At 32.5% G+C, this 250,014-nt stretch overlaps 4 protein-coding genes and 1 long non-coding RNA gene across 10 annotated transcripts; 2 read left to right on the top strand and 3 right to left on the bottom strand.

The window, feature by feature from the left end:
• Positions 1 to 13,088: 13,088 nt before the first annotated feature.
• Positions 13,089 to 17,590, top strand: LOC143082078 (uncharacterized). Of its 3 annotated transcripts, none has more exons than XR_012980265.1 (3): positions 13,089 to 13,197; positions 16,193 to 16,290; positions 17,379 to 17,590. It is a non-coding gene; the product is annotated as an uncharacterized LOC143082078 (long non-coding RNA). The 3 variants fall into 3 exon arrangements; XR_012980266.1 differs by lacking the exon at positions 13,089 to 13,197 and adding an exon at positions 14,971 to 15,069; XR_012980267.1 differs by lacking the exon at positions 13,089 to 13,197 and adding an exon at positions 15,059 to 15,159.
• A 13,290-nt stretch (positions 17,591 to 30,880) lies between these two features.
• LOC143084058 (2-hydroxyacyl-CoA lyase 2-like) lies at positions 30,881 to 91,410 on the bottom strand. Of its 2 annotated transcripts, XM_076260475.1 has the most exons (16): positions 91,254 to 91,410; positions 85,656 to 85,709; positions 83,082 to 83,186; positions 80,994 to 81,072; positions 75,385 to 75,476; positions 73,062 to 73,200; positions 71,018 to 71,132; positions 60,558 to 60,658; positions 57,107 to 57,216; positions 52,855 to 52,978; positions 50,997 to 51,091; positions 39,964 to 40,118; positions 36,940 to 37,077; positions 35,615 to 35,789; positions 33,626 to 33,724; positions 30,881 to 31,954 (listed from the first exon to the last, which is right to left on the bottom strand). In XM_076260475.1, exons 1-16 carry the CDS (start codon positions 91,386 to 91,388, stop codon positions 31,769 to 31,771), a joined length of 1,902 nt encoding a protein of 633 aa, XP_076116590.1. In that variant the 5' UTR covers positions 91,389 to 91,410; the 3' UTR covers positions 30,881 to 31,768. The 2 variants fall into 2 exon arrangements, with proteins under 2 accessions (XP_076116590.1, XP_076116591.1); XM_076260476.1 differs by lacking the exons at positions 83,082 to 83,186; positions 85,656 to 85,709; positions 91,254 to 91,410 and adding an exon at positions 82,292 to 82,384.
• Positions 91,083 to 128,258, top strand: LOC143084057 (sodium-dependent glucose transporter 1A-like). Of its 2 annotated transcripts, none has more exons than XM_076260474.1 (4): positions 91,083 to 91,166; positions 113,750 to 113,892; positions 120,061 to 120,346; positions 124,990 to 128,258. In XM_076260474.1, the coding sequence occupies exons 2-4, from the start codon at positions 113,764 to 113,766 to the stop codon at positions 126,921 to 126,923; spliced, it is 2,349 nt and encodes a 782-aa protein (XP_076116589.1). In that variant the 5' UTR covers positions 91,083 to 91,166; positions 113,750 to 113,763; the 3' UTR covers positions 126,924 to 128,258. The 2 variants fall into 2 exon arrangements, with proteins under 2 accessions (XP_076116589.1, XP_076116588.1); XM_076260473.1 differs by lacking the exon at positions 91,083 to 91,166 and adding an exon at positions 108,499 to 108,687.
• A 31,714-nt stretch (positions 128,259 to 159,972) lies between these two features.
• Positions 159,973 to 163,876, bottom strand: LOC143084056 (major egg antigen-like). 2 transcript variants are annotated; one of them, XM_076260471.1, is made up of 2 exons: positions 163,575 to 163,876; positions 159,973 to 163,050 (listed from the first exon to the last, which is right to left on the bottom strand). In XM_076260471.1, exon 2 carries the CDS (start codon positions 163,016 to 163,018, stop codon positions 162,020 to 162,022), a length of 999 nt encoding a protein of 332 aa, XP_076116586.1. In that variant the 5' UTR covers positions 163,019 to 163,050; positions 163,575 to 163,876; the 3' UTR covers positions 159,973 to 162,019. The 2 variants fall into 2 exon arrangements, with proteins under 2 accessions (XP_076116586.1, XP_076116585.1); XM_076260470.1 differs by having other exon boundaries at positions 163,579 to 163,874.
• A 5,278-nt stretch (positions 163,877 to 169,154) lies between these two features.
• LOC143084055 (atrial natriuretic peptide receptor 1-like) lies at positions 169,155 to 230,290 on the bottom strand. Its single transcript, XM_076260469.1, has 25 exons — positions 229,915 to 230,290; positions 215,683 to 215,792; positions 206,210 to 206,344; positions 205,301 to 205,504; positions 202,604 to 202,710; positions 201,047 to 201,154; positions 198,110 to 198,220; positions 197,343 to 197,478; positions 194,414 to 194,550; positions 193,726 to 193,834; positions 192,120 to 192,201; positions 191,052 to 191,148; positions 189,909 to 190,077; positions 189,473 to 189,549; positions 187,587 to 187,691; positions 186,904 to 186,975; positions 185,405 to 185,561; positions 184,456 to 184,602; positions 183,702 to 183,885; positions 181,249 to 181,389; positions 180,052 to 180,175; positions 178,540 to 178,608; positions 177,808 to 177,970; positions 170,929 to 171,039; positions 169,155 to 170,308 (listed from the first exon to the last, which is right to left on the bottom strand). The coding sequence occupies exons 1-25, from the start codon at positions 230,115 to 230,117 to the stop codon at positions 169,257 to 169,259; spliced, it is 4,110 nt and encodes a 1,369-aa protein (XP_076116584.1). The 5' UTR covers positions 230,118 to 230,290; the 3' UTR covers positions 169,155 to 169,256.
• Positions 230,291 to 250,014: the final 19,724 nt, after the last annotated feature.

Genomic DNA, 250,014 nt, shown 5'->3' with positions numbered 1-250,014 from the left:
AACCCTAACCCTAACCCTAACCCTAACCCTAACCCTAACCCTAACCCTAACCCTAACCCTAACCCTAACCCTAACCCTAACCCTAACCCTAAACCCTAACCCTAACCCTAAACCCTAACCCTAACCCTAACCCTAACCCTAACCCTAACCCTAACCCTAACCCTAAACCCTAACCCTAACCCTAACCCTAACCCTAACCCTAACCCTAACCCTAACCCTAACCCTAAACCCTAACCCTAACCCTAACCCTAACCCCTAACCCTAACCCTAACCCTAACCCTAACCCTAACCCTAACCCTAACCCTAACCCTAACCCTAACCCTAACCCTAACCTCTTATAACCCTAACCCTAACCCTAACCCTAACCCCTAACCCTAACCCTAACCGAGCCTCTGGCCTTTGTTAGTCTTGTATTATTTTAATTTTAGTTTCTTGTGTACAATTTGGAAATTATTATGGCGTTCATTATCACTGAACTAGTATATATTTGTTTAGGGGCCAGTTGAAGGACGCCTCCGGGTGCGGGAATTTCTCGCTACATCGAAGACCTATTGGTGACCTTCTGCTGTTGTTTTTTTTCTATGGTCGGGTTGTTGTCTCTTTTGCACATTCCCCATTTCCATTCTCAATTTTTTGTATGTATGCATTTACATTATTTCTAATATTTTCGTTACGTACTATGACGTCATGTAGCTCAAAAATCGTATCGCCATTTTACGCTAAAATTTATGCACATGCGCAAATACAACAAAGTCACTTGAATTTTATTTTCTGGGTTCATTTCATATCAGCTAGGTTTATACTAAAAACAAATTATCTCCCTTTGTGCAACTCAGTTGCAGTCTAGTAAAAACCCCCTAACCCTAACCCTAACCCTAACCCTAACCCTAACCCTAACCCTAACCCTAACCATAAACCCCTAACCCTAACCCTAACCCTAACCCTAACAGATACTTACTACTTTATAGAATAGTCATCACACACTCCACACGAATTATGTAAAAAGGTTATAGAAAAACACAATTATCCCAAGAACACAAATGCACACAATCAGAGCTATAGTTAATTTCAAAATGTCATAGTATTTTTTTCTTTCCTGGTATTCTACTGTGATAGTATAAGTTTCAGCGTTTTTTTTCATATAAAAAGATCTCCACTGTGTCATTAAAATGTACTCTCTTTTCCATTATCCTAAAAATAATAGTAAAAACATAAAACGTGTACAAAAGTATTATATCTATTCTACATGTGTATACTATTAACATTCTTTTATTTCAAAAAAAAAATTGACGACTCCTGTTTCAAAGTTCGTTAATTGATTATATTTATTATGATTATTGTTCAGAGTGCAATTATCAATATCTATAACAGAATCCCTGGTTTATCCGGACGGATTTTCGCAAACTTAAGTTTTTTTGGTTTTTTTCAGCAAATATTTAGGCAATTCTTATCTATCACTCGTGTAATTTACATCCTTTTCAGATTAAAACAATTATTTGTTTTTAAAGCGGTCGGACAGTTACCAAAAGGCATTTAATTATTTTACCCTATTCGTTTTGAATTTTTTACCCTTTTCATTTTAAGTTATTACCTTTCAACCGAAGTCTATCAAAAACAAAAGACCTGCAATTCCATAATAAAGAATAAAAATTAAACCTTATCCTCACATGATCATCACTTGGCCATACCTACTAAACAACACGTGACGAAAAAGTGACGTTGACGAGATGAACCACGAAATGAACTCGTAAATATGTTATAACCCTAACCCTAACCCTAACCCTAACCCTTACCCTAACCCTAACCCTAACCCTAACCTTAACCCTAACCCTAACCCTAACCCCTAACCCTAACCCTAACCCTAACCCTATCCTATTTCGAAAACTTTAACTTCGGATTATGATATAAATCATATGATTTACCTTCTGTGTTGTTAATTTCCCTGCGCATTTGTTTTAGAATAAGGATAAGATATTCCTAAATATATATATGGCACATCACGTCATCATTAAATGACATTCAAGTGAAGAGTAGGAAAATTTCTTTAACCCTAACTCTAACCTTAAACTCTAACTCTAATCCAAACTCGAACCTATATCCTAAACCTAACCCAAACCACGCCTTATTCTAATCACGTGACTATATTTTGACATTGACGAGTTGGCACAGCAAATGGCCTCGCAAATGTCTTATAACCCTAACCCTAACCCTAACCCTAACCCTAACCCTAACCCTAACCTCTTATAACCCTAACCCTAACCCTAACCCTAACCCCTAACCCTAACCCTAAAACCTAACCCTAACCCTAACCGAGCCTCTGGCCTTTGTTAGTCTTGTATTATTTTAATTTTAGTTTCTTGTGTACAATTTGGAAATTATTATGGCGTTCATTATCACTGAACTAGTATATATTTGTTTAGGGGCCAGTTGAAGGACGCCTCCGGGTGCGGGAATTTCTCGCTACATCGAAGACCTATTGGTGACCTTCTGCTGTTGTTTTTTCTATGGTCGGGTTGTTGTCTCTTTTGCACATTCCCCATTTCCATTCTCAATTTTTTGTATGTATGCATTTACATTATTTCTAATATTTTCGTTACGTACTATGACGTCATGTAGCTCAAAAATCGTATCGCCATTTTACGCTAAAATTTATGCACATGCGCAAATACAACAAAGTCACTTGAATTTTATTTTCTGGGTTCATTTCATATCAGCTAGGTTTATACTAAAAACAAATTATCTCCCTTAGTCCAACTCAGTTGCAGTCTAGTAAAAACCCCCTAACCCTAACCCTTACCCTAACCCTAACCCTAACCCTAACCCTAACCATAAACCCCTAACCCTAACCCTAACCCTAACCCTAACAGATACTTACTACTTTATAGAATAGTCATCACACACTCCACACGAATTATGTAAAAAGGTTATAGAAAAACACAATTATCCCAAGAACACAAATGCACACAATCAGAGCTATAGTTAATTTCAAAATGTCATAGTATTTTTTTCTTTCCTGGTATTCTACTGTGATAGTATAAGTTTCAGCGTTTTTTTTTCATATAAAAAGATCTCCACTGTGTCATTAAAATGTACTCTCTTTTCTATTATCCTAAAAATAATAGTAAAAACATAAAACGTGTACAAAAGTATTATATCTATTCTACATGTGTATACTATTAACATTCTTTTATTTCAAAAAAAAAATTGACGACTCCTGTTTCAAAGTTCGTTAATTGATTATATTTATTATGATTATTGTTCAGAGTGCAATTATCAATATCTATAACAGAATCCCTGGTTTATCCGGACGGATTTTCGCAAACTTAAGTTTTTTTGGTTTTTTTCAGCAAATATTTAGGCAATTCTTATCTATCACTCGTGTAATTTACATCCTTTTCAGATTAAAACAATTATTTGTTTTTAAAGCGGTCGGACAGTTACCAAAAGGCATTTAATTATTTTACCCTATTCGTTTTGAATTTTTTACCCTTTTCATTTTAAGTTATTACCTTTCAACCGAAGTCTATCAAAAACAAAAGACCTGCAATTCCATAATAAAGAATAAAAATTAAACCTTATCCTCACATGATCATCACTTGGCCACACCTACTAAACACCACGTGACGAAAAAGTGACGTTGACGAGATGAACCACGAAATGAACTCGTAAATATGTTATAACCCTAACCCTAACCCTAACCCTAACCCTTACCCTAACCCTAACCCTAACCCTAACCTTAACCCTAACCCTAACCCTAACCCCTAACCCTAACCCTAACCCTAACCCTATCCTATTTCGAAAACTTTAACTTCGGATTATGATATAAATCATATGATTTACCTTCTGTGTTGTTAATTTCCCTGCGCATTTGTTTTAGAATAAGGATAAGATATTCCTAAATATATATATGGCACATCACGTCATCATTAAATGACATTCAAGTGAAGAGTAGGAAAATTTCTTTAACCCTAACTCTAACCTTAAACTCTAACTCTAATCCAAACTCGAACCTATATCCTAAACCTAACCCAAACCACGCCTTATTCTAATCACGTGACTATATTTTGACATTGACGAGTTGGCACAGCAAATGGCCTCGCAAATGTCTTATAACCCTAACCCTAACCCTAACCCTAACCCTAACCCTAACCTCTTATAACCCTAACCCTAACCCTAACCCTAACCCCTAACCCTAACCCTAAAACCTAACCCTAACCCTAACCGAGCCTCTGGCCTTTGTTAGTCTTGTATTATTTTAATTTTAGTTTCTTGTGTACAATTTGGAAATTATGATGGCGTTCATTATCACTGAACTAGTATATATTTGTTTAGGGGCCAGTTGAAGGACGCCTCCGGGTGCGGGAATTTCTCGCTACATCGAAGACCTATTGGTGACCTTCTGCTGTTGTTTTTTCTATGGTCGGGTTGTTGTCTCTTTTGCACATTCCCCATTTCCATTCTCAATTTTTTGTATGTATGCATTTACATTATTTCTAATATTTTCGTTACGTACTATGACGTCATGTAGCTCAAAAATCGTATCGCCATTTTACGCTAAAATTTATGCACATGCGCAAATACAACAAAGTCACTTGAATTTTATTTTCTGGGTTCATTTCATATCAGCTAGGTTTATACTAAAAACAAATTATCTCCCTTAGTGCAACTCAGTTGCAGTCTAGTAAAAAACCCCTAACCCTAACCCTAACCCTAACCCTAACCCTAACCCTAACCCTAACCCTAACCTAACCCTAACCCTAACCCTACCCTAACCCTAACCCTAACCCTAACCCTAACCCTAACCCTAACCCTAACCCTAACCCTAACCCTAACCCTAACCCTAACCCTAACCTAACCCTAACCCTAACCCTAACCCTAACCCTAACCCTAATCGCCTTTCCATCTTTTAAGAACAGTTAACTTTATGAAAATATCTCTATTCAAATCCATTCTACATCTGTTTGAAGATTGAGGTCAAAGGCACTTTTCATACTCTGTACTTAGAAATATTGTTGGAAATTTCTGACGCATGCGCAGTCACAAAAAAGGGCAGACATGCGCAGAAGTGACAATGGGCACCTCACTAACCCTCGTCAAAGTACACTACCCTGTCCCAATCATGACCCTAATCCGTACCCTAACCCTAACCCTGACCCTAACCCTGACCCAAACCCTGACCCTTACCCTAACCCTAACCCTGACCCTAACCCAAACACTAACCATGACCCTAACCCTAACCCTAACCCTAACCCTAACCCTAACCCTAACCCTAACCCTGACCTTAACCCAAACACTAACCCTAACCCAAACCCCAAATGTGTTAAAATTGTTGTTTTGGAGGCCTAGCTTTATCTCGGAAAGGATAAGTCTAGGAGGGTAACCGATTGGATTTTCATATTAAGTTTTTTCACGAACTTCTCAAAAATCAAAGTTTTGGAGGGATGGGGGGTCAGGTTATGGTTTTTGGTACTTTTCATAGTCGATCTTTTCAATATTTCAACATGATCCTATGCTTCGTTCGGCTTGATGTTAAAAAATCGGCCCCGTTAGGGGTAGTACTTTTTGACAATTAAGCCCCTGGTGAAGACCGCAAGTCTTTATCTTTTGTAGTTTGGGAGTTGGTGTTAATTTCGGGGTTAGGCTTTACTCTCGCACAAACGTTTCTTCAGTGAGGTCGGAAAGTGCGGTCGTACACTTCAGTGATACCAATGAGTTTTCATCCTTTAGATCGCCTTTCCATCTTTTAGGAACAGTTAACTTTATGAAAATATCTCTATTCAAATCCATTCTACATCTGTTTGAAGATTGAGGTCAAAGGCACTTTTCATACTCTGTACTTAGAAATATTGTTGGAAATTTCTGACGCATGCGCAGTCACAAAAAAGGGCAGACATGCGCAGAAGTGACAATGGGCACCTCACTAACCCTCGTCAAAGTACACTACCCTAACCCTAACCCTAACCCTAACCCTAACCCTAACCCTAACCCTAACCCTAACCCTAACCCTAACCCTAACCCTAACCCTAACCCCTAACCCTAACCCTAACCCTAACCCTAACCCTAACCCTAACCCTAACCCTAACCCTAACCCTAACCCTAACCCTAACCTTAACCTTAATCTTAACCTTTAACCAGTAACCGGTGAAACAAAAAAAATAACCTTAAAATTACCCTTATGCTTAACCTTAATCCTAATCTTTAATAAGAGCCAACATATGCTGAAATTAAGATTAAGGTTGAGTAAACGTCAACCTTACCCTTAACCTTAACCTTTAACCAGTAACCGGTTAAACGAAAAATTAACCTTAAAAGCACATTCGCAAATATAACAAAGTCACTTGAATTTTATTTTCTGGGTTCATTTCATATCAGCCAGGTTTATACTAAAAACAAATTATCTCCCTTAGTGCAACTCAGTTGCAGTCTAGTAAAAACCCCCTAACCCTAACCCTAACCCTAACCCTAACCCTAACCCTGGGTTCATTTCATATCACCAAGGTTTATACTAAAAACAAATTATCACTCTTAGTGCAACTCAGTTGCAGTCTAGTAAAAACCCCCTATCCCTAACCCTAACCCTAACCCTAACCCTAACCCTTAACCCTAACCCTGGGTTCATTTCATATCACCAAGGTTTATACTAAAAACAAATTATCTCTCTTAGTGCAACTCAGTTGAAGTCTAGTAAAAACCCCCTAACCCTAACCCTAACCCTAACCCTAAGGTTAAATGGAAAATTAACCTTAACCTTAATCTTAACCTTTAACCAGTAACCGGTGAAACAAAAAAAATAACCTTAAAATTACCCTGATGCTTAACCTCAATCCTAATCTTTAATAAGAGCCAACATATGCTGAAATTAAGATTAAGGTTGAGTAAACGTCAACCTTAACCTTAACTTTAACCTTAAACTTAAAAAATAGCCTACAAATGCTTAAGAAATGATTGAGGTTAAATGGAAAGTTAACCTTACCCTTAACCTTAACCTTTAACCAGTAACCGGTTAAACGAAAAATTAACCTTAAAAGCACATGCGCAAATATAACAAAGTCACTTGAATTTTATTTTCTGGGTTCATTTCATATCAGCCAGGTTTATACTAAAAACAAATTATCTCCCTTAGTGCAACTCAGTTGCAGTCTAGTAAAAACCCCCTAACCCTAACCCTAACCCTAACCCTAACCCTAACCCAACCTTAACCTTAACTTTAACCTTAAACTTAAAAAATAGCCTACAAATGCTTAAGAAATAATTGAGGTTAAATGGAAAATTAACCTTAACCTTAACCTTAACCTTTAACCAGTAACCGGTTAAACGTAAAATTAACCTTAAGCACATGCAGTAATACAACAAAGTCACTTGAATTTTATTTTCTGGGTTCATTTCATATCACCAAGGTTTATACTAAAAACAAATTATCTCTCTTAGTGCAACTCAGTTGAAGTCTAGTAAAAACCCCCTAACCCTAACCCTAACCCTAACCCTAAGGTTAAATGGAAAATTAACCTTGACCTTAATCTTAATCTTTAACCAGTAACCGGTGAAACAAAAAAATTAACCCTAAAATTACCCTTATGCTTAACCTCAATCCTAATCTTTAATAAGAGCCAACATATGCTGAAATTAAGATTAAGGTTGAGTAAATGTCAACCTTAACCTTAATTTTAACCTTAAACTTAAAAAATAGCCTACAAACGCTTAAGAAATGATTGAGGTTAAATGGAAAGTTAACCTCACCCTTAACCTTAACCTTTAACCAGTAACCGGTTAAACGAAAAATTAACCTTAAAAGCACATGCGCAAATATAACAAAGTCACTTGAATTTTATTTTCTGGGTTCATTTCATATCAGCCAGGTTTATACTAAAAACAAATTATCTCCCTTAGTGCAACTCAGTTGCAGTCTAGTAAAAACCCCCTAACCCTAACCCTAACCCTAACCCTGGGTTCATTTCATATCACCAAGGTTTATACTAAAAACAAATTATCTCTCTTAGTGCAACTCAGTTGAAGTCTAGTAAAAACCCCCTAACCCTAACCCTAACCCTAACCCTAACCCTAACCCTAAGGTTAAATGGAAAATTAACCTTAACCTTAATCTTAATCTTTAACCAGTAACCGGTGAAACAAAAAAATTAACCTTAAAATTACCCTTATGCTTAACCTCAATCCTAATCTTTAATAAGAGCCAACATATGCTGAAATTAAGATTAAGGTTGAGTAAACGTCAACCTTAACCTTAACTTTAACCTTAATCTTAAAAAATAGCCTACAAATGCTTAAGAAATGATTGAGGTTAAATGGAAAGTTAACCTTACCCTTAACCTTAACCTTTAACCAGTAACCGGTTAAACGAAAAATTAACCTTAAAAGCACATGCGCAAATATAACAAAGTCACTTGAATTTTATTTTCTGGGTTCATTTCATATCAGCCAGGTTTATACTAAAAACAAATTATCTCCCTTAGTGCAACTCAGTTGCAGTCTAGTAAAAACCCCCTAACCCTAACCCTAACCCTAACCCTAACCCTAACCCAACCTTAACCTTAACTTTAACCTTAAACTTAAAAAATAGCCTACAAATGCTTAAGAAATAATTGAGGTTAAATGGAAAATTAACCTTAACCTTAACCTTAACCTTTAACCAGTAACCGGTTAAACGTAAAATTAACCTTAAGCACATGCGGTAATACAACAAAGTCACTTGAATTTTATTTTCTGGGTTCATTTCATATCACCAAGGTTTATACTAAAAACAAATTATCTCTCTTAGTGCAACTCAGTTGAAGTCTAGTAAAAACCCCCTAACCCTAACCCTAACCCTAACCCTAACCCTAAGGTTAAATGGAAAATTAACCTTAACCTTAATCTTAACCTTTAACCAGTAACCGGTGAAACAAAAAAAATAACCTTAAAATTACCCTTATGCTTAACCTCAATCCTAATCTTTAATAAGAGCCAACATTAAGATTAAGGTTGAGTAAACGTCAACCTTAACCTTAACTTTAACCTTAAACTTAAAAAATAGCCTACAAATGCTTAAGAAATGATTGAGGTTAAATGGAAAGTTAACCTTACCCTTAACCTTAACCTTTAACCAGTAACCGGTTAAACGAAAAAATAACCTTAAAAGCACATGCGCAAATATAACAAAGTCACTTGAATTTTATTTTCTGGGTTCATTTCATATCAGCCAGGTTTATACTAAAAACAAATTATCTCCCTTAGTGCAACTCAGTTGCAGTCTAGTAAAAACCCCCTAACCCTAACCCTAACCCTAACCCTAACCCTAACCCTAACCTAACCCTAAGGTAAGTCCCTTTGCAAGTCACAGTATTTTGGACCTAGAAAACACCACCCTTACCCTAACCCTTCATATTGAAGCAAGAGGATAAAGATGTCTTTATATAATCTTTTAATAAATAATAATCTATTTTTACAGAGTTGGCAGTATAAAGTCTCAAGGAAACCAAATAGCAACAGGAATCAAACCTGAAGCAAAAGAAAATCAAAGCGCTGTAAAGACAGTTAATTACAGGTTGTGTGTATTTTAAGTCCAGTTATATCATTATCTTCCATAGTTCAGAGGGGCTTATTTTCATTTCGCGTTAGCTGTCAAAATTTATATATAAAATTAATCCCAATTTGCCTTAGTATAAATTTTCAGGTATATAAGAATTAACTTAGGCGAAATGGGAGCTTCTGTAAATAAAGGCACAGTAGTATACCGCTGTTCAAAACTCATAAATCCATGGAAAAAAAACAAAATCGGGGTAACAAACTAAAACCGAGGGAAACGCATTAAATATAAGAGGAGAACAACGACACAACACTAAAATGTAACATACACAGAAACGGACCAAGCATCGGACAAAATCCCAAGAGAATAACAAATATATTTGTTGTTCTTGCGGTGTGTGTAGCCATTCCATATCAAATGCCTTCCTCCTCTACTGGTCTCTAGGAACTCAACATGTAGCATTGCTCTTGCCATGGTCAATTGAAAACTGATATACCTTAACTACTACTACTAAATAGAGTTTAATGGCGACTACCCTTGCGGGTATTGCGCCAGATTACCTTATATAAAAACATTTCAAGTAAATGTTTTAAAATTATCATTATTTAGTTATTAGCCTATATTATATATTCATATTATAGAAATTTGTGATTTTTTTCCCCTTAAATTTAATCTTGTTATTTAACTATAGTGTGTATTTTAATTATCTTGATTATATTTTGGTTAATTTATAGTACGAAGAAAAATATATGTGAACTTATTCCGTTATTTGTAACTTAGTCTTCTTTGTTTTTAAAAATCAAATGATTTGGTAAATAGGTGTGTTTGTTGTTTATACATGAAAACTAAGTATTTTATATGATAAACATATCTGACTTTTACAAATATGCAAATCCTAGAAGGGGTCTGACATATTCCTGTACATGGTATATACATCAATACAATTATACCGCGCCTCGTACGTCCTTGGTAAACTGTGATTCTCTTTATATTGAATTTGACTATAAAAGACAGCACCAAGATTCTTGAACTTACGTTGTAGAAGAAAACATATAGTATATATTATTGTGTATGTATAATTAGAATCTATAATGTATTGTTGTAACTTATTTGTGTGTAATAAATTGCAAGTGTTCATATTTTGCAGTTATGTTCAGTATAGATAACAGAGAGTGCTATCTTGGTAGTACCTGATTTAGTGTACCACTTTAAAAATAAAAACTTTCGTAAAAGTTTTAGTGTATATTGTCAAATTCAATGGGGTTATGTTTCTTACATTTAGAAATCATAAACTGATAAATGATACCATCTAGCTCTGTTACAACTTTTAAAAAGCCAATATCAAGAAATGAAAAAAAAACTAAAAAGAAACGGTAAATAATATATATCTACCAATTTTTTTGTTTTTGGTGTCGCCCGTTTAGATTGGAGTTGTTTTCCTTGCACTGTAAAGAAATAAATTGTAAATACTTGCAGCCGTTAAGCTACCACGTGGTAACCATGTGCTGCAAGCAGATACGGCGAGGAGGCTGTAAACAAACAATTTCCAGTCCAAACGGATGATTTAGCAGCCGTGACTAAAAATGATAGACAATATTACAAATACAAGGTTAGTATTTACACGGTGCATTGTTTTTGGTCGTTGTAAAATGTGCTGGTTGGTTCTTAAAATCATCATATCACAAGGAACGGGGTTCTGGCAAGCCAGTGCCCTTAAAGAAAAATATCCCACAATAAGATAACTCATTTATTATCATAGTATTATCCTATCAATATTTTAGCTACGGTGTCAATAGTTAATTCATTGACAGCAGCTGAATCACATTCCTCATAGTGTTAGTTGGGTACATATATATATATACATGCAGTTAATTTTTGTTGTGAAGTTTGTGTCCCCAATTTGATTTGGGACGGACAGACGAGAGAGTGATTGTGATTGATGATTTCTTGGAGATATGTCAGACTCCTGTGGCTTGATATTTTACATATGATCACATGTATTTATAAGCACATTTATAATAAACAAGAATGTGTCCAAAGTACACGGATGCCCCACTCGCACTATTATTTTCCATGTTCAATGGACCATGAAATTGGATAAAAAATATAATTAGGCATTAAAATTAGAAAGATAATATCATAGAGAACATGTGTACTAAGTTTCAAGTTGATTGGACTTCAACTTCATCAAAAACTACCTTGACCAAAAACTTTAACCTGAAACATGCACTGTCATTTTCTATGTTCAGTGGACCATGAAATTGGGGTCAAAAGTTTAATTTGGCTTTAAAATTAGAAAGATCATATCATAAGGAACATGTGTACTAAGTTTCAAGTTGATTGGACTTCAACTTCATCAATAACTACCTTGACCAAAAACTTTAACCTGAAGCGGGACAGACGGACGAACAGACAGACAGACAGACAGACAGACAGACAGACGGACGAACGGACGCACAGACCAGAAAACATAATGCCCCTCTACTATCGTAGGTGGGGCATAAAAATCTACTTAATGCTAATTAATTTAATCTAATTTATTTTCATTTTCTTACTTAGATTTTCTCTTATCAAGAGTTCCTTTAATCAGTTGTTACAAATGTAATTAGTATTTTGAATATTTGATATTTCTTGTCATACTTCTTAAAATCCATGGATTGTTGTCCAGTGACTATTATTTCAATGTTTTGTTTAAAAGTAATTTTAAAAGCCCTAAAGTTTTTGTCATTTTTCTTTTCCTATACTGATACTATCTGTAGGTTTTCTCACCCTGACCAAAAGTATCCTATTAAAACAATTATAAGCATGTTTTTACAAAATTTACACTAGAAACTAGAAATATATGGCTAGATTTTTAGTATTTTCTGAATAACTTTACTTTTATCGCATACCCGTGTTTATTAAATAATCCCATATTGGGATAAGAGTCTGAGAGTACTACAGTTAAACAGGAAGTGTTGCATGTCGTCCACTACTAAACATGTGTCACACAGTTCACTATTACATTTACTCATTGTGTATTTACATTTATTAGTGAATATATAACTTGATCTAAGTTTAAATAGAGTTCTTTCTCTTTCTCTAGTACTCTTTGGTATGATAATACAAAAGTTAACATCATTTTGAATAGTGTGTAGTTGTTTACTTTTTGTGTTATTTTCCCAGTATTGTTGCCACCTTTTTTTTAGTAAAATTTTACATAAACATTTGATATCTTCTTTGTAAAGTGGTATACTAGTTATACATGACTCTATTGATAGAGCCTTTTTAGCTGCTGTGTCTGCCATTTCATTACTACATAAACCCACATGACTGGGTATCCATTCTAAAATGATATTCAAACCCAATTTGGACAGTTTACTATATTCATATTGAATGTCACAAATTATTTGTGTTTCAACTTTAAATATACTTCATGTAATAGCTTTTAGTGCTGATAGTGAATCTACAAATATTACAGTATTTTCTGGTTGAAATTCTTCTAACCAAAAAGATAAAAAGTATGGCTGTTAATTCACACATAAATATTGAAACATGCTTTCGCAGCGACATTAAGGTGATTTTCCCGCAAAACCGAATAACAAAATAGTGCAGGAGTTATTTCCCCTATCTGGATCAACATGTTTAATGGCGGGCGACTTTTGACGTTGCAGACACAGTTATAAATGTAGCAATAGGTAAGTTTCGAGTATCGCATAAATGATGAAATATATCACATATGGTGTCTTTTTTCATATTATAATGTATTTTCACATCAAATAATAGAAATAATTTGAATGAAAGCTGTATTTATCAAAAGAAAGATCGCAAGCGGAGTTTAAGCTCCGCCCACTGTTTACCTTATTTGGAAAATCTATGTAGCCGAGAAGCTTGCAGTTTGCAAGTCTGTTAATTGAAGATAATTGAAGCAGCCTGGCACTTGTTAGTTGATATTTAAACGGCCTGGTTGAAGAAACTAATTAGAAAAAATGGAAAATTTATTTAATATGATCCAATGTCTGGGCAAAATGGTGTAATGTATCGCTTTCAGGTATATAATCTCGAGATATCATACTAAAAATATGGCATGGCTTATGCTAGTCCAAATAATTATGACGTCTTGAAAGGCTATTATAATTTTTTTCTTTGACGCCTTACGTCGACGTAAGGCGTCAAAGAAAAAAATTATAATGCTTATGCATCATGTGCATAGGACAGAAATAAAAAACCACGTGTTGCAATATTTAATTTCAACCATGGCCAGTATCTAGTCCAAATAATTATGACGTTTCAAGACGTCATAATTATTTGGACTAGGCCAGTATCCATCCTTTTTATACGAAAGACACGGAAACACAGGGGTCCTTCTTCATAGGGGTCCACACAAATTATGAAGTTTTTTACCCCACTTTTTTGGGGTTTTCGACCCCAGAAAAACATATTTATCCCACAAACTTAGGACCACCCCATGTTTCATGACTTGACCCCAACCTGTTCATCTTGTGTAAGATAATTTAGGAAAATGACAAATAGCATAAAAAAACTAGTCCAAATAATTATGACGTCTTGAAAGGCTATTATATTTTTTTTCTTTGACGCCTTACGTCGATGTAAGGCGCCAAAGAAAAAAAAATATAATAGCCTTTCAAGACGTCATAATTATTTGGACTAAAAAAAACATGTGCCTGTGCCTCTTATCACCTTTTTAACTGTTTAATGATAATATGCATAAACTGTATAATAAAGGGCAAATACATGTATAATTTGCTTCCAATTAATTATTATTAGGACTAATCTTGCCATTGATTCTGTAATTATATAATTTGCCGGGGCTTATTATTCCTCATCAAAACTACTCCAAATAATTATGACGTGTTGAAAAGCTGTTATATTTTTTTTCTCTTTAAAAAAAAACTTAGCTAAAAAAAAGTAAGGCGTCGAGGAAAAAAAAAAAGCTTTTCAAGATTAAAGTAAGGCGCGTCAAAGTAAAGAAAAATAAAATAGCTTTTCAAGGCGTCGTAATTATTTGGACAACATCAAAACCACCTTTAAATTTCAATTCATCATCCCTAACAAACATTTTTTTTTGTTCGTCTGTTATTGTTAATAGTCCAAATAATTAAGACGTCTGGCAAGACTATTTTTATTTTTATCTGAGACACCAGTAGGAAGGCGTCCAAGAAAAACATTGAAATAGCCTTGCCAGACGTCATAATTATTTGGACTATGTCTTATTAAGCAGTTCATGTACATATATAATTGTAACCTCCAAAAGTTCCAAAGTTAGCTTTATCATTTTTTGTAGCAAAGCTCAAAGCTAAAATAAAATAGTATTTTTATTTTATTTTTTGGCATGATTTAGAGTCAGGGGTTTTATCTTGTCATGGGCCGAGTTTACCTGTATTTTTAAAGATTGTATTATTTCCCTTTTTTATTGGTTGGAAAAAATGATGGCAAAGTATTTATTTATTGAGATGTGAAATTTTCTTAAAAGAGCTGCCATATTAACGATTGTGAACATTAGGATGTAGCATGCAATTGACTTATATTATTGGCAACACTACAAAAATGTAAATGTACTTTTGACTCGAGTTCAGTTTACTTTTCACTTTACAACGGAAATAAAATGACTATTTAAAGGGTCAGTGCTCAAAAAAAGGGTAGGTCAGGTAACCGTAAACAGACTTATATACATGATATATATAAATATATATTTTGGCTTAAGAAAAGACCAAAAGAAGCAATGATCTGAGGCTAATTAATATATAGTTTGCTCATCATGACTGCCTACTTTGACATATTATTTTTATATATATATATGTCTTTTGGAAAATGTTGTTTGTGCTGTTTTTAGACCCTTCTACAAAAAAAATTGTTTTACATGCACACGTATAAAAATTGCGGTTTTTATCCAACGCAATCATAGGTTTAAACGTAGTTTTCAATTTAGACTCGTATATATATATATTTACAGATAATAATTATTGTCAGTTATAAATTGAATAGTCACTGCATACACTTTCCCTCTAAAACACATGTTTGACATCAAATATCTAAACTCTGTCCCTGTTCAGTGTTGGTTGGAATTAAATCCATCACTCAAAGCTATATATCCCCAGTAAACAGAATCGAACTATAATCTATTTCTAGTCTCTAGTCAGACTGACTATATATTAAAGTTCTGTCTGTCTGTTCCATGAATTTTTTTCTTTGCACCTTTCTCAGGAAAATTACAAGGATTTCTTAAATTTGCTTTCAGGGTTTATATATGAGTTAGCAATACCATGCATGTAATGCTATTTCATCTTCATCACTCAACAACTTCCTGTGTACCTTAAAATTGTTAAAGTTTATGGGGGTATCATAAGTTATCAGTAGCTCACAGATTCACTTGTTAGTTTCTGATTATTTTTTTTTGATTTTTTGTTTGGGGAGGGAGCTGCCAGGCTATTTTGAGTAGTGCTCTCAGCACTTCTAGTTAATCATAAATTAGCAACATCGTATCATGACATTAGTTCATTTAATTTGCATTATAAACGAACTTGTGTGGCAAAAGTAATTTCTTTATATTAAAAAAGATTATGATTCATTATCATGATCATACATGTTACATTTGCTATGGACGCATGAAATTATTAAACATGTTGTTATCAATTTTTCAAAAGTATATTATATTACAATTTTTTTTTTTAGCTTGCCTGAGAATTACAGGACTGAAGTAACAGTATGGCATTCAAGCTTTGATGAAATATAAAGTAATTGTTTGAATTTGGGATCTTTATTATAGACAGGTAAATTGTTTATCCTGCAATTATCTAACTGTTGTACAATGAGACAGAAACAGAAATTAAAAACTATAGGTCACCATTTAGGCATAATAGCCTTCAACAATGAGAAAACACAGAAAAGGCCCCAAATCATAAATGTTTATTAACAAGGGGAAAACTATTGGCCTAATTTATGTGGGGAAAATGAATGAACAAACAAACAACAAATGTTTAATTACAGACACAGTCATACATATACAGATATATGTACAGGATGTGTGTGTGTGTTGGGGGGGGGGGGGTAAGTTGATTACATGTATATTAGCAAGTCAGGCTTTTCTTCCAGATTTTATGATACATGTACATGTATGTGCAAATAAATTTCTGTTTTCTTACATCGTGAGAAGATTGTATGATGTAAATTTAGAACTTTATACATGTTATATGGCAATGTTTTAATTAAAAGGCAACTTTGAATACAAAATGTATCTCATTTTTATAAGAACTGACATTCTGAAATCTATACATGTATCACACATAAGTAACTGTACAAGTATGTAAATATTTTCTCAAATAGCAATTATTGATATCACAATTTTCCATTCTTCATGAATTGCAATACAATAGTTTATGTACCCAATATAAATGATCATGATAATTGCTTAATTAAAAATGAAGCTTCTGTACCAGCAATAGTATTTATTTACACAGACATGACAGATACACCTAGGCCTATAATAATATACTGAACTTGCTAGCTCAAATTTCTTGTGATCATGTTGATATTGAAGTATTCCTGTCATTGTTCACATTTGGAAAAGGAGATATAAAGTAATGAAGTTAAACATTATACATAAATTTAAATATTTATAACATAGTGCACCTTTTTAAAATGCATGTGGAAAATTTATATTTTGTTCAAATGTTGAATGAAGACATTAATACTACAGGTAAAAAAGGATGGAAATTATTTCGTTAGAATTTTAATCGTACCTTTTTGAAGAAGTATGTTTGCACTAACTTTGAATTACTTTTTTCATTTTGAAAATTTCAGTTGATAAACATGTATACATTGTACATGTATTATATTTGGGTCTTTTTTTTTATTTCAGGGATGAAGACCTTAATAGACCTGCAGTCAGACACCAGTTAAAAGTTGCTTATAACTCATCATGGCCATTACCATGATTATGGAAGATGTGATAAAAATTTGTTTAGAAAGCTACCAAATATGTTTGTGAAAAAAAGACAGCTATTCTACATAATGTACCGTTTTAAGCAGAAGCATTGACAGTTTCAAGACCAAATGAATTGGAATTTAGTGTTTTGATGCTGAAAAACCTAGGAATATTAATTGGACAATTTAACTTCTTTTTCATCATTATTGAAGTTGATGTTTTTATCTCAATTAAAATGATGTCCAAATATACATAATGGCAGTTCAGAGATTTGTGAATATTCTTAGAATAGGAGCTGCAAAAAGGATTTCAGTTCATAAATTGTGTGTTCATGGATGTAAAAAATGGAATTTGTTGTCTCTTTCATGAAATCTTTTTAAAAATTCTGCAATATCTAACCAAGATGAGTGAGAGATCTACACTAGCCATGCCATTCAGTTGAATTGTACATTTGTAATCATGGTAAAGAGGAATTTTGAAATATAAATTTATAAGTCTTATATGAGTGTTTTGATATTTTTATGGCGATTACAGGCGATTCAATATAAATATTAATCATACCAGTATTAAGACTTACAGATATGTACATGTACATTTGTACAATGTATGCATGCAATTCACTGATGCACCACTAATGGAGTTACATGTACATGTAATAATAAAAGTAAGAATATGACATATGATTGCCAATGAAACAACTCTCCCTCAGGAAACAAATAGTCATATACATGTTCATTTATGTATTGTCCACCAGAGAACAAGAAAATCATATTTTGTCATGATTTATATTTCATTCTCAATTCATGACACACAAACTTCAGGTTTACAAAAGGTTCAAAAGCATAATAAAGTGTTTTAATTAAGTTGTTGGTTAAATTGATGTTGGCCTTCAATGCTGAGCAAGACCTCTGTATAAGACTACAAGTGTAACAGCCACACAATGTTTGAACCAAACAAAATTGTAGTTTTCTTTGTTTGCATTTATATCATGATGCTATAATTTTGTACATCTGTACCTTTACAATGTATATACATGTACATCATATGTTCATGTTTATCTAACTTTTCTACAGGTATACTTGGAAATGGGAATTATATTATATTAGTCATGTCCCCTTTATCATGATTCCTTCATTTGATTACCACATTACAGTGTATACATGTATGGCAATGAGACAGCATTCCCAACACACAGACAGAACTCGGTTTCTTCTTATTTTAAATTTAAATGTATCATACACGTTTATATTTATTTACATATATATAGTTAGTACATCTAGAATTTGATACAAAAAGTAAGATGTCATGATGTGGTATACTTGCCAATGAAGCTTTGCTTAACAATTAAGTTGTGTTAATTTTATGATTTGGTCAGGTAAATATTTACCCGATGACTTTTGGTAGGCAGTAGTTTTATAAGTGTTTACATGTATATAAATGTATCATTTTTACTTTCCTACTGACTTTTTGGTCCTGTCTCCTACATGTATATCATGATTCATTCATCTGAAACTTTTTGATTGTGTATGTTACATGTATATATATACATGTATTAAGCATGTTGGTTATTAATGTATTTGTATATACATTGTATACATTGTACATGTATACTGGTACATAGAATTTCTTTTATTCTGACAGAAAAGAAATACCTGTTTAGTTGGCTCCCATGCGCGTAGCTACGTTTACGTCAAAACGCCCGGGCGTACACTTGAATTTGGTAAAACAAAATATTTTCATCTAGATATTATTAAAAGAATTGGTTAACAGTACATCAACCTTCTAAGTCTTTCTTCAATTGCTTGTAATTTCGAATAAAAATGTCAAAATTGGTGTGATATTTAAATATTTGTTCATTTTCTGTCAAAGTCTAAATCTACCTTGTTTTCTATACTCGCTTTCCTTTTTTAAAGCAACTCCTTATGAACTTAGATTCGAAATGTGGTTTGCATTTTTTAAAATTATAACTGTGTAGATGTAGGTTCAGTATGTGGTTAAAGTTTTTATTTAAGAATTTAATGCTTCTTTTTGTAAATTTATTGGGGTGTAAAAGCGTTGACCGAAGTACATTTTGTATGAAGCGCGGAAGCGCTTCATTCTAAAAATGTACGCACGGTCAACGCTTTTACAACCCTATAAAGTTACAAAAAGAAGCATTCAATACTTATAATTACATTTTTAAGCTATGATCACGAAAACACGAATTTTATATATTTTATTATTTAATTCACCTGTGCACTTTATTGTTGGAGCACGTGTTATCATGAGTGAAAAGTTGTATTGAGCAATGCAACTGCTTACGGAATAACACGTGATGTGCAGTTAGCCAATCAGAATAAAATATTATGATGAAACATACATCTAATGTAATTATATATATTTTACGATAGCTGGACAAAAACTGTTTATGGTCAAAAGAGTATCCAGCGCATCATGACGAAACTATATATGATGAATTTCCCCGTAATTTATGGATTTTTAAAAGGAATTTCTTAAAGAAGTTACATTCTGTGGTTAAAATTTGGTACATATAAATTATTGGTAAAACCGTGGTCAAAGTTAATGAAATTTTCTTGGAGGAAAACGCGTATAGCGCAAGAATAAATTTCATCCTGGTATCTATGATGTCGAGTTAATTTACATGATACATTGATAAACCTCCATATTTTGTTATGAAACTTGTGCAGAAATTAAATGAAAATATTTGATTTGTTTTAATCCTGTAATGGACTGGTAAATGAATAAACTTTTACGGGGAGAAATTTCAGGCGAAAACCAGGGTTCTATTTACACATTTTAATATTGCACTCAGAAAATTAATCATTTCATGTTCATTTACGATTCTAACTCTATATGATAAACAATGAATTATAGATTAAACAAAAAAATAAGCATTTTGAATCTAAAGAATGTTGTTATTGATATGAGTTTTCAATGACAGGAATCATGGTATGTCATTCTCGATAACTTAAAAACTTCCGGAGGCTTAGCACCCGCTCATCTACTACCAGCTGGTTCATTGGCTTGGATCCAATAGGGCCTGCCCCTGACCGAGGTTCGGGCTTACACTTAAAAATGACCTAGCTACGCCACTGGCTCCAATCTCTGCATTGAAAACATGATTGATCATGTTGATTGTGCTGAATGTCACGTAAGCACTTGCAGCTTTTTCTTCGCTGTCCATTTGTATTGGTGGCCACTTTGTACAGTAGGCAGGATTTTAATACGAAATGAGCGACATAAAAAACATAATGGTAAAATTGTATAGTTAACTTTTAAGGTTGAGAAATTAAGATGCATATGACAAGGCTGCAGATCGAATCATAGGTACATGTGTCGGATATAATTTGTTCGACCTCAATGGACTTTTTTTTTTTTTTAAGTTTTGAGTACTCAATGCCACAGCTTCTTATCCTTACTCTAAAAATGTAGTTTGTGCAAATATTAAAACTGAATGAGAACAGAATCATATCCCCCATGTTAATGCTGGTGTTTGCCTTTAAATATTCCAAACAAAAAAAGGAGGGCAGAATAATTTTACAAAGTAACTAAGAATGTTAGAATAAGTAATATTTGGCAATGAATGGGTTGAAAAGAAATATTCTGTCCAACAAAATACAGGAAATAACCAGGGACATAACAAAAAAAAACAAGCCTGACACCTGTTGAAAAATCATAAACATTTACAGGCAAAAAAAACTCCGGGCCAGTGCATGCCCCGGCCATGAGAACAAATTCAAGAAGACCTCTCAATCATGATTAACAAATGATACCAGTCACACTTGATTAACAGCAGATATTCAACAAATTTGAATATTATTATGCAGGTAGGTTATTTTATTTAAATTTAAAAATAGGCACTGGCTACGGTTACATGGAAATGTAACAATAATACAAATATTATTGTTACATTGGAGACTAATTGCCGGAATGCAAAGTTGGGTGAGGAACCGATTAATGACAAATGTAACAATAATTACTGAGGCTACGGTTACATTACGTTATTGTTACATGAAAAACAGCAATGTACGCTAGATTGATTAAACTTAAATCTTCTATAGTTGTATTGCTTCATTCTTTCATATGTACTAAACAATACTTGTAATTTAATACTGATGAATTATTTATAATAAATATTACTAAGTTATTCAACAAGTGGTGTACAACTTGAATAGTTTTACTACGTAATAATGGTTTTGATGTTCTTAAAGATACTACTCAAGATTAGGAGTGTGACTGTCAAAGGTGAAAAATATAATTCAATGGTTTCACTTTTTAAAGTATTTAACTGCACACCTACTCTTATTACTGTCATTATACTTTGGACCAATTTTGTTTATGGGGAAAAAAATAAAACTTGGGATGCGTTTTAAACGAAACTGAAACAATATCAAGACATACATTTCATACAGCTTTATAACTTGACGCAAATTGATAATCAAAAGCAAAGTGTGCTCACTGTAACTTAAATACTAAGAAATTTTGTATGTACACGTATCCGTGGAGGACGTAAAATCGTTCATCAAAAATGTGTCGGACTTTAAAAACAACTTACTGGATTTGTAGAAATTGTCATTGTAGATAAAAAAATTACTGTAAATAAATTGTATGTTATAAATGTATGTAATAAATGTCTTCAACTTTTATTATTTAGTACATAATACTAGTCCCATCGTACATTGCTTTTTTTTCATGTAACAATAACGCAATGTAACCGTAGCCTCAATAATTATTGTTACATTCGTAATAAAACCGGTCCTTACCCCACTAGGCATTCCGGCATTTAGTCTCCAATGTAACAATAATATTTTTATTATTTTTACATTTCCATGTAACCGTAGCCAGTGCCTTAAAAATAACCAATGACACACCGATCAAACAAAAAAATCATGAATTTCTGGATTCTTTATGAAAATGAAGCTTTTTTCAGTAAAATGTTAATGGTTTACAATACACAAACACTAAAAGAGGCATAGTAGGCCAATCTATTAATTTATATATTGAACTCACACTTGTGAAATTATAGTTATACAAACACCCAAGATGCGGATTCCGAATTTGAACCAAAAAAGGGGGAGGGTGCGTGCCCACACACTAATCGACGTTTAGAGGGCTACACATAAACATATTATAATGACCTGAATAATTCTGAATTGTTTCCCTTCAAATAATAAAGCAAGCAATACGAGCATATTTGTTTATTCGCTCAATCATATTATTACATAAATCGCCGGTGAAAACAAAATATACACATAGTTTTTCCGTCAGCGGATCCGACTATTACAAAGTCTTTCAAACGCTTTTTTCTTGCAATACATGACGATTATGTTACTACACGTTAAAAAAATTGAAAAGTGCAGGTACAAGAGCTATACCAACCCACTAAATTCTGGTACTGGTAGAAAGGCTATATTCCATATTTTTCAAAAAGTGCTGCTACTAGTTATAAAGCTTTCGTGTAACAGAAATTTCACAACCCGAAGTGCCAAAAAGTCAATAAATCGATAAAATTCTCAATGTTTTATTGTTTTTTATTTACAAAACATCTAATAAAAAACTAGTAGCAGCACTTTTCAAGTAAAACAAGTTATGCCAATTACAGGGAGACCAAAATCAGCGCGATCCGATTTCATCTTCAACCTGCACTTTTGACTTTTTTGGAAAATGTCGTTACTTTCAGTTTGAAGTCACGTGACACTAGTGTATTTATATTTTTCTATAAATAAAAGTTTGGAATGTAAATCAGAATAGACCCTTTTCCCTCCGTATACTCCTTTGACGTGTATTTTGGCTTTTAGACACTGAAAAATAGCTCTGAGTTCAATATGATGTTTCTTGTGTATAAAAATGGGAAATTTTTTGAAAAGGCCTTAACATCGCTGCGTTTGTAATTTAAAACCTTTTTTTACTTTAAGTTCTGGAACTACAAAAGCACATGCATTTGTGTTGTTTTCTGGGTTCTTAGATCCATCTGTATATATATTTTAAAAAAATTACTATACTTGTTTTCAATGAGGATATTTCCTTCACTTTTAATGAGGTGAGGACTATCCTTTTTTGTAATAATTTTTGTAAGTTCAGTTCGGACCTGTGGTTTAAGAACATGCCATGGTGGGGTTGGGAACTCTTTACATTTGTTTACAGTATGTGTATCTACATTATATTTATTCGTGGTATCATGTGCAGTAACACAATAAGGTTTTTGATTTTCCTTATTTTTTTCCTTGTTAAAATCATAAATAGCATTTTCTTGTAAACTCTTTTTAGTTGGGTTTGTGTCATTGAAACTAAATATATTACAAAAAGACTTAGTAAATATTATTGTTACATTGTAGACTAATTGCCAGAATGCATGGTTGGGTAAGGACCTGATTAATTACGAATGTAACATTAACGATTGAGGCTACGGTTACATATCGTTTTTGTTACACGAAAGACAGCACTGTACGAATGTACTAAATAATAAAAAGTTGAAGACATTTATTTTATTTTTGGAGCATGTTTAAGTCCGACACATTTTTGATGAAACCACTCCAAGTAGTCATCACACACAATATGAACGTCTGTATCGCATACTGTGCAATTCTATTCTGCGATATTCCGCTTATAGAAGATAAGGCAACCTTTAATGTTTCCATAGTTCTGCTAAGACATACTTTTTTACTCTAGCAATGTTGATATTCTCATCCAATATTATGGTTGGAAGCATTAGGTGTAGTTTCATGTCATCTATCAATATGATTGCATTGCCGTCCATTACGGATTTTAAGTTTACCTCAGATTTTAGTATACAACTTAGCAGATAGCAAACTTTGCTTTTGATGTATCAATTTTTTTAGAGCTGCATTTGTATCTATAGCTGTATGAAATTTGTGTCTTGATATTGTTTTAGTTTCGTAAAACGCATCCCAAGTTTTAATTTTTTCATCCAAAACAAAATTGGTAATAGGAATCTCTTCATCTATTGTTCAAAGTGTATTGACAGTAATAAGAGTAGGTGTGCAGTTAAATAGTTAAAAAAGTGAACACTTTTCTCAGCCCAGGTTCTCAACAAAAAACCATTGAACTATATGTTTCGCCTTTGGCACTACTAATCTGAAGTAATACCTTTAAGAACATCAAAACCATTAATACGTAAAACTATTTAAACACCATTTACTGAATAATAATATTTTTTATCCATCATTATTACAAGTATTATTTAGCACATATGAAAGAATTAAGCAACACAACTATAGAAGATTTAAATTTAATAAATCTAGCGTACATTTCTGTTTTTCATGTAATAACACAATGTAACCGTAGCCTCAATAATTAGGTCTTTCCACCTTTCCGTGGAAAGACCTATTGGATTTCTTCTGATTATTAGGTCTTTCCACTTTTCCGTGGAAAGACCTATTGAATTTGTTCTGATTATTATTATTAGGTCTTTCAACCTTTCAGGTGAAAGACCTATTGTATTTGTTCTGATTATTAGGTCTTTCCACCTTTCCGTGGATAGACCTATAGGGTTTGTTCTGATTATTATTATTTTTTTTTTTCTTCCGCCTAATTTTTTTCTTGCGTAGTATTGATGTTTCAAAAGATGTCGCTTAGATATTTGGAATATGATATCGTATAGTTTATACGCTTTAAAAATTTACAACCGCATAACAAAATACTTTACGTTGTAAGAGTTATCTCCCCAAATACTGTTTTTCTTGTGGCCACTACTCCTTGGCAACCGTTAAAGATTACGACAAATTTATTTTACTAAATTGCTCGTTACATCTTCAGGATTAGGATATTCATTTGGACCGAAGCTTTACGGAGACTCCATATGAGAGTTATTCCCCCTTTTCCATTTAATTAAGTGATATGCATTTCTAAATGGTAAACCATAAGTGATAGAGACATAGGGTCTTTAGATTTGAAGTCCTTGGTCCAAAAAAATAAAAAGTAGATCAAGGTCAAAGGTCAAGGTCATATTCTAAATTTTGATTTTGGCTTATTTTCACTTATTTTCAAATACCGTATGACATTTCGACAAATATTTTTTTCATAAATTGTTAGTTGCTACATGTCCATTACTTGTATATTTTGGTTAAAGGGTGCGCAGCCCATAAATTGGAGTTTTTGTCCATCTTACATTTAGAATTACGTGTAAAGTTATATTACTCATTAACCAAACATATTAAAGACCTAGGGTCTTCTGATTTAAGGTCCTTGCTTTGTGACCTTGAAATTGAGGTCAAGGTCATAGGTTAAAACGACGTTCTACATTTTGACCTTTGCTTTAAATTCATATAAATACATCATAAAGCCATAAGAACTAACATTTTAAACTGATTTTTCATATTTCAATATCAAAATAGATCTTTACTAGTGGAAAGACCCACAATTGTTCTCTGAACAATTGGTTTTTAATTATTATTATTATTTTTTTTTTTCTTCCGCCTAATTTTTTTCTTGCGTAGTATTGTTGTTTAATAAGTTGTCGCTTAGATATTTGGAATATGATATTGTATAGTTTATACGCTTTAAAAATTTACAACTGCGTAACAAAATACTTTACATTGTAAGAGTTATCTCCCCAATCACTGTTTTTCTTGTGGCCACTACTCCTTCGCAACCGTAAAAGATTACGACAAAATTATTTTACCAAATTGCTCGTTACATCTTCAGGATTAGGATTTTAATTTTGACCGAAGCTATCCAGAGACTCCATATGAGAGTTATTCCCCCTTATGTATTTGATGTAGGTGATATGCGTTTCTAACTGGTAAACCATAAGTGATAGAGACCTCAGTCTCTTGATTTGAGATCCTTGGTCCAAAAAAATGAAAATAAGGTCAAGGTCAAAGGTCAAGGTCATATTCTAAAATTTGATTTTGGCTTATTTTCACTTATTTTCAAATACTGTATGACATATCGACAAATATTTTTTCCTAAATTGTTAGTTGTGACATGTCCTTACTTGTATATTTTGGTTGAAAGGGTGCGCATACAATAAATGGGAGTTTTTGTCCATCTTACATTTAGAATTACGCGTAAAGTGGTATTACTCATTAACCAAACATATTAAAGACCTTGGGTCTTATGATTTAAGGTCCTTGGTTTGTGACCTTGAAATTGAGGTCAAGGTCATAGGTTAAAAGGACGTTCTAGATTTTGACCTTTGCTTTAAATTCATATAAATACATCATAAAGCCATAGGAACTAACATTTTAAACTGATTTTTCATATTTCAATATCAAAATAGCTCTTTACTAGTGGAAAGACCTTCAATTGTTCTCTGAACAATTGGTTTTTAATTATTATTATTTTTTTTTTTTTTTTCTTCCGCCTAAATTTTTTTCTTGCGTAGTATTGATGTTTCAAAAGATGTCGCTTAGATATTTAGAATATGATGTTGTATAGTTTATACGCTTTAAAAATTTACAACTGCGTAACAAAATACTTTACGTTGTAAGAGTTATCTCCCCAAACACTGTTTTTCTTGTGGCCACTACTCCTTCGCAACCGTAAAAAATTACGACAAATTTATTTTACCAAATTGCTCGTTACATCTTAAGGATTAGGATATTCTTTGGACCGAAGCTTTACGGAGACTCCATATGAGAGTTATTCCCCTTTTTCATTTGAATTAAGTGATATGCATGTCTAACTGGTAAACCATAAGTGATAGAGACCAAGGGTCTTTAGATTTGAGGTCCTTAGTAAAAAAAAATGAAAATTAGGTCAAGGTCAAAGGTCAAGGTCATATTCGAAATTTTGATTTTGGCTTATTTTCACTCATTTTCATTCATCTTATAAGATATAGACAAATTATTTTTACTAAATTGTTAGTTGCGACATGTCTTAACTTATAAATTTTGATTGGAAGGGTGCGTAGACAATAAATGGGAGTTTTTGCTCCTCTTATATTTAGAATTATGCGTAAAGTGATATTACTCATGAACCATACATAATACTGACCTAGGGTCTTTTGATTTGGGATCCTTAGTTTATGACCTTGAAATTGAGGTCAAGGTCATAGGTAAATTGGACGTTCTAGATTTTGACCTTTGCTCGAAATTCCTATTTTTATATCATAAAGACATAGCAACTGACATTTTCAACTGAATCTTAATATTTTCATATCAAAATAGATCCTTATTGGTTGAAAGACCTTCAATTGTTCTTTGAACAATTGGTTTTTAATTATTATTTTTTTTTTTTTTTTTCCTTCCGCCTAATTTTTTTCTTGCGTAGTATTGATGTTTCAAAAGATGTCGCTTAGATATTTGGAATATGATGTCGTATAGTTTATATGCTTTAAAAATTTACAACGACATAACAAAAAACTTTACGTTGTAAGAGTTATCTCTCCAAACACTGTTTTTCTTGTGGCCACTACTCCTTCGCAACCGTAAAAGATTACGACAAATTTATTTTACCAAATCGCTCGTAATATCTTAAGGATTAGGCAATTCATTTGGACTGAAGCTTTCCAGAGACTCCATATGAGAGTTATTTCCCCTTATGCATATGATATAAATGATTTGCATTTCTAACTTGTAAACCATAAGTGATAGAGACATAGGGTCTTTTGATTTAAGGTCCTTCGTCCCAAAAAATGAAAATGAGGTCAAGGTCAAAGGTCAAGGTCATATTCTAAATTTAGATTTTGGCTTATTTTCACCTATTTTCATATATCGTATGACATATCGACAAATAATTTTTCATAAATTGTTAGTTGTGACATGTCCTTACTTGTATATTTTGGTTGAAAGGGTGCGTAGACAATAAATGGGACTTTTTGCCCATCTTAAATTTAGAATTACGCATCAAGTGATATTACTCTTTAACCAAACATATTAAAGACCTAGGGTCTTTTGATTTAAGGTCCTTGGTTTGTGAACTTGAAATTGAGGTCAAGGTCATAGGTTAATAGGACGTTCTAGATTTTGACCTTTGCTTTAAATTCATATTAATACATCACAAAGCCATAGGAACTAACATTTTAAACTGATTTTTCATATTTCAATATCAAAATAGATTTTTACTAGTGGAAAGACCTACAATTGTTCTCTGAACAATTGGTTTTTAATTATTATTATTATTATTTTTTTTTTTATTCTTCCGCCTAATTCTTTTCTTGCGTAGTATTGATGTTTCAAAAGATGTCGCTTAGATATTTGGAATATGATATCGTAAAGCGTATGCACTTTTAAAACTGACCACTGCGTAACCAAATACTTTACGTTGTAAGAGTTATCTCCCCAAACACTGTTTTTCTTGTGGCCACTACTCCTTCGCAACCATAAAAGATTACGACAAATTTATTTTACCAAATTGCTCGTTACATCCTCAGGATGTTCTGTTTTATTTTGACCCAAGCCGTATAGAGACTCCATATGAGAGTTAGTTCCCCTTTTGTATTTGAAATTTTGAAATGTATTTTAAACTGGAAAACCATAAGTGATAGAGACCTAGGGTCTTTTGTTTTGAGATCATTGGTCCAAAAAAATGAAAATTAGGTAAAGGTCAAAGGTCAAGGTCATATTCTAAATTTTGATTTTGGCCTATTTTCACTAATTTTCATTAACCTTATAAGATACCGACAAATTATTTTTACTAAATTGTTAGTTGCGACATGTCGTAACTTATATATTTTGGTTAAAAGGGTGTGTAGACATAAAATGGGAGTTTTTGCCCCTCCTATATTAAGAATTAAACGTAAAGTGATATAACTCATTAACTATACATATTACAGACCTAGGGTCTTTTTATTTGGGTCCCTGGTTTATGACCTTGAAATATAGGTCAAGGTCATCAGTAAATTTGACGTTCTAGATTTTGACCTTTGCTCAAAATTCATATTTATACATCATTAAGCCATAGGAACTGACATTTTCAACTGAATTTTAATATTTTCATATCAAAATAGATCCTTATTGGTGGAAAGACCTTCACTTGTTCTCTGAACAATTGGTTTTTAATTATTATTACATTGCTAATTAATCGGTTCCTTACCCAACTTTGCAATCCGGCAATTAGTCTCCGATGTAACAATAATATTTTTATTATTGTTACATTTCCATGTAACCGTAGCCAGTGCCATAAATATAACGTCATACGGCTTCACTTACAGACATATGCTTTGAATTGTATAATACGCAATATAATCCATGTTCAGTCAACTTTTACTTGTAATATCAACAACTAAACTGATTTTAAAATACCTTTTGATGTCAGATAACACTCGAATGACCCGCCCTCTTTCCACACAGAACTCAAATAATGATAGTTGTTAATCAGGTTGACTGTTTATAATGCAAAATACACATTGATAAAGTTTTTAAAACGAACAATACACACTGATCGTGTCTTTATTTCCCAATGTAAATGAAAGAAACAAAAACCATCCCATACCACAAAAAGAAGGAGAAAATTAAACATTTCCAGATCTATTTCTGGCCAAATGACCACCCGCATAGATTTGTTGGACGTCGCGTAAGGAAAGATGAACACGATGACTTGAAAGTCAGGCCTTAAAGCACTGCCTTTACTGTAATTAATGTTTTATTAAAACTATATCTTATCTTTTTCTTTTCCTACAGCATTTGTACAGAGTTGACAACATCAAGTCACAAGAGAATCAAATTGCAGCAGGAACCAAAGCCGCCATTGGATGAGTTCATGGGTGGCTTAAGGCCTCGGTTGTGTTGTTGCCTATCTGACATATTCCGCGTTTCAATTCTACCAATATTGTTATCGGCTTTTCCATGAATTACAGGACAAGATTTAACCTATGCCCAAGACAGAGATATGATTATTCAAACATGTAGAAAAGCATAATTAAATGTGTTTTGTTCAACTTTAAAGGTTAATATCTCTGTCATTAGTCTGGATTTACACACATTTTTTAGCGCGTTGATATCTTTTCATTGAGTCCAAAAAAAAGTAAAATTACAAAAAATACTGAACTCTGAGGGAAATTCAAAACGGAAAGTCCCTAATCAAATGGCAAAATCAAAGGATAAAACACATCAAACGAATGGGCAACAACTGTCCTGTTCCTGACTTGGTACAGACATGTTCAAATGTAGAAAATGGTGGATACAGTGTGATACTATAGAACAACGACCCTGAAGTACAGGCATAAATAATTCTCAGGTTGTTTGGTTATTTTTTATATATTTTACTTCGAAGATGTAAAATTCTGTCAATGTTTTGTGTTTAATATCATGCTTTTCTGTGGAGTTAAACAGACAAAGGAATAAGTTTTCAATTTCATGGAAAGAGTAGCGGTCAATTTGGTATTCAATTGTAGCCAAAATGCAATATCAGTAAAGGGGTTCCTTCTAGCAGTACATGGCTACATTTCCAAGGTTAAAAAATGTTCGTTGCTCCATTATTTTTTTGTTTTCTTGACAACATCCATTAGAAGTGTAAATAAAAATAAAACTGTACATTGTTCATAGACTATAATTACACTGCTACTTATCTGGTTTGTTTATAATATAAAATATCACAGTTTTATTAACACTTAATTTCAAGACTTGTATGTAAGCATACAAATAAAATCTACTTCTGAAATTCTGTACGTTTGACTAACAATTGTTTGATCTACTAAAAAATAAAATAAATAGTCTTTACACTCTGAGAAATAAAGAAAAAGTAAAGAAAAATGAATAACTGTATAATTACTTTAAACAATAAGCACTACATATATCAGTAGTATACACAACAAAATCAATAGCTTCTAAAATACGAAAATAGTAAACGGATTCACTAATGACTTTTTGATTATAACATTTTTATGACAGACATGAACCTGTAAAAAAGTGGGGAGATACAAGAGGGGTATTCAAATTCTTAAATTAAGAAAATAAACCGACAAAGACGTGGCTTAAACAGAAAAATGAAACAGACACATTATAATACACAAGACATAACTTGTAACTTAAAGATGTCAATGATGAATGTAGGACGAAAACATATTGATGGATTGGAGTATACATCTATGTACTGTCAAATAGAATTTTAAAATACAGAAGCAGTTTTCAAACATCCATTCACTAATGTGATTCCTGCAGTTTGGATGAAAAACTTTTAATTACAATCACAATTAGTAGATTGAAACTGACTCCAAGAAAACATTGTCTGTATTTGTCCAGTGGTTCTTAGGAAACATACGAAAAGGAAGTTTAATAAAAGACATAATGCAATGAAATCAATAAACAAAAAAATAACAAATGATTCAGTAATTAACATTATTAATGATCATTGTTAAGGAATGCAAAACATATATTTTCTTCAATATAATAATTGTTCACATTAAATTGTTCAATTCAGCATTACACAGAAAGACTGCCCTCTCTAAAATTTGTTGTACCAATGAGAGCATTAATAAGTACACTGTGTCCTTCCCTACTATCTTTTATGGCTTGAAGAAGAACCTCTTTAATCTTATCCTCATTACTGCGATCTAATCTGCATCCTTTACCACCATAACCAACAGAAACGGTTTCATAATTCAAGTACTGTAAATAGAGAAAAAAAACACAATCTTGAATGGCCTTTTTTCTTAAATATATGTAAAGTTTGAATTTATTAGAACACATTTAAACTTTGTATCTGCTTTTTGTTTCACGTTCATTAATATATAAACAAATGTTACTTATTACGCTTCAATCGTTAAGGATGAAGTTATACAATTGTATCTCATTTTATACCAAGGAAATGCAAGATATTCTTTGATTAAGAATAAAAAATCAATTTTGGTGATACTTCAAGAAAAACCAATACTATATTTAAAGAGCTGTCAGCTTCATTTTTAGGATTTGGATAAGAAAATGCAGTTTAACTTACGATATGAAGTCAAATTCAAAATAGAACCTAACAATATTTTTAAATTTCTGAAAAAGAGGTTCTTGATGCACTGAAATCTTTAAAAAAATAAAAAAAGCCTGCAGATTTGACCAAATATCAAATGAAATGTTAAAATATGGTTTTCTACATTTTTCTCAACCCCTTTTGAAAATATTTAATAATGAATTTTCCTAAAATTTGGTGTAAAAGTTTTTTAACTCCTATACATAAGTCAGGTGACACCTCAGAACCTAGTAATAACAGGGAACTTGCAATAATTAGTAATATTGGAAAGTTGTTTACTAGAATATTAAATAACATACTAGAAAAAATATTTAGAAAAGCATGGCATTATATCCCAAGAAAAAATTGGTTTCTCTAAAGGTAAAATGACTAGTGATCATCTTTTTGTCTTAAAAACTCTAATAGATAAACACACACAAAAAGGGTTGAAACCATTATATACATGTTTTGTTGACTTTAGAAGAGCTTTTGATACGGTTAATCATACAGGACTGTTTTATAAACTTAGTAAAATTGGAGTAGAAACTCATTTTTCTAATATAATCAAAAGTATGTATTCTAACAACATACTATGTATAAAAGCAAGAAACATGTTAACTTCAGACTTTAGATCACATATTGGAGTAGGACAAGGAGATAATCTGAGCCCAAGTCTCTTTAAAATATTTATAAATGATTTTAAATCTCTATTAGATGAAACCTGTGCATATATACAGTCAACTTTATAGAATGAAAAGAAGCTAGTGGCATTCTACTTATTTCTGTGTTTCACGAAGCTAGCATCACCTGCAAAAGGAGTATATACACATGTTTTTTCAAATTGATACAAGAAGCCATCAGCACCTGCATTGGGAGTATATACATGTGTTTCTACAAACTAGTACAACATTCAAGCAGCACATGCATTATGAGGCTTATATCTTTCAGAATTGATTCAATACTCAAGCCGCACCTGAAAAGGGATGATATCTTTCCAAGTTGATACAATATTCCAGTATATTTTCTCCCTTGTTGTCCTTATTGTCAATACAGTTATGTGTCTGTTATATTTGTTTTATACTTGTTTAATGTCAATATATACCACTGTATCTGTGATTTTAAGATTCAATGCGAATAATACAAAAAAATATGTTATGATAAAGAGCTAAATCATATGCTAGGTTTAATATATAATATTTTACTTCAAAGTCACTGTACATAAACCAAACACAGCTTTATAGAGTAAATGATTTACAGTACCATTTTAATGACTTTGTGATAGCATTGCCTTTTTTTTTAAATTTATATCATAAGTGATTTTTAATATATTTTTGACTTACATCAAGTTTACATGCAACGCTACTTCCAAACATTGGTAACTGTTCTCTCTCTATTTGCGTCCAGGCTGCATCATTGCCAACTAAAGCTATTACTGGTATCTATATAAAACAAAATGTCTTATGGTTAGACTGACTTTTTGAGATCTGATAATATCCTACACAGTGGCAGTCCTGATGTTCAACTTAAAGTTGAGTGTGTATAAATAATCTTTTTTTGTCTTCATTCTGAAGCTGAGACTAATTACCACAATAAATAAACTATTGTAGTAAAGTTGACGATATATTAAGTATACTTGACATACTCCTAAGTTTATCAGTTAAATGCTTCTTTTTGTAGTTTTGCTGAAGTGGAAACATTGTTTTTACAAGGTACAAAAGTTCCATTAATAACAAAAAATATGCACACTGATAATTAACGCTTTGACAGTCCAAAAAGGAGTAGATGTAGACTAAGCTTTAGCAAACTAATAATACATCTTTCTCGATTCTCGTTTTTTATATAGATTTGACTTTGAGTTTTTCTGTTTGAATGATTTTACACTTATCATTTTTGGAGCCCCTTAACAGCTTGCTGTTCATTGTGAGACAGGCTCCATGTTGAAGGCCTTAATTTGACTGGTAATTGTTAACTATTACAAACTGCGACTTGGATGGTGAGTTTTCTCATTGATACTGATACCACATTTCTTATATCTATTTTAATAGTCGTTTTATTAGTAAAATATAATAGTTTTAATGGTTGAACATGTTGAATACAATAGCTTTAATATACATATGAATATGCCCAGCTCTACAACCTGTCTCTACTTGTATCTTTGCATTGCACTAGGTCGTATTTTTCTCGACACTTAATTGATTGAATGTTGTATGTGTACTGGTTGATATATTAGTATAAAATAAATATTTCTTTTTATTAATTGTTATTGGCCATTGACTATATCTGTCAGTAACAATGGGTAACTGCGATGTCTCTCACATCTGTACTTGTGCGTGGATTTAACAAACATAATGTGTTCTATACTTCCTAATATCAAAAAAATATACTATCCCACATTGGATTTAATGAGGTTTTCTTATGGGGATGTATAAGTACTTTAGCATGTCCAATCTGGGAATTTGATATGAATGTCATACAATTGAGAGGTTTAGCTAGCTTTAAAACCATGTTTAATACACCATTTTATATGTAAGAAAATGTCTGTACCAAGTCAGGAATATGACAGTTGTTATCTATTCGTTTAATTTTTTGAGCTTTTGATTTTATCATTTTGATTTTTTGTAAGATGTACTTCTTAGTATTGATCTGATAAGTAAAGCCCTTTTCAACTGATTTTAATATTTACTCTTCTGTTATTATATTCCACTACTGTCCCCTGTTAACAGGTCGCACCTTCAAACTAGTTTAACCTCACCAAATGCTGTTTGTGCCTGTTCCAAGTCAAAAGTCTGTAAAAACAGTGCTTGTTGTATGTTGCTGTATATTGTATTTGTTTTTCATTCATTATTTGTACATAAATCAGGTTGTTATAGTTTTCAAATGAATTGTTTTATATTTGTAATAAGCCTTTTATAGCTGACTAAAATGTTTTACTCATTGCTGTTGAAAGCCGTACAGTGACCTATAGTTGCTAATTTCTATGAAGTTGGGTATCTGGTGTAAAACTGTCTCATTGGCAATCATACCACATATTCTTATTTTTATAAGGTATCCTTCCTTCTGATATATAAATTGTTATACAAATAGTTCGAGCTGTTGCCACTGTCAAGGGGTTGTTATTCCTTTGTTTTCTTTTCTCTGACTTTTGTTGCTGGTGAGACAAATCTGACAATAACATTGCATAAAAAACTAAAACTCATATAAAAGAATACTCAAGGTTGAGCAAGAAGAACCACTTCCAAAATCAACGGTGATCTCAGCTGGCTCAGAAAGGTAGCAGATTGCTCCACATATTGCACCTGTTCACAGAAAATGAGAAATCTTTGTTTTACCTTGTGTCTGGTAAATGTGTCAAACTCAGCAATACTGTATCCTAGCGACCCATCACCATAGATTATCCATACATCACAGTCTGGCCGACATAACTTAGCCCCTAAAGCAAATCCTCCTCCTACTCCAAGTGTTCCAAAAGCTCCTGGATCTAGCCAATGTAATGGGGATCTAGGTCTACAGAAATAATAGTTCAGTCAAACCAATGTGATTCACAACAATATTAATCCAGTCAAACAAATGTGATGGGGCTTTAAATTTATAATAACAATAATCAGCTCTAGTCAAAGTGATTGATCTCTATGTCTAATACAATAATAATCAACACTGCCCATGTGATGGGGTGTAGGTCTTCAACAATGATTAATAATAATGATGTACCGTATTAAATTGTAATTATTCATTTTCTGTTATTGGTTTAACTGTTGGAAATTTGGTGTTGGTAACCATGGAAACAAAAGTTTCCTTTTATGTAAGAATCTACGTTGCTATAAAAAGAAAGTATTCCCCTACCAGAGAATGGAGATTATCATGGGTAGTAAGTCTCTCCCTATCTGAGTATTTACGATACCATGTAAAGAATATCTCCACTTAACTGAGTATGCAGCCTGTTCGTCAAATATAGTACCCCTTACTTAGAGTGCATACTGCAATGGAAACAAAATCTCCCCTACCTAAGTATGTAGGCTGCTGTGGAAACAAAATCTCCCCTACCTAAGTATGTAGGCTGCTGTGGAAACAAAATCTCCCCCTACCTTAGTATGTAGGCTGCTGTGGAAACAAAATCTCCCCTACCTAAGTATGTAGGCTGCTGTGGAAACAAAATCTCCCCTTACCTTAGTATGTAGGCTGCTGTGGAAACAAAATCTCCCCTTACCTAAGTATGTAGGCTGCTGTGGAAACAAAATCTCCCCCTACCTTAGTGTGTAGGCTGCTGTGGAAACAAAATCTCCCCTTACCTTAGTGTCTAGGCTGCTGTGGAAACAAAATCTCCCCTTACCTTAGTATGTAGGCTGCTGTGGAAACAAAATCTCCCCTTACCTAAGTATGTAGGCTGCTGTGGAAACAAAATCTCCCCCTACCTTAGTGTGTAGGCTGCTGTGGAAACAAAATCTCCCCTTACCTTAGTGTGAAGGCTGCTGTGGAAACAAAATCTCCCCTACCTAAGTATGTAGGCTGCTGTGGAAACAAAATCTCCCCTTACCTAAGTATGTAGGCTGCTGTGGAAACAAAATCTCCCCCTACCTTAGTGTGTAGGCTGCTGTGGAAACAAAATCTCCCCTTACCTTAGTGTGTAGGCTGCTGTGGAAACAAAATCTCCCCTTACCTTAGTATGTAGGCTGCTGTGGAAACAAAATCTCCTCCATCTGCCACCATAACTGTGTTATCTGACATAACTTCCTCTGCCTCCATTAAAACTTTCAAAGGATTAAGGTGTTTCTCTGTTTTCTCTTTAGACTTTTCCCTTAAGAAAATTTAAAAATAAAACATCATAATATACAGACATTCAATAAATTAAACAATTCTAACTTTAAATAATGTCCTTTTCAAATACACAAACTTTACTTTACTTTATCGGCCATGTCTTAACAAAAAGAACATTTGTCATATTTATTCTGATAAATCAGCAAAAGTCAGTAAACATTATTCATTCAGCACACTTTGATTACAAATCTTATCTTTATAAGTCTACTAACCCACACCTGTGAGATTCCATAACTGAATTAAAGTATATAACTATGCGTAAGCCTTATTTTAGTATTGATATTGTCATCTGATAAAGTCATGCTGATTATTAGATTCACAGTTTTCTCTGCTTTCAAAATCTTTATATATAGCTAATATGAGGCAGGCATTACCTGTAAATGGGGACGAAGTCTGTATGAATTATTTTTTTGTAACTTAATTATTTGTCAAAAAAAAAAGAAACGGAAATACCGTAACGTTTCCGATTTTGGTTCTGTTGTTAGGGATTTTAGTTGTGACGTTATTTAAATTATGACGTCATATGCAATGTAAACAAAGAAACGCTATCATTAGGTAACGTTTTTTCATATCAAGGAATTATTAAAAATGAAATTGGTATTGCACGTTCCTTCCTATTTTATACTAGACTGATAAATATATATTTTACTCAAAGTTCCATACAAACGAGACCGGAAAAAGGAAGTATATTGTACATTTCTGCGCCAGTCCGGGATTTCAAAACATGACATAAAAAAAATTGAACGATTTTGAGTTCATTAGTACAATGAAAAATTCGGGAAATTTTCCCGAATTTTTTTTTTTTATTGAATTTTCTACTGTTATTGGGGACTTCGTCCCCATAATATAGGATAATGGTGTTGATCAAAATTACACCACTCCAGCAGACCCTTTTGTTTTTCACATAATTAATATTGCCAATAATAAACAAGTTCCGGTTTGAATCCGATACCGATACCAATAGTATATAATAACCTGTTACCTTATCTGTACGTTCCGCATCTGACAGGCGCACCACCAAACAGTGTAATTCAGATTTTCCTATATACATGGGTCATATTCACAGGATTGACACGACTAAATTAAATCATTGTCACATTGTTCCCTATTGCAGTATTTTAATCAGTTAATACTTTCTAAGATGACAATACAAATACTAACAAGAGGCTGTCACAACGACAGCAAACCAGATTTATTAACATTTATTTGTGTCCTGGCAATATCACAAGAACCATTACTGATGAATGGTGAAAGTGAAAATCATCAATATCAAATTTGACCTCCATTTTGTTATCAGTATCAACATATTAAAATTTGAAAAGCTTAGATTGAATGGTTCATGAGTAAATGCAATAAAGTGAATGGAAACGCCATTTTACGATCTTTCAAGAACCATAACTCCTGAACGGTAAAAGTCAAAATAGTCATTATTGAACTTGACCTCTATTTTGTCATCAGTAACAACATATAAAAATTTCAAAAGCTTTGATTGAATGGTTTATGAGAAAATGCACGGACACGACTGGAAACACCATTTTTCAATCTTTCAAGAACCATAACTCCTGAACGCTAAAAGTCAAAATCGTCATTATTGAACTTGACCTCCATTTTGTCATCAGTAACAACATATTAAAATTTGGGAAGCTTTGGTAGAACAGTTCATGTATTAATACACGGACACGACTGGAAACTCCATTTTTCAATCTTTCAAGAACCATAACTCCTGAACGGTAAAAGTCAAAATCGTCATTATTTAACTTGACCTCCATTTTGTCATCAGTACCAACATATTAAAATTTGGGAAGCTTTGGTAGAACAGTTCATGCGTAAATGCATGGACACGACTGGAAAACCCATTTTTCAATCTTTCAAGAACCATAACTCCTGAATGGTAAAAGTCAAAATCGCCATTAATGAACTTGACCTTCATTTAGTTTTCAGTAACAACATATTAAAATTTTTAAAGCTTTGGTTGAACGGTTCATGAGTTAATGCACGAACAACATTTGATTGCCGCCCGCCCGCCCGCCCGCCCGACCACCCGCCGTACATCTCCAAATCAATAACCGACATTTTTGTCACAAAAATCTGGTTAAAAATCTGGACTTAAAATAAGGCGTATAGGTACAATTTTCAATTTGTTAGCAGGCATGACATAAAACAGTGAATCAAAGAATTCATCTTTATTTATAACTCATATAGGACAATGCTGTTGATTAAAAAATACTCCATTCCAGGACCTTTTGTTTTCCAAATAATTAATATTACCAATAGATAAATTCCAGGTCAATGGGTTCAAACAGAAAGATTTTGAAAGCAGAGAAAACTGTGCATTTTATAATTGGCATGACTTTATCAGATGACAATCCCAATACTAAAATAAGGCTTACGCATAGTTATATACTTAAATTCAGTCACAGACCTGCGATATCACAGATGTGTTCCAGTAATACATTAAAACAACAATGCAATTATAGTTTACAAGTTAATTGAAATACTTAAATGACCACTGAAAATAAAGTCAAGGCTAAAAAAAAATAATGTTTCCCTTCCAACATATCAACATACAAAATATTTTTGAAATATTACGAAGAATTAATTAGGAACAGACCTTGCTGTGAGGAATGAGGAATACATTGCTCCCTAAAAAGTGAGACTCAATTAAAGCTAGATATATAGTAAGGCATGTCAATTATTGAGACATTGATTGATATCTTTATGTTGTTGTTTTTTTATAATCTGTAAGGTTGCTGTACCATTGATGTAAATCCCTTATTTCATAACAAAGAATCAAAACAAAAATCGAACTGTTAATTTCCATCATTGCCAATATGGAGTCAATTTTCTTTTATTTTATTTATATTACCTATTAACATTTTCTTTGTCATTATCTTTGTCCTTTAGTTTCTGGATCCATTCTTGGTCACATTTAAATCCTTTGAGTCCATCAGCTAATTCTGTTATAAAGCTTGCTACATCTCCTTCTATAGCAATAGTAGGCTTCCAGAACATATCCGAATTCTAAAAATAAAGCACCTCTTAGCTCTGTAGAAAACCATATCTAAAAATTCTGCTAGATTTTCTTCCAAACACTAAAATAAAGTTCTTTGAAACAAGTTTTAGCCTTCAGGATTGAAATTCCTCATATAAGATATAACTTTTTAAATGAAGGCATCAATAGTATATCGCTATTGAATAGTCATAAATTAATTAAGGGAAAACCAATCAGTGTTCCAAACTAAAACCCAGAGAAACATCTACTTCAACAGGAAATGAACAAAACAACAGAAGAGTTGAACTGCAACTTATTATTTGAAAACAAATGTCATATTCCGGAATCGATACAGGACATTTTAAGAAAAATTAGTAAGTTGAATCTGTTTTTTTTGGGGTTAGCAAAACCTCCAACTTGTATGGTAGTGTTAAAAACTCTGCTATAATGACAACATTATATGACAGGAAAACAGAACAAATACATGCAAGAACACCCAGGATAAAAAAATACATATATAAATTAAAGTTCAATTCTTCTTGAATAATTGATAGGTCTTTCCTTCCATTTTCTTTTAATTATACTGTCATTAATAAACATATCATATATATTGATTGATTATTGTATTGATTAGTTGGTTGGTTGGTTGGTTAGTTTGTTGATTGGTTGTTTAATCAAACACTTGATATAGGGTCTCTTGATACAAATTAAAAAAAAGAGACCTTTGATTCCATATTAAACACATGAAACGGAAACATGCATTAATTAATGGAATGGATTGATTGATTAATTGATTGTTTTTTTTTTGGTTGGTTAAACACGTTGGTTGGTTAAACACATTGACTAAACATGTTGGTTGGTTAAACACGTTGGTTGGTAAAACAAGTTGGATAAGCTCAATTAAAACAAGCAAAAAAAAAATCCATGGATCCCGTATGAAACACATGAAACGGAAACATGCATTGATTGATTGATTGATTGGTTGGTTAAACACGTTGGTTGGTAAAACACGTTGGACAGGCTCAATTAAAACAAGCGAAAAAAAACTTGGATCCCGTATGAAACACATGAAACGGACACATGCATTGATTGATTGATTGATTGATTGATTGGTTGGTTGGTTGGTTGGTTGGTTAAACACGTTAGTTAAACATGTTGGTTAAACACGTTGGTTGGTTAAACACGTTTAATAGGCTCAATTAAAAAAAGCGGAAAAAAAACCTGGATCCCGTATGAAACACATGAAACGGAAACATGCATTGATTGATTGATTGATTGATTGATTGATTGATTGGTTTGTTAAACACGTTGGTTAGACATGTTGGTAAGTTAAACACATTGGTTGGTAAAACACGTTTGATAGACTCAATTAAAACAAGCGGAAAAACCACCTTGGATCGCGTATGAAACACATGAAACGGAAACATGCATTGATTGGTTGGTTGGTTTGTTGGTTGATTGGTTGGTTGGTTGGTAAAACACATTGGTTAAACATGTTGGTTAAACACGTTGGTTTGTTAAACACGTTGGATAGGCTCAATTCAAACAGGCGAGAAAAAAAAGAGACCTTGATCCCGTATTAAACACATGAAACGGAAACATTGATTGATTGATTGATTGATTGATTAATTGGTTAATTGGTTGGTTGGTTAAACACGTTGGTTGGTTAAACATGTGGGTTGATTAAACACGTTGGTTGGTAAAACACGTTTGATACACTCAATTAAAACAAGCGAGAAAAAAACACCTTGGATCCCGTATGAAACACATGAAACGGAAACATGCATTGATTGATTGATTAATTGATTGATTGGTTGGTTGGTTGGTTGGTTGGTTGGTTGGTTTCTTAAACACGTTGGTTAAACATGTTGGTTTAACATATTGGTTAAACACGTTGGTTTGTTAAACACGTTTAATAGGCTGTATTAAAACAAGCGAAAAAAAACCTTGGATCCCGTATGAAACACATGAAACGGACACATGCATTGATTGATTGATTGGTTGGTTAAACACGTTGGTTGGTTGAACATGTTGGTTCGTTAAACACGTTGGGGTTAAACACGTTGGGGTCAAACATGTTGGTTACACATGTTGGTTAAACACGTTGGATGGTTAAACAAGCGAGAGAAAAAAAGAAATTGGATTCTGTATGAAACACATGAAACGGAAACATCCATTGATTGATTGATTGATTGATTGATTGATTGATTGGTTGGCTGGTTAAACACGTTGTTTAAACATGTTGGTTAAACACGTTGGATATGCTCAATTAAAACAAGCGAAAAAAAACATCTTGGATCCCGTATTAAACACATGAAACGGAAACATGAACTAATTGATTGATTGATTGGTTGGTTGGTTGGTTAAACACGTTGGTTAAACATGTTGGTTAAACACGTTGGTTAAACATGTTGGTTAAACATGTTAGTTAAACACGTTGGATGGTTAAACAAGCGAGAGAAAAAAAGAAATTGGATCCCGTATTAAACACATGAAACGGAAACTTGCTATGATTGATTGATTGATTGATTGATTGGTTGGTTGGAATTCAAACACATAAAACTGTTTAAAAAACCACATAATTTGATTGTGGAGCAATGACCTTCGTCAAGGTCATTGCTCCACAAGGTCATTGCAAAAAAACCTAAGGGTCAAGGACCTTTTGTGTACGAGTTTTGCCTAAAAATGGCTTTTTAAAAACCATCAGTGGGAGTTATGTCCCTTACATGATGATAAAATCAATATAGTCATAATATAAAAAAAGTTGCCCCTTGAAGTTTTCTGTATCTATAACCATTCAATAGTTATAGGGAAATGAAAAACTTTTGAAAATCTAAAATATGACCTTGACCTTTGACCTTGACCTATATTTTCAAGTTTTGGTCTAATGAACTCAAATCTGAAGACCCGCAGTCTTTACGACTTACGGTTCATAAGATTTATATTATTTATATCGAAAATTCAAATATTCAAGGGGAAATAACTCCTATAATTGGTCACTGGATCACTTCCATTCAAATTATTTGAAGCTGTAACTTTTGGCAAGGAACATTTTAAAAAAAATGATTTGCCGCTAAGTCTTATAGTTCATGAGTTATAGCGATAACAGTGTTTTTTGTAATTGGGGAGATAACTCCTATAAGGTAAATAGTAAACTTCGGTGCCCCTTATACAAGATAGCTTTTATTAACCCGATACTTGGTACCAAAGATCATTTTGATATCTTGCGTACTTTTCTTGGGGATTGACTTTGAAAACGGCGGAAGAAAAAGAATAATAATAATTAAAAACCAATTGTTCAGGGAACAATTGAAAGTCTTTCCACACCAAAGAAATTTTGATAAGAAGATAGTTTCTTCATACTGATGAGATAAATAATGGTTTAATTATATTTTTGAGTGATAAAAGGGAGGTAATATGCTACTTCCCGTGAAATAAATGTCACTTCCAGTCTCATATGATAGCTTATTTCACACTGATTACAAAAATATATAGTTTCTATATACTATTGTATGTAGAAGGGGAAATAATTGGCCACTTCCGGTTTGTTGGAAGTCATGTTTCGTCTCCAGTAATCAGTGTATGTATCTATATGACAAAATATATTGATTCTGGGTACTTTGAGATGAAAAAATTGCAAAAAAGGCTACTTCCGGTTTTCTCAAGGTCACTTCCGGTAGTCATTTTTCAAGGTCATTTGTCACCTAATCTTTTGTACAAGGTCAAATGCCTTTATAATGAACTTAGTTGAAGTCATAATCAAATGACCTCATATCAAGACATTTGAGGGGCAACAACTCCTATAAGATGCCATTAAATTGTATAAGACTAAATGTAGCATATCTTCATTACAATAAAGCTGACATTTTGCACTTGTTCTTTAGTATGTATCTTTCAAAGTGTCGGAGAAAATACAAAAAGAAGCAAAAGTCACAATTGAGAACTTGACCTTGACCTTTGACCTTGACCTCATTTTCTAAGTTAGGACTTAGGGGACTCAAATAAAAACATTCCAGGGTTATACGGTTAACTGTTTATGAGTTAAATGAACATACTGACAAATTTATTTTGTAAAGGTAGATAACTCCTATAAAATTTCATCGAATCGCTTCGATCCAAATTAGCCAAAAATTCCTGAGGATGTAATGAACAATTTGTAAAAAGAATTTTGTCGCTATCTTTTTTTGTTACGAAGGAGATGCACACAGAGGTTAAACAGTGAAAAGGGCGATAACTCTTACAAAGAAAATGGATTGGCTTAGCAGGGTGAAATTTAAAAGCGCATAAACTATACGATACCATATGGGAAATATCTAAGCGACATATTGCGAAACAAACATTTTGCGCAAGAACAAAATTTGGCGGAAGAAAAAAAAAAATAATAATAATAATTAAAAACCAATTGTTCAGAGAACAATTGAAAGTCTTTCCACACCAAAAAAATTTTGATAAAAAGATAATTTCTTCATACTGATGCGATAAATAATGATTTAATTATATTTTTGAGTGATATAAGGGAGATAATATGCTACTTACGGTCTCATATGATAGCTTCTTTCACACTGATTCCAAAAATATATAGTTTCTATATACTTTTGTATGTGGAAGGGGGGATAATTGGCCACTTCCGGTTTGTTGGAAGTCATGTTTAGCCTTCAGTAATCAGTGTATGTATCTATATGACAAAATATATGGATTCTGAGTACTTTAAGATGAAAAAATTGCAAAAAAAGCTACTTCCGGTTTTCTCAAGGTCACTTCCGGTAGTCATTTATCAAGGTCATTTGTCACCTAATCTTTTGTACAAGGTCAAATGCCTTTATAATGAACTTAGTTGAAGTCATAATCAAATAACCTCATATCAAGACATTTGAGGGGCAACAACTCCTATAAGATGCCATTAAATTGTATAAGACTAAATGTAGCATATCTTCATTACAATAAAGCTGACATTTGCACTTGTTCTTTAGTATGTATCTTTCAAAGTGTCGGAGAAAATGCAAAAACACGCAAAAGTCACAATTAAGAACTTGACCTTGACCTTTGACCTTGACCTCATTTTCTAAGTTAGGACCCAGGGGACTCAAATAAAAACATTCCAGGGTTATACGGTTAACTGTTTATGAGGTAAATGAACATACCGACAAATTTATTTTGTAAAGGTAGATAACTCCTATAAAATTTCATCGAATCGCTTCGATCCAAATTAGCCAAAAATTCCTGAGGATGTAACGAACAATTTGTAAAAAGAATTTTGTCGCTATCTTTTTTTGTTACGAAGGAGATGCACACAGAGGGTAAACAGTGAAAAGGGAGATAACTCTTACATAGAAAATGGATCGGCTTAGCAGGGTGAAATTTAAAAGCGCATAAACTATACGATACCATATGGGAAATATTTAAGCGACATATTGCGAAACAAACATTTTGCGCAAGAACAAAATTTGGCGGAAGAAAAAAAAAAAAAAATAATAATAATAATAATAATCAGAACAAATACAATAAGTCTTTTCACAAAAAAGTGAAAAGACTTAATAATCAGAAGAAAAACAATAAGTCTTTCCACAGAAAAGTGGAAAGACTTAATAAACAAACGAAATACAGTAAGGTCTTTCCATTTAAGAAAGGAAAGACCTTAATAATCAGAAGAAATACAGTAAGGTCTTTCCTTATAGAAAAAGAAAAGACCTTAATAAACAAACGAAATACAGTAAGGTCTTTCCATTTAAGAAAGGAAAGACCTTAATAACATAAAATTTTATTACTACATGTTAACTGAAGAATAAAAACAGACACCTCCCATGAATTAACATTCTGTATCTTTCTCAATAGTTATCAAAAGTACCAGGATTATAATTTTATACGCCAGACGCGCGTTTCGTCTACATAAGACTCATCAGTGACGCTCAGATCAAAATAGTTAAAAAAGCCAAATAAATACAAAGTTGAAGAGCATTGAGGACCAAAATATAGTTATCGTGAAACTTTTGACTTGTAACACCTGAAAGATATCTTAAACCTGTATTAAATAAATAATGAAATGCTACGCAGGGTGCAGCTTGATACGACCACAGAAGTCAAACCCTAAACGGTTAGGGCAAGTTTGGACACAACATTCAAGCTTGATATAGCTCTGAATTTGGATTGTGAATAAATAGTTGACACAGCATAGGTTTTTGACACAGAATGAATGTGGTCTAAGAACTTAAAAATTTTAACTTGGACATTTACCTTTTATGGTCCAATATCCAAAATCTAAATTCATGGTTAGATTCAGCATATCAAATAACCCCAAGAATTCAATCAAATAACCCCAAGAATTCAATCAAATAACCCCAAGAATTAAATCAAATAACCCCAAGAATTGAATCAAATAACCCCAAGAATTCAATCAAAGAATTGAATCAAATAACCCCAAGAATTCAATCAAATAACCCCAAGAATTCAATCAAATAACCCCAAGAATCCAATCAAATAACCCCAAGAATTCAATCAAATAACCCCAAGAATTCAATCAAATAACCCCAAGAATTAAATCAAATAACCCCAAGAATTCAATCAAATAACCCCAAGAATTTAATCAAATAACCCCAAAAATTCAATCAAATAACCCCAAGAATTTAATCAAATAACCCCAAGAATTTAATCAAATAACCCCAAGAATTCAATCAAATAACCCCAAGAATTTAATCAAATAACCCCAAGAATTCAATCAAATAACCCCAAGAATTTAATCAAATAACCCCAAGAATTTAATCAAATAACCCCAAGAATTCAATCAAATAACCCCAAGAATTTAATCAAATAACCCCAAGAATTCAATCAAATAACCCCAAGAATTCAATCAAATAACCCCAAGAATTCAATCAAATAACCCCAAGAATTAAATCAAATAACCCCAAGAATTGAATCAAATAACCCCAAGAATTCAATCAAAGAATTGAATCAAATAACCCCAAGAATTCAATCAAATAACCCCAAGAATTCAATCAAATAACCCCAAGAATCCAATCAAATAACCCCAAGAATTCAATCAAATAACCCCAAGAATTCAATCAAATAACCCCAAGAATTAAATCAAATAACCCCAAGAATTCAATCAAATAACCCCAAGAATTTAATCAAATAACCCCAAAAATTCAATCAAATAACCCCAAGAATTTAATCAAATAACCCCAAGAATTTAATCAAATAACCCCAAGAATTCAATCAAATAACCCCAAGAATTTAATCAAATAACCCCAAGAATTCAATCAAATAACCCCAAGAATTTAATCAAATAACCCCAAGAATTTAATCAAATAACCCCAAGAATTCAATCAAATAACCCCAAGAATTTAATCAAATAACCCCAAGAATTCAATCAAATAACCCCAAGAATTCAATCAAATAACCCCAAGAATTCAATCAAATAACCCCAAGAATTTAATCAAATAACCCCAAGAATTCAATCAAAGAATTGAATCAAATAACCCCAAGAATTCAATCAAATAACCCCAAGAATTCAATCAAATAACCCCAAGAATTCAATCAAATAACCCCAAGAATTCAATCAAATAACCCCAAGAATTTAATCAAATAACCCCAAGAATTTAATCAAATAACCCCAAGAATTCAATCAAATAACCCCAAGAATTTAATCAAATAACCCCAAGAATTCAATCAAATAACCCCAAGAATTCAATCAAATAACCCCAAGAATTCAATCAAATAACCCCAAGAATTTAATCAAATAACCCCAAGAATTCAATCAAAGAATTGAATCAAATAACCCCAAGAATTCAATCAAATAACCCCAAGAATTCAATCAAATAACCCCAAGAATTCAATCAAATAACCCCAAGAATTCAATCAAATAACCCCAAGAATTTAATCAAATAACCCCAAGAATTCAATCAAAGAATTGAATCAAATAACCCCAAGAATTCAATCAAATAACCCCAAGAATTTAATTTTTGATAAAATCAAATAAAATAAAATGTTGGACCCTTTAGAACTCAATGTGGACCAATTTGATAACTGGGTTCTTATATCAAAAATATTAATACATGGTTAGATTCAGCATATCAAAGAACCAAATATATTCAATTTTTTTTTAAATCAAACTAAGTTTACTTAAGCTTTGGACCTAAATGTAGATCAATTTGAAAAAGGGACAAAAAAATTAAGAATCTGAATACATGGTTAAATTCAGCATATCAAAGCACCCAAATTGCTCAATTTTTTATGAAATTAAACAAAGTTTAATTTTGGAACCTTTTGGCCCATAATTCCTTAACTGTTGGGACCAAACCCCTGAAAATCAATCCCAACCTTCCTTTAGTGGTTTTAAACCTTGTGTTAAAATTTAATGATTTCTATGCACTTATACCAAAGTTATTATCCAGAAATCATCTGCGTCTGATGACACTGACGACGACAACGAGGAAGACGACACAGTCGACGACAACAACGACATGATCCCAATATACAACCAATTTTATTTTTTTTCTGTGGTTGTATGAAAACAAATAGTCTATGGCTAAATATAGCTCACATGAGGGTAAAAAAAAATTTTGGCTTCTGAAACTAGAGCAATTTTGACATGTAGTTAAAATGTTCATTAGGTCAAGATCTATCTGCCTTGAAATTTTCAGACACATCAGACAACCCATTTTTGGGTAACTGTTCATGAATCTGTAATTTTATGGAATTTTGCATTTTTGGTATTGTCTTGAATATTATTATTGATATAAATAAACTTCAACAAAGTAATTCTTCAAATAAGATAACATGACTGAAATTATAAATTGAAGGAGTTTTTCCCCCTATAGGCAATTTTTAACATTTTTTGTAAATTTCATAACTCTTTCACAAATGTCTTCTCCTATGAAACTACTAAAATGAATTTCACCAAACTTGTCCACAATCATCATAATGGTATCTGGTTAATAAATGTGTGGATGAAACCCCCCCCCCCCACACACACACACACACCACCCCCCTAAACAACCAACAAGGCACATGGCTTTAAAATAGAAAATAGGGTAAAATGCAAGTTTTGTCTTTTATCTTTTTAACTGATATAAATATGTTAAATCTGAAAGAGCAATAGTGGTCAAAATAGGAGATCTACCAATTGTTTATATCTGTCATTAGTCTATATTGTGTCTTGTGTACTGTTATTTATCTGTTTGTTTTATTTTAGCCTTGGCTTTGTCAGTTTATTTTCGATCAATGACTATGAGACTGACTCTGGTATCTTTAGCCCTTCCTTCAAACTTGTAAGACAAATACTTTTTTTTATTTTTTTCATTTTTGCCTATCATCATGAAAACTAAGATATTTAGAGAGATACTTTGTTTTCCCTTATGCCATATATGATTTAAATCATAATATAGACGTTTTAAATCACAAAATTGATCAGCAAGGCAAGATCTTTTAAAAATTTGTTGATGACAGCTGAGGGGGAGATTTTGCACGAACAACATTTTCAAGTGAAATATATGACCTGCTTAATTATTCTTCTACAAAACACATATAAGAGAGATATACTTTATTTTTTAAAATATGGTTATATCCAATACAAGGTGTGTTGTTTGTTTCTGTCCTTTCAATCACCTTTTACATTTGTATCTCATCAGGACATCTTTTTGATCAAGTTACTTCTGTTTCAAGTGCTTAATCATATTGTCATAGATGGTGTATTATGTGTATGCACAACAGATGGTGTATAATGTGTCTGCACAACAGATGGTGTATTATGTGTCTGCACAACAGATGGTGTATTATGTGTGTGCACAACAGATGGTGCTTTATGTCTGGCACAACAGATGGTGTATTATGTGTGTGCACAACAGATGATGTATTATGTTTGTGCACATTCACTTTTCTAAAAATTAGGTTCAATGCATGTCTCAAAAATTTCAATTCAACCATTGAAAAGAAGTAAAGATCTTTTAAGTGATTATTAAAATATAATTATTTTTTTTGTCTTGAGGCATACAAAATCATTTAACTGCAATCCTTTTATGATTCTTTGTTTAATTTGTATCTAGTTTGTATTGTTTTACAAATTCACATTATTTAAAAAAAGAATAACTTAAAACAGGATTAACCAGGGGAAATAACCTGCAATTTATTTGAAGTGTTTTTAATTACATAAAGCTTGAAGAAAAAGTCGTTAATGATTGTTAATTAGTATTATGTTTGACACTCAAGCTGTCAAGTGAAGCCATTTAATTTTACATAATCTGTGAAAAGTAAAATCACAAAAATACTGAACTTAGAGGAAGATCAATTGGGAAAGTCCATAATCACATGGCAAAATCAAATAACAAAACGCATCAAAAACGAATGGACAAAAATTGTCATATTCCTGACTTGGTACAGGCATTTTCAAATGTAGAAAATGGTGGATTAAACCTGGTTCTATAGCGCTAACCCTCTCACTTTAATGACAGTCTCATCAATTTCCAATATTTTTACATTGATGCGTCAAATAAACAGACACAATAAATATAATAGTCAAAATATGGGTACATCAGTCATCATCGTTTAACAATGATATACAGGTAACAACAACCCTCATCAGTGACAAAAAAGCGTAATTAATGTTGACTTGTCATTCAAGGTTAAAATATCCAAAAGCTGGAGATTCTATACTCCCGCTCGTATATTATTACCAAAATATAGATTTTTGTCATGTAGTCTATTTCTCCACTACAATGTTCATGATGTTAGAGAGTGTCCTTTGTCTGATAAACACATAGACTAGGTTGAGCAACACATGTTCTTTAAGCCTCTAGTTCTACATCTCGTAGCTTATGCCCATTTAACAGCGTAGCATTTTTAATATCATATACATTTTACCAATCATCTATTTTAAAATTTTGTGTAATAATCATGAAAATTTCAGCATGACTTACTTTGAGTAATTGATTTTTGTTTCTATTTACAGCTATTATTTTTGATTTTCTACTAAAGGTTCTTCCATAGCTCAGTCTGAAATCAGCAACTGCACCTAAAAGATTTTAAACCAGATTTTACATCTTCAAAGACACAATTATTTTGATTTATCTGTGTATAATTTTGATATTACAAATGGCATCATTTTTTTGTCCAAAGTTGATGTTTTTCTGAAATTATTCAGCATTTTAAAACAGTATAATACTTTAAATTGAATTATTTATCCCTTATTTTTATCAACTTTGTATTTATATTGTATCATAGATCAAATTTATTCGTTCTTTGCATGTTTATTTGTGTCACAACACTTTTTGATTGAGTTAAGCCATCCAATGAATATTTTATTATGTGTCTGTCTATGTTGTGATGTACTACTATTGTTGCAGATAAGGGCGAAGGTTTCGTATCATTATAAGGTTTAATCCTGCTGCAATTGTTTGCACTTGTCCTTAGTCAGGAATCTGATGTTAAGTATTTGTTGTTTGTTTATGTGGTTCATAAGTGTTTCTTGTTTTTCGTTTTTTATATAGATTAGACTGTTAGTTTTCTCGTTTAGATGGTTTAACATTAGAATTTTTTGGGGGCCCTTTATAGCTTGCTGTTTGGTGTGAGCCAAGGTTATGTGTTGAAGACTGTACCTTGACATATAATGGTTTACTTTAATAAATTGTAACTTGGATTGAGAGTTGTCTCATTGGCACTCATACCACATCTTCTTATATCTATTAAGTGTATTACATTTTAATGCTATGTATAAATGAATCAGAGATATCTTTAATTGTATAATATTGTGATCCTCTGTATTAATGAAACAAAGATGATATATTTAAGTGTATTAAGTTAAAATCATCACTTCGTACATTTTACGGATGCCATCAAGAGTTGGTTGACCGTTCTGGAAGACCTGTTTATGATATCGATTATGTTCTAATCCCTTTTTTCCCTTTTCCCTTTTCAAGAATGTGACCTACCAGATAAAAATATTTACGGTCTTTGTTAAAACATAAGCAACAAGACGGGTGCCACATATTTGCATACCCTTCCTGAGCACCTGAGATCCCCCCTTTGTTTTTGGTGGAGTTTGTGTTGCTGTGATACCCCTATTTGTGATATTTTTACCTGTTGTGTCTGTTTGTTTTGTTCACACATCGTTGTCAATATAATGGAATTTGATTTGACTGTCAAACAAGTAAGAAGTTTAGCTACCTTAAAACCAGGTTTAATCCATCATCTTCCACTTCAGAAAATGTCTGTACCAAGTCAGGAATATGACACTTGTTATCTGTTCGTTTGATGTGTTTGGGCTTTTGATTTTGATTAGATTAGGGACTTTCAGTATTGAATTTTCCTCAGAATTCAGTATTTTTTTGTGATTTTACTTTTTATATAGTTATGCAATGTATAAATGAAACAGAGATGACAGCTATATATGTATTACATTAGTATGTTAAGAATTCATGGATCTGAGATGATATCTATAAGTGTAATAATTTGTTTTGCTATATATTAGTGAAACAGAGATGACAGCTATATGTGTATTACATTGGTATGTTAATTATTCATGAATCTGAGAAGATATTATAAGTGTAATAATTTGTTATGCTTTATATTAGAGAAACAGAGATGATAACTATAAGTGTACATTGATTTAAGTAGTTATTTGTTACATTGGTTTTTTTTAACATAAATTGTACAGAGAATGAAGTTATGAAAGTGGTATAGTGAAAAAGTTTAGTGTGGATAGAATGAATACACAGAAGGCTTCAGTAATAATCAGTAAATGCTTAATCGTATTAGAGAAGATTTATTTTAACTAACCTGCCAATATTACTACATCAGCCTCCTTCAGAGCTTCTCCTCTCTTTTGTCTGGGTTGTATTGGACTGTACTGACCTAGAAGTCCCCTAGCCATACCTCCAAGGAAACAAGGAATCCCTATTTTCTATAACAAGGAAAACAAATGAATTTGTGATTGCTTTTTACCTTTCGTAGTATATCCATTCATTTGGAACCCATATATTCATATAGATGAATAACAAAATCAGAATTTAATTGATTTGGACCTATTTATAGATTTCCCCATGCCATATCTCCATTGAAGTAGACTTATAGATGAGATTTATTGTTAAACATATACTGTAAGATATCATGTTTTTTCTCATGCCTATGAGTAGATATAGGAAGATTTATTGTTAAACATATACTGTAAGATATCATTTTTTTCCCATGCCTATGAGTAGATATAGGAAGATTTATTGTTAAACATATACTGTAAGATATCATGTTTTTTCTCATGCCTATGAGTAGATATAGGAAGATTTATTGTTAAACATATACTGTAAGTTATCATGTTTTTTCTCATGCCTATGAGTAGATATAGGAAGATTTATTGTTAAACATATACTGTAAGATATCATGTTTTTTCTCATGCCTATGAGTAGATATAGGAAGATTTATTGTTAAACATATACTGTAAGTTATCATGTTTTTTCTCATGCCTATGAGTAGATATAGGAAGATTTATTGTTAAACATATACTGTAAGTTATCATGTTTTTTCTCATGCCTATGAGTAGATATAGGAAGATTTATTGTTAAACATATACTGTAAGATATCATGTTTTTTCTCATGCCTATGAGTAGATATAGGAAGATTTATTGTTAAACATATACTGTAAGATATCATGTTTTTTCTCATGCCTATGAGTAGATATAGGAAGATTTATTGTTAAACATATACTGTAAGTTATCATGTTTTTTCTCATGCCTATGAGTAGATATAGGAAGATTTATTGTTAAACATATACTGTATTATATCATGTTTTTTCTCATGCCTATGAGTAGATATAGGAAGATTTATTGTTAAACATATACTGTAAGATATCATGTTTTTTCTCATGCCTATGAGTAGATATAGGAAGATTTATTGTTAAACATATACTGTAAGATATCATGTTTTTTCTCATGCCTATGAGTAGATATAGGAAGATTTATTGTTAAACATATACTGTAAGATATCATGTTTTTTCTCATGCCTATGAGTAGATATAGGAAGATTTATTGTTAAACATATACTGTAAGTTATCATGTTTTTTCTCATGCCTATGAGTAGATATAGGAAGATTTATTGTTAAACATATACTGTAAGTTATCATGTTTTTTCTCATGCCTATGAGTAGATATAGGAAGATTTATTGTTAAACATATACTGTAAGATATCATGTTTTTTCTCATGCCTATGAGTAGATATAGGAAGATTTATTGTTAAACATATACTGTAAGATATCATGTTTTTTCTCATGCCTATGAGTAGATATAGGAAGATTTATTGTTAAACATATACTGTAAGATATCATGTTTTTTCTCATGCCTATGAGTAGATATAGGAAGATTTATTGTTAAACATATACTGTAAGATATCATGTTTTTTCTCATGCCTATGAGTAGATATAGGAAGATTTATTGTTAAACATATACTGTAAGATATCATGTTTTTTCTCATGCCTATGAGTAGATATAGGAAGATTTATTGTTAAACATATACTGTAAGATATCATGTTTTTTCTCATGCCTATGAGTAGATATAGGAAGATTTATTGTTAAACATATACTGTAAGATATCATGTTTTTTCTCATGCACATGAGTAGATATAGGAAGATTTATTGTTAAACATATACTGTAAGATGTTTTTTCTCATGCCTATGAGTAGATATAGGAAGATTTATTGTTAAACATATACTGTAAGATATCATGTTTTTTCTCATGCCTATGAGTAGATATAGGAAGATTTATTGTTAAACATATACTGTAAGATATCATGTTTTTTCTCATGCCTATGAGTAGATATAGGAAGATTTATTGTTAAACATATACTGTAAGATATCATGTTTTTTCTCATGCCTATGAGTAGATATAGGAAGATTTATTGTTAAACATATACTGTAAGTTATCATGTTTTTTCTCATGCCTATGAGTAGATATAGGAAGATTTATTGTTAAACATATACTGTAAGTTATCATGTTTTTTCTCATGCCTATGAGTAGATATAGGAAGATTTATTGTTAAACATATACTGTAAGATATCATGTTTTTTCTCATGCCTATGAGTAGATATAGGAAGATTTATTGTTAAACATATACTGTAAGATATCATGTTTTTTCTCATGCCTATGAGTAGATATAGGAAGATTTATTGTTAAACATATACTGTAAGATATCATGTTTTTTCTCATGCCTATGAGTAGATATAGGAAGATTTATTGTTAAACATATACTGTAAGATATCATGTTTTTTCTCATGCCTATGAGTAGATATAGGAAGATTTATTGTTAAACATATACTGTAAGATGTTTTTTCTCATGCCTATGAGTAGATATAGGAAGATTTATTGTTAAACATATACTGTAAGATGTTTTTTCTCATGCCTATGAGTAGATATAGGAAGATTTATTGTTAAACATATACTGTAAGATGTTTTTTCTCATGCCTATGAGTAGATATAGGAAGATTTATTGTTAAACATATACTGTAAGATGTTTTTTCTCATGCCTATGAGTAGATATAGGAAGATTTATTGTTAAACATATACTGTAAGATGTTTTTTCTCATGCCTATGAGTAGATATAGGAAGATTTATTGTTAAACATATACTGTAAGATGTTTTTTCTCATGCCTATGAGTAGATATAGGAAGATTTATTGTTAAACATATACTGTAAGATGTTTTTTCTCATGCCTATAAGTAGATATAGGAAGATTTGGTGTGAGTGCTTATTAACTCAAATCTGTGTTGATTGCAATATGTTGAATATATGTTGTAGTCGATATTAAAGACACAGGAAGAAATGTTGCTTGACTTTCCTCAAGATATCAGAGGCCTATTTGGTTTAGATATCAGTTCTTTTAAATATAATTACCTCTAAAGATTTCCTTAATTGTTCTGCTTAAACAGAAGGAAATGTAGCTTGACTTCCTACAAGATACCAGAGGGCTCTCTGATTAAATATCAGTTCTATTACATATAATGACATCTTAGGATTTCTTTAATTGTTCTGCAGGCACAGGAAGAAATGAACATTTAATTCCTACCAGTTATCAGAGGCCTCTTTGGTTAAGATACTAGTTCTATTAAATATATTTACCTCTAAACAATTCCTTAATTGTTCTGTAGGCACAGGAGAAGAGGTACCTTGACTTCTAACAAGCTATCAGAGACCTCTTTGGTTAGATATCAGTTCTATTAAATATAATGACATCTTAATAGGAGTTCTTTAATTGTTCTGCAGGCACAGGAAGAAATGAACCTTGACTTCCTACCAGTTATCAGAGGCCTCTTTGGTTAAGATACTAGTTCTATTAAATATATTTACCTCTAAAGAATTCCTTAATTGTTCTGCAAGCACAGGAGAAGAGGTACCTTGACTTCCTACAAGATATCAGAGACCTCTTTGGTTAAGATACTAGTTCTATTAAATATATTTACCTCTAAAGAATTCCTTAATTGTTCTGTAGGCACAAGAGAAGAGGTACCTTGACTTCCTACAAGATATCAGCGACCTCTTTGATCTAGATATTATTTCTTCTAAAGATTTCCTTAATTGTTCTGCTAGAACAGGGGGTAATGTAGCTTGACATCCTACAAGATATCAGTGGTCTCTTGGCTCCAGATATTATTTCCTGTAAAGATTTTCTTAATTGTTCTGCTAGAACAGGGGGTAATGTAGCTTGACTTCCTACAAGATATCAGCGACCTCTTTGATCTATTTATTATTTCCTCTAAAGATTTTCTTAATTGTTCTGCTAGAATAGGGGGTAATGAAGCTTGACATCCTACAAGATATCAGTGGTCTCTTGGCTCTAGATATACTATTAATTACCTCTAAATATTTCCTTAATTGTTCTGCTAGAACAGGGGGTAATGTAGTTTGACTTCCTACAAGTATCGGTGGCCTCTTGGCTCTAGATATTATTTCTGGTAAAGATTTCCTTAATTGTTCAGCTGGAACAGGGCGTAATGTAGCTTGACTTCCTACAATCTATCAGAGACCTCTTTGACCTAGATATTATTACCTCTAAAGATTTCCTTAATTGTTCAGCAGGCACAGGAGGTAATGTAGCTTGACTTCCTACAAGTATCAGTGGTCTCTTGGCTCTTGATATCAGTTCAATACTTTTTTGTACTAGGGAAAAATAAAACCTCAAAATATCAAATCGATTAACAATCAAATCTGAAATAATATTTTACATAAATTGATATTGTTTTTTCTTTTTTTGTGTTAGATAAAGCTTAAATTGTGTAGCCTAAGGCTTAGATTTAGTATGAAATATTCATGCATGGATGAACTGACTATTCATATATATATGAATTGCCTGTTAAAAATGTCTAATTGGCCTTCTTCTTTTTATATGGATACTTTGACAATGCCATATATTATCATATTTTCAAAGAAATAAACAAATGTCTAAATACCATAGATACTTTGACAATGCCATATAGTTATCAAAGAAATAAACGAATGTATAATTGCAATGGATACTTTGACAATGCCATATATTTATCAATAAAATAAAACCAATAACTTATAACCATGGATACCTTGACAATCATGCAATGCCATATATTTATCAATGAAAATGTAAAATCACAAAAATACTGAACTTAGAGGAAAATCAATTCGGAAAGTCCATAATGACATGGCAAAATCAAATAACAAAACGCATCAAAAACGAATGGACAAGAACTGTCATATTCCTGACTTGGTACAGACATTTTCAAATGTAGAAAATGGTGGATTAAACCTGGTTTTATAGTGCTAACCTATTCACTTTGATGACAGTCTCATCAAATTCCGTTATATTTACAATGATGCGTTAACTAAACAGACACAATAAATAAAATAGTCAAAATATATTTCTATAAGTTGTAATTGTATGAACAAAAGAAAGATATCATGTCAATATCTTCAAGCAGGACAAAAAACAGAGTGGAAAACTGATATATGAGTGAATTTTTCAAGTCCAAGGACCATAACTCTGCACAAAATTATCTAATCGAAACAAAAATTCAAATTGATCTATAACTTGTCATTTCAAAACTATATACCATTTGGGGCTGCATTTCATTTGTTTTGCAGCTCGAAACACCATATCTGTTTAAATGGGAATTATCCTTACATAAATTGATTGTCTCCCATATTACTTTCTCCTCCATGTGCATGCAATAACTGTTCAGTGTTCTATTGTGATGTATTTCATTTTATTTTATTATTTCATTGTTATAACACAAATCATTGTAATCATTGTATGAAATTTAAAACCTGCAAGGGTCCATAATTGGATTATTAAAGTATTCTTATTTTTTTTCTTATACAAATTACCAATCAACATCTTCAAGCATGATAAAAAAAAAGTGTGGAAAACACTCTAACATTAGATATGATTAATAGTTCTCTAAAATTAGATATGATGTAACAAAGTTTATTTTATACTTAGTAGTAAATACAGATAAATTGTATGTGTAAAACAATCATTGGCAAGCGTGCTGTATCAGCCACGCGTGATGATATCGATATCAGCACGGTTGCAAAGGCTTTATCACACCTTTAATCTGTATGACGTCACGTCATCGATTGCAGTCACTGATTGCAAAGGCTTTATCAAACCCCTTATCTGTATGACGTCATTTCGATCTGTATGACGTCATGTCACATAAAAAAATCTCGAGCAGAGCTCTTGGGATTATATTGGTGTCTCGGGTTGATACGAATGTGATATTGAAAAAGCCATATGATATTCTCTATATATATACCGGTATATTGATTTTCAAATTATCATCAAATATAATTAATAGTTCCGAGAATATTTTTTTTCTATCATTGGTCACAAATTAATATAGATTTCTAACTTATCTATAAAATGTCAACAACTTTTATCTACACAATGTAATGTTATGAAATATATACCTTAATACAAATAGATTATAATCTTGTTAAAGGATTTCACTTCATATTTTTCATATATATTTATATAAACGAGTCTAAATTGAAAACTACGTTCAAACCTATGATTGCCTTGGATAAAAACCGCAATTTTTATATGTGCATGTAAAACAAATTTCGTTGTAGAAGGGTCTAAATACAGCACAAACAACATTTTCCAAAAGACCAAAAAAGTGAAAAAGTATATTTAAACAAAACGCATTTGACTAACAGGTCGAACAACTGATGTTCTTTAACCCTGCTGACTGCCATTGGTGATTGCCAAATTAAATTGATCACAAGATGTAACAAAATGGATCTTAATATAAATTTAATACTAAACAGAAAATAATTAACTTGTGGCCACAATGTTATGCCACAAACATAAGGTGTCAATATTTTTTTGGTACACTAGATCCGGATTTCGACAATAAATGTCTCTTCAGTGATGTTAGGGATCGAAACGGTATTTGGAAGGCCATATAAAATGTACCCTCATTTTTAGATAGACTCTTGAATTTTAAGAGTCAATATAGGATGAACGGATTATATAAACCACAGGGAAAATATGATACAAGCCCAAACGAAAAAATATAAACGAGTCTAAATTGAAAACTACGTTCAAACCTGTGATTGTGTTGGATAATGATACATATATAGCATTCAGTTATAACTTTATACAGAATAACAAACAAACCTGCCACAAAATTCTTCAAATATTTACCAATGGAAAGAAAAGAAAAAAATGTAATAAAATCTTTAAAAAAATGAGTTATCTTCCTTTTACAGAAATTGTATTTATCATCGGACTCTAGCGTTAGATATGAACCTCAACTGTATTTGGCAAAACTTTTAGGAATTTTGGTCTTCAATGCTCTTCAACTTTGTATTATATTTGGCCTTTCCAACTTTTTTGGATTTGAGCGTTCCTGATGAGTCTTTTGAAGACGAAACGCGCGTCTGGCATATATACAAAATTTAGTCCTGGTATCTATGATGAGTTTACTTAATCATCAGGCAGGGACAAAAATTTGATCTATAACTTGTCATGTCAAAACTTAAAACAAAACATCAAATCAATATCTTCAAGAACCAAAAAAAAATGTGTGGATGACTGATTTGCCTGACAGACAGACAGACAGACAGACAGACAGACAGACAAAGTGAAAACCTTTTACAGGACTTTTAAACAAATGTCTTTTACCATGATACTTTGACAATGCCATCTCTTTATCAATGTTATACACTATATCTGATTTAAAAGCATGTTTACTTTGACAATGCCATTCATAAATCATTGATATAAAAATTTGCTGCTTGTTCAAATTCAGAATATTTGGAGCCGTTTAGGGTTAGGAACAATCAATTATTGAGAATGGAAATGGGGAATATGCCACAGAGACAACAACCCTCACAATATTTTAATCTTACAAAAACATTTATACAAAGACAATATTATATTGTTTTGTTTTGTATTATATTAAGGAACAATTTGATATAAGTAATTTGATAGAAAAATAAATTGCACAGTAAGCTGAACAAACCTTGTGAAGATGAAGCTTTAGGGATGACGGGTTTTAATGGTGTTTTGTCTCTCTCTTCGAATGCTCCAGCAAACAAGTTTGATATATGATTACGTAAGTACCTACAAAACATACATCGAAGTACCTACAAAATATACAGCTAATACCTAAGTACATTCGTTTTACAGTTTAATATATACGTGCCTACAAACTATACAGTTCAAGTCTATTTTAAGATTATTATTCTATTTAAGGTAGCACAAAACAAAGATTTTTTCACTTCCAATCAGACAACTTTAAACTGATGCAATTCCTTTCATCCTTCTTTAAATTTTATAAATGAGGTACCAAAGAAAAAGGAGAAAGAATAGTCTTTCAAATTGTGATGATGTCAAGCCTAACCCTAATTTATAGCAACTAATTACATAACAATTAAGTATGTATTAAATATGTCTTAATCATGTTAATGAAAGTATCACAGTTTGAAAGAATAATCTTTCTTCTTTCTTTTGGTACTTAATTTAAAAACTTTAAAGAAGGATGAGAGGAATTACATCAGTTTAAAGTTGTTTGATTGGGGGTAAACAAATCTTTGTATTGTGCTACCTTAAATCACTTGCACAGGTGACACCAGAAAAAATTTCATCAAGGCATAGACCAAAGATATTGTAGGGTGTTAGAGGTGTTGTAAAGCTACAAAGTTTATCTCTGAATAATTATACAGCTTTGTTTTACAGTGACTTGACTGTAAGTGTTGCTATCCACCAATTACAATTCATTCAAAATTTTGACCAAATTGCAATTTGTTTTATTAAACCAAATTGTTCAACTGGTCACAAATTTGAACCAACTGCTGAAGAAAACCACAGTCAAGACTGAAAGTGCAAGGTGATAAAATAAAACATACTTACAGTCCTATAAGACTTTAACTCCACTTTATTGATGGTATTTTTAAATCAGTCTATCAATCTGTATAGTTATATTATAGCCATTACCATACTAAAGGTGAACTGTTTTATTTTTAATTGCTATAAAAATGTCCAAACTAAGCTTTTATATAGTTTTTCTTTCGAAAAGTATTCTATATTCATAAGAATCACACATTATGTGAATAAAAACATTTCATATTCAGTAAAATATTTGTGAAATTGCAATATGTTTGTAGGAAGGGGAGATAATCTTTTTTGGTTCCAAAAAATCTTTATTCAAAAGAATAGTATTGTAGGTTATCTCCACAAGGAAACTTATCAATAGCATATTGTTATTTCACACATATTTTACTGAATATATGATGTATTATTTTAAATGATATTTGATTCTTATAAATATAAAATCCTTTTCAAAAGAAAAACTATATAAAAGCTTAGTTTGGACATTTTTATAGCAATTAAAAAAAAAAAGGATTTTATATTTTTAAGAATCATATATCATTTAAAATAATTCATCATACATTCAGTAAAATATGTGTGAAATAACAATATGTTATTGATAAGTTTCCTTGTCGAGATAACCTAAAATACTATTCTTTTGAATAAAGATTTTTTGAAACCAAAAAAGATTATCTCCCCTTCCTACAAACATATTGCAATTTCACAAATATTTTACTGAATATGAAATGTTTTTATTCACATAATGTGTGATTCTTATGAATATAGAATACTTTTCGAAAGAAAAACTATATAAAAGCTTAGTTTGGACATTTTTATAGCAATTAAAAATAAAACAGTTCACCTTTAGTATGGTAATGGCTATAATATAACTATACAGATTGATAGACTGATTTAGTAATACCATCAATAAAGTGGAGTTAAAGTCTTATAGGATTGTAAGTATATTTTATTTTATCACCTTGCACTTTCACATTTTGACTGAACAATTTGTTCAATATTCTGACCAGTTGAACAATTTGATTTTATAAAACAAATTGCAATTTGATCAAAATTTTGAATGAGTTGCAATTGGTGGATAGCAACACTAACAGTCAAGTCACTGTAATAGGTTTACAGAGATCAATTTTGGGAAAAACACCTAGCACCATTTGATAAAACTTAATTGAAATGTTCTATTCTAATTTTCCAACTAGATTTCTTTTTATTTCTCCAGGTAAAATAAATTAAATTAGACATCATAATCATACTTTGGCTAAGTGTCAAGTAGAGAAGGAAAAATTGTCTCTGTTGGCCATTCCAGAATACTTTGTTACTCAGAATATCTTTGGTTTTGTTACGCCATTTAAGGATATAATACAAGAATACTCATCATTATTTTGACAAAATCAATGCAATTTTGATTTGAAAACTGTAAATCCAGAAATTATAGCGTACATTTATTATTGTGATTTGCACTGGTGGTAAGCGGATGGTCGTAACTAAAAGTTACGACCATCCGGAGATGGGAGACAACTCTAGGGATAAGTTTTTCTTTTCCGATTTTCGTGCACTAAAAGGTTCATTTGAACCAAACCGCTTGTCTCGTACATACTATTCGGCAGTCCGGTGATATTAAAACCAAATTTGATGCATTAAAACATTCCAATTTTCGTAAAATAGTCATTCAAAAATTCAAGCATGATGGTCGTAACTTTAAATGTGTGATGGTCGTAACTTCAACTATAGTATTTTGGATGATGGTCGTAACCGACACAAGATGGTCGTAACTTTGAAAGATGACCGTAACTCGAGTATTCAGACAAACTTATATTAATGTATTTTAATTGTTAAGGTAATAGACTCAGATGTAATATATGATTTGCTACAAACAATACTATTTGTAACTCTGGTAATGATATGCAGAAATCAAGCTAGAGAATTATTAAACATACACATTTCTGATGGATTTCAAACGCTCATCTTATAGGAGCAACAGTGAAAACTAATAAATAAAAATAAATAAATAAATAAACAAGAGGCTCTCAAGAGCCTGAATCGCTCACCTGAATTTTTTTGGTTTAATCTCTCATCAATGATTATTTTGGCTTTTCAATTTATTTAAATGTTCTTTGAATCGTCCTATTTTCTTCAAAAGCAAAAAAAAAATCATTTTCTCCTATGTTCTATTTTAGCCATCCATAGGAGCTATGTTTCTTGACATACAAGGAAATGAAATATAAAATTTATACTAGATACTCTGAAACTCTGAAACTCATTTAGCCTAAGTTTGGCTGAAATTGATACAGCAGTTTCATAAGAGAAGATTTTTTAAAGTAAGTCAACATGGTGAACAAATTGTGAAAAAAGTCTTTAAAGGGCAATAACTCCTAAAGAGGTCAATTGACAATTTTGGTCAAATTGACTTATTTGTAGATCTTACTTTGCTGATCATATTTGCTGTTTACAGTTTATCTTTATCTATAATAATATTCAAGATAATGACCAAAAACTGCAAAATTTCCTTAAAATTACCAATTAAGTGGCAGCAACCCAACACTTGGATGTTTGATTCATCTGAAAATTTCAGGGCTGATAGATATTGACCTAATGAACATTTTTACTCCATGTCAGATTTGCTCTTAATGCTTTCGTTTTTGAGATATAAGCCAAAAACTGCATTTTACCCCTATGTTCTATTTTAAGTAACGGCGGCCATGTTTTTTGACGGATCAAAAATCAAAGCACACACTTTGTGCAGGATAATCTAAGGAACAATCATGCTAAGTTTTAACCAAATCCATTCAGTAGTTTCAGAGAAGAAGATTTTTCAAAGTTAGCAAATATGATGAACAAATTGTGAAAAATTGTCATTAAAGGACAATAACCCCTTAAGGGGTCAATTGACAATTTTGGTCATATTAACTTATTTGTAGATCTTACTTTGCTGATCTTTTTTGCTGTTTACAGTTTATCTTTATCTATAATAATATTCAAGATAATGACCAAAAACTGCAAAATTTCCTTAAAATTACCAATTAAGTGGCAGCAACCCAACAATGGTTTGTTTGATTCATCTGAAAATTTCAGGGCTGGTAGATCTTGACCTAATGAACATTTTTACCCCATGTCAGATTTGCTCTAAATGCTTTCGTTTTTGAGATATAAGCCAAAAACTGCATTTGACCCCTATGTTCTATTTTAAGTAACGGCAGCCATGTTTTTTGACGGATCAAAAATCGAAGCGCACATTTTGTGCAGGATATACTAAGGAACAATCATGTTAAGTTTCATTCAAATCCATTCAGTAGTTTCAGAGGAGAAGATGTTTGAAAAATTGTTAACGACGACAGACGACGACGACGACGACGACGACGACGACGACGACGACGACGACGGACGCCAAGTGATGAGAAAAGCTCACATGGCCTTTTAGGCCAGGTGAGCTAATAATCTTTATTTCAAGAGGATGATCCCATTAGTTAAAACTAAACTTCCTGAGAGTCCTCAAAATAATAATAACATAGTTATAAGTACACACAGTATTATAAAGTTATATTATACACAATATACAATTATAATGGAAATAATAATGAAAAGGCATATTAATTTGCACAATTGATGAAAAATTTGTAACATTTTGTTTTAAAAGATACAAGTGATCACTCATTTTGATTTCATTTGGTAAACTGTTCCATATTTGAGAACCTGAATATGTAAATGTTTTCTTTAAAAAAATTGTTTTTGGTTTTGGAAGATTTAATAGTTTTTTTATCAGCTGAACGTAAGTTATAGTTTTGATTATCAGTAAAATGAAAATTTTCTTCTACATAGTTAGGAACCATACCATTAATTGATTTAAATACAAGTATTGCCTTTTGGTATTGAATTCGTTTTTCCACATTTAACCAGTGTAAACTATTAAACAATAAACTGGATGATGTCATTATGTCAGCTTCTACTATAACCCTAGCAGATTTCTTTAATAATTTATTAAGTTTATCTATTCCACTCTCACAACAACTTCCCCATATATTGCAACAATAATCAAATAATGGCAGAATATAAGCATTAAAATAGATAATACGTATATGCATAGGTAAATATTTTCTTATCTTTTGTAATAAGTTGATTCTATTTGATATAGTAATTGACATTTTATCTTTTTGCTGACTCCAATTAAAGTTTTTGTCAATATATAAACCAAGTAGTTTTTCACAATCTACATTTTCTTTTTGTTCATTTGAAATATTGATATCAAAACTGTTTCCAGTTAAACAAAGCCATTGTTTTGAACCAACAATCATTGATTTACTCTTTTTTGGCATTTAATTTCATACAATTTTGCGAGCACCAGTTTTCAATTACATGAATATCATTTTGAAGGTTAGAAGCTAACTGAATTACATCATTACCTTTACAATGTAATGTAGAATCGTCTGCATATAAATCTATTAATGAATGTTCTATATTAAGTGGTAAATCATTGATATATAAAATAAATAACAAAGGGCCCAGGATAGAACCTTGTGATACACCAGTTTTTCTGCATTTAGTATTGAGGGCCCTCATGGGGTTTTTGATTATGTGATTACTTGGCTGTTTTTTTAATGATTATTTGATTATTAAGCCAAATATTTCATGATTATTTGATTACCTAGGACTGTATTTTTAGTTTATGATTATTTGATTACTAAAGATAAGCAAATATTTAATGATTATGTGATTATATTGGCAAAAAAATGGTGATTATGTGATTACTAGGACCCCCCCATGAGGGGCCTCAGTATTAGACATGACGTTATTGACCTTAACTTGTTGGCTTCGTTCAAACAAGTATGACTTAAACCAGTCAAGTGTACTATTAGAAACATTATAATATTCAATTTTTTCAATAAAATTATATGATTAACCAGATCAAAAGCTTTCTTTAAATCTAAAAATAAAACTCCATTTATCTCTCCATTATCTTTTTTTGCTAACCATTCATCTACTAATTTAGTATGTGCAGTAGTATACGAATGTTTAGTTTTGAAACCTGACTGTGTAGTATTAAGAAGGTCATTACTATTTAAAAAAAAAAAATACAAACTATTAGCTATATGTCGTTCTATGATTTTAGATAGACAAGCCAAAACTGCTATTGGTCTATAATTATCAGGATTACAGGCCTTGCCACTTTTAAAAATTGGGCATACTCTTGCAGTTTTAAAAATACTTAGAAATTTACCATAATTGATGTTTAGATATATGTCAAAGCTGGTAAAATGACATTGCTGCACATACTCAAAATAATTGGTCCGACATCATCTAAACCAGTTGCTTTCGACTTGTCAAGTTTTTTTAAATACATATTTACATCTAAAATGCTCATTTCTGGTATAATGAATTTTTCACTACCCCTTTGTAACTTTGATTTTACAAATTTATTAAGTGCATCAATTTAATCAACTCGCATTAAGCCAAAAAGTATGTTAGGGTTGAGAATTGATATATTTTTTTCTGTACGTTAAGGCATTAAATTATTAAATGCACGTGTATTCCCTTATATTTGTTTTTAGTATTTTTTATTTACGACTTTTTTTTTATCTGCAATCATGTCGGCAGATGAAATTATTAAACGTACAGTCTGACAACCATCTTTAAATCATTTATTGCAGCTCTTATGTCTTAGAGTTTTTGAGTCTTTGTTTACTCCTTGACTTTTTTTAAATTGTTATTGTCTTATAAACTATTGGCCTTCAAATATTCGTCTTTTGGTCGTTCATGAGGAAATAGAATCCACAAATGCACTTCTGAGTCAGGGTTGAGTTCAATATCGTAGCTGCTACGTAGTGCTACGTAGATCTTGACGATTGAACATGCAGCTCAGGGGCGGATGCAGGAATTTTCGAAAGGGGGGTGCTAACCCATGCTAACCCAGGGCAAAGGGGGGTGCAAAACATATGTCCCGATACAAATGCATTGATCGGCAAAAATAAAGGGGGGGTGCGCACCCCCGGAACCCCCCCCCCTGGATCCGCCACTGCAGCTATAGACTAGTTGTTACATAGATATTGATAGCAGCTACGTAGCCGCTACGATATTGAACTCAACCCAGGATTTTATTACGTGTTGTCGTTATTTTTTATCGATTACATAACAATAATATATTGCTGTATAGTATTGATATTAGTTCTAAGTATTGGTACGGAATGAAAACTGAATCCATGGTGTCGCAATGATCATTGTGTTAACTTCGAAAGTAGGAAAATTGTTGATATATATTTTACACTGCTACATGCACTGAATTTAAGAGTAAAATAAAATACTTGTTTGTAGCCAGGATAATGTTACAAAGACTTAGGTCAAACTAAATGTACTGCGGCAATTATTACATACAAATCCCGGTATGCAGGTTGAAAATCATGTGTAAGTTATATGTTTACATTGTATGAATGGCTACAAGCTACTCATGGACTTCGTCATTGGGCATTACTGTGCACCTGATTATCAGCTTGATTTCACCAAACAACAATATGACGTCTAAGCATCCAGGCTAAAAATAAAGCGTATGTTCTTTTTAAAACTCAGGTACGGACCTGCGAATTCGCGGGTATGCTCTAGTCTCGATAACGACCTTCATAACCTATCAATATGTTAAGCTTATTTTGACTCCTTATTAATACTCTTTCGACTTAATGTATCATTCTTCAATTGAAGATTTAAAAAAATTAACTAGTAAGTACATCCTCAAAAAGTTTATGTTTGCAATAGATGCGAATTCCAATCGGAAAAAAAATTAGGATACTGCTATTTCATGTGATGTCCAATTTGTTAATTTGTTTCTTAAACTCATTTATTTTGTAATTTAAACAATTACATGTATTTGATACATTTTGTGCTTTTTATTTCTAACAAAGAATGATCATAACCAGAGCTGTGTTTCTTGTTTTAAAATGATTTCTCCACTTTTGAGAAATTTACATTGTTAATGAATTTAACCGCTTACATTAATTTAACTATTTGCCTCTTTATTAATTTTATACATTATATTTTAAGAATATATGACTGTTCATTTCATTTTGTATTGTTTCGTTCGATTCGTTCCAATTTTCTTCTTTACAGGTATCCCTCTCTCCATCTAGTTTTTATTATTTGGTGAAAACAACTTCACAAATATATAATATGATATATGATATATTCATATAACAGAAGACACGTTTAGAACTCTTGACTGGTTCGGTTACATTTGAAAAAATTGGAATTTTAAATCGAACTTTAATCAAAATTCCCCAAAACTAATATTTGAAAACTTTTAAAATTTCTGAATTGATAAGTGTTACACGCATTGAAATTGCTTTATTTTACATTGTATGTAAAAAAATGAAAAAAAAATCTTCAGAAGTACATCATATGAAATACTAGTATGCATATAATAAAAGACACGTTTAAAATTCTTGACTTGCCTTATTCGGTCTTATTTAAAACAGAGTTACGACCATCACAAATTTAAGTTACGACCATCCTCAATATTTTGTTTTTTTAGTTACGACCATCATGCTTGAATTTTTGAATGACTATTTTACGAAAATTGGAATGTTTTAATGCATCAAATTTGGTTTTAATATCACCGGACTGTCGAATAGTATGTACGAGACAAGCGGTTTGGTTCAAATGAACCTTTTAGTGCACAAAAATCGGAAAAGAAAAACTTATGCCTAGAGTTGTCTCCCATCTCCGGATGGTCGTAACTTTTAGTTACGACCATCCGCTTACCACCAGTGGATTTGGTAATTTTTCACTCAAAAGTGTTTTTAATTCTTGTGATGTTGAAAAAATCCTGTTTAATTCACATAAAAAAAATTGAATTTAAATTTGTGTATTAATAATCCTGTTGCATTTTTCGCAATAAGAAAAACATTGCAATAATTTCTAAATATACAGTAACATTTGACACATATGTATGCATTAGACAATGTTAGATTCTCAATCACTATGACTATGATCAGGCAACTGCAAAAATTAAGAAAACTCGAAAAGAGACAATACACTCTGGTCTTTTTTATCACCTGCAGATACTAGACTGAAACATAAGTGAAAAAAAAAATTAAGTCTAAAGGTCTGGTATGGACCAGCTATGTTTTACTAGAAAAAGGAATCTGCTATTATAACACACTAAATATAAAATGATATGTATAGTTTGGCTATCATCTACATCTTGGTTCTATGAATATTTCTCATTGAGCTATCACTACATACTACTCACTCTGAAAAGACTACATTTTGTCCTGACCAGTCGAGCACAGATTTTACTTGACAACACTCAACATAATCTTTACCTTACTTAACAGTACTTAACTGCACTCAACTGCGGTCTCTACTTTACTTATTAAGTATGATTAAATTAGGCTAATTTTGGCTATGTGAAGTCTCAATATGTCTGGACAAGTCTTAACCTGTCTTGACCAGTCTCGACTCAGTCTAGACCTGTCAGTACAAGTCTGGACCTGTCAGTAACAGTCTGGACCTGTCTCGACTCAGTCTCCACCTTTGAATTTAGTCTATACTGTTCTTAAACTGCCCATCTATCACAATTATGTATTATTATTACATAATGCCAGTTATTTGATAGTTTGGTTCATTGCTGTCAAATTAAAAGATTAAATAAATAGGAGAAAAAAAAGCTAGAATTTCATATCTGATTAAATTCAGATAGTCACCTTAATTATTTCTATAACTTTAATAAATCAACTTGAACGAGCATAAAACTTTTCATATATCTCAATTATGAATTGATCCTACAGAATGCAACTTTTTCATAAATAGATTTGCTTGAATTTTTTCTTTATGAAATTTAGAGTAAAAAAAAATGTGAGTAATTTGTCAATATGACAACGACCTTATGACAAAATTTACCAAAAAAGTAAAGGTCAATTATAAAATAGCATCACAAACAACCAGAAAACCATCTTGATGTCATCATGCAGTAACAATAGTTATATATAGATACATAAGTATACACCTCTTAATCGTCTTGGTGTCAGCATGCAACAACAATAGATATATATAGATACATAAGTATACACCTCTTAATCGTCTTGGTGTCAGCATGCAACAACAATAGATATATATAGATACATAAGTATACACCTCTTAATCGTCTTGGTGTCAGCATGCAACAACAATAGATATATATAGATACATAAGTATACACCTCTTAATCGTCTTGATGTCAGCATGCAACAACAATAGATATATATAGATACATAAGTATACACCTCTTAATCGTCTTGGTGTCAGCATGCAACAACAATAGATATATATAGATACATAAGTATACACCTCTTAATCGTCTTGGTGTCAGCATGCAACAACAATGGATATATATAGATACATAAGTAAACCTCTTAACTGTCTTATGTTTGAAATATTCTGAATTCTTTTAACAGAGAGTGACATAGTGCTTCAACAAATAAGCTCTACTTAAAATATGAAAATAAAGTTTTGCCAGTTAAAGGCCATGATAACCTTCAACTTTCATATTAATTCCAAAGAACACTTAACCATAAGGTTACAGTTAACTTTATTTATGTCAGACCAATGTATTTTTTTTTCAATCAATTTATGACTTACCAATTAATTATTCGTTGAACAAAATTTACAGGTCCATTCTCCTTCACACCTAGCTGTGAGTAAACTATGTCATATGGATATAATACATCAATGGGAAACTCAACAAAAACTGGACCTGTAAAATATGTAATATACATCAATGGGAGACTCGACAAAAACTTGACCTTGAAAACTATGTCATATGGATATAATACATCAATGGGAAACTCAACAAAAACTGGACCTGTAAAATATGTAATATACATCAATGGGAGACTCGACAAAAACTTGACCTTGAAAACTATGTCATATGGGTATAATACATCAATGGGAAACTCAACAAAAACTGGACCTGTAAAATATGTAATATACATCAATGGGAGACTTGACAAAAACTTGACCTTGAAAACTATGTCATATGGGTATAATACATCAATGGGAAACTCAACAAAAACTGGAACTCTAAAATATGTAATATACATCAATGGGAGACTCGACAAAAACTGGACCTGTAAAATATGTAATATACATCAATGGGAGACTCGACAAAAACTTGACCTTGAAAACTATGTCATATGATGGGTATAATACACCAATGGGAAACTCAACAAAAACTGGAACTCTAAAATATGGGTATAATACATCAATGGGAAACTTAACACTAACCTGTAAAACAATGTCATATGTGTATAATAGAGGGGCGAAAGATACCAAAGGGACAGTCAAACTCTATAGATTGAAAATAAACTGACAACACAATGGCTAAAAATAAAAAGACAAACAGACAAATAATAGTACAGAAGATACAACTTAGAAAACTAAAAACTAAGCAACACCAACCCAACCAAAAACTAGGGGTGATATCAGATGCTCCAGAAGGGTAGGCAAATCCTGCTCAACATGTTGCACCCGTTGTGTTGCTTATATTATTACAAATCCGGTAAATAGTCTAATTGGGTAAGTCACATTCGTAAAAAGGGAAGGGTATTGTAGTTATGACATTAGAAACATATCCAATATCATCTGTGAAAAGGTTATTCCATAATGGTCAACCAACTCGTGATGGGCGTCCCTAAAATTAACCAAGGGATAATTTCAACTTCATCATTTGGATCTCTTTGTTTAATATCTTCCTTGTGAGCAGCAATCCTCTATCGCAGAAATTATGATAGGAAACACAAGCCTGGGAATATCGTATCAATTGGGAGATATATAATCCCTATGCATGAACTGCTGGAATGTTGCTTCATAGAAATGGAAAGTTCACAATTGGGAAGCTGAAATCATATCTCTTTTGTCGTAAAGTTTTGTTTTCAACCGACCCTCATTGTAAGTTTCTAGATGTAATATAAAAAAGAAGATGTGGTATGATTGCCAATGAGACAACTATCCACAAAAGACCAAAATGACACAGACATTAACAACTATAGGTCACCGTACGGCCTTCAACAATGAGCAAAGCCCATACCGCATAGTCAGCTATAAAAGGCCCAGATAAGACAATGTAAAACAATTCAAACGAGAAAACTAACGGCCTTATTTATGTAAAAAAATGAACGAAAAACAAATATGTAACACATAAGTCAAGATATGACACATTTGTATCTTTTGTATCCTTTATCTCTAGTTTGATTGGATAGATATGTTCAACATCACAGAGTTAACAAAAATTGATAAGATATTACAAAGAAATCAAAGGTGTAGAATTTATCACAGGTGGATCAAAGGTAAAGAAGTTACCTCAGGGTCAACAAAGGTGTAGAATATATTTCAGGGTCAAAAAAGGTGTAGAAGATATTAAAAAGTAATCAGAAGTGCAGAAGATATTACAGGGTAATCAAAGGTTTAGAAGATAATACAGCTAATAAAAGGTGTAAAAATATAAAAGGGTAATCCAAGCTATATCCTGCCAAGTGTTCCAGACCTGGCTTATTTGAAAGCTGTCTACAAGAAACCTTAATTGTATGGTGTGCCATACTGGTACCGGTATCGGTACTATATCCTGCCTAGTGTGCCAGACTTGGTTTATTCAAAAGTTGTATCTCGTAAAGACATGAAAGCTTACCTGGTGTGCCAGACTGGGCCTCATTTAAAGCTGTTTTCAATGTAGGCACGATATCTCTAACTTTTGTGATTGTAGCACAGTATTTACATAAAGGTTTAAATAAAGACATCTGGTCTATATCCTGTAAGGCACCTCTTCCCTAAAATGAAATTACAAGTTGTTAATGATCTATATTCTGTAAGGCACCTCTTCCCTAAAATGAATTACAAATTGTTATTGTTCATGTTGTTAATGATCTATTTCCTGTAAGGCACCTCTTCCCTGAAATAAAAATAAAAGTTGTTATTGGTCTATATCCTGTAAGGCACCTCTTCCCTGAAATAAAAATAAAAGTTGTTAATGATCTATATTCTGTAAGGCACCTCTTCCCTGAAATAAAAATTTACAAGTTGTTATTGATCTATATCCTGTAAGGCACCTCTTCCCTGAAATAAAAATTTACAAGTTGTTATTGATCTATATCCTGTAGGGCACCTCTTCTCTGAAATAAAAATAAAAGTTGTTATTGGTCTATATCCTGTAAGGCACCTCTTCCCTGAAATAAAAATTTACAAGTTGTTATTGATCTATATCCTGTAGGGCACCTCTTCCCTGAAATAAAAATAAAAGTTGTTATTGGTCTATATCCTGTAAGGCACCTCTTCCCTGAAATAAAAATTTAAAAGTTGTTATTGATCTATATCCTGTAGGGCACCTCTTCCCTGAAATAAAAATAAAAGTTGTTATTGATCTATATCCTGTAAGGCACCTCTTCCCTGAAATAAAAATTTACAAGTTGTTATTGATCTATATCCTTGTAGGGCACCTCTTCCCTGAAATAAAAATAAAAGTTGTTATTGGTCTATATCCTGTAAGGCACCTCTTCCCTGAAATAAAAATTTACAAGTTGTTATTGATCTATATCCTGTAGGGCACCTCTTCCCTGAAATAAAAATAAAAGTTGTTATTGATCTATATCCTGTAAGGCACCTCTTCCCTGAAATAAAAATTTACAAGTTGTTATTGATCTATATCCTGTAAGGCACCTCTTCCCTGAAATAAAAATTTACAAGTTGTTATTGATCTATATCCTGTAGGGCACCTCTTCCCTGAAATAAAAATAAAAGTTGTTATTGATCTATATCCTGTAAGGCACCTCTTCCCTGAAATAAAAATTTTCAAGTTGTTATTGATCTATATCCTGTAAGGCACCTCTTCCCTGAAATAAAAATTTACAAGTTGTTATTGATCTATATCCTGTAGGGCACCTCTTCCCTGAAATAAAAATAAAAGTTGTTATTGGTCTATATCCTGTAAGGCACCTCTTCCCTGAAATAAAAATTTACAAGTTGTCATTGATCTATATCCTGTAGGGCACCTTTTCCCTGAAATAAAAATAAAAGTTGGTATTGATCTATATCCTGTAAGGCACCTCTTCCCTGAAATAAAAATTTACAAGTTGTTATTTGTCTATATCCTGTAAGGCACCTCTTCCCTGAAATAAAAATTTACAAGTTGTTATTGTTCTATATCCTGTAGGGCACCTCTTCCCTGAAATAAAAATAAAAGTTGTTATTGGTCTATATCCTGTAAGGCACCTCTTCCCTGAAATAAAAATTTACAAGTTGTTATTGATCTATATCCTGTAGGGCACCTCTTCCCTGAAATAAAAATAAAAGTTGTTATTGGTCTATATCCTGTATGGCACCTCTTCCCTGAAATAAAAATTTACAAGTTGTTATTGATCTATATCCTGTAGGGCACCTCTTCCCTGAAATAAAAATAAAAGTTGTTATTGATCTATATCTTTTAGGGCACCTCCCTCATGTCTGATGTTCAGTATTTATTGGGTCTTTTATGTGATACATAAGTGTTTCTTGTTTGTCGTTATTTATATAGATTAGACCTTTGGTTTCCATGTTTAAATGGTATTACACTAGTACTTTTTTGGGCCCTTTATAGGTTGCCAAGCCTCTTGTTGAAGACTGTACTTTGATCTACATATATGATGGTTTACTATGACATATTGTGACTTGGATGGAGATTTGTCTCATTAGCAATCATACCACATCTTTTTATATGTATTTTATCTATATCCTGAAAGCCATCTCAACAGATACAAGTTGAATGGTCTTAAACAATACAAATAACTAAGCAAAAAGCAAATCAACCAGGGGTATGTCAAAGAATGTCTCCTCCTTTTTCTAAAAAAAAGTTCTTCCGAACATACCAAGATCTTATTGATAAATATTCAATGTCAACTTTATATCAATATACCAGGCAAATTAAGAAATATTTAATATATCATTGCAGCTAATAAAGGTTGAAGACTGAAGATGATTACCTTTAGTAATGTGGCTGCAGCGCCACCTATTAACAAAACAGGGGATTCAGCCATCTGAGCATTTTTCACTGCCGTAACTGTGTTTGTCAATCCTGAAATTTAAATCTGTAGAATCATATCTGACTCGGAAAAAAAAACAATTTCCCATTAAAATAATCAACAATCAACAGAAATAAGTTAGTTATGTTCACTGGACAATCAAAAGGTAACATTTAGTTACAATGACTGGACAAAAAAGAAATAACATTTAGTAACACTGACTGGACAATCAAGAGATAACATTTAGTTACACTGACTGGACAATCAAGAGATAAAATTAAGTAACAATGACTGTACAATCAAAAGATAACATTTAGTTATACTGACTTGACAATCCAGAGATATATCATTTAGTTACGCTGACTGGACAATCAAGAGATAAAATTAAGTAACACTGACTGTACAATCAAAAGATAACATTTAGTTATACTGACTTGACAATCCAGAGATATATCATTTAGTTACACTGACTGTACAATCAAGAGATTACATTTAGTTACACTGACTGGACAATCAACCGATGATATTTAGTTACACTGACTGGACAATAAAGAAATAACATTTCGTTACAATGACTGGACAATCAAGAGATATCATTTAGTTACAATGACTGGACAATCAACCGATGATATTTAGTTACACTGACTGGACAATAAAGAAATAACATTTAGTTACAATGACTGGACAATAAAGAAATAACATTAAGTTACACTGACTGGACAATCAACAGATGATATTTAGTTACACTGACTGGACAATCAAGAGATAATATTAGTTACACTGACTGGACAATCAAGAGATAACATTAAGTAACACTGACTGGACAATCAACAGATGATATTTAGTTACACTGACTGGACAATAAAGAAATAACATTAAGTAACACTGACTGGACAAGCAAGAGATAACATTTAGTTACACTGACTTGACAATCAAGAGATAACATTTAGTTACACTCACTGGACAATCAAGAGATAACATTTAGTTACACTCACTGGACAATCCCTAAATAATATTTAGTTACACTGACTGGACAATCAAGAGATATCATTTAGTAACACATACTGGACAATCAACAGATGATATTTAGTTACACTAACTGGACAATAAAGAAATAACATTTTGTTACAATGACTGGAAAATCAAGAGATAACATTTAGTTACACTGACTAGACAATCACCAGATAACATTTAGTTACACTGACTGGACAATCAACATACTTGAACCTGTTGCAATAATAAACATTATTAGACCGATCTATCAACATACCTGGACCTGTTGTTTCAATGGACCTTACTTGACTGATCAATCAACATACCTGGACCTGTTGTGACAGGGGACCTTACTTGATTGATCTATTAACCCACTTGGACCTGGTGTGACAGTGGACCTTATTTGACTGATTTATCAACATACCTGGACCTGTTGTGACAAGGGACCTTACTTGACTGATCTATTAACACACTTGGACCTGCTGTGACAGGGAACCTTATTTGACTGATCTATCAACGTACCTGGAACTGTTGGGACAGTGGACCTTACTTGGCTGATATATCCACATACCTGGACCTGTTGTGACAGTGGACCATACTTGACTGATCTATCAACATACCTGGACCTGCAGTAACAGTAGACCTTACTTGACTGATTTATCAACATACCTGGATCTGCTGTGACAGTGGACCTCATTTGACTGATCTATAAACATCCCTGGACCTGTTGTGACAGTTGACCTTTTTTGACTGATCTATCAACATACCTGGACCTGCTGTGACAGTGGACTTTATTTGACTGATCTATCAATATACCTGGACCTGTTGTGACAGTGGACTTTATTTGACTGATCTATCAACATACCTGGACCTGTTAGGACAGGGGACCTTACTTGACTGATCTATCAACATACATAGACCTGTTGTGACAGTGGACCTTATTTGACTTATCTATCAACATACCTGGACCTGCTGTGACAGTGGACCTTACTTGACTGATCTATCAACATACCTAGACCTGTTGTGACAGTGGACCTTATTTGACTGATCTTTCAACATACTTGGACCTGTTATGACAATAGACCTGACTTGACTGATCTAACAACATACCTGTACCTTTAGGGACAGTGGACCTTACTTGACTGATCTATAAACATATCTGGACCTTTTGGGACAGGGGACTTTACTTGACTGATCTATCAACATAACTAGACCTGCTGTGACAGTGGACCTTACTTAACTGATTTATCAACATACCTGGTCTTGTGGTGACAGTGGACCTTACTAGACTGATCCATCTACATACCTGGACCTGCTGTGACAGTGGACCTTACTTGACTGATCTATCAACATACCTTAACCTGTTTGGACAGCGACCTTATTTGACAGATCTATCAACATACCTGGACCTGTTGGGACAATGGACTATACTTGACTGATCTATCAACATACCTTGACCTGTTGTAACAGTGTCCTAATTTGACTGATCTATCTACATACCTGGACCTGCTGTGACAGTGAACCTTACTTGACTGATCTATCAACATACCTTGACCTGTTGTAACAGCAACCTTATTTGACTGATCTATCAACATACCTAGACCTGCTGTGACAGGGGACCTTACTTGACTAATCTATCAACACACCTAGACCTGCTGGGACAGGGGACCTTACTTGATTGATTTATCAACATATCTGGACCTGTTGGGACATGGAACCTTACTTGACTGATCTATCAACACACCTGGACCTGCTGTGACAGTGAACCTTACTTGACTGATTTATCAACATACCTGGTCCTGTTGGGACAATGGACCTTAATTGACTGATCTATCAACACACCTGGACCTGCTGTGACAATGGACCTTAATTGACTGATTTATCAACCTACCTGGACCTGCTGTGACAGAGGACCTTACTTGACTGATATATCAACATGTCTGGACCTGCTGTGACAGTGGACCTTATTTGACTGATCTATCAACATACCTGGACCTGTTGTGACAGGGGACCTTACTTGACTGATATATTAACATACCTGGACCTGCTGTGATAGGAGACCTTACTTGACTGATCTATCTACATACCTGGACCTGCTGTGACAGGGGATCTTACATGACTGATCTAGTCACATACCTGGACCTGTTGTGACAGTGGACCTTATTTGACAGATCTATCAACATACCTAGACCTGTTGGGACAGGGGACCTTACTTGACTGATCTATCAACATACCTAGACCTGTTGGGACAGGGGACCTTACTTGACTGATCTTTCAACATACCTGGACCTGTTGTGACAGTGGACCTTACTTGACTGATCTATCAACAAGTAAGGTCCACTGTCACAACAGGTCCAGGTATGTTGAAAGATCAGTCAAGTAAGGTCCCCTGTCCCAACAGGTCTAGGTATGTTGATAGATCAGTCAAGTAAGGTCCCCTGTCCCAACAGGTCTAGGTATGTTGATAGATCTGTCAAATAAGGTCCACTGTCACAACAGGTCCAGGTATGTGACTAGATCAGTCATGTAAGATCCCCTGTCACAGCAGGTCCAGGTATGTAGATAGATCAGTCAAGTAAGGTCTCCTATCACAGCAGGTCCAGGTATGTTAATATATCAGTCAAGTAAGGTCCCCTGTCACAACAGGTCCAGGTATGTTGATAGATCAGTCAAATAAGGTCCACTGTCACAGCAGGTCCAGACAGTGACAGTGAACTTTACTTGACAGATCTTTCAACATACCTAGACCTGTTGGGACAGGGGACCTTACCAGACTGTTCTTTCAACATACCTGGACCTGCTGTGACAGTGGACCTTACTTGACTGATCTATAAACATACCTTGACCTGTTGAGACAATGGACCTTAGTTGACTGATTTATCAAGATTCCTGGACCTGCTTTGACAGGAGACCTTACTTGACTGATCTCTCAACACACCTGGACCTGCTGTGACAGTGGACCTTACTTGATTGATCTATCAACATACCTGGACCTGTTGTAACAGCGGGCCTTATTTGACTGGTCTTTCAACATACACAACAGCCCGTGTGGATTTTGCTTTTTCCACCTGCTCACCGTGGGCAGTCCACCCGTGCCCACTCTAGCTATTATATCTTTTTTGTAAAAATATTGATTAATTAAAGAACCTTAGTGAGCACATTGTCATTGGAGAAATTAAATAAGTATAAGGAAAAAAAATTGTATAAGAAAAAATACTGAATAATAATTTCCTGTCAATAAACACATCTACATAGTATGTCCTTAAATTATCTACAAAATTTCATGAAATTCTGTTGTGTGTTTTCAGAGGAGTTGAGATGACAAACTGTTACAGAAGTACATTGAAGCAAATAAGTTCAAAGGGGCATAACTCCTAGAAAAAAATTGAATCGTAATTTCCTGTTGATATGCACATCTACGTAGTATGTCCTTATTATCTACAAAGTTTCATGAATCTCTGTTGTGTGGTTTCAGAGGAGTTGAGATGACAAACTGTTGAAGTAGTACCTTAAAGCAAATAAGTTCAAAGAGGTGTAACTCCTAGAAAAAAAATTGAATCGTGATTTCCTGTCGATATGCACATCTACATAGTATGTCCTTATTATCTGAAAAGGTTTCATGAAATTCTGTTATGTAGTTTCAAAGGAGTTGCGATGACAAACTGTTGAAGTAGTACCTTAAAGCAAATAAGTTCAAAGAGATGTAACTCCTAGAAAAAAAATTGAATTGTGATTTCCTGTCGATAAGCACATCTACATAGTATGTCCTTATTATCTGAAACGGTTTTATGAAATTCTGTTGTGTGGTTTGAGAGGAGTTGCGATGACAAACTGTTGCAGTAGTACATTAAAGTAAATAAGTTCAAAGGGGCGTAACTCCTAGAAAAAAATTGAATCGCAATTTCCCGTCGATATGCACAACTACATAGTATGTCCTTATTATCTGAAAAGGTTTCGTGAAATTCTGTTGTGTGGTTTGAGAGGAGTTGCGATGACAAACTGTTGCAGTAGTACATTAAAGTAAATAAGTTCAAAGGGGCGCAACTCCTAGAAAAAAAATTGAATCGCAATTTCCTGTCGATATGCACAACTACATAGTATGTCCTTATTATCTGAAAAGGTTTCGTGAAATTCTGTTGTGTGGTTTGAGAGGAGTTGCGATGACAAGAAACAGGACTGACGGACTGACAGACGGACGGACGGACTGACGGACGGACTGACGGACGGACTGACGGACGAACTGACGGAAGGACGGGTCAAAAACATTATACCCTCTGCAACATTGTTGCGTGGGGTATAAAAATGCTTATCTGCTTTTTTCAAATGATTGTACTTGCAAGTCTTTAGATGATACAAAAGAAATTGAATGCCTACTCCTACAGGTGGGCAGAGTGGACAAGGAACAAATTTTGCCCACCCGGTGCCCACTCCCATGGTGGGCCGGTGGATAAAGCAAAATCCACCCAAGCTGTAGTGTACCTGGACCTGCTGTGACAGTGGACCTTACTAAAGTGATTGATCAACATACCTGGACCTGTTGTGACAGTGGACCTTACTTGACTGGTCTATTTACATACCTGGACCTGCTGTGACAGCTGCTACACCCACTGTACCTGACATCCTAGCAACAGCATCTGCAGCAAAAACAGCTGTTACCTAAATTAGTTATGTACTTATTAAACACATATTTAAAACATTTTTCAAGTTTAATCATTTAGGCAGCAACCATTTGATTTTCTGGGGGGGCTATGGTTTTTTTTTCTGGACAAATTTTTTTTTTTCGCCTGTGGTGAAAAACAATCCATTTTTTTCGCGACAAGTCGAAAACAATTTTTTTCTTTCAATTTTAGCATTTCATATAGTGGCAGCTGAGGGTGAAACAAACAATTTTTTTTTCTCAGAATCAAAAACAAATCATTTTTTCTCCAAAAACTGGAAACAAACTTTTTTTTTTTTTTAAACCATAGCCCCCCCCCCCAAAAAAAAAATCAAATGGTTGCTGCCTTATATAGTATGTTTATTGTAGTATATAACACATGCGTTATAAATAATAAAATTAAACAATTAAAAAAGAACAAATCTTAGAAACATGTGTGTTGGGTAAATTATAGAAAATTAAACAATTACATAGCTGGAAAATCTTAAAAAATTAAACAATTACATAGCTGGAAAATCTTAAAAAATTAAACAATTACATAGCTGGAAAATCTTAAAAAATTAAACAATTACATAGCTGGAAAATCTTAAAACATTTACATAATGTACAAATTTTAAATACCTGTAATTCATTTGTAAATACATATATACTAAACTTCTTCTGTTCTTACATGAATGATATATGTCAACACTAACACCTGTGTAGTACACATGTCAGCTTTTACACATGTGTAGGACATATGTCAACTCTAAAACCTGTGTAGTACATATGTCAATTTTTACACCTGTGTAGCACATATGTCAACTCTTACACCTGTGTAGTACACATGTCAATTTTTACACATGTGTAGGATAGGCGTCAATTCTTACACCTGTGTAGTACATGAGTCAAATTTAACACGTGTAGGACATATGTCAACTGTTACACCTGTGTACCTTTAGGTTTCTTGTTTGCATTGTTTCACATTGTCATTTCAGTGCCTTTTACAGCTGACTATGCAGTATGGGCTTTGCTCATTGTTGAAGGCTGTATGGTGACCTATAGTTATTAATTTCTGTGTCATTTTGGTCTCTTGTGGAGAGTTGTCTCAAAGGCATTCATACCACATCTTTTTTATATAGATGTGTCTTCTAACTTACCTTATGTCTAGTATCTGTAACCTTCATTCCTAACTTTTCACAAGCCACTAAGACAGGTGAGATATGTCCTCTAACTTACCTCATGTCTAGTATCTATAACCTTCATTCCTAACTTTTCACAAGCCACTAAGATAGGTGAGATATGTCCTCTAACTTACCTCATGTCTAGTATCTATAACCTTCATTCCTAACTTTTCACAAGCAACTAAGATAGGTGAGATATGTCCTCTAACTTACCTCATGTCTAGTATCTATAACCTTCATTCCTAACTTTTCACAAGCCACTAAGATAGGTGAGATGTGTCTTCTAACTTACCTTATGTCTAGTATCTGTAACCTTCATTCCTAACTTTTCACAAGCCACTAAGACAGGTGAGATATGTCCTCTAACTTACCTCATGTCTAGTATCTATAACCTTCATTCCTAACTTTTCACAAGCCACTAAGATAGGTGAGATATGTCCTCTAACTTACCTCATGTCTAGTATCTATAACCTTCATTCCTAACTTTTCACAAGCCACTAAGATAGGTGAGATATGTCCTCTAACTTACCTCATGTCTAGTATCTATAACCTTCATTCCTCACTTTTCACATGTCACTAAGATAGGTGAGATGTGTCTTCTAACTTACCTCATGTCTAGTATCTATAACCTTCATTCCTAGCTTTTCACATGCCACTAAGACAGGTGAGATATGTCCTCTAACTTACCTCATGTCTAGTATCTATAACCTTCATTCCTAACTTTTCACAAGCCACTAAGATAGGTGAGATATGTCCTCTAACTTACCTCATGTCTAGTATCTATAACCTTCATTCCTAACTTTTCACAAGCCACTAAGATAGGTGAGATATGTCCTCTAACTTACCTCATGTCTAGTATCTATAACCTTCATTCCTAACTTTTCACAAGCCACTAAGATAGGTGAGATATGTCCTCCAACTAAGGTAAATACATATTTCACACCATGTGCCTACAGAAAAATAAATAAACATAAGACATTTTACCAAGTATACATTTTTATGAAGCAATAAAAGTGTATGAATGTTATTTGAACTCTATATTATTGTTCAGTAGATTCTGAAATCATCATATCATAAAAGGCACTTATGATTGTGATTCAAAGACCCCTGACAAACTGAGGAGTTTTATTTCTGTAATCTGCTCTTTTTTTCAAAAATCTTGATTTTATTCATTGATCAAACCTCTCACATTAAGTGACTGACATGTCACAAAACTTCACTGATTACATTGAGTGATTGACATGTCACAAGGCTGTACTGATTACATTTAGTTTTATACATGTCACAAGGCTGCATTGATTCCATTTAGTCTTATATGTGAAATCAATGTGAAATGTGAGACCTGTATCAGACTAAATGTAGTCAGTGAAAGTCTTGTGACATGTATCAGACTAAATGTAATCAGTGAAAATCTTTCGACCTGTATCAGACTAAATGTAATCAGTGAAAGTCTTGTGACCTGTACATGTATCAGACTAAATGTAATCAGTGAAAGTCTTGTGACAGGTATCAGACTAAATGTAATCAGTGGAATTCTTGTGACATGTTTAAAACTAAATGTAATCAGTGAAAGTCTTGTGACATGTAAAAAACTAAATGTAATCAGTGAAAGTCTTGTGACATGTATAAAACTAAATGTAATCGGCGAAGTCTTGTGACATTTATCAGAGTAAATGTAATCAGTGAAAGTCTTTTGACACGAATAAAACTAAATGTAATCAGTGAAAGTCTTTTGATATGTATCAGACTAAATGTAATCAGTGGAATTCTTGTGACATGTTTAAAACTAAATGTAATCAGTGAAAGTCTTGTGACATGTAAAAAACTAAATGTAATCAGTGAAAGTCTTGTGACATGTATAAAACTAAATGTAATCGGCGAAGTCTTGTGACATTTATCAGAGTAAATGTAATCAGTGAAAGTCTTTTGACACGAATAAAACTAAATGTAATCAGTGAAAGTCTTTTGATATGTATCAGACTAAATGTAATCAGTGAAAGTCTTGTGACATGTATAAAACTAAATGTAATCAGTGAAAGTCTTGTGACATGTATAAAACTAAATGTAATCAGTGAAAGTCTTGTGACATGTATCAGAGTAAATGTAATAAAACTTTCTAATGTCATAAAACTTTCTAATGTCATAAATAACTGTAATAAATCTGTCTAATGTCATAAATAACTATAACAAAACTTTCTAATGTCATAAATAACTGTAATAAAACTTTCTAATATCATAAATAACTGTAATAAAACTTTCTAATGTCATAAATAACTGAAATAAATCTTTTATATGTCATAAATAAGTGTTATAAATGTCTCTAATGTCATAAATAACTGTAATAAAACTTTCTAATGTCATAAATAACTAATAAATCTGTCTTATGTCATGAATAAGTGTAATAAATCTGTCTTATGTCATAAATAAGTGTAATAAGTCTTTCGAATGTCGTAAATAACTGTAATTAAACTTTCTAATGTCATAAATAACTGTAATAAATCTGTCTAATGTCATAAATAACTGTAATAAATATGTCAAATGCCATAAATAAATGTAATAATTCTGTCTTATGTCATAAATAACTGTAATAAAACTTTCTAATGTCATAAATATGTATTAAATCTGTCTAATGTCATAAATAAGTGTAATAAATCTGTCTAATGTCATTAATAACTGTAATAATTTTTTCATTTGTCATAAAGAAGTGTAATAAATCTGTCAAATGTCATAAATAAATGTAATAAAACTTTCTTATGTCATAAATATGTAATAAATCAGTCTAATGTTATAAATAAGTGTAATAAATCTGTCTAATGTCATAAATAACTGTAATAAAACTTTATTGTGTCATAAATAACTGTAATAAATCTTTCCAATGTCATAAATAACTGAAATAAATCTTTCCAATGTCATAAATAACTGAAATAAATCTTTCCAATGTCATAAATAACTGAAATAAATCTTTCTAATGTCATAAATAACTGAAATAAAACTTTATTGTGTCATAAATAACTGTAATAAATCTTTCCAATGTCATAAATAACTGTAATAAATCTGTCTAATGTCATAAATAACTGTAATAAAACTTTATTGTGTCATAAATAACTGTAATAAATCTTTCCAATGTCATAAATAACTGAAATAAATCTTTCCAATGTCATAAATAACTGAAATAAATCTTTCCAATGTCATAAATAACTGAAATAAATCTTTCTAATGTCATAAATAACTGAAATAAATCTTTCTAATGTCATAAATAACTGAAATAAATCTTTCTAATGTCATAAACAGGATAAATAACTGTAATAAAATCTTTTTAATGTCATAAACAGGATAAATAACTGAAATAAATCTTTCTAATGTCATAAACAGGATAAATAACTGTAATAAAATCTTTTTAATTTCATAAGTTAGTTTACCTTTAAAACTTCTCCAACAATATCTCCACCATTTCTTTTCGTTGTTTTGTCAACCTATAAAATATATAAATATATATCATGTGTATATGTTTGAAATCTGTTTAAAAGATAAATATAGATTCTACCACTGCATCAAGTGTGATACAATATTCATCCTCTCAAGACAGTTAAATTTTCAAATTTAAAATGTGAGGCTTGCAGAGTGTTTTAAATATTTAAAATTTAACTGTCGAGAGTGGATAAATATCGTATTATACAAGGTTTGGTGGTGGAATCTGTTTCTCTAATGATTTTCAAACAATAGGCAAGCAAACTTATTGCTTCTTTGCGACTGATCTGCAAAAAGATGTGTTCTTTCTATGTGACGTCATCAGGCATGGTCGCCTTTTTTCATGCCGTCACAAAAGGAAATTCGGAGGATAACAAGAATATTTGACGTCATAATAAGATTTTAACCAATGAAGAACTGAAATTAAACAAACCACAAGTTGATTAAATTTTTTTATACAATGGGTGCAGAAAGGGATAAATTGACAAAGTATTAGAAATATATATACAAAACACTGGTTTGTATTAATTTGATTGTTAGCTACAAAATGAATTCAGAATTATGATAAGAAATTTCTTCAGATTATGAAGTTGCAGTTAATACTCAAGTATTTACTTTTAAACTTGCATTTAGTGATTCAATATTATAGATAATTGTTGTACTCATTTTATTTGGTATGAAATTATTATAGTTTTATGCCAAACAACACAATCATTATCTGTTTTATGTCTTATTTTGTACTCATTTAAAAGGGGAGCTGTTTGTGCAAGTCAATGTAAAAGAATGTTTTTAACTTTTTTGTCTTTGTAAGTGAATTATTACATGTACATGATGTATTAGATTTATTTTTCAATCTTAATTTTCTAAAGGTATTTGCTGTAAACATGGTAAAATAACTAAATAATGCAATCAATCTTGATCAAGTGTTTTCTCTCATTCAATTGATCATAATTGCTAAATATCGCTGCGGCTAGAGAAACAACAATAAATTATCACAATGGCGGGGATTATTTGGGAGTGGCAGCAGATATTTCAACTGGGCAGTTGCTATCATAAAACCAGTCATGGAGATCCCTGAATTTGACAAAGTGATCATCATGAATGGAATCTTAAATTAATTGTTTAATCGGTATTCAATTTGGATCCCAATAATTTACAACATATTCCACTAATGGAAATTCTAATCACTGCTTGCTTTTGACTGTTTACTAGTTAGCTTTTGTGAAGGCAGTATCCTCTTCTGCAACAGAGCGTCATGATGATCAATTTTTGTCAGACATTCGGACTGTGAGGTTATTGGACTATCTAAATATCAGACAAGTTCTACTCAAATGGCATCTGGATAAATCAGCACCTGGTATAATCAAATCGTGACCTAGTCAAATTTGCACCTGTTTAAATCACCACCCCATGTAGTCATTTCATGATCAGCACCCATGACATTCGTGATGAATATGTTGAATAGATATATATTTTTTCAGTATTTATTTTCCTTATTTGTGAAGATCAAAACAAGGAAGTGTTCTTCTTCTTGTTGTCCAGAAATATTCACTAATTAACATTTTTGGGGGTTTCTGTATGTATTTTTTTTCGTTCAACTTTATGTGTATTCAAGGAATTGGATATTTTGTTATACCAGTTGAGTATTACGCATGATGATTGGTTTAATGCTTTTTAAACATTTATTGTTAAACTTTTGTGAAATACAACCTTTATTGCTGATTATTTTGCATCTGAGTTGATTAGTTGTGTTAGTGATTTTTTTCCCTTTTATTGCTTCTAATTTTCTCCCGATTAAACAATGCTTAAATGATCAGTAATAGCTACACTGTTTTGTATTTAAATTAGGAAGAAAAAACATCTATGTCTACCTGTGTAGAGTTAAAACAACAAATATATTGATTATATATATATAATTGATAAGAAAACTAATCAAAATATCAGTCATAAAATGTTTAGATTTGATTTTGATTTTTTGTGTTTTAACACCATTTTTAAGCACAGCATTTAGGGTTAGGTTTTTTTACTAGCGTATTGGCAGCATACAGGATTTTTTACCACGCCCAGTGTACGTCGGAGCTATACACTAATGTGTGATGCCGGTATTAAACTAAGTTTGATTGTAGCGGTTATCTTGTTTGCAGGTTAAAGAATGTTGGAAATATCTTTGAAAGGGGAACACCTATAGCTATGGACCATTCAACCAAAGTTTCGTCCTAATTGGCCCACTGGTTCCAGACAAGAAGATCTTTATGTGAATTTTCCATAGGATCCTAGTATGTTTAGCTAAGTTCAGCTGTGGCGGACATCTTAGTAGGAGACATAGTTTTAGGAAGGGGACCATCCAAGCAGAGGCACATGTCTTACAAAAAAAATCATATATACCTTATTATAACACAAGTTACTGGCTATTTCAAAAAAAATGATGCCTTTTCTTTAAACCTTTGTCAGTCTCTTGTATGATACTATATCTGTAATGTTTTTAGGTCAGATAATGTATTATGATTAGTTGGTCCTAACTACCAAAGATAATAGCAGTATGTGCTCTGTTTAAAAAATATTGTCCAAAATTGTACCTCAAAATGTCAGGAGTGTAACGCTTTTAGTGTGACATTTAGAAGAGAGCATGTCCATTCATTGATGATATAGAATAAATAAGTGCAGATACAATACCAAACAATATCTTTCATCGAACTATTATATCTTGACTATGATTTCTTGTTCAATTCTTCCATATATTTACATTTTTATGAGCCTCATAAGGTAAGTCAAATAAGTTTGTGTAAAAAAAAAAATGTTAGTAAAAGTCAATATGCTGCCAGAAAATGTCTTTGTAGGTGAAATAACATGTTTCTGTACATCTTGCACGGTTTATTTTTTTTGTTTAGTATCATAGCTTGGCACAGGTGCATCCAGTTGACCCTGAAGTTCTACTACTGGAATATTATGGTTACAATAAGAGGACTACCCAGGTCTGTCAGGAGTGTAACAACTGGGTTAAGATGTATTTTTTTTTTGAAACAATGTTGTTATAGTTGTTGTTTTTTCTTGAATTTCAGTGAACATTACCTGTTACAGTTTATCAGTAACAAACATGCCATTATTATGGCCTTCATTGCTTTTGTATGCTCAATACTTCAATGTCAGGAGTGTAACACAAAAAAATGCCTTATTTCAATCTTATTAGCAAAGGTAAGTTATTGGAAGAAAACAAGCTGACAATTATTATAAAATGACATTACTACACCTCAGCTTAACACAGAATACAAGTCTACATCATTACTTTTGAAATTTTTGAACTAAAATTGCAATTGAACTAGCTAGTTTAAATGTGTTACAGTCCTGACATACAAGTATTGAGCATAAACAAGCAATAAAGGCCATAATAATTGCATGTTTGTTACTGAAATATGCAACAGATGGTGTTCCCACTCAAATTCCAGAAAAGAAAACCAATAATAACAACATTGTTTCTATAAAAAATAACATGAATGTTACACTTAAACATTTTAAAGCGTTACACTCCTGACATTTTTGGGTACATTTTTGGACAATTTTTAATATACAGAGCACATACTGCTACCATCTTTGGTAGTACAAACAAACTTATCATAATACATTATCTGACATAAAAACAGCATATATATAGTATCAAACAAGAGACTGAACAAGGTTTAAAGAAAAGCCATCTTTTTTTTTAAATAGACAATAAGCAAAATTTGTTAATATGTAAGAAGTATATAATTTTTTTTAACCTGTTCTTAATTTGCACTAAAATAATATGTGAAATATAAAGACTCTACATGATTTCAGGTCAGTATCAGGTTAAAATATGGTAGCAATAAATTATGATCAGGAGTGTAACATTTGTTACACTCCTGACAAGTTTCTGATGTAGCTTATCTATAACAAAATTCAACATGATTCTTTATTAAAATAATTGTAACATCTTTACAATGTAATGCGAAAGCCGATCTGTCTTGTAAAAGTGATTTTTCTGCACACTATTCACCAAAGATTCTTAAAAATTAAAGTGTAATTCTCATTAAACATGTTAAAAGTTTACTCTTTGCTCAGAAATTAAAAAAATATGTAATCAAATATCTAATAAGTTTATTGATTTGTGAGATTGTAAATTTAAAATAGATATATATCATTACTGATTTTCTAAACATTCCATTAAAAAACAGTCTTACAGTTACTGAAAAAATATGTCAGGAGTGTAACAAAAGGATAAAAAACACATGTTTGTATTTTTTAAATGAAGAAAACTTAGAATTGACTGAAGCAATTGTTGTGAAATTTTCAGAGGATGTAATTAGATCATATATGTTTGCTTCCTTATACTTTTTATATAAAATTAAAGCTTTTGCAAAGAGATATAAAAACTTTTGAAATAAGATATTAAAGAATACACTAAAAATTGGTGAAATTTACATATTTAAAAAAACAAACTGTTTATAAGTAAAAAAAAATTGCAGGAAAATCATTTAGTACATGTATCTTTATTGCAACAAACAAAAAAATTACATTGATATTTATATTCTTATTTATGTTTGTCAGTTGATATTATTATTTTGTTGTTTCCTTTGAAAAGTGGATGAATTCTTATGAGTAAAATGTTGTTAAAATTTTTGTTTTTATTATTTTGCATTAACCCTTGGTAGTTTTGTAAACTTGAATGTCTCTGGATTAAAGAAAAATGATAGAAAAAAGATTAGCAATGACTGAATTTTTTACCATGTTTGTCACACTTTGGCATCAGGTTTTTTGAAAAACACACTTGGTCGACAAATTCTGATTTATTTCGATTTCTCAGTTGCCAAACCTACTTAAAACTTATTATGCCCTTTATCTAAATTGATTTATCTACATTGATTTATCTACACAATGTCACATGAATGTGGGGGGATTATCTGTGAAATAAGTTAAAAACAATAACATGAATAACGGGGATTCAGTTTTGGAAAAGTTAGGTCGAAATCCAGGTAGAACGTCTAGTGCCTGTGATTAGTCTGTATCATATCTGGTTGTACATGTTGTATATGTCAGCCTATCAAAACGTCAGACTATAGAACTGTCGGACTATAGAACTGTCAGACTGTCGAGCGGACCCATACCGCCTATTGAAGTGGGTCTCATTGGGGCCTAAGCGTGACGCGGGATTGCCGATTTTTGGTAAGCGTGACACTGGAAAGTCAAATTATTGTGTCGTGAAAACGGGAAATGAGGTCTAGCGGGACCCGGGAAATGACAAAAAAATCAGAATTGCTTACGTACATAGTGTAAGCGGGATACGGGAATCTGACAAAACGGTAAGCGGGATCCGGGATCGGAACCCCCCAATGAGACCCCCATTGAACAGTCAGACTATTGTCGGAATTTGGGGTTTGTCGGTATACAACAAAGCTCCAACAAGTAACTACTACTGGCATGACCAGAAGGTTAGACATTGTTAGAAGGTAAGTAGGGATGATAGACATCATTAAACTGGCTAGGTAGGATTTGTGAGTGAGACGTGGGGTTCAGTAGAAAATAAGTTTATTTGCCTTGTTAAACAACTGGTAAATTATGCCAAATTTTCTTAAAACAAACAGAGCTCCAAATGCTGCCGCTGACACACTGAATGGGAGAATACAATTCTTTAACACTCTTGAATAGGTGTCTGATTCTGTGCTCCCCATAGTGGACTTTAAACCTGTATCTTTTGATCGATAAATCTAGAGAGACACTTTTGATATATTGTTGCCTCTGAGGACCATTTAAAGTACAGCTTAATCCCAACCAAGAACAATGAGTGCGCAACTACGTACGTGTATGTCAACACTCTCCGGCGTATACATACATTGATTTAGGAGAGAAAAACAATAGGCAATGGCTATTATGCCGGAACCGGCAAAGACGAGCTCTGATTAAAATCTAATAATTCAAACTAGAAAAATAGCATATTTCTCAAGAAATATAGTGAATTTGTTATTTTGTCGGTCCCGCTTTGTAAAGAGTGAATCTTGACATTTACTTGTGAAAAGTGCTTAGAATATATGCACTGTCATCATTAAAATATCAAATATAATTACTGATATACCAGTACTAAGTTGAATAAGAAAACAGCTATCAACATATTAATCTGTATTTCACACATGCTATATCCTATATATATATGAGTGTAATATCTTCTCTGTAACTATGTATTTGGATTATGAGAATAAAGATCATTCTTTCATTCAATATATTCGTTTCTCCTCCTTCTTCCAGGTAAGGAACTGAATTCAATATTTGAATGTATGAGGTCCCGCGAAAACTAACACAATGTCGGACAACACAGAAAGTTTTCTCTTGTCTATTTACAGGATAAAACGTTCTCTATATATATACAATTAAATCATTTATCAGTCATTTGTTGCAATGAAATCATATCTAAACATGTACAAAAATATTTCTAAAATCAGTCAATTTTATGCTACATCATATGCATAAGAATAAAATCTCAGATTTTTTTAACTGTATGTTATAAAAATAAATAAAGTTAAAAATCTCATTGCATCATAAATTTGATAAAACATTTTATTAACTAACTACACTGTTATTGGACTTAATATGATGAAAACTGCCAATGCAATATAATGTGTAAACTGGGCCAATACAGAATAACTAGGCCAATATAGATTTTTTTCTGTATTGGCCGAGTTGACACAAGTGCAGGATTTCGGAACGTCTCTAGATTTTACATCGAAAGACACGATAAACACAAACTGAAAGTAAACGGGAAGGTCTATTAACAGGACAGATAAAACCAGGACAGTTATTTTCGATACGTTTTTATCTGTAACTTTTGTTTTACTCAACATATTGTTAAAATTTAAATTGCATAATAAAGAACATGGTATTTACTTATATTATTTGCAAAAAATATAAAAATAAATAATACCTAAGTTAAAAAAAATCTGCCAGGACAGTTTAATTTTATGAAAAAAATGGCTGAAATTGCCGAGAAAAGTTTACTTATAATTGAAATATTTTTCCCAAAACAACTGTCTGGCATAATATTTTTGTACGATTATAAAGATTATGAAATAATCATTCTAAAAATCTATAATTTAATATTTTTTTCAGCTTTTAAAGGTAAAAAAATCTGCCAGGACAGTAGCCTTTCACGTTAGAAATTTTGTTGAAATTATTCCAAATACAAATACAAAGTTAAATAACTTCTTCAAAATAAATGTCTGGTAAACAAATGTTAGTTCAATGGAAAGTTTAGAATATAAGCTTTATGAAAATATAAAATTATATGAACTTTTATGTCATTAACACCAAAAAAATCTGCCAGGACAGTAGCCTACTCCGCTAAATTTTAAGAAACAAATGGCTGAAATTGTCGAGAAGAGTTTACCTATAATTGTTATATTTTCGACAGTACAATTGTCTGGCATAATATTTTTGTATGATTAGAAAGATTATGGAATAATCTTTCTAAAAACCTATGATTTAATATTTTTTTCGTCTTTTAAAGGTAAAAAAATCTGCCAGGACAGAAGAATTTTATGTTAGAAATTTTGTTGAATTTGTTCAAAATCAAAATATAAAGTTTAATATCTTCTTCAAAAAAAATTTCTGGTAAACAAATGTTAGTTCATTTAAAAGTTTAGAACATAAGCTTTGAGAAAATATAAAATGATATGGGCATTTAATTCATTAACGACAAAAAATCTGCCAGGACAGTAGCCTACTCCGTTTGAATTATCAGCTGGACATTAGCTTAATATGCTACATATTTTATAAATGGCAGAAATAAACATTATTTTTAATCATAAATAAAATGGTATATTTATTAACTTATCTTGGCTCTTTTTTGAAATGATAATTAGGACTAAATCATTAAAAATAAAACTATAAAACAAAAACAAATTTGCCAGGACAGTACTATTACATAGGAAGAAGTGAAGAATTCTCAAAGATTTTTTTTATTCTATTCAAAGTGTTCAGTTTGAAATTTATCCGTGATAGAGTCATTAAAGTGAATATTTCTAAAAAACATAATTATATTGGTGTGGTTATTAAAACACTATTTGTTGATTTAATTCGATTTCTATTCATTGTATCAAAGGCAGAAGATATATATCGGAATTATGTTTTGACAGTAATAAAAACTTCAAAGTCACTGATTGACCAGTGTCAAATACTCAAAAGGTGTTTATTCACTAATAAGTAATGTGTTTAGAGCACAGGAAAGTGTCACTTTTTTATCCTCTTACATAAAACTGGAGAGTTTCCAAATGTTGCATTTTTTAACTTCTTTTTGCAATTTACACCTTTACATGTTTTCTAATGAATCAAATTTGCCATGCACAGTCACAATTCAGTACATTCCACAACACTAGTTAACCTTTTTCAAAAAAAAAATCACGAGATAATCTATACTAGTTCTAGTTGTTCTACATGTACCCAACCTGAAAAACTTGTAAAAACAAAATTATAGAGCATTTGCAATTGCGAATATCCCACAATCTATTGCATTAAATTTTATCTTTAAAAGCTTTTCCTAAAATTAAAGCTAAATATCTTCATTACCACACACTCGCTTTACGGTTGACATGACAGAATATACAAATACACAGATTCGATGACAGATCGTTAAGTTTAGCACGTGCCAACTAAATATTTAGCTATACGACGACTCATGGGACACTTTTTATGAAATTCATCTATTATCGAATTAATATTTTTATCTTTTCCCAAAATTTAATGCTAAAACTTAACAACGAATTATAATAACAAAAAGTAATAATCTATCCAACTTTCGATTTTGACTTAATGGTAGTATCAAAATTGTACTTTAGACAATCACAAAAAAAAACTATTCCAATATTATATTTATAAAAAAATAATTGCGTTGTTAATTTCTGCAATTGATTCAGAAATTTAACGGAGTAGGCTACTGTCCTGGCAATTTTTTTTGGCTTTAAGGAAATAAATGTCCATATTATTTTATATTTTCATAAAGCTTATATTTCAAACTTTTAAATGAACTAAAATTTGTTTACCGGACTTTTATTTTAAAGAAGATATTAAACTTTATACTTTGATTTTGAACAAATTTCAACAAAATTTCTAACGTAAAAGGCTTCTGTCCTGGCATATTTTTTTACCTTTAAAAGACGAAAAAAATATTAAATCATAAGTTTTTAGAAAGATTATTCTATAATCTTTATAATCATACAAAAATATTATGCCAGACAGTTGTACTGAAGAAAATATAACAATTATAGGTAAACTCTTCTCGACAATTTCAGCCATTTGTTTCTTAAAATTTAGCAGAGTAGGCTACTGTCCTGGCAGATTTTTTTGGTGTTAATGACATAAAAGTTCATATAATTTTATATTTTCATAAAGCTTATATTCTAAACTTTCCAATGAACTAACATTTGTTTACCAGACATTTATTTTGAAGAAGATATTTAACTTTGTATTTGTATTTTGAAATAATTTCAACAAAATTTCCAACGTGAAAGGCTACTGTCCTGGCAGATTTTTTTACCTTTAAAAGCTGAAAAAAATATTAGATTATAGATTTTTAGAATGATTATTTCATAATCTTTATAATCGTACAAAAATATTATGCCAGACAGTTGTTTTGGGAAAAATATTTCAATTATAAGTAAACTTTTCTCGGCAATTTCAGCCATTTTTTTCATAAAATTAAACTGTCCTGGCAGATTTTTTTTAACTTAGTTATTATTTATTTTTATATTTTTTGCAAATAATATAAGTAAATATCATGTTCTTTATTATGCAATTTAAATTTTAACAATATGTTGAGTAAAACAAAAGTTACAGATAAAAACGTATCGAAAATAATCGGGAAGGTCTATTAACAGGACAGATAAAACCAGGACAGTTATTTTCGATACGTTTTTATCTGTAACTTTTGTTTTACTCAACATATTGTTAAAATTTAAATTGCATAATAAAGAACATGGTATTTACTTATATTATTTGCAAAAAATATAAAAATAAATAATACCTAAGTTAAAAAAAATCTGCCAGGACAGTTTAATTTTATGAAAAAAATGGCTGAAATTGCCGAGAAAAGTTTACTTATAATTGAAATATTTTTCCCAAAACAACTGTCTGGCATAATATTTTTGTACGATTATAAAGATTATGAAATAATCATTCTAAAAATCTATAATTTAATATTTTTTTCAGCTTTTAAAGGTAAAAAAATCTGCCAGGACAGTAGCCTTTCACGTTAGAAATTTTGTTGAAATTATTCCAAATACAAATACAAAGTTAAATAACTTCTTCAAAATAAATGTCTGGTAAACAAATGTTAGTTCAATGGAAAGTTTAGAATATAAGCTTTATGAAAATATAAAATTATATGAACTTTTATGTCATTAACACCAAAAAAATCTGCCAGGACAGTAGCCTACTCCGCTAAATTTTAAGAAACAAATGGCTGAAATTGTCGAGAAGAGTTTACCTATAATTGTTATATTTTCGACAGTACAACTGTCTGGCATAATATTTTTGTATGATTAGAAAGATTATGGAATAATCTTTCTAAAAACCTATGATTTAATATTTTTTTCGTCTTTTAAAGGTAAAAAAATCTGCCAGGACAGAAGAATTTTATGTTAGAAATTTTGTTGAATTTGTTCAAAATCAAAATATAAAGTTTAATATCTTCTTCAAAAAAAATTTCTGGTAAACAAATGTTAGTTCATTTAAAAGTTTAGAACATAAGCTTTGAGAAAATATAAAATGATATGGGCATTTAATTCATTAACGACAAAAAATCTGCCAGGACAGTAGCCTACTCCGTTTGAATTATCAGCTGGACATTAGCTTAATATGCTACATGTTTTATAAATGGCAGAAATAAACATTATTTTTAATCATAAATAAAATGGTATATTTATTAACTTATCTTGGCTCTTTTTTGAAATGATAATTAGGACTAAATCATTAAAAATAAAACTATAAAACAAAAACAAATTTGCCAGGACAGTACTATTACATAGGAAGAAGTGAAGAATTCTCAAAGATTTTTTTTATTCTATTCAAAGTGTTCAGTTTGAAATTTATCCGTGATAGAGTCATTAAAGTGAATATTTCTAGAAAACATAATTATATTGGTGTGGTTATTAAAACACTATTTGTTGATTTAATTCGATTTCTATTCATTGTATCAAAGGCAGAAGATATATATCGGAATTATGTTTTGACAGTAATAAAAACTTCAAAGTCACTGATTGACCAGTGTCAAATACTCAAAAGGTGTTTATTCACTAATAAGTAATGTGTTTAGAGCACAGGAAAGTGTCACTTTTTTATCCTCTTACATAAAACTGGAGAGTTTCCAAATGTTGCATTTTTTAACTTCTTTTTGCAATTTACACCTTTACATGTTTTCTAATGAATCAAATTTGCCATGCACAGTCACAATTCAGTACATTCCACAACACTAGTTAACCTTTTTCAAAAAAAAAATCACGAGATAATCTATACTAGTTCTAGTTGTTCTACATGTACCCAACCTGAAAAACTTGTAAAAACAAAATTATAGAGCATTTGCAATTGCGAATATCCCACAATCTATTGCATTAAATTTTATCTTTAAAAGCTTTTCCTAAAATTAAAGCTAAATATCTTCATTACCACACACTCGCTTTACGGTTGATATGACAGAATATACAAATACACAGATTCGATGACAGATCGTTAAGTTTAGCACGTGCCAACTAAATATTTAGCTATACGACGACTCATGGGACACTTTTTATGAAATTCATCTATTATCGAATTAATATTTTTATCTTTTCCCAAAATTTAATGCTAAAACTTAACAACGAATTATAATAACAAAAAGTAATAATCTATCCAACTTTCGATTTTGACTTAATGGTAGTATCAAAATTGTACTTTAGACAATCACAAAAAAAAACTATTCCAATATTATATTTATAAAAAAATAATTGCGTTGTTAATTTCTGCAATTGATTCAGAAATTTAACGGAGTAGGCTACTGTCCTGGCAATTTTTTTTGGCTTTAAGGAAATAAATGTCCATATTATTTTATATTTTCATAAAGCTTATATTTCAAACTTTTAAATGAACTAAAATTTGTTTACCGGACTTTTATTTTAAAGAAGATATTAAACTTTATACTTTGATTTTGAACAAATTTCAACAAAATTTCTAACGTAAAAGGCTTCTGTCCTGGCATATTTTTTTACCTTTAAAAGACGAAAAAAATATTAAATCATAAGTTTTTAGAAAGATTATTCTATAATCTTTATAATCATACAAAAATATTATGCCAGACAGTTGTACTGAAGAAAATATAACAATTATAGGTAAACTCTTCTCGACAATTTCAGCCATTTGTTTCTTAAAATTTAGCAGAGTAGGCTACTGTCCTGGCAGATTTTTTTGGTGTTAATGACATAAAAGTTCATATAATTTTATATTTTCATAAAGCTTATATTCTAAACTTTCCAATGAACTAACATTTGTTTACCAGACATTTATTTTGAAGAAGATATTTAACTTTGTATTTGTATTTTGAAATAATTTCAACAAAATTTCCAACGTGAAAGGCTACTGTCCTGGCAGATTTTTTTACCTTTAAAAGCTGAAAAAAATATTAGATTATAGATTTTTAGAATGATTATTTCATAATCTTTATAATCGTACAAAAATATTATGCCAGACAGTTGTTTTGGGAAAAATATTTCAATTATAAGTAAACTTTTCTCGGCAATTTCAGCCATTTTTTTCATAAAATTAAACTGTCCTGGCAGATTTTTTTTAACTTAGTTATTATTTATTTTTATATTTTTTGCAAATAATATAAGTAAATATCATGTTCTTTATTATGCAATTTAAATTTTAACAATATGTTGAGTAAAACAAAAGTTACAGATAAAAACGTATCGAAAATAACTGTCCTGGTTTTATCTGTCCTGTTAATAGACCTTCCCAAAGTAAACAGTTGTTTTGAAGACGCAGTTGTCATTTAGTTATCTTAAACATGCTGAAAATGTCAGTATGGCATACATTTCAGGCGAAAGACGGTCACATTCATTTAAAAGGTACTTTGAAAGCAGACGATAGAACTATTTCAGGCTTGGGGAACGAGTAGATTATCACAAAGTTCATTTCTTCACGACCTCATAATTTCACATCGATTTTAAATTAGTTTCTGTATAAACACATGCAATTGCAGTACCTTTCCAATGACTATTTATGTGTTGCGTCTAAATTTAAGTTGTAACACTTTATAGTGACTGAAAAGGGTAGAAAAATTCATCAGATGAGAAAATGCTGAAGACACCTGGAAACAGCACGAGATCATGTATTGCATCGAATAAAAAGAAACAAACTGAGATTTGGATAGTTCCACTTCAAGGTAAAAATATTTATCTCTTTTGAAATGAAATTAAACAAATATTGTAACACTGTAGATAATTAATAAAGATATTATTACGTGTATTTCTGTATTGGCCTTGTTATTGGTCCGAGGCCAGCTGTATTGGCCTTCGGCTTCGCCTCAGGCCAATACAGCAAGCCTCGGACCAATAACAAGGCCAATACAGAAATACTTACGTAATAATATCATATTATTAAATGATATGAGCAAATAAGCCCTAATACGGATAAATCAGCATGTGCAATACTAAAAACGTTTCACTGTCGATATAAATCAAGATTTAATATTGCTCTTCGAACAGGGCCAATACGGAAAAAAACAGGGCCAATACAGAAAAAAGCGGGAAAAAAGCCGTATTAGCCCTAGGGCTAATACAGGACATTCACTTCCGGTTTTCAATTTTATTACGCCATTACTTAACTCTGGAAGTATCGTTATGCATAAAAACATTTGTATAATATTTTTTAAATTAAAGTCATAAAATAAACAGGTTAAATGATGTGCAATGTTTTGTAATGTCTTAATGTTTTCAAACGGAAAAAACAGGGCCAATACAGAAAAAAGCGGGAAAAAAGCTGTATTGGCCCATGGGCTAATACGGGACGTTCACTTCCGGTTTTTAATTCTCTTATAATCATTTAATAAAAGTGTTATGAATTGGCTGTTTCTGTATTGGCACTGGTATAGATTCAAGGTTTGCTGTATTGGCCTCGAGACCCCTAGGGCTAATACAGGACGTTCACTTCCGGTTTTCAATTTTATTACGCCATTACTTAACTCTGGAAGTATCGTTATGCATAAAAACAATTGTATAATACTTTTTAAATTAAAGTCATAAAATAAACAGGTTAAATGATGTGCAATGTTTAGTAATGTCTTAAAGTTTTGAAACGGAAAAAACGAGGGCCAATACGGAAAAAAGCGGGAAAAAAGCTGTATTGGCCCATGGGCCCTACGGGTCTCGAGGCCAATACAGCAAACCTTGAATCTATACCAGTGTCAATACAGAAACAGCCAGTAAATAACACTATAATATACATTTGCAAAAACATTTATGATTGCACTTAATGTAAAAGTTGCAGGCTATATATATATATACAGATATGCATAAGTAATAACCATAAACCACAAATAGCTTTGTGACTTATGGTGATAAACCCACTTACCATGAAAACTAAATCTACACCAAAAGATAACCAAAATAAAATGAAAAAAGAACAAGAAGAATGTTGAGTATAAAGAGTATAAATCATATGGTTCCCTGTATCAATAGAAAACATACTTGAATATCTTTTTATGGTTTCTCTGTCTACCTTGTCCTATTTTTATTCCGATTTTTAAACAGAATTATTTTCACAAATCGTGTTTGCTTAATATGTTATTCAACTGATTGAAATGTTGACAGTGAATCGATTATTTGTAAAAATTGGAAAGAGCACACCGATAATGAATCATTTTTTAAAAAGTCTGATTTTTAATGAAAATGCAATACAAAGTCCAAATCACAACTTTAAATCAGAGAACAGTCCTAGTCATTCTAACACGATTGATAATACTTAAATCAGAGTACAGTCCTAGTCATTCTAACACGATTGATAATACTTAAATCAGAGTACAGTCCTAACCATTCTAACACGATTGATAATACTTAAATCAGAGTACAGTCCAAGCCATTCTAAAACGATTGATAATACTTAAATCAGAGTACAGTCCTAGCCATTCTAAAACGATTGATAATACTTAAATCAGAGTACAGTCCTAGTCATTCTAACACGATTGATAACACTTAAATCAGAGTACAGTCCTAGCCATTCTAACACGATTGATAATACTTAAATCAGAGTACAGTCCTAGCCATTCTAACACGATTGATAATTATAATTAAATCAGAGTACAGTCCAAGCCATTCTAAAACGATTGATAATACTTAAATCAGAGTACAGTCCTAGCCATTCTAAAACGATTGATAATACTTAAATCAGAGTACAGTCCTAGCCATTCTAACACGATTGATAATACTTAAATCAGAGTACAGTCTTAGCCATTCTAACACGATTGATAATACTTAAATCAGAAAACAGTCCTAGTCATTCTAACACGATTGATAATACTTAGATCAGAGTACAGTCCTAGCCATTCTAACACGATTGATAATTTTTGTTTGCTCAACGACCAGGTGCAAATAGATATATGCCAATGAGACAATCTCCATCCTGTCTCAATTTGTAAAAGTAAATCATTATAGGTAAATTAAAGTACTGTCGTCAACATGGAGCCTTGGGAACAGCAAGACATAACGGGCCCCAAAAATGACTAGTGTAAAACAATTCAAACAGGAATACGAATAGTATAATCTGTATAAAAAAACGAGAAACACTTATGAATCACATTAACAAACGACAACCCGACTGCACATTAGGTTACTGACTTACAGAGCTTATGTTGTATTACATATAACAGACTTTAAATAAATAGTTTATGCTTTATGCATGCAAACAAATAAAATTGAAAATGGAAATGGGGAATGTGTCAAAGAGACAACAACCCGATCATAGAAAAAACAACAGCAGAAGGTCACCAACAGGTCTTCAATGTAGAGAGAAACTCTCGCACCCGGAGGCGTCCTTCAGCTGGCCCCTTAACAAATATATACTATGTCAGTGGTAATGAACGCCATACTAATTTTCAAATTGTACACAAGAAACTAAAATTAAAAAATACAAGACTAACAAAGGCCAGAGGCTCCTGACTTGGGACAGGCGCAAAAATGGGGCGGGGTTAAACATGTTTATGAGATCTCAACCCTCCCCCTATACCTCTAGCCAATGTAGAAAAGTAAATGCATAACAATACGCACATTTAAAATTCAAGAGAGGTCCGAGTATGATGTCAGAAGAAGTAACCAAAGAAAATAAACAAAATGACAATAATACATAAACAACAGACTACTAGCAGTTAACTGACATGCCAGCTCCAGACTTTAATTAAACTGATTGAAAGATTATGATTTCATCATATGAATATCAGGCACAATCCTTCCCGTTAGGGGTTAAGTATCATACCATCATAACATATATGAGAAGAACATAACCCGTGTCATGCCAACAACTGGTTTTTGAATACATGTGTTTAGTTCCGATGCAAAGACCCTATAAGTGAATCAATATTAACTCCAAAATAAGCAATCTTTAATGACCTGACAACAGTATCGTAACTATATCCCTTCTTGATAAGTCTATTAAAAGGTTTTGTTAGTTTCTGAGGTGAAAACACACATATATATATATTAAGACAAATATAAACAAGTCTAAATTGAAACTCGATCAAACCTATGTTGGATAAAAACGCAATTTTTATTCGTGTGCATGTAAAACAAATTTCGTTGCAGAAGGGTCTAAATACAGCACAAACAACATTTTCCAAAAGACCAAAACAGTGAAAAAGTATTTTTAAACAAAACGCATTTGACTAACAGGTCGAACAACTGATGTGCTTTAACCGTGCTGACTGCCATTGGCGATTGCCAAAAAATAATTAATCACAAGATGTAACAAAATGGATCTTTATACAAATTTAATACTAAACAGAAAACAATAAAGTTGTGTCCAAGATGTTATGCCACAAACATAAGGTGTCAATATTTTTTTTGTGTACACCAGATCCGGATTTCGACAATAAATGTCTCTTCAGTGATGTTAGGGATCGAAACGGTATTTGGAAGGCCATTTAATTTACCCTCAATTTAAGAAAGACTCTTGAATTTTAAGAGTCGAAATAGGATGAACGGATCATATAAACCGGAGGGAAAATATGATACAAGCCCAAACGAAAAAATATAAACAAGTCTAAATTGAAAACTACGTTCAAACCTATGATTGCTTTGGATAAAAACCGCAATTTTAATACGTGTGCATGTAAAAAAATGTAGTAGAAGGGTCTAAATACAGCACAAGCAACATTTTCAAAAAGACCAAAAACAGTGAAAAGTATATTTAAACAAAACGCATTTGACTTACAGGTCGAACAACTGATGTTCTTTAACAGTGTTGACTGCCCTTGGCGATTGCCAAATAAAATTGATCACAAGATGTAACAAAATGGATCTTAATACAAATTTAATACTAAACAGAAAACAATAAAGTTGTGTCCAAGATGTTAATCGCCATACACCTATGTTGCTCTCGAAAAACCAGTATAATGTAAAACGTAGAATTTTAAGTAAAGCATTCACCTATGGAACGCTGAAAACTTAAGTAAAGCATGCATTCACCTACGGAACGCTGAAAACTGATTATAAGTCAAGGATATATAAGAACCGAAATAATTGAAGAGGTGTGCGGCCAAAGTGAAGTTAAACATATCAAAATCCATCTATGAGGGCTCAAGAGGTGTGCGGCCAAAGTGAAGTTAAACATTTCAAAATCCATCTATGAGGGCTGAAGAGGTGTGCGGCCAAAGTGAAGTTAAACATATCAAAATCCATCTATGAGGGCTGAAGAGGTGTGCGGCCAAAGTGAAGTTAAACATATCAAAATCCATCTATGAGGGCTCAAGAGGTGTGCGGCCAAAGTGAAGTTAAACATATCAAAATCCATCTATGAGGGCTCAAGAGGTGTGCGGCCAAAGTGAAGTTAAACATATCAAAATCCATCTATGAGGGCTAAAGAGGTGTGAGGCCAAAGTGAAGTTAAACATATCAAAATCCATCTATGAGGGCTCAAGAGGTGTGCGGCTAAAGTGAAGTTAAACATATCAAAATCCATCTATGAGGGCTGAAGAGGTGTGAGGCCAAAGTGAAGTTATATCAAAATCCATCTATGAGGGCTGAAGATGTGTGAGGCCAAAGTGAAGTTAAACATATCAAAATCCATCTATGAGGGCTGAAGAGGTGTGAGGCCAAAGTGAAGTTAAACATATCAAAATCCATCTATGAGGGCTGAAGAGGTGTGTGGCCAAAGTGAAGTTAAACATATCAAAATCCATCTATGAGGGCTGAAGAGGTGTGAGGCCAAAGTGAAGTTAAACATATCCAAATCCATCTATGAGGGCTGAACAGGTGTGCGGCCAAAGTGAGGTTAAACATATCAAAATCCATCTATGAGGGCTGAAGAGGTGTGAGGCCACAGTGAAGTTATATCAAAATCCATCTATGAGGGTTGAAGAGGTGTGCGGCCAAAGTGAGGTTAAACATATCAAAATCCATCTATGAGGGCTGAAGAGGTGTGAGGCCAAAGTGAAGTTATATCAAAATCCATCTATGTGGGCTGAAGAGGTGTGAGGCCAAAGTGAAGTTAAACATATCAAAATCCATCTATGAGGGCTGAAGAGGTGTGAGGCCAAAGTGAAGTTATATCAAAATCCATCTATGAGGGCTGAAGAGGTGTGAGGCCAAAGTGAAGTTAAACATATCAAAATCCATCTATGAGGGCTGAAGAGGTGTGAGGCCAAAGTGAAGTTATATCAAAATCCATCTATGAGGGCTGAAGAGGTGTGAGGCCAAAGTGAAGATATATCAAAATCCATCTATGAGGGCTGAAGAGGTGTGCGGCCAAAGTGAAGTTAAACATATCAAAATCCATCTATGAGGGCTCAAGAGGTGTGCGGCCAAAGTGAAGTTAAACATATCAAAATCCATCTATGAGGGCTCAAGAGGTGTGCGGCCAAAGTGAAGTTAAACATATCAAAATCCATCTATGAGGGCTAAAGAGGTGTGCGGCCAAAGTGAGGTTAAACATATCAAAATCCATCTATGAGGGCTGAAGAGGTGTGCGGCCAAAGTGAAGTTAAACATATCAAAATCCATCTATGAGGGCTGAAGAGGTGTGAGGCCAAAGTGAAGTTATATCAAAATCCATCTATGAGGGCTGAAGATGTGTGAGGCCAAAGTGAAGTTAAACATATCAAAATCCATCTATGAGGGCTGAAGAGGTGTGAGGCCAAAGTGAAGTTAAACATATCAAAATCCATCTATGAGGGCTGAAGAGGTGTGTGGCCAAAGTGAAGTTAAACATATCAAAATCCATCTATGAGGGCTGAAGAGGTGTGAGGCCAAAGTGAAGTTAAACATATCCAAATCCATCTATGAGGGCTGAACAGGTGTGCGGCCAAAGTGAGGTTAAACATATCAAAATCCATCTATGAGGGCTGAAGAGGTGTGAGGCCACAGTGAAGTTATATCAAAATCCATCTATGAGGGTTGAAGAGGTGTGCGGCCAAAGTGAGGTTAAACATATCAAAATCCATCTATGAGGGCTGAAGAGGTGTGAGGCCAAAGTGAAGTTATATCAAAATCCATCTATGTGGGCTGAAGAGGTGTGAGGCCAAAGTGAAGTTAAACATATCAAAATCCATCTATGAGGGCTGAAGAGGTGTGAGGCCAAAGTGAAGTTATATCAAAATCCATCTATGAGGGCTGAAGAGGTGTGAGGCCAAAGTGAAGTTAAACATATCAAAATCCATCTATGAGGGCTGAAGAGGTGTGAGGCCAAAGTGAAGTTATATCAAAATCCATCTATGAGGGCTGAAGAGGTGTGAGGCCAAAGTGAAGATATATCAAAATCCATCTATGAGGGCTGAAGAGGTGTGCGGCCAAAGTGAAGTTAAACATATCAAAATCCATCTATGAGGGCTCAAGAGGTGTGAGGCCAAATTGAAGTTAAACATATCAAAATCCATCTATGAGGGCTGAAGAGGTGTGAGGCCAAAGTGAAGTTAAACATATCAAAATCCATCTATGAGGGCTCAAGAGGTGTGAGGCCAAAGTGAAGTTAAACATATCAAAATCCATCTATGAGGGCTCAAGAGGTGTGCGGCCAAAGTGAAGTTAAACATATCAAAATCCATCTATGAGGGTTGAAGAGGTGTGCGGCCAAAGTGAGGTTAAACATATCAAAATCCATCTATGAGGGCTGAAGAGGTGTGAGGCCAAAGTGAAGTTATATCAAAATCCATCTATGTGGGCTGAAGAGGTGTGAGGCCAAAGTGAAGTTAAACATATCAAAATCCATCTATGAGGGCTGAAGAGGTGTGAGGCCAAAGTGAAGTTATATCAAAATCCATCTATAAGGGCTGAAGAGGTGTGAGGCCAAAGTGAAGATATATCAAAATCCATCTATGAGGGCTGAAGAGGCGTGCGGCCAAAGTGAAGTTAAACATATCAAAATCCATCTATGAGGGCTGAAGAGGTGTGCGGCCAAAGTGAAGTTAAACATATCAAAATCCATCTATGAGGGCTGAAGAGGTGTGCGGCCAAAGTGAAGTTAAACACATCAAAATCCATCTATGAGGACTGAAAAGGTGTGCGGCCAAAAGGAAGTTAAACATATCAAAATCCATGTATGAGGGTTACTTTGCCCGAGGGAGTTGAATCCTTAGTTTTTTTTGTAATTTGTATTCAACCAACCTATTTTAAATTATTGATTTTTGGTTGCCAGTGACAAATATTTCAAGAATGTTCAGGAACAAATTAGCAATAAATACAAGAGGAAGGGATTGTGTTTGTTATTCATATGATGAAGACATAATCTTTCAATTAGTTTAAGTGAGGTCTGGAGCTTGCATAAGTCAGTAACTGCTAGCTTTATATATAGTTGTCCTTTGTTAATTTATTATAATTGTCATTTTGATTAGTTTCTTTTGTTTCCTATTCTGACATAGGACTTTAATTTCTTTTAAAGTGCGTTTACTGTGCGTATTGCTATGTGTTAGTTTATTCTACATTCGCTAGAGGTATAGGGGTATGATCTCAGGAAACATGTTTAACGCCGCCGCATTCGTGCGCCTGTCTCAATTCATGCGCCTCTTTTCTTCTTAGTCTTGAAGGATTTTAATTTTAGTTCATTGTTATATTTCAGAGTTAAGTATGACGTCTATTATCACTGACCCTTCACTGAACCATCACTAAACCAGTACACTTTTATGTCTAGGGGCCAGCTTAAGCACGCCCGTTCAGCACAACGTTCATTGCGACACCATAAATTAAGTATTCCTTCCATATCATTACTTGAAACTTAAATCAATCATAAAAGGCAAAATATTATCGTCATGCAATCGATAAAAAAGAAAACAAAACGTTTAAAGTTGTATGTGACCGAAGCGCGTTTTCTGGATCTACCTTCATCATGAACGTCAAAAAGGCGAATAATACTATTTGGCCTACTGCGATTTGATCAGTTTTCACTGTAAATTCTAAATGTTGGGCACTGGGGACACCAACTAAAGCTCTGGATTCTTTCTCAAACGCTAACCTTATATTAGAGATTTAAATCAACCTATCTGATGCTTGTTTAAATAAAAAAAAAATTCAATAGATGAACAACCTTCAAATTTCAGGATACTGTTATCCCTTTTGATGTCTGAAAGGTTTTATATATATATAAGACTTCTTCTTTTAATTATTCATTTTCTAATAAAATATGATTTGATATATTTCGTGCTATTCATTCCTAACTAAGAATGATTATAATCAGAGTCGTGTTTACAAGTACCCCTCTTTTCGCCCCTTTTCTATTTTGATATCTTAATCAAAAATTTAAAAATTCAAACTTTCAAAAAGTGAAATAATCAAAACTGTACGTTTGGTATAGTATTTCTAAAGTTTAATCAAATTTCTAAACAATCAAATTTATAAACGATATTTAGAATTTTAATATTTTAATTATTTGGTTAAAATTTCAAAATTTAAAAACTTTACACAATTTGGAATTTTTATGTTTCAAAACTTGATCAAAATTCCAAAAATCTAAAATTTGAAAACTTTTTAAAACTTTGAATTGAAAAGTGTTACACGGACCTTACACGGACCGTTACTCTTAATGTTTATAGCTTTTCTATTGCGCCGTGACATGTATCGGACTAATGGGGTGCTGAACTCTTGGGTGTCGTACCAAGGACAGTACCAATCGGCCTCCAGATTAAAAAAATCCTTAGATAAACACATCACGTCTTGCATAACGTTAACAGTGTGTGGAAAAGAAAACCCAAGATACTTAGTGAAAAAAAATAGTTAATACTAATATTTTTCTGTAAAAGAAAGGAGCTTCACATTGCGTATTACAAATTTGAACATTAGGTTTAAAGATCTTTAAAGTGACTTATAGGTCCAACGGGCAGGGTGTAAATTTATTTAACTACTGTATTCTTATTATGTAATATTATATATACTACACATGTCACTTTAATAAATGATATACTTACTTACTTACTTACTCAATACCCTTTTGTATTGTCTAGTTTGAAAATGACCCCTTAAAAACGTTATATATTTGTGCGTTGGTGTTTAATATATTTTTTGGGGTTTGAGATATTATTTTGAATGGTTCAACACAGGACCAAGTTGAAACTGATTAATCATACACAGTTTTCCGAAAGGTATTTCCGGTAATCGTCACAAGCTGTCAAAAGAAAATATTATCTTTTAAGACTTTATTCGTTCGCTCATCTTAGACTAAGTTTGAAATTGATTTGACGATTATTCTGTGTTTTTTCATCAGGGAACTAACTTGTTACACGTTTAACCTTCACATTATCCTTCTGAGCTTGACGTTGAGGTTAGTAAAAGTTTTGAAATTGAAGTCTACAAATCATCCCACGGCCGGCGTGACTTTTTACCCCAACATACCCTCAAATATCCAAAAGAAGTCGGGATCAGAAACCTGAATTAGCTACTATGCTAACCAGACTAAAGTTGTCTTCACAGTGAGAACATCGAAGAGACGAAAGCAAAACTACAAACAGCATTAAAGGGAAAATTCACGATTTTTTACTTATGGTTTAAATATGTTTATTATGACATAATATATATATTCACAAAGTTTTATCGCTATATGTGCAGTAATAAAGGAGAAATTCAATAATTAATGAAAAAATATCAACTACTTCCTGTAGGTCGTGACGTTTTCTCCTGATTTTTGCATGCCGGGATTTAAAATACAATCATTAAAAGTCTTGGTTTTTAATCATATTTTAACGTAATCGTAAGCGCGCCGATGACTTATGCTTTATCTAATAACCATCCGATAATAAGAAGATAAAACGCACAGACGTTCAATTGTACTCATTCGTGAGATAAATTATCTATGTTAAACGTATATATTCGAATTATTTTTGTAGACAACACAAAAAGTTATAAATTTATTTTTAATAAATGCATTTTCGGACTGATAAGGTGAACAAATTAAAGTACAATAATCTGTAAAGACAATATGTTGGTGTACTATTATTGACCTTTTACTATCTCTGCTATGGCTAGGTTTATACGATGTGTGTATTCACGGTTCTGTGGCAATACTCGTAGATGGCTTGTTGAAAGGTAAATTGTTATTTGCACTTCGGTATTTAACCACGCCTCTAGGGCACACCTTGCCAGGTGTGACTGTCTATTCGGATCAGTGGTAGCATTTAATACACACATTAAAAATACATATTCAAGTTAACGTTGGTGACAAATAAAAATTGGTCGCCGTGGAATTATTTAATTATATTTGGTGCTATTATTTATTTGAATTCAAATAAGTTAATTTACTAAGAAATACACAATTTTCGGTTAAAGACGGGAAACTTAATTCATATGTCAGAATGAAATGATATACAAGTCTTGTCCTTGATTTATGTCTCATAAAAAAGGGGGACTTAGAAATTAGAAATAGCTTTACTAAATCATTTTTATTTGTCTTTATTAGGCGAAGAAATGTACGAGAACACTTACATTTAGACTTTTGAAAGCCATGTATTAATTACATGTAATATATGAAACTATCTGAAGATAACTCTACCGAAGCGGAATATAATATGTACGAATAAAGAAAAAAATATTTTTGTAATGGAATCGAAAAATTACGAATAGATATTCTTTTCAAGTGTGATAAACGTCAACCAAATTTATTCATAATGGGGAACGTCCTTATTAAAATCTGAGACAACTATAATAATCGTCGTCTCCCAACGTATATATCTACTTAAATAACTATTTGATCAACGATGTTTAAAATTAAAAGACAACGAATTTAATGTTATCTTTCCCTATTTTTGAATGTTATTATAAGTCTGTTCAACTTGCAAGAATACCCCTAAAGCGGACAAATATCCGACAAGCAGTTTATTCTTTAAATTGCTGTCATTGAATATCAAGAAAGAAAATAAATCCCGAAATTGATACTCAATAGTTTTCCTAGAAAATATTCACATTCCTTGGGGATTATTAGTGTACGTCGAGTTGCATATATTTTACATGAATGTTGGAACAATTGTGATGATGACGAATTTCGTCCTTTATTCGAGAACAATTTAATTGATATATAAATCTGTGAGTTTACTATGTTCTTAACTTCGATGAACCAAAGCAAGTTATAAATTGACCTGTATTTAAATCAAATTGTTTCTTTTTTTTCTTCTTCTTCTTTTGGTATACAATAGTCTATCGAATTCGTTGATTACATACTGTTGGCATACATGCATGGACTAGTCTATTTACAAAACTTTTACCACAATTTACACAAAATGTATGTTTCTTTCTTATGTTCAATGTATACATGTATACATATTTTAAATTGCGCTACTGACTATAGTTCCGTAACTTTCTACCAGGCGTATGTATACATGAATCTTCGACAAGTGCGCACATTTTTTTAGATCAATAATTCTGGTATGTTCCAATCTGTCCTAAACTATTGACAACGAGTATATATTACATTTTCCCAAATTAACCCTTGGAAAAATATGTAAATAGATTTGTATTTCTTCAATTATTTTTTTTTTGTATTATTTTTTTTTTTATAAATAATATTCTTTACACCAGAAATGTTATTTATAAACAAGCGTATGAGTTCAGTAATGACTAGTATATTATATCACTTTCGGACACGCAAGACAAAAATGTATATTATACATGCACCTGATAGTTCAAAATGGAAAGTTATAAGTAACGGTCGTGTACACTGATCAATACCTACAGAAGTGAAACGATGCATGAACTTGCAAGCCCGCCGGACAGGAAATCGATTGAATACCTGGACGTGTCACCTTAAACCCCTTCCAATACCTTTGGGAGTAATACCTTTAGCCATGCTGGTGATCAGATAAGGGAAGATCCGAATTTATTTAAATAAAGTTTATTATGAACGAATTAGATTTTCGAAAACAATTTCCACGGAACACTTATTTATCATTTTATGATTTGAACTTTGACTTTTTAACTAATTACAATATTATCAGTTTAAAAATAACAGACTATATGGTTATTTAAAAATATAAGACCATTTTCCGTATCAAGTTAGTCAGTCAGATAAAACAACCGTACGATTGACAAGATATCGACACGCAATTAGGACTACATCGTTTACTGTAGTTTTGTTCCTTTGTGGTTTATTGACATATCGGGATTTTTCATCGGAGAAGGTGACAAGATGGCGGAGAGTAGAGAACTGATACTCAAAATTTAAAATCGATGGTGATCTCTTATTTAGCGGAATAAAACTTTAATATCTATAAATTTGAGCATTTTTATACAGAATGGACATAATATCAATTTTTGATTTTTTTGCGAAGTTTCCCTTTAACAATCTGATTAAGGTTCATCATAAGGAATTGAAAAATATGGCCGTGTTTACACCTCAAAAATTACTATGAGTACAGAAAAACTGGTACATACAGGAAAGTTTTAAGGCATGGCAGGAACTAGATATATAAAAGTTATACAAGGTCTACGTTTCAGAAAATAAAAAACTTACCAGTTTTTTCAGTCTGCAGAAGATAGCAAAATAAACAACACCCAAGTTTCATTCTGCTGTTCCTGAAAGTATCTGAACCAGTGCATACCTTTTAAAAGCACAGAGAGGAAACTAGATTGAGCAAATGCACAAAAGAGAAACCCTGCCTATTGAGGAGGGTGGTAATGCCTTCTACCGTCAGGCGTCAAACGTTCATTCTCAGCTACCGTTATAATTATCGTCAAATCGGTTAAAATTTTACTGTGAATCGTCAAAATATCCTTATCGTGATTCGTCAGAGGTCTCAAATAATCATTGTAACTGTCATTATGGCCATGTATGGGTAACCAGTGTGAGTAACAATTTAACGTGATTCGTCAAATTCAGACGATTTTTTAATCGTCTAAGACATTGTAAGAGAAAGTGTACATTACATCATGCACCAAAAATTACCATTAACATTATTTGGCAGGAATTTTTACCGTTATTCATCATGAAGATACCCCAATTACCACCCTCATTGCATTGAGACCATGTCTGTTTGACTAAAATCATGTTTTGAACATGCTGAAATAAAGTGACATTCTGAAAACATACATGTAAACATGGTACAAAAAAATGTATGTAAATAGGTTTTCTTTTTGTGAATTATCTTAGTTTTGAAGAAATGAATATGAACATAGTCATAATGATCAAAAGACTTAATTAGTCTAATTAAGTGATTACTCTGTAAAAGCATGAAAAGAGAGATAAAAGATTCCAAATGGCTAGTGTATTGTTCAAAAGCAAAAAAAAGGGGGGTCCATTTGCAACAGCATAGTCATGATCATGGGGATAGTGTATTGCACAAAAGCAAAAATTTAAATATAAATTCTAATCCTATAACCAATTCTTAATTCTTTGACTACAGTTATTCTGTGTCAGAAACTCATTTATATGTGTCAAATATTTAATTACAATTGAATCCCAATTCAGACCTGTATCACATGTATTAAGTGCAAATATTGTGGCCATATTTGTCCCAACTGTTCAGGGTTGGACCTCTGTGTTCATATCCAGCTGTGCTAAGCTAATCAATTTATTTTAGCTTAAAATCTTCAGTTTTTACTCCTACATATATCAACATGACCAAGCTAACCTAGTAGTTGAACTACTTTAAACCAACATATAACAGTAATACGAGGCAGGCATTACCTGTGAAAGGGGACAAAGTCTGTAGGAATTTTTTTTTTTTAATTCAAACATACTTTAATTTTAAAACGGGAATACCCTAACGTTTCAGACTTTGGTTCTGTTGTTAGGGATTTTACTTGTGACGTGACTTTTTCTTGATCATGTTGATTTCTTTCACTTTTTTGCACAAAAATAGTGAAAAAATGCCAAAAAAGTAAAATAATTACATTTTATGCCAACATTTTGGCCAAAGTCATGTTAGTTTCACCAGGAAATCCTTCAAAACGCTAGTTTGGAGTTTGGGCCAAAAATGTCCCTTACTGATCCTTCTTCTTTAGCATGTTTAGCCGGTGGAGATTCCTGTTGTAAGCCCTTGTTCGTAATCCCTAAAACAGAAATAAACAAAACTTCCTGTCTATCCATAAAGGTATGTTGCTTCATCATCATGATCATGTTCATGGTGCTTCTGAATTTTTCTTTTTTTTTTCTTTTAATGAATTAAATACATGAAATAGATCTACATTCAAGGTAATGAAAGTCTGTAATGACTGGTTTGTGGGCATGCTGATCTGATTTTTCTGCGCACAACTGTTTACTTTATAATAATAACTTTCCCCAGAGCAGATATAAAAAAAATACAAATTGATGAAACAAAGAACAGTATTATAGCTACAATGTAACTACATATTTATTTAGTAAACCGGAAATAATTAATATTTTTATATTTTTCCAGAAAGAGAAGAGAGAATGGAAGATGAAGATTTGATCTATGATCAGACATTATTACTGAGGAAGGAAACAAAACCATCAGGATATTCAAAATGGTGTCAGAAGTTTACTAAAACAATATGTCTTTCCTTAGCTTTCTTCACTCTAGTAAGACATTTATTTTAAATGTTATACATTGTGTGTGTCACACTAAATATAGAATAAGTATAATAATAATATATTAAGGTAATTGACCCCAAGTCTGATATTAATGTATTATAATACAGAGACCATGCTTCATGTATCTGTATTAATCATGATAAATAGTTGAACAATTCAATGTATCCATAGTAAATGTACATGATGTAGTAAACCTCATGTAGATGTGTAGTAAAGGTGGTGCTGTGATTTTTTCTGAAAATGATCTTTATCAAATTCTATGGTGTGACTTTGAAAATACTGGAGGAAAAACTTTCTTGTTGGCTATATACAAATGATATAAAACACTGAAAATTAGAAGATTTACACAAATTTTTAAAATTGATTTATAAAATGATAAAATAATTGGAGTTATTGCCCTTTAATTGTTACTTTTCTTAACTTGGTCACAATCATCATTGGAGTATTTTCTTTGAAAAATATATATATATTGGATGACCCTGCCTTCCAACCAAGATGGCCAACATCTTAACTTAGGAAGTGAATATAACTGTGCAATCTCATTGGTTTAATTCATCTGGTTACCTGTTTATTTATACTAGTTATATATATAATTACCAGTAACCAGAAAAATGTGACCAATGGGATTGCACATTTATATTCACTTCCTAAGTTAACCGGAAGTTTAGTCCTTACAAATTCAATGGTCTGGAAAAAGGTCAATAATTCTCATCTCAAGTGTGTTATTCTGTTTGAGGGGTATTCTCAAGGTACGTGAAAAATGTTTCATTGTAAAGATAAGTCAATTACCGAAAGACTGGTGTACTTTTATTCGTGAACAAGTCGAGGGAAATTAAAAAAATATTGGTTGAAGCGAACAGATTGAAAATTTCCGTTAGCTACCTTGTGTTTTTTTTGTATTGGTATGGATAGTTAACCCCACATTGACAGAAACAAGTGCCTGTGCTAATTAGTAAATGTACTAAACATGTGTTTTTTACTTAGAATAAAAGAGTGAAATTTTTGTTTGCTGCTTTATAATGTACTTATACTTTTACACTAGAGTCACTCCCCTTGGACCACACATATACTTTGATACTTGTGTGGTATTGATTTTGGTTAAGTATTCAGAATGTTTTGCTTCAATATACCTGTTGTCTATCTAAGGACTTGTTAAATAAGTTATTGCCAACTTATCATTTTTTTCATTTTTGCCTATTATCTGCTGCATCTGCAGGTAAATTAAATTGACCTATAGGTTGCACTTTGTAAATACAGCTGTTTCTGAAAACACGCCTCTTTTGGGGAGAAATTGAATATTCATAGAAAATTAATTTTGTTTACACACTGGTTCCTAGTTATGCTCTCTGTGTTCCATATCGCAGAGACAGAACTTGGGAATGTTACCAGTAAATAAACATGTGCATATTGTTTACATTGAAATCTGTGGTAACCTTTCATTCGAGGTAGGGGTAGTTAAGAAAATTAGTGTAAGTTTAAACTCTTGAGAAGTTTAGGAAATATAAACATTGAAAATATGCCGCACAGCCCTGTATTTTGACCTTTGAAAAAAATTGTGGTGCAAATGAACTTTCAATTCTAGGATAAGATTTTTTTGAAAACTTCATAGTAAAAGTGGTACAGTTTTAGCCGTAAAAGGAGTTCCTATGGGAAATTGTATATATTGTCAATATTTACAGAAATACAACCTATAATGGTTTACATTTTGTAAATTGTTAATTTGATGGAGAGTTGTTTCATTGATCCTCATACCACATCTTCAATGATAGAAAACACAGAAAATTAGGAGTGCAAAAATGATTAGCAAGACAAGGTCTACAAATAAGTGTGCATGATTCATTGACTCCTAGTTAACATGGTTAAAGTTATTGTCCTTATAGGTCATGTAGGTTGTGCTTTGTAAATACAGCTATTTCACTAACCACCTCTCTTTTGGGGAGATATACATGTACAATGTATATTATTCATAGATTAATTGTTTTGTTTACATACTGGTTCCCAGATATGACCTCTTATAATGATTCATCTCATTGATATAACTTGGGAAATTATAAATAAACAAATAAACCTGCAGCCTTGAATTCTGAGGGAGACCAAAAACGTGAAGGTACAGAGTACATGTTTACTTAACCCTTAGTTATGCCACACAGACCTATATTTTTACTTTGATAAAAAACAGAAGTGTATATGTTCCGGACCATATAAGTATTTGAGCCATACGCGTATGGTCATGATCATATGGGTATATACTCATATGGTCAGGGTAATTAACACTCTGTTACAGTTTACTTTAAATACGTCTCAACTCTTCATATATGGTATGACTGTTCATTAAAAAGACGCTATCATATAGGTAATTTTATATTAATTTATATAATCGTAACAAAAAGATTAGCTTTTATTTACTTGTCAAAACTATAATAAACACATTTTATACCAATGGTCATTGCCGATGGTCATTACCGATGGTTATGGCCGATTTGTTATAACAAGCTTAAGTGAATGGCAATATGTCGACTCAAAAAAATATTTCAAAAAATTTCTTAGTGAACTGTTACACTAGAAGTCAATTGAAAGTAACACATTTTATTGAAGTTGTTTTGTGAACATGGTGTATTGCAGTCGTAATACGATATTTGAGATCTAGAGCTTCTTAAAACATCGTAGATATATCGGAATGGCCCAAGACCTCGGTATCACTGTACGCAGCTGCAAAAAGGCTAACTTTTCTTTCACAAACAAAAGATGTAAATGAAAAGGATCTTGCACAACAAGGACTAGTAAATGCAAAAAAGCTATGATACCTTGTGGAAGTAACTGTCACCGCAAGTCTACATGCAAGAATGTAATTAGCGATGAAAGCTAACTAAGGCATCAGTATTCAATTTTTACGTAGTCTTTGAATTATGAAATTAAGACATTTCATGTAACCATCATTGCTTTTTTAGATAATTTTTGTATTGATGCGTTTATAATGTAATGTGAAAAAAATACCTATATGGTCCAAATACTCATATGGTCCGGTCCGTTAATAACCAAACGAGTATTATACTCATATGGTCCGACCATACGCGTACGGTCGGACCATACGCGTATGGTCGGACCATATGAGTATACGCATATGGTCATGACCATACGCGTATGGTCCAAATACTCATATGGTCCGGAACATATATGAAGTTTTCATTCTAGGTTATATTTTTTTTTTAAACTTCATAGTAAAAGTAGTACAGTTTTAGCTGTAAACATGGTAAAAGGAGTTCCTCTGGGAAATTGCATGGTCTATATTTACAGAAATGCAACCTTTCTGGCTATTTTTCCCATTTATTTTTTTTTGCGTTTTTGCATTATTTCTTTAAAGTTATAATAGATATAGAAACTTATATATGCAGCAAAAACAAGATCTACAATTAAGACAATATAGAGGAAATGGTCCAACAACTCCTAATTGGAGTTATTGCCCTTTAATGACTATTTTTACCTATTTTTTGTGTCTTGCAATGCCTTATACATATATTTATGATAAACAATATAAATTGATAAATTAAAGCGCTAAATACATGAAATAAAAGCAGTTCAGAAATGTAAAATCTACAAAAGTCAAAGTTTGCTGATATATAGTAGACAGTCACTCTTAATAAGAATACACCACCTTCTAAAATGTGTTTTGAGCAAATTTTATAAAAAATAAAAAGAAACTAAACTAGAAACAAAAAAATCACCAGAATACAAGATCAACAAAAGAGAGATTTGTGTGATGAATTCTATTTTTATCTTCAATGTTGGAGTGTGTCCTTTGTTGATGCACTTTATTCATAGACTTAGTACACAAAAGGTAGGTTAGCCACACAGGCTTTACAATGCTGTTTTTTTTTTAATAGTTTTTTTTAATTGAACAAGCATATGGAAAACATCTGCATCTGGGACTTGACACTTCTTGTAGTATCCAGCAATAACTATTAAAAAATATGTCAATTTTCTGAAGTTAATATAAAAAAGAATATGTGGTATGATTGCCAATGAGACAACTAAGGTTACATTATCATAGAAAGATTCACAAATGGTGTAAATGGGGTTTCCTTTAGCAAATCATGAACAGGGAGTATATTTGTTGCTTGCAGTATTTTTTATACGACCGCAAATTTTGAAAAAAATTTCGTCGTATATTGCTATCACGTTGGCGTCGGCGTCGTCGTCGTCGTCCGTCGTCCGAATACTTTTAGTTTTCGCACTCTAACTTTAGTAAAAGTGAATGGAAATCTATGAAATTTTAACACAAGGTTTATGACCACAAAAGGAAGGTTGGTATTGATTTTGGGAGTTTTGGTCCCAACATTTTAGGAATTAGGGGCCAAAAAGGGCCCAAATAAGCATTTTCTTGGTTTTCGCACTATAACTTTAGTTTAAGTTAATAGAAATCTATGAAATTTTGACACAAGGTTTATGACCACAAAAGAACGGTTGGGATTGATTTTGGGAGTTTTGGTCTCAACAGTTTAGGAATTAGGGGCCAAAAAAGGGCCCAAATAAGCATTATTCTTGGTTTTCGCACAATAACATTAGTTTAAGTAAATAGAAATCAATGAAATTTAAACACAATGTTAATGACTACAAAAGGAAGGTTGGTATTGATTTTGGGAGTTTAGGTCCCAACAGTTTAGGAATTAGGGGCCAAAAAGGGACCCAAATAAGCATTTTTCTTGGTTTTCGCACCATAACGTTAGTATAAGTAAATAGAAATCTATGAAATTTAAACACAAGGTTTATGACCATAAAAGAAAGGTTGGGTTTGATTTTGGGAGTTTTGGTCCCAACATAATAAGGGGCCCAAAGGGTCCAAAATTAAACTTTTGTTTGATTTCAACAAAATTGAATAATTGGGGTTCTTTGATATGCTGAATCTAACTGTCATGACTGTGTATGTAGATTCTTAACTTTTGGTCCCGTTTTCAAATTGGTCTACATTAAGGTCCAAAGGGTCCAAAATTAAACTTAGTTTGATTTTGACAAAAAATGAATCAGTTAGGTTCTTTGATATGCTGAATCTAAAAATGTACTTAGATTCTTGATTATTGGCCAAGTTTTCAAGTTGGTCCAAATCGGGGTCCAAAATTAAACTTTGTTTGATTTCATCAAAAATTGAATAAATGGGGTTCTTTGATATACCAAATCTAACTGTGTATGTAGATTCTTCATTTTTGGTCCTGTTTTCAAATTGGTCTACACTAAAGTCCAAAGGGTCCAAAATTAAACTTTTAGTCTGATTTTAACAAAAATTGAAATCTTGAAGTTCTTTGATATGCTGAATTCAAAAATGTACTTAGATTTTTTATTATGGGCCCAGTTTTCAAGTTGGTCCAAATCAGGATCTAAAATTATTATATTAAGTATTGTGCAATAGCAAGTCTTTTTAATTGCACAGTATTGCGCAATGGCAAGAAATATCTAATTGCACAATATTGTGAAATATCAAAAAAAAATTTAATTAGAGTTATCTTTCTTTGTCCAGAATAGTAAGCAAGAAATATCTAATTGCAAAATATTGTGCAATAGCAAGATTTTTTTTTAATTGGAGTTATCTTTCTTTGTCCAGAATCAACTTAAATCTTTGTTATATACAATATACAATGTATATATATTCACTTTTTACTACCAACTGATAAATTAAAATAATCTTTACCATTCAGTGATAACAAGCAGTTTTTTTACATCTTAATATTTTATGATGTATTTAAATGAGTAGTTATTGTTGCAAACTCCATTAGAAATTTTAATTGAGATTAGTTTTGGAATAAGGGAAAGGGGGATGTGATTAAAAAAATTGGGTTCAATTTTTCTCATTTGAAATTTCATAAATAAAAAAGAAAATTTCTTCAAACATTTTTTTGAGAGGATTAATATTCAACAGCATAGTGAATTGCTCTAAGAGAAACAAAAATTTTAAGTTCATTAGAACACATTCATTCTGTGTCAGAAACCTATGCTGTGTCAACTATTTAATCACAATCCAAATTTAGAGCTGAATCCAGCTTGAATGTTGTGTCCATACTTGCCCTAACCGTTCAGGGTTCAACCTCTGCGGTCGTATAAAGCTACGCCCTGCGGAGCATCTGGTTATTAATTGTACATTTAATCCATTTTACTTTGTATTTGTAGGGATTATGCATTGCAATACCAGGACCAACATTACTGGATCTGGGAGACAAAATAAACACGGACACCACTCATATGGCACTGATATTCTCTGCCAGGTCTGTTGGATACTTACTCGGAGCACTCATTGGTGGTTTCCTGTTTGATATCCTTGACAAACAGCTGTTGCTAACCGCAACCTTGTTTGTTGCTGCAGTGGCCACCTTGATAATACCGTGGTCAGTGACATTAATGGTACTGGCAGTCATGTTTTCTTTACAAGGAGTGGCTATGGGGGTGCTGGACACAGGTAATCTTTGATGTACAATATTTATTATCAAGAAGTGCTTATATGGTGGGGCTGGAAACAGGTAATCTTTGATGTAGAAAATTTATTATCAAATAGAACAAACATTGATGTTGGTTTTTATGATCCATTATACCATGCTTATTACCACAAAATACAGATCAAGTTTGAATTTTGGTAGCGTCACTCCAACCTCTTTAGAGTTATGCCCATTCAAAATGAAAAAATTACAAAATATTTAGTTTCTGTCCTCTACTAAATGTTATGAAACTTGTACACTTGTTCACAGCACATGGCTAAGTTTGTGACTTACTACAAACACAAGACTAAGGTTGTAACTTGTACACAATGGCTTAGGTTGTAACTTGTACACAACACATGGCTAAGTTTGTGACTTGTTCACAACACATGGATAAGGTTGTAACTTGTTCACAACACATGGCTAAGTTTGTAACTTGTTCACAACACATGGCTAAGATTGTAATTTGTACACAACACATGGATAAGTTTGTGACTTACTAAAAACACATGGCTAAGGTTGTTATTTGTTCACAATACATGGCTAAGGTTGTACATGTAACTTGTACACAACACATGGCTAAGTTTGTGACTTACTAAAACACATTGTTAATGTTGTAACTTGTACACAACACATGGCTAAGTTTTTGACTTACTAAAACACATTGTTAATGTTGTAACTTGTACACAACACATGGCTAAGTTTGTGACTTACTAAAAACACATGATTAAGGATGTAACTTGTTCACAACACATGGCTAAGATAGTAACTTTTAAATGATTGTAATTTGATAATGACAAGGGATTCTTTGAAGAGATAAATGTCTGCAGATTAAATGATTTTCATTAATGTAACAACTAGTGTTGTCAAATCGTACACTTTTGCCTAACCGGTTACTCGGATAATCGTTCGACCGATTAACCGGTTAACCGGTAGTTTGAGTTGGTGCTGGAAAGCTTTATCAATAGTACCCTACACATGTGGTATGAGTGTCAATTTGACAACCTTTCATCCAAGTCATAAATTTACGCTTTTAGAATTGAAGTTTGTCGTCTTTGTTATAAGGCTTGTGTGTGAGGATTCCTGTCGAAGTTTGACTTTAAATAATCAACTACACCGTATCAACTATAGCGTTTGTACCAACTTCAGATTGAAAATAGAAAAACCTTCTTGATCTCGTAGAATTGAATATGTCTGAAACTGATTATTCTTTTCTTTTCACTTGTTGACTCCGAAAATAATGTGGAGTGTTTCAATTAAAATGATTCATTATAAAAAAGAAGATGATTACCAATGAGACAATTCACCACAAAGAGATTGAAATGACACAGAAATTCACAACTATAGGTCACCGTTTCTATATTTTGATTGCATGTTACTCGTACTATCACGTATACATTGAGTACATTCACATTGGTTTGCATTATACAATTTTTATACGGCCGCAAAATTTGAAAAAATTTTCGTCTTATATTGCTATCACGTTGGCGTCGTCGTCTGCGTCGTCGTCGTCGTCTGCGTCGTTGTCGTCGTCCGAATACTTTTAGTTTTCGCACTCTAACTTTAGTAAAAGGTAATAGAAATATATGAAATTTTAACACAAGGTTTATGACCACAATAGGAAGGTTGGGATTGATTTTGGGAGCTTTGGTCCCAACATTTTAGGAATTAGGGGCCAAAAAGGGCCCAATTAAGCATTTTCTTGGTTTTCGCACTATAACTTTAGTTTAAGTTAATAGAAATCTATGAAATTTTGACATATGGTTAATGAGCACAAAAGAAAGGTTGGGATTGATTTTGGGAGTTTTGGTTCCAACAGTTTAGGAACTAGGGGCCAAAAAAGGGCCCAAATAAGCATTATTCTCGGTTTTCGCACCATAACTTTAGTTTAAGTAAATAGAAATCAATGAAATTTAAACACAAGGTTTATGACCACAAAAGGAAGGTTGGTATTGATTTTGGGAGTTTTGGTCCCAACAGTTTAGGAATAAGGGGCCAAAAAGGGACCCAAATAAGCATTATTCTTGGTTTTCTTACCATAACTTTAGTATAAGTAAATAGAAATCTATGAAATTTAAACACAAGGTTTATGATCATAAAGGAAGGTTGGTATTGATTTTGGGAGTTTTGGTCCCAACAGTTTAGGAATAAGGGGCCCAAAGGGTCCAAAATTAAACTTTGTTTGATTTCATCAAGAATTGAATAATTGGGGTTCTTTGATATGCTGAATCTAACTGTGTATGTAGATTCTTAATTTTTGGTCCCGTTCTCCAATTGGTCTACATAAGGTCCAAAGGGTCCAAAATTAAACTTAGTTTGATTTTGACAAAAATTGAATCCTTGGGGTTCTTTGATATACTGAATCTAAAAATGTAATTAGATTTTTTATTTTTGGCCCAGTTTTCAAGTTGGTCCAAATCGGGGTCCAAAATCAAACTTTGTTTGATTTCATCAAAAATTGAATAAATGGGGTTCTTTGATATGCCAAATCTAACTGTGTATGTAGATTCTTAATTTTTGGTCCTGTTTTCAAATTGGTCTACATTAAAGTCCAAAGGGTCCAAAATTAAACTTAGTTTGATTGTAACAAAAATTGAATTCTTGCGATTCTTTGATATACTGAATCCAAACATGTACTTAGATTTTTGATTATGGGCCCAGTTTTCAATTTGGTCCAAATCAGGATCCAAAATTATTATATTAAGTATTGTGCAATAGCAAGAAATTTTCCATTGCACAGTATTGAGCAATAGCAAAAAATCTTCAATTGCACAGTATTGTGCAATAGCAAGTCTTTTCAATTGCACAGTATTGCGCATTAGCAAGAAATATCTAATTGCACAATATTGTGTAATAGCAGCAATTTTTTTTTAATTAGAGTTATCTTTCTTTGTCCAGAATAGTAAGCAAGAAATATCTAATTGCACAATATTGTGAAATAGCAAGAATTTTTTTTAATTGGAGTTATCTATCTTTGTCCAGAAACAACTTAAATCTTTTTTATATACAATATACAATGTATATTCACTTTTTACTAACATGTTATAAATTAAAACAAACTTTACCATTCAGTGATAACAAGCAGTTTTTTACATCTTAATATTTTATGATGTATTTAAATGAGTGGTTATTGTTGCAACCTCCATTAGAAATTTAAATTGAGATCAGTTTTGGAATAAGGGAAAGTGGGATGTGAAAAAAAAAATTGGGTGGGGTGGTTCAATTTTTCTCATTTGAAATTTCAAAAATAAAAAGAAAATTTCTTCAATAAAATTGAGAATGGAAATGGGGAATGTGTCATAGAGACAACAACCCGACCAAATAAAAAAACAACAGCAGAAGGTCACCAACAGGTCTCCAATGCAGCGAGAAATTCCCGCACCTGGAGGCGTCCTTCAGCTGTCAAAAAACATTTTTTTGAGAGGTTTAATATTCAACAGCATAGTGAATTGCTCTAAGAGAAAACAAAAATTTTAAGTTCATTAGAACACATTCATTCTGTGTCAGAAACCTATGTTGTGTCAACTATTTAATCACAATCCAAATTTATAGCTGGATTCAGCTTGAATGTTGTGTCTATACTTGCCCCAACCGTTCAGGGTTCAACCTCTGCGGTCGTATAAAGCTGCGCCCTGCAGAGCATCTGGTTTAGTTAGCATTTCATTAAAAGTAAGACTAAGCCTTGCGAGACGGAGGTTGTACATTTATGTGTAGGTTTACACACTATTAGATCAGAAACGAAGTAATGAAGTAAATCTTAAAATTTAATAGCATTACTGATTTAGAGTTACTGTTAAAAAAAACAAATATACTAATTATGTTTCTTTAAGATCCTGCCCCGAGCTAAGAGACAAGTTCTAATTAATTAATTAATTGTATGTGTATAGGATTAACAGTAGCAATCAATTTACTGGACAATTGATCTGTCAAATTAATTACCAAGACGACAATTTTTAAATAAAACTCATACAATTTTATATAAAATCTGTCAAAATTGAAAAAAGTCCGGTTAACCGGTTAACGATTTTGGTATTTAGTATTCTGTCGCTCGACCGATTAACCGGTTAACCGTTGACAACACTAGTAACAACACACTAATCATAGATATTTTTAAACTCCATTTTGTTGGTGAATTTGATGTACATTTACAAAGGCATACCCAAGTTATATTGCAAAAAATAAGAAGATGTGGTAAGATTGCCAATCAGACATAAATCCACTAGAAACTAAATTATATAGAAATACAAACATGACAAAGATGTGCTATTTATGTCAATAAGACAAGTATTCACTAAGGGCCAAATAACTTAGACATTTTGGAAGCAATCTTTTTATGGTTATTTCTTTCTTGAGATAAAGATGAGATAACTTATATTCTAAATGTTTATTTGGAAAGGTTTCTTGCAACCGTTATTGACATTCTGGAGTATGAAGCTTTTTACTTGTGAGTTCTGACTGACAAAATATTGACATTTGAAAGCCATCTGAATCTACTTCCAAATTTTATTAATATGCTGATATGTAACCATTCATTTAACATGTTTTATTAATATGCTGATATGTAACCATTCATTTAACATGTATTAGTATCATTACTTATTTTAGATTTGTTTTTATTGTTTTGCAGGAGGGAATGTATTCTGTGTACGACTTTGGGGAGTTAAAAGTCCACCGTACATGCAGGCATTACACTTTGCCTTTGGTATAGGAGCATTCATTGCTCCACTGATAGCCCAACCATTTCTGTCAAACTCCACATCTAATAGTCTTCTTAATGGAAATGTACCTGTAATAACAAATACTAGCCTGTTAATAAACTATCATAATGACTCTGATAGTGGGCGAGGTAAGAGAGATTCACCATTCACTAATCAGACATTGGATGAGAACATGACAGACAATTTAAATGTGAGTCTGGGAAATTTAACAACAATGATAACAATAACAACAACTGTCAAACCAAATGTTGTAAAAAAACCTTCAATCACAGATGGAAGTTTATTACATGATAAACATAGGGATGGAAGTCAAATTAGACAGCATTTAGACAACAATAAGCCATTAGAGGATGGAACAGTAAAACCAGCATTGTCTACACTGAAAGTTCCTTTACAAAATAAAACAGAGAGTAAAAGATTGGAGAATAATGGAACAGAGCAGCTGATGAATGACAATAATGGTACTATGTTTCATAATGAAAGTCTCAATACTAACGGCTCTTCATTGTCCAATACAACAACCACCACCAAGACACCCAGGTCCACTACTACAACAACCACCACCAAGACACCCACCACAACTACACCAACCACAACTACACCCACCACAACCACACCAACCACAACCACCCCCACCACAACTACAACCACACCAACCTCGAAGATAACCATAACTACAACACCCACCACAACAACAACTACAACCACACCAACAACCACGACAACAACTAAACCCACCACCAAGACAACCATGCCCACCAAAACAACAAGACTTCCTACAACTAAGGGAAAACTTTTACCAGCTCTAACAAAAAATCCAAAGACAATCACAACTTCCATGAAGACTTCTAAACCAACAACAGTGTCCAGTTTGATAGAGGACCATACAGAATTTAATGAATCATTAACAACAACTAGTCACAAACCACAAACAGTTGGTGATTTTGTCAGTTCTATGATAGATTCTGTCAAAAACATGTCTCGTATACAGTTTGCATACACTATAATAGCTCTGTTGTTATTTCTAAGCTCAACACTTTTTCTGGTTTTATATTGCTTCACCAAACGCAGGAGGGACCATGAAGAAATGGACGATTTAAATGAAATCTCAATGCATACAGAGAACACTTGCATTCGTTTAGTGACATTAATGTTTTCATTTGTTTTCTTTTTGTGTTACGTTGGCATGGAAACAACATTTGGAGGTTTGGTCATGACTTTTGCTGTAGAATTTGCTCATTGGACAAAGTCCCAAGGTGCTATAGTGACTTCTATATTTTGGGGATCCCTTGCAATGGGGAGAGGATTCGCTATATTTATATCAAACTGCTGTAAGCCTCAAACAATGCTGATAGTTGATCTTATATTTATGATGATTGGTGCTTTGATTTTAGCGTTTGGAGTTGAGAAGCTGAATATCCTATTGTGGCTAGGAACTATATTCCTAGGAATCGGACTTTCATCCATATTTCCAACCAGTGTCACATGGATTGAACAATATTTCAAAATAACTGGTAAATCTACCGCAGTGTTTGTAACAGGCTCAGCCATTGGTCAAATGACATTACCAGTGGCAACTGGGTATTTATACCAAACTTATGACAAGCAGTACTTAATGTATATTATTTTGTGCTTGAGTGTTTTGACAGTCATACTATATATTATAATGCAGTGTTTAGCCAGTAAAGCAAGTAAGACTGTGTCCAGTGGATTCTTACGTTTAGATGATTTAGATATGGACACTCCAGCATACAGTTCTACAGATGAAGCTTCCAGTCGTAAATTCATGCCAGTACACAATGGGTATGATTTGTTAATGCAAGATGCAGACGACGAATTGTAGCAGTATAGAAATACTAATGTAAAGTAGTAATTAACCATTGTTAAAGCAGGATACAGACATTGTAGCATTATTGTATAGAACTACTAGACTAAGTGTAGTAATTCTTCCTTTCCTCTGTCTCTTTAAGTTGGATATGTATAAACACATGATAAATGATGCATAGTGGCTTGTTTGGAGCTACAATATTTTCACAGATGTGTTTAAGTTTTTTAAGGATACATTTACAAATTGAGATTATTTTTTCTTAAATTGGGAAACCTTGAAAGTTTTTTTTTTTTATATTTGCAAACAGTTCAAATCTCTGTTCTTTACAAATATTTGATATTCCAAAGTTTTGAGTACATAGTTATTGTAGTCATTTGCTCCTCTATAATTTACAAATGGTTAAGCTCAGTCAATTTCTAATTACATTAAAGTTCCTTAGTTTGAGACTCACTATATAATGTAGCATTATATAGTGAGTCTCAAACTAAGGACCATGATTAAGAAAAAGTTTTTTAATTTAAATTTTATTGCTATATGATGCTTGCTCTTTTTTTTTATATATAAGAACCAGTGTTTTTCCTACATAGTTAGTGCAATTGTATCTATACAGGTTGCACTATAATAAACCATTCAATTATTTAGCTGGGTAGGTAGGGTAACTGGAACCCCACATATATTTTTATTTGGCCCAAGAGGAAAAAAAATAATTCTGGAACTATAAATGAATATAGAAAACATAAACTGAAAATACTGTTATCATGGTTATAGTTTAATTGTATTCTCAGTTATGAATTCAACTATATAGACACAAAGAATAGGGTGGAATAGAATATTTTATTCACCAAATAAGGGCCTTTATAGCATACAAACAATATAATACATTTTGTAATAAATAATAACGTATATATAACATATACGAAATGGAGCATTGCCAGGACGCAACAGATTACATTGAAAAAAATACCATTTATTTTTTTATGCCAAATGTGATGCTATCCAAAATTTCTGGGGAGAACACTGATGCTATATAAAGGTTTATTGACCCAGTTGTTAGTGAAAGTAGAATAGAAATAGTGTGATTGTTATTCCAGAGCATTTGAACCATCAGATAAATGATTACTATGCTAGATCTAATTAAAAACAAATATCACATCAAAACAAATACATATTCATTAAATATATACCCTTATTACAAATTTCTAGTTTGAAATGTATATTAATATTTAATGTAGTATTTTGAAATCCACCAGAACAAACGTAAACTATCTGTGATTTTTTGTTGTACATGATTGTGATGTTTATGATGATTAGTTATAGTACATAAGATATACATAAACTATAATATATTTGTGTGAGCCTGTATGACATCAATCCATTGTATTCCCACCTTACCTACCTCCCCACTTAGCTAGGACCAGTTAGGTTACATATTCTGGGAATCTGTTGATCAGCACAACTAAACTTTTCCATATCTATTTTGTCATCACTCTTTATATGAGTAAATATCTAAGTAACATTATTTGTATTTATCATGCATTAAGCTACCAAGTTAATAAAAGCATAGAAATGTCAGAACAAGACCTCTGTGCTGCTTCATGACCAAAATGATTTGAGGGTTAACTGTAACAAAACTGACATATTGTTAGTGTACGTATCAAATTTAAGTTTCTTATAAGGCAAAAATAACTAAACTTATGTCACAGATTGAAATGTAGAAATATTTGTGTAACATACTCAACAAGTTTTATTTAAAAATAAGACTACTTTTTTGTTACAGAGTATTTAACACAGTATGACATGCTCTTATTTCTATCATAGTGTTGTGAAAATTACATGCTGCAAGTAGAAGTTGTTCCCCTTTTTATGGTTTTGTTCATAAGAAATATTTATGAGATTATTTTGAACATTAATGAAAAAACAAAAATTTATAAAGAGGAGATAATCTCAGCTATATGTAATGCAAGGTGTAAACTACAGCATAAAAATTGGATTATTCTAAAGGCCATTACTTTTAAGTTTCAAAGTTATAATGTAGAAAATCATTTGTAAACTGATAATATAAAGTTATTATAATTTGCTTATATTCACGAATAGCCTTGGTAGTCTCATGGTTAAGTGTTCTAGTCTTCAAACTATAGATAATTGATATATGGTCTTGTAAGAGCTATAGCATGTGTCTTATTGTTGACTGAAGCTGGACAGTCTGGTAGACTCTCAGTTTACTACACTTATTGTTGACTGAAACTGGACAGTCTGGTAGACTCTCAGTTTACTACACTTATTGTTGACTGAAGCTGGACAGTCAGGTAGACTGTCAGTTTACTACACTTATTGTTGACTGAAGCTGGACAGTCAGTTAGACTCTCAGTTTACTACAAAGTTTGTATATCAGGATCAAAATATAGTATTGTTCTCAAAAGACATATGCTATTATCTCATAATCATCAAGTGATTTAACAATGAAGTATATACTGGTCTAAATGGACTGGCTACCTGACGTTTGTCCAGTTGTCACAACTTTCTAAACAGGTGTATATTGATGTGTTTCCCTCAGTTTAAGTTTGTAACATGGATTTGTTTTCTCTCAATCGATTAATGACTGGTGGCTTTATTTATCTTTAAAGATAAGATTAATTATTCATTTAGAATGAGTTATATGACCATCTGTTTGGAGTTAGTAGGTATATATGAGGGTCTCTCATGATGTATTGGTCTGTGTTTGGAGTTAGTAGGTATATATGAGGGTCTCTCATGATGTATTGGTCTGTGTTTGGAGTAAGTAGGTATATATGAGGGTCTCTCATGATGTATTGGTCTGTGTTTGGAGTAAGTAGGTATATATGAGGGTCTCTCATGATGTATTGGTCTGTGTTTGGAGTAAGTAGGTATATATGAGGGTCTCTCATGATGTATTGGTCTGTGTTTGGAGTTAGTAGGTATATATGAGGGTCTCTCATGATGTATTGGTCTGTGTTTGGAGTTAGTAGGTATATATGAGGGTCTCTCATGATGTATTGGTCTGTGTTTGGAGTAAGTAGGTATATATGAGGGTCTCTCATGATGTATTGGTCTGTGTTTGGAGTTAGTAGGTATATATGAGGGTCTCTCATGATGTATTGATCTGTGTTTGGAGTTAGTAGGTATATATGAGGGTCTCTCATGATGTATTGGTCTGTGTTTGAAGTTAGTAGGTATATATGAGGGTCTCTCATGATGTATTGGTCTGTGTTTGGAGTTAGTAGGTATATATGAGGGTCTCTCATGATGTATTGATCTGTGTTTGGAGTAAGTAGGTATATATGAGGGTCTCTCATGATGTATTGGTCTGTGTTTGGAGTTAGAAGGTATATATGAGGGTCTCTCATGATGTATTGGTCTGTGTTTGGAGTTAGTAGGTATATATGAGGGTCTCTCATGATGTTTTGGTCTGTGTTTGGAGTTAGTAGGTATATATGAGGGTCTCTCATGATGTATTGGTCTGATGCATGGAAAACATATGTATTATCAATGCAAAAATGTAATATTTGACAACAAGGTTGCAAGCATACCAAAATTATAGGTCCAATAGTTTATAATGTAAATAAAAATGTTTCTGAAAGTCACTTTAAGCTCACAGAAATTGTTGTATTTGTATTAGTAGTACTTAAGATATTGTTTATTGTTTATGTATTTTATAGTTTATTTTGTGTGTAACTGATGTATAATTATGAAATACTCTGACTGACTCCTTGTATTATTGTTTGTTTGATATTCCTTTGATTATAATGAGGATTGTAACTGATATATATAGACACAAAACAGATACAACTTTGTCAATAAAAGTCTAATGCAAGTATGCAGTATGGTTATGAAAACTATTCAGTAAGATAAAAAAAAAAAAATTTATAAGCATGCATAGCTTTGTATATATTTATTCTGATGATTTAATCCTTTAGTAACAAACTAGAGAAAATTTGGTTCCTCTTTTGTTATTATATGTTTTAGGGATTTATGAATTAACAGGCTTTTATTTGAACTTGGAATTATTTTTAATTATGGAATTTGCATAATTTCTTAAGTTTGAAATTTTGTTAAATTCCATCTTTATTCTGTTATGAGCAGTGCATAACACTTTCCACACAATGTATTTTGCATGGATTATAGTGTTGTGCACGGCACAGTACATTCTATTGAAAATGTGCTATCTTCTTTGTTATAGAAAGTGTTGTGCACAGCACAGAACATTATAATAAAGAATAAACATGGAATTCATTAAAAATTTCAAGCACAAGAAATAATGCAAATTCCATAATTAAAAATAATTCCAAGTTCAAATAATAGCTTGTTAATTGTTCTTCTAATTATGGATGTCTTTCGGTGAAATTAAAAACATCAAGAATTAGATATTTGATACTTTTAAGCTTACTGAGCATTAATTAATAAAGGAGAAATTTAAGCTAAAAATAATGACTGGTTTTGAAACTCCTTTTCCAGCTGCAGGTATTTAAGTTTTAAAAAAATGGTGGGAAAGCTGCATCAGACTTTTACCTTATACATGTTATATTGGCACTGGTTTGTATTATTTGGGTCTGAAATTGAAAGAAAAGAAATTGACAATCTGCTTAAATTTTGATGTAAGACCTTTTATGTATTAATTGAAGTCTTTTATGAAAAAAATGGTGTATTGTAGGGGGGGGGGGGAGTCGCAAACATTGTACACACATTTCTAAACTTAGCCTAAGTTCATCAATAAGGGAAAAGATATACAATTTTGGAATTATTATTTTTTCAAAATTCACTTTTTATACGACCGCAAATTTTGAAAAAATTTTCGTCGTATATTGCTATCACGTTGGCGTCTGCGTCGTCGTCGTCGTCGTCGTCGTCGTCGTCGTCGTCGTCGTCGTCGTCGTCCGTCGTCCGAATACTTTTAGTTTTCGCACTCTAACTTTAGTAAAAGTGAATAGAAATCTATGAAATTTTAACACAAGGTTTATGACTATAAAAGGAAGGTTGGTATTGATTTTGGGAGTTTTGGTCCCAACATTTTAGGAATAAGGGGCCAAAAAGGGCCCAAATAAGCATTTTCTTGGTTTTCGCACCATAACTTTAGTTTAAGTTAATAGAAATCTATGAAATTTTGACACAAGGTTTATGACCACAAAAGAAAGATTGGGATTGATTTTGGGAGTTTTGGTTTCAATAGTTTAGGAATAAGGGGCCAATAAAGGGCCCAAATAAGCATTTTTCTTGGTTTTTGCACAATAACCTTAGGTTAAGTAAATGGAAATCTATGAAATTTAAACACAATGTTTATGACCACAAAAGGAAGGTTGGTATTTATTTTGGGAGTTTAGGACCCAACAGATTAGGAATTAGGGGCCAAAAAGGGACCCAAATAAGCATTTTTCTTGGTTTTCGCACTATAATGTTAGTATAAGTAAATACAAATCTATGAAATTTAAACACAAGGCTTATGACCATAAAAGGAAGGTTGGTATTGATTTTGGGAGTTTTGGTCCCAACAGTTTAGGAAAAAGGGGTCCAAAGGGTCCAAAATTAAACTTTGTTTGATTTCATCAAAATTGGAAATTGGGGTTCTTTGATATGCCGAATCTAACTGTATATGTAGATTCTCAACTTTTGGTCCCGTTTTCAAATTGGTCTACATTAAGGTCCAAAGGGTCCAAAATTAAACTTAGTTTGATTTTGACAAAAAATGAATCGGTTGGGTTCTTTGATATGTTGAATCTAAAAATGTACTTAGATTCTTGATTATTGAAGTTTTTTTGGTCCAGTTTTCAAATTGGTCTACATTAAGGTCCAAAGGGTCCAAAATTAAACTTTGTTTGATTTCATCAAAAATTGAATCCTTGGGGTTCTTTGATATGCCAAATCTAACTGTGTATGTAGATTCTTCATTTTTGGTCCTGTTTTCAAATTTCAAATTCTACATTAAAGTCCAAAGGGTCCAAAATTAAACTAAGTTTGATTTTAACAAAAATTGAATTCTTGGGCCTCTTTGATATGCTGAATCTAAACATGTACTTAGATTTTTGATTATGGGCCCAGTTTTCAAGTTGGTCCAAATCAGGATCTAAAATTATTATATTAAGTATTGTGCAATAGCAAGTCTTTTCAATTGCACAGTATTGTGCAATGGCAAGAAATATCTAATTGCACAATATTGTGAAATAGCAAATTTTTTTTTAATTAGAGTTATCTTTCTTTGTCCAGAATAGTAAGCAAGAAATATCCTATTTGTGCAATAGCAAGAAATTTTTTTAATTGGAGTTATCTTTCTTTGTCCAGAATCAACTTAAATCTTTGTTATATACAATATACAATGTATATACACTTTTTACTACCAACTGATAAATTTAAATAATCTTTACCATTCAGTGATAACAAGCAGTTTTTTTACATCTTAATATTTTATGATGTATTTAAATGAGTAGTTATTGTTGCAAACTCCATTAGAAATTTGAATTGATATCAGTTTTGAAAAAGGGAAACGGGGATGTGAAAAAAAAGGGGGGGGGGTTGAATTTTTCTCATTTCAGATTTCATAAATAAAAAGAAAATTTCTTCAAACATTTTTTTGAGAGGATTAATATTCAACAGCATAGTGATTTGCTCAAAGGCAAAAAAAACCTTTTAAGTTCCTTAGACCACATTCATTCTGTGTCAGAAACCTATGCTGTGTCAACTATTTAATTTTAGATTTAAAAAGTTTGAAGAAGAAATCTTTAATTGATTTGTAAAATCTTGGCATTTGTTTTGTGTAAAAAAAAAACATGTAATGTCAAAAATTTGATCACAATCCAAATTCAGAGCTGTATCATGCTTGAATGTTTTGTCCATACTTGCCCCAACTGTTCAGGGTTCGACCTCTGCGGTCGTATAAAGCTGCGCCCTGCGGAGCACCTGGTTATTACTTCACATGCTTTAATATTTGGTTGATGAATAGTTTATTTATAGATTTATAGTTTATTATTTACAGAATGGTAATATGTATAAATGCTAGGGTTGGTTGATAAATAGTTTATTTATAGTTTATTTCTTTTACAGAATGCCTGTTTTTGCCAAATTATTTTTAAAAGAATTTTTCAAAAATATTTATCATATTGATATCTAGTTATGATAATACTCTACCATGTCTACAACCTTAACAAATTTTTACAGTAGCATTCCTGACTTAAATCATAAAACCAGGAACATGTGATGTCCAGCTGCTAATAACGTGGTTGTTCTTCAACTCGATCATAATGTTGAACAATTTAAATTGATTCAAACCTCCAGATATAAGTGGGGTCTTCCAAGATTTTGCAATTCTTTAGTTTAAATGCACAGAGAACAACCCTGTCTTATATATTATGTTTTGTTTCAATGCACGAGAACAACCCTGTCTTAATGCTTAGTTTCAAAGCACGGAGAACAACCCTGTCTTAATGTTTAGTTTCAATGAATGGAGAACAACCCTGTCTTAATGTTTAGTTTCAATGCATGGAGCTTCTGTTGAAATATTTATATTTTCCTTCTAATATATCATTTGTTATTGAACAAGACCCTTGACTACTCTTTACTTTATCCAAATAAAAATATATATTTTCTATGCCAAAGAATTGCTCAATTGCACAGAACAAAATACAGTGTTGTCATAGAGGGCATAGAAAATGCAAATCTCAAAAAAGACGTGCTATTCTTCGTGTTTAAGTTACTTTGCAAAGTCACAATTTTTAGGCCCCACCTACCAGAGTAAAGGGGCATTAGGTTTTCTGGTCTGTGCGTTCGTTCATTTGTCCGTTCGTCCGTCCCACTTCAGGTTGAAGTTTTTGGTGAAGGTAGTTTTTGATGAAGTAAAAGTCATATATATATATATATATCAACCTGAAACTTAGTACATATGTTCCCTATGATATGATCTTTCTAATTTAATGCCAAATTACACCAGTTTTACACCAATTTCATGGTCCACTGAACATTGAAAATTATAGTGCGAGTGGGGCATCTGTGTACTGGGGACACGTTCTTGTTTTTAAAAGATTTTCATGTAAACTATGCCTTGTACTGAAGTAACTAAATATAAAAGTATATTACTATAACAAGGAACTATTTTGATGATGTTTCTGTTTAACTGCTATCATATATTACGTTATAGATTTATCATATACTACAGGACACTAGCTGTAGATAACATACAAATAGAATAGAGAATGAAAACATGGAATGTGTCAAAGAGACAAAACCGATCAAACACAGTAAACAGCCGTAGGCCTAATGCATGTTTTGTCCTGTGTCAAAGAGACAAAACCGATCAAATACAGCAGACGTAGCCCTAATGAATGTTTTGTCCTGTGGAATACAGTAAACAGCCGTAGGCCTAATATATGTTTTGTCCTGTCTCATTCATAAAACAACCTTTGACTATTTCAACCCTTTATTTTATCCAATTGTTTGTCATTCTGGTTACACTTTAAACAGTTGCTGAGATATGTTGTGTTTTTATTCTTGTTACACATTAAACAATTGCTGAGATATGTAGTGTTGTCATTCTTATTATACATTTAACAGTTGCTGACCTACATTCTTGTTACACATTAAACAGTTGCTGAGATATGTTGTGTTTTTATTCTTGTTATACATTTAACAGTTACTGAGATATGTAATGTTGTCATTCTTTTTACACATTAAACAGCTGCTGATATACAATCTTGTTACACATGAAACAGTTGCTGAGATATGTAGTGTTGTCATTCTTGTTACACATTAAACAGTTACTGAGATATGTAGTGTTGTCATTCTGGTTACACATTAAACAGTTGCTGAGATATGTAGTGTTGTCATTCTTGTTACACATTAAACAGTTATTGAGATATGTAGTGTGGTCCTTCTTGTTACACATTAAACAGTTACTGAGATATGTAGTGTTGTCATTCTTTTTACACATTAAACAGTTGCTAAGATACATTCTGGTTACACATTAAACAGTTACTGAGATATGTAGTGTTATCATTCTGGTTACACATTGAAGAGTTGCTGAGATATGTAGTGTTGTCATTCTGGTTACACATTAAACAGTTGCTGAGATACATTCTGGTTACACATTAAACAGTTACTGAGATATGTAGTTTTGTCATTCTTGTTACACATTAAACAATTGCTGAGATATGTAGTGTTGTCATTCTTGTTACACTTTAAACATTTGCTGATATATGTAGTGTTGTCATTCTTGTTACACATTAAACAGTTACTGAGATATGTAGTGTTGTCATTCTGGTTACACGTTGAAGAGTTGCTGAGATATGTAGTGTTGTCATTCTTGTTACACATTAAACAGTTACTGAGATATGTAGTGTGGTCCTTCTTGTTATACATTAAACAGTTGCTGAGATGTGTAGTGTTGTCATTTTTGTTACACATTAAACAGTTACTGAGATATGTTTAGTGTTGTCATTCTGATTACACATTAAACAGTTGCTGAGATACATTCTTGTTACACATTAAACAGTTACTGAGATATGTAGTGTTGTCATTCTTGTCACACATTTAACAGTTACTGAGATATGTAGTGTTGTCATTCTGGTTACACTTTAAACAGTTGCTGAGATATGTTGTGTTTTTATTCTTGTTACACATTAAACAGTTACTGAGATATGTAGTGTGGTCCTTGTTGTTACACATTAAACAGTTGCTGAGATGTGTAGTGCTGTCATTCTTGTTACGCATTAAACAGTTGCTGACATACATTCTGGTTACACATTAAACAGTTACTGAGATATGTAGTGTTGTCATTCTGATTACACATTAAACAGTTGCTGAGATACATTCTGGTTACACATTAAACAGTTACTGAGATATGGTGTTATCATACACAGATGTTTTTGGGTCAAGGGCATATACACACTCAATTATAAAAAAGAAGATGTGGTATAATTTACAATGAGACAACTCTCCAGACGAGACCGAAAGACACAGAAATGAACAATTATAGGCCACTGTAAGGCCTTCACCTTTGAGCAGAGCCAAAACCTAATAGTCAGCTATAAAAGGCCCCGAAATGACAATGTAAAACAATTCAAACGAGAAAACTAACGGCCTCATTTATCTACAAAAAAATGAACGAAAAACGAATATGTAAAATATCAAAAAACGACAACCACTGAATTACATGCTCTTGACTTTGGACAGGCACAAACATACAGAATGTTGTGAGGTTAAACATGTTAGAGGGATCATACCCCCCCCCCTTTTTTTTTTAACCTGGGACAGTGGTGAAACATTACAAAATAAGACAGAACTAAGGTTACTTCAAACACACAATCAAGAGCCACTGTACAGACAAAATACAAAACAAGCAACTATTGTTATTACCTCTTTAATATTTATAATGGTGTTTCTGTAATTATTACCCCCAAGGGTGACTGGGGAATAGAAATATGGTCACTTGGTCTTCTCCCAACCGGCAGTAAAACGCATGCCGAAATCGGGTGTCCGATTGGCTGTGCGGGATGTAAGGCAAAATGTATGTCCCTATCCAATATTACCTCTTTTTCTAGTGGCAGTCGAAACTTCCCCGACCATCATCCATTCTGGCCTCTTTTATGGCAAGACCTACCTATTGTATTTATTGTGAACTTGTTCTCGTCCTGAATATGCATGAAATGTTTGCCACTGGACGTTAAGCAACCAACAATCAATCAATCAATCTGTAATTACTGGAAACACCAAATATATAAAATGTAATATACGAGTATAAAGACTGTTACGCTGCATTGGATTGATTGTTGTCTTAACAGGAGGAAACACATTATCTAAAATCTAGGAATTGATTGGTATCGGCTTTGTGATCCAGTGGCAAATATTACATGCAAATAAGGACGAGAGCATATTATTGTGACATACACATTAACTAACTGTATAGGTATGGAGTTCCATGATATGCAGATCGTAAGAAAAGGTATTCATCAAAACTATTTCCATATCAAAAAATATATTTCAAATATAAAGTTTAATCGTGTCTTTGGGAATGTTACCAAATTTCTAGCTCAATTTTTAGTGAGAAAAATTATTATAAAATCCCTAACAATTTCAGAGATTATCACTGAAACTTGAAGTGATTTTGCAACATAACATCACGAATTATTCTTGGGATTTGACAAAATCCATGATTTTACAAATTCATTTTATCATACATTATATATGTTACAGTAAATAGGTGAAATTAGGACATGTAATTACTAAAATTTAGGAATTACATGTAATTCCCGATGCACTTAGTAAATACAAGTAATTCCTAAAACTGCCCAGTTATTACCAGTAATTACTGATTTTAAAATGAATTTTTACACCTATTTACTAACTGTTAAAACAATGTAGTAATATGGTCAACTGATCAAAAGTTATGGTAATACTAATTAGAAAATCAGTGAGTATTCAGCTATCATAATTTTAAGGGTTTTGCAGAACCCAGTGTCTCGCCTATTTTTGCTGTGAGTCGCAGGCCCAACAAAAATAGGGAAAAAAATATTTATAATTTTCCTCTAGATACCTATCTTTTGACTAGTTCTGTAAGAATCTTCTATCAAAATTTGTTAAAAATTCAGGATGGTTTATGAAATCTAAACTTTAACTGCAGAGTGTATGTTATGTTAACTGGAAAAAAATAGTCCGTTTAAATAAGTAATATACGGATAGTTTTTTTTACAAACTTTATTTCTAGATATTATCTTATGATCATAAACAAGCTTCTGTCCAATTTTGGTAGAAATCCAGGATATTTTGAGAAAGTTATTAAAATTTAAAAAATTTAACCACAGTGTGAATGTAATGTTAACTGGCATAAAAACTAAGTCCCTTTATAAGGAAAGTATGGAAAAACTTGATTTTATTTTTTCAAAATTTACTTCTTGAAATTTATCTTTTGATCATAAACAACTGAAGCTTCTGTTCAAGTTTGGTAGAAATCCAGGATAATTTGAGAAACTTATCAAAATTTAAAAAATATAACGACAGAGCGAATATTTGTGGACGCCGCTGGCGACGGAATTATTATGTTGGTTCGCTATGTCTCGCTTTTGCGACAAAAAACGCAGGCTCGACGAAAAGGAAAAGAATGTCAAAATTGAAAGTAAAACAAAAGGGATGGACCATTTAGTTGACTTTGTCAATCCACAAAAAGATCATTTTATACAGGAAGAAACGATGATAAAATTTTGTTAGAGGTATATAAGCTAAAGTTTGGAGGTCTTGAAGAACTCATAAAAACACGGAAATATGAAAATGTGACCGCCATCAATTTGTATAAATTTGTTTGTGAAGAATGTCAGCTTCATCGCAAATGTCTGACAAAAGAAGTCGTAGTTAAACCTATTTTGTAAAAGGAATTTAACTCATGTTATTGGCCAAGTTGATATGCAGAGTATGCCTGATGGAGATTTTAATATAACAAAATTATGAGATTTTAAGAATTATCAAGATCATTTAACCAAGTTCGCATAATCTAATGTCTATCTTAAAAAATAGCTGGCTAAATTGTCTATAAATTTCTCAAAAATGTTTTTCTCAATTTTGGATTGATATCATTGTCTTGCATGCTCAAAATGATTTTTAGGGAGTTTCAAAACTTATAAAACAACCATTTTCCAGTTTCAATTTACAAACACTGATCATGAAGAGTATGCACTTTTAATGTGCCTTATAATCCTTGATCCTTAAGTAAGCCCTAAAAATCCCTACCCTTTACTTTCTAATTTGATATCTTGAATTATGTCTTTAATTTTTAAACAAAAATATCAGGTTAGTAAATAGCTGTAAAAATGACAAAAAAAAATCAGTAAATACCTGTAATCACTGAAACAACTAGTAAATACATGTAATTATTAAATTGACTAGTGATTACAGGTATTTACTGAAATGTTTAGTAATTACGTGTAATTCCTAATTTCACCTATTTACTGTAACATATATATATGTAGAATTTTGAAAAGTAAAGTCAGCAAATATCAAAGTTTACATTTCCCCCCCGCAGAAGCGCTATTTAATTTTACAGATATATATTATATATATATACTGTATACATAATACAGTATTATATACTTCTTAAACCATTAAGTGATATCAAGGAGGATATATATCAACAAAAATGATCTGAAATAATCAAATCAATATGTCAATATAGGCATTCCTTTATTCTATTTTTATCTAATTTTCAGATTGCAGAATGATAGATGATTTATGATAAGAATATACTAACATTTTACTGAACCCCCGGATCACCTATCCATCAAACAAAACGAGACGGTTCTTTTTATTTCAGGCAAATAGTTCGTTTGTGATAAGATAATTTTTTATAAGATAGCTCTTTAATGAAATTCCTGTTTTAAAGAATGTTTCTTAAACACCCACATTTTTGTAATTTGGCAATTATTGTGTGATTTTTGTGTAGCGTGTTTATTTACTCTGCTAACCGTACATGTTTAAATCAATTAGTTTGAAGGTTTACTGCGAACAAGATGTTTATACATTTTTTTTGCAGTCTTTTATTCCAGACTTTGACATAGTTGCAGCTCGAGTTGCAGCATTCGTGACTATACACAGGTTGTTTTCATATAATATCAGCATGTCTCAATAATCATGATAATCTAGAATTAGCATGACTAGTTCATATATAGATTGTATACATTGTAGGAAGATATGTGGTATGAGTGCCAATGAGACAACTCTCCATTCAAGTCACAATAATAAAAGTAAATCATTATAGGCCAAGGTACGGTCTTCGACATGGAGCCTTGGCTCCCACCGAACATATTAGTGTAAAACCATTCAAACGGGAAAACCAACTATCTAATCTATATATAAAATAATTGTAAGGGTTCCGCGGAACCAAGTGTCTCGCCTACGTTTGCTGTTATCTATGGGAACAAATATTAACAATTTTCCTCTAGATACTAACTTTTGATTGTAAACAGCTTCTTCCAAGTTTAGTAAATATCCAGGTTTATGAATCTAATAAATGTTTTAAAAACTTAAACTGCAGATTGTATGTAATATACGGACAATCAGGAAATATTTTTTTTTACAAAATTTCCTTCTAGATACTAGCTTTTGATCATAAAAAAGCTTCTGTTCAAGTTTGATACAAAACTAGGATAGTTTAAGATAGCTATTAAAACATTTATAGGTTTAACCAATGCGTGAATGTAATTTCAACTGGCAGAAAAAGTAATACCATTTATAAGTAAAAAACGAATAAACAGAATTTTTTTTACAAAATTTACTTATGGAAACTATCTTATGATCATAAACAAGCGTCTGTCAAGTTTGGTAAAATCCAGGAGAGTTTAAGAAAGTCATTAAAATTTCAAAAACTTGACCCCCAGAATGAATATTTGTGTACGACGACGACGATGGCAACGACACCGACGACGGAATGTAGGATCGCTATGTCTCGCTTTTGCAACATAGTCGCAGGCTCGACAAAAACGAGAAACGAGAAACATTATGATTTATGAACCACAAAAACAAACGACAACCACTGAACATCAGATTCCTGACTTAGGACAGGTGCAAATAATTGCAGCGGGGTTAAACGTTTTAATGGTACCAAACATTCTCCCTCATCTGAAACAATAGTGTAAAATCACAACATAGAAAGACACACTATAAAATATCATTTGGAATGGCTTAACTCAATCAAAAAACGTAGTAACAAAAATCAACACACACATTGAACGAATAAATTTGATCTATGATACAATGTAAAAAATATTATACCGCTGTTAAATGTTAAACATTTTCAGAAAAACATCAACTTTGAAAACATTACGTCATATTATCAGAGACATATATACATATGTCTCTGATATTATACACAGGTAAATGAAAATAGTTTTGTTTGTTAAGTATACTTCACTGAAAAAAATACCTAGTAATCTCTACTAGGTAAACTAGTAAACTTACTGTCCATGAGATTACTAGGCCAGAAGTATATTTACTAGCCTACTTAGTAACTTTACTAGGCCATCAAAGTAAATTTACTAGGCTACTTAGTAATTACACTAGAGTCCTTAGTAATTTTGCTAGACTGCTTGGTGACTTTACTAGTCTGAATAAGTAATTTTACTACCTTTTAGTAACATAACTAGGTTCTCCTAGTGGCAAATACATGGTAAGACTAGTGATTCTACTAGCTTCAAGTAACTCTACAAACATTTCCTAGTAGGAATACCTCCTTCAGCTAGTAACTTTACTAGCTATAAGTACTTGTACCAGGTCACCCTCGTGTGGTACTTTTTCGTACCTACATGTAGCAATGTTACTGGATTAAGGATTATAAGTACTTGTACCAGGTCACCCTCGTGTGGTACTTTTTCGTACCTACATGTAGCAATGTTACTGGATTAAGGATTCTTTTTTATATTGATTTGTATGCATAGTTTCATAGCAGTGCAATTTCTTGTAGCTATTTCTCTATTGTACTGGTACAAAGTTCAAAATAATAAATCCAATTTTTTTTAGTAAGGGGGACTGCCATAAAAGGGGGCTCACTCAAGTCATAGTTAAATTTTTCACGGTATAATCAATTACATTTTTCCCATTTAAGGGGCCTAAGGGCCCCTAAATCCATCACTCAGTAAAATCAACAGGAAGCTTCTAGGTAGTTATATGTGTTTGTGATCTTTCAATTCAGGAAACACAATGACAATAGCAATAATTTTGAAAGATAAATATACAACAATGACCTGAAAAGACTAGCAAAAACATCAGCAATAGGTCACAATATCCTCAATATGAATTGACTTACAATGTATACTTTGGTTGCCAATGAATGCAAATAAAAATTTGTTGCATCTGTAGTGATAATTGACCTTCAATGTCAATAAAGACAAAACTATTTCTTTTCACTCCTTGTTCTTGTTGTTTTCTCTTTCACACATTCTCATTCAAATTTCGCCATGTTAGGCCTGAAAGCTTTACAGTTACCTACATGTAACTAAATTTGTCAGTGTGTGAGGTTCAGCAAAATAATTTTAAAGATAAATCCTAAATATTTTATTTACATATAAGATGCATAACATCAGAACTGTAAAATACATTTGAGTAGACAATACAAAGTAGTTAATTTCAAGTATAGAAAAAAGTGTCCAACCAACAACAAACAAATAGGTAACATGTTCTCAATTTACTTCAAAAGTAACCATTTAAATTCATGTTTCAAAACCATTAATAAGCTGTACCCTAATCAATATTAACAATATTTCATACATGTATTTAGAATATTCAGTTTACAATTCTAAAGTTATTTCGATGAAAAAAAATTAAAGCTCAGTTTAATAAATTATAACCCATCTAGTTATTGCACGGCCCCTTTTTAGATCAATCAGCTCTCCCTGCAAAACCAAAATGAATAAACACTCCCTCGATTATTTATTTTTAAAAAAAGAACAAAGTAAGACTTATCAGTTATTTTATGTCTTCCTACTTCAAAGTTTACATTTTAAAACACTTAGAAGTAAAAATAAAATTGTCAGGAAGTAAGTACAAATGTATACAGATTGTACCTAACAGTTTATAACTTTATAAAGCATGATCACTTATCATTTTTTAAAGCACTGTAAATTTTAGTTTGAGCAAACAGATGCAACTCAATGTCACCCCTCTAGAGCACCAGGATCTAAATACATGTCACCCATCTCATATTGCACTAGGATCTAAATCATTTTCACGGTTTGCTCCTACATTGATATTTTATATTATGAAACTTTGTTTTATCTTATTTTGACATTAATAAACTTGAACAGGCCTAGGTCAAAACTGATTTTATAGTCTTAATCTATTGAATTCTAATATTGGCTTGTATCAGTTTTTAGATTAAAGAATAAGTTGACACAAAAGTTGGTTAACATTTTCACGGAACTGTCATGTATACAGATAACACTTTTTCAAAATTGTTTATACTATTCATGTATGTCATAGATCACAACAAAAACAAATAATCATACTTGTACTGAAACATCAATAGATATAAATATAAATGTTCATTATATAAAACTTTTCATGCTATATATGTATCTGCATTGTTACATCGAAGGTCCCAATTCTGGCTTGAACTTGACAGGAGAGCGGACTCATATTGACGGCCTTGGTGAGCTGTTTTGAAGCTCTCAACTGACTTGGCGCACACTACGTCTTCTTTCAATGAATCACAGTTTTGACGAAGAATGTGTTTTTAAATTGCTCGTTTTCACAGTTTGTTGTTTCAATAGCCTTAACCAAATTTATAAATAATCACTTTCAAAGTCTGCAAAGCGTGTCAGCTTGATGTTCCTTTTTGGTAAAGATTGCTTGTTACCAATAATTTGTCAGGTTTGGATAGCTGGGACCATACCCTCAACCACTTTGTACGGTAATACTAGTCTTTGACTTGTTCTTGTGAATTGCAGGTTTTTCAAGTTCCAGTAAGTGTAGCATGTTGGTGGTCGATCCTTCTTGTCTAAATTTATCATCCCCTGTGATTTTTACAGAACCTGAAATTATACAAAAATCATATAATAAAACTACATGTAGTGTTGTCAATATTAATTAATATAGATTAACTAGAACTCTACTGTCAATTTCTACAAATACATTGTATTTAAAAAACTATATTTTACTTTGTTTCTTATGTGTGATAGGTGAGTCATCATGTCAGACATATAGATACACACTCAACATTTACATGTATGTGCTTTTTTTTTTATAGCTTTTTATTGCAATTGCATACAAGTATTTCAAGTAAGGCATTAACGAGTGTAATATGTATGCATTAATATTAAATCTACAATTATACTGCTATACAGAGAGTTAAAATACTGGCAAAAACAATAATTATCCCAGAGCCATGTTTAAAATATACTTTTATAAATATTTTCATATTTAATTTAAAAGACAGTTAAGGCATCACCCTTTTTAATCCATTGTTGGTAAATTATCCCATAAAAACATTAGTAAATTATGAAAAATTGTATTAGCCTTTATGAATTTTAACACTTTCTACTTTCATCCTGGAGCTAAGAGACGACTAGCTTTTTAGAAAAGCTATTACTTGTTTGAAATTATAATGCATTTGTGCACTCAGAGTCAAGATGCAAGTGTACACCTACATGGTGCATGCATGTCATCAAGTACATTCTGTGGAGCTTTCAAAGGTTTCTCAATTTCATATTTGATGTGAAAATGTTGAAGATATACCATGTATTGACTGTGTTAATAGCTTTGGAAGGTTCATATTTTCACTACATGGGCGCAGCCATATTAATTTCATAACGAGGCGCACTTTAATTATATAATCATAAAACGTTTCGGATTTAAGTTACGGTTTTCTGTGGTGAAATAGAAGGATTATTAACTAGTTTCGTATTAAAAAAGATTAAAATAACGAAATCTGCATCTTGTAAATCTTAACTTAAATAGATAAGTTTGTTCGACGTGTCACAAGGTTATCTTGACCATCTTCTGTAGTACATTTTATTTTACGTGAAAGGCGAGATGATGTGGTTCTTTTTTTGTGTAAACAAGTTAAGACGATAGAATAAAACACAAATTAGTTAAAATACTTACAGCTTTTCAATGAATCAGGCCAAAAATCACTCGGGTTCTTTATTCGTTTGATTGCGGCCATCACTTCATGTACAACAGAACTTGGCCACGCGAATATGATATCGTCCGGCGGGAAATCCTGTTATCAGTTACACAGCTGGTTCCTGGTAATACGATGCATCCACGATAGTAAACATACTAGTCTAATTAGTTGTTTGATTATCTACTAGGGACTTTTAATGAAGTACTAGCCAAACTAGTAATATTTACTAGGTATTTTTTTCAGTGAATTCTTCTTCTGTCTATATAATCTTGCGTTTAGGTATACCAAAATAATGCTTGTATATCAATAAAACTTAATACATGTTGGGTGAATATCAACAATAAAACTACATGTATAAAACTGGTGCTCGATTAAACTCCGTGTTCTTCATGTACAGGTGCCGGAACAGTATACAAGAAGAAAGGCAATAATTTTAATGTTCATAGTAAGAAGAAGTCAAATGTGTAGCAATTACAAACAACCAAAGTTGGTATGTAGACCAGAAACATGTTAACATTAAATAACAATAACATATACCTTTAAACACTGCGACTTGGGTTGAGAGTTGTCTCATTGGCACTAATACCACATCTTCTTCTTCGTAAATCAGCAAGTCTTAAATACCGTATATCATGCAAATTCTTCATACAAAAATACAAACCTATTAAAAACTCGAAGCTAGGGGTTGTTTACATTTTTTAAGTTGTGTAGGCACAATAAACCATCCCTATTCCAGGGTGACAATTATTAATTACCCTAATGCATGGTTTACATCTCTATACGACAGTAGGTATTATTGTTCGTCTGTCCGTTCGATTGTCCGTTTTTACATTTCATTGAGTATCCTGATACTCTTTTTCTTCTATTATAATCTCTTGTTCCAAAGTTATATAATTCATTGCATTTTTTATTTGCCAACGGATATCCCCCTGCATACATTTTTTTCCTATTGGACTATTTTACTGATAATTGTATTGAATGCCTTGTTACGGGGCGCCGAATGGGACTCTTGTGGTTTTGTACTCGAGATTCAATTTGTAAGGACAAAAGTGACTTTTGTTCAACAAAAATGAGTTGAGTTTAACAAAATTTGAAGCATACTACAAATTTAAAATTTTGTCATAAAAAATTGTCTTTCAGTGGACAAAAGTCACTTTTGTCATGACAAAATTCATTTTTGTTACACAGACTTGACTTTTGTTACCTACTTTGAAAATTGGGCGACAACAGTCAATTTTGTATGCAAATTAGTTTAGTTTGGATTTTGTGAACTAAATTGCATACAAAATCGACTTTTGTTACACAAAATTGACTTTTTGTGAGACAAAATTGACTTTTTGTGAGACAAAATTGACTTTTTGTGAGACAAAATTGACTTTTTGTGAGACAAAATTGAATCTTGTCTCACACAATTATTGACTTTTGTGTTTTAATTTCTATATCAGGTAACAAAAGTCAATTTTGTATGCAAATAAGTTTATATTTGCATTCCTTTTTGACAAAATTGACTTTTGTCTGACATGACAAAACTGAATTTTGTCATCACAAAATTGAAGTTCTCATAAAACAAGTCTGTATCACATAGTTTTGTAAGACAAAAATGATTTTGTTATGACAGAATTGAATTTTGTACAAAACCACAAGAGTCCTATTCGGCGCCCCGTACTTGTGACACATGCTCATATATTCGTAATTCTTTAAGTCTTGATTCATTTTTCTCTACTAATCTTTATTTCTTTTATAACGTTGTTCTCTTTTCCGTGAAGACCCTCATACATACAGATACAGATCATTTTATCAACCAAATAAAGGTGACCTTAATATCATAATATAAACAAAATTAATGTTAATTAGTCTTAGCTGCGTATTTTTTTATTAGTTGGTCTGTGCGTTGAACTAACTGTCAGCAACTGCGAGTACTCTCAGATCTGTATAGTACTTTGTGTCTTTTGTTGTTGTTAGGGATGAGTGATTGGTACATACCCTATTTTTTTCTGTGCTTTATTTTGTAATTCATTCAATCGTATAGCTCAATTTTGGGCACAATAATTGGTTAATAAAATTATCTATCTATCTATCTATCTACGGTCTGTATTCGTGTTTTTGTTTGATGCTATTCTGCTTTGCATCGATCTGATGAGTTAAGCCTTTTCCAACTGGTTTTTATATAGTTTGTTTTTATTGTGTGCTGTAACACTATTGCCCAAATGTTAGGGGAAGGTTCCAAGGTGAGGGGAAGTGTTGAGCGTTCACAAACATGTTTAACCCCTCCACATGCGTTGTGCCTATACCAAGTCAGGAGCCTGTAGTTCACTAAGTGGCTGTCGTTGGTTCATGTCTGTCTGAAGTATTTGTTTTTCGTAAATTGTTTTGTTATTAAATAACCGTTAGTTTTTGTAATTGAAGTGTTTTATATTTTTCATGTCGGACCTTTTATAGCTTACAATTTACGGTCTGGGTTTTTCTCATGGTTGAAGGCTTTAATTATTACATCCACTTTATTTGAACTTTGGTGGATAGTTGTCTTGGCGATCATACCTCACCTCCTTATTTTTAAATTAAACAATAAACTTATAAGACAATAAATTATCGTAGAGTTATAATTGTATTGATTGTATTAAAACTTTTAACTTACTTATAAAAACAAGTTTAAAAATTTACATTAATGTATATATTTGTTTGTATATTGTGGATATCCAGTTAAATTGGACAAGGAGATATATAACATGTATAACACGCCAAACGCCATAATTGTTTAACATTGTTCTATTTTTCCATCAATTTACATGACAGTTCCTCTGTTTATCAAAGTCAGATTGATATGATGTTAAGAGGGCAGAAGTCATTAACCCTGCAAAACAACAAAACCATAGCATAATACATATATTGGTTTATTTGACTCAAGCTAGCGAATAATTGCAGCAAACAATTCAGAGGTAACTTCAGATTTATTTCATCCTGAACCTTAATCGTACATTTTTTAAGATATGTTTAAAAAAAAACCCACACCTCTTCCTAAAACTTTCTATAAAGAATATCTGCAGCCTCGCGGCTGATAATTTACGATATCGATGTGTAGAAAACATTGTGTCCGTGGCTGATATTTTACGATATCGATGTGTAGAAAACATTGTGTTCGCGGCTGATATTTTACAATATCGATGTGTAGAAAACATTGTGTTCGCGGCTGATATTTTACGATATCGATGTGTAGAAAACATTGTGTTCGCGGATGAAATTTTACGATATCGATGTGTAGAAAACATTGTGTTCGCGGCTGATATTTTACGATATCGATGTGTAGAAAACATTGTGTTCGCGGATGAAATTTTAAGATATCGATGTGTAGAAAACATTGTCCTCCCGGCTTATATTTTACGATATCGATGTGTAGAAAACATTGTGTTCGTTGCTGATATTTTACGATATCGATGTGTAGAAAACATTGTGGTCGTGGCTGATATTATACGATATCGATGTGTAAAAAACATTGTGTCCGTGGTTGATATTTTACGATATCGATGTGTAGAAAACATTGTGTTCGTGGCTGATATTTTACGATATCGATGTGTAGAAAACATTGTGTCCGTTGCTGATATTTTACGATATCGATGTGTAGAAAACATTGTGTCCGTTGCTGATTTTTTACGATATCGATGTGTAGAAAACATTGTGTTCGCGGCTGATATTTAACGATATCGATGTATAGAAAACTCGATGGTCTTTACTTCTCAATCCCTCACAAAAAAATCCTATAGCAATGCATATATATACAAAATGGTGAAACGAAATACATAGAACAAATCAATGAGACATGAGAAAACTTGTTTTTATATCGTTTTTGATTATTTGATGCATCTGTAACTTTTATGACTTCTCTCACTTATAACCAGTATATAGTTTGACATCTTTTACTTATAATCAGTATATAGTTTGACATCTTTTACTTATAATCAGTATATAGTTTGACTACTTTACTTACAATCAGTATATATTTTGACAACAAGTTTAAAAATTTACATTAATGTATATATTTGTTTGTATATTGTGGATATCCAGTTAAATTGGACAAGGAGATATATAACATGTATAACACGCCAAACGCCATAATTGTTTAACATTGTTCTATTTTTCCATCAATTTACATGACAGTTCCTCTGTTTATCAAAGTCAGATTGATATGATGTTAAGAGGGCAGAAGTCATTAACCCTGCAAAACAACAAAACCATAGCATAATACATATATTGGTTTATTTGACTCAAGCTAGCGAATAATTGCAGCAAACAATTCAGAGGTAACTTCAGATTTATTTCATCCTGAACCTTAATCGTACATTTTTTAAGATATGTTTAAAAAAAAACCCACACCTCTTCCTAAAACTTTCTATAAAGAATATCTGCAGCCTCGCGGCTGATAATTTACGATATCGATGTGTAGAAAACATTGTGTCCGTGGCTGATATTTTACGATATCGATGTGTAGAAAACATTGTGTTCGCGGCTGATATTTTACAATATCGATGTGTAGAAAACATTGTGTTCGCGGCTGATATTTTACGATATCGATGTGTAGAAAACATTGTGTTCGCGGATGAAATTTTACGATATCGATGTGTAGAAAACATTGTGTTCGCGGCTGATATTTTACGATATCGATGTGTAGAAAACATTGTGTTCGCGGATGAAATTTTAAGATATCGATGTGTAGAAAACATTGTCCTCCCGGCTTATATTTTACGATATCGATGTGTAGAAAACATTGTGTTCGTTGCTGATATTTTACGATATCGATGTGTAGAAAACATTGTGGTCGTGGCTGATATTATACGATATCGATGTGTAAAAAACATTGTGTCCGTGGTTGATATTTTACGATATCGATGTGTAGAAAACATTGTGTTCGTGGCTGATATTTTACGATATCGATGTGTAGAAAACATTGTGTCCGTTGCTGATATTTTACGATATCGATGTGTAGAAAACATTGTGTCCGTTGCTGATTTTTTACGATATCGATGTGTAGAAAACATTGTGTTCGCGGCTGATATTTAACGATATCGATGTATAGAAAACTCGATGGTCTTTACTTCTCAATCCCTCACAAAAAAATCCTATAGCAATGCATATATATACAAAATGGTGAAACGAAATACATAGAACAAATCAATGAGACATGAGAAAACTTGTTTTTATATCGTTTTTGATTATTTGATGCATCTGTAACTTTTATGACTTCTCTCACTTATAACCAGTATATAGTTTGACATCTTTTACTTATAATCAGTATATAGTTTGACATCTTTTACTTATAATCAGTATATAGTTTGACTACTTTACTTACAATCAGTATATATTTTGACATCTTTTACTTATAATCAGTATATAGTTTGACTACTTTACTTACAATCAGTGTATACTTTTAAGTGTGAATGTCTTATATTACATATAACTTAAATTATTTCAGAAAGTTTTCTGTTTTTAACTTTGCTGAAATTGCATATTTCTATGAGTAAAGGATTACAAATAGATTGAAAGCCTCATTAATTGTTTAAATTTAGATTTTGAAATAGTTTGGTACACTGCCAGGTCGATCTTAAATTCCCCGGAAGTGAGTGTGCACAAACTGTTGCATATTTCTGATTAGAACTAAACAAGATACAATCAAACATGTAAAGGGTTATTTCAAAGATAATCATCTTCAGTCATGTTGGCTTTTTGTTGAGGAAATCATTTTATTTAAGATGAAAGCTGAAGACTAAAAAAAGTATTATAAATGTAAATATGAGACGTGAGTATAATTAAAAGTGTTTAACAGAACATTTGAATAGGTAGGCGTCAGTAGAATGAAAACTGTTTAACAGACCATGTGAATACTAGGTAGACGTCAGTAGAATGAAAAGTGTTTAACAGACCATGTGAATACTAGGTAGACGTCAGTAGAATGAAAAGTGTTTAACAGAACATGTAAATAGGTAGGCGTCAGTAGAATGAAAACTGTTTAACAGAACATGTAGATAGGTAGGCGTCAGTAGAATGAAAACTGTTTAACAGAACATGTAAATAGGTAGGCGTCAGTAGAATGAAAACTGTTTAACAGAACATGTAAATAGGTAGGCGTCAGTAGAATGAAAACTGTTAAACAGAACATGTGAATAGGTAGGCATAAGTAAAATGAAAACTGTTTAAAAATGAGAACATGTGAATAGGTAGGCGTCAGTAAAATGAAAACTGTTTAACAGAACATGTAAATTGGTAGGCGTCAGTAAAATGAAAACTGTTTAACAGACCATGTGAATAGGTAGGCGTCAGTAGAATGAAAACTGTTTAACAGAACATGTAAATAGGTAGACGTCAGTAGAATGAAAACTGTTTAACAGAACATGTAAATAGGTAGACGTCAGTAGAGTGAAAACTGTTTAACAGACCATGTGAATAGGTAGGCGTCAGTAGAATGAAAACTGTTTAACAGAAAATGTAAATAGGTAGACGTCAGTAAAATGTAAACTGTTTAACAGAACATGTGAATAGGTAGACGTCAGTAGAATGAAAACAGTTTAACAGAACATGTGAATAGACGTCAGTAGAATGAAAACTGTGTACAAGAACATGTGAATTACAACGTTCTTTTTTCAATCAAAACATCGACATATTTGCATATTAATTTTAGTAGTTTTTAATTAAAAGACATATAATCTTTTATAATCAATATGAACAGAACTTATTTTGTTGCACAAGGCTTTTTCATAAATTGTCTTTTTAGTTAATGCAAATCTGAGATCAATGCAAACATCACATACAAATAAAATTGGTTAATCATGCTAATATTTCAGTGGATTATTGTAGTCCCTAGGCGGCATACTTCTACAAAAAATATTTGCTCTGCTTCCTAAATAAACACATATATAATAATCTGTATTGCCAATTTGTCATATTAACAAATTAAACATGTTTGTGACAAACTGAAAAACGAAACTAACATACACTCATACATATAATATATATATATGTATATATTAATTGTTGCAAGTATATAATATAGTGACAAATCAAAATATAAATTACAACATATTAATATACCACAAAGCTTTTAACCATGGTAAATCAAGAGTCCTCTGTCCTTAGTCATGTCAGTTTCATTGACAGTTTTAAAAAGGAACCTAAACTTTGTACCTGCTGAAAATTTGATGGATTGAGTATAATTATATTGTAGTTTTTTCTTAAACATGTCTGTAATTTGAGAAGCAATTTCAGTGAATTAATTATTTCTTAAATTTTAGTTTATATTTCGCAATGAAAGAAGAAGTGACATTCATCAGCTATATCTTTAATTGGGCAAAAATTACATAATTTAAGATTTCGTGGTACTTCTTTTATATCTATACCTAATTCAGACTTTGATCATATATCGACGGTCGTATTTGTTAACAAATTAACATGCATAGAAAATATTTTAAAGTTATGACCAACCTAACAATATGACTTTTCCTAAATTACGACATGTTTGATATAGCCACTTAGGACACAGATAAGTTTTCAGAGCGCTTCCAAAACCAGACACCAGGTGTTTCAAATCAACTCCATATATTAGAGAAGACAGGTGCTTTTAATTGCGTAAGTAATTAAACAAATTCAGTTTATTCATGAAGACTATCAAATAAATATACACAGGAAACAAACTTAGAAGTAGATGTTTGTTGCTGAACGAAGTCAAAGCTTCAAAACTAATGATATAGATGAGATGGAATTATTCACCTCACACACATAATATCATCTTTTTATTTTATATATATATTATGGAATGGCTCCCGAGAAAATGAAGGTAAATCGAAAATACAAATTACGCAGTGCGAAAATACATAAAATATTGTTAGAATATTATCATTTATTAACCAACTAAGTGCATTATTGCCAAAAATGACTGTTTATTAAAAATTACATATTTTCTGTAATGGCCCTATTTTTCTGTAATGGCCCTGTTTTTTCTGTAATGGCCCTGTTTTTCTGTAATGGCCCTGTTTTTTCTGTAATGGCCCTGTTTTTCTGTAATGGCCCTGTATTAATGCCCAGTTTGTCTGTATTAAGCCCTGTTAGTGCTTTTAATCAAGTTAATAAAACTAAGTTGTAAAGAGTATAATACCTTTTTGTATTTTATTTAATTTAGTAACCAGCAACCAACATTAAAGAACCATATAAAGGGATCACTGTTCATCCTGTTTTTAACACATATCTCTTTCAATAGTTATCAAAAGTACCAGGATTATAATTTAGTACGCCAGACTTAATATCTTGGATATTTGGTATATTTAAAGCTTTATAATGGTGAAGTACAAATTATTTTGTTCAAACTAAACTGTCATTAAAAGAGTAAGACAGTACATCAAGTTAGCAGCAACACGTACACTTTTGTTCAGTTGGTTAATAAATGTATTAAGAAATGGGTGTTTTTATAATGGCCCTGTTATATGTCCTCGGTCAGTAATAATGACCTCGGATGTCTGTAATAGCCCTCGGCGTTACCTCGGGCCATTACAGACTTCCTCGACCATTATAACAGACCTTGGACATATAACAGGGCCATTATAAAAACACCCATTCATTAATACTATAATAAAAAGTAAATATTAATACTGCTGGTGTGGTGTCCACCCTCCTCAGTGCAAACGACTTTTTAATTAATAGAACAGCAAGCCTGCATTAAATGATCTTAAAAGTAATTACAGTCTATCGCTTTTAGATGATTTTGTAAATCCTGGATAGATATTATTTATATTTTTGAAGCTGTCTACGTAAAGATTTATTAATGTAATAAGACTTGGGTGGTTGAGCTGCGCAGACTTATTATTAATCAATTGAGAATGGTCAAAACTGATATTTAAATATATGTGATCGCGAGTATATGAAACAGGGAAAACACGTACTACACAATGAAAAACGCACAAAGAGCTGTTTGTTAAAACTAAAATTATTACAATCTTTGAAATTATGTTAAAAACAACGAATTTAACAAATCTGGGAATGTGGGATAAAATTGGTCAAACAAATTTATAACAGCATGTGCATAACTTCAATATATGTACAAGTGCTCTGCGAAGTTTAATTGATCCGGACAAAATGCTCTAGGATAAGTTGATTACACAAATTGTGTAGTGTCTTCTGTAGATTTCGATGAAAAATGATTGTTCCTAAAAAAAAAAAATAAAAAAAAAATCATTTAACAATTCCATATTAGCATCAACATGTGTGTAATCTGGTTTTGAGGTTTCAGTGATATGGATTGAAAACTTTACGACGATTTAATATTAACACGAAACTGGTAGGAAAATGATTTCTTAATTAATATAAGTTCCCAAGTTTAGAGAAAAAGTGAAACAATTCTTTCAAAGCTGGTGTACACATTCAACATGAATTGGTAAAAGGCTATTTTAAATAAAACATATATAGCTCGTGGTACAATCAGTCATATTAGGGCGAAGACAAGCATGATTTCATACAAATTCTAAGTCTTCTATTTTTCTTTGCTTTACATCTTCAATGGGTTTCTATCTTATATATACAGTTACTATGCAATTGATGGCGATTCATATGTTTCGTGTACTGAATATACCTTTGCATTAACATTTTTTCTACCAATTCAGATATTCTAGTTCACAACCCACTATGCATGCATTGTACATGACCCACATTAGGGGCCTATTTTAAACCCACCATGCTTTGTGCATAACCCACGACAGAGACCTAGTTTAAACCCACCATGCATTGTACATGTCACACGCCAGAAACCAACTTTAAACCCACCATACATTGTAAATGTCACACACGAGAGAATATGTTTAAACCCACCATGTATTGTATCTGTCCCACGCCAGAGACGTAGTTTAATCCAACATCCATTGTACAAATCACACGCTAGAGACCTAGTTTTAACCCAACATGCATTGTAAATATCACACGCTAGAGACCTAGTTTTAACCCAACATGCATTGTACATATCACACGCTAGGGACCTTATTTTAACCCACCATGCGTTGTACATGTCACACGCTAGGGACCTAGTTTAACCCAAAATGCATTGTACATGTCTCATACCAGAGACCTAGTTTTAACGCACCATGGGTTGTACATGCCATACGCTATAGAGACCAAGTTTAAACCCACCATACATTGTACATGTCACACACCAGAGAATATGTTTAAACCCACCATGTATTGTATCTGTCCCACGCCAGAGACGTAGTTTTAATCCAACATCCATTGTACAAATCACACGCTAGAGACCTAGTTTTAACCTAACATGCATTGTACACATATCACACGCTAGAGACCTATATGTAGTTTTAACCCAACATGCATTGTACATATCACACGCTAGGGACCTTATTTTAACCCACCATGCGTTGTACATGTCACACGCTAGGAACCTAGTTTTAACTCAAAATACATTGTACATGTCTCATACCAGAGACCTAGTTTTAACGCACCATGGGTTGTACATGTCATACGCTAGAGACCTAGTTTGAACCCACCATGCATTGTACATGTCACACGCAAGAGACCTAGTTTTAACCAAACATGCGTTGTACATGTCACAAACCAGAGACCTAGTTTTAACCCAGCATGCGTTGTACATGCCACACACCAGAGACCTAGTTTGAACCCACCATGTATTGTACATGTCACACGCCAGAGACCTAGTTTCACCCCACCATGTATTGTACATGTTCCACGACAGAGACCTAGTTTAAACCAACAATGCGTTGTACATGTCCCACGCCAGAAATATAGTTTAAAACCCATCATGCATTGTACATGTCCCACGACAGAGACCTAGTTTAAAACCCACCATGTATTGTACATGTCACACGCCAGAGACCTAGTTTTACCCCACCACGCATTATACATGTTCCACGACAGAGACCAAGTTTAAAACCCACAATGCGTTGTACATGTCCCAAGCCAGAAATATAGTTTGAAACCCACCATGCATTGTACATGTCCTACGACAGAGACCTAGTTTAAAGCCCACCATGTATTGTACATGTCACACGCCAGATACCTAGTTTAACCCCACCATGCATTGTACATTGGAATAGAGACCTAGTTTAAAACCCACAATGCGTTGTACATATGCCACGCCAGAAATATAGTTTACAACCGACCATTCGTTGTACATGTCCCACGCCAGAAACCTAGTTTTTACCCCACATGAATTGTACATGCCCAAAGCCAGAGACTTAGTTTAAAACCCACCATGCGTTGTACATGTCCCATACCAGAAACCTAGTTTTTACCTACCATGAAATTTGCGTCACACGCCAGAGACCTAGTTTTAACCCACCATGAATTGTAAAACACATAATCTTTCACTACAGTTAACCAGTTTTCTGTCTGATCCAACAAGCATACATTTTGATTTCTTTTTATATAGTAACATAAGAGTTCATCAAAGTTTCCATCGAGCAACTTGTTATTTTGCAAATGTCGGAGCCCCGCTTGACAGTCTCTCGAATGAACAAATTATTAGAAAACCGTACAGTTCCGTACCCACACTGTGAACACTATTTGTTTATATTATGTTACAATTTCACCAAAACCGTTAACTTAACTATATATATACAAACTGTTCATGTTTCCATTTCAACTTTAACAAGTGTCAGGTTGCATTTATATCTGAAGAAAATAGATTTTCTTGGTAAAATATGTCGGAATGAAATCCCCGCAGTAAACAGAACAAATATTCGTGTGGTTGGTACTATGGGAACTGTAAATATGCAACTACTACGTAAGAAGCAAATAGGATATATGATGCCTCGCGTGGGATGAATGTTACTTATTTATGTCTCTCTGTTATTGAACTGCCGTCTTAGTGACGTATGTTGAACCATTTTTTTTTTATCTAAAGATATATAACAAAGACAAAAAACTTCGGGACAGGTTGAGTATTTCTAAGATTTCTAAAGTCTGTATTTTGTTTAAATACTAGTACTTTTAAAAAACATAATTAAGAATGATAACTTTAGCATGTCAAAGAGGCAAATACAACATTTTGAATAACCAATTACAAACTATAAGCAGATTAAATCGGTTTTATCTTCTTAGATTCCATTACATAATCCTCTTACGAAACTAGGAACTGTACACGTGTAAAGCTCGTGCAACTATATTGATGGGTACCAGAATATAAACATCGACTGGTTTACTCACAAATATGTTATCTATATGACAATTAAACGAAAGTGTTGATTAACTCAGCGTTCACTATTTATATCTACCAATGTATGACATGTTTAGACTGTCATATAGAAATATAACAACATGTTTAGACTGTCATATAGAAATATAACAACATGTTTAGACTGTCATATAGAAATATAACAACATGTTTAGACTGTCATATAGAAATATAACAACATGTTTAGACTGTCATATAGAAATATAACAACATGTTTAGACTGTCATATAGAAATATAACAACATGTTTAGACTGTCATATAGAAATATAACAACATGTTTAGACTGTCATATAGAAATATAACAACATGTTTAGACTGTCATATAGAAATATAACAACATGTTTAGACTGTCATATAGAAATATAACAACATGTTTAGACTGTCATATAGAAATATAACAACATGTTTAGACTGTCATATAGAAATATAACAACATGTTTAGACTGTCATATAGAAATATAACAACATGTTTAGACTGTCATATAGAAATATAACAACATGTTTAGACTGTCATATAGAAATATAACACCATGTTTAGACTGTCATATATAAATATAACAACAGGTTTAGACTGTCATATATAAATATAACAACATGTTAGACTGTCATATATAAATATAACAACATGTTTAGACTGTCATATATAAATATAACAACATGTTTTGTGGGAAACAAAATCTTAGGAGCACTTGCGTTGTGTTAGTATTACACTTTTTCTTCGTTTGTTTAATGTTGATACGTAAATTTGATAATGGAAATGGGGAATGTGTCAAAGAGACAACAACCCGACCAAAGAGCAGATAACAACCGAATGTCACAAATGGGTCTTGATTACTTACTAAAAGACCACGTACATGAACTTCAAAATTCCAGCCTAACGTTTTATGTGTAACTAAGGATATGGGAGGTACACGAGATTAATGTAGGTACAATTGTTTGACGACAAGTGACCAGTGTCCGAGCCGTTAGTGGTGGGATTGACCACCGTGACCAATGTCCGAGCTGGTAGCGGTAGGGTTGAGCGTTCACAAAAAATTCTATGTCCAAAATCAGATGCCCTAGGATAGCCTTTGACAGTCTCACATTTGGTTTCTGGTGAACAACTTTCTCATTGGTTACCTTTCTAGTTTTTTTAAAGGGAAAAGTTCGTACTCTATAAATCAAATTATATCTCAGACTATATCTTCTTCATAGCTGGCCATCAGATTTATCATAAAATATATAAAACTGTTACTCTTTCATCAGTCACATCGTGAAAGAAAATACGCAAATCAAGATAAACTTCCTGAAATAAACATTATTGAATGGTTCTCCCACCTGTGTTGCTAATGGTTAATATAAACCTAATGTAAAACTCGCTTGAATAGGTATGAAGTAAAATCACAAAAGACAAGACTGACTATTATATTTTTGCTAAAAGTTACAGTATCATACGGGTTACCGCAGTGGGTACTATATAGATAACCGGAGTTGGTACTACACGGATAACCACAGTGGATGACATACGGGTTACCGGAGTGGGTAGTATATATATAGATTACCGGAGTTGGTACTATACGGGTTACCGCAGTGGATACCATACGGGTTACCGGAGTGGGTACTGTATATATTACCGGAGTTGTTACTATACGGGTTACTGCAGTAGATATCATACGGGTTACCGCAGTGGGTACTATATAGATTACCGGAGTTAGTACTATACGGCTTACCGCAGTGGATATCATACGGGTTATCGCAGTGGGTACTATACGGGTTACCGCAGTGGCTACTATATAGATTACCGGAGTTGGTACTATACGGGTTACCGCAGTGGATATCGTACGGTAACCCGCAGTGGGTACTATATAAATTACCGGAGTTGGTACTATACGAGTTACCGCAGTGGGTACTATATAGATTACCTGAGTTGGTACTATACGGGTTACCGCAGTGGGTACTATATAGATTACCGGAGTTGGTACTATACGGGTTACCGCAGTGGATATTATACGGGTTACCGTAGTGGGTACTACATAGATTACTGGAGTTGTTACTATACGGGTTACCGCAGTGGGTACTATATAGACTACCGGAGTTGGTACTATACGGGTTACCGCAGTGGGTACTATATAGATTACCGGAGTTGGTACTATACGGGCTACCGCAGTGGATACTTTATGGGTTACCGGAGTTGGTACTATATCATACGAGTTACCACCTGCATTAGTAATCATAGAAACAAGTGCTAAAAAACCAACATTATGAACATTTATTATAACATTAATTTATTTAACAATTAAGTACAACGTCATCACAGTTTAAGAGAGCTTACTGTATAAAAATACAATGAAAATATGAAAACACTCAAATGTGATGTACACACAGTAAAAGACAAACCCTATAATTATGCCTTTAGCTGACTTCTTTGTTTCTATCAAACTTTATATTGAATATTTTACAGTATATTCATGGAAATCTAGCGTGTTAAAGTAAACAGACAGACGGGTCGGTGAGTTACGGGATAAACAATGTAAAGGAAAAAATACTACATAAACGGAGTCGGAGAGGGGGATTTAAATGAGTGTACATCGGTTTCGGTACTACAAAATACGGTAAGAATACTGTGCGTTATAAATACTCATCCAAACTAGAAACTCTCCTCACACTCATCCCCGAATTTCACTGAAGGTTACCAATATTTGCACTCACAGTCACTTCGAAAATTCTTAACACTCGGAGCCATTCAAATATTATAGACACTTGATGAGGCTAAAAATAGTTTAGTAAATAATTATTTTACTAGTTGTATATCAACAGCGTCAGCTTTGAATACAATGTAGAATTTAAAAGCAGTAATGACCGATATCAGTAACCATAGTAATTTATATCGCGTACTAATCTGTCATTCATAAGTGTATGGTTGAGGATCGCCATTTCGGCATTATTTAATTTTAAGGAACTTTTTATATATTGGCTCATTATTTTCTATTCTTTACACAAGCTTAAACACGTACACTTAATTAACACATTAAATATGCATGTTCATCAAATTCCGAAAAGAACTATTACGTGAAATGTTTATGCTTGCAAAGAAGAGCCAAGTATAATCTTAAAGAACTGCCAAATGATTACCGATAAAACAATAAAGAATGTATCTGTCATCTCTTGGCCAATCTCGTAACATTATAAGACTTAATACATTTCCTGCATCAATAATTATCTTCATATCTTTGTCTTTGGGTTTTTCGGAATAATTTTGTTCTTGGCAGTCATGTCTCCATACTTTTATAACAAAATGATTAATTAGTGATTTCTAAATACACCACTCCAGTGTTTCATGTTACAATACTTCAACTCCTTGAGGGATACATGCATTACGTATATAAATAAACAAATAACTAATTAACTAAATAATAACTCTCATATCTTATGACTAATTGCAAGACGGATTTTTGTACGAGTGCTTGGGCGTATAATATATGGTATACGTTATAATAGTTTAACTTAAAACTCTGCCGAAAATAGTATTGATATTCACTCTACAATCTCTAAGGTATGACAAAGAATACTGACAATGCTGCAGTTACAAAACGTCGACAATATGAAGAATATAGTGAGATTATTACTGAGCTAAAAAAAATAATTTATAAACATTATATTACCATATCAGAAACAGATTTAAAAATTTCATAAATACTCGAAAAAGTAAAAAAAAACACAAACATAATTATTCTTTTCAATATTAATAATACATATTAAATGTATTACATGAATTTGAAATCTTTAATAAATTATAAATATTCTCTGTCAGTTTTATTTTATTATGTTTTATCAAGGATTTATATAGTCTTTTAAACTTATCTAACAAACTAAACTTAACCATATTAACAAAAAGAAATAAAACTTAAAATGAGAAACTCTTTTCATATAAGTATACGCAATACAGACATATTTTTCTCGGATGAAGATGGAAAACCACTTGCAAAGCACCAAACAATGAAGTTATTTATGACATAATAAAAGACTCCAGACTCATATACAAGGTGATAACAGTCAAACTAACTTTCATTCATAATAATTTCACCGTAATTGTTTTTCTTGGCAGTTCGATATGGCGTCATTCCAAATTATTGTCTATACATCTTATCAACAGACATACTTAGTTCTGCATCCTAAAGATACACAGGTTATACGAAGCAAACACAGGATTCATACAGTGTCCATACACTTACTATTACAACGAAAAGCAAGCTTACTATGGCACCTATCACAACATTGAAATCCTTCCGCTCTTACTCCATTTAGTTACGGTGAACATTGATTGTTATCATAGGTCTGTTTTGACTGTCCGTTATAGTCACTTGTGACTCTTTCGTAACAACAACCTTCCTAACGTCGTGTGTCTGGGTTATAGAATATCTCTTCTGTTGTGCTGGCTTTAATGGCGCTTCGATGTATAACTTTCCTTCCTCTCCTATATATGCCGTAATAGCCGACTGATCTACGCTATCCGGAAGTTCGTATTCCTTGTTAAATTCTTTATGAAGTGTCCTTCCTGACAATTTTTCTTCGTGCTCGGCATGAACAATTAATTTCTTTTCTGCCGTTTTCACTACAATTTCGTCCGGTTTGAATTCACCGACGTCGACTGATAAACGTAGTTTACGTGTACCATCGGGTTCCGTTATAATGGGGTTTTTGACAGGTGTTGCCACTTCTAACGGTTTGGAGATTGCCACTTGGTTGTGAATCGTTGGTACAGGCGAGACACTTCCAGGACCTTGTTGAATGGGTAAATAATTAGTGGTAACAAGATGGCCCTTTTTCAACGGTCCCTCGACAGTCAATATTCCATCCTTGCTCAGTACACATTGTAATTTATCCTCATCCACATTACTCGGTATATCAATGTTTCTATTATATTCCTTACTGACGGATGATGTAGAAGATTTCTGTTGTTGTTTTGCAGATACGGATATTTTACCGTCCTGTGTGCGAACTTGAATTTCTTCAGGTCTAAATTCACTAACATCAAATCGAACCAAAAATTTTTGATTTCCAAATGGATCCGTTTCATAATTGGTTTTCAATTGATCAAGTCTTTCTGGGCTATTCCGAATTTTATCGACTGGTTTAAGTGTAAAAAAATCGCTCCGTAATCGATCAAATTCATCATCCCATTCCTTCCTCTGCTGTTCCATTTTTGTCTCTGTGTCTTGCCAGGACTTTACTTGTCGATCCTGGAAGTTCATTTCGTCTCTGTGCACTGGGATGTGTAATTCAGATCTAAAGCGTGCCATTCTATCTTTGTAATTAATATTCCGATTCTTATCTGTAAAATAAAAATCATCATAGAAGAATGCTACAGCGAAGTAACCACTAACTGATAAGGAAGGTGTTTTCTTTCGTAAGATAACTTTCTCAAAATAGCTGCCATTTTGTTGCAGCTGTTCGTTGTCTATTATTGGTGATTATATCCATGCTGTTAATTCTAACAAATATTTAACCTTTCTGACTTCTGATTAAAACTGATAATGAAAATATTTTTATGAAGTCTAATTATTTTTTGATACTTTAAAACAAATATTTTCGACTTTTCCAACGATAATTTAATGGGGAAAAATATTTGTTTCTTTCAACATTAATAAACGAGGATATACGTACATTTGTACATACACTCATTTATACACAAACACGCGCACGCTCATAATGATGGTAACACTCGCAAATTTTTATAGTAGAAAGTTAGAAAGAATGCATCAAAGTGAAACCTTTAGTCAGTTTGGACTTAATAGACCGTTCCTTTAAGATTTGCTTTTCTTTAGTTATTAATTGATATGTTTTTAAAATATATACTCACGCTTGACTCTCTGGGTATGTTATCCGTTTAATACAACCATCACCAAGAGATAGATGTTTGTCTGAATAAGAATGCAATTACATATCTTGTAATCTCACGTGCATGGAATGATAGGTATGTCTCCCTTCACAGCACCCCCTCAAAACAGGCTAATGACACAACTTGTTAATGAAATTACAAAATAACCAATAGAATGCTTTCAACAATTTTAGAATTAGCAAGAGAATTTCATAATATTTCCAGAAATAACGGGCACGTGTTTTGGTTAGATTGCAGATGAGAAGAATCTTGATTAGCTACAGAAGTTATACTGATGATGGATGTAAGAAATACCAGTGTGGTCATTTGTAGATTATAGGTCATCCCTACACATGTTATCTATATACAATCATCAAAGGTCGGGAAGCTGCTACCTATATAGTCCATAGTGAACCTCAACTATTCCTAAATATTTACATATAATGTACGTACTTTCTACCTTACATTTGTGATATATGATATATGATCATGTTCCTACTGTATAATATTGGTCGGAGACTTTCTGGGATTGTCTCGGTATATTAACTTCGGCTGTATAACAAAAAATGGTTTCAATTAAGTTTGGAAAAGGTACATAAATTACTTAATATTGTTGAAAAATCAGTATTAGTATTAGAAATCCCTTATATATGCAATTACCACACATTATCCTAAGTTTAACCTGATATATATATACATGTACTCAAACTGCTAACTTAAAGCTAATACAGATATAGATAGTTTGACGTGTAATGTATGTTAATTTAAAGCTATTACAGATAAAGATAGTTTGTGTAATGTAACGTAATAAAGTTATCAATGGAGTTTGAAAATGAGGTATGCATGATTGGTCAACTATGATTTATAAAATTATATAACTTTTAATTTGACTCGTTTTGAACTTTATTCAAATACATGCTACTTATGTACATTTAATTCACTCATTTTAGCAAGTTTAGCTCGCAGGGTTTTACGTTGTTTTATGTCTTCAGATTTCAGCAACGAATAGAAGTTATATGCTTCTCTGTATAATAATCAGGTACTTAGTAAAACAGACACCCACCACCAAACGATGATCAGGTACCTAGAAAAAACAGACACCCACCACCAAACTATGATCAGATACTTAGTAAAAACAGACACCCACCACCAAACGATGATCAGGTACTAAATAAAAACAGACACCCACCACCAAACGATGATCAGGTACTTAGTAAAAACAGACACCCTCAACCAAACGATGATCAGGTACCTAGAAAAAACAGACACTCACCACCAAACGATGATCAGATACTTAGTAAAAACAGACACCCACCACCAAACGATGATCAGGTACTTAGTAAAAACAGACACCCTCAACCAAACGATGATCAGGTACCTAGAAAAAACAGACACCCACCACCAAACGATGATCAGGTACTTAGTAGAAACAGACACCCACCACCAAACGATGATCAGGCACTTAGTAAAAACAAACACCCACCACCAAACGATGATCAGGTACTTAGTAAAAACGAACACCCACCACCAAACTATGATCAGATACTTAGTAAAAACAGACATCCTCCACCAAACGATGATCAGGTACCTAGAAAAAACAGACACCCACCACTAAACGATCAGGTACTAAGTAAAAACAGACACCCACCACCAAACGATGATCAGGTACTTGGTAGAAACAGACACCTTCCACTAAACGATGATCAGATACTTAGTAAAAACTGACACCCACCACCAAACGATGATCAGGTACCTAGTAAAAACAGACACCCACCACCAAACGATGATCAGATACTTAGTAAAAACAGAACCCACCACCAAACGATGATCAGATACTTAGTAAAAACAGACACCCACCACCAAACGATGATCAGGTACCTAGAAAAAACAGACACCCCCCACCAAACGATGATAGGTACTTAGTAAAAACAGACACCCCCCACCAAACGATGATCAGGTACATAGTAAAAACAGACACCCTCAACCAAACGGTGATTAGGTACTTAGTAAAAACAGACACCCACCACCAAACGATGATCAGATACTTTGTAAAAACAGACACCCACCACCAAACGATGATCAGGTACCTAGAAAAAACAGACACCCTCAACCAAACGATGATCAGGTACCTAGAAAAAACAGACACCCACCACCAAACGATGATCAGATACTAAGTAAAAACGGACACCCACCACCAAACTATGATCAGGTACTTGGTAGAAACAGAAACCCACCACCAAACGATGATCAGGTACTTAGTAAAAACAGACACCCTCAACCAAACGATGATCAGGTACCTAGAAAAAACAGACACTCACCACCAAACGATGATCAGATACTTAGTAAAAACAGACACCCACCACCAAACGATGATCAGGTACTTAGTAAAAACAGACACCCTCAACCAAACGATGATCAGGTACCTAGAAAAAACAGACACCCACCACCAAACGATGATCAGGAACTTAGTAAAAACAGACACTCACCACCAAACGATAATCAGATACTATGTAAAACAGACACCCACCACCAAACGATGATCAGGTACTAAATAAAAACAGACACTCACCACCAAACGATAATCAGATACTATGTAAAACAGACACTCACCACCAAACGATAATCAGATACTATGTAAAACAGACACCCACCACCAAACTATGATCAGGTACTTGGTAGAAACAGAAACCCACCACCAAACGATGATCAGGTACTTAGTAAAAACAGAGACCCTCCACCAAACGATGATCAGGTACTTAGTAAAGCCAGACACCCACCACCAAACGATGATTGAAATGGGGAATATGTCAAAGAGAAAACAACCTGAGCAATGAGCCGACAACCGTCAAAGGTGCTGTTTAAAATTAAGTTTAATGAAAAGTGTCAACGCCATGGCATAAAACGAAACACGACCAAAAGACAACATATAATATATAGGTATAGGAAGATGGGGTATGAGTGCAAATGAGACAACTCTCCATTCAAATAACAATTTATAAAAGTATAAAAACAATCATAGGCCAAGGTACGGCTTTCAACACGGGGCCTTGGCTCACACTGAAAAAGAAGCAATAAAGGGCCCCAAAATTACAAGTGTAAAACCATTCAAACGGAAAATACAACGGTCTAATCTATATAAAAAAAAACGAGAAATGAGAAACATGTATAAATTACATAACCGAACGACAACTACTGTATATCAGATTCCTGGACTAAGGATTAAACGTTTTAATGGTACCAAACCTTCTCCCTTTTACTGAAACAATAGTACAACATCACAACATAAAAAACACATAAGACTGAGTGCCAAGTATTACCAACCTTACTAAGCACGGTGGTGATTTAAGGGAGACAGACCCAGGCCCGTCAGATGGGATTCGAGGTGTTGAAAGCAAATAAGCTCTATTAAAAATTGATACACTGTTTAAACTGTAACTATTAAAGTTTAAATTTTCTTTTCTCTGAACTGTTACTATTGAAGTTTGAATTTTCTTTTCTCTGAATTGTTACTGTTAAAGTTTAAATTTTCTTGTCTTTCAACTGTGAGTTTCAAAGAGTCACGATAGCCACAGCGTGAAGATTCCTGGCTACGGGCCTGGCCCCATAACCATTATAATATCTACATATATATTCCTGGCTACGGGCCTGGCCCCATAACCATTACAATATCTACATATCTATTCCTGGCCACGGGCCTGGCCCCATAACCATTATAATATCTACAGATCTATTCCTGGCTACGGGTCTGGCCCCATAACCATAATAATATCTACATATCTATTCCTGTCTACGGGCCTGGCCCCATAACCATTATAATATATACATATCTTTTCCTGGCTACGTGCCTGGCCCCATAACCATTATGATTCCTGTCTACGGGCCTGACCCCATAACCATTATAATATCTACACATCTTTTCCTAGCTACGGGTCTGGCCTCATAACCATTATAATATCTACATATCTTTTCCTGGCTACGGGCCTGGCCCCATAACCATTATAATACATACATAATTATCTTTTCCTGGCTACGGGTCCGGTGGCCCCATAACCATTATAATATCTATAAATCTATTGAATGTTTCTTAATAAGCAACAAAAGTTAAGATAACGCCTTCTTTTAAATGGAATAAACTCGACGGAAACATCGGTATTAATTGAAATAGTTCATTACAGATCATGGCGATATTGATTCTGGTTGCACCGATCCTAATTTACAGAAGTTTTACATTTTCTATTATGTTCAAAGTTCCACAACTCTAAATAAAAAAAAGAGGAACTAATAAATATCTAATCTAATCTAATCAAGAACCCATAACGGGCATCATTTTACAACACAATATGAATAAATATATATCTTATTTTGTACTATAACACCACTGTCCAAGGTTGGGGAGGGTTGAGCGCCAGCTAACATGTTTAACCCCGCCACAATCTATAAGTGCATGTACCAAGTTAGGAGCCTGTAATTGTGTGGTTGTTGTTTGTTGCTGTTGATCATAATTTTTGTTTGTTTATTGTTTTTTTTTTCCAGCTCTTAACAAGTTGCATTGTTCTGTAACACCACTGTCAAAGGTTAGGGGAGGGTCGGGCGCCAGCTATCATGTTTAACCCTGCCACATTCTGTATATTTCATTAGCCTGTCCCAATTCAGGAGCCCGTAATTCAGTGGTTGTCGTTTGTGGCTGTGCTACATTTTTGTTTTTCGTACACCATTTTGGACATCAACCGTTAGTTTTATCGTTTGAATTGTTTTACCTTTTTTAGTTGAGGTCTTTTATAGGTGACTATACGTATGCCGTTTGGGCATTTTTCATTGTTGAAGGCCGTATTGTTAATTTCCACATCCTCTTTTGAACAGATATATTATGTTAAGGAAGGGTATTTGCGAAAAATGCCAGTCGAGAGAATGTTAAATTTCGCGAGCCGTAAGGCGAGGGAAATTCATTCTGAAGACTGATATTTTTCGCAAATACCCCTCAAGAACATGACGAACATGCTATATCTGTTTAATTACACCGAATGTTAACTTTCAAAAACGCATTGATGATCGTGACGTTACAAGCGTCCAGTCGGATAGAGTATTTTTTTGGCAAACACCACGTGCGGCAGAGAGGGTAGAAAAAGCATATCCTTTTTGCATATACCCAGGCGTCGTTAAAAAATTAACGATATTCAGTTGATAACAGTAGATTAGTGAAAAATACACTGACTATCAACCAATCAAAACCCAGGATTCTTACATAAGGTGTAATTATTGCATGATATATTACATAAGATGTAGTTTCTGAATTTATCATGATTTATCGTTGTGTCTAAGCTATAGGGTCAAAAGTTACTAGAAAGTATATCTATATTTTGGCATTGCATAAGGTCCATGTTTTACCATGTGCCTTTTCGTTTACCCCGCATCATCTGTATAAAAACGGGGAAAAAGAAAATAGTCATGCACGGAGAAATCAATATAACCCGTTGTAAACCTAAACGTTGATTTCTTTTCAGCTGTTCAATGAAAATACAAATTTTCTATCGATTTGCATTGATTTTTTGTTATCTAAATCAATAAAAGAAATGTCGTTTTATTAAATAATATCACAGATTCATAATTTAAAAATATTGAGATTTCAATTCAGCACTAATATTTGAAACAAACATCCATCCTTATAATGCGGTAACTTCCGTCATGATTGTTTTACTTGAGCGACGTCGTATTCTTTGTTCAGGTTCCGGCAGTAAATCAAGCTCCAGTTCCGGCGTTACATCTTGTGATATCAACACATCTATTGCTGCTGGGGTTTTCTCACTTAAAAGGTCATCGCTAATGATTACTTTCGCGTTTGTTTTATCCTTTAATATACATTCTTTTAAACAGTCTACAGCACAACTGGTTGGATCATCGCATGTTAATTTCAGATTCATGAACGAATTTTCGTCTAACGTCTTTTTCCAATGTTTTTCCATTTCGGCTGACATTTTGTCGGAGTCTAAACATGTCTCTAATGAGTATCTATTAATGACTGATTGTCCTTTTTCATCAAAAGTAGAAAGTGTGGGAGGAAAATATTTTTGTGAAAATAAATTGTCTTTTCGACGACCTGGCTTTTTACATTCAGTAATACTTGCCTCGAGGTTTTTATCTTTATTTTCAAATGAGTTTGTTCGATGCACACCAGGACTTGTCCTTTCTACTGACGAACAAGATGAGTCTGCTGGAAAATATCCTGACTCTAATGAATTCGTTCTTTCCGATGAGTCGTCCATCGTACATCCATTTTCTGCTATTTCTGACTGCACACTGATTTTTCGTATCGATGTAGTTTCAGTTGATGAAGATCGTCGAACTGGGTTGAAGTTTGATGCTTCTATAGATAAAATAGACTGTAGGGAAGGTCTTGACTTACATTTGTGGATAATGTCAGGAATGTCACCATAATGTCCAATGCCGATTCGACTCTCCAACGCATTCGATACTGTAGACACGTGTCTCGTTGGTGAAGATCGATTAAGTTCACTACTGGAAGTTGAAGTAACAATTGTTTTCTTGTCCTCATTAATTGATTGTAAAGATTGGGTACCATCATATTTTCCACAAAGAAAGAATGTTTTCATTAATCCCTTCCCTTTGACACTTATTTCACCTCGACAATTAAGCTTATAATTATCATATTGTTGAAGGTTTTCTGCTGCCACTGTACTCAAGTGAATTTTCATAGCTACAACAGAAGTGAAAAATTTAGATATAGGACCGGGTAAAACTAATAAAATTAAGGAATATGTACATTATTTTTATATATAAATTTCGTTTTTGGTTTATTGTCAGTCAAATCAACCAATCTATTAGATACCAAAACATATAAATATAATCATGTGCACTTTTAAAGTTCATTATACCGTTCCTATACATTTACACTATAATACACGGCACTGAATTGTATATCTACAAATACATAAATGCAATCGATCAGTTAAAAGTTCGTCCCTTAGTTTACACTTCAATATACCATGTTGTAAGAATTACTTTTGATAATTATATAAATATTGTGTCGGTTTCCCGGTGATATAGTCATGCGCATTACACATTGGATACTAGATTCAATCAAAGGTGGAAACGGTCCATATCGAGTTTCAAGCCAGAATATGAATATGTGCAAATGTTAAGAGATGACTTCACAGCCATAACACACTTGCAATGTTGACGTTTAAGGGAATATTTGCTCATCGAATTCGGTTCTTAGGCCCTTAGCTCTAGCTTTTACTTTGTTGTTTTGCCCCTTTTCCTGCTCTAGTTCTTGCGTTTTTTGCTGTATATTGAATAACCTTTCATTAAACTTACGTAAGCCAGTTGACTCCATCCTTGATGCTGTATTTACAGTATCTCCAAACAAACAATACCGCGGCATTGCCATGCCAACAACCCCTGCTACTACAGACCCTGAATGGATTCCTAAAATAGAAATGCATATAAGTCGTCACTTAATCCATTATCTAAAAGATAAACATATTACTATTCATTTTAAATGTTGGAACTACATTAAATATTTGATATAAGTGTAAGACATGACAGGGAATGTGTATGAAAATCTCCATATTGTTTCGTAATATGAGTAGGTAAGCAATACTTACAGTTTTCATATTTAAAAAAAAAGAAGAGATATTTACCTATACGTATTATAACTGTTAGGTTAAGGTAGTGACATGATGAAGGTTTTAACTGTACGTTTAGTAAAGCCCCAGTCACACTGTCACGTTTCAAGAGCTACGTTTTACTACGTTTTGAAAGCGTAGAATAACGAGAGTATATGTAACGAAGCGTATCGACACACAGTAGAAACGTTAACAAAACGTATTGATCCTATGTTCAAAACTGGAATTCAAACGTAGCGAAAATTTAAACAAAGTTGAAACCTAGTAAATATAGTTATCAATTGAAGCTTATCGGAACGTAACAAAGCGTGCTTACTACGTAGCGAAACGTATCAAGGATTGGTGGAAACGTGGGTCTTCGTGTACTAATACATAGGAAAAGGGGGTAAGAACGGAGCACAAACCTAGTAAAACTTAGCTTTCAAAATAACGGGACATCTTCAAAACGTAGTTGAAACGTAGCATTCTAAAACGTAGTATAACGTGACAGTGTGACTGGGGCTTAAGTAACATCAGATATAACTATACGTAGTGTAACAGTGAACACTAAGAAAGACTTAATTATATATATTGTAACAGTTAACACTAAGACAGACTTAATTATACGTATTGTAACTGTTAACACTAAGAAAGACTTAATTATACGTTTGTAACAGTTACCACTAAGAAAAACTTAATTATACGTATTGTAACTGTCTGGTTATGGTAGTGACACAAATAAAGATTTACCTTTACATATTGTAACTGTTAGATGATGGTAGTGACAAACAAGAAAGATTTACCTTTACGTATTATAACTGTAAGATGATGGTAGTGACAAAAAGAAAGATTTACCTTCACGTACTGTAACTGTTAGATGATGGTTGTGACACAAAGACAGATTTACCTTTAGGTATTGTAACTGTTAGATGATGGTTGTGACAAAAAGAAAGATTTACCTTTACGTATTGTAACTGTTAGATGATGGTAGTGACAAAAATAAAGATTTACCTTTACGTCTTGTATCTGTTAGATGATGGTAGTGACACAAAGAAAGATTTACCTTTACGTATTGTAACTGTTAGATGATGGTAGTGACAAAAATTAAGATTTACCTTTACGTCTTGTATCTGTTAGATGATGGTAGTGACACAAAGAAAGATTTACCTTTACGTATTGTAACTGTTAGATGATGGTTGTGACAAAAAGAAAGATTTACCTTTACGTATTGTAACTGTTAGATGATGGTAGTGACAAAAATAAAGATTTACCTTTACGTATTGTAACTATTAGATGATGGTAGTGACAAAAAGACATATTTACCTTTACGTATTGTAACTGTTAGATGATGGTTGTGACAAAAAGAAAGATTTACCTTCACGTATTGTAACTGTTAGATGATGGTTGTGACAAAAAGAAATATTTACCTTACGTATTGTAACTGTTAGATGATGGAAGTGACAAAAAGAAAGATCTACCTTTACGTATTGTAACTGTTAGATGATGGTAGTGACAAAAAAAAAAGATTTACCTTTACGTATTGTAACTGTTAGATGATGATAGTGACAAAAAGAAAGATTTACCTTTACGTATTGTAACTGTTAGATGATGGTAGTGACAAACAAGAAAGATTTACCTTTACGTATTGTAACTGTTAGATGATGGTAGTGACACAAAGAAATATTTACCTTTACGTATTGTAACTGTTAGATGATGGTTGTGACAAAAAGAAAGATTTACCTTTACGTATTGTAACTGTTAGATGATGGTAGTGACAAAAAAGAAAGATTTACCTTTACGTATTGTAACTGTTAGATGATGATAGTGACAAAAAGAAAGATCTACCTTTACGTATTGTATCTGTTAGATGATGGTAGTGACACAAAGAAATATTTACCTTTACGTATTGTAACTGTTAGATGATGGAAGTGACAAAAAGAAAGATCTACCTTTACGTATTGTAACTGTTAGATGATGGTAGTGACAAAAAAGAAAGATTTACCTTTACGTATTGTAACTGTTAGATGATGATAGTGACAAAAAGAAAGATTTCCCTTTACGTATTGTAACTGTTAGATGATGGTAGTGACAAACAAGAAAGATTTACCTTTACGTATTGTAACTGTTAGATGATGGTAGTGACAAAAAGAAAGATCTACCTTTACGTATTGTAACTGTTAGATGGTGGTAGTGACAAAAAGAAAGATTTACCTTTACGTATTGTACCTGTTAGATGATGATAGTGACAAAAAGAAAGATTTACCTTTACGTATTGTAACTGTTAGATGATGGTAGTGACAAACAAGAAAGATGTACCTTTACGTATTGTAACTGTTAGATGATGGTAGTGACACAAAGAAATATTTACCTTTACGTATTGTAACTGTTAGATGATGGTTGTGACAAAAAGAAAGATTTACCTTTAGGTATTGTAACTGTTAGATGATGGTTGTAACAAAAAGAAAAATTTACCTTTACGTATTGTAACTGTTAGATGATGGTAGTGACAAAATTAAAGATTTACCTTTACGTATTGTAACTATTAGATGATGGTAGTGACAAAAAGAAAGATTTACCTTTACGTATTGTAACTGTTAGATGATGGTTGTGACAAAAAGAAAGATTTACCTTCACGTATTGTAACTGTTAGATGATGGTTGTGACAAAAAGAAATATTTACCTTACGTATTGTAACTGTTAGATGATGGAAGTGACAAAAAGAAAGATCTACCTTTACGTATTGTAACTGTTAGATGATGGTAGTGACAAAAAAGAAAGATTTACCTTTACGTATTGTAACTGTTAGATGATGATAGTGACAAAAAGAAAGATTTACCTTTACGTATTGTAACTGTTAGATGATGGTAGTGACAAACAAGAAAGATTTACCTTTACGTATTGTAACTGTTAGATGATGGTAGTGACACAAAGAAATATTTACCTTTACGTATTGTAACTGTTAGATGATGGTTGTGACAAAAAGAAAGATTTACCTTTAGGTATTGTAACTGTTAGATGATGGTTGTGACAAAAAGAAATATTTACCTTTGCGTATTGTAACTGTTAGATGATGGTAGTGACACAAAGAAATATTTACCTTTACGTATTGTAACTGTAGATGATAGTTGTGACATAAAGACAGATTTACCTTTACGTATTGTAACTGTTAGATGATGGTAGTGACAAAAAGAAAGATTTACCTTTAGGTATTGTAACTGTTAGATGATGGTAGTGACAAACAAGAGATATTTACCTTTACGTATTGTAACTGTTAGATGATGGTTGTGACAAAAAGAAAGATTTACCTTCACGTATTGTAACTGTTAGATGATGGTTGTGACAAAAAGAAATATTTACCTTACGTATTGTAACTGTTAGATGATGGAAGTGACAAAAAGAAAGATCTACCTTTACGTATTGTAACTGTTAGATGATGGTAGTGACAAAAAAGAAAGATTTACCTTTACGTATTGTAACTGTTAGATGATGATAGTGACACAAAGAAATATTTACCTTTACGTATTGTAACTGTTAGATGATGGTAGTGACAAACAAGAAAGATTTACCTTTACGTATTGTAACTGTTAGATGATGGTAGTGGCACAAAGAAATATTTACCTTTACGTATTGTAACTGTTAGATGATGGTTGTGACAAAAAGAAAGATTTACCTTTACGTATTGTAACTGTTAGATGATGGTAGTGACAAAAAAGAAAGATTTACCTTTACGTATTGTAACTGTTAGATGATGATAGTGACAAAAAGAAAGATCTACCTTTACGTATTGTATCTGTTAGATGATGGTAGTGACACAAAGAAATATTTACCTTTACGTATTGTAACTGTTAGATGATGGAAGTGACAAAAAGAAAGATCTACCTTTACGTATTGTAACTGTTAGATGATGGTAGTGACAAAAAAGAAAGATTTACCTTTACGTATTGTAACTGTTAGATGATGATAGTGACAAAAAGAAAGATTTACCTTTACGTATTGTAACTGTTAGATGATGGTAGTGACAAACAAGAAAGATTTACCTTTACGTATTGTAACTGTTAGATGATGGTAGTGACAAAAAGAAAGATCTACATTTACGTATTGTAACTGTTAGATGGGGGTAGTGACAAAAAGAAAGATTTACCTTTACGTATTGTACCTGTTAGATGATGATAGTGACAAAAAGAAAGATTTACCTTTACGTATTGTAACTGTTAGATGATGGTAGTGACAAACAAGAAAGATTTACCTTTACGTATTGTAACTGTTAGATGATGGTAGTGACACAAAGAAATATTTACCTTTACGTATTGTAACTGTTAGATGATGGTTGTGACAAAAAGAAAGATTTACCTTTAGATATTGTAACTGTTAGATGATGGTTGTAACAAAAAGAAAAATTTACCTTTACGTATTGTAACTGTTAGATGATGGTAGTGACAAAAATAAAGATTTACCTTTACGTATTGTAACTATTAGATGATGGTAGTGACAAAGAGAAAGATTTACCTTTACGTATTGTAACTGTTAGATGATGGTTGTGACAAAAAGAAAGATTTACCTTCACGTATTGTAACTGTTAGATGATGGTTGTGACAAAAAGAAATATTTACCTTACGTATTGTAACTGTTAGATGATGGAAGTGACAAAAAGAAAGATCTACCTTTACGTATTGTAACTGTTAGATGATGGTAGTGACAAAAAAGAAAGATTTACCTTTACGTATTGTAACTGTTAGATGATGATAGTGACAAAAAGAAAGATTTACCTTTACGTATTGTAACTGTTAGATGATGGTAGTGACAAACAAGAAAGATTTAACTTTACGTATTGTAACTGTTAGATGATGGTAGTGACACAAAGAAATATTTACCTTTACGTATTGTAACTGTTAGATGATGGTTGTGACAAAAAGAAAGATTTACCTTTAGGTATTGTAACTGTTAGATGATGGTTGTGACAAAAAGAAATATTTACCTTTGCGTATTGTAACTGTTAGATGATGGTAGTGACACAAAGAAAGATTTACCTTTACGTATTGTAACTGTTAGATGATGGTAGTGACAAAAAAGAAAGATTTACCTTTACGTATTGTAACTGTTAGATGATGGTATTGTAACTGTTAGATGATGGTAGTGACACAAAGAAAGATTTACCTTTACGTATTGTAACTGTTAGATGATGGTAGTGACAAAAAAGAAAGATTTACCTTTACGTATTGTAACTGTTAGATGATGGTAGTGACAAAAAGAAAGAATTACCTTTACGTATTGTAACTGTTAGATGATGGTAGTGACACAAAGAAAGATTTACCTTTACGTATTGTAACTGTAAGATGATGGTAGTGACAAAAAGAAAGATTTACCTTTACGTATTGTAACTGTTAGATGATGATTGTGACAAAAAGAAAGATCTACCTTTACGTATTGAAACTGTTAGATGATGGTAGTGACACAAAGAAATATTTACCTTTACGTATTGTAACTGTAGATGATGGTTGTGACATAAAGAAAGATTTACCTTTACGTATTGTAACTGTTAGATGATGGTAGTGACAAAAAGAAAGATTTACCTTTAGGTATTGTAACTGTTAGATGATGGTAGTGACAAACAAGAGATATTTACCTTTACGTATTGTAACTATTAGATGATGGTAGTGACAAAAAGAAAGATTTACCTTTACGTATTGTAACTGTTAGATGATGGTTGTGACAAAAAGAAAGATTTACTTTTACGTATTGTAACTGTTAAATGATGGTTGTGACAAAAAGAAAGATTTACCTTTACGTATTGTAACTGTTAGATGATGGTAGTGACAAAAAGAAAGATTTACCTTTACGTATTGTAACTGTTAGATGATGGTAGTGACACAAAGAAAGATTTACCTTTACGTATTGTAACTGTTAGATGATGGTAGTGACAAAAAGAAAGATTTACCTTTACGTATTGTAACTTTTAGGTGATGGTAGTGACAAAAAGAAAGATTTACCTATACATATTGAAACTGTTAGATGACGGTAGTGACAACAAGAAATATTTACCTTTACGGATTGTAACTATTAGATGATGGTAGTGACAAAAAGAAAGATTTACCTTTACGTATTGTAACTGTTAGATGATGGTAGTGACAAAAAGAAAGATTTACCTTTACGTATTTTAACTGTAAGATGATGGTAGTGACAAAAAGAAAGATTTACCTTTACGTATTTTAACTGAAAGATGATGGTAGTGACAAAAAGAGAGATTTACCTTAACGCATTGTAACTGTTAGATGATGGTAGTGACAAAAAGAAAGATTTACCTTTACGTATTGTAACTGTAAGATGATGGTAGTGACAAAAAGAAATATTTACCTTTAGGTATTGTAACTGTTAGATGATGGTAGTGACAAAAAGAAAGATTCACCTTTACGTATTGTAACTGTTAGATGATGGTAGTGACAAAAAGAAATATTTATCTATACATAGATATAGAAAGATGTGGTGTGAGTGCCAATGAGACAACTATCCATCCAAATAAAAATTTCTAAAAGTAAACCATAATAGGTATTGTCACTGTTTGGTTATAGTAGTGACTCAAACAAGTACTGACCTATACGTATTCTGACTGTCTGGTTCTGTTGATGAGGTATATAAAATGTTGTTATAGATTCCAGTATGTTAAGAGCACAGTCAGCGATTTCCCGTATATGACGAGAACCATTCCGTTTTGGTAATCCACTTGCCAACATGTATGCATCTCCAATAGTTTCCACCTTAAATATTGAGTGTATTGTTGTTCACGTTTGAACGATTGTGATGTTTATAATGTTAATATGTCCTACATCAGTTATTGAAACTGTATCATAACTGATTAATATTGAATTAGATTTTTAAGTCCTTTCTGTACTTATACTAGTTAAAATATCATATTATATACTCAAAGTCCGATGATTGTTTCGATTTGAATAAAACTGATATTTCTACCGGTAAACAGAAAAGGTTCACATATTTTAAACAGATGGAGTGTTAAATTCTCATGTTACATATAATTTATGTATCTTCTTTACATGCCATGTAATAATGTATTATGATTCTCATGTAAACGTTTATACGTATATCAAAGTGTTATTGTTACATAGTATACGTCATGATGTGTGACGATGTCATCAAATGATGTGTTATTTTACATTGTTTTTGTCATCCTGTGTGATGATGTCACCAAATAAGGTGTATTCGTCATCAAATAACGTGTTATTGTTACGTTTATAAGTCATTATGTGTTATGTGTGCTCTGTAGAAGTCACCATGTGTGACGATGTAATAAAAATTGTGTTATGTTTACCTTGTACACATCATAACGTGTGATGATATCATCAAATAAAGTGTATAGACTGTTCAACAAATTAACAACCTGAAATATATAAAACAGACTGATCATTCCCTGCACAATTACCCGTCAAAATGATCCTCAGAATGAAACAGTATCAGTAACAAATGAAGCATTATTGAGCTTTTTGTAAGTAACTGCGAGCATTCGTGAATATTTTCAATATAATTGTACTTGTATTTTGTTTTATTGTTATACCATTTTATAAAGTCACCTGACTAAAGAGATTATTTTTTGTTTCCATTACTTTACCTTTTTGCCGTATGGTGACTAAATGACTCTCGTTTGTTATTTATTTATTTATTAACAAATATTATCGTTTATATAAATATACAAAGTTGATTTCCGTTGCTTTATGCATCTTACATGTATGTAATTGATTTCATTTATATTCAAGATTTGTAAAATTCAACAATTTTAAAGTGATCTCCAACTGATTTTATTGTTTATCAGATAGTTTCCTCAAATAACAAGGTCAAATCTAAATAGTTCATCAAAGAATAAACCGGAAACAGATTCTTACTCAAATGGCCATTAATTTTACTATGTTTATATTTAGAAATGAAAACAATAAAAATAATTTTACTTATTTATTTATTTTATTGTCATTTAGAGGATTCTTTATTGAAGCTAACTACCCCTTGATTGTCTTTATTTATTTTTTTCAGATCCATTATAACCATAAAATAAACTCATCATAGATACCAGGACTAAATTTTGTATATACGCCAGACGCGCGTTTCGTCTACAAAAAGACTCATCAGTGACGCTCGAATCCAAAAAAATAAAAAAGGCCAAGCAACAGTACTTTATAGACATGTGTCTATTCCTGAAGAAAACCTATCGTGTCCTAACGGGGTGTTTCATCGTTTTGTATGTCGTTCTGTAACTGTAACATCGACTAGTTATTATTTTATTCATACTCATTTTTGGCCTGTGCCAAGTCTGGAACCTCTGGCCTTTATTAACCGTCTATGATTTTTAGTTATAGTTTCTTTTGTATATTTCGGATTTAAGTGTGAGGTCCATTATCACTGAACTGGTACACATTTTTGTTTAGGGGTTAGGGGCCTGCTGGTGTGGGATTTTCTCGCTGCATTGAAAACCCATTGAAGGCCTTCAGTTGTTATCTGCTCTTTGGTCGGGAGTTGTCTCTTTGACACATTCCCCATTTCCATTCTCAATTTTATCAATAGCTATACTGTTTTTGAAATGGTAAAAAAATCCAATTAATCGGAATACATTAGGAAGTGAATTCATTGATAACAGTAAAGCTACGAAACTTGCATCTAATCACTTTCCATTACACGAAAAAATGCAAGTTATACGCTTGTAACTGTGAAGGTAAATCGGCGAAAGAGCGTCAGATACACGAAATAAAAAAGAGTAATTATTGTTTGAAGAGTAAATATATTTTTCATGTCCTTTTATCTTTTGCCAAAGACTTCTACATAGACTTCATATTACCTCAATAGGTGTACTGCTCGCACAAATAGTCGTAAACCCAACGATGTCAGAGAAATAGATTGTCGCCTCATCAAATTGTTCAGCCTTTACTTGTTTTCCTGCCTTTAAATCCTCAGCCACTGACCTGTAAAGATATGAAACTACAAATATAAATGGGAACCTCAAGTACGAGACTTTCACTATCGTTAATAGCTGTAATCTATATAAGCTGTGGTTATTAAGTCACCAATTGTTGTCAGATCACTTTAAAAGATGTAAAACTCATCATAGATACCAGGTCTAAATTAAGTATATACGCCAGACTCGCGTTTCGTCTACAAAAGACTCATTAGTGACGCTCGAATCCTAAAAAAAAATAAAATACAAAAAAAAGTACGAAGTTGAAGAGCATTGAGGACCAAAATTCCTAAAACATTTGCCAAATATAGCTAAGGTAATCTATGCCTGAAGTAGAAAAGCCTGAGTATTTCATAAATTTCAAAAATATAAGTCAAAATTATTCAAACAACTTATTTTTGAATTGTATCTTTTAGAGTTGCTTAAAGGCTGAACATTTGAAGGAAAAGTGCAAAGCTGCACCAACAAAATTCTTTTTAAAAATATCTTCATTTATATTTAGATATGTCTTATTGCTTTACTGAAAACATATTTTGCTATTATTTGTCTTATATTTTTTTTAAGTTGCTATACTAGTTCAAATACATTTTTACGACACCTTTGCGTAATCATAAGCATTTGGTTTTTCCTTTCGATATTTCACATCTTGTCTTTATCAAACCTTGTATAGCTGCTGTAAATAAACTCATCATAGATACCAGCACTAAACTTTGTATATACGCCAGACGCGCGTTTCGTCTACAAAAGACTCATCAGTGACGCTCGAATCCGAAAAGTTAAAAGGGCCAAATAAAGTACGAAGTTGATAAGTAGTACGGACAAAATTCCTAAAAGTTTTGCAAATACAGCTAAGGTAGTCTATGCCTGAGTTAGAAAAGCCTTAGAATTTAAAAAAATCTAAATTTTGTAAACAGTAAGGATGTGTTTTGCTTATTTGCTTATTGTAGTAGACCTTACGGATAACCTATTATTATGTACATCATTTTCTTTCTGGCTTTTGCTGGTAGTTGTCTTATTTAAAATCCCACCATATTTCCTATTGTTTTGTTCCTTACACAAAACATTCAGAAAGATTTTTACCGTGGTAACATTCTATATAAAAGATTTTCCGTTTTTTTCTTTTCAGCATCTAGTTCACTCGTCCGCTCTGCTACAAGGTCCTCTAAATGGTTAGCATACTTTTCTAAGATTGCAATCATATTGTCTATCATGGTTAAATTTCTGAAAAAAAAGAAAATATTATTAACTTAACTCAAAGTAAAAAGCTTTTAGAGGAAGATAACATTATAATAGAGGGGCATAAGATACCAGAGGGATATAACTCCTAGTTCGATGACAAACTTGCATCACAATGGCAATAAAGGAGAGGGGAGGATACCAGAGGGATATCCAAACTCATATGCCATGTTATCAAACGAAAAACAACCAACAGACAAACAACATTTTACAACACACACCATAGAAAACCGAAACACTGACCAACACACACCATAGAAAACCGAAACACTGAGCAACACACACCATACAAAACCGAAACACTGAGCAACACACACCATAGAAAACCGAAACACTGACCAACACACACCATAGAAAACCGAAACAATGAGCAACACACACCATAGAAAACCGAAACACTGACCAACACACACCATACAAAACCGAAACACTGACCAACACACACCATACAAAACCGAAACACTGAGCAACACACACCATAGAAAACCGAAACACTGACCAACACACACCATACAAAACCGAAACACTGAGCAACACACACCATAGAAAACCGAAACACTGAGCAACACAAACCATAGAAAACCGAAACACTGACCAACACAAACCATAGAAAACCGAAACACTGACCAACACACACCATAGAAAACCGAAACACTGAGCAACACACACCATACAAAACCGAAACACTGAGCAACACACACCATACAAAACCGAAACACTGAGCAACACACACCATAGAAAACCGAAACACTGAGCAACACACACCATACAAAACCGAAACACTGACCAACACACACCATAGAAAACCGAAACACTGACCAACACACACCATAGAAAACCGAAACACTGACCAACACACACCATAGAAAACCGAAACACTGACCAACACACACCATAGAAAACCGATAAAACTGACCAACACACACCATAGAAAACCGATAAAACTGACCAACACTCATCATAGAAAACCGAAACACTGACCAACACACACCATAGAAAACCGAAACACTGACCAACACATACCAAACTAAAGGGTGATATCATTGGCACTACTGGTAAGCAGATCCCGCTCGTTTTGTTGCTCATATAAGTACAGACTCGGTTGTAAGTCTATTAGGTTGTATTTAGTTTGAGAGAAAACAACACAACATTGTGGTAACGAACTACTTATAAGAATTTATGCTTGAAGATGCAGTAATCATATATTTTTTTCTAATACTCGATCTTTTGAAACACTCAAAATATCATTAGCTTTAAACATTGGCCTAAAAAGTTATGTTATCTTGTTTAAGAGTAATTTTTATTTTTCTTGTATTCAATTGTTAACTGTTCAAAAAGTTTTTTTTATGTCTAAGCCATTGTCTTTGCCATTTTGTTCGGTTAATATATATATGTAAAAGGGGTGTGCCAGACTTCATTGACATGTATTCTATTAAAAAATATCTATTTTTCAACGTTTATATAATAACAGTGAAATAACCTAACTGTGCAGTCAGGTATTTGTTTATGTTAAAGATATTTTTAATCTTGGGTATTAAACAGGGGCGTTACTTTAACAAGTAACTTTTTTTAGTTACTTATATAGGTAATTTTTGTTTTAAAAAAATACAAAATTACTCAATAGAGTTATTTTAAATTTCAATAAAAGCAGGGACTAATTGTAGTTTTTATGAATTTTTACATCATTTTATATCATAAATTTAAGAATTTGTAAGATTTGAGAGGAGAATAGACATAAAGGGTTACTTTAAAAATAATGACAAAAATGTTACTTGAATAAGTTATTTTGCACATCTTTGAAAGAATTAGTAATAACACTTATTTTAGGAACATATGTAATTGTTTTGGGTTACAAATTATAAATATCTTCAAGTCTTAATTAAGTCATAAGTTTCTATCTATTTATATCTGTCTACTTCAAGATTTTGAAGGAAAACGATATTTTAATAGTCCCAAGAGACCAATCTTTGACCAAGAAGCGTTGATATCAAAGATAAGTGCGTCAGAAAATCAATAAGTGTTTCAGAAGGATTAGATTTTATATTTCATGGGAAAAATAACCAGATGTCTGTAAAAATTTGTTAAAACTAGTAAAATTTGTATAATTGGTCACCTATAAAAATAATATTTAGAAAAGTTACTTATACAAGTAATTTTTAAAATAGCCTCGTTTTCAACATTACTTATATGGGTAATTTTAAAAGTTACTTGTTTAAGTAATGCCCCTGACTAAAAGATACTAATATATGTTGTTTTCCAATAGCAACGTTAAATGATCTTAAAGCAGGTGTACTTACTTGGACGGGTTAATTCGATGTAAAACTTTATATGCTCTAGAAGCAGAGGGTCTGTGTAGTGGATCGTCGTTCCATAATTCGTCGATTACACCAAACAAATCTGGATTTTGTTTGCGAAAATCAACTGTTATCAAAGGCCTGAAAACAGGACCATCTGGAACTTCACGGACTTTTTCTATAATATCTGAAAGAAAATGGTTAATTAAACCTGGTTGTATAGCTAGCTCAACCTTTCACTTGTATGACAAACGTATACAATTCCATTATATTGACAACAAAGTGTGAACAAAACAAACAGTAATACATGTAATAGGTAAAAATGTCAAAAATAGGGATACAGCAGTCAACGTTATGTTAATATCTTAAACCCAATAAAAACAAACAGATTTATAAACAAACATTGACCATGACACAATCATTTCAAACATTATCGTTGAAATAACTATGTTGTAGAATACATCCACCATTCACAGTTTAAAATTAATAAATTGAAAATACAGTTTGCCAAATTTTTTCCTGTTCACAAAACAACGTAAAAGTTGACGTTTAATTTACGTTTACTCCACTAGCTATTAAATCAGGTTTAATCAAGATTTTTAACATAAGCAAATACCTGTGCCCAGTGAAAATATGACAGTGGTTGTCCATTCGTTTGGTGTGTAAGTTAAAATAACAAAAATATCGAACTATATGGAAAATTGAACTCGGGAAGTAAGGTTATGGTAAGGGTTAGGGTTAGGGTTAGGTTTTGTACCTGATGGCTGCAGAAATGGAAATTCAGTGTATGGTCCAGAACGTGTGAATACTTCCTTCAGTATGATTCCTAGAGAGAATAAATCGGCTTTCTGTTCATCTAAAACCTTTTCATTTCTCAGGACCTCTGGAGCAGTCCAAAGTAATTCTACAAAAAGAAATATATATTGATTTAGGAAAGAAACGTTAGGATTAAAAAAAAATGGTCTTAGGTTAACCTTAAAATTAGATATATAAAAGTGTTGGGATTAAACCAAAATTGTCTTCGGTTAACTTTTTTGTTAGATAGAAAAATGTTAGGATTAAAACAAAATTGTCTAAGGTTAACCTTTTGATTAGACATAGAATAAAAGACAGGCTCTAAAACTTTTAATTCTTTGAAATTTTGTCTTTGCTTATCATTATCTGATAATTTCTAATATTATAAAACGTCAGTACCGTCATCACCTTACTGTACACTTCACTCGAAGATCAATTTAATATACACTGGACTGGAGGATGAATTGAATATGATAAAACAAATAAGGAGATTTGGTATGAAAGTCAATCACCGTACGGCCTTAGAAAGTCATACCATGAAGTCAGGAATAAAAAGCACAGAAGCGTAAAATGAGTAATTGTGCAAAAAGAGGGACGAAAGATACCAAAGGGACAGTCAAACTCATAAATCTAAAATAAACTGACAACGCCATGGCTAAAAATAAAAAAGACAAACAGAAAAACAATAGTACACATGACACAACATAGAAAACTAAAGAATAAACAACACGAACCCCACCAAATCTAGAAAACTATTAACGTTCTAGATTAGATAATTAAATTTACGAGAAACAAATCAAATACGACCGACATGAACCAACTATAACCTCTGAATGACAGGCTCGTTAATTTAAGTTTTTGGGACTCGATGATATTGTTTTGAATCCACCGGTAATCGAATAAAGTCTTACTATCATGCGGTTCCTCCTGTATATTCCTGTCGACGTATCTTATTCCTGGTACGCCGAAATCTGTCAGCTTACATGTCCACCGACTGTCAACCACACAGTTAGTACTCTTCAGGTTACCATGGTACTGTACAGAACTTTTATGCACGAAATCTAACCCCTGTATAGTTACCAGTATCAACGTATTAATCAATGCATGGTCATCTATTTGCTATGATATAGCCTAAATAAAGCTATAAAACAGTATCAACATATATGTTTTGTCTTTGTAACCCTATACTACTCGTTTTTTGTATTTGTTAAGGTTTGTATGGATTAAGCTTCATTTGTCGGCTAGAACGAATGAACAATGGGTCTCCTTTTCATAGTTGTTTTGTATTTGTTAAGGTTTGTATGAATTAAGCTTCATTTGTCGGCTAGAACGAATGAACAATGAGTCTCCTTTTCATAGTTGTTTTGTATTTGTTAAGGTTTGTATGAATTAAGCTTCATGTGTCGGCTAGAGCGAATGAACAATGATTATCCCAATGTTTTGTTTACGCATCGTTAGCAATTTGAAAGAATTTTATGCGACTGTCATACAACTGAGAGGTTTGGCTAGCTATTAAACTAGGTTTAATTGATCGTTTTCTACATAAGAAAAAGCCTGTACCAAGTAGGGAATGTGACAATAATTATCCATTCGTTTGATGTGTTTGAGATTTTGATTTTGCCATTTTCTTAGGGACTTTCCGCTTAGTCTCCTTCGAGTTCTGTATTTTAGTTATTTTACTTTTAAGGAGACTTTGATTGGAATATCTTGACAATCATGTTATATGTTGGTTTTTATGATAAAATTTGTGAAGATATACAATTTAAAGGAGTTCCTCTTATTGTCAAACGGGAGAAGAATCTAATTGTGAGGTTTTTTTATTTCCCATTTCGTGAATGATGTAGGCGTTACATTGGAATGCTAGATTTATTGATACGATATTCAAGCTCTTTGATAGGCAGTCTAAATATAATAATCAAATAAATAACAAACATTTTTGATGCTAGCTATGTGGACTGGAATGAAAACAATTCGTCATGAAGATGGAGAAACAAATACCCACCCTACGGTTTTATGTAAAAACAACAGTCATGGTACTGTCAGGGTACTGAATTCAAGCATATAAAAATATTTTATAGGTGAAAACCCAGTTCAAATGAATAGACAGCATCAAATTTCTTTGCAACTTTTTAAATTCTTTGAATTATTACCTGTAACAAATATATATATATTATATATATACATCTCATCTAAACACCAACCCAACAATGTTAGATGTTTAGATGAGTTGTATATACAGAAGGTACACAGCCATGTATCACCATCCTGCTGGTGATCCGATGGATAAATCTGTTGTAGAGTTGTCACTGGCTCAGACGTACTTATATTTTATATATATATGAACGTTTTCTTTTGTGTTTATGGGTTGTATTCTTATGGACGTTTAACCTTTTTAGTCGAGTATAATTACCTTCACTATATCCAGACTCAATGCAAACTTGAACATTTGATCTAACTTAATATTCTGGTTCCAAATTACATCCTATAAAAAAAACAAATATCACATACTTATTGTTCTTGGGATAACAAACATTTATACTTATTGTTCGTGGGGTAACACACAGTTATACTCATTGTTCTTGGGATAACAAACAGTTATACTCATTGTTCTTGGGATAACAAACAGTTATACTTTTTAATATTGAGGGAAATAATTTACACCACATTTGAATTGAATGTCAAAACATATATTTACACAATGCATATTGTAGAATATGCAACTATTGCCTTCCTGGGTCTAGCATGCTAAGAGTATTACTGGAAGTCTTATTTAGTCCTAATTGACAAAGCAACCATACTATTGATTTATTATTATTCGTTGGATACCAATTTTCGTGGCTTTTGTGGATACAGATGAACCACGCAATTAAATGTTCAACGAATAAAAAATTGTCTATAAGCTTGTATGCAGACTTCGTCAAAACCCCGAATTAAATATCTTTGAACATGCACGTTTTCCTTAATCCATCAAAAAAAGGTACCCACGAAAATAAATGAAGTCACAGTATTAAGCTTTGAAGCACAACACGATGAATAAGTGAATTTAGAAATACCTGTATGTTTTACACGACAGTTACATTAAAAAAAACTTGCCTGTATACTGCCTTTTGGACAATACTCCCATAACAACAGTATCCTTCCAGGATCAAACGAGGCGCCAACAAATGCACATACATTTTGCTGTTTTAACTCCATTAACTGTAATTATACATGTTGAATATATATAAATATTAGCGTTTGAAAAAACATATTTAGGACTGTTATAATCTAGTACAAACATTTGAAAAAAGAAATGAAATTTTATCAATTATACAATATTTATAAGAACACACAATTTTATTTAGGCTTACATGTAAGTACATTTTTTTTTGTATAAACGCTTTCAAATGATTTTCTTTAAGGGTTTGGTTGACACTCATTATACATGTTATATGCTCAGATTGGTGTCATACTTATCATATATATCGATTTGGAAGAATACTTTCAGTATAATGATTAAAATGATGAATAAGAAGTGTCATGTACTATGTTATAATTACCTGATTAAGTTGATGAAGTGTCATTTACTATGTTATAGTTACCTGATTAAGTTGATGAAGAAGAAGTGTCATGTACTATGTCATAATTACCTGATTAAGTTGATGAAGTGTCATTAACTATGTTATAATAACTTGATTAAGATGATGAAGTGTCATGTACTATGTTATAATTACCTGATTAAGTTGATGAAGTGTCATTTACTATGTTATAATTACCTGATTAAGATGATGAAGTGTCATTTACTATGTTATAATTACCTGATTAAGTTGATGAAGTGTCATTTACTACGTTATAATAACCTGATTAAGTTGATTAAGTGTCATTTACTATGTTATAATTACCTGATTAAGTTGATGAAGAAGAAGTGTCATTTACTATGTTATAATTACCTGATTAAGTTGATGAAGTGTCATTTACTATGTTATAATTACCTGATTAAGTTGATGAAGTGTCATTTACTATGTTGTAATTACCTGATTAAGTTGATGAAGTGTCATTTACTACGTTATAATAACCTGATTAAGTTGATGAAGTGTCATTTACTATGTTATAATTACCTGATTAAGTTGATGAAGTGTCATTTACTACGTTATAATTACCTGATTAAGTTGATGAAGTGTCATTTACTATGTTATAATTACCTGATTAAGTTGATGAAGTGTCACGTACTATGTTATAATTTCCTGATTAAGTTGATGAAGTGTCATTTACTATGTTATAATAACCTGATTAAGTTGAATAAGTGTCATTTACTATGTTATAATTACCTGATTAAGTTGATGAAGTGTCATTTACTATGTTATAATTTCCTGATTAAGTTGATGAAGTGTCATTTACTATGTTATAATAACCTGATTAAGTTGAATAAGTGTCATTTACTATGTTATGATTACCTGATTAAGTTGATGAAGTGTCATTTACTATGTTATAATAACCTGATTAAGTTGAATAAGTGTCATTTACTATGTTATAATTACCTGATTAAGTTGATGAAGTGTCATTTACTATGTTATAATAACTTGATTAAGATGATGAAGTGTCATGTACTATGTTATAATTACCTGATTAAGTTGATGAAGTGTCATTTACTATGTTATAATTTCCTGATTAAGTTGATGAAGTGTCATTTACTATGTTATAATAACCTGATTAAGTTGAATAAGTGTCATTTACTATGTTATAATTACCTGATTAAGTTGATGAAGTGTCATTTACTATGTTATAATTACCTGATTAAGTTGATGAAGTGTCATTTACTATGTTATAATTACCTGATTAAGTTGATGAAGTGTCATGTACTATGTTATAATTACCTGATTAAGTTGATGAAGTGTCATTTACTATGTTATAATAACCTGATTAAGTTGATGAAGTGTCATTTACTATGTTATAATTACCTGATTAAGTTGATGAAGTGTCATTCACTATGTTATAATTACCTGATTAAGTTGATGAAGAACATCTTTTGTCATCGTGATATTTCCTTTATTAAGACGTTTTACAGAGACCAAACTGCCTGTACAAAAAAAGTCAAAATTGTCATAATCATAAATTCTTTGAGCTGAGGCAAAACTTCCTTTTTTCTTATAGAATTCGATGAATGAACAAAAAAAAAATAAAATATTAATCTAGAATCTGAAATCTGAAATCTGACCAGCATTGGACAATTAAATAGTAAAGGAAAACAACTTTCATTAAATCTTTGAATATAAGAAATGATAAAAAATATTATTAATTATGCGTGAAACAAACATGTTTTATAACCAACATAAAATACATATCCAACCTTATTACCTAAACTTATAAATGGCAGATCAACCATGAACTATCTCAAATTTCAATGACAAATATTGATCGAGAACAATAATGACTTACCACGAACATAAGCGACAGATCCAAACATTGCACCGCCGTCTGGCTTATGGAACTGAGGCGGGGAACTGTTTGATGAGATAATAACACCACCACCACTACCACTGCTTGTACGGGAAGCCTTCTTCTTGTTTGAACTTGTCCGCCGTCTTGACAAATTCTTAAAACTATTCTACATCGCAAAAGAAAATAAACATAAAGAAAGATTAAAAAGAAGGATATAAATTATTTATATTTTTTTTTGTAAGAGATAGCATAGAGTTAACGGGAAATACTGATGATGTTTTAGAAATGATATATAGTCGATCACCATTTGAAAATATCTCATTTGGCACGACAGCTTGCTAATTCTCTCACTTTGGTTGTAATTAATCACGAATCAGCCTTTACATATAGGTTGAAAAGATATGACTGAAATCAACACTACATACATTTTTATGTTGACCATTTCTTATTGGCGTTTCTTGTCTTATATCTTTAGCTATTTGTTAAGTTCAGCTTAGGTTTACCAGTAACGTTATCCTGCAAGTCCGTTAGTGTTTCTTTTTTCCATGTTTTAATTAATCAATTTAAGAGAATTAAACATCAACAAACTACTTTTGTCTTAATTTGACACCACAGGTGCCTAATGCGGAGCAGGATTTGCTTACCCTTCCGGAGCACCAGAGATAATCCCCAGTTTTTGGTGGGGTTCGTGTTGCTTAGTCTTTGATTTTCTATGTTGCGTATTTTGTTTTATTATTTGTCTGTTTGTCTTTTTCGTTTTTAGCCATGGTGTTGTCATTTTTGTTTTTGATGAGTTAAAATGTCTCCCTGGTATCTTTCGCCCCTCTTTTTCAGTTTTAAAGTAGAACTGATACTTCACAATTAGCAAAAGTTATAAGCAATTTTAAATTGAACAATACTGAAAACACCCTGAACTAAAAAAAACCTAAAAAAAACCCGTACAATTTAAAAAGTAGTGTGTTCTTCTAACCGTTTTGAGTCTAGTAATTTTGTGTTGCGTCGTCCTACTTAAATGGTATATCTGGTTTATGTTATGAAATATAATACAGATAAAACCAGGAAATAATACAGATAAAACCAGGACATTCCTAATGTAGTTGTACCATTCGTGTTGTTGCTCGTATCAAATATTGTACTTACTCTAACACTGCCATGTAATAACGCAGTTACAAAATCGATGTCTTCAAATTTGACTTGCCATATCATACTTCTTAAAAGTTGAACACGCCGATATCGCCTGTAATAAAAAAGAATAAATCTCTGAAACAATTATATGAATAACACATAGCTGAGAGGGTGATAGAGCAGATTGTTATCCCGAGAAAACATTGTCAACCGCGGCGAAGCACTTTTACATTGTTTATATGGTTCGTTTGCACATTAAAGGGATGTGCACAAGAACTATATAAACAATGTAAAGTTAATACCTTCCGATCAGAACATTTAGATCGCACATAGTTAATCCCTTTAATGTGCACAAGTACCATATAAACAATGTAAGATCACAAATAGTTAATCCCTTTAATGTGCAAAAGCACCATATAAACAATGTTAAGTTGATACCTTCAGATCAGCTAATTTAGATCCCACATAGTTACTCCCTTCAATGTGCAAAATGCCATATAAACAATGTAAAGTTGATACCTTCAGATCAGCTCATATAGATCCCACATATTTAATCCCTTTAATATGCAAATGTACCATATATACAATGTAAGATCTCAAATAGTTAATCCCTTTATGTGCAAAAGTACAATATGAACAATGCAAGATCACACATAGTTAATCCCTTTAATGTGATACCTTCAGATTTAAAAGTTAATCCCTTTAATGTGCACAAGTGCCATATAAACAATATAAGATCGCACATAGTTAATCCCTTTAATATGAAAAAGTACCATACATACAATGTAAGATCTAAAATAGTTAATCCCCTTTATGTGCAAAAGTACACTATAAACAAAGCAAGATCACACATAGTTAATCCCCTTAATGTGCAAAAGCACCATATAAACAATGTAAAGGTGATACTCTCATATAAGCTCATATAGATCTCACATACTTAATCCCTTTAATGTGATACCTTCTGATTTAAGAGTTAATCACTTTAATGTGCAAAAATACCATATATAAACAATGTGAAGTTGATACCTTCAGATTTAAGGGAATAATATTCCATGACACTGTTATATTTTATACATTTCTTACCTGAAAACAATATTTATGATAATTGCTACAACAAGAACAAAAGATGATCCACAAACAGCGCCTACTATTGTGTTGGTAAAATCTGAAATGAAAAAAAATAAGCCAAACCTTTACGTTTAAAAATTTAGGCTCCGCTTATTGCTGAATAAATTATAAATCTGATTGAAAAACTTATTTTGATTGAACTTTCATCATCGTATTCGTATTTCGAACTATATAGAAAAATTTAAAAGATTGCGAAAACAAAAGTAATCATGTCATTTACTGGATGCAATATCTGGAATTATCAAAATGTTCACCCAAAAATAATATTCCTTATCAGATTAAATTGAAATTAAGATAACTTTGAAATCATCAAAGTACTGAATCCGTTTGGGGTCAATTGCTTTAGTATTATAGGTAGTCTGTAAGGCCATGTAGACAGATCTGCATTGTTGTCATGTATTAAATAATGAAACATTTTGTAGGTAAAAGTCTTGCTCAAAAAGGTTTTTAATTGTGTTTAAACGAACGTTGCAATGTGAATGTATGTTCGTTGTGTATATGATCGGGAACGTACCTGATATAGGCTTTGAAATGGGCTGTGTAATGCGCACAGACGTAATAGCATGCCAGCAACAACAATGGGAAAAAATAAATCACAAAAAACTCCGCATGAAATTCAAAACGATAAGTCCTTAATCAAATTACAAAATCAAAACCTCAAACACATCAAACGAATGGAAAACTACAGTTGCTTTGTTTTGTTTAAAAAGAACAACGATTTTAGTCCTGGTTGTTTTAAAGCTGTGTTTAAGTTTTGATGCGTATCGATAAACTGAAATGTCTTTGATTAGAAAATCTCAGTTACAAATAAAATACAATTTTGTTTAAAAAACATTGATAAGTTATTCCAGATCGTTTGGTTCATCAAAGTATTATAAACCAAGTGTGATGATTGTTTAAGAAGGGGTATGCATATTGTTACCATTGACGTCACAGGTTTAACTTTTGTTTAAGAAGGGTATAAAAATTGTAACTATTGACGCCACATTGACGTTTTATTGACGTTTAACTTTTGTTCAAGAAGGGTATGAATATGTTTACCATTGACGCTACAGGATTAACTTTTGTTTAAAAAAGGTATAAATATTGTTACCATTGACGCCACAGGATTTACTTTTGTTTAAGAAGGGGTATACATATTGTTACCATTGACACTACAGGTTTAACTTTTGTTTAGGAAGGGGTATTGTTATCTTTGACGCCACATGTTTAACCTTTGTTTAAGAAGGGGTATGTATATTGTTACCATTGACACCACATGTTTGACTTTTGTTAAAGAAGAGGTGTGCATATTGTCACAATTGACGCCACAGGTTAATTTTTTTTTAAGAAGGGGTATACATATTGTTACCATTGACTGACGACACAGGTTTAAGAAGGGGTGTGCATATTGTTACCATTGACGTCACAGGTTTAACTTTTGTTTAAGAAGGGGTATGTATATTGCTACCATTGACGCCATATGTTTAACTTAAGTCTTTGATGAGGTACATAAAAGTTGGCGGGTAAAATATTTATACTTCATGTAAACATCTGTGCTTTTTTTGAACAGAATTGTTACCTTCCCGACAATGTTCATTTTCAAATCCGCATGCGGGCACATCAGGAGGAGCATTATGTAGTCCGTACTTCCCATTAGCCCATCGAACCAATTTATCTCCACGTACAGTCTATAAGTATGAAGTAAATCATAATTATGAAAGGATAATATATGTCATAATTCTGTGTGTGTTCCATCGTCGTTTCAGTTGTTTCTTTACTTTTCCTCGTAATGTTGATGTATTTCCCTCAGTTTAGGTTAGTTTGTAACACGGATTTGTTTTCACTCAATCGATTTATGACTTCTAAAAGCGGTATACTACTGTTGTCTTTATTCATTTACACTTATAACATTGATAACAAAACTGCCTTTTTCTAGTTAGTTGAAATATGTGGTTAATATAAAATGTAGCTTACTTGTATTTACTTTGTTTGTTTCTTTGTGATTGTACATTTGTTATGACTAAACTATTCAATGTTATGAACTATCAAATAGGAATACTTTTTAAATGATGGGATCATTTTACGTTAAGCAACAAACAATCAATCAATCAAATGATGGATAGTATTTCAGAGTTATATCAACACCATGACTAGTTTTATAGTCTTTGAACAAACATGCGTATATTATTTGTTTATATTATTTATATTTATTTAAAATAACACCAAAAGAAAATAATAATTGATCAGTTCATTATCAATCTACGTACCGTATTTGCCACAATTTTTTTGACTTGGTATTTGATCTCCATAATTCTCTGAAATCGCCCGTTCTCTTGCATGTCAAGCATCCAGAAATTCAACAACCTGTCACCTTCTGCATCTAATACAATGAAATTAGTTAAACCTGAAATACAAAAATCATAATTTCTGCAGACAAAACATTATTATCTTCGTTTTATTATGTTTGGGTTTATCTCAACAAAAACTCGGTCTCTACGGGTAGTCTTCTTTTATTTAATTATCATCTTTCTTATATAGAAATTCATGTTCAGAGTTTAGCATCAGAATGAATACAACAATGAAAAGAGCGTATTACTTGTTTAACTACAACTTTGTAAATGTTGATATGTACCTTTTTAAATCCCTTCGTAATTTTAACTCTAATTGAAAGAAGTTTTGGCCTAATACACTATGCATATATTAGGTTTATTTAACTGATGTAGTATGATAAATTGAATGGACTCATAGAAGAGAACATAAGAAAAACAATATAAGCCACCCTATGTATGTATCTATAACAATAAGTAATATCACAAATATACTTAATTCCGAGGAAATTCCAAAACGGAAAGTCACTCATTAAATGGCAAAATCAAAAGCTCAAACACATCAAACGAAAGGATAACAACTGTCATATTCCTTACTTGGTACAGGCATTTTCTTACGTAGAAAGCGGTGAAATGGATTCGGTTTTACAGCTAGCTAAACCTCTGACTTGTATGACAGTCGCATCAAATTCCATTATATTGACAACGATGCGTGAACGCAACAAACAGACATAATAGATAAAATGTCAAAAAAACAGCAGTCAACATTGTGTTATAATCCTAAATTCTAAAATTTCAGCAAAAAACAAACAACTATGTAACAAAGAAGCACAAAATGGCATTCAGACCAAACATAATAGCAAATATTAGATACAAGACAAGAATACACAAATTGACCATAGTACACTAACACAATGACGGGATGTATAAACACGGAGCCACGTCATATACATGTATGTATCAAAGAAGCATAAAAGGCATATAGACAAAGCACATAGCAAAAAAACAAAGAGAAGCAACAAACAATATAAAAAAAGAAGATATGGTATGATTGCAAATGAGACAGCCCTCCACAAGAGACCAAAATGACACAAATTAAAAACGTTAGGTCACCGTACGGCCTTCAACAATGAGCAAAGCCCATACCGCATAGTCAGCTTCAAAATGACCCGAAATGACAACGTAAAACAATTCAAACGAGAAAACAAACGACCTTATTTATGTGGCAACAAGCAAGTTTTAAAATAGCATAATAATGGGATATATAAGTACAGAGCCACGCTATATGTATCGAAGTTACACCAAAATGCATAAAGACAAAGCCCATTAACAAGAATGAAAGACAAGAATGCGAGAATATTATAAACGATAATTACAAAAAGTACCACAAGTATCTAAATCACAATAAAAACAAACAAATATTTAACAAAGAAGCACAAAAATACACATCAAATTTAAAACCTCATTCATTGCTCCCTTTTTATAAATTTTATTCAAGTATGTCAAATCCACCCATAAACGATTGAAGGATCTTAAGTGATTGGACCGAATGGCCAGATTTTGCGCGCGTTTGATGTCAGAATATGTTAATAAATAATGTGATATGCATAGAGTAGAAGAACAATAATACAGATGCGGATTTTGTGGTACACAATTGATTGATTATGAAGGGGATCACTGAGGCATGACTAGAGCAGGTCCCCTCTTAGGCAGTAAGTGTGCCCTCTTACGAAAATTTCTGGATCTGCCCCTGAAGTAAAACAAATGTAAATGGATAATCTAAAGGAGCATTGTAAGAAACCATGATATTAGATATCCATATACATTTGTATATATAAGTGCTTTGTGTTTGACTACCAAAATTTATGACAAACGCGATGATTTTAGTTTTCCTATAGTCCACTTTCCATTTCTGTGTACCAACATCCAAGCGGCACCAGCATATGTAGTATATGTGTCTCAATTGATAAGCTACTCTAGAGCTAGATCAAAGTACGTAGATTTTGTTGAACGAGGAATGCTGCTTTCTCAAAAGTTGCTAAGACAGGGCTATGAATCAATCAAATTAAGGCCATCACTCAAGAAATTTTACGGTCGCCATCATGAGCTGATTATCAATTATGACAAAAGTGTGTCAGAAATCATATCTGATATTTTTCCTCAGCCATAATAACCTTCCATCATTACAGAACTGACCAAAGAAATAACACGACGGGTGTCGTATACCGTGCAGGAAATGCTTACCCTTCCGGAGCACCCGATTTCACTCCCGGTTTTTAGTGGAGTTCGTGTTGTTTCTTATTTCTTATTTATAACAGTTTTCTGTTAATGTAAATGTCCTTTGGTTTTGTGAGTCTTTAATTACTCCTTGGTTTTGATTGTTATTGTCTAAATTTAGTATTAACGTTAATTATCCACAATTTATACATTAATGATTATTAATTCATTTCTAGATACATGAATCATATATCTTTTATGAAAAAAAGTACAAAATAATATAAATCAATAAGAAAACAAAGGTCACAAAAATAATTCTATTATAAATTAAACAATTGTGTATCTGTTATACCAAAGGAAATAATTAAAAGGCGAAACAAAGAAACTTTTCGACGAAATCATATATCTTTTTCAAGGGAGATTTTTGTTTAATTGATTCAAAAATGAAAAATGAAAATGTGCATGTAGATCTTTAATTAAAAGTATTATCACAAAAAAACTGAACTACGAGGGAAATTCAAAACAGAAAGTCTTTAACCAAATGGTAAAAAATAGAAAATAAAACACATCAAACGAATGAATAACAACTCGATAAGAATCCTTTCCCCCCCTCAGAAACACGTATTGTGAACCTAAATATCATATCAAATACCTTCTTGATAAAAGTTAGCAGTCCGTTTGAACATGATGTCACCGTCTGATGGATCTTTATTATCTTTCAATATCCTATCCACCATTATGGCCCAGGTTAACGTTGCATCATACAGGTATGGAGCGTATGCATCAGGCTGTACAAAAACAACATATCATTATACATTCACCAACGTTTAATACATGTAACTATGGTGTTCAATCTGCCAGTGTCATAATTTTTCAAATAGTAGACAAGTTGTTGTTTTTCATGATGGTGTTATCAAAGTTATTTTATCGAGCGATATATTTACGCATCTCACGTAAGTAAAAAGTAACGTAAATTCAAGTTGTCAGCAATATGGCTTCAAGTACAATGTTTGCTTTGGGAAATTGCTTGAATATTGCTAAAATATAATATATAGTAACTTGTTTATATAGTTAGGTTCCTGGAGTACAAGCTGTCTCATTAAAATCCGATGTTGAATACTATAGATGAAAAAAATATAACAGAATATCCTGAAACAAATATTAAGGATTTTATAAATCTTATAACATGGCATTGTAATCTATGTGTAATAAATTTATTACAGGACAAGTAGGGGTTAGGAGATTTGTATACTAATGTACTGCATCGATAAAACTATATGTAACCAAAATACATATCTAACAAAAAAAAAACAAGAGTAGCTATCTTAAACAAGTGTTGATAAAAATGTCTATCTACTCATCGTCCGGCGATATCATATCTCTGATAGATTAATTGATTGTTGTTTCTGGTTCCTTTACCTTTGAGACGGGCGGAAAATTGATCCAGTTGGCATTTTCTTTATTTTTCATTTTATTCACCAAGATATCTAAGTTCTCTGATAACTTGGCACTTAAAGTTGGCATAATTATCTAAAATACAAACAAACAATTCAAAATTAGAAAAGTAAAGAAATAGTTCAAATGGTGAAAAACAATTTTGAGTTATATGCGTGATCTTTTTTGCACCTTAAAAGGGTCAATCATATAACAAATCAGCAAATTATGCAAAGCCTAACTACATACACAAATGTATGGCGATATTCATTACATTGTAGTAGTATCAAGAAAGCAACTGGTTTATTGCTCTTAATTGTAATATATAAAATATTTAAAAACAATTTCTCATATTTATGTTAAAGTTCAAAACACCAAAACTACCGAAATCTAAGGAATGTTCTTTGTCAAGAGGCAAAACCAAAACCTCATACACACCAAACAACTTGGGAAAAAAATTGGAAACAACTGTTATATTCGTCGGGTTGTTGTCTCTTTGGCACATTTCCCATTTCCATTCTCAATTTTACTGTCTTGGTACAGACATCATTTCTTTGTAACACATTTGTGAGTTTTATTGTGATAAACATTAAAACACAATATTAACTGGTGTATCCCAATTTTTTATCTATTATATAGATATAGGAAGATCTTGTATGAGTGGCAATGAGGCAACTCCCCATTCTAGTCGCAATTTATAAAATTAATACTTTGAGAAGCACTATGTCTGTTTGTTTTGTTCAATTATCGTTGTCAATATAAAAGAAATTTTGCAACTCATATAAAAGGGAGAGGCCAAACAAGCTATAAATTCAGGTTTAACCCATCATTTTCTACCAATGAAAATGCATGTATTCGGGAATATTAGAGTTGTTATCAATTTGTTTGGTGAGCTTGAGCTTTTGATTTTGCTTTTGATTAAGAACTTTCCATTTTGAATTTTCCTCAGATTATTATTGAAATTTACTTTTTTTTGTAGAAAATTGTAGTTCAGCCCAGCTTTTACAGCTAGCTTAACGTCTCACTTGTATGACAGTCGCAAAGAGTTCCATTATATTGACAACAGTGTGTATGCTGTACGGTGACTTATAGTCGTTAATTGCTGTGTCATTTTGGTCTCTTGTGAAGAGTTGTCTCATTGGCAATCATACCACATCTTCTTTTTTATATAGACTTAATATGTGTTAATGTTGATAATTGAAACAAACTTTCATATTGGTTGAAAAGCATATCCGAACGATTTTAAAGATTTCTTTACTCGACTTTATAAGTGTTTATTTAGATTTTATATGTTTCTAAAAAGTAAGATTATATCTCAGGATTTCTTCAATAGAAATATGAAAGAGTATGATTCAGTATGTACGAGTCCAATTAAAGCATATCTACTTATCTTTGTCCTGGCGATTTTATTTGTGACTGTCACTCTAATGCTATTTGACAGAATAAAGAATGAACTGTTTCCAGTGTACATTTTCTTCAAGTGGTAAGATATTTCAAATCGTATTATTATACTATAACAACAGAACACTGATTTGAAACAAAATAACTAACATCACTGCAACACACATACATAGAAACGACCTATGAATAAAATAACAACTGCTATATTCCTGAATTCGTTCAGGACATTTTAAGAAAAACAAAAGATGGGATGAACCTGGTTTCGGGGCTAGCCAAACTTGCGCTTGAGGGCAATGTTAATTATACCGCTAAAATGACAACATTAAACAATGACGTGAATACAGTACAAATAATCGCAGGAAAGAGAAATACATAAATAAATAAAATACTTATTTACATATTTTCAAAGTTGTTTGTCAAAACAGACTCAGATAATTGACGTTGCATTCAATAAATCGAAATTAGATAAAGATAACTGTTTCAATACACGACTCGGAAATTACAGAAATTACATAGTGATAAAAAACAAATTTTGAAAAGTACTTTATAATCGGCGTTTAAAATCTGTATACCTATATATATATTCTAATTTAAAAAATACTTCTTCAAAACAAAACAGATGTTCTCAATTTCCAGTGTATAACAAAAGAGGGACGAAAGATACCAAAGGGACAGTCAAACTCATAAATCTAAAACAAACTGACAACGCCATGGCTAAAAATAAAAAAGACAAACAGAAAAACAATAGTACACACGACACAACATAGAAAACTAAAGAATAAACAACACGAACCCCACCAAAAACTAGGGGTGATCTCAGGTGCTCCGGAAGGGTAAGCAGATCCTGCTCCACATGTGGCACCCGTCGTGTTGCTTATGTTATTACAAATCCGGTAAATAGTCTAATTCGGTAGGTCATATTCATGAAAGGGAAGGGGATTGTAGTTACGACGTAAGGAACATATCCGATATCATTTGTGAAACGGTTATTCCATAACGGTCAACCAACTCGTGATGGCGTCCGTAAAATTTACGAAGGGATGATTTCAACTTCACCATTTGGAATTCTTGGTTTAATAGTTTCCTTGTGAGCAGCAAACCTCTATCAAGAAAATCATGATAGGAAATGCAAGCACGGGAATATCGTATCAATTGGGAGATATATACCCCGTATGCAGGTGCTGCTGGAATGTTGCTACTTAGAAATGAAAAGTTCACAATTGGAAAGCTGAAATCATCTCTTTTGTCGTAAAGTTTTGTTTTCAACCGACCCTTATTGTCAATTTCTAGATGTAAGTCAAGATATGAAGCCGACTTAACTGTATCTGTAGTATCCTTTATCTCTAGTTCGATTGGATAGATGAGTTCCACATAGTCACCAAATTTTGAATTGTTTAGTGAAAGAACATCATCTATATAGTGGAAAGTAGAGTTAAAGGATATTGTTATAAAAACTATCTATAATTTGTATTCATTAAAGCAGCAGTTTGCTTTGCATTTTAATTGTATAAATAAACTTACATGTAAAACAGATTCAAATGCTTGTCTTGCACCTTGGTCGTCTGTGTCATTCTTACGCCAAACGGCCTCTGTTAAAACTTCGTCGTTCAATTGTTGCCATGTATATAACTGCAATAGGGTTATAGAAAAATCAGATGCAAACCCTTATCAAGCATTCCACGCCTAACAGTCATGTTTGGCAAACATTTGTTATACAGTCACGTTTTGCCAAACATTGGTTAAACAGTCATGTTTTGCCAATCATTGGTTATACAGCCATGCTTTATTTTCATATTTAGGTTCAGTTTAACAAGATATTACGATCACTTTTACGGATGTAATTTGAATCCCGAATTCTTCTAAAAGCTTTCTTGAAAATGTTCTATCCATTCACGAGCAATACATCGATGGATCATATTCCAATGAGTAAAATATGAACCGCTTACTTTTACAGAAAACACTCATTAGTCCATCTCCGGATGTTGTCGGTTCAAGTTGCTATACTTTTTGTTTCTTTTATTTTAAGCATTAATGTTAACTTTTTTAATACCTCTGTTGTATCTTCATTCATTTTTGTAAACATTTCGGAGGCAGATAATTTATTAAAATCAATTAATCTCTTTTATTTGTTATAAATAAACTCATCATATATATATATACCAGGATTAAATTTTGTATTTACGCCAGACGCGCGTTTCTTCTACAAAAGATTCATTATTGAGCTCGAATCTTATCTCAAAAGCTCGAATCCAAAAAAGTTTAAAAGGCTGAGGTACTAAAAGAGGGACGAAAGATACCAAAGGGACAGTCAAACTCATAAATCTAAAACAAACTGACAACGCCATGGCTAAAAATAAAAAAGACAAACAGAAAAACAATAGTACATACGACACAACATAGAAAACTAAAGAATAAACAACACGAACCCCACCAAAAACTAGGGGTGATCTCAGGTGCTCCGGAAGGGTAAGCAGATCCTGCTCCAAATGTGGCAACCGTCGTGTTGCTTAAGTGATTACCAATCCGGTAAATAGTCTAATTCGGTAGGTCATATTCATGAAAGGGAAGGGGATTGTAGTTACGACGTAAGTTAGAAGAGCATTAAGGACCAAAATTCCTATAAATTTTGCAAAGTACAGCTGAGGAAATCTATTACTGTGGAAGAGAGCCTTGATATTTCAAAAATTCAAAAGTTTTGTTAATTGTTTATTTATAAATATGACCATATCAATGATAATTCATCTTGACTTGGCTGATGATAAGGCAACAGTAGTATTCCGCCAAAATACATAAATCTATTGAGAGAAAATAACAAATCCGGGTTAGAAACCAAAACGGAGGGAAACACGTCTTATACATGTTACATAAGAGGAGAATAAACACTCAAATGCAACACAAACAGAAACGAACTATAATATAACAATAACCGTTTTCCGACTTGGTACTACACTTTCTTATCATAATGGAAAGGAATGAAAATAAAATTGTATACATTTGTGAGCTACAAGTGCTTTTCTGTATTTCCCTTCACTAAGAATGCTCGAAGCCAAGATATTAAAAGCGATGTTGTTAACTTACATCTCCATGAATACATAAAAAAGCAAAATCCCCACTGGACATCCCAAGTCTGTGTGCAACCACCATATATCTTCTTAGTGTGTGTTTAGGTACAGCAAATATCAAAACTGAAAAATATGTAGTATTATCAAAGAAAAAGTAACTTTCTAAATAGCACCAGTTGCTTTGTTGTCTTTTAGAAGAAGATTATTTTAGTTCTTGTCGTTCTTACCAAATACATTTTTTATTCAACATCAAATATCTTCAGGCGGAAACCAAGTTGAAATGGAACGAAAAATTAAAAGCTCTTTGTTGGAGAAGGCGATAAATGATTACTATAATGTTTACTAAAGTAACAAACATTTTAAAGTTTAATAGAAACAAATAAAACGAATATTTTCTTCTCAATTACGAAGTGTTTTATTTTAAAAACACCATTTGCATAAGTTTTTAATTTATTACATAGTAATGCAGAACAATTAGATATTAAGTCGACGACATGAGTATCTATCAAGTTGGATGTAGAAAATACATAACCTCCTATTTTTTTTAATTACCACGGACAGAGAACATATCAATCTATTAGTTCAGTAATTTTTTTTGTCTGCCCTTCCAGTATGTGACTCCAGAAAAGATTCCAAAAAATTGGTAACAGTTTTATCGAAAAGAGAAAACCGAGTGCACCATTTTATGTTAGGGCGTGTTTGAGATGTATAAAAATTTTAGTCTTACATGTAGATGTCTATTGTTATAATTTGTGAATACTCTTAGATCTGTACTTTCTGTCTTTGTTGTGATATATAAATAGCCGACCACTTTGTGTTCTTGTAAGATGTATTTCTGTATGTACCTAACCGTTGAGATAAGCTTTGTTCAACTGATTTTTATAGTTGTTTCTTATGTTGTATGCATTGTTTCAAAACTGGATCAGTTTTTGTGGGAGGTCGGCCTCTTTAAATAAGTTTTTAAAAACTCTGCCACATTCTGCATGTCCCAAGTCATGAGCCTGTTATTCAGTGTTTGTCATTTGTTGCTCATTAGTTCATTATTTTGTACATAAATTATGTCATTTCGTTTGAATTGTTTTACATATGTCATTTTGGAACCTTGAATAGCTTTGCGGTATGGGCTTTGCTCATTGTTAAAGGCTGTATAGTGACCAATAGTTGTTAATTCTATGTCACTTGGTCTCTCTCGGAGATTTTTCTCATTGGCAATCAAACGGCATCTTTTTTTTTGCTGGATATCTCTTTCTTCTTTAAAGTTGGCGAAGAGTTTGTTGATTGCAATACAAAGGGAATATGGAGAGTTGTATCATTGGCACTCACACCACAGCTTTCTATATCTATTGAAAAAACAACCTTTAAGAGTGATTCTTGAAAAAGCTGATCTGGTTTAATTCTAGACAGCAGCTTCGTTCTTAATAAAGAAAGTTGTTGGGTTCAAGTGAATTTGACGTTGGGTGTTAGCAGTCTTCAATAGTGTATAGACTGTTGTATTATTGTCTTCTGACTTCCCTAGTAAAATCGTAAAGACTAGTGTCAACATCTCTCCTTCAACAAGTTCGTGTAACGGGTAGAAGTTGATACTTTTTTTTAAATTGCATGCATTTTTTCTATATTTATTCAAAATATTTGCAGAGAAAAAGTTTTTAAAATTACAGTATTGATATTTGTTTTATGAATAACGTAACATTGTAGCTGATATATTTCTTGAATCAGAAATCTTATATTTTCTTTAATCAAAAGTGTGTTTTTTCTAATAGTTTAGATATGCTAGATATCAATTAAGACCTACTTACTTCTTGGCTAGATATCAATGAAGACCTACTTACTTCTGGGCAAGATATCAATGAAGACCTACTTACTTTTGGGCTAGATATCAACGAAGACATACTTACTTGTGAGCTAGATATCAATGCAGACCTTCTTACTTGTGAGCTAGATATCAATAAAGACCTACAAACTTCTGGCCTAGATATCAATGAAAACTTTCTTATTTCTTGGCTAAATATCAATGAAGACCTACTTACGTATTTGCTAGATATCAAAGAAGACCTACTTACTTATTTGCTAGATATCTATGAAGACCTACTTACTTCTTGGCTAGATATCAATAAAGACCTACTTACTTCTGGGCTAGATATCAATGAATTCCTACTTACTTCTGAGCTAGATATCAAAGAAGACCTACTTACTTATTTGCTAGATATCTATGAAGACCTGCTTACTTCTTGGCTAGATATCAATGAATTCCTACTTACTTCTGAGCTAGATATCAAAGAAGATCTACTTACTTATTTGCTACATATCTATGAAGACATACTCACTTCTTGGCTATATATCAATTAATTCCTACTTACTACTTTGCTATATATCAATGAAGACCTTCTCACTTCTTGGCCAGATATCAAAGAAGACCTACTTACTTATTTACTAGATATCTATGAAGACATACTTACTTCTCGGCTATATACCAATGAAGACCTACTTACTTCTTGACTAGATATCAATTAAGACCTACTTACTCCTTGGTTAGATATTAATGAAAACCTACTTACTGCTTGGCAAGATATCAATGAAAACCTACTTACTTTTGGCTAGATATCAATGAAGACCTACTTTACTCTGGGCTAGATATCAATGAAGACCTACTTTACTCTTGGGTAGATATCAATGAAGACCTACTTATTTCCTGGCTAGATATTAATCTACTTACTTCTTGAGTATTTACGAACTTGCTGAAATATACTTTCGATAACACTTTCTTCCATCCTCTCGCTAACTTCGTGTGTACTTTTAATGGTCGTGTCTTTATTTTCTGCAATGGCTACTGCTACAGCCACATACGGTGCCGCCTCGTCATGGATCATAGAAAATCTATTCCATTTAAACATTTTTGAAACATATCGCATCACATCAGCTGAAAGTATAAAGTATAAATGTTGAATATACATCAACATTTGGCAGGTAATTTCGTACATTCGTCAGGTTGAAGTTTTATGTTTAAGTCGTTATAACGACTTAGCTAATCTAAATCTATCTCGTTATAACAAGTTAGCAAAGTTGTTTAAACGAGTTAGCTAAGTTTTTGCAACAAGTTCGCTTAGTCGTGTAAACAAGTAAGCTAATTAGTTATCAAAGGTACCAGGATTCTAATTTAATACGCCAGACGCGCGTTTCGTCTTCATAAGACTCATCAGTGACGCTCAGATCAAAATAGTTATAAAGCCAAACAAGTACAAAGTTGAATAGCATTGAGGACCAAAATTCAAAAAAAAAAAAGCCAAATACTGCTTATGTAGTCTATTCCTGGGATTCAAAAACATCGTTAGGTCGTTTTAACAAGTTAGCTTAGCCGTTATAACGACCAAATAAAAAAAACATCCACCTTGACACTTACCGACTTCCGTACGTTCGATTCTAAACGTTATCGTCTATAATTGATAGTTTTTTTGTTGAATTAAGTTCAGTGGTTTTCCCCGAACTTCGGCAATTACCGCTCATACAAAATTATGTTCACAGTTAAAATGAAGAAATGTTAATAAATACAAATTGTGACATGCACAATAAACCTGAACAAAACACTTTGAAGACTTTCTCTCAAGACAACAAATGACATACTCACGCAGCTTGTTTAACGGTCCGAGCAATCGAATTAATGTGGAATAAATTGTTCTGTTACGGAATTCGATATCGTTTGACACCCAACCAAATACAGGTCTTCTCCAATAGGAAGCTAATTGTGCCACTCCTCGCATAGCTTAAATAAGAGAAATTGGATGTGTTAATGACAGCTTAACATGTATAGAAAACATCTCTTATAGCTTAAATAAGATAAACGGGATTTGTTAATGACAACATGTATAGAAAAGGATTGTCTAACTCCTCTCAAAGCTTAAATAAGATAAACGGGATGTCATAGGCGGATCCAGGGGGGGGGGGCTGGGAGGCCGGGTCCCCCTTTCGTGGGAAAAATTTGGTTGATTATATATGGAATCACTGAAGCATGACTGGAGAGCGCCCCCCCCCCCCCTTCGGTCAGTCAGCGGGCCCCCCTTAGGAAAAGTTCTGGATCCGCCACTGGATGTGTTAATGATAGCTTATCATGTATAGAAAAGGATTGTCTTACTCCTCTCAAAGCTTAAATAAGATAAACGGGATGTGTTAATAATAGCTTAATATGTATAGAAAAGCTAATTTTGCTACTCCTCTCATAGCTTAAATAAGATAAATAGGCTGTGTTAATAATAGATTAAACATGTATAGAAGAGCTAATTGTGTTACTCCTCTCATATCTTAAATAAGATTAACGGGCTGTGTTAATAATAACTTAACATGTATAGAAAAGCTAAATGTGCTACTCCTCTCATAGCTGAAATGAGATGAACGGGATGTGTTGATGATAGCTTTAAATGGTATATAGGGATAGTCTTAAATAACTAAATATCTCATAGGTTAAATACGATAAACGGGATGTGTTATTGATAGCTTAACATGTATAGAAAAGGATAGTCTTAAAGAATTAAATATCCCATAGCTTAAATACGATAAACGGGATGTGTTATTGATATCTTAACATGTATAGAAAAGGATAGTCTTAAAGAATTAAATATCCCATAGCTTAAATAAGATAAACGGGATGTGTTTTTGATATCTTAACATGTATAGAAAAGGATAGTCTTAAAGAACTAAATATCCCATAGCTTAAATACGATAAACGGGATGTGTTATTGATATCTTAACATGTATAGAAAAGGATAGTCTTAAAAAACTAAATATCTCATAGGTTAAATAAGATAAACGGGATGTGTTATTGATAACTTAACATGTATAGAAAAGGATAGTCTTAAAGAACTAAATATCCCATAGCTTAAATACGATAAACGGGATGTGTTATTGATATCTTAACATGTATAGAAAATGATAGTCTTAAAGAATTAAATATCTCATAGGTTAAATAAGATAAACGGGATGTGTTATTGATAACTTAACATGTATAGAAAAGGATAGTCTTAAAGAACTAAATATCCCATAGCTTAAATAAGATAAACGGGATGTGCTATTGATATCTTAACATGTATAGAAAATGATAGTCTTAAAGAATTAAATATCTCAAAGGTTAAATAAGATAAACGGGATGTGTTTTTGATAGCTTAACATGTATAGAATAGGATAGTCTTAAAGAATTAAATATCCCATAGCTTAAATATGATAAACGGGATGTGTTATTGATATCTTAACATGTATAGAAAATGATAGTCTTAAAGAATTAAATATCTCATAGGTTAAATAAGATAAACGGGATGTATTATTGATAGCTTAACATGGATAGAAAAGGATAGTCTTAAAGAACTAAATATCTCATAGGTTAAATAATATAAACGGGATGTATTATTGATAGCTTAACATGTATAGAAAATGATAGTCTTAAAGAACTAAATATCTCATAGCTTAAATAATATAAACGGGATGTGTTATTGATAGCTTAACATGTATAGAAAAGGATAGTCTCAAAAAACTAAATATCCCATAGCTTAAATAATATAAACGGGATGTGTTATTGACAGCTTAACATGTATAGAAAAGGATAGTCTTAAAGAATTAAATATCTCAAAGGTTAAATAATATAAACGGGATGTGTTATTGATAGCTTAAAGAACTGAACTAAATATCTCATAGCTAACAAACTATACAATGTTTATTATCTTAAAGAACTGAACTAAATATCTAATAGCCAACAAACTATACAGTGTGATTATCTTAAAGAACTTAACTAAATATTTCATAGCTAACAAACTATACAATGTGATTATCTTAAAGAACTTAACTAAATATCTAATAGCTAACAAACTATACAGTGTGATTATCTTAAAGAACTTAACTAAATATCTAATAGCTAGCAAACTATACAGTGTGATTATCTTAAAGAACTTAACTAAATATCTCAAAGCTAACAAACTATACATTGTGATTATCTTAAAGAACTTAACTAAATATCTAATAGCTAACAAACTATATAGTGTGATTATCTTAAAGAACTTAACTAAATATCTAATAGCTAACAAACTATACTGTGTGATTATCTTAAAGAACTTAACTAAATAGCTCTTAGCTAACAAACTATACAGTGTGATTATCTTAAAGAACTTAATTAAATATCTCATAGCTAACAAACTATACAGTGTGATTATCTTAAAGAACTTATCTAAATATCTCATAGCTAACAAACTGTGCAGTGTTCATTATCTTAAAGAACTTAACTAAATATCTAATAGCTAACAAACTATACAGTGTGATTATCTTAAAGAACTTAACTAAATATATCATAGCTAACAAACTATACAATGTGATTATCTTAAAGAACTTAACTAAATATCTAATAGCTAACAAACTATACAATGTGATTATCTTAAAGAACTTAACTAAATATCTAATAGCTAACAAACTATACAGTGTGATTATCTTAAAGAACTTAACTAAATATCTAATAGCTAACAAACTATACAGTGTGATTATCTTAAAGAACTTAACTAAATAGCTCTTAGCTAACAAACTATACAGTGTGATTATCTTAAAGAACTTAATTAAAAATCTCATAACTTACAAACTATACAGTGTGATTATCTTAAAGAACTTATCTAAATATCTCATAGCTAACAAACTGTGCAATGTTCATTATCTTAAAGAACTTAACTAAATATCTAATAGCTAACAAACTATACAGTGTGATTATCTTAAAGAACTTAACTAAATATCTAATAGCTAACAAACTATACAGTGTGATTATCTTAAAGAACTTAACTAAATAGCTCTTAGCTAACAAACTATACAGTGTGATTATCTTAAAGAACTTAATTAAATATCTCATAGCTAACAAACTATACAGTGTGATTATCTTAAAGAACTTATCTAAATATCTCATAGCTAACAAACTGTGCAATGTTCATTATCTTAAAGAACTTAACTAAATATCTAATAGCTAACAAACTATACAGTGTGATTATCTTAAAGAACTTAACTAAATATATCATAGCTAACAAACTATACAATGTGATTATCTTAAAGAACTTAACTAAATATCTAATAGCTAACAAACTATACAGTGTGATTATCTTAAAGAACTTAACTAAATATCTCATAGCTAACAAACTATACAGTGTGATTATCTTAAAGAACTTAACTAAATATCTCAAAGCTAACAAACTATACAGTGTGATTATCTTAAAGAACTTAACTAAATATCTCAAAGCTAACAAACTATACAGTGTGATTATCTTAAAGAACTTAACTAAATATCTCATAGCTAACAAACTATACAGTGTGATTATCTTAAAGAACTTAACTAAATTTCTCATAGCTAACAAACTATACAGTGTGATTATCTTAAAAAACTTATCTAAACATCTTATAGCTAATAAACTATACAGTGATCATCTTAAAGAATTATGCCAAATCTATACTGAGGTTTAAAATAGGATTTTCTTAAAGCACTATACAAGTTGTCTGATTATTTCTACAAAGCTTTCTAAATTGTATACAGTATGATAATCGTAAATAATATCTCATGGTGTACACAATGATTAAATATTAAAAACAATGCTGAATCTCTCATAGCTAAGAAAGTATTACATAAGACTATAATAGAAAGCTGAGTGAAATCTCTCGTAGATCACAAAACATAAAATAGAATAAGAGTATCTTAAAGAATTATGCTTAATATATCATTGCTATAAAAGTATAACAAAAGAACTATCCTCAATTTCTCATTGTTTCATTTGGTCTCTTGCTAACAGTTGTTTCATTGGTAATCATCTTCTTTTTTTATTTACAGTTTCACATAAACTACTAGCATACAAACTTCAAATTGACAGAGTTGATGTATCAGTCACAAATTGATAGGCTTTTACCGGTGAATTACTGGCCCCTGACTTGAGACAGGCACATATAGACGGTGGAGGGGTTAAATATGTTAGTGAGAGAAGAACAAATACAAAAGTTTAGAACTAGTACCTTTACAATCACAGAATTAAAACATTATTTGAAATATTATACATGTTAGGTACGATGCATATGACACAACATTGAAAACCGTAACGATTATGTAACTAGCATCAATGTGTTGGAGCTTACCCAAGCAAACGTTGTTTTTCTTCTTTATTCCGACCAAATCGTGTTTTACAGAATCTAGGTAAGATAGTTTACCATTGCTCCAATTTAGTAAATACATTTGAAAATACAAGCAAAAACCCTGAGGGAGTCTTGTGAACTACAAATAAACTCATCATAGATACCAGGATAATAAAAATTATATTTACGCCAGACGCGCGTTTTGTCTACAAAAGACTCATCATGGCCATTGTTATATTATAGTTCGTTTCTGTGTTTTTAATTTTAATGTTGTGTTTCTGCTGTGTCGTAGTTTTCTTATATTTGATACGTTTCCCTCAGTTTTAGTTTGTTACCTGGATTTGTTTTTTTTCTCTATCGATTTATGAATATCGGACAGCGTTATACTACTGTTGCCTTTATTCATCAGTGGCGCTCGAATAAAAAAATGTTAAATGGCCAAATAAAGTACGAAGTTTAAGAGCATTGAGGACCAAAAGTTCCTAAAAGTGTTGCCAAATACAGCTTTAGTAATCTTTTCCTAAGGTAGAAAGTCTTAGTATTTCAAAAATTATAAATCATGTAAACAGTAAATTTTAATTATTAACATATCAATGATTAGGGCATATTGCGTTCATCTATTTTCTTATCGCGCATGCACATCAGGCACTCTTAGCAACCTATATTCACCAGCGTGCGCTGAATAATCGTCTTATCTGAAGTGTTATTTAAGGGATGACTGTAATAGTTTTTCTGTCTAAGAAATAAGATAAAAATGTGGTGCACACTGAAGAACTCGTGTAGCAGGTTATTTAACAGTGTGCACCCCATTTTCTATGTTATTTCGAATAGACAGAAAAAAATATTACAGTCATTTCTTATAATCTAAATCAAAATTCAATTTTAATCCGTAGAAAACCATGAAAAAACGTTGATGACGCCACGGTCACATGACTAAATTATGTCTATGGGCTGATAACAACGTCAGCCAATCAGAAGACGCGTTAAATCCAAAATTAAATTATTACTTTTATATGACATAAAAATAGAAAACAATTACAGTTTGACTGTGCATGAAATGAGCAAAAATCGTTTATTTTCTTTGTCAAATAACATAAAGTAACTGAACGAGTTTAATTTGCAGCGTAAAGCCCCATATCAGACATTATGAACAACCACATTTGACCTTTTAACAATTTTTCAGTCTTAAAACATGTGTTTTTGACATTGCATTTCCCTCTGGCTTTAAAGAAAAGTTGATGTACTTGAACATAATATTTCAAAGTGTCAGTATTACGTAAGAGATTTTAAATAAAGTCACTGTTGAACGTCACAGTCAGTTTTATCAAAACAATAAAGACCAAATATAGGAGCATGTAACCACAGCACAAAACAATATACCAAATATAGGAGTATGTAACCACAGTACAAAACAATATACCAAATATAGGAGTATGTAACCACAGTACAAAACAATATACCAAATATAGGAGTATGTAACCACAGTACAAAACAATATACCAAATATAGGAGTATGTAACCACAGTACAAAACAATATACCAAATATAGGAGTATGTAACCACAGCACAAAACAATATACCAAATATAGGAGTATGTAACCACAGTACAAAACAATATACCAAATATAGGAGTATGTAACCACAGTACAAAACAATATACCAAATATAGGAGTATGTAACCACAGTACAAAACAATATACCAAATATAGGAGTATGTAACCACAGTACAAAACAATATACCAAATATAGGAGTATGTAACCACAGCACAAAAAAAATATAGGAGTATGTAACCACAGTACAAAACAATATACCAAATATAGGAGTATGTAACCACAGCACAAAACAATATACCAAATATAGGAGTATGTAACCACAGTACAAAACAATATACCAAATATAGGAGTATGTAACCACAGTACAACACAATATACCAAATATAGGAGTATGTAACCACAGTACAAAACAATATACCAAATATAGGAGTATGTAACCACAGTACAAAACAAAGTACAAAACAATATACCAAATATAGGAGTATGTAACCACAGTACAAAACAATATACCAAATATAGGAGTATGTAACCACAGCACAAAACAATATACCAAATATAGGAGTATGTAACCACAGTACAAAACAATATACCAAATATAGGAGTATGTAACCACAGTACAAAACAATATACCAAATATAGGAGTATGTAACCACAGTACAAAACAATATACCAAATATAGGAGTATGTAACCACAGTACAAAACAATATACCAAATATAGGAGTATGTAACCACAGTACAAAACAATATACCAAATATAGGAGTATGTAACCACAGTACAAAACAATATACCAAATATAGGAGCATGTAACCACAGTACAAAACAAAATACCAAATATAGGAGCATGTAACCACAGTACAAAACAATATACCAAATATAGGAGCATGTAACCACAGTACAAAACAATATACCAAAATATAGGAGTATGTAACCACACTACAAAACAATATACCAAATATAGGAGCATGTAACCACAGTACAAAACAATATACCAAATATAGGAGTATGTAACCACAGTACAAAACAATATACCAAATATAGGAGCATGTAACCACAGTACAAAACAATATACCAAATATAGGAGTATGTAACCACAGTACAAAACAATATACCAAATATAGGAGCATGTAACCACAGCACAAGTGTACTTTCTGTTCCTCTATTGGAAATCTGTAAACAATTAACTTTGATGAAAAAATTTAAAGTCATATTTGGCGAATTGAAGTATTTTTTTTTTTCATTGAAGATTTTTAAAAATCGTAACATTATTGATCCTTCTTTTAAACATTTTCAATATTTGTTGGCACAATATTCACATCATTGTTAGTCCGTATTGGAAATATTGACCCTATATTCACATTTGATGTATGTAATACACCATTCAGATCAAGTCCGTATTGAAAAAGTTGGATTATTTAATAAAAGTGTTATGAACTGGCTGTTTCTTTATTGGCACTGGTATAGATTCTCGGTCAGCTGTATTGGCCCTTGAATCTCTACCAGTGCCAATACAGAAACAGCCAGTTAATAACACTATACCATCATATTACCTTCTCCAATCATATCTAATATTATCAGATTATTACATGGCATTTTTCATATCGCATGTATTATCAGCCCTAGGTTCAATATCAGCCCAAGAGCCGCATGGCTCGAGGGCTGATATTGACCGAGGGCTGATAATACATGCGATATGAAAAATGACATGTTATGATCTTTTTATCATATGCTTCAACAATGGAGAAAAATAACAGATTCATATATTGATCCTTTTACATGCTACCCAAATCATGCACATAGAAGTTAAAAAAGTGAAAAGTTCACCCACGTCGGACCCAAAATTTAGTACATTCGATATGAAATATTTTTTTCAACAGAGAAGAAACATATTTTAATATGGACGAATCGACAAAAGTATACATAATGAACACTGTTTGGAAAAGTCAACTATTTAAAGTAACTTTAAAGAAATTTGTTTTTTAGTTGTTGTTTTTTTAATTTTTTTTTTATTATTTTACACAATATACTTTCCAGTACCCAAATAATTGTTTTGTACACTACTTTGTAATATTTTTACATAGAAAACATAGCATTGAAGTGTATTTTCCAGAATTTGCCGAATATCACCGGAATGCCATGCTATAACGTTACAGAAAGGCATATGATAACAATCGAAGCATGTGATAAACTTTTCATATCAGCCCGCTAAGCACCAATTCGAAAACATATGGAATTTACGTTAATTTAATGCTATTATCATACAGTAAAAATCAAATGTTATGTAGTCTAAGTATATGATAATACAGTTTACCATACATATACCACATTGTTATGCCTTACTAATGGCCCTACTTAGGGACATTATGTCTTTAGGTATGTGCGTTTGGTCGTTCGTCTGTTCGTCTATTTCTTCTAATTTTAATACAAAAAAAATTTGGCCCAAATTTCACGGTCCACTGAACATAAAGCATGATAGTGCCCGCATCAGATTAAAGTGTTTGGTCATGGTAGTTTTTGATAAATTTGAAGTCCAATCAACTAGAAACTTTGTAAACAGGTTCCTTATGATAGATCTTTCTAATTCTATGCCAAATTAAAGTTATGAACCCCAATTTAACGGTCCACCGAACTAAATATGATAGTGCGAGTAGGGCATCCGTGTACTATGGACACATTCTTGTGTAGAATTATAAGCCTATTTATATTTGAAAATTCGGGAATCAGGACCCCTCCGACCACCCCTAAAATTAGCCTTAGTCGGTCTCAGTCATTTATACAAGATTCATTTCCTACCACTGGCATGTTAATAAGGCTCTCAAAAGAAAAAGCACCGTATGGATCCGATTGTCCTAGAAGCATATTTTATTACACTAATAATGGTCTATATATAAGTAGTTACATTTATTTCATGTTTGAAGCGGTGTAAATTTTTAATGCTGCATTGTAGGCTTTTTGTAGCAAAGGATAAGAATAATTGAGGCCAGAAACACGAAAATAGTTGAATTTAACAGAAAGGAAACAAATGTCGAACTTTGGAAAAAGGGAGAGGGCTTTTGATACCTTTTATGAAATACTCCATACATAGTTATCTTTTACAAACATCATCCTACAACAGTCCACAAGCTGTATATGCCCGCGATTTCGCGGGTGTGTTCTAATTTATATTTGAAAATTCGAAAGGGGAGTCAGTGCAAACAAATTCGATTCTGAGACACAAAATACATACAAAAAACATATGTTATCCAAATCTTCAACTTATACAATCCATATAAATCAGTGTTTTAGTAATTCCCAATTGGTCAATACTCTAGCTTTACAATGACCACTCTCTGTACGTATGTAAATATACTTCTAAGATCAACCCAAAATCTTAGCCCTTGTATATCAAATCATTAGAACTATATATATATGTACTTACCAGATGAGCATGGTGGCCCCAGGAATAAGTCCGGCTCAAAGTTAGATTTTGCACTGACAGTAGCTGCTAAAGCAGACTTTTGATTGCAGTCAGAGTCGTACCACTTTACTCTGAAAAATTAAACAAATGTTAAGCTATTCCTCCAAACAGTCATGAAACTTGTTTACATGTTCCTTTTTACCTACCAAATAATCATGTAATCTGACTGTTGACTTTTCTTAGAACTTTGTAACATTTTTAATCATTCCTCTTTACTTTGAATCGTGAACCCTGTTAACATTTCTATTTACTTCGTATGAATCGTGAACCCTGTTAACATTTCTATTTACTTCGTATGAATCGTGAACCCTGTTAACGTTCCTATTTACTTCGTATGAATCATGAACCCTGTTAACGTTCCTATTTACTTCGTATGAATCATGAACCCTGTTAACGTTCCTATTTACTTCGTATGAATCATGAACCCTGTTAACGTTCCTATTTACTTTGTATGAATCATGAACCCTGTTAACGCGTTATTTTTTTTTTACACCGTATATATTATGAACCCTGTTAGCGCGTTCCTATTAACTTCGTATGAATCATGATCCCTGTTAACAAGTTCCATTTCACCTTTCATGGGAAAATATAACCTGTTAACGCGTTACGCTTTACCTTGTATAAATCATGAACCCTGTTAACACGTACCATTTTACCATTTCAAGAATCAGGTAACCTGTTAACGTTTTACGCTTTCGATGAATTATCTTACCATGTCTTTTCAAAAAATCAAGTAACCTTCGAACATGTTTCTCTTCTCATATTCGTAAAGTATGTAATTTGTTAACACGTTCTCTTTACCTTTATAGCCTGTTAACACGTTCTCTTTACCTTTATAGCCTGTTAACATGTGTTCACTACAAATGACGGTTATATCAATGCATCTTTTATTCAAAATTCCCTAGAACATGATTTTTCTCAAAATACAATTTTGAAAAGGTGTATTTCAAATCTTTCATTTAACAAATGGTTCCATCTGATAATAAATTATCTTTATACGGGGAGTAACCTCATCAGCTGTTTCCGTTAGTATAGTGTACAAAGATATAACTCCTAACTTGTGTTTTTGTGAAGTATTAATGTATACATGTATAACAAAAGTAAGACATTGAAAGTTCAAGGACAATATTAATATTATTCGAATCGTATAAATCATTTCTTACAATAAAACTGTACTACAATACATTAAGAATAGGAATGTTCCAGTACATTGTTCTTTTAAGTTTTAACGAAAGTGATTTTTTTAACCTACAATAGTTAAGTATAATGAATTAATTTGAATAACGAAAACTTTAAATGTAAGGGATTGAATTTTCGGCTCTCTCTTGGCACCATTTGTGACTATGGTCTTGAGAAACGATGATAGTCCGTCAATGGCTAACAAATGTTAAGAGAGAACAATATCTCTTGCACGTAAAAGACAACCATGTAGATTCCGAAAAAGAGCAGGTGTATGCGCCGCTGCAAGGCAGGACTCGCAACGTAGTTGTGTTCTGTTATACTTTGTGGTATTTTGTGCCATTGCGGTCCCTGTTAGGTAATATTTTCAATTGAATATACCCCAAATATTCATTTCTTTTAATGTATACTCGTACAATAATTTTCACGATAACACAATGCCTAGATATGTCAATGAGTCTTCAGAAATAAAAAATAAAGTCATTAGACAACAAAGAAATATCATTTTTTATCGGGTCCATGTTTTGTTCACTTATAGTCGTAACTGTCTCCCACTTCTGTTTATTATTCTGACGGACCTCGGGGAACTTCGTAGAATTTCTCTGATGGACCTCGGGGAACTTCGTAGAATTTCTCAATCGATAGATTTAATATAGAAGACAGTTTGAACTTTCAGTACTTTTTACTTACGCATGTTACGTATTCTTTCTATAAATATGTTAATATGTAGAGTGTAAATTGAAAAACAACAAAGCGTCTGTTAGCAAGCAGAATCATGTAAACCGCAGACCATGTCTGGTTAATCAAGTGTAAAATGATGAAACAAACGAACGACAAATCGTGATCTTAACATGTATAACACACAATAGTAATAGGTAGGGAATTTCTAGGAATAACTCTTTGGTACATAAACATGATAAATAAGATTTGTCTCTGTTGTCTCGATCAACTTATCATTAACACACAATAGTTAAAGGTATATATAGGGAATGTGTAGGAATAACTTTTTGGTACGTAAATAAAATTTGTCTATGTTGTCTCGATCAACTTATCATCACATACACTAGTAATAGGTAGGCAATTTGTAGGAATAACTCTTTGGTACATAAACATGATAAATAAGATTTGTCTCTGTTGTCTCGATCAACTTATCATAAGACACAATAGTAATAGGAAGGGGAATTTGTAGGAATAACTCTTTAAATAAAATTTGTCTCTGTTGTCTCGATCAACTTATCATAAGACACAATAGTAATAGGTAGGGAATGTGTAGGAATAACTCTTTGGTACATAAACATGATAAATAAGATTTGTGTCTGTTGTCTCGATCAACTTATCATAAGACACAATAGTAATAGGTAGGGAATGTGTAGGAATAACTCTTTGGTACATAAACATGATAAATAAGATTTGTCTCTGTTGTCTCGATCAACTTATCATAAGACACAATAGTAATAGGTAGGGAATTTGTAGGAATAACTCTTTGGTACATAAACATGATGTGTCTCTGTTGTCTCGATGAACTTATATTTGCATGATAATTTAACTGAGTAGAAGCAATACCAAAAACAGCCATCACATGTTTAAAGAATAATCAAACCAATTCATCGGACGAAACACAAAGCGGCGGGGCATTCCTTTTATCTGATACAAGACATGCTAGAGATGTTTTTTTTATTATCTCTACATGCCATTTCGGGATTAAGTTGTATGCTTTTTACTTGAATATTGGTTTGCATAATTTTGAAGGGTAATTTGTCAATGTTAAATTACTTCATCATAATTATACGAAAAGTTATGGTTTATACAGGTTATGAAGTTATTATTATCCTTGTCTTCGGGAGAAGCCGTTTTGCATATCTAGTTGAAACATGATATGGAGTAAATATAATCATCTTTGTCCTCGGGAGAAGCTGTCTTTCATACCTGGTTTTAACAGGATATGAAGTTAATAATTATCTTTGTCCTTGAGAGAAGCTGTCTGCCATACCTGGTTTAAACAGGATATTCTTGGGAGCAGCTTTCTCTTATACCTGGTTTAAACAGGATATGGGGCTACAAATATAATAATTATCCTTGACCACGGGAGAAGCTGTCTTGCATACCTGGTTAAACAGGATATGAAGTTAATAATTATCTTTCTCTTTGGGAGAAGCTGTCTGACATACCAGTTTTAAGCAGGGTACCGAAGTAATAATTCGATCATTGTTCCTGAGAGCATCCGTCGGTCATAATTTGCATGGATTTAACAGGATATGGAGCTACCAATTTAAGGGATAGTTATTGGTAAGCGTATTGTTGATATCCTTATGTTCATGCTGAGCAATGCCATTAAATGGGACGGTATGATATTAATGTCCAGGTCTATGAAAATAAGGAATGCTTTTATGACCGTTTTATGGTCCAGGACTATGAAGTAACTGAAATGTTATATGACCGTATTAAGGTCCGTACTATGAGGTTAATTGGACGTTATGTGACTGTTATCATGTTCAAAACTATGAAGTTACTGACATATTATGTGACCGTAATAAGGTCCACATCTATCAGGTAACTGAAATATTATGAGCCGTAATAAGATCCACAACTATGAGGTTACTGAAATGCTATGTGACCGTAATATAGTCCACACCTTTCAAGTAACTGAAATATTATGTGACCTTAATAAGATCCACAACTATGAATTTACTGAAATGCTATGTGACCGTAATAAGGTCAACACCTATTAAGTTACCGAAATGTTATGTGACCGTAATAAGGTCAACATCTATTAAGTTACCGAAATGCTATGTGACAGTAATAAGGTCTACACCTATTTAGTTACTGAAATGCTATGTGACCGTAATAAGGTCAACACCTATTAAGTTACTGAAATGCTATGTGACAGTAATAAGGTCCACACCTATTTAGTTATTGAAATGTTATGCGACCGTAATAAGGTCCATACCCAACTAGGTACTTTTAAAATATTATGTGACCGTAATAAGGCCAAAACCTACTTAGTTACTCAAATGTTATGTGACAGTAATAAGGTCTACACCTATTTAGTTACTGAAATGTTATGTGACAGTAATAAGGCCAACACCTATTTAGTTACTGAAATGTTATGTGACCGTAATAAGGTCCAGATCTATTTAGTTACTGAAATGTTATGTAACCGTAATAAGATCCACACCTATTTAGTTACCGAAATGTTATGTGACCGTAATAAGGTTCACACCCATGAAGGTACTTAAATATTAAGTGACCGTAATAAGGTCCACACCTATTTAGTTACTGAAATGTTATGTGACCGTAATAAGATCCTATCCTATTTAGTTACTGAAATGTTATGAGACCGTTATAAGGTCCACAACTATTTAGTTACTGAAATGTTATGTGACCGTGATAAGGTCCATACCTATTTAGTTATTAAAATGTTATGACGCGTAATAAGGTCCACACCCATGAAGGTACTTAAATATTAAGTGACCCTAATAAGGCCAACACCTATTTAGTTACTGAAATGTTATGTAACCGTAATAAGATCCAATCCTATTTAGTTACTGAAATGTTATGTGACCGTTATAAGGTCCACACCTATTTAGTTACTGAAATGTTATGTGACCGTAATAAGGTCCATACCTATTGAGTTACTAAAATGTTATGAGGCTGTAATAAGGTTCACACCAATGAAGGTACCTTAATATTAAGTGACCGTAATAAGGCCAGCACCCATTTAGTTACTGAAATGTTATGTGACCGTAATAAGGTCCACAACCATAAAGGTACATAACTATTATGTGACCGTAATAAGGCTAACACCTATTAAGTTACTGAAATGCTATGTGACAGTAATAAGGTCCACACCTATTTAGTTATTGAAATGCTATGCGACCGTAATAAGGTCCATACCCAACTAGGTACTTTTAAAATATTATGTGACCGTAATAAGGCCAAAACCTACTTAGTTACTAAAATGTTATGTGACAGTAATAAGGTCTACACCTATTTAGTTACTGAAATGTTATGTGACAGTAATAAGGCCAACACCTATTTAGTTACTGAAATGTTATGTGACCGTAATAAGGTCCAGATCTATTTAGTTACTGAAATGTTATGTGACCGTAATAAGATCCACACCTATTTAGTTACTGAAATGTTATGTGACCGTTATAAGGTCCACACCTATTTAGTTACTGAAATGTTATGTGACCGTTATAAGGTCCATACCTATTTAGTTACTAAAATGTTATGTGACTGTAATAAGATCCAATCCTATTTAGTTACTGAAATGTTATGTGACCGTTATAAGGTCCACACCTATTTAGTTACTGAAATGTTATGTGACCGTAATAAGGTTCACACCTATTTAGTTACTAAAATGTTATGTGACCGTAATAAGACCCAATCCTATTTAGTTACTGAAATGTTATGTGACCGTTATAAGGTCCACACCTATTTATTTACTGAAATGTTATGTGACCGTAATAAGGTCCATACCTATTTAGTTACTAAAATGTTATGAGGCCGTAATAAGGTCCACACCCATGAAGGTACTTAAATATTAAGTGACCCTAATAAGGCCAATACCTATTTAGTTACTGAAATGCTATGTGACCGTCATAAGGTCCACACCTATTTAGTTACTGAAATGTTATGTGACCGTAATAAGGTCCACACATATTTAGTTACTGAAATGTTATGTGACCGTAATAAGATCCACAACTATTTAGTAACTTAAATGCTATGTGACCGTGATAAGGTCTTCACATATTTAGTTACTGAAATGCTATGTGACCGTCATAAGGTCCACACCTATTTAGTTACTGAAATGCTATGTGACCGTAATAAGGTCCACACCTATTTAGTTACTGAAATGTTGTGTGGCCGTAATAAGGTCCACACCCATGAAGGAACTTAAATATTATGTGACCGTAATTAAGTCCACACCCATGAAGGTGCTTAAATATTATGTGACCGTAATAAGGGTCAGGCCTATGAAGAGACTTGGTAATAATGTGACCTTTATAAGGTCCACACTTATGAAATTATTCAAATGTTATTTAACCGTAATAAGGTCCACACTTATGAAATTACTTAAATGTAATGTGACCGTAATAAGGCAAGTGGCTTTAAAAATCATATAACATTTTATTATGTTTATATTGATAGCTATTGAAGAGCATAGCATTTTATAAATCACTAGAAAACCGTTCAAGCTTGCATATCTATTAACTTGGAATTTTACTTTTTTAATTTGTGTTATTGGAAAAATCTTGAACCGAATTTTAGTTTATTTTACAATTAAATACTATTTACAATGTAACTCCAATTCTGGTATATCTTAGTCTCTACAACATGCTCCATAAGTAAGTGAACGATCATTGTAATAGTCCTCAATGTATACAACATGCTCCATAAGTAAGTAAGCGATCATTGTAATAGTCCTAAATGTATACAACATGCTCCATAAGTAAGTGAGCGATCATTGTAATAGTCCTCAATGTATACAACATGCTCCATAAGTAAGTAAGCGATCATTGTAATAGTCCTCAATGTATACAACATGCTCCATAAGTAAGTGAGCGATCATTGTAATAGTCCTCAATGTATACAACATGCTCTATAAGTAAGTGAGCGATCATTGTAATAGTCCTCAATGTATACAACATGCTCCATAAGTAAGTGAGCGATCATTGTAATAGTCCTAAATGTATACAACATGCTCCATAAGTAAGTGAGCGATCATTGTAATAGTCCTCAATGTATACAACATGCTCCATAAGTAAGTGACCGATCATTGTAATAGTCCTCAATGTATACAACATGCTCCATAAGTAAGTGAGCGATCATTGTAATAGTCCTCAATGTATACAACGTGCTCCATAAGTAAGTGAGCGATCATTGTAATAGTCCTCAATGTATACAACATGCTCCATAAGTAAGTGAACGATCATTGTAATAGTCCTCAATGTATACAACATGCTCCATAAGTAAGTGAGCGATCATTGTAATAGTCCTCAATGTATACAACATGCTCCATAAGTAAGTGAGCGATCATTGTAATAGTCCTCAATGTATACAACATGCTCCATAAGTAAGTGAGCGATCATTGTAATAGTCCTAAATGTATACAACATTCTCCATAAGTAAAGGAGCGATCATTGTAATAGTCCTAAATGTATGCAACATGCTCCATAAGTAAGTGAGCGATCATTGTAATAGTCCTCAATGTATACAACATTCTCCATAAGTAAGTGAACGATCATTGTAATAGTCCTAAATGTATACAACATGCTCCATAAGTAAGTTAGTGATCATTGTAATAGTCCTCAATGTATACAACATGCACCATAAGTAAGTGAGCGATCATTGTAATAGTCCTCAATGTATGCAACATGCTCCATAAGTAAGTGAGCGATCATTGTAATAGTCCTAAATGTATACAACATTCTCCATAAGTAAGTAAGCGATCATTGTAATAGTCCGCAATGTATACAACATGCTACATAAGTAAGTGAGCGATCATTGTAATAGTCCTAAATGTATACAACATGCTCCATAAGTAAGTGAGCGATCATTGTAAAAGTCCTAAATGTATACAACATGCTCCATAAGTAAGTGAGCGATCATTGTAAAAGTCCTAAAGGTATACAACATTCTCCATAAGTAAGTGAGCGATCATTGTAATAGTCCTCAATGTATACAACATGCTCCATAAGTAAGTGTCAGAGCGATCATTGTAATAGTCCGAAATGTATACAATATTCTCCATAAGTAAGTGAGCGATCATTGTAAAAGTCCTAAATGTATACAACATGCTCCATAAGTAAGTGAGCGATCATTGTAATAGTCCTAAATGTATACAACATGCTCCATAGGTAAGTGAGCGATCATTGTTATAGTCCTAAATGTATACAACATAGTAAACTTTCAGGAATAACAAATAATATGAATAATAAAGAAAACCTTGATGGATGAAAAATGTTCGGCATGCAATGTATCAACCTACTGAATAACACCTCTATAATTGATCTTAAACAAATTAAGACAGATTTGTTAAAGATTTAATATATACCTTTATTCAAACTAAACTTTATATGTTTTAACGAAAGCACGTGTTTTATAGGTTTTTTTTATAGTAAACATTGTCAACCTGTATCACATTTGTATATAATATATAGTGGTAATTATATATCCATGATATACTTTTAACGCACAAGTTTTTGGTTTTTTTAAGTTGAAACATATTTTAACAACGATGCAATGATATGCTGTTCCTATTTGTAATTTCCAGAATCGCCTAGTAAATAAAAAAACACAAAGACGTTCACTTTGAATAAAAAACGCGTCTATAAAAACGTTGGTAATTTGAATATCTTTATTAATTGCAATCTTTAAGTCCGGGAGAACATGATTTATTTGACAGTTAAAAACAAGTGTTGAACTGCCTATCAGTAATTGTATCGTTTTAAAAATAAGGAGATGTGGTATGATTTTCAATGAGATATATATATGTCGCTATACACCAAATTTCAAATGAAGTGGATGTAATCAATTATATAGACCACAGTGCGACCTTCAGCAATGAAAAATATCCTATCGTATAGTCGGCTAAAAACATGAAAAAATGAAACAATACCAACAAGAAAAGTTAAACCAACGGGTTAAACTTTAACTGAGCAATTTAAATAAAGACAATAGACATAAAGCACTGAAATAAGAGTACTCGTAGTTACTCAAATATAGTTCAAAGACAATACATACATTAGATAAAGCATGTTCCCCCCTACATAACTTTCAATCAGTAAATATCTAACAAGTTTGGGGTGGACGTCACACTCAGTCTAAAAAACGCAGACTAGCGCATTTTTTTTTTTGGTACTTAGTATCAGTTTAATCAGTTTGTGCCCTTATTTTAAGCGCTCAGTATTATTTTTGCTAATTGTGGAAGGTTATACGATGATTTTCAAAATGGTTTTCACACAGGCACTTGTCTCCGATAAAAAAAAAATCCTAATACCTCAATATAACACAGTATATATATAGGATTTTTTTTTTCGGAGACAAGTGTCTGTGGGTTTTCAGCCGGTTTTATCATTGAAAATACTTCCGCATGTCGGTTTTTTCCGGCCGTTGACAGATAGTTTATCCTCATAAAAACCAAAGACAAAGGTTACAGAGTTAAAAATAAAATATGAAAATAAAAATGCATTTAGAATGCATAAAATTTGTGAATACTTGTCTTTTCACACCATATCTCCTTATCTTCGGGTGGATACTCGTCTCATTTAGAATTACACCACATCTCTTATTTTCTGGCGGATATTTTCTTTGACAATTGTGTCTCGTCCAATTTTTACACGATGTTCATGATATCCTGCATTTCATAAATACCTGCATCAATTATGTTCAGTTGTTTATTAAATAAAGGTCACATATTTTATTGTGACTACTAGTACCACTTTGCGGTACAATCTTCTGGTGTCCGTTAATGAAATAGTGTAACACGAGCAGAATTTGTCAATTTATTTGTGTTGTGTACAGGTTAACCTCATGCAATATCTTTATGTAACGGAACTGTAGTTACATGTATTTCAAAAATGTTACTGTACATAGATCATATAAAATTGAGAATTGAAATAGGGAATGTTTCAAAGAGACAACAATCCCACCAAAGAGTAAAAAAATCATCCGAAGGCTACTAATGGGTCTTCAACATAAGAACATTCAGTCACTGGAGGCGGACTTCAGCTAGGCCCTTAACAAAAATGTGTACTACTTTAGTGAAAATGAACGTCATTATATACTCCTAAATTATAACTTGTTACAGTAATGAGTTTTTTTGTATATTTTTCATAAATCAAAATTATAATAATCAATTTACCAATTATGTTCGTTTTTACCGTTTTTACCGTCTTCAAAATAAAATTAATAGTATACATTATTTTGCTACAATAAATTATTTGAAGGGATATTCAACTATACTGTTTATTTAGATATTATTGTAGCGGCGATTTTTACTACTGTTTATTTCAATATGATTATAACTACTGTTTATTTTAATATTTTTAAAGGGGAAATTTAACTACTGTTTATTTTAATATTATTATAGTAGATATTTATCTACTGTTTATTTTAATATTATTATAACTACTGTTTATTTTAATATTATTATAACTACTGTTTATTTTAATATTTTTAAAGGGGATATTTATCTACTGTTTATTTTAATATTATTATAACTACTGTTTATTTCAATATTTTTAAAGGGTATATTTATCTACTGTTTATTTTAATATTATTATAAGGGATATTTACCTACTGTTTATTTTATAATATTATTATAGGGGAAATTTACCGACTGTTTCTTTTAATGAGATCCGTTTTCGCCAAAAATGCATATTTTTGCGCCATAACTTTTTCTCTCCAATGCTACGTTTGCGCCACTTGTTTCAAAATTACATGGTATCATTTGCGCCATAAATAGAATATGCGATTGCCCCAATTAGAAGAAATATGACTTCCCTCCTCCTTTATTCGGACTTGGAACCGGCAGTTTACACGGAAAATGTTGCTGCATGGGTTCTTCGTAATTTAAATCTCTTTTGGCATACCGTGTACTAAATATTCAAGAAAGCAATACGTTTTCTTCTCTCTCTGTACACGGACTGTCTAGTGCATTTTAAATAATTTCTCTCCAGATGCTCATCTTCATGGTGAAATATCTACGAACGTAGGATACTTTTAAAGCCAAAAATAAGAATAAATATTAATCATTTATATTTATGATAGATATGTGTACAGGTAAATCAGCGCAAATGAGTACCGAATATTGGCGCAATTGATACATTTGGAAAACAAAATTTGGCGCAAATGATACCCACGAAAAACAATAATTGTCGCAAAAGGACTGCTGCCATTTTGATATTATTATAGGCCGGGATATTTTACCTACTGTTTATTTTAATATTATTATAGGGATATTTACCTACTGTTTATTTTAATATTATTATAGGGGATATTTACCTACTGTTTATTTGTAATATTATTGTACGGGATATTTACCTACTGTTTATTTTAATATTATTGTACGGGATATTTACCTACTGTTTATTTTAATATTATGATAGGGGATATTTACCTACTGTTTATTTTAATATTATTGTACGGGATATTTACCTACTATTTATTTTAATATTATTGTACGGGATATTTACCTACTATTTATTTTAATATTATTGTACGGGATATTTACCTACTATTTATTTTAATATTATTGTACGGGATATTTACCTACTGTTTATTTTAATATTATGATAGGGGATATTTACCTAATGTTTATTTTAATATTATTATAGGGGATATTTACCTACTGTTTATTTTAATATTATTGTAGACATAAAATGAATTACAATTCATTACAACCATGTCACATACTCTCTTTCTTTATGCAGGAACTTACAACAAATTGATTTATTAATAGTTAGAATGCCTGAAGCCATAACTATAGTGTCACATACAACACACAATACTCTTCCTATAGGTAGGACATTATAGGAGATAGTAATGGTAACACTAAATTTATTTTCATATTCCAATCTTTTCTTACTGTTTCGCTAACTGGTCTTTTATAATTTCAGTGGCGGATCTAGAATTTTTCATACGGGGGGCACTGACTGCCTAAGTTGGGGCACGCTCCGGGCATGCTTCAGTGATTCCTTATATAAACCATTTTTTTCTAGAAAACGGGGGGGGAGGGGGCAGGGCCTGTCCCCCGCCCTCCCCCTAAATCCGTCTCTGAATGTGTTATGTACTGTAACACTAAAAGGGTCGGTTAGTTTTTTAAGTGAGTGACAATTATTCTATTCTATATTTAGGTCGGCAACAATAAATGGGATATATATTTATATTCTAAAAAGTTCTTATCCTAATAAACTTTGTCGTTTGTTGCTATATATCATATTTGTTTTCGTTCATTGTTTTGTCCAATAATCTTGTCGTAATTTTTCTCGTTTGACCTGTTATAAATTTGTTATTCTGTGGCCTTTTACAATCGACTATGCGGTTTGAGTCTTGCTTATTGTTGAAGGCAGTACGTTGACCTATAGTTGTTAACTTCAATAACATTGAGTCTCTGTTGGAGAGTTGTCTCAATGGCAATCATACCACATCTACATATCTCTATACCGTGACTTCAGTATCATTCTAAGATATCTGACGGAAAGTTTTCCCAATGGCAATCATATCATATCTTCTTGGTCTCTGGTGGGGAGTTGTCTCATTGGCAATCGTATCACATCTTCTTGGTCCATGGTGGGGAGTTTTTTCATTGGTAATCATACCACATCTTCTTGGTCTCTGGTGTGTGTGGGGGAGGGGTAGTCGTATTGGCAATCGTACCACATCTCCTTGGTCTATGATGGGAGTTGTCTCATTGGCAATCGTACCACATCTTCTTGGTCCATGGTGGGGAGTTTTCTCATTGGCAATCATACCACATCTTCTTGGTCTCTGGTGTGTGTGTGGGGGGGGGGGGGGTAGTTTCATGGCAATCGTACCACATCTTCTTGGTCTATGGTGGGGAGTTGTCTCATGCCAATCATACCTTATCTTCTTAGTGTTTGGTTGGGGATTGTCTCATTGACAATCATACCACATCTCTTTATTATTATACTGTGACTACCAAGTCATTTGTTTCTGGTGGGAAGTTATGTTATTGGCTACCAGACAAAATCCCAAATTATCAATCTAAAAGAAGTTACAGTTACTATAAGCTTATTCAAGGCATTATTGGACTTATATAATACAAAAATACCGGTAATATGGCCATGATGTAAATACATAAATACCGGTAATATAGCCATGATGTAAATACATAAATACCGGTAATATAGCCATGGTGTACTAAAGTGATGATACTTCCGAGACTCTATATGCGTGAATATATAACATGAAAATATTGTTTCTTTCAAGAAAATTATGTCATGTATGTTTTAATTTATTTAATTACACACTGAATCATTTCCACATCTTAAACAAATGATTAATATCCAGGATTGGAAGGAAAGAAGAAAAAGTTGATAAGGTCGACAAGCTATCAGGTACAATGACGGGTCATATGTCATCACTAAATGTTTACGTGACATGCACATTAATATCAAAATAAATCAGATCATGTATTATTCGCCTTTTTAATTGTCTTGTTTATCTAGGACTTCAGGGATACATGTTTTGTTTCTTTAAATTATACACTGAATGAAAAAGAGAAATTAAAACAAATAACTTAAATGACCCTTAGTTTTTTAAATGCTTTAAGACATTGAGATAATTTCTAAACTAAACATTCGTGGAATTTAATAATAATCAAATCAAATCAATCAAATCAAATATTTTTTTATAATAATGATAATAATAATAAAAATAATAATAATAATAATAATAATAATAATAATAATAATAATAATAATAATAATAATAATAATAATAATAAAAATAATAATAATAATAATAATAATAATAATGATAATGATAATGATAATGATAATGATAATAATAATAATAATAATAATCATAATCATTATCATAATTATAATAATAATAATAATAATAATAATCATAATCATAATATTCATAATGATAATAACGAGATTTAAATGTACTACAGTTAATTGTTGATTAATTGTATGCAGTTACTGTAAACTGTGAAACGAATATTCCTCCAATGAAGGACAACCTCCAATGATGATTTCTTTTTTAAAATACATATAAGTTAATTTTTATAGTGACTAGTTTGTTTATTAGATGTTATGAATATATCTCAAAAATATCAAATTTATTAAATGGGTAAATTGAAATATTTACCTTATCTATAATAATATATCTCGCTATAAAATATTACTTTTTTTATTTTTATTTTTATTATTAGATATTATTTTCATTATTATGTTGTTGTCTTAAATAAGAAATTGGCTGACTGTTAAGATTAAACACAAACTTGTCTGTGTAATTGGCTTAAGACTAACCACCTACCTGACTGTGTGGTTTACTAGAAGGTCACCCATATCGATCGCTTGTAAAGCAAGTTTCAGAGCGCCAACACTGGAAGACGCGTTTAATCCATGATATGTATTTTTTGGTGCCATCCAAGCGATTCTAAACTCTCGGCCATTTACATCCAACACACAAAGAACTAACAATAGTAACAGCAGAGAAATGTCTATAAAGATGTACATTGTGTTTAATGAAGTGGTTAGACAATGAAATCCACTGAGTCACCACTTTAAACTATATTTTGAACCATCACTTGAAATATATTCCAACTAAACTAAATATTTTCCATTAGTCTGTTTCTTTCTTTGACATATAAATTAAGATTTTTTTACAAAAAGAAAAACTTCCAAGAATACACTGACATCCATATTGTAAAAATTACAATATTGCTTCTGACGTCACCAGATACACCAATGAAAAGTTGCCTAACAAACAATACTTGAAGTTAATACATGCATCATTTAGACAGTTGGCTATTAAAATGTAAGTAAAAGACATGTTTACAGCGATAACTCATGACAGTTTGTATGTACTGACAATATATTAGGTAAAAAAACAGAAATGATGTAGAGGTGATGGTCTTTTTGCCACACTATTTCCACACCTGTATTTTATCATTTGTTATATATTTTTTTAATGTGAGTGCAATAAGTATTTATAGAAAGAATGAATAAAACAAATGTTAACAATATATTTCATGAAGTAGTCTGTACAGCGTATACAATATTTCTTTACACAGGTGAATCAACCACTATACCATATATATATATATATATACATGATATATATAATACAATAATAGTATGCATTCTATTGTCTATTGATTCAAACAGAAGCCAAACATTGTTAACTTTTATTCCTGAATAAAATTTTGATATTGGAATAATGAAATGTACAATATATTCGTTAGTTCGATGGGTCATTTGTGGTCATGGTATCCGTCTTTCTTGTTTGGCAATTTCAACCGTTCTTCTTATTTGGCAATGTTACCCGTTCTTCTTATTTGGCCATTGTAAAGTCAATAACAACAGACAGCATGTTTACTCTACAAACCAATGAACATCAGACAACATGTTTACTCTACAAACCAATGAACATCAGACAACACGTTTACTCTACAAACCAATAAACAACAGACAACACGTTTCCTCTACAAACCAATGAACAACAGACAACACGTTTCCTCTACAAACCAATGAACAACAGACAACACGTTTACTCTACAAACCAATGAACAACAGACAACATGTTTACTCTAAAAACTAATGAACAACAGACAGCATGTTTATTCTACAAACCAATGAACAACAGACAGCATGTTTACTCTACAAACCAATGAACAACAGACAACATGTTTACTCTACAAACTAATAAACAACAGACAGCATGTGTACTCTACAAACCAATGAACAACAGACAGCACGTTTACTCTACAAACTAATGAACAACAGACAGCATGTTTACTCTACAAACCAATGAACAACAGACAACATGTTTACTCTACAAACTAATGAACAACAGACAGCATGTTTACTCTACAAACCAATGAACAACAGACAACATGTTTACTCTAAAAACTAATGAACAACAGACAGCATGTTTACTCTACAAACCAATGAACAACAGACAGCACGTTTACTCTACAAACTAATGAACAACAGACAGCATGTTTACTCTACAAACCAATGAACAACAGACAACATGTTTACTCTACAAACTAATAAACAACAGACAGCATGTTTACTCTACAAACCAATGAACAACAGACAGCACGTGTACTCTACAAACTAATGAACAACAGACAGCACGTTTACTCTACAAACTAATGAACAACAGACAGCATGTTTACTCTACAAACCAATGAACAACAGACAACATGTTTACTCTACAAACCAATGAACAACAGACAGCATGTGTACTCTACAAACCAATGAACAACAGACAGCACGTTTACTCTACAAACTAATGAACAACAGACAGCATGTTTACTCTACAAACCAATGAACAACAGACAACATGTTTACTCTACAAACTAATGAACAACAGACAGCATGTTTACTCTACAAACCAATGAACAACAGACAGCACGTGTACTCTACAAACTAATGAACAACAGACAGCATGTTTACTCTACAAACCAATGAACAACAGACAACATGTTTACTCTACAAACTAATAAACAACAGACAGCATGTTTACTCTACAAACCAATGAACAACAGACAACACGTTTACTCTACAAACCAATGAACAACAGACATCATGTTTCCTCTACAAACCAATGAACAACAGACAGCATGTTTATTCTACAAACCAATGAACATCAGTCAGCATGTTTCCTCTACAAACTAATAAACAACAGACAACATGTTTACTCTACAAACCAATGAACAACAGACAGCATGTTTACTCTACAAACCAATGAACATCAGACAACATGTTTCCTCTACAAACCAATGAACATCAGACAGCATGTTTCCTCTACAAACTAATAAACAACAGACAGCATGTTTACTCTACAAACTAATAAACAACAGACAGCACGTTTACTCTACAAACCAATGAACATCAGACAACATGTTTCCTCTACAAACCAATGAACATCAGACAGCATGTTTACTCTACAAACCAATGAACAACAGACAACATGTTTACTCTACAAACCAATGAACAACTGACAACATGTTTACTCTACAAAACAATTAACAACATACAGCACGTTTACTCTACAAACCAATGAACATCAGACAACATGTTTACTCTACAAACCAATGAACAACAGACAACATGTTTCCTTTACAAACAAATGAACAACAGACAGAATGTTTACTCTACAAACTAATGAACAACAGACAGAATGTTTACTCTACAAACTAATGAACAACAGACAGCACGTTTACTCTACAAACTAATGAACATCAGACAACATGTTTACTCTACAAACCAATAAACAACAGACAACATGTTTACTCTACAAACTAATGAACAACAGAGAGCATGTTTACTCTACAAACCAATGAACAACAGACAGCACGTTTACTCTACAAACTAATGAACAACAGACAGCATGTTTACTCTACAAACCAATGAACAACAGACAACATGTTTACTCTACAAACTAATAAACAACAGACAGCATGTTTACTCTACAAACCAATGAACAACAGACAACACGTTTACCCTACAAACTAATGAACATCAGACGACATGTTTACTCTACAAACCAATGAACAACAGACAACATGTTTACTCTACAAACCAATGAACAACAGACAACATGTTTACTCTACAAACTAATGAACATCAGACAGAATGTTTACTCTACAAACTAATGAACAACAGACAGCACGTTTACTCTACAAACTAATAAACAACAGACAGCATGTTTACTCTACAAACCAATGAACAACAGACAACATGTTTACTCTACAAACTAATAAACAACAGACAGCACGTTTACTCTACAAACTAATGAACATCAGACAACACGTTTACTCTACAAACCAATGAACAACAGACAGCATGTTTACTCTACAAACCAATGAACAACAGACAGCATGTTTCCTCTACAAACCAATGAACAACAGACAGCATGTTTCCTCTACAAACCAATGAACAACAGACAGCATGTTTACTCTACAAACCAATGAACAACAGACAACATGTTTCCTTTACAAACCAATGAACAACAGACAACATGTTTACTCTACAAACCAATGAACAACAGACAACATGTTTACTCTACAAACTAATGAACAACAGACAGCACGTTTCCTCTACAAACCAATGAACAACAGACAGCACGTTTACTCTACAAACCAATGAACAACAGACAACACGTTTACTCTACAAACTAATGAACATCAGACAGCATGTTTACTCTACAAACCAATGAACATCAGACAACATGTTTACTCTACAAACCAATGAACAACAGACAACATGTTTACTCTACAAACCAATGAACAACAGACAGCATGTTTACTCTACAAACCAATGAACAACAGACAGCATGTTTACTCTACAAACCAATGAACAACAGACAGCATGTTTCCTCTACAAACCAATGAACAACAGACAACATGTTTACTCTACAAACAAATGAACATCAGACAGCATGTTTACTCTACAAACCAATGAACAACAGACAACATGTTTCCTTTACAAACCAATGAACAACAGACAACATGTTTACTCTACAAACCAATGAACAACAGACAACATGTTTACTCTACAAACTAATGAACAACAGACAGCACGTTTCCTCTACAAACCAATGAACAACAGACAGCACGTTTACTCTACAAACCAATGAACAACAGACAACACGTTTACTCTACAAACTAATGAACATCAGACAGCATGTTTACTCTACAAACCAATGAACATCAGACAACATGTTTACTCTACAAACCAATGAACAACAGACAGCATGTTTACTCTACAAACCAATGAACAACAGACAGCACGTTTACTCTACAAACCAATGAACAACAGACAGCATGTTTCCTTTACAAACCAATGAACAAGGGACAGCATGTTTACTCTACAAACCAATGAACATCAGACAACATGTTTACTCTACAAACCAATGAACATCAGACAACATGTTTACTCTACAAACCAATGAACATCAGACAACATGTTTACTCTACAAACCAATGAACAACAGACAGCATGTTTACTCTACAAACCAATGAACAACAGACAACATGTTTACTCTACAAACCAATGAACATCAGACAACATGTTTCCTCTACAAACCAATGAACATCAGACAACATGTTTACTCTACAAACCAATAAACAACAGACAACATGTTTCCTTTACAAACCAATGAACAACAGACATCATGTTTACTCTACAAACCAATGAACATCAGACAACATGTTTACTCTACAAACAAATGAACAACAGACAACACGTTTACTCTACAAACCAATGAACATCAGACAGCATGTTTACTCTACAAACCAATGAACATCAGACAACATGTTTACTCTACAAACCAATAAACAACAGACAACATGTTTCCTTTACAAACCAATGAACAACAGACAACATGTTTCCTTTACAAACAAATGAACAACAGACAGAATGTTTACTCTACAAACCAATAAACAACAGACATCATGTTTACTCTACAAACTAATGAACAACAGACAACATGTTTGCTCTTCAAACCAATGAACATCAGACAACATGTTTACTCTACCAACCAATAAACAACAGACAACATGTTTCCTCTACCAACCAATAAACAACAGACAACATGTTTCCTCTACAAACCAATGAACAACAGACAGCACGTTTATTCTACAAACCAATGAACAACAGACAACATGTTTACTCTACAAATCAATGAACAACAGACAGCATGTTTATTCTACAAACCAATGAACATCAGACAGAATGTTTACTCTACAAACTAATGAACAACAGACAGCATGTTTCCCTTACAAACCAATGAACAACAGACAGCATGTTTCCTTTACAAACCAATGAACAACAGACAGCATGTTTACTCTACAAATCAATGAACATCAGACAACATGTTTACTCTACAAACCAATGAACAACAGACAACATGTTTCCTCTACAAACAAATCAACAACAGACATCATGTTTACTCTACAAATCAATGAACAACTGACAGCATGTTTACTCTACAAACAAATGAACAACAGACAGCATGTTTATTCTACAAACCAATGAACATCAGACAGCATGTTTACTCTACAAACCAATGAACATCAGACAACATGTTTACTCTACAAACAAATGAACAACAGACAGCATGTTTACTCTACAAACCAATAAACAACAGACAACATGTTTACTCTATAAACAAATGAACATCAGACAACATGTTTACTCTACAAACCAATGAACAACAGACATGTTTACTCTACAAACCAATAAACAACAGACAGCATGTTTATTCTACAAACCAATGAACAACAGACAACATGTTTACTCTACAAACCAATGAACAACAGACAACATGTTTACTCTACAAACCAATGAACAACAGACAACATGTTTCCTCTACAAACCAATAAACAACAGACAACATGTTTATTCTACAAACCAATGAACAACAGACATCATGTTTACTCTACAAACAAATGAACAACAGACAACATGTTTACTCTACAAATCAATGAACAACAGACAGCATGTTTACTCTACAAACCAATGAACAAGGGACAGCATGTTTACTCTACAAACAAATGAACAACAGACAGCACGTTTACTCTACAAACTAATGAACAACAGACAACACGTTTACTCTACAAACCAATGAACAAGGGACAGCATGTTTACTCTCCAAACAAATGAACAACAGACAGCACGTTTACTCTACAAACAAATGAACAACAGACAACATGTTTACTCTACAAATCAATGAACAACAGACAGCATGTTTACTCTACAAACCAATGAACATCAGACAGCATGTTTACTCTACAAACCAATGAACAACAGACAACACGTTTACTCTACAAACTAATGAACAACAGACAGCATGTTTACTCTACAAACCAATGAACAACAGACAGCATGTTTACTCTACAAACCAATGAACAACAGACAACACGTTTACTCTACAAACCAATGAACAACAGACAGCACGTTTACTCTACAAACCAATGAACAACAGACAGCATGTTTACTCTACAAACCAATGAACAACAGACAGCATGTTTACTCTACAAACCAATGAACAACAGACAGCATGTTTACTCTACAAACCAATGAACAACAGACAACACGTTTACTCTACAAACCAATGAACAACAGACAGCACGTTTACTCTACAAACCAATGAACAACAGACAACATGTTTACTCTACAAACCAATGAACAACAGACAGCATGTTTACTCTACAAACCAATGAACAACAGACAGCATGTTTACTCTACAAACCAATGAACAACAGACAACACGTTTACTCTACAAACCAATGAACAACAGACAGCACGTTTACTCTACAAACCAATGAACAACAGACAACATGTTTACTCTACAAACCAGTGAACAACAGACAGCATGTTTCCTTTACAAACCAATGAACAACAGACAGCATGTTTACTCTACAAACCAATGAACAACAGACAGCACGTTTACTTTACAAATCAATGAACAACAGAAAGCATGTTTACTCTACAAACAAATGAACAACAGACAGCATGTTTACTTTACAAATCAATGAACAACAGACAGCATGTTAACTCTACAAACAAATGAACAACAGACAGCATGTTTACTTTACAAATCAATGAACAACAGACAGCATGTTAACTCTACAAACAAATGAACAACAGACAGCATGTTTACTCTACAAACTGATGAACAAAATTGTTATTTGGATGGAGAGTTGTCTCATTGGCACTCACACCACATCTTCCTATATCTATTTCAGACAGCACGTTAACTATACAAATCAACGAACAACAGACAGCATGTTTACTCTACAAACAAATCAACAACAGACAGCATGTTTACTCTACAAACTAATGAACAAGGGACAACACGTTTCCTCTACCAACTAATAAACAACAGACAGCATGTTTACTCAACAAATAAACAACATACAGCATGTTTACTCTACAAACTAATGAGCAACATACAGCATGTTTACTCTACAAACAAATGAACAACAGACAGCATGTTTACTCTACCAACTAATAAACAACAGACGGCTAGTTTACTCTATAAACTAATGAACAACAGACAGAATGTTTCCTCTACAAACTGATGAACAAAATTGTTATTTGGATGGAGAGTTGTCTCATTGGCACTCACACCACATCTTCCTATATTTATTTCAGACGGCACGTTTACTATACAAATCAACGAACAACAGACAGCATGTTTACTCTACAAACAAATGAACAACAGACAGCATGTTTACTCTACAAATTAATGAACAAGGGACAACACGTTTCCTCTACCAACTAATAAACAACAGACAGCATGTTTACTCAACAAATAAACAACAGACAGAATGTTTACTCTACAAACTGATGAACAAAATTGTTATTTGGATGGAGAGTTGTCTCATTGGCACTCACACCACATCTTCCTATATCTATTTCAGACGGCACGTTTACTATACAAATCAATGAACAACAGACAGAATGTTAGCTCTACAAACAAATGAACAACAGTCAGCATGTTTACTCTACAAACTAATGAACAAGGGACAACACGTTTCCTCTACAAACTAATGAACAACAGACAGCATGTTTACTCAACAAATAAACAACATACAGCATGTTTACTCTACAAACTAATAAACAAGGGACAACATGTTTCCTCTACAAACTAATGAACAACAGACAGCATATTTACCCTACAAACAAATGAACAACAGACAGCATGTTTACTCTACAAACCAATGAACAAGGGACAACACGTTTCCTCTACAAACTAATGAACAACAGACAGCATGTTTCCTCTACAAACTGATGAACAAAATTGTTATTTGGATGGAGAGTTGTCTCCTTGGCACTCACACTACATCTTCCTATATCTATTTCAGACGGCACGTTTACTCTACAAACCAATGAACAACAGACAGCACGTTTACTCTACAAACCAATGAACAGGGGACAACACGTTTCCTCTACAAACTAATGAACAACAGACAGCATGTTTACTCAACAAATAAACAACAGACAGCATGTTTACTCTACAAACTAATGAACAACAGACAGCATGTTTACTCTACAAACTAATGAACAAGGGACAACACGTTTCCTCTACAAACTAATGAACAACAGACAGCATGTTTACTCAACAAATAAACAACAGACAGCATGTTTACTCTACAAACTAATGAACAAGGGACAACATGTTTCCTCTACAAACTAATGAACAACAGACAGCATGTTTACTCAACAAATAAACAACCGACAGCATGTTTACTCTACAAACTAATGAATAAGGGACAACATGTTTCCTCTACAAACTAATGAACAACAGACAGCATATTTACTCTACAAACAAATGAACAACAGACAGCACGTTTACTCTACAAACTAATGAACAAGGGACAACATGTTTCCTCTACAAACTAATGAAAAACAGACAGCATATTTACTCTACAAACAAATGAACAACAGACAGCATGTTTACTCTACAAACTAATGAACAAGGGACAACACGTTTCATCTACAAACTAATGAACAAGGGACAACACGTTTCCTCTACAAACTAATGAACAACAGACAGCATTTTACTCAACAAATAAACAACAGACAGCATGTTTACTCTACAAACTAATGAACAAGGGACAACACGTTTCCTCTACAAACTAATGAACAAGGGACAACACGTTTCCTCTACAAACTAATGAACAACAGACAGCATTTTACTCAACAAATAAACAACAGACAGCATGTTTACTCTACAAACTAATGAACAAGGGACAACATGTTTCCTCTACAAACTAATGAAAAACAGACAGCATATTTACTCTACAAACAAATGAACAACAGACAGCATGTTTACTCTACAAACTAATGAACAAGGGACAACATGTTTCCTCTACAAACTAATGAAAAACAGACAGCATGTTTACTCAACAAATAAACAACAGACAGCATGGTAACTCTACAAACCAATGAACAACAGACAGCATGGTAACTCTACAAACAAATGAACAACAGACAGCATGATTACTCTACAAACTAATGAACAACAGACAGCATGTTTACTCAACAAATAAACAACAGACAGCATGTTTACTCTACAAACTAATGAACAAGGGACAACACGTTTCCTCTACAAACTAATGAACAACAGACAGCATGTTTACTCAACAAATAAACAACAGACAGCATGTTTACTCTACAAACTAATGAACAAGGGACAACATGTTTCCTCTACAAACTAATGAACAACAGACAGCATGTTTACTCAACAAATAAACAACCGACAGCATGTTTACTCTACAAACTAATGAATAAGGGACAACATGTTTCCTCTACAAACTAATGAACAACAGACAGCATATTTACTCTACAAACAAATGAACAACAGACAGCACGTTTACTCTACAAACTAATGAACAAGGGACAACATGTTTCCTCTACAAACTAATGAAAAACAGACAGCATATTTACTCTACAAACAAATGAACAACAGACAGCATGTTTACTCTACAAACTAATGAACAAGGGACAACACGTTTCATCTACAAACTAATGAACAAGGGACAACACGTTTCCTCTACAAACTAATGAACAACAGACAGCATTTTACTCAACAAATAAACAACAGACAGCATGTTTACTCTACAAACTAATGAACAAGGGACAACACGTTTCCTCTACAAACTAATGAACAAGGGACAACACGTTTCCTCTACAAACTAATGAACAACAGACAGCATTTTACTCAACAAATAAACAACAGACAGCATGTTTACTCTACAAACTAATGAACAAGGGACAACATGTTTCCTCTACAAACTAATGAAAAACAGACAGCATATTTACTCTACAAACAAATGAACAACAGACAGCATGTTTACTCTACAAACTAATGAACAAGGGACAACATGTTTCCTCTACAAACTAATGAAAAACAGACAGCATGTTTACTCAACAAATAAACAACAGACAGCATGGTAACTCTACAAACCAATGAACAACAGACAGCATGGTAACTCTACAAACAAATGAACAACAGACAGCATGATTACTCTACAAACTAATGAACAACAGACAGCATGTTTACTCAACAAATAAACAACAGACAGCATGTTTACTCTACAAACTAATGAACAAGGGACAACATGTTTCCTCTACAAACTAATGAACAACAGACAGCATATTTACTCTACAAACAAATGAACAACAGACAGCATGTTTACTCTACAAACTAATGAACAAGGGACAACACGTTTCCTCTACAAACTAATGAACAACAGACAGCATGTTTACTCTACAAACAAATGAGCAACATACAGCATGTTTACTATACAAACAAATGAACAACAGACAGCATGATTACTCTACAAACTAATGAACAACAGACAGCATGTTTACTCAACAAATAAACAACATACAGCATGTTTACTCTACAAACTAATAAACAAGGGACAACATGTTTCCTCTACAAACTAATGAACAACAGACAGCATATTTACCCTACAAACAAATGAACAACAGACAGCATGTTTACTCTACAAACCAATGAACAAGGGACAACACGTTTCCTCTACAAACTAATGAACAACAGACAGCATGTTTCCTCTACAAACTGATGAACAAAATTGTTATTTGGATGGAGAGTTGTCTCCTTGGCACTCACACTACATCTTCCTATATCTATTTCAGACGGCACGTTTACTCTACAAACCAATGAACAACAGACAGCACGTTTACTCTACAAACCAATGAACAGGGGACAACACGTTTCCTCTACAAACTAATGAACAACAGACAGCATGTTTACTCAACAAATAAACAACAGACAGCATGTTTACTCTACAAACTAATGAACAACAGACAGCATGTTTACTCTACAAACTAATGAACAAGGGACAACACGTTTCCTCTACAAACTAATGAACAACAGACAGCATGTTTACTCAACAAATAAACAACAGACAGCATGTTTACTCTACAAACTAATGAACAAGGGACAACATGTTTCCTCTACAAACTAATGAACAACAGACAGCATGTTTACTCAACAAATAAACAACCGACAGCATGTTTACTCTACAAACTAATGAATAAGGGACAACATGTTTCCTCTACAAACTAATGAACAACAGACAGCATATTTACTCTACAAACAAATGAACAACAGACAGCACGTTTACTCTACAAACTAATGAACAAGGGACAACATGTTTCCTCTACAAACTAATGAAAAACAGACAGCATATTTACTCTACAAACAAATGAACAACAGACAGCATGTTTACTCTACAAACTAATGAACAAGGGACAACACGTTTCATCTACAAACTAATGAACAAGGGACAACACGTTTCCTCTACAAACTAATGAACAACAGACAGCATTTTACTCAACAAATAAACAACAGACAGCATGTTTACTCTACAAACTAATGAACAAGGGACAACACGTTTCCTCTACAAACTAATGAACAAGGGACAACACGTTTCCTCTACAAACTAATGAACAACAGACAGCATTTTACTCAACAAATAAACAACAGACAGCATGTTTACTCTACAAACTAATGAACAAGGGACAACATGTTTCCTCTACAAACTAATGAAAAACAGACAGCATATTTACTCTACAAACAAATGAACAACAGACAGCATGTTTACTCTACAAACTAATGAACAAGGGACAACATGTTTCCTCTACAAACTAATGAAAAACAGACAGCATGTTTACTCAACAAATAAACAACAGACAGCATGGTAACTCTACAAACCAATGAACAACAGACAGCATGGTAACTCTACAAACAAATGAACAACAGACAGCATGATTACTCTACAAACTAATGAACAACAGACAGCATGTTTACTCAACAAATAAACAACAGACAGCATGTTTACTCTACAAACTAATGAACAAGGGACAACATGTTTCCTCTACAAACTAATGAACAACAGACAGCATATTTACTCTACAAACAAATGAACAACAGACAGCATGTTTACTCTACAAACTAATGAACAAGGGACAACACGTTTCCTCTACAAACTAATGAACAACAGACAGCATGTTTACTCTACAAACAAATGAGCAACATACAGCATGTTTACTATACAAACAAATGAACAACAGACAGCATGATTACTCTACAAACTAATGAACAACAGACAGCATGTTTACTCAACAAATAAACAACAGACAGCATGTTTACTCTACAAACTAATGAACAAGGGACAACATGTTTCCTCTACAAACTAATGAACAACAGACAGCATATTTACTCTACAAACAAATGAACAACAGACAGCATGTTTACTCTACAAACTAATGAACAAGGGACAACACGTTTCCTCTACAAACTAATGAACAACAGACAGCATGTTTACTCTACAAACAAATGAGCAACATACAGCATGTTTACTCTACAAACTGATGAACAAAATTGTTATTTGGATGGAGAGTTGTCTCAATGGCACTCACACCACATCTTCCTATATCTATTTCAGACAGCACGTTTACTATACAAATCAACGAACAACAGACAGCATGTTTACTCTACAAACTAATGAACAAGGGACAACACGTTTCCTCTACCAACTAATAAACAACAGACAGCATGTTTACTCAACAAATAAACAACATACAGCATGTTTACTCTACAAACTAATGAACAACAAACAGCATGTTTACTCTACAAACAAATGAACAACAGACAGCATGTTTACTCTACAAACTAATGAACAAGGGACAACACGTTTCCTCTACAAACTAATAAACAACAGACAGAATGTTTCCTCTACAAACTGATGAACAAAATTGTTATTTGGATGGAGAGTTGTCTCATTGGCACTCACACCACATCTTCCTATATCTATTTCAGACGGCACGTTTACTATACAAATCAATGAACAACAGACAGCATGTTTACTCTACAAACAAATGAACAAGGGACAACACGTTTACTATACAAATCAATGAACAACAGACAGAATGTTAGCTCTACAAACAAATGAACAACAGACAGCATGTTTACTCTACAAACTAATAAACAAGGGACAACACGTTTCCTCTACAAACTAATGAACAACAGACAGCATGTTTACTCAACAAATAAACAACATACAGCATGTTTACTCTACAAACTAATGAACAAGGGACAACATGTTTCCTCTACAAACTAATGAAAAACAGACAGCATATTTACTCTACAAACAAATGAACAACAGACAGCATGTTTACTCTACAAACTAATGAACAAGGGACAACATGTTTCCTCTACAAACTAATGAAAAACAGACAGCATGTTTACTCAACAAATAAACAACAGACAGCATGGTAACTCTACAAACCAATGAACAACAGACAGCATGGTAACTCTACAAACAAATGAACAACAGACAGCATGATTACTCTACAAACTAATGAACAACAGACAGCATGTTTACTCAACAAATAAACAACAGACAGCATGTTTACTCTACAAACTAATGAACAAGGGACAACACGTTTCCTCTACAAACTAATGAACAACAGACAGCATGTTTACTCAACAAATAAACAACAGACAGCATGTTTACTCTACAAACTAATGAACAAGGGACAACATGTTTCCTCTACAAACTAATGAACAACAGACAGCATGTTTACTCAACAAATAAACAACCGACAGCATGTTTACTCTACAAACTAATGAATAAGGGACAACATGTTTCCTCTACAAACTAATGAACAACAGACAGCATATTTACTCTACAAACAAATGAACAACAGACAGCACGTTTACTCTACAAACTAATGAACAAGGGACAACATGTTTCCTCTACAAACTAATGAAAAACAGACAGCATATTTACTCTACAAACAAATGAACAACAGACAGCATGTTTACTCTACAAACTAATGAACAAGGGACAACACGTTTCATCTACAAACTAATGAACAAGGGACAACACGTTTCCTCTACAAACTAATGAACAACAGACAGCATTTTACTCAACAAATAAACAACAGACAGCATGTTTACTCTACAAACTAATGAACAAGGGACAACACGTTTCCTCTACAAACTAATGAACAAGGGACAACACGTTTCCTCTACAAACTAATGAACAACAGACAGCATTTTACTCAACAAATAAACAACAGACAGCATGTTTACTCTACAAACTAATGAACAAGGGACAACATGTTTCCTCTACAAACTAATGAAAAACAGACAGCATATTTACTCTACAAACAAATGAACAACAGACAGCATGTTTACTCTACAAACTAATGAACAAGGGACAACATGTTTCCTCTACAAACTAATGAAAAACAGACAGCATGTTTACTCAACAAATAAACAACAGACAGCATGGTAACTCTACAAACCAATGAACAACAGACAGCATGGTAACTCTACAAACAAATGAACAACAGACAGCATGATTACTCTACAAACTAATGAACAACAGACAGCATGTTTACTCAACAAATAAACAACAGACAGCATGTTTACTCTACAAACTAATGAACAAGGGACAACATGTTTCCTCTACAAACTAATGAACAACAGACAGCATATTTACTCTACAAACAAATGAACAACAGACAGCATGTTTACTCTACAAACTAATGAACAAGGGACAACACGTTTCCTCTACAAACTAATGAACAACAGACAGCATGTTTACTCTACAAACAAATGAGCAACATACAGCATGTTTACTATACAAACAAATGAACAACAGACAGCATGATTACTCTACAAACTAATGAACAACAGACAGCATGTTTACTCAACAAATAAACAACATACAGCATGTTTACTCTACAAACTAATAAACAAGGGACAACATGTTTCCTCTACAAACTAATGAACAACAGACAGCATATTTACCCTACAAACAAATGAACAACAGACAGCATGTTTACTCTACAAACCAATGAACAAGGGACAACACGTTTCCTCTACAAACTAATGAACAACAGACAGCATGTTTCCTCTACAAACTGATGAACAAAATTGTTATTTGGATGGAGAGTTGTCTCCTTGGCACTCACACTACATCTTCCTATATCTATTTCAGACGGCACGTTTACTCTACAAACCAATGAACAACAGACAGCACGTTTACTCTACAAACCAATGAACAGGGGACAACACGTTTCCTCTACAAACTAATGAACAACAGACAGCATGTTTACTCAACAAATAAACAACAGACAGCATGTTTACTCTACAAACTAATGAACAACAGACAGCATGTTTACTCTACAAACTAATGAACAAGGGACAACACGTTTCCTCTACAAACTAATGAACAACAGACAGCATGTTTACTCAACAAATAAACAACAGACAGCATGTTTACTCTACAAACTAATGAACAAGGGACAACATGTTTCCTCTACAAACTAATGAACAACAGACAGCATGTTTACTCAACAAATAAACAACCGACAGCATGTTTACTCTACAAACTAATGAATAAGGGACAACATGTTTCCTCTACAAACTAATGAACAACAGACAGCATATTTACTCTACAAACAAATGAACAACAGACAGCACGTTTACTCTACAAACTAATGAACAAGGGACAACATGTTTCCTCTACAAACTAATGAAAAACAGACAGCATATTTACTCTACAAACAAATGAACAACAGACAGCATGTTTACTCTACAAACTAATGAACAAGGGACAACACGTTTCATCTACAAACTAATGAACAAGGGACAACACGTTTCCTCTACAAACTAATGAACAACAGACAGCATTTTACTCAACAAATAAACAACAGACAGCATGTTTACTCTACAAACTAATGAACAAGGGACAACACGTTTCCTCTACAAACTAATGAACAAGGGACAACACGTTTCCTCTACAAACTAATGAACAACAGACAGCATTTTACTCAACAAATAAACAACAGACAGCATGTTTACTCTACAAACTAATGAACAAGGGACAACATGTTTCCTCTACAAACTAATGAAAAACAGACAGCATATTTACTCTACAAACAAATGAACAACAGACAGCATGTTTACTCTACAAACTAATGAACAAGGGACAACATGTTTCCTCTACAAACTAATGAAAAACAGACAGCATGTTTACTCAACAAATAAACAACAGACAGCATGGTAACTCTACAAACCAATGAACAACAGACAGCATGGTAACTCTACAAACAAATGAACAACAGACAGCATGATTACTCTACAAACTAATGAACAACAGACAGCATGTTTACTCAACAAATAAACAACAGACAGCATGTTTACTCTACAAACTAATGAACAAGGGACAACATGTTTCCTCTACAAACTAATGAACAACAGACAGCATATTTACTCTACAAACAAATGAACAACAGACAGCATGTTTACTCTACAAACTAATGAACAAGGGACAACACGTTTCCTCTACAAACTAATGAACAACAGACAGCATGTTTACTCTACAAACAAATGAGCAACATACAGCATGTTTACTATACAAACAAATGAACAACAGACAGCATGATTACTCTACAAACTAATGAACAACAGACAGCATGTTTACTCAACAAATAAACAACAGACAGCATGTTTACTCTACAAACTAATGAACAAGGGACAACATGTTTCCTCTACAAACTAATGAACAACAGACAGCATATTTACTCTACAAACAAATGAACAACAGACAGCATGTTTACTCTACAAACTAATGAACAAGGGACAACACGTTTCCTCTACAAACTAATGAACAACAGACAGCATGTTTACTCTACAAACAAATGAGCAACATACAGCATGTTTACTCTACAAACTGATGAACAAAATTGTTATTTGGATGGAGAGTTGTCTCAATGGCACTCACACCACATCTTCCTATATCTATTTCAGACAGCACGTTTACTATACAAATCAACGAACAACAGACAGCATGTTTACTCTACAAACTAATGAACAAGGGACAACACGTTTCCTCTACCAACTAATAAACAACAGACAGCATGTTTACTCAACAAATAAACAACATACAGCATGTTTACTCTACAAACTAATGAACAACAAACAGCATGTTTACTCTACAAACAAATGAACAACAGACAGCATGTTTACTCTACAAACTAATGAACAAGGGACAACACGTTTCCTCTACAAACTAATAAACAACAGACAGAATGTTTCCTCTACAAACTGATGAACAAAATTGTTATTTGGATGGAGAGTTGTCTCATTGGCACTCACACCACATCTTCCTATATCTATTTCAGACGGCACGTTTACTATACAAATCAATGAACAACAGACAGCATGTTTACTCTACAAACAAATGAACAAGGGACAACACGTTTACTATACAAATCAATGAACAACAGACAGAATGTTAGCTCTACAAACAAATGAACAACAGACAGCATGTTTACTCTACAAACTAATAAACAAGGGACAACACGTTTCCTCTACAAACTAATGAACAACAGACAGCATGTTTACTCAACAAATAAACAACATACAGCATGTTTACTCTACAAACTAATGAACAAGGGACAACATGTTTCCTCTACAAACTAATGAACAACAGACAGCACGTTTACTCTACAAACCAATGAACAACAGACAGCATGTTTACTCTACAAACCAATGAACAACAGACAGCATGTTTCCTCTACAAACCAATGAACAACAGACAACATGTTTCCTCTACAAACCAATAAACAACAGACAACATGTTTATTCTACAAACCAATGAACAACAGACAACACGTTTACTCTACAAACCAATGAACAACAGACAGCATGTTTACTCTACAAACCAATGAACAACAGACAGCATGTTTACTCTACAAACCAATGAACAACAGACAGCATGTTTACTCTACAAACCAATGAACAACAGACAGCATGTTTCCTCTACAAACCAATGAACAACAGACAACATGCTTACTCTACAAACCAATAAACAACAGACAACATGTTTATTCTACAAACCAATGAACAACAGACAACACGTTTACTCTACAAACCAATGAACATCAGACAGCATGTTTACTCTACAAACAAATGAACAACAGACGGCATGTTTACTCTACAAACTAATGAACATTAGACAGCATGTTTACTCTACAAACCAATGAACAACAGACAACATGTTTCCTCTACAAACCAATAAACAACAGACGGCTAGTTTACTCTACAAACCAATGAACAACAGACAGCATGTTTACTCTACAAACCAATGAACAACAGACAGCATGTTTACTCTACAAACCAATAAACAACAGACAGCATGTTTCCTTTACAAACCAATGAACAACAGACAACATGTTTACTCTACAAACCAATGAACATCAGACAGCATGTTTACTCTACAAACCAATAAACAACAGACAACATGTTTATTCTACAAACCAATGAACAACAGACAGCACGTTTACTCTACAAACCAATGAACAACAGACAGCATGTTTACTCTACAAACCAATAAACAACAGACAGCATGTTTACTCTACAAACCAATGAACATCAGACAACATGTTTACTCTACAAACCAATAAACAACAGACAGCATGTTTACTCTACAAACCAATAAACAACAGACAACATGTTTACCCTACAAACCAATAAACAACAGACAGCATGTTTACTCTACAAACCAATGAACAACAGACAACACGTTTACTCTACAAACCAATGAACAACAGACAGCATGTTTACTCTACAAACCAATGAACAACAGACAGCATGTTTCCTCTACAAACCAATGAACAACAGACAGCATGTTTACTCTACAAACCAATGAACAACAGACAACATGTTTACTCTACAAACTAATGAACATCAGACAACATGTTTCCTCTACAAACCAATGAACAACAGACAGCACGTTTACTCTACAAACCAATGAACAACAGACAACACGTTTACTCTACAAACTAATGAACAACAGACGGCATGTTTACTCTACAAACCAATGAACAACAGACAACATGTTTACTCTACAAACCAATGAACAACAGACGGCATGTTTACTCTACAAACCAATGAACAACAGACAGCACGTTTACTCTACAAACCAATGAACAACAGACAACATGTTTACTCTACAAACCAATGAACAACAGACGGCATGTTTACTCTACAAACAAATGAACAACAGACAGCATGTTTCCTTTACAAACCAATGAACAACAGACAGCACGTTTACTCTACAAACCAATGAACAACAGACAGCATGTTTCCTTTACAAACCAATGAACAAGGGACAGCATGTTTACTCTACAAACCAATGAACATCAGACAACATGTTTACTCTACAAACCAATGAACATCAGACAACATGTTTACTCTACAAACCAATGAACATCAGACAACATGTTTACTCTACAAACCAATGAACAACAGACAGCATGTTTCCTTTACAAACCAATGAAC

This window comes from Mytilus galloprovincialis, chromosome 7 (assembly GCF_965363235.1).
Source record: "Mytilus galloprovincialis chromosome 7, xbMytGall1.hap1.1, whole genome shotgun sequence".
NCBI classification, from domain to species: Eukaryota; Metazoa; Mollusca; class Bivalvia; order Mytilida; family Mytilidae; genus Mytilus; species Mytilus galloprovincialis.
The sequence above is the reverse complement of the archived record's forward strand: the minus strand, read 5'-3'. Positions and strand labels throughout refer to the sequence as shown.

Bases quoted from the DNA above. Each gene is read 5' to 3' on its own strand.
- LOC143084058 (XM_076260475.1), bottom strand. From the start codon at position 91,388: ATGGGGAGCACAGAATCAGACACCTATTCAAGAGTGTTAAAGAATTGT. The intron at 75,477-80,993 runs GTATGTAAATAG...TTTAAATTTCAG, and splicing joins AGCTGTCACAGCAGGTCCAG to GATTGACAAACACAGTTACG. The intron at 71,133-73,061 runs GTAAGCTTTCAT...CATATTTTACAG, and splicing joins GGCCCAGTCTGGCACACCAG to GTCCAGTTTTTGTTGAGTTT.
- LOC143084056 (XM_076260471.1), bottom strand. From the start codon at position 163,018: ATGGCACGCTTTAGATCTGAATTACACATCCCAGTGCACAGAGACGAA.
- LOC143084057 (XM_076260474.1), top strand. From the start codon at position 113,764: ATGGAAGATGAAGATTTGATCTATGATCAGACATTATTACTGAGGAAG. The intron at 113,893-120,060 runs GTAAGACATTTA...TTGTATTTGTAG, and splicing joins CCTTAGCTTTCTTCACTCTA to GGATTATGCATTGCAATACC. The intron at 120,347-124,989 runs GTAATCTTTGAT...ATTGTTTTGCAG, and splicing joins TATGGGGGTGCTGGACACAG to GAGGGAATGTATTCTGTGTA.
- LOC143084055 (XM_076260469.1), bottom strand. From the start codon at position 230,117: ATGTACATCTTTATAGACATTTCTCTGCTGTTACTATTGTTAGTTCTT. The intron at 181,390-183,701 runs GTAAGTACACCT...CTTTTTTTTCAG, and splicing joins CATCGAATTAACCCGTCCAA to AAATTTAACCATGATAGACA. The intron at 177,971-178,539 runs GTAAACATAACA...TCAATATTTAAG, and splicing joins CACGTTATGATGTGTACAAG to GTGGAAACTATTGGAGATGC.